This window comes from Metopolophium dirhodum, chromosome 5, assembly GCF_019925205.1.
Source record: "Metopolophium dirhodum isolate CAU chromosome 5, ASM1992520v1, whole genome shotgun sequence".
Lineage (NCBI taxonomy): Eukaryota > Metazoa > Arthropoda > Insecta > Hemiptera > Aphididae > Metopolophium > Metopolophium dirhodum.
Window position 1 is genome coordinate 5930942 of NC_083564.1, and position 288358 is coordinate 6219299.

The 288358-nt window shown below is 33.3% G+C and overlaps 1 protein-coding gene across 4 annotated transcripts; it reads right to left on the minus strand.

Moving 5' to 3' along the window:
* Positions 1-9023: 9023 nt before the first annotated feature.
* On the minus strand, positions 9024-217591 carry LOC132944777 (zinc finger protein 853). Of its 4 annotated transcripts, none has more exons than XM_061014268.1 (6): positions 217308-217591; positions 197368-197486; positions 52554-53380; positions 29009-29111; positions 23581-24032; positions 9024-15665 (listed from the first exon to the last, which is right to left on the minus strand). In XM_061014268.1, the coding sequence occupies exons 3-6, from the start codon at positions 52816-52818 to the stop codon at positions 15145-15147; spliced, it is 1341 nt and encodes a 446-aa protein (XP_060870251.1). In that variant the 5' UTR covers positions 52819-53380; positions 197368-197486; positions 217308-217591; the 3' UTR covers positions 9024-15144. The 4 variants fall into 4 exon arrangements, with proteins under 4 accessions (XP_060870251.1, XP_060870249.1, XP_060870250.1 ...); XM_061014266.1 differs by lacking the exon at positions 217308-217591 and adding an exon at positions 197780-197797; XM_061014267.1 differs by lacking the exons at positions 197368-197486; positions 217308-217591 and adding an exon at positions 121153-121277.
* Positions 217592-288358: the final 70767 nt, after the last annotated feature.

The window sequence follows — 288358 nt, forward strand, 5'->3', positions numbered from 1 at the left end:
GTCTCTCAATTTTAGTGGTAACACGTGTTTAGCGGTTTTCGTACCTATATAATATGATGTATTATATCGATTTTGTGGAGAACATAATATAAACTCAAAACAAAAAGCTTGTTCACACCGTAGTCCGTATTTTCGTATGTTATAGTCAATGTCCAAAATCACGTGTAAAAAACCATAGATTTTATGATTCTTTTGAACGTATAATAAATATAACATAATACCGTCTGAAGAGCGATAAATAGGGTTTTTGCGGACCGTCAATAAAACACATATTATACACTGAAAATCAAAAACCATTTAGTTAACATACCTATAACGCGCAGAGGTCTGTGTCTTGTTTTCCCGAAAAATTCCCGTGTAAATGGCTATCGAAGTAAAAAAAAATGTATGACACCACCACACCCAAACGAAAATAGTTGAAACTTCACATGATATGTATTTAAAAAGTCTAAGATGTGGCGGGCATCATACAATAATTATTATGACAGTACTGCAGGCGAAGAATTTATTGCATATTATTGGGGGAGGGGGGGGGGGGCTAAAAGGCTAAAATCTTTCTACACAAAATGAGCTGACTAATAACGTAAATAAAAAATATTTTGATTTTGGAAGCTTTGGTTTGGCCTAAGCCTCTCCCTTTCTCCTAATCGCTACATAACATAGCGCCTTTGAAATATGACATTATATCTTGGTCCAATCCGTGTGATTTACCCTTATATTCGTTTCGCCGTTAAATCGTAATGATGTGTAATAATTAAGTGGATTTTGGTCCAGCTAGCCTCAACTAGACTAGAGCTAAGTCCAACTTGTCACCAGCCAGGTGGCAAGTGACCTGAGATAGGCAACGCGTGCACCAATGCGTAGATGGTATTTTACGATCCGACGTCAAAGCTATCGCTCAGACTAGTTGCCGTGGAGAATGTAAAATCTTTTCAATTTTTATCCCCTTGAGCTTATGCCATATTAAGTGTTGCTTTTCAAAACTACTCAGGTATTATCGTGAACCAAAAGAGTTAAAAATTTGAAATTCTTGCAAAATGTGTACCTATGTATACCACGTAGCTATCATTGCAGACAGTATTTCAATCTGAGGTCATCAGGCTGAAATATTTTGTGGTATTTATGATAAATGGTACACGAACGTTAGGCTTTGCAAAATATAACATTTTGAAAATGAATCAGCCTCGGTAACTGGATATAGTTTACTTTGTCGTTTTGTGCGTGACTACGTACAGCGGTGGGTCTATGATTTTTTTATAGTGGATGCTATGTTGATAATACAGCTATTCTTAGGTAGATACTTATCATGAACAATTTTGGGGTGAAAATAAATTTAACTGAATGTAATCTGAGTAATTAATATTAATAATAATCAAAAGTTCAATATGTGGAGTGGTGGGTGCTTCAACTCCCAAGCAACCTTCCCCCCTTTAAATCCACCACTGACTACGTATACCTAAAACGTACAAAATATAGTGTGAATTACATCGTTATGGAATTATTATATATTATTATATACGACATAATACTATGCACACTCGTTCGTATATTATGATAACAATATAACACTACAACGACCGTGGCACCTATACCACGTGCTCCGCGCGTACGCAATTAGACTCGAACGAAGTTTATAATAATAGTATACAAAGCGTACGCGATTTGAGTTACCTGTAACGTCTATCACGTGGTTGTTTGGCGTGTGAATATTTACGAGTATTAATTAAACTCGCAATGAAAATTTAATTAACAAAAATATAATATTATGTAAATTTTAATGACGTTCCTCCGCCGTCGGACGAAATTAAAAATATGGTAAACAATATTTCCATCCACGCCTGTTGCGCATTACACAGCCTGCGTGAGTTCAATTACAACGTGTACCATGTATGCACCGTGTTTACGTGCCCGTAGAGCATTTTCACGATATTATTTAAATTCAACGGAACTCGAAACACCCGCTAGGGAATATCGTCCGCGAAAGCGCGGCGCGTGTTTCGTATTAATATTTTAACATCCCCGTGCGTAGGTATATTTTTTTTTATGGTGTACAAAATATTCACAGGGCGAAAACCAATGTCGTTAATGATATTGAATCGGCGGTAAAATTAAATAAATTATGATAATAATACGATACAGTCGGCGCAAGTGGACGAATTTTAACGAGTAAACGAGGTGACGCGTTGTGCTGTGCGTCGGCTTAGGGTGTCGGTTAATTCGTCGTCACGACTCTTTTAATATTATTGAGATCCCGTGACGAAGTTAGGTCCATTAAATCGAGAACAAAATAATGAATAGAAACAAAAACAAAAAGTGTGGAAAAAAATGTAATATCATAATATTATAGATAATCGAAGAAAATGTTATAATATTATTTTAAAACCTCAATGTGCACATTATTATTATTCTATTTTCAATCAATAAAAAAAAAAACAAACAAACACAAATATTCCACTAACTCAATAACAACATACTATTTTGCATTCGATAATGTATTATACCATTCTTATAAAATATTTGCAATACAACGAACCGGAACACCAAAAGAAAAATAGTGTACCTGAATTGCCTATCTATAACGCCGTGTTACTTATAACGATTCCTGTTGAAATGCTATAAGTATAGTAATAATTTATTATTACCATAAGCAATACCATCAATGCGATGATATAATGAAAGATTAATAAAATCGGACAAGCAACACACTCACAGTTCGGAAGTCAGTCCGTTATTGCAGGTAACAGATGTACGACAGTATGAAAACATTTTTCTGCTGTCTTAATCCGTCGAAACGACAATATTTATGAGTGAACAAGTACAATAATAATAATAATAATAATGACATATTTCATAATATTGTAAAAAAAAAAAAAACAGAACCGGGCAATGTAATATTTTAATGTACGGTTAACGAGTGATTTAAACAGCGACGCGGAGCGCAACTAATATACCACGGTATTATTATGTTTAAATGTATGTGATATTATAATGTACATAATATAGTGCGGTGGTCGCCGCACCGTTCTCAGACGGAAAATAAGCCGAGCCGCTCGAATATTTAAGCCACGGTGGTGCGGACGAAAAGAGGGTTAATCCCACGGACTTGGGGGCAAATCCACTCACTTATCTGACCCGGATATATGCAGACGCCTAGCTGGCCGTATACGGTAGCAGAAAGGCTTACGGCAGTGGTCGGCGGATCAACGGGATTTGATAAATTAAATTTGTAATTTTTCTTTTTTTCCGCTAACAATGGTCATTAAGGCGACAGGCAATTTGATATCGCCCGCGGAAGTACGTCTAAAACGTTCCGTATCGCCGCGACCGCCCAACAGCTGATTTTCCTCCCAGGAACTTACTGGTAAAAAAAAAAACCAACACTTAACTATCAATATTCCATCGCAATATATTTTAAAGTTTAAACCTATTGTTGTGTTTGACGAAGAACCGACTTATAACGTATTCATCAATTATAGTAAAAACTGACTTTTAAAAAATTCAAAAATTCAAAAACGTTAAAATATATTCATCAGAACAATATTTCAATTTTGTTTTTTATCGTTATTCATAATGTACAGTACTCGTCGTATTTATTTACTATTAGGCACTTTGGTTTGGTTTGAATATTTACAGATTTAAGATCATTTTTCAAAACATTCAGTTCTCAACATTAAAACGACTAGTTTATTAGGTAGTTATTAGTCTATAGAGATGAAAAGTTATATAAATTGCATATTTCTGTCCATGTCATATATTTATAGCTAGGTGAGTTAAACATGAGTTCATATTTGTAGTTTATTTATTGCATATTTTAGTGATCTTTTCAGGAATAGCCTATTAGGATCATGCATATAAAAATATATTTTTAGTAAAATATGATAGCAAGTAATAACAATAATTGAACACAAAACCTGTAGTTTCAAAATACAGTGTTCAAATCTAAAATGTAAAACGTATATTAACGTATCGTATTATTATTGAATAGTACTTAAATTGCAATATAAAAGTCAATAGAACATAAATACTTATCAAGACACTATAAATATTATTTTAGATATATAGACGTTTTTCCCGTTTTAAAAATATTCATTCGAAAATCTTTTTTTAGATATTGAAAATATTTAAATGTTCAATTAAATTTACTTTATTTACATAAATGCAAGTAGTCAAGTAAAAATAGTAATATAATTATTAATTTTATTAGTACAATATTATAATTTAGTATCTACCAGAATGTAATTTAAAAATCACATTAAATTATTATGCATATTTTTTGTAATATTTTCTTTTTTTTTTTGTACATATTTGCATGCATATTTTACCAATTTTACCTCCTATAACTTCTCTTTTCTAGATTCATTACTTACAATTATTTAAAGATGAGATAAGTGGAGTGCAATGGTACCGCTAAACTTAACTTTCGTAAACACTCGTTACTAATTTATACAGTGGATCCTCGATAACTCGAATGTCTTTAAGCCAAATTTTCGATCACACGAAGGAATATGATGACCCCTGCAATTCAATATGTACATAAAATGTTTTCTATAACTAGAATTTTTGATAACTTGAATTTGTTTTTGTCCCAGCCTGATTTGAGCTATCGAGGTTTCACTGTATTATTAAATTATTCGTATTTTATTCATTGAGATACTCAGGAAAGTTTTTCTGTTTTGAAATATGAAATTAAAAATGCATATTATAGTTATTGAAAAAATTAAATCGTAAAAAAGGTAGGTAAACGTTGTTTTTTAATGACATCAAAATTCATGGAAAAAATATATTTTGAAAAACGTTAGTAAGGTATTCAAGATAATGAGTGTACCTGTACCTTTACCTAAATTAGTTCGTATATTCTTACAAGGGTGAAAACGTGTACCTATACAATAAAAAAGTAGAAATATGTTAATATTTATATTGTCATTATTTGGTAAAATATTAATTATAAAACATGAAATATTCAACATAAAATATAAATTTTAAAAAATATCTTGAAATAATATGTATAATATATTTAATAAACTTTTAATCAGGTACCTAATGCAAATTAAGTTTCGTTTATCTACATGGTTGTCTTCTCGGAAACAATTTAAAACAACGCACATTTTGATATTTTCAAAATTGATTAATAGTGGCTAAATTTTCGTTCAACTTTGACCAAAATTAATGTTGCATATTTTTACTAGATATTATATCAGATGGTGTAAATTCAAAATCCAATGGCGTTTTTTGATTTGTATTAAGAATAATATTTCTAATAGTTTTCGTTTCTTGTAAACCAAACATTTTTAACAAGAACATAATTTTATTTTTTTTATACTTATTCCTGATTCTCCTTAAACTTTGTTTAATTTACTTTCTCGTATTTCCACCAATGCGAGACGACTTTCAATTACTGTTAGATAATATTTTATGATGTTCATAATTTGTTTATGACCTGAGCAAATAACAAACATTTCCCAAAATATATTAAACGAAATTATTTTTTAGCTCGTTATTGTGTATAATATCAGTCACGTTTGTAATAGCAACATTACTGCAGTATCAGAATCTAGAATATAAACAAAGTCTTGAATTTTTTCGAAATTCTTAGGATAATAATAATTGCATCTAACCAAGCTAACACCGAGTAACTGAAAATGGCCCAGGTGCAAGGCAAATATTTGAATATAACTCCCCGAATTTTATAATAATACTCAGAGCTCCGAGAAAAACTTTTTTTTACAGTCGCGATTAATGTAGCAACTTGGGAAAACTGTACTTAATTGTTTTAGCTACACGACGAAATCCGTGTGGCACACAAAATAAATGTAACATTCCCGGATAAACTGTTATTATAAGTTTTCCACCATAATGGTTATTGTCAATATTATATCCGTAAATAGGTAAATATAAAATACGACATAATAAGGAAATATGCGTAAACTTGATGATAAATTATGATTTTACTTCAAATATGTATGCGAAAATATGTAAAAACTAATGAGTTTTATTTTATTTAGGGCGTCACGAAGCGTGCTAGGTTTTAATCAGAATTAAGAAATTTGCATTCAATAAAATCGTGAATTTACATAAAAATCCACGGTCGAATTATTAAATGTACGGCTATATCGCTTATTATAATTTATATGGACGCGTTTTCCGGGGAATTTCGGGGTCGCATTGGTCGGGAGAGGACGACGACGGTTAGGGGCCGCGAGCGAATAATAACGCGGTCCAACGTATGTGTAATAATAATAATAATAATAATAGCAATAATAATAATGATATGATTACGCGTACATTATTATTATAATTTATAATATAGTGACAATAATAACTATAGCCTTTGTCGTCGCCGTCGTCGTGAGCGCATAACATAAATCATAATATAGTACAATAATCGCTGGGCAATTCATATAATATATTTTCGGAAGACGTGAAACCGCGGCTAGTTTGTGTACGGAGCTTGCGACGGCGGCGGCGATAATATACATATTATTTTGATCCCCGGGCCATAAACCACGAGAAATTTCGCAGAGATTAACCGGACCGACTACACTATTTATTTAACATGTATATAATAACGACATTATATTATTATAGCTAAATCCCTTCCACCTACCCACGTCCGGCTCTCTCGAACGTCCGCCATTGTCATGGATATATTATTATTATTATTATTATTATTATAATTATTATTATTATGACACCGTCTCCGACGCCGTTTCCCGCGCTCGTCCGCTAAGCCACGTCCCGGGGCTCTGAGTTATGGACGGTCAGAGCATGTACCGTGGTTCAAAAACGAAAATCGTAGACGGTTCCGATAACCGTTGCACGGAAACGTCGGAAATATCGATTTCGTCTGCAAGCGTATTTTTAGCACATCTCCGTGATGAGTATCTGCGTCGTATTTATTTACAACGTCTAAATACCATTGGGGGCCCCAACGCATAACACGATTATAATAATATCGTTCAAGGAGAAAAAAAGTATTTACGATATTTTGCAAAAATGTCCAGCTGCTGAATTTTGCTGTTTTAATTTTTTCTCGTAGTGAGGTGATGACAGTCGTCATGATGAAAAAAATAATTAGCAAATATCAAACTGGTTTTATTTCTAAATCAGAATTTCGCGCTAATTGTTTTCGTATCCGAACCACTGTGCAGCGACTCAAATTGGAAAAATTATCAGAGAAAGGGTCTGCGTCCTCTGATCTTATAAAAAATATTTATTCAGCTATTAAGCTTGAAGAAATAAGTACACTGTATACCAACCGTATATTTTTTGAGAGGGAGTGTTTTTTGCTGGCTTGTCCTTCGAGCTCCCCCCCCCCCCCCCCCCCATTGGTGCAACTGTGATCACCCTGGATATGTGGTTTGCGTAAATTTAATACGATATATGTTACCTTCATAAACTGTAAATGGACGACCACCTGAAAACACTCCAATTCTGACGTGTTGTGTTTTCGTAAATTACATCAACTTAGTCAGATCGAGGATCACTATCACTATCTATATGTAGTCACAAGTTGTCTTTGATACGACTATGCTTTTGCTTTTGAGTATGATTTAAGACCATTAATAATAAATCTAATATTTTAATTTCCTTTTCTATTTTTAAGTGTTTGCTACCTATGGCTTTACAAATGGTAGATTATGTTGGTAAATGGAATAATTGTCTGAAAAAATTATCACCCGGCGCGGGTCTAGACTCTAGGCGCCAACCATTTATAGTTATACCTACCCGTCGCCGGCTGTGTATTATTATTATTATTATTATTGCATTTCTCGTGTGCAACGGAAAATTAAAATTAAAATAACTTACCTTCGTCTTCTTTGTCTGTTTCTGACCTATTGTCTAAGTCGTCGACAAATGCAGAACACATCTCCTTTCGCACGCATCCCTCATCGTTAGATTCATAGTCCTTTGTGTAAATATCTCAAGTCTTATCCGAAATTGCTGGCCTCTCTCCAACCATTTATACGTACGCGTAGTAATTTGAAGTTCTAAGCTAATGTATTAGCTGATTCACACGTAAACGAATTATAATAATTATAATATAATATGCTGCGCCACCTGCACGACCACTGGTTGCAGACGACTGAATAAAATGAAAATCTATGTGAAAAATATGCGTGAAAAAGAATAACGATGACGTCTAAATGGCCTAAATGTTCGACGAGGGCGATCATAGGAACAAAAGGTAATCATCAGCCAGTGGTTCGCCCATATAATAATAGCTTTGTTATACCCAGTGACGTTTTGTGGTTGACTTAAAAAGCCACGAATAGCTGAAAATATAAAATGGAACAGTGCGATAATAATAACGAATTGTATTATGATACAAGAACGCTTTTGTTTTCATTTTTTTATTAACTAGAATCGTTTATTACTGAAACAATGTAAAAAAAAAAAGGTTCACATGATATTGCTCATTATTATTGCCAAGAGAACATATTGTGTTGTTGTTGTTATTATTGTTATTACAATAAATATCATTATAGTGTCGTACAAAATAACATTATTATGCGACGACATTATTATTAACTATCGTACACACTCAACGTGATACGATATTACAAACGATTTGTTATAATATAATTATTATAGCGATTATTTTCGGTGGACGACACTGTAGCTGTAACATGTAAATACAATTTAATAATAACAATGTTACAGATATACCTAAGCATTTTTTTTTCCAAATATGTCGTTTCACAATACAATAATAATATGATTCATATACATATACGTACGATTATTTGATGAGGTACCAACATTATTGTGTCCGACGTTAACGTTACTGTGACTACATAATTTCTGGTGACATTTTGAAAAATAACCGTACAAAAACCGTATCCAAAATCTAAAAAAAAACCCCCCAGGCAAGCTACCGTCTCTCGACACTGCACGCGTTCATTTTAGCGGGTGCATTTTTTTTTATTCGCTCTCTCCGACCGTCAAAGATACGCGCTAATCATTTCGATATATCGTTCATCGATACGGCTTATTATTTCGAATCAAGTACCCATATATGTATACGTATCATAATATTATTATGCAATGTGGTTTTATTATTATTATTACATTTTTTTTTTTTTTTTTAATTACAAGCGATATAATAATATACAGTATTTATATAAAAAATAAAATACATCGAAACCCTACGATGACAATAAACGACAAGAATAAACACGAAAAAATAGGGTTAAAAAAAAATTTTTAAAAAAAAAAAACACTTAAAACAAACGCGAAACAAGAATTGGAAGTAATACCTAATAATATCGTAATGTGGTAGTAATTACACGTGGCGCGCGTGCGCCGTACACATAATATTATAATACATTCATTTATTGTGGTACACGCACGCCGATAACTTTAAATACGACTACAAGTAAAGGAGACTAGATGAGTAAAATATGACTAGATGTAAAGGACTAGACGTGTAAATGACTAGATGTAAATGACTATAGACGAGTAAATTACTACAGACGTAAATGACTAAATGTAGGTATATAATATATGGGACGCGCGAGAAATTTTATTCGGACAGGACGAAAACACTTTAAAAGGTTGTATTATGTGTGTATAACAAGCGAAAAGGCCTACGCGAATAATATTATGTTATGATTGCCATAACAATAATTATCAGCAATTTCGGAGCCGTAGGCGTTGTGACGATTGAGAATGCTACGTAGTTATTGCGGATCAAAAAAATTGTGTAAAAATGTCGTACGGGCTGCCACCTCGAGTCCTGATTTCACCCAAAGTCTACGGTTGTAAGGGACTTGAGTTGCGTGCTGCGGGTCTATTATATAGATTCAGTTGAAGGGCTTGCTGCAAAAAGCAGTCGAATCCAATTTTCAGACATTTTCGGAATGATCAAAAAACACGAAAGCATGGTTTCAAAGCATATAATAATATGAAAGACATACTGAACGTGTATTTTTGAATGTCGGTTCATCAACTGTGTTCTACATGAATCGCATAAAAACGAAATTAACTTGAACTTATTTGAAGAAGTTTGCCTACGATTATGATTTTTTTTTTTTTTTAAGAAAAAATTATATTTACTATTACTTTAAATAAAACACAACTATCATACTATAATAACGGACTAATCCGGTCATTGGAACAAGGCAATCGGTTCTTTGCAGTTTCGTTCCGTAAAAATTCATTTTTGAAAACAGTGGACTTGTCTGGTTTTTCCAGAAAGCACTTCAATATTATTCTTTGGGTCCTTCTAAAATCGAGACGCTTAATAATAATAATAATAATAATGATGTGTGATACGTCTGAACATCACGACGGTTTCTACGAATAAATTATTTGATATTTTTGTATTCTTTACATTTTGTTACATAAATCTACCTTTTCACTTGGCGAATAAAAGTGATAAAAATCATAAGTTATTCAGCCGGAAGCACTCGGGTGGGTCGGACGGACGTCATCTCAGAAAAGGTGGCAGACCCATAGAAACAGTAAGTTTTGATGACGCTCGTCGGCGATTTCGGAAAGTCCACACTCGACGATAAGGGAGTCTCCTCCGGGCACCCTCCGTATAATATTATATAAATAATGTGTACCTACGGTGTACATGAAATTGTTTTTGTTGGACTTGAGCGTCACCCCCGAGATCTACAAAATCCGCTAAAATAATAAATAATAATTATATCATATTGCGACTAGCCTGATACCGACCCGACGGCGTTGATCGTTATCAATTTTTATTAGACATTACTGTTGTCCCGATAGTGTTTTACCGTCGAGCCGATTCGTGATTAGGTTCGATTGCGTTTTAATTTAGATGGCTCTATCGTCGTCTCGTCGGTGTATCCAAAACCGACGTGGAGGATATTATTACAATAACAAACAATATTATAAGTCTCCAGTGGCTATCTTATAAACATTCGTCAGCGATCGCCACAAATAGGTCCTATACAATAGTTTATCATACGAATTACAAATACACGACTAAAGCGCAACTTAAAAACTAATGTATATTAAAATAATTAAAACAAATCGGTAAAAATACGCTAAAAAAATTATGTTAAAAAAATTCTTAAATATTTCTACTTAATAATAATAATAATAATAATAATAATAATGATAGTAATATTAATGATGACGATGGTGGTGCGATAACGCGCGTCCTATTATGGGCTGGTCATAATATACGACGCGTTTACACACGATACAATAATGTGATAAATATTACAGCTAAAACGGGTGAACGTATATTTTGTTCTCAGTACGGTATAATATTATGTCATAAGAATAATAATAATAGTAATAATATTATATCGTTGCGTCATATATAAAACTAAACATTTAAAATTGTATTGAGCATTACAAATCGTGGTTATACAAATGGTTTATAATATAGTCTCATAGATCATGTTCCAAAACCCTATCTATTAGTTAAATGTAAAATAATATTATTAAAATCAATGATAATAATTATGATGATGATGATGATGATGATGATGATGATTATGGTAATAATATGTTATTACCGCTTACACCGCGCAATGTCAAAGTGGTATAAAATATACGCGTCGCGCCTAAAACTATATTACCTTTGTATAAATGCGTAATGATTAATATTATTATTACATTACTATATTATAATAGGTATATACAGTACAATGATAAACGGTAAAGCAAATACAATGTATATACATAATATATATATAAGATAATATATACGTATATGTAAATTGATATATTACATTAATACGATAGTTAATATTTTAATATTATAAATTAAACTACCGAGAATAAAATACTAAAAAATACGATTCATCTCTCTCTCTCTACATTTCATATAATATTAATTATAAAGTTATGATAATATTGCCAAAGTTATTACAATAATAATATATAATTTATATTATTATTATTACAAGTCTCTCTATATACGCCAACGCGTGGCGAGCACACTGTGCCGTACCTATAAAATATTGGAAGCTTCGTGTGTATGCTATTGCGCGCGTTTACTCCTAAAATACAAAATATAATGATAACGCGGGAACTTAGAATAATACGTACAATTTTATAAATGTCTATAGTGATGTACACTTAAAGTATTGCAATACAACTACTGTCGATCGATGACGCGATGCGGATGGTCGTCGGCAACGATTTTCTGAATTCTCGAGATGAACATACTAATAATACCTAATATTAATAATAATGATGGAACTATGGAATGACGGTATATTATTTTGGGCGGCAGCGTACGAACGAAGAGAAATCATCTGCCCCCGAGACGGGCATATTATTATAACCACTGCAGAGCATGGCCCGGCCCAACACGTCTTAACGACTGTCGAAAACATATTATTGTCGTCACGACAATAGACAGATGATATTATGATATTATATTGTATCGGTTATGTTTACGCGATTGTGTGGACTCAGACGCGGTAAAAAAAAACGACCGATAAAAAATGCAATTATCGACGCAATATAAAATGCAAGACACTGTGCGCTCGGATTTCCAGGAGGAAGTGTTGGAGACGAAAAAAAAATTGCAAAATAAAAAGCAGCCGCGGTCTGTGCGTTTTTTTTATCGCGCTCGTCGTATCGTCATCGTTCAACGTACCATCCACTCTGGGCGGTGGCGCCAACGCCGCCCCGACGGGAATTCAATTTCTAGGAACGAAATAATAACAATAATAATTACGATAATGGAACAATATTATTAATGTTATTGTTCTCGTCTTCGGAAACAATTACGTCGCGGCGCGGTCGCAGGTTTTCGTGACCTTTAACAATTTAATAATATAACATTTTCGGCCGCAGGTTTCGATAGCGAATATTATTTCGGCGCTCGATCGGATCGATAATTCGGACGATACTGCTCCGAGGAGTATAACGACAATAATTGTTATTGGTCTGATATAAATATAATAATAATTATTATTAAAGTCGTCAGTTTCGTAAACTTCTTTCTAACGACGTCCCTCGTCGTCTTCGAGACCACGTGATTTCACTGAACGCCTTTCAAACGCGCCACACTCGAGATGACAATGTGTGCTTGGGACGAGGCCCATAAAAATTTTCGTTTTCGAGACGACGACCAATAACGTTTCCGAAAATTCTCATTTCGGGGGTGTAAAATACAAAATATTATTTTTAATCGAACATCAAGCGACCGCGTTTCGAACAAGTTCGGTGTTCACTGCTACGCCCCATTATATGGTTGGGGGGGGGGAGGTCACCTACAATTTTCAGACAATCGTTTCGACAGCAGGAAAGGACGGACCTACCTATACCTAATTGTTATTTGCTATAATATCTATTATATACATATTATTATACATAATATGTTTGTACTCAGCCTTTGATTAAATTTAAAAATGGTAAAATGTATATAATATAATAATTTAATCACTCTATAGTAATACACTATCGTAAAAGTTTATGAGTAATAAAAATTTTGCTAAACAAATGCGTTTTTTCGTATTTTTTTTTTTATCCTGGAAACTTTTGTGTCAAAATCAAATTGAAACCGCTTTCGATATAGCACGAAAATCGTTCACACAGTCAGTTTAAATTTTAAAATCACAGCCTGCTAACGTATTATTCGATCCTATTTTGTTTTGTTCATACAATGTAATGTTTAGTAATAATGATATACCCTAATGAAATATTTGTACATAATTTTTTGTTGGTTTTTTTTTTTTTGTGAAATCGATACCCGCCGAGTGGTATGATGCTGATAATGGTAGTAATAATATTATTATATCATTATAGTATGGATGTTTTATCGAAATACTACGACTTGCTTAAATATATTATACTTTTGCCACGTGTACGAGTACAATTTTTTTTATAAAACTTCTCTGTTGGATTTCAATTTTCAACTATCGAGCGATACACAACAATATATTGCACCGAACGGATTTTAAACATTCATCGCGCGTATAATATATATAATATATATATATAAATATATAGGTTTGTATAAAAAAGTAAAATGAGAAAAAACATGATATATTTTTATTACGTATGTTCACCTTGCAATATTTGAGCAAATATTTTCCTGAATATCATACAATATTGTTCAATCATCAAAATATTATATCCGCCCAATAGTCAAAATTCAAAAACGGCTCGAAAATCATAATATAATATTGTTAAAAAAAAATCGTAAATTAAAACCGTTTATCGTTATATATTATAGTATTATTATTGTCGATCGAACGCAACCGCTGTCGAACGGGCACAATAATAATATTATTATCGTAATATCGATTTAATGATATACGAGTATTATAACTATATTATATCGTCAAACCGTAAAAATTGTCGTAGAAAAAAAATCCGCATTAAACATACATACCTCGACGAGGATCGCTAAATATAAATATAATATATATTATAATAATCAATATGACGATAAAAAAAAGATTCTCTAAAAATATAATATCAGCCTAACACTGTTTTTAATGTATATAATATAACATTAATAATATTATTGCTCGTTTCAAAACACACTACCTATATTATATATATAACAATATTATTATGATTTAGGTGTACCGGTAAATAAATTGCGCGCGCTTAGAGGTACAACTGCTAGGCACAGGCTGTGGTTGTGGTTATGGTTGTGGTTATGGTGGTGGTTATGATGGTGGTGGTGATGATGATGATAATGATAATAATAATAATAATATTGCGTTATCTTAATGACTAGGCGATAATACTGCTATTAGCTATAATGTATAGTAAAAAATACGTAAAACCTATCCTTAAATATCTATATGTCCTTAATTTTATATTATAATAACCGATATTGATATTAAAACCTAAATACAACAATATTATACCATAGTTGTACCACTAATACAATAATAAAAATAATAATATGATTATTTTATATTTGGTGTCACAGTTGTCTGTTCCGTGTTTTTCGGGGGGTGATGAATAAAAAAAAAAATTAATCAAAAACCTTTATGATATTTTTTTTAAAAAATTGTTACTTCGGCGGCGGAGGCGGTTGCATCGGTCGTCGACTTCCTACTAAGACGTCGATTGTTATTAGTCCGACAACACTATGGTGTCATCGGCGGCATCGGCGGCTGCAGCGGCGGCGGCGAACCGTATGACCGACGTCCGCCGGGGCGTCTGCTGCTGCGGCGCCGCTTGACGACGTTATCCGCCCCGGGTGGCCGTTTCCCGGTCGTCCGGCTGCTGCGGCTGCTGCGGCGACGACGGCGATGGCGGAGACGAGGCGGCAGCGACCGCGGTGGCCGGCGCGCAGCCCGCCTCCAGGTGCTTGTTCAGGTACGACTTGAGCGCGAACGACTTGCGGCACCAGTGGCACGCGAAGTTCTTGTCACCGGAGTGGGTCATCATGTGCGCGCGCAGGTTGGACCGGTCCGCGAACGCTTTGCCGCACTGTGCGCACGCGTACGGCTTCTCGCCGGTGTGCGACCGCAGGTGGCCCTGCAGCAGCCATGGCCGGCTGAACATCTTGCCGCACACGCCGCATGCGTGCGACAGCTTGTGCGTGAGCAGGTGCATGGCGAGCGCGGGCATGCTGACGTACGCCTTGCCGCACGCGTTGCACCGCTTGGCCGACTGCGAGTCCAGGCTCCGGTGCGTCTGCTTGTGCCGTGACAGGTTCGACGACGTCGCGTAGTGCTTTCCGCAGTCGGTGCACGTGTAACGGGCTGAAGTGGTCCATGCGGAGCCGGTCATGGAAAAACACGAAAGTAGGTCAGTTATTAGTATATGGTAATAATATTATGATATTCTGTGAGAGTTCCGTTACTTTTGGGCCGGTGTTGTGTATTTTTAAAAGGGACTCAGTAATCGTGGTGCGTTCGTGCAATCGGGTGGGCAGAACATAGGTTTTCTGTTTTTTTCTTTCATTTTCACCGTGACCTCAACTAAAAGTGAGACTCAAAAACCGGTTAGGTTATTAAAAACTTTAAGTGTAATAATATTATCAAAAGCGCAACTTGGGCTGAAAAAATATAATATCAACTTTAACACTTTGAGTTTGAGTGCGGTTAAAGATAATTTTTTTCCCAGTTTTTGAGCTTTTAGTTTCGGTCACAGTGTTTGCGGTGTTTGAATAATGAATAGTAGTCATGAACCAGTTTTCAATAAAATGAAACTATCTTATGAGTTGAGACACGTCCAAAAGTCGGACGCACAACTATACACTGAAGATCTGATACGAATTAGTAAGGCGTTTTAATAGTTTCGTTACAAGTGTGAAGTATAAACTGTTGTGGCTTAAACACGCTCATAGCTCGGGTGTGAAAGCAACCAATTTTTTTCCTAAGTTTCCACGAGGTCAAAAACAAAAACGGATTCAGGTCGGCTGATTCACGCGAATGCAAAATTTAACGATAAATAATACCTACGCACGAGTCGGGCATCCTCTCACCCACCGTCGCTTGAAGCGCACAACGCAGACACACCGCTAGTAATCGGATAATATTTTTCTCGCATAAATAATAATGAGAGTAAAAATTTTTAAAACCATAGAGAATATTATATTTACCACCGGAGAAAATTAATGTGGTGGAAAAATGAAAAAAAGAGTCGCAGGGAAAATTATTAATATAATAATATATTATATTATGCGCGACACGAGAAATTGAGAGTGAGCGAGACAAAGTGAGAGAAAGAGAGAGAGAGAGAGAGAGAGAGAGAAGGAGAGAGAGAGAGATATGAGATAGCGGGACGGATTGGAAACGGAGCGGGATAAAAAATTGATACAGCGTGTATCTTTCCATAAAATATAATAATAATATAATGTGGCGAAAGAGCGAAACGACGAGTGAAAGGCCCTCAAAGAGTCCGATATCAAAAGAAATACGCGTAACTCTGTTATAAATCTTAACGCCCCGGGTTTAATTTAAAGGAAAATGTGATTAAAGAACTATCCGTGGCCCGCCGATAGAGGAGTCGGATTCGATACCGATTCGAAACGGAAGTATAAGGTTCTATATTCACAAAAAAAAAAAACCCAAAAACAATTGTAGTTTTAAGCGATTAATCATTATTTCGGAACGGTCGCGGACGGTGCGCGTGGTTATACGCCCAATATTTATTATTATAATTATAGTGCAATCGTCCATAATACACTATTATAGGTAGCGCGACTTTCATTTCAAAACTTCGCGAGCTGAAGCGTTTCTCATTTTATCTTGGTACGTAACACACGTTATAGCCCCAGCCCCAAAAATGTTTAATTCGTAATCAATATTCGTACAAGTAATAATAATTTGTGTCATTTCATTCGCACACACTGTCGTGGAATCTCGATACTATTAATATTATTACACTACATCCCTACATCCCGCGGTCGGAAACGGAATTAACGAGTTTCCGAAACGTAAGTGACCGCACACACACACACACACACACACACACACATACATGCCCGGAAATAGTTTTAATCAACGATTGAAATAATATTATATTATACCCCGATGGTAATAATAATATAATGATAAACGTTAAGTTGCGCCGTGGCATAGCATCGCATGATGTAATTATACGTATTACTGTGCTGTCAGAAGAAAATGGTCGGGTAGCTCGTGATTGCACCGGTCAGATTCACTATTTCCTATCAGAAGCAGAAAATCGAAGTATTCCCACTGTCCCAAAATTTGACGACAGCCAGAAAAAAAACTCATACTGTCGTAAAATCAATAATATAATATTCTTTCGCTACGCCCAGGATCTCGAATTGTGTTTTTCCGGACTACCGACACCCCCTGCAGTAACCATGAATATCAACCCGAACAATAACGATTATTAATAACCAAACGTCTGTTTGAATTTTTCGATCCGTCGTTTGAACAGCCGAAGCATCCAGCACCCGAATAAATGATTCGCAAATTCCTGAATCGAAAACGTAGCGTTTGACTAATAGAATCATCGTATAAGAGAGTGTGGAACAGTATGATTTCGTTTCAATGACTATTATACGACTTGGTAAACTGGACTTGGGGTAAATATTTTCAAAACACAATCGACTAGGTTCAGATTCACCGATTGAATAGAACGAATTTGGATTGACTCGTAAATTTAGACCTACCTACGTGTAATCAACAGCTATATACAAAATATTATTAGGCAGCTACGTTGTCTCGGAAACTTTAAATTATTATTATTTACATCACGCGACCGATTGAAGCTTAATGAATCGCCCTGTACACGTAATATTATTATACAGTCTGCACCGAAGCGAAAATTCATCGATTCGATCGACGCATTTGAATAATAATATTATTATTGTATTGGTTTCGCGGAATACGACGTCGTTTCCGATCATAGAATTCGAAATGGCGTACTGTTAGTCTAGGTCGGTTGAATGGTTTAATTTATCTCTTCTTGTTTATTATATTCTGTGTGTGTGTTTCTTCCGACCTGCGCAACGACCACGACTCTATAAGTCGATAGTCAGGATGCAAGTTTCCAGCTGCGTACGAGTTGATTCCCAAGCACCGATTTACCTGCACCGATACCGATGAATGTATTCCGTGCCTGGTAAGAGGTTAGGTTAATATAAATTGGTTCCCACATTGTTGTATATCATAATATTCGAAATAAAAAAGTTGTATGATGTTCCATGATGATTTTCAAACTATGAAAAGACTAAAAAGAAGAACATTTTTGTGGGACTTTTCTCGGTCAAACTCCTCGTGGAGTATCGTATATAGTAGGTACCTATAATAATAAATTAATATATAAACATATTATAGTCTAATGATTTGTAAAATGTATACAAATCGTGTATGTATAATTTTCAATAAATAAAAAAAAAGTTGGTAAACAACTGGTAACTGGTAAACAACGGCGCTATTCCCAGCGTTTCCGCGACAATTCGTATATCAACACGAATCCAAACACAGGAATGTCATCATATTATTATTTGTGTATGCGATTAGTGTGTTATGAGTCGGTATCTCGGTCGCCGTGCACGGGTGGGTGTGGGTGGGTCGATCTCGAACCGTTCGAATTTTAAATTGCCAGTTTTAATATTTCATTCGGCGCCACTGTGCGTCACAATACGCGCGGATAAGGTTGAGCTTTCACAAAAGTTCGTTCGCGGAAAACGAAAGCCGACTTGTGGTGGGGGGGGGGGGGTGGTTTTGTATGTTATTTTTTTTTACCGAGAAACTTTTAATCGAGTGCTAATGCCCCCGTGTTCTGAACGCCGTCGCGCCGGTCGCTTGTCGCGGAAATTAAAAAAAATATATATACTCAACTAGGTAATAATATGGTAATTATCACCAGTGTTTTAAGACGCAACGGCGTAGTTTCCGATAACTACAGTCCCGAAGGCACGGCGAGAATCGACCGTCTGGTTAAAAAATCATTTTATTTGTTGCTGTTTCACGCAGTACCACATGATTCAAATACAAATAAAAAAATTAAATACATTTCTCAAATATAATTGAGTTTATACATACGTTATACATAATATGTAGTGACATAAAACTTCATCCCTGTCTACTATAGTGTGAAATAAAAATAAATAGTAGAATGTATTTTTAACGAATTGCTATTATATATTTTGCTAAATTTTAAAGTCTCATAAACACTATAATAACATGCATGCGATGACCCCTAAACGAGGATTACAAAAAAAAAAAAAAAAATTAACTTATTATTTTAATTAAGTAGAGTGAATTATTTTGCCCATATTAACTTCAAAGTTTAAACTGTCAAAGTTCAATATATTATTTATTGACTTTGCAGTATGCCTTGACCTTGTTGAAGGCGTTGATTAACTCAAGTTAGATTTTACGATTGACTTTCCCACCTTTGGATAATACGATATACCTACGTTAATATGATTCGACGAGTATCGTTTTATATCAGGTTTCGGTTAGGTATTTTATCTGGTCAAATAAATTACAAATAATAAATCGCAATATACGAAACCTTTTTTAAAATAAAAATACAAGGTTCATCTATGCAGGTAGACCACATAATTTGAACTGATCTACTGTTATAATATTATAATAATACAATAGAAAAGTCTGTTTGGTTTTTATTTAAAATAAATCGATTTCCCGCATCCCTTCGATTGTAATTTATGCGATATTATCGTAAACCAAACGGGAATTTTCGCGTCTTCATTCCACGGAATAAATGAAAAAAATAACTCGTCACGGCATTCCGACGTTTAACACTATCCGCCGCCACGTCGCGGTCGTCGTACGGTTTTTTTATAATACAGGAGAACCTCGATTATCCGAACCTCCGTTTTACGAACCCTCTATCATCCGGACAAATTTAAAATGAAATTCACGTATCCGAACGCTCTAATAAGTAGTAGTATATATTTATATATGTTCTGAGCACCTTTTTTACAGAGAAATTTCTCCATTTTAAGGGCAGAATTTCTACCATACTTCACCGTGTAACACATAATCTCAAAAAGTGTAAGCATGTTCACAGTACTTTTTTGCAGCATTTAAATTTGTTTAACCATTTTATAATATGTAATAAATGTATGGGAAATTATATCAACACACTTGTTGAGATTATGTGTTACACAGTGGCGTATGTATAAATTGCCGCTTAAACTGGAGAAACATCCCTGTAAAAAAGATGCTCAGAAAATACTAATATATACTACTTGCTCTGTTATCCGAACATCCGGACATTTACCGCTTGTACTGCACGTAATCGTGTAGAGATGTATAATTTATGCATAACTAATAAATTAAAGTAGATTTTAAATTATAATAATTCAATATTAATAATAATGAATTATAAAAAATACCGCTTCATTAACATATAATATTATGTATGTCTAGGTAATATGGACTCCAAGACACAATCAGATCTCGGGAAGTGAATAAGAGCCGATGAAAAAGCACGCCAAGCAATAACTTCCTCAGACGTTTTTATATGTAATTGTTTTGCGTTCCACGACGAAGCTAAATCTATAGTTAAAACATTCTCGAACAACTTATGGCTACGGTCGTGAACTCAAAAATCAACGAAATTAGACGAAATTAAAAATACCATCCACTTATGGTGCTCACCACCGGACATCACAATAAAAATAGAAACTTCCATTAATAGAATGCGAATCGGACACACTTCGATAACACACCAGTATCTGATGAAGATGGATGACCCCTCCCTCCACCTAAATACGCCAGTTGTGGCGTTTCCTCCACCATCAAACAAATCGTAGCTGAATGTCTTACATTCGAATCGGAGCGACGAGAAGCTGGGATATCCAACATTCCGTCAAAAAGCTCTCTACCCGGACAACTTACAATGCGTGATAAAATCAATTTTTAAATCCAATTTAATTAATTGTTTGTAATTTGTATATCATATTCTAGATGTAATCAAATTAAAGTGTAAACGCGTGTTGTTTCAATTCAGCCAATGCCCATTGTCTCCGAGACTTTATTTAGCAAAAAAATGTTTGTATGTATGTTCGTGATATTATGTATGAACATTTCATGTATAACAATATAATATATTATGTTGATAATGATTTGTTTCATTTGCTGGTAAATATGCTGGTTTTATTCGCTAGGCCTAAGTACATAATAATATATTATGTGTAACTATAAAATTTAAATACATGCAACTACTACCTATATAATATATTGTATCAACATAATATAATGTATAAAAAACCTCGGTGTCAAAGCTTTCGCGTTTCCGAACCGAGTGCGGTCCCAATTAGTTCGGACGATCGAGGTCCTTCTGTAATATAAATAAAACAATATCGCATTTGAATGACGTTTCGGGTATTATAATATTATAATAATATTATCTTTACGGCGGGTGCACATAGTCCACGTGTACGCGAGCCTCGCCGATATTTTACCTTCGTAATTTATCAAAATATACTATCATATTTTGTCGACGCTATACGTCATAATTATATTGTTATAATACGAGTACGACTCCACAGGCGACGGTGGCACGAGGGGGCCGCCGGCTCGCACCGGTGCGCTGAATTATTGAAATTTTGCCGAGACAGGTCAATTTAATATACATGAAACTCGCGTGGCGGTGGCGACGACGGGCGGTTCAATTAATTATATCGCGAGCACATAACACGAGCTATCGTATATTACGATGTGTATGATATGATATTATATATATATTATATGCGTGCAATATAATAACGCACTCGGGTGCTGCCGGCGAAGAACGCGAATTATTCATGCCGACGAATTTCGAATGCTTTGATTAATAATGAAATAACTGCAACAGAGCACACACACACGGTGCCTACGCCACGACCGTTATAGTATTATACATAATACGTGCACGGTAATAATATCAGCTAATACGAATTCGACGTGGGCCGAAATTCAACAAGTATTGTACGAAATTATGTTGCGACTTCACGACCCACGCGGATATCAATAATTAATCGTTACGACTGCGCTCGCGGTATGTCCGTTATTACATATTTTATAGTATTATATTATGATTGCATAGCCACGACGAGGACGATATTTTTAGTGAGATGAGGGAAAAAACCAATCGAGCAACGTTATTTTGATGCTGCAGACGTCGTGTGCGGCCTGACTTTGAGCGTTTATCGTACCTATTTTTATTTAGTCGGGCGGAAAGACGAAGTATAATAATATAACGTGTTAGAATAAATAAAGTAAAAGCTTCGATATATGTTAATAATAATTATTATAGTTAAAAATCTCGAAAAAATCTCGCGTGCGATTCAGTTGTCACGAATTTTAATCTTTACCGGTCGCATGCGATAAATTCGGAGAAAGTCGATCCAAAACATATTATACATTGAGGGGTTAAGATTTCAGTATAGTTCAACCTTTAGCTACAAAATAAATTACAATTTATATACATATTTAGTATCCTAGCATTGTGAGCTCATCGTGTGTACACGTATCGATATTATATTTAAATAATAACTTTCCACGTCATACTAAAATAATATTACATATTTCAACATAAATTTCGATTGTTCTACAGATATAGATAATAGGTATGAGTATATTATTATGACGTCAATGGTGGGACATAAATAGGGGCTTACCCTATGTACATAAAGTCACTCCCTCAGAAAACGTCATAGTACGCAGTGTATTCAGTCCTCGATGTAATTCAGTTGTATATGTTACATTTATATTATAGTCGTATTACAGTATTTACATAATCATAAGTCGAGGCTTTGCACGCAGGTCATTTTTTCAAGTTTTGGGTGCTGGATGAATTCGGATGGTCCACCGAAATATAAAGTTTAAACTAACGGTTAATATAACTTATAAGTGTTTAAAATACTGAGCATATTTTCGTGTATTATATTATTACTATTATAATTATTATAACTATTATTTAATAGTTAATAGCGCCTAATTAATATCTATTGAATAAAAATGATTACTCCTAATATTTGTTACTGAAATTTTAAAAATTAAAAATTATTTGGGTTCTTGTTAATTCGGGTGTTTGATTTTTTATGCGATTTTAGAGGAGATACGGGTTCCGGTTTATTCAGTTGAAAACGTCCCTGCATAAATTTGTGTAATGTATCTATATTATTATTACACTGAATTCACTCGAGTTTAAATTTCAACAATATTATCATACACTGACCTTTGTTCCCGGAACTGCATCCGACCACGACCTGAGTGGTTGTGGTGGTGGTGGTAGTGGAAGTCGACCGGCGGTGTTCCGCGGTCGTCGTTGTCGTCCTGCCAGCCTTGACGTTCAAGTCTCTGGTCAGCAACGGGTCGAACGTGCCACCGTCACCCCTCTCGATGACGTAATCAATCAGACTGTAGACGGTGGTGGTGGCTGTGGCCGTGGCCACCACGACGGCTTGTGCGTTCGCGGTACCGCCGCCCGCATCCGCTGGCGTATTCTCCGCATCCGACGAGTACTCTGAAGCGGGTGGTGTAAGCGGTGCGGCGGATACCGCGGCGGACACGTAGACGAACTGTGGCGAAGCCGGGCACCCATCACCCACCCCTGAGCTCAGGGGCGTCTCAGGAGGGGTGGGCGCGGCGACGGTCACCGTGCTCGGTGGTGGCAGTGGCGGCAACGATCTGCGCGAAAAGACAAACAACCGAAATCATTAACAACGTATGCTTTTAAGCGGTGTAGATATAAGTAACGGTTGTATTATAGTGATTGGAGACTGAAATAAGTCATGTGAAATATTACATAATATATCGTATAATATAATATTTCACCATAGTGTGGGGTACTGAGATGTTTCGCAAAAACGTTAAACATTGCGTTTTTTTTTTTTGAAACACAGTCAATCGAGGATTAACACTTTGAGCGAGCGCAGTGGACACAGAGTGCTGTAAAATAGACTACTCAACAGTTGTGTAGATAGGATATCAGAATGGTAGTTATATAACTATAGTAGAAAAACGACGAATGATGAGAGAGGAGTTTCAAATTCTATTGTACGATAAATATTACTGTCGTATTCCGATTTAAGAGATCACGCGAATATAATTGTCTTAGAATGTATTAACTATTCTGTACGATGCAGTCTGTGTAGTCGTGCAAGTTTTAATAATATACAACTCATGGCTATAGTCGTAATGAGTTCTGTTGTGTAATAAAGCTAGATAAAAGGGTTTTTAAGACCAATTACTCGAGACATTTGGAGCTTTGCACGTTCGAGAGTATATTATGCGAATGAATATACTCTTCGATTAAACATTTTTAAGATTAAATGTTTAAATTTTCGAGTGGAATATCGAAGGATGTAAATAAAATATACATACTCAATAACAGTATTTGAATCTTATAATATCATAATTGGATTACTTTCACTTCTACGAAAACACAACTTTGAACGATATATTGGTAATATTATGATGTTTACGGTATATTGTGGGATAAACAAACGCATGGATGGTGACGATTGATGAAGGAGACGAACACATTTTTTGTTTATTACATATGAGTTCCCCACACTAAACCGGATCAACAGGTTCAAAAAGAATGAAATGATTTTAAATATTAATACATTTTTATTGGTAAGAGATATTATAAAAACGAATATAGCACGTCATGCTACAGCTAGAGATACTCTCACAAATGTGCCGAGTCCCCCCTCACTCATAATCCGGGGTCTAAAATATTCTTACACAAAATATGCCCATATGCTCTTCAACATGCGGCTCCACCGACCACCATGACATGAACGATAACGAATTTGTATTCGAATTCCTGCCCAACTCGCTCTAGCTGCATAAATCGTGTGTCAATATCTAATGCAGATGTCTAGCAGTCATAACGGTGCGGTGGAATAAAAACGAAGTGATAACTGATAAAGTCAATTTGAACTTCAAAGTGTCACTTTTAGAGCCACGTGTTGACCGTTTATCCGAGACAAGCGAATAAAAACGGAGAAAAATTCCACACGTTTTCGATTTTTAAAAACGTAATAAACGACCAATGTCATGTTCGTTGTTTATTGTAATATATTAATATCCATTAAAATAAATTATTATATTAATTATTACTATAAGTTATATTCATAGACTACAATAATTTCAGTTTTGAAAGTCTTATCGATCACGGAGGAAACAAAACAAGAACAATGAATAGCTGCAAGGTTTTTTGGTGGCCGGCCAACGTATCACCTCCCGCTGCGGATTCAGCAAGAAATTGCGTCCGCCCTCGATAGCGTATCCTTTTATAAGAATATTATCGCGAAAAATCCAGATTATTCGAATATTACTCGACCGATCATAATATTATTATTATAACTGTACCGTTTAGTTTCGCGTCCGATGTTCGAGATTAAGCATTAAAAATTATTTATATTTTTTCAGTCGTTTTCAAGTTCGTAGAAATTCGTAACACCGTATTCGTGATGCCATTATATCTTCTGAAATAAATCCCCTTCGTTTATTCAAAACGTTATTCCAGCCGTTTCATAATGGTATATTTCTCCGACAGTTTTCCAAGAAACACCACTGACGTCTTTTCCGCATGAAGCATTACGACGTTTATATTATTAAAATATTTTATAAAAGAAATTATATATCATTACAACTGTGAAAGCGAGTCGGTGCGTACATATAGTGCAAATACCTATACCAACTGCTTTTATTTATATAGAGAACTAACGAGCAAACTAATAATATAATAAATTACATTATTTTTTAATAATATTATTATTTTTTTTATAATTATTAATTAACCCGCGGCAACTTAGGGCCATAGGATGGTTTTAAACTGTGTGGGAGGGTACTTTAAATTTAAACACATTTACACAGTTTGGCAGGTTTTTTTAGTGGGCACCACCCGTAGGTATCTGCCATGTCCGGTTGGGGGAATGGCGACACTGTGACTTGTCCGAAGAAAAATGCCACCCACGGCCGAGGTTTTGAACCGGCGTCGGTGCGCGTCACAACCGACGCCTTAGTCCGCTCGGACACTCCGTTCCCCTTTTAATATAATTATTGACCGATCGAATAGACGTCTGTTTTTATATTTGTTTATATTTGAACCTGTTAAAAATTGTAATTCACATATTATTATTGTGTATGTACAAGGTGTAACAGTAATAAGTGACTGTTTTATAATTTACTACCCTATGTTATAACTATACCTATTGTATTGTAATTAATTGTTTTAAATTTGATCTTCATGAAAATTGTTAGTTATGGTATAATAATATATTATATATTATATAAATGTATTATACGATTAAAAGTTATAAGAAATAGTTAATTATGATGATTAACAATTTTTGTTACTTATATCCAATCTTATAATAAACAGCACGTAACATACTACAAAAATCTGTGGCACGGTGTAAGAAAAGCCAATGTAATATTTTGATAATGTTCAGTAATTCAAAAATGCCAATTTTTAAAATACATACCAACATTTTAAAATGAAAGTGGGGCCTTTAAAAATGATGTTATTTAAATAAATTTGTTTTTATTTCATTGAACGACTCTTATTTTGTTTTTAACTACAGAAGGTTTTATTTAGACGTTGGCTACCCAGAAAAAAATCAAAACTAATTTTGATTGACATTGGCCAAAAACTTAAATTTAAAATAAACAATTTCTAATAATTAAGCAACTTAACTTTTTTATTGATACCTGATAATAATATTCAATTACACAAGAAATCATAATTTTAGTAACTTATATTTTATTTATACAATTTATTAAATATTGATTTCGAATCGATTAATGTCGTGGCTATAGATAGATAATACGTGCCCAATGTCGACATATAGTCCTGTAATATATTAACTGATATACGTCTTCTACGAATAATTGTCGAAGTCGCCAATGTAAGGTCTAATTTGGTCAAACTACATCGGAGACACTTAACGTTTTAAAACAAGTGACGTAATCAAATTTTAACGACATCGGTCAAATTATTTCAAATCCATCCGAATGTTACACTGGCCTTTCTTGCACCAAGCCACTGAAATAATATATTATGCGTACATAATAGTTTTCGCAACAGATATTCCATGGCGAGTAATCTAATTTATAAAGACTAAAGGAGGAAAAACAAACTTCGAGATTTTTGTGGGCGCCACGCAGACGTTCTTAAGTCCATGCTGTACGCGTTTTACCTAATACTCGCATTCTTTCTTAATTATAATACTTTTGCTGTTTGTTTTCGTTCAACAATAACGGACACTGTTTTTATTCCATTATCGCTTCGGGGCGATTAGAACAAAAACAAAAAAAAACACATCTGTCTTTGTGAAAGTTTAGAAGTTACGACAATGGAGAGTAAGTTTCGCACGGAATAATATGAAGCCGACTGGAGTGGAGAGTATTATTATCACAAATTTTTGTGGGTATGGCGAAAATCGTGTCGAAACGAAACTTTTTAACTCAGTTATTTCGATTTCAAAGAAGTCCCTCGTCGTGCCTCGCGATATTCTCGCTCGCACAACAATAATAATTTCTGCAAAGGATTGTTCTAATTTCCAAAGTTACTAGTCTCTATGGAGCAAATTCAACGGATGTTTTTTTTTGTGAATTTATTTATAACGTCATATTATATTTTATTTCTTTGAAAGCTATTATGACCCGACGATCGAACACAAGAATAGTCTCATAATCATTGCCACGCCGAACGCCGTTTAGCGATAAAAATCGTATATTGACATAAAAACGTGTCAATAAAATTTAATCTTTCGTATAGTGTATGGGATGGGGTAGCGAATGTGTATTTTTTGAACGGACATGTTTTTAACAATTATTGCAAGCGAATATAGTGCGACCCGATGGCAATGATAATAATATATTATAATTAAACGTCGCCAAGTTTCGGGTTCGCCTAACGATTGCGGTCTAACGGTTGTCGATCATATAATTTCATTATACTCCTATTATGTTATAGGTACTGCCTGGCGCTATTCTCAGAGGGATATGGTCAGTGGAAAAAAAATGCAGAAAAAGGTTGGCGGATTAATCGACCCCTTTGTTTTTATGCACGCGCACAGATGGCGTGTTTTGTGAAGGAGATACAATATTATAATATTGTTGTACTTCATCGTTATTACGATTTACTGCGGTGGCGAAAAACCGTAACACTATACCCAACGATCAGCTTTGGCTCCACAGTCCGAAAAAATCCCAAACCATTACTATATTATTATGACTACTATATAGATAAATTGTAAATTAAAAGTTTAGTTTATTTTACCACGGAATTGAAAATCCACATTTTATAAGTGATATCAGATTTGGTAACGTAATTTTATTGACGTACTCTAACGAAATCAATTAAAATATTATATTATATATTTACTAATGTATGGGATTAGGCTTGGTACTATTAATTACTTTTTTAGTAAAACTAAAAAAAATATATCATAATAGTATGCAATTCAATATTTATCAATATAATATTTATATCAATATTTATGTTCAATATCACATTTATTTGTGTAATTACTTTGTGTAAGTCCTTTCATGCTTTTTACGATCGAGGTTGTTTACATGAATATTTTTTTAATTTTTCAATATACTAATCACATATTCATCAATATCATATTATAATAGGTTCTTACCTGGAGAGTTCGAGCAAGTCATGAGCGGCTTCCGTTTCTTCTTTGCTTCGCTCCCTGAACAAGTTTTGTTTTTGTTCCAGCTCGTAACAATACTTCAAGTAATCTGAAAATGAAGGTATAAAAATAATTACTATCATACATACTCGTACGAGTGTACGACACAAATATGTAAATTAAAATGTGTACACGGCAAGCGCGCACGTTAATAATTGGAACGTAGAAGAGCGCGTTTATGGTATTATGGTCACGACCCGGTCCCCCCTCCCTTCCCCCCGACCATAGGTTCGTCGTTTGGGGGATGTTTTATGGGCATCTTAACTTGTGCGTTTGGAGGGATGAGAACTCGTTGTAATAATTATTATAGCGCTCAAAGAACATACAAATAATTATCCACCTTCGCATACAATACATCGTATAATATTACATTGTATAATATAATAATCGTAGGTATAATATATTGAAGTATTGTCCACAGGCAAAAGTGATTGTGTCAAACGATGCGACGAAAACTTTCCAGCTTAACCTCGGACGACGTTTTAATCGTTCACTACATATTATGTAAATATATTTTGAAAAGAATTTGTTTTTATTTTGAGATTTCACCTAATATTTCTCAATAATTCTTCACGTATTTTTACTTTAAGAATGAAAAAATACATAGCTGATCACGATGAGCCGCCAGTCGTGACAAACGACTATTACAGGCACCGCTATGCCAAAACGATTATTATTATTGCGTATGATTGTATAGTAATATATTATTATCGTGTTCTTCTTCAAATGTTGATGAGACGCTAGACGTAATACTCGTACAACTCGTCTATTTATTTATTAATATAAAACCCAAATATAGGCTGATGTTATGTGGTACGTAATAATATGTACATATTCAATATATGATAATAATATATAAAAATATCTAATGAGTTCACAATATACTTGTGATTATGTAATATAGGTACATATAATAAGCACAATTTTAAAAATTGTATTACAACCTAAAGAACAAAAAGAAAATTGCTAAGTTCAGTATATATTTTTGACATAGAATAATGGAAAAATAATGACTTTTGACATATCTGGCATTTTGTATCAAATAGATCAACGTTGTTTGTATTTATTACATTATCGGGAGTTTACGATCTACGGGGGTTATTATAACCGTATAAAATGCGGTGGAATTATGTTGAGAATGTAGGAGAAGAACGAGACAGATATTGAGAGATATGAAAATGTATTAGTTGCAGTAACTCAGGACGAGAATATAATAAATTCCATTTTAAAGTTTGGACATGATATAAATATCTATAGGCGCCAAGAAACAAACGATCCTACATTTAGACTGTGCTGAGTTTTTTTAGTGGTGTAATCAAGGAAGTGGTAAGGTCGCTAGTGTTTTGCCGTATTTTATTATAGCCAATATAGCGTATAATACATCGTCTCTGAACACGTTTGATCGATTTGATAAGTATAATTTGTGAAGGGTTCCATAGAATTGAACAATACTCAAGTGTTGGACTGACAAGAGAGACTTAATATAATGTTTTGAGACAACGTTCATCTTTACGTCTGTGTTCCTAATTAAGAACAAGGTTTCTTAAGGCTTCTGTGCAAGTGTGTGCTCAATATGAGAGGAAAACCGAAAGTTTGGTTGAATCCAAGATCTTTGACTTTGTAAATAAGACGAACACCAAAAACGAAGTAAGTTTTCATTCTTTAACTTTTTTTTTATTATAACGATATAACAACAAAATTTACGGTCCAATTTTTTAACCAAATGTATTTGGTCAAAGAAATAAAATAAAGTTCAATTTAAAAAAACACGCGTTTTACGATCAAAGAATAAGTTTGTTCGGCAAAAATATTTTTTCTAACTACCTCTGAACGGTAATATTTAGACACGCTGTATACACAATATATTGTGTGTTTGTGTGGGCATTGTATTATGCAGCCAAACGAGGGAATGGCACCGAATACACCTCAGCTTCCTCCACCAGCACCACCACTGTTGTCTGTTGCCGCAAACGCCGCCAAACGGACTTACGGACGTGACGAATTCGCGTGTTGATTCAGTGGCAACCTGTAGCGGCGGCGGCTCCGCGTGCAGGTTGTTTTCGTCGGAGGTAGTGAGGCCGGGTGGTACACGGTTTGATATTATAATATAATATAATTAATATGTTCATGGAATACTGCAATAATAATGTCATCGGTATAACAACGACGAAATTGTCATTATTATTTTAAGTCTAATAACTATAATCTACCTTGACCGAAATAAATAAATTATTATTATTATTATTTAACATCTGCTCGAAATCATCATGCGTAATATCGCTACAAATCCCGTGCGAGAGTCATTCGGAAAACCTGTACACAATGATACCTGGTCGAACCTTAACCAACCTAACCATATACCGAGTTGCACATTCTGTTATAATAATAATAATAATAATATTGAGAATTATTATTATGTATAATATATAATTGTTTATCAACACGAAACGCGCCGTGGCAAATTAGTCTACCGGGATGGGTATTATAACGATATAATATTATCGTTACTATACAGCCGAAATCATTAGTCTCAGGGTCCACCTGTTGTCACCACGTATAACAATTTAATATACGAAACTTGAAGACATAAAATTGCGTTACGTTTCTAACGAGATTTCCAAAGTGCATTTCGTTCTTATATTTCCTCACGCATGGTGTCGTGTTAGACGAGGAAACTACACCCATCCTTTCTAACCATTACCCACACACATCACACACCTAAACGCCAAACACGCGATCGGGTGTCGGGGGAAAAACCAATTTCGTCGAGCCAACACCCAAGACAAATGCGAAACTTTAAAATATCGTTGAGAGGTTAAACGGCGAAGAACATCACATCCGCACAGATGGTGTGTGTGTGTATGTGTGTGTTTGTTCATGGGTACGTTTTCTGCGTTGAAATTAAAATGCCACTACTGCAGCCGACTCGTTTGTCACAAGCAAAAGCCACGTTTCGACACACGACGGTGGGGCCACTGAACGGTCCAAAGTATAAACGAAACGTTATTTGTAGATGTTCAAAACCATATTCGTTTCGCTTACACGTGTTTGAGATCATCATCATTATCATCATCATCACCATCATCGTTTTCGTCAATAAATCTTTAGGGACGAATGTTGAGTGACAGATAATTTACTATACGAGTATAATAATTGTATATTATTCATGGTTTTCGATATAAATAAATACGAAACAAATTTTAAGTCTGGACTTTAATATAGTGCTTAACCTAGATAAGCAATGGAATTAATATAATATAATACATCAATCAACTTATGACCATGGTATTAATATTAGTTAAGTATTACATTCAAATTTAAAATAACGTTTCAAAATAATAGTATTTCAAAATGATAGGGATAATTACCCGCAATAGTGATGCCCCTAGGTTGCCTAACCATGACGCCGGGCAACATTATAATAATATGATTAATCTAATATTATAATACACAAACGTAATGACAGCTGATGATACATTATTGTTATATAATATTATGTACAGTATTGTGAAATTGCACCATAATATATGAGTGGTTCACCGTAATTAAATCGGAAATGTGAATTTTAAACGAAACGGTTTGTACACGAGTCCGGCACCGTCTGCCAGAATGATCAAATCTAATAAGACGTGCAAGTTCAAATGTAATATTATTATCATAACATCGATAGATATTATTATAGTTTAATTTTTGGACACAAATCCGCATATGCATACGCAGTACACTACAATAATATTCAACTAAAAAGTTATACATAACAAAATAATTGATTCTATTCCTACATTTTTCCATTTTTGTTTTACACATGATTACACACTTAAACGAACGCGTACTAAAATACATTCAATTAAACGCTTTTTTGGCAGTTGTTTATTTGCAAAAACGTATATTAAAATGAACACTCAACATGGAGTACATTCATTGCTGTAGTAAGAATCTACAATATTAAAAATCAACAGGGATTAAGTACCAAGTGAGATTACTGATTGTGTTAATGATATGTAAATATTTTATCAAATTTGGCTTCAATAATGTGTGTAAAAACGGCGATACGAAAAAATCACCAACTTTCCCACGCCTCTAAACACGTCTCCAACAAGAGGGTCATTCAATTTCTCCGTCTGGACAGCCACAGTAAGACACTCTGTGTGTACAACAGTTTGAGAAAAACTACAAGCTAAATTATGGAGGTGGATAGTAGTCGTCGGATATGCGGATATGCCACATTTTTCCCGACACTCGCGTACACGATTTTCGTTTTAACACGTCACACAAGCCGTACGACTATGTCGACGACCTCTAAACACGGCAAATCGCATATAATATATATATATATATATATATATATATTATATATTAGATATGTATGTGTATATTTATAGTGTAGTCGGTTCAAGCGAAAACCGATTGACACGGCACTGGTGACTGGGACGAAAAGAGTCGGATGGAGAGAGAGAGAGAGAGAATGAAAATCTCGCTCGACAAGCGGGCTCGTTACCGCGACGAAGCGCACGCGAATAAAAGTGGTCTTGATTGAGTGGTGCCGCCGTCGACTTAAACGAACCATGTTAAAAAGTTTACGGACGTGGAGGTAAAGGGGTTACCATGTCTGGTAGTGGTAGAGGGATGGAAGAGAGAGCGGAGTTGTGTATATGGAGGTGAGGGTAAGAGCGTACGCGCTCGGAGAGAGATAGGTAGAGAAAAACGCAATACGTGGTTCGTTTATATTAAATTATTATTATTATTATTTAAATATGCATAAAGTACTTTGCCACCACCACTCGTATAAAAAATAAATACGCATCTGGATAAATATATGTATGAATATACCTATACCTAATGTGGTATCGAAACTGAATCCATGATGGAAAATAATAAGAAAAAGTATAGTTTATTTTATTGTGAGATTTTACTTCAAAAATATCTCAAAGAATCAGCCGTGATTGTATGTTGTTGTGATAAATATGGGTTAGATGTATTAATGAAAAATATAATGAACGGTAAAAAATATTTGACGATCGATTGATGATTATTTGTTTTTAATTTTCAAATGATAAAGAATAATCATACTGCTTAATTATTTGCTGTAAAGAAGTAAGTGAATATTTGAAAAAATAAGATTATATCTCCACATAACACTCTTTCAATGATATAACAAAATATATTAAAGATCACGAAAAAATTCCAAAAGTATAAATTGTAATACGTCATATTCTTTATTAAGGAAAAACAATAAGGGTGTAACACTATGTGTAGTAATGACGACGACCAGACCACAAAGATTCGCCCCTATTGAATCCGAAAAACACGGTATACTTACGCTGCAGGGACCGAATTTAGTGTAAATGAACAGCCAAAACGATGGTAAGGCCATGATGGAGGCGCAATATATTTTTTTCTTCGTCCGAAAACGACGTGGATTTTACGTGTACGATGGACGCCTATACCGAAATATCGTAAAAATTTAAAACATAAATATAATAATTATGTATTGAACGTAATATTATATACCACCACCAACTATCAATGAAAATATATTTTTGCATTATACATTTTGCTTTCCATTATGTGTGTGACTCGTTAGTCGAATACTCCAAATCACCTCCGCAGGGAGGTGGAGTGTGTGTGTGTGTGTGTGTGAGAGAGGGAGAGAGATTTTAATACGGGAAATAATATTTAAGCTGGTGCGAACATCCTGGGGCGAACATCGACAGACGAAAACGATAATCGTCTTAGAAATAATTCACAAGCCTGAAATGAAATAAAGACGTTCGAAAGCGTGTATCACTTGGCGTGCGTCTACTCGCATACCTAACTTATAACGGACTTATGGCAAAAGACAGGATTATCGTGCAAATCACAATTGCTTTTTTTTTTTTATCGCGTGTACCAAATCCTACGGAAACAATTTTTAAATCCGAATCAATTGGAGCAGATTAATTCAAACAAAGTTTCGGTTAGCACCAAATTACTGCACTACGCTTCATGGTGGTTTTTCGACGGAAATGTATAACAATATTAAGTCGTACCTACGCCTGTCGTTTCTGTTATTTTATCATTGCTTTTGCATACAACATACAAACTTTCTGTGTAATTGAGATAACGAAGGACGTGACAATCATAGGTTTTAAAATCTACAGGCCATGACTGAGTGGGGGGGGGGTAAAGACTTTGCTATGGTCGCGATAGTAAATTTTAGTAAAATGTTTAAAATTTGATCCGATTTCATATGCTTTATAATATTATGAACATAATACGTACACGCATATGTTTTATTGACGAAAATATAATTTTAAATGCCTACACTGTAAATAATATAGGTAACTGTTATTCTCTAATTGTAATTTCTAACATAGGCGGGCACCTACAAAAATAATGACATTTTGCACGTTTCGCATATTCGGGTTTTCACTTGCACCTTTTCTGTTTGAAGCCCTGATCTTTGGTCATATAACCGTCACCCGCTGGAAGTAACCACAAAAGTTTTTTAGCCTAACAGATTTAGTTGATCAACCGAATCTAGTCGTATACCTAACCTACCAATGACGACGGTTCTATCGCTTTTACATGTCGGTATCGAACGGATATAATGTTTTTACTTTAAAATAAAAGTTCAAAAACTTTCTAAAGACATCAGGACCGCGCGCAGCATAAAATAATGTCGGATCGAGGATCTACTACTCGTTATTCTTTTTGTCACTTAAATTTTCTCAAAATATTTCAACCTGGACCGTATATCATGGTTTTCTTCTTAGAAATTTTCATCTGGCCCAGAATTCTCCGATGTTCTTTCAAAACGTTATAACATTAAAAACGATAATCTTGACGATAAATGTTAGTGACGCTCGTAGTTTTTATTTCACAAAAATATATACGCGAAACATTATCAATTTTTAAGCGTCCGTCGCATGACATTTTTATCTTAGCTTGTTTCATTTTCTTACAATATTTGAACGCTAAACGTAGAGATAATATGTTATTTTTTTAAACCGCTTCATCCTGAAAAATAGAAATATTCTACTGCAGAGATTTAAAAAAAGTTTTCTCTTGGCCGTTCCGCGATTGTTATTATTATTTTTATTATTATTATTAAAGCAAAAGGTAATTCAGCGCGAGTCAAGGACCTCTTTATTTAATGTCGGTGTGCGTTTTATTATTAAAATTTTTTAATCGAGTTTACTTAAATCGTACGTATAGTACAACGACTTTCTGAAGTGTCCATTACGTAACTTTTCAGCGTAGTTAAGTGTAATAATACCAGGTCGAGTACGTTTGTATAAAAATCTGATAATATAAAATTAAATAATAAATTAAACTCGCTAATATTATTATGTTTTTCCGGATTAATGAAATCGTGTTATTAAGCAATAATTTATTATTAATGACCTATTAATAAATACATTTATAAACTTGAAAAACGTATAATTAAGGCTTAGGTTTGACTGAAAATGTCCCGACCAAACGTTGAACTGCAGACGGTTATTTCAATATACTTAGTCAGTGGACATGGATATTTTTATTTTTATTACAATAAATCTATTGACTTGGACTATGATCATTGATAATATACGTCTGATTGTTTAGTTATTTTATTTTTAGTTCGAATAAACCAAAAACATACCATAAACTTTACATGAATATTAATCGTGTGGATCGTTTTATAATGTCAAAACGAATATTTAAAAAAAAAAAAAAATGGAAAATGGACGACAGAAATAAACGCACAAAGTATTATAATTCTATGTGACGATTTATTTTTTCGCGCGAAATATTACACTCCGACGATTTGTCGCGTACTTCCAGCAGCTCTCTTAAGCGCGAGACGCTCGTATAATCAGATTTATTGGTACCAAATTAATTTTTTTTTCATACAGACACGCTTAGAGAATGTCCTCGCCCCCCCCCCCCCCCCCCAAATAACTCGCAAACTCTTACCACACCTCTCGCAACTCGTCTGCCCGTCTAGACGTCGAGCGTTTATAACGGCAATTTGACAGTTGTATAAACTAATACGATAACGACGCCGCTGCGCTGCGATGGGTCGTCTCGTCGATAGCAATGTCTCGCACGGAGGAAAACACTATTCTTCTTCTCGGAAAATCTCAAAACTAAAAACAACGACTGCCCGTAAATAAAGGAAAAAGCACAATAAGAGAAAAACGGTAATAATAATTCATAATAATTTCAAAACTACTATTCCGGCGTTGGCGGTCGTTAAGAAATATTATCATCGTTTGACTTAATTTTACCTATATAGGTATTGTTATGATACACTTAATCATTATAGTGTTAGTAAAATCACTGCTGATAAACACCGAGAATTCGAACCAAGCGGATTGCAAATGTCCGTGATCATTTCAACCAAAATTCAAACGATTCTTCATCAATCGTACCGAAGCACTTATTATTGTGGCAATGCGATTGTGCTTTTGAAAACTGATTTGTAGGCATTTCTATTATTGTTACCTGTTGTCTACTCGAGGTCGGTCAGGCCACTTTATTAAATTATTTTGCACCCCGGCCATCGTGAATATTGATTTTTTTGAATTGAAATTAATAATCTCAAAATATAGCCTCACCCGTCTGAATTAGACATGATAACGTATTGAAATATTTTAAAACTTATGTGGCAAAATAATTAAGTCCGTCGCGTGGGTGGGATCCAAATAAAATGTACAATGTTTGCAAATAAGCATAATAACATTGCGCTACCAATTAACTTTCACGCCCACTACGCTGCTTATTTCACATAGTAATTATAGTCACACACACATACACTAATGATAATTTATTTCACAAAAATGTTAAAAACTGTATGGAATGATAAAAAAAAAATTAAAATACAGTGAAAACTTATTCGTAAAAAGTGTAATAATTTTGATATGAAACTAAACGTTAACGTTTTTTTTCTCTTTTTAGCAATCATTTTGTAAACTCAGCATGCGTGAGACGGCGGAAAGTTCGCTATAACATAATACTCTGTTCCTGACACGTACATACAGTACAGCGTTCAACGTAATGTTTGATAAAATTACTGAATTTAAAATTCAAAATGCAAAATATCATAATATCACAATACCTACATAATTTTATACTCAGAAATATCGGTACTTATATCGAACGAGATTTGTTTGATCAAGTGCACCGGATTATGTCAAAGCACATGATTCATCTCCCAAATCTAGACAGGTATAATTTTTTTTTCTGAGAAAAATCGATTATATCGTAAGGGTGTACACTCTTACACGCTCCTCAAAGTGGGTTTGGTTATTTTATCGGATTATGGTTTTTCGCGGTAGGGTCAATAAAGCCAGGAAATACTAGTGAAATAATATTTTTTATATTTTCATTATTAATTTAATTATAGCCTGAAAAAAAAAAAAATAATCGGAACCAATTCGAGTGCGTACGTTCTCAGAAACAAGAGCGGTTGGACCGTATTCCTCGATTTCGGTACCTAGCGAAAATGAGCGAAATTCGCAGTGGTGACCATTTATTCGATTTTTCGCCTCGTGAAAAATATACCGTCACGTGCGCTATTATATTATTATTTATTTTTATAAACGGCGAGTCTGTGTCGCTGTCGGAACATTAAAACGCGGTCCGAACTCGACGCAATTGTATATTTTACGTTATAAATCGCGCCGCGTATTGTATGATACCGTCATTATAATATTATATAATGATATATTATTATTGTGCTATGTAATAATAACATAAAGCAGACACCGGAGACGGCGGGGGCGGCGGCGGGGAGCGTTTTGAATAAAAACGAAATAATGTATACCGTACCGTTTACCGTCGGCGCGCGCACTAAAATGTGAACAAAAATAAAGTATAATAAACACGAGTGGACGAGGGAGACCTTTGCCGGTGAAAGCACCGAAAGGCTTTTGTCCGTCCCGGGTCGGCGCTACGACAATAATCGTGTGTATATACACGCCGCCGCCGGCGGTGACTCCGACGATAATAATAACAACAACAACAACAACAACAACAGCGACGACGACGACTACGACGGCGACAGCGACGGCGACGGCGGCGACAACAACAACGACAATACAATACACGGCATTATATTATTGTTATATACGAGCTGAATTTACACACGCGCTCGCTTTGCATTTTGAAAGCCAACTCGCGCGTTATTTATATTAAATTTTGAATATTATTATTGTGCTTGCGAAACTTGTGCCACAGTGTGTGTATGTGTGTGTGTGTGTGTGTGTGTGTGTGTATGTGTGTGTGTGTGTATGTGAGTGTGTGTGTGTGCGTGTTAGCGTGTGTGCGTGTGTGCGTGCGACCTACGGTGCTGCAGCAGATAACCGACGACGCCGCCACCACATATAAATTACGGGATACGATCGGCGGGGTTTGGGGTAGTTTAGTGCCCAGTACAATGTGAATTTCGCGGGGAGGTGCGAAAAACGAGTTTTGGCCTTTATTTTTTCAACCATTGTGTATCGTCTGCGGGAGACGCCTCTGTGCTGCAGCGGGTCTCTCTCACCCCATCGCCCTCACTCTCTCTGCCTCACACACACGATTTCTCTCTCTCTGTCTCCATCTATCTCTCTCTCTCTCTGTCTCTCTGTCCCCCCTCTCACTCGTTTGTTATTGTCTCCTATATCTGCATGTTGCCGCCGCGTTTATCATAACAATAATTATTGTGCGCGACGATAACGGGTCGTTTTGTTTCTTTTTTTATATAACATTACAATAACGTGTGTGCAATTCGTTTTCCGACCACGCGACAATCGTGGTATTAAACCCGTATATTGTTATTCGTGCTATCATGGAGCATGTATTGTTTCAACACAGACCCGAAAATCGAATACCGCATACCGGGTTTTAGGTCCAGTACCACCTCGCTAGGTACGGCCCATGTCGTGTCGAGACGAGCGTTTTCCCGCATACAGCCGATTGCGCCGAAAACAAAACAACAAACGTTTCTGAGCAAAACTCTGAGCGGTTTAATAAAGTAGAATGTTTTATTGGTAAATCACTAGTGTCTTTCAATCCTTTATTAAAAACAATCGATAAATTAAAAGATTTTATAAAAAACGAGCGTGTCGGGAAATAATATTTGCAACATTTTTCATAGTTTCCGATCGTTTTTCAATACGTCACACGTCATTAAAAAGAACTCGAGAAAATAGAATAATGACTTCTGTGATTCCAAAGAATATATAGCAGCGCCGACGGTAACAGGTGGTAACCACCAGGTATACTCAACATCAGCTTTTACCGGAAAATTACGTTTAACGAGATCTGACAATAAATCGAAGTTTTCATACTATCATTGTTATAATATCGTAAAGTCGGATACGATTTCGGTGGTAGCTTTAATATAATAATATCGTTCGTTTAAAAAAATGACGATATTGTTTGTCGGCGATCGATCACGCAGACGGACAGCGTTAACGAATATTGTTCACCGAGCGCATTATAAACGAGCACCAAAACAAACGCTGAACGCAAATGCTTATTGTTATAATATATATTTATACAAAATATTATATTATTATCACACGAATGAAAATGCGTGTAAACGACTCTTGCGATTTGTGCCTCGAGAATTTCGTACACGCTTTGCGTGATTTCGTATCGGTTATTTCGTAATATTATATGAAAATAATATTATTTTGTAATATAATAATAGGATATTATGCACCTCATTCATAACAATAATTATTATAATAATATTTAACCGTGTCGTGCTCCTTTCCGCGCGCCAATTAGACGCAAAGCTCGAATTGGACCAAAAGTATTTGCGCGTTGAATATTTAAATATAAATTGGGTATAATACCGCCGAATGCAAGACAAACCAATAATAATGGGTGCCAATAATAATCTTGGATGTGGGGGATGGGGGGGGGGGGGTCAAGGATGATATTACCTGTAATTACCAAGACTGCATAGACTGATTATTATTCGTAATATTCTGATAACCTATGACTCCATCTTTATAATAGAAGGGTATTATTAATATTAATAATTAAATATGTATGTTATTATAACAACTGTGTTGTTTCGACGGTTTTTATATATTTTATTTGCGGGCTACAACTCTCATGACATGTAGGCAGGTACTGAAATCGATTGTTTAAAAATTGACAGAGTGCCAAAATAAAATATTGTGTGCAACCATAATATGATTATTATTATATTGTAGCGGATATATTTTTAGAGGGTTTTTGGTTCTGAATTATATTATTCTATGTTTCTCTGTTTGTTTCATGTGCCTCGTATATTACGATATTACAAAATATACATTTGTTTTTTTTCCAACAAAAGATAAAACGAAAAAAAAAATTGTTTTTATTAGAAATAACATCAGAACGGTTGTCCGTGTAAAATAAAAGTAGATGCTCACGCACAATAATATTCAAATATTCTTATATTTTTGAAAATCAAAAATCAAAAATGAAAATATGAACATAACATAACTCTAAGGTGTTTCAATTTAAATATTAACGAGGTTCCGTCCAAATGATAAAATGCACATATTGCAATAAATATAATATGTACTTATAATATGGTTTAATGAACATATTCATAATAATTATATTAGAAAATCTCCCTATAACGGAACTTCAATAAAACGGAAATCTTCATGCAACAGAAAATAACAACAGTTCCGTATATGAACTATTATATTTATATACCATATGTATATAATATATATATTTAGTCTGGTACCGAGCGATCTGCTATAAAGGGGTTTACTCTTTACTAGAGATGTGAGTGCTGTAAATTAAATTGGTAAATTTTTATCATATCTAACCTAACCTGTAAACAAATGTTGTGTGGCCCCTTTAATCAAAGGCGATCAAAAGTAACTATACCCAATTGTAAAGAGATATCTTTTTTATCAACTGCAGAAAATGGTAATAAATACCAATACAATAATTATAATACTAATCATAATTTATATTTTCTCGACATAAATATAAATGTTTAGACTTTTAAACCTACAAAAATAAAGGAAATGCTATGTTTTAAGGACTTTCATTTAAATTATTTATAAATTCTACTATAAATAATTAAATATCCATAATATATACTGATAAAAAACAATAGATCCATTTATAGTTCTTTATTGTTATTATTGGAAAGAACTTAATTTGCCAAGCATACAACAATAGAAATAACAATCAATATTTCATTATTTAACCATAGATTCTATTTCACCATTTTTACCACTTTATTGATAAATTTAGTGATATTTTTTGTACGTAAATTGTCCATCTATTTTATATGGGAGCTTACTAAGCGTAAGACGTATCGAGCACATAACTACAGTACATGATTACCATTTCGTAGGGAGATAAATTATATTATATATGGGTAATATTTTTGAGGATCAAGCCACGCCCACTATAATATTATAATATCATTCCCAGTGCAAAAGTTAATTTTTTTTTACGTACACGGAATAATTTAAGACTCTCAGCCACCTATAAAATCGAATAATATTAAATATAATAATAACGGTAAGTACATCGTTTTACGTAAGAATGATTAACGATTTGTATTCTTTCAGAAAATTTGTTATTCGATAACTGTCCCGGCTGTCAGAGGGACGCGTCGTGGCCGTCCCGCAAGAGAAATCTTTATTAAAAAAATTATATTATACTTTCGAATATTCTATGTATAATACGCCTAATACCCCCTCGGCATACAACAACAACAACAACAACGTTGAATTGTTATAACGCATAATATTATTATTCCGTATACTTTACGTCGCTGTCAAATATTGTATTCGCAATTTGTTACACCCTTCCCCACACCGCGATACACCTCTCCACGAGGTAGACGACGCGCCACTGTCGGAAAAAAATAATAATATTTGCGCCACCGCATGCGTCGTATCGAACTTCTTGAATGTCTCGAAAAATCGATTCCACAAACAACGGCGTATGCATAATACGTTTATCGTGATTTGAGATGCACCCGGTAATTTAAATATCACCAATATAATATATTGTATAATATAAGACATGGGCATTCGCTCAGACGATATGTGGAGTTGTTTTTTTTTCTTAATAGGACGCTACACAGCCATTTTTTGTCTCCGTCATACTGCATTGTAAGACGGATATATTACAGTGCGCAAAATAGCAAATTCAACGTCAGCAGATCACGTTTAGTTCCGTTAGTTTAAAAATTAGAGTGAATAGACCCATTATGAACTTGATGGTAAGAACATTATCTGTGTGTATGTGTGGGTTTTTTACGATAATACGGTAGTAAAAGGATAATATTTTAGTCCTCAAGCTATAGGCCCTAATAGTTATGGTGGTTTAAATTGTTCAGAAATTAATATTAACCTACAACATCGATAACTTGTAAAAATAATCCAAGTATAAAAGAAATTCTAGATCACATAAAATATAAATTCTAGAAAACATCTCGAGAATTCAAAAACGTGATGTTTAAGTAAGTAGATCTAAAAACGCCATGAATAAATCCCATTATTAAAGGGAAAAATCACCCTGTATAATATTGTTATCGTAACATTAAAGTACTTTGTCGACGATGGCATTCATGATTTCTACGTTCATATTTTTTCCTCGTCCCTCGCACTAGCGTGTAACAATATATCAATATCGAAGATCGAAAATCAAACGAGAGTAGTGCACACGCAGCGGATTGTAATATCATAATGTATTGTATGAGTGACGCGTACGTATGGGTAAGTATAGCGTTATTGACACTGCACTCGTCTCGTCTCGCCCAAGGTGAACAAAGCATTATGCACTATAGCCGGGTTCGAGGAGTATACCTATACGAACTAAAGTTATGCGAAAGATTGTTTCAAACGACAATCGACCCGGAAGACGATAACGATCTAGCGCCACGAGAGGAAGTTGCGTGTTGTCCGCACGTCTGCGGCTATACGGTGGAAATTTTCGTCGGGAAAAATCGATTTCGTGTCGTCGTCATTAGAGTTTGGATTGATTTTTCACCGAATTCTAATAACATATCGTATTAAAGGCTACGGCGACGCTGAAAACGGTTATTACGTCGAAATAATCGAATCCGCTGTAATAACGCCGTATGATAATAATATTGTACGTTCAAAACGGCCCACGCGTGAGTGTGGCGTATTCTTATCGCTTCGCCGTTTCCCGTGTCGATTGAAGTTTGAAACAATATTTCGCACTGATAATGTAGGTACGCCGACGCAAAGCCGTGGTGTAATACAACAATGTGGTGCAATGTAATAATCAGACGTATTTTACGGCGGTATAACCACCAGAGTTGCAGCGCGCGCCCGTCCCACCTTTGATGTATCGTATCCAAGGGATACGTCGCATACTTAAGTGCCGTGGGAATCCATCGTCAGTTGTTGTCGTATATAGTGAGCAACCGTATTATTGTACCTTGTGTATTTTTAATATTACATGTTTCCCGGGATCGAGGGGTATATTACTATAATAATAATAATATAACTATATTAGGTATTATGAACTCTATTAATTATAATTTAAACTGTACAACGGCCGAATAATTATTAAGTCAACTTGCACCCGTAAAATTACGATTTTACAATATTACTACGGGCTATATATTATATAAAAACTGTGATACAACTGTATATTGTACGTAGTTTCAGGTATTTTGACTGTGGTAAAATGAGCACGTGAAGATTTAAGATCGTATGCTAAAATAACGCAGATTTTAAAAACATGAAGTTGATATTAGACATAAAATTAGAATACGACCTAATCAAAAAAATATAATAAATATAATATTATAATTACTGATCAGTAACGAAAAATGAAAATGAAAATAAAACTAACCAAATGACCTAGCTCTTATGACGTGACTGTATGACCATAATGTCGTATACGAAGATTTGCGATCGAATCAATTACTAAAAAATTTCAAAGCAAACTCGTAGATATAATGTTATAATGCAGTATTGATGTAATATATCGGAATAATTGTAAATTCGTACCACGCAAATTCTATTACAAAAAAAAAAAAAAACGATTTTACCTTCGTTACAGGCGAGTCGAAGATAGTCTGTTTTTAAAAAGTTATTTATCTTTTGTTTCATAATATTATATTTTAATATGATATCCGATATCGATACCGTTATTTAAATCGTTCTGTTAACTTCTGTTGAACGTATAAATTAAAAAACGAAAAGATTTTCATTACGAGATTAAAATATACGCGGGTTGATGGCCGACACACAACAATCACTCAGTTTCGCGAACATTAGGTTGCGAGGTACTACTCTTTTAATTAATTTAATAACAGGCGAGCCAGAATGGAGAGGAGTCAGAGAGAGAGATGTGTTTTTCCCTTACGGTTGATATAATAATAAACGATTGAGAGATTATACTTATAAAACGAGTGGAGAGGCTCTTTTCGTCGTCCCGCAATGACAATGGCAATTATAGCTGTACTTTCGTGTTAAGTACGATGACAAAAAAAAGCGATTATTCTGCAAGGATTACAACGGTATCTCCGCGGCACAGACTCACGCCTACCGGACAAAAGCTACCTGCTATGTATATCACAAATACACAATGACATCGCTATGCGACAGTGTCCAGAATATCTAATAATCATCGTATAATAATATTGTGCAGAAGGCACGAAGAAGTCCACTCACGCATACGCTAAAAATAAAAGGGGCAAAAATAACTCTTCAGTCATAATGACAAATATTTTTGATATAGAGAGTGAGTACTCGCTGCTACTGCTCCTGCAGTTAGTATATTATTATGTAATCGGTCGGCATAAAATCGTACCGACATCGAAATATATGGTTGGAAAGTACACTCTTTGATTTGAAATTTCATAATGCGAGGAATTATAACGAAACCATCAACAATAAATAAATTCGTTCTATGAAAGGCACGCCTCCGTATATCGACCGTATACTCTTGTGATAATTACGTGGATTACCAAACAGTTTAAATAGTGACATGAAGTGTTTGAAATAGAGTGCTTTGGCACGATGGTTCGTCGTATAACAGGGTAGGGATAGAATAGAGACTATCTACTACAATCAAGAATATTAAGAAGTGAGAAAATAATATATAAATCTATAGCCAACCAGTTGAAGTAGTATAAAATAGTTTCAACACGATGCACGTCTTTAATTAATAATTATTATTGATGTACACTTTTTGATTAATTAATGTCAATAATTCAAAATATTTAATATTTTATGAAATTTGTAAATATTATTCGCACACCATACACTAATATACCTATAGTGTATATGTATGATAATATTATGTTTGACTGCAGCTGTTGAGCCCAATGCAAATATTGTCGAAATCATATGATGACAACGTCGACAATAATGACATTTGCTATAATATATTATCGTGCTGCTCACAGAGGTTCTAGAGGGAAAACCGATAAATTCACAGTTGCAGTCAGGTTAACCTAACCTAACCGTTAAGCGTTGAATTTATATGTTTTTACGAAGCTCAATAATATATACAAATATGATATACCACACATAACTTATACCGACACTGTCTTTTAGGAAAGTGTAATTTTCTTTCACAGATTCCGCGTAGACGTCCACGATGTAACGAGGAGAACCAAACGATTTTTCACGGTTATTTCTGACGGCTATAAACGATACACGTACAAAACCGTATTACATGGTCTGCGATGGTAAAAATATTCTAATAATATTATTATTTCACATCATTCATTCTTCTTCGGTAGGTACCCATAAAAAATAAATTTGTATTTGGTCTTTTGTATTTTGTTTCAAATACTTACATAATAATAAGTAATGGCTCGATTGGCCACCTGCACAGAAACTGACATGCCGAACATGAGTACCGCGACTATTGACGAAATAATTAAACGCATAGACTACCATTATTTTGTCACATAATAGTAATGAAGCACACATTTTATAGTTTCATATGGCCACTTGACGGTAAATATCTTTCATGCCACCGATTTTTTTAATACTTCCTCCTGATAGAGGGATAGGCTTTCCTTTGATAACGTCACATGTCACATTTTGGTCAGCGAGACAGTGTAGTCATCTCCAACGAGAGACTTTCATCACGTGCGTACATATTGTAGACGAGTCTCGAGTGTGCACACTTACTCAGCTTACGTGTTACGAGTAGCCGAGTCCGAGTGTCTATAAGAGAATTACTTGAAAGTACACCATCGAGCGTGCGAATGCATCATCAAGTGCAAGTGCACAGTCGAGTGCAAGTGCATCAACCAAGCTTGTAGGACCAACGTGCATTGTACTCAGCGTCTCTTGTGTATTTTATTCATATTTTGTCCTTCATTTATCCCTATCATACCGTGTCATAATATAGTTCGAATGATAATTAGTATCCAGGACTATAATAAATACGATTTATTATTTATTATTTAATACAAAAACTGTAAGGTGGGTCAGAGACTGGAACCTTACAGAAAAGAACCGGAGTCCTTTGAATATTGGGAACCAGAACCTCATCAAAACCCTTATTTAAATTAGTTAAAAAACCGGAACTTTACCGGAACCGATACTTTAAGTTTTATTGAAAGTTTTTTTAAGCTTAATTTTGGTTTCTTATTTGAAACAAGTCGTACATTAAGTGACAGTGATTAGTACATTTTCTACTTATTTAGTCCTTTTCTAAGTTTTAAACAAATGTTAAGATAACTGGTTGAAAATTATTAGTATTGACTATTGACCCGCCATAATTGACGCCAATAAATTGACAATATCACTATTCTATAATAAATTAATAACTTTTAAAGAATCGAATCAGAATCCGATTTTTCTTACATAAGTATGAAACCGAAATCGAAGTTTTAGTTTTACTAGGAGCTGAACCGGAACTGGATCGAGGTTCCAGTTCCTGGTGTGGGTACAGCTGCCATTACTTTTTGAGTTTCCGAACACACGATATCGAGAATGATTCAAAAATCGCGGATCTAGGTTTTTACGGGAACGCATGCAACCACTATTCTCTGACTTGAGTTCTTACGATATTAAAATAGAGTATGGCGGCCATCACTTTAGGTATTATGATGATGGGACCGAGAGAGATGTAATTTTTTACGGATTAACGCAGGCTGTTTGCCTACCCTCCAACACGTATACTTTCCGCGAGAATGACATCACAACGCCGACTGAAGTCAGTTGCGTGCCGGCGGGCCGCGGTGTTGACTCGTACCCTGAGTAAGTTGTAATCACGTACACCGTATTAAAGGATTGCGAAAAACGTGGTTTTAACGACCCTCTCAGACACCATATTATATTGTTATCTGAAAACGTACAGTAATATTCTTCGGACAGGGAATAAACGCTACGGAATCGTTATGACGACAACGACTGTAACGATTTACCTGGACATGACAGCCAACGAGTACTGCAAGGGTGAGGGGGATGACAAAAAAGTCGATTGAGAAACAACAAGATCCCATTAACCACAGCCAATATTAAAATGGGCATTGGGCAGACGTCATAAAAATCGAATCGATAGGTAAAAACAAATATCAAAAGCCGTGCGTGCTATCGACAGAAAACAATAAGTAATAAAAAAATAATTACACTCTGCGTGATTAAGACAGACAGTGTAGACCAGTGGTTTTCAAACTTATATTAAACACGGCACACCATGGTCTTAAAACAATTTTCACGGGGCACACTGACTTTTATTTTTGCACTAAAATATTAGATGAACAGTATTGTTTTAAATTATAATTATATACATTTAATTAGAAATGTGTGCTTGATGGGCGAACATTTTATTTTTATAATATTGTATTCTTGGACGAATAGTTGACATTTTTCAGAAGACCACGGCACACTTAACGAATGCTTGCGGCACCCAGTTTGAAAACCACTGGTGTAGACGAACGACGAACGGTGGGCTTTTCAGTCGAAAAGTGAAATCGGTAAAAAAAAAACGCATGCGAATCACTCGACGTGTCAGTCGATTATTGGAGCGCGATCGATAACGTGACAACCTATCGTCTTCATGCCTATATCAATCACTTTTGGCTGACGGGCGCAACAGGAAAGAGCATATTTCGATCCACGACCAAACGCAACTGCGATCGAGTTATCGACCCAGCGAGACCTTTTTAAATTTTCTTCGTCGCTGTAACGAGTACAATTTTGTCGTCGTGTATATCATAATATTGTTATCAACGACATGGCAATATTATAGCGTCGCGATACGACCGTACTCGCGGAAATGATAATGCTTTATGAAGCGCTCGAATACTCATTGCGCTCTTATCGTCGTCGTGGGGCGTTTAACCGTGTCAGTGTATTTAGCGTATTTGCAGTGTCAATAATAAAAATAATAACAATAATAAAAATTCGGAGTATCTAACCGGATTCAATAACGACATCATCGTACTGCGCGTATTTTGTATTAATTGTCACAACTACAACGACTGTGAGTTGCAGTGGATGTTGTTCCAACCGACAATGTGTATTGGTTGTGTTTTTTATAAAAAAATTTAATTACTCAAGAAACAAAGCTACATAACAATAATATTATTCAAGTGCCGGTAAATTTGACGGTTTCGGATCGTCAAGTATTCCATATACGAGTCAGATATACGCAAAACGCCATGCATTACACAATATTATAATAAATTATAATAAATACGATTCAGAATGATTGTGAATCGTAGGAATAATGGTTTTTTATTTTTTATTTTTAAATGAAATATACAATCTGGTACCCTGTGGGCACAGTAAGAATATGGGCTAAAATATTACATTAACATGAATGGGATTGATGAAAGAAGCCATCCAGTAGTGACACTTCCTAAGTAATAATGTTAAGAATTTTATTATATTAAGGGGATTGCAAATGGACAGTTTTTTAGGAGTTCAAAATAAACAATTTTAAAATTGTACGAATGCGGGTCTTGTAAATGTGTGCGTAGTCAGTGATCATTAGTGTATGTGCAGGTGTGTAAAATATGAAATAGCAGAGCACCCTTAACACGATATTTTATTGTTTTTACTGCTGTATTTTATTTGTATTTCTATTTAAGTTATTTTTTCAATTAATTTAATATTCTGTTTTCGTATTATTAATAATCGTCTCCGGGGCATCAAATAAATTATTATATGATTAAGAGTGTTATTATATTATAATATTAATATTACGTCGGCTCCGTAGGATTTTTTTAAAAAGCCTTTCACCCAACAAAATGTTATCGTCGACTCGCGGCTGAACATTTGGGAATCTGTCTCGACATACAACCATTGGCGATCGTCAGACGAAAAACTAACGAAAAACTACACTTAGTTAATACGCTTATCGGTATATTATAATCATATGCGTTCGTAAATCCAATGGGACACCGAGAATGTGACAACAATACTGCATTAGTGGGAAAATTTCAACGCGGCGCTCAGAGTATGCAATTTTGCTACACCGGCTTTCACGGTACACGTCGTTCGGTATTTCGCTTCGATGACTAACCCAAACTACTCGCGGTCACGATTTCGATGTAACTTTACTATTATTATATATTACCCAAACAACCGGGACTGTACTGCTATCTCTATTGAATGTACAGGTATGAAATTGTCAAATCTAGATGAAGTTCAGTAAATTGCTTATTTTTTTTTTGTAGGTGTAATAAATTTAATTTTTAAATAAAGTACGATAATATAATATAATTATGATTAACTTGCTTTCTTTTAAAAATTATTATTAAATGTGCAGGTACCTACAACATGAATGTTTTTTTTCCAATTTCTACTACTTAGTACTTACTCCTAAAGTAATATTGTTCATAGGAAAACTTAAAAACATAATAATGGTGATACAGTAGGCATACAGGCATACACTAGATGGTAAATAATTGTACATTGGTATCTAAATAAACGGTTACTCAATATCTTAAGAACAGAAAAGAACAAAAAATACACGGTAAAAATATTATTTACGACTTGCACAGGTATCGATTTATCATGCATAGCCACTTATTCTTTTGTTTCCAAACAAAATGAAATCACTGGAATCATAATCATATAACGCCAATTTGAATAAGTACTGTTTTATTAACTTCTTGCATTCGCATAATAATGTCTGTCATGGAATAATCTTGGTTAGATTTTAGTTCATTTTAAATGAAACAAAAAAATTAAATAATAAACCTTTGGATTTGGATTGCTTTTCGTTTTTCATTATTTTACAAAAGAAAGGGATATTAGACCAATTTAAGAATTTTTAACAGTTATTATATTAGTGCATATTTTTAAATACTTACACTGTTTTCTTTCCCTATAATTTAATTTAAATTGCACATTTTAAAGCATTTTCGGTTATTTTAATTGCATACTTGCATGCATATTTCAAAAATGTTTTGAACCCTACATAGTAATTATTTATTTATATAGAAAAAAAAAAAATAGCTGCATATTTAAGATCAGTACTTCGTAATCTTAATCGCATATTTTGAATATTTTGAGTGCAATATAATAAGTTTACCGAACCATAGCGTTGTTGTTAAATCTTATTTTTAATATATATCGGTCAGAGCCGTGATATTTCAGTAAATATAGGTCTCTAAACCCAATAAAGGATTGCGAACTTACGAACAGCGGCTCGACAAACACGCCAAGCTATAACAACTAGCAACAAACATAATATTACAAAGGTACCTTTCAACAACCGCTGGCCAAAACCATCTCTAGTTGTAGCCGATAACCCAACCAAGAGACTAAAAACAAACCGGAAAATACACCACCGAGTATGGAAACGGTCCTATATCATACAGGTCATCGAACGCCAACGTCCAAATGTAAATATCACTGTAAGCCACCTTTTTCTGTTGTAATCTATTGCGCAAAATTGATATCGATTAAAACATGCAAATAAAATATAAACATAACAATATTTAATATAATTCTGTATGGATCTCTCTCGGTCGACTTGTTCTAAACATCATAATTTCATAGTCGAGAGCTCCCCTAACTGTCAATTGAATTTCTATATAGAGTTATAACAATGACGGCCGACGCGGCTGTTTTGACATATCATAACAATGGAATAATATTTTAACTGTAGGCATATTCTAGCATGCTACATAATGTGACGCTGTCTCATACCGCAGTATCGACGTGACTTCTATTATTACCCATTTTCAATTTACGACGTAAGAATTTGGACCAGGGGTCACCAAATGCTCGCGGACAAAATTTATCCGGCCCGCAAACGAGAAAAAAAATGTGAAAACAGTTAATATTATACGTCCAAGACGTGTCGTAGCTTATTATTTTTGTGCATTGGTTTTTACCGACATCAGCAATTTTGGCGGCCCGGGAACAGTTTCCAGATTCCCGATTCGGCCCTTCGAAACTATTATTTGGTGACCACTGAGTTGTGCTAATGTTATGCTAACTTATTATTTGTCCAGCATACATAAATAATTTTATTATTACTGAACATTTTTACGTGGGCAGAAAGATAATGACTTCTTCCTGCACAATTTCGTACAAATAATCCTTACCTTTGTGTTTGGACATGGTGACGGATTCCAGAGGCTTGTAGAGTTTCACCGAGGTGGGATCGGTGAACGGTGGTGGAGACTCGGTACCGGATCGGGAACTGCAGCATCCCTCGTCATCGTCCAGCTCGTCCATGGCCACCTGGTGCTGTTGCTGTTGTAGAATTATTATTTGTTGCTGCTGTTGCTGCTGCTGTGGCTGGTTCTGCTGTTGTTGGTGTAACATCAGTTTTGGTCCCAGTTTCTTTACCGCGTAGTATCGGGGCATGGTGATGGAGTAAAACCGCGGTCGAGGTAAAGTGAGAAAAAAAATTCTCTTATTATATAATATAAATATAAAAAAAAAAAATCAGATCTGAACACTGACTTGAGCACTAATCGATTATCGCTCTGCAGATGCTGTCTCTATTGATTATTATATTAATGTATACCGTACACACTATAATAGTTTATATGCCTAATGTATTATTGCTTTTCGTTCATTCGGGGGAGGGAAAAAAAAAATTAAAAAAAATTCAACTCAGACGTTCCGTTATCACTATAATATTGCTAATTATCATTCTTATAATATTGTTTATTGCCGTAATGACTACGATAGTCCGTCCGACTCGATCGCCGTCTCGGGCAGCCGACAGACGATCGTACAGGTGTGTTGCTTATCGCCCAGGCTGAACTTTTCGTCCTGTTTGCAACTACAGAAGTCTCTTCGCAGCGGAAGACTTTTATTCGCTAGCCAAGTCTGGTTCGGCCCGTATGGTGGACGACGTGAGGAGTAAATGCTGCTGACCACCGTCTTGTCCACCGGTGACACAACCGCGATATCGTCGGACCTGAAACACGAAGCGTAAATCGTATGATATCAGCACAGTTTACTCATACCAATTATTATTGCCACCTCAGACGATATACATTATACATAATATTATAATATAAATTATAAATAATCTGTTTGATAGCCGATCGCTGGAGGTTTAGGCGTGTAGTTATGAAAAATGTTTTTATATAATAACCGATTTCAAAATGTATATATAATTGTTAGTTAAGCAAATTTCTATTAATTGGTATGACTATGTATTAAAGACTATTACATTTAAAAATGATTTCGACTATTTTAAAACATTACATAACAACACAAAAATGAAAAAAAAAACGCTTTTGAAAATATTATAATGGTATCAATTGTTAAAAATATTAAAATAGAAATGCCCATGAATTTAAGGCTATTCCCCACTCTTTTCAAATAGTATTGGGATTTGGGTAAGTGTCACCTGGTATAACCATAGGGTATTGTTATCAATTAAAATGTTCAAAAATTATAGAACTAAAATAATACGCATGTAATAACATATATTATAATATTATATTATATTATAAGTGGACTGAAAAGGTCGAAATACGCAGAACAAATACGTCACTTCAAGTTCATTTTCAAACGTACCTAGATTATGCGAGCGTTATACAATTTGGGTCCGAATGAATGAAAATGGATTTCCGTTTTCTTTCGTTTCGCGTTGAAATGTTTTCAAAAAATAAAATATCGTTAAATAGTGTATTCAGCAAAAAGTTCAAAATCTGCAATCGTATTGCTTGCGAGTTATAATATTATCGGTTAGGTACTCAATTTATACATAGCGAAAATTCGACGTTATCGAACTGATGAAAACAAATACGATAATTTAGCCGAAACCAAACTTTACACTTGAGGCCCGCTGAAAGTTGCGTATTTTTTATGAGACCGGGATATCGCTTGTTTTTAGTTTTCGACGTTGTTCGCACCCTCATAAAACAAAATGCACGCACGTCGTACTGTTTTATTTCATTTCACATAAATATTTCATAATATTACATGGGCCTAACACTACATAGTATTATTAGATTAATTCGAGTCTCGAAAGTTGTACAGCGGTCGTGATTTCAGGCGGTTCCACGAAAAAATACAATTTTAATTTCGTCCGGACGAATCGTGGATAAATAGAATTGTAATATCTTATAGTATATTAATTTATCGTACACGTGCAGGACCTGTTGTAGCTGTGACGTGTATTTTTTATACGTTTTGAAGACGTTTATTATATCAAGTGAAAATATCGTCGTACCTACTCCGTCGGTTTTAAACAATTTGTTTTCCAAAATATTATATTATATTTTAAACCGTTACATCATTTAAATTCAAAATTCGATGATATTCGAGCACGCAATTCGTGGATCGTTTTGTTCCACGTACATCAAACTATGAACCGGTTTATCTTTCAAATGATTCAAAACGAAAAAGACCTACCCGAGAACGTGAATGGTTATATTTTTCTATTCGATTTTTCGTCGCAAACCTGCTCCGACGCTGGTCCGGATAGGAATGCAATTCTTAGTCACAAAAATGTCATCGCCGCGAACCGTTACGAATCACTCGATATGGTATAGGTTACAGCCCGACCAATAAAGTCAACAATAATTTAAATCCCGAGTATCGGCTCGCAACGATAACAATTTTATCGACATTTTAAGGGTATGCCGTTTATGATATTATAATCGCGACACTTGGTTGGCGGAAACGATAGTTTAACTTACTATGCCTAACGACCTATAACCCGACCGACATCGAACGTCGTATGATCCACTTGTGTTGTGTATACAGGGTGTGTCGTCGCGTCAAGGGTGAATAGCGAAGACGACCCACTCTGTATATTTTAATGTGGACGGAATACGCGTATTACACCTATGGACTGCGTTAGTGATATCACAATTCATTATGCAAATAATATCATTGGTACTCATTGTTCGAACGCGCGCGTTCGTCGTGTTATTATTATTATTATAATTATTATAATATTGTTGATTGTGGCAGACTCAGCCGACGCCGCGAGTCGCGATCGCACGAAATGTTATCGTATTAATAGCATTATTACATACTGCCCAAGCTGACGCCGTCGCGCCGACTTTTATCGTCTTCGTCATGTGAAAAACGAATAATTTTTTATCGGCCCCGCTGACGAGAGCGTTCGTGATGTGTGGAATAATCGGCAAACCGCGCGTGTTATCGTATAGTTTTAACGAGTCGCCGTTTTTATTTTTTTTTTTTGTTACGCAAAATAATATTTAAAGTACCTGTAACCCTAATATTTTCGGCATTTACGCGTGAATATCTCGTTTTGCCACCGGTCACCGACCCATTAAAAAAAAAAAATAATATGCCCTTAAAGTTTTTCAAATGCGTTGACCGTCGTGGGCATACAATTATGCCAGCGTTTCTTAAACTGTGTCTTGAACCCTAGGGTACCGCGGAGATCACTCCGGGGTTCCGCTAAACTCTCTTCAAAATTTGAATTTAGAAGACTTGTTCGTCTGTTATTTAAAATATTTTTTGAATTTAATACAGAATACACATTATTATGAACATTTTTATCGCAAATAATCGTTACATAAAATGTCGCCAAAAAAGACTGTTGAAACCAAGTATAGGGGTTCTAATTGCCGAGCTGTAATAATTTATTGTCAAAAGCCAAATAAAAAAAATTGTTAAAAAGCTAAATTAAATAAAAAGAAGGGGTTCCATGATAAAAGTGGATAAAAAAAAGGGTTCCGCGGATAAAAAAGTTTAAGAAACGCTGCGCTGTATTGTGCAATAATGCGCATTCATATAATATTATATACAACAATTAATATATACGTAGTAATGACCGATGATCAAGACGTGGCCCAAGCATTGACACATATTACGCTCTTAAAAATGCATTCGAGACGAAACAAATATAATAATAATATGTGAATAGATACGAAAACTTGAAAATCAGATTCGTATATTATGTTTTTGGAACACATTTTAAAAGTGAAGAGGCATAACGAAACAATTTATCATCAGATTCGTCAACATTTCATTATCTTAACCTTACAGTGATAATATTATACAAAATACTTCATCAGACCTAATTTGTTTAACAGTCAGTCGCGTGAAGAATTATACACTTAACAAATAATAGTATTGGTTTAATGCATGATCATCAATGAAATAATTAAAGTTTTCGTCAATATTTCAATAGGCGATTTCAATGTTTATAATACTTGCTAACAGAAATTACAGGACAGTATTATATAAAACAGTGAAAGCTAAACACTAACACTACTGTTAATATCGATATCAACTGAAAATTTTGTAATTTCTCAATAATGTATATAGTATGAAAGTCTATATTATAATATACCTTACAAGTGATGGATCGATTGGAATTTAGAAATTACGGGTATCTGCAATATCAAAAATATGAAACTTTTATCTAACACTGCAAAATTATATTATAGCTGTAAATATTAAAGATGTTGCTTTTTAAGTTTTTACGACCACGAAATTTTTAAAAAGAAAAAGTTTACTAATAGCCACATAATAGCAACAATAAATGTTAGTTGCCATATACATCCTATAATAATAATAATATACAAATTATAGATAATCTAAAAATACACACTTAATAATATTGTCAAACATAAGACACAAACACTCGAAACTTTTTGGATCCATCCAACTTATTATTGTAGTCAACCCAAAATTGAATCATTATAATACGCAGAAATGAATAACAACAGCTAAAAATCACATTCAGTATATATTTCTTATATTTTATCATTAATATTTAAATTAAATAATAATAGCCATCAAAGAATAACTGATCTTATTGTCTACGTTTTAAATGTCTATAGGTACTACATAATATTATATTGAAGCACTATAATTATCTTTCTTCAGAATATTTTTGATCGTGTGTCCAAAGTTATAATATCCTTTGCCAGCTCTTAGTGTTTCATTTGACTTAATGTTACCAATTGTAATAAAATATGTTATCATAGTCTTTACTGGTAGCTAGTAATAAAAACAAAAAAATAACTAAGAAACAAACTAAACGAGTATTTTTACTTATACAAAATTCTTAAAATAGTGCTAAACGCAACAAGTTACGTAAAACATATCCATGTGAAATCATAGTAACCCTATACCATGGTCAACTAACTGCATGCATTAGACCGAGATTTATCCAAATCTAGTAGTAAAAAAACCGACGTTTTCGCAACAATTGTTGATCACTGACTCTATACGACGTTCCAACGGCGTTTAACTTTTAACAGATACAATAATAACAATATCACATGCGCGGCCGTTTTCGAACCGCTTTACCCGTTGTTATGTCATTGTAATATCAAACGTCAAAAAGTTTGTGACCCGAGACAAGTCAAATGTTCCGGAAAAGGTAAAAAAGTCAAAGGTATCATTCAACGGGAAATCTACCGATAATGCCAGGGAATGGGTGTAAAGTAAACAATATTGTGCGTGGTGACTTGCGACGAATGCGTATTACGACAGTCGATATTTATTTTATTTTTTCTCGCCGTAGCTGCAGCGACGGTTGCCGTCGAGGGTAGATAGGTCGTCGTAGGTAACGATAAATGTTTCATAAAGTTGAATAAACTGCGACGACAGACTCGAAAAACGCTTTAATAATATAATAATAGTATTAGGTAGGTAGTACGGTCGGCGGCCCGTGCGCAGCGGCGTGCGACTCGTTTTCTCCGAAACCGGGCGAATTTCCTCGGAAAAGCCTGAAAAGGAAAGTGCAACCGTAATGTTATTATGTACACGGCATGCGAAATCGCCGCCTGGTTTGCTTTGAATTTCGTCCCTGGCAGTGCAGCGGGCAAGTCCTATAGCGATGGGTGTACCGCCTCGTAACGGAACATTGCAATAATAATATGTTATTTCGCGTACCCACGCTACACGGTGTAACGCAAGTTCGCATGAATATTTCATTCGTCCTGGTGACGTCTAAGTCTCCGACGTAATGTATTATGTATAAATGACGTGATCCGCTCCGTAGATCTAAAAACGAAATAACGGCGGATTATTGCGATGAAGCAGACAGATACGTTGAAAAAAACCACCCGCGTTTGTAAATGAAATTATTTCCACGAATTTTATCAGTCTGGAGCGGATATCGGCAAGGGCGAAATCATAAAGTTACGACATCCGTGTCGAAAACAAAAGCTATAACGACGTCTTTGAAAGGTGTATTATAATATTTTATAATATCATTATCGTACTACGCGTTTTTTTTTTTTTTTTTGGGGGGGGGGATATAATTTATTTTTGAAAAACAATATTATTGAAATGCAGGAAAATGTAGACATTTAGATAGTTAAACATCACAGGATTAACTTATCGTAGTGTTTAATCGAAATAAGAAGCTTTAAACAATATTCTGGTCGTTAGTTTTAAAATGAGCACGTTTAGCACATGAAACCGTTTTATCGACATCAAATATATGTCTTTATATGTTTGCTACATCCAACACGGGACCACCTGTAAATTACTTTGAATTGGAGTTTAAATACGATATAATATTTTAAATCTATAAACTCAAAATGTATTGTTCGCATAGCCGGTTCAATATATTTAAAAAAACCCATAGCCTATTACCAATATTAACAAAAACTTTTTTTTTCGCTCACCGCGCACGATTTATTGTAATAACAATTATTGTGTGTACGCACAATATACGCCGTCTATGTGTATGTACGTGAAAACGAGAGAAAAACAAATTTAAATCGTGAATTATTTTTGTTTAAAAATATTTATTTAATATTTAAATTGAATCAACAGCGCCTTACTGGACCAGTATATCGTATATGTATATATATATATATTTTTTTTTTAATATTTAAAATCTAATTTGAATGCCGAATATAACGCATATTCTAGCCTGGTAAATTTATTTCGTCTGTCGTTTCAAGAAAAAATAAAATAAAAGCACCGCTCGATAGAATTAATTCACGTTTAAAATTATATTATATATTCACGTATATATTTTCATTTCGGTCTCGCCGCCGGTCGACGGCAGTGCAGATTCACGCAACGCATTATATATTATATTGTTGCGACCCCTGTGCGAACGACCCTTTTGCAGGAAACGATTTTGGGGAGGAGGGGGGGGGGGAGAATGGTCCGGTGACTGCGGCGGTGGACGTGTATATATAGTCAAATCGAACTCGCGTTTCCGCGAAATTCTCGATAGTAATATATTCCCCAACCTAGCAGAACTAACCATCGCAGCTACCACCACAACCGCTCACGGAGCGTTGAACGTCGCGAACACCGACCAGCGATTACGTTCGATTATATTATTACAATATTTCGCGAATCCATTATTATGTCTGTTATATAATTGAGCTGAGCGAATCGTAGCCCTAGTAGATATCTCCCAGTTCTATGATATTATTAATTATTGCTATCTCATCCGAAACTAAAGAACCAAATTTCATGAAACTCAAAACATACATTTTTTTTATATCTAAAGGGTGAATAGATTAGTTTTGAATTTTTTAGGTGCTGTCATATTTTAACTATGATAACACGACAATAACGTTCCACGCTTTATGAAAACTTCAATAATGCTGCGATTACACTTTGGGTTTACAGTTGTAAAGACGGTGGATTTGGTACGCGACGTGCTCGAGCATCTCTATATTATACAAATATTTTTTTACAGGAGTAATACAAGGTATGAAATATATATTTATATTGCTGCATTGGTCACAGAAAATAAAATAGTTATTATTATGATCGGATAAAATGAATTAGATATTATTGATCTACCGACCATCGAACAAGTTAATAATATTAAAAGAAGACATTTTTAACATAAATAAGTTTCTATAAAATTGGAAGAAATACAAAATCCTATAGCTAATGCAGGATCAATGCGTACAGTAGTCAGTAACTTTTAATTTCATAATTTATGATGCAAATATAGAAAGATATAATTACGAAAATTAGCCAATATGTATTCAGGTGACGTTTTCTAAGTACATCGCAGGAACGAAACTATATAGAATCTATAACACTCTATATTATCTATTTACATTCTACCAATAACATAGTCATTAAAAAAAATTGATGTTCCTAGAAAAGAATGGCCCTTAATGCTCATGTACATTACCCCACCACCACCCATTTCAATTTTTAATTTTTTTCCAATGCCAATATTTAGTTCTCCATTCCTACCAATTCCTGACACCACTCCCGGAATTCTTGCTCAACCACATGCCTCCCCAAAAATTAAAAAAAACTTTGGGTGGGACAGGAGGGAAACATTTACGTTTAATGCTCGAACTATGAGGTTATCATTCATCGATGGTAGAATTCAACATTGGAAAATTCTATAGTAGATATATTGATGGTGCCTAGCTTTAAATTGGGCTAATGTGTGTATTGCATTTTTCCGTGTGAAGACATTAAACGGATTACTACGGTTTTTGACGGTTGATTTCCATATTTAAGATTATTATTGTTATTACTATTGTTGTAACTTGAAACCGTCTTTCAATTACGACGGATTGTTGAAAACAAACAACAGAAGTTTTACAAAATTTCGGGATGCATTGCAGCGCTCGTGGAACTCGTATAATGAAAATTGATTTAGTTATAAATTAAATTATTTTTTTATGTTAAATTTTACATTATTATAAACCAAAATATATTTTTCCTTTATCGCCCCACTCCATATTTGTCCACGGACACACGCCATAGAAATAAATCAAACTAGATATAATTTTCTACGCCTATCGGAAACTCCCCTCACAGTTGATGATCGGAGCAATATTCTTCTAGAAAAAGTGTCTCTACTCTACACACACAAAAATATAAGCCACACATCGTTGTAATAATCCATCAGAATCTACAACGAGGAGAATTAATAATATGGACTTGAAAAGTATATTTTTGAACGAAACACATTTCGAACTCAGTGCGAATCATGGTTTGGATATTGAACGTTTGTGTCGTTGGAATAACACGGTTTTACGACCGGATCCCGGGTACACACCTGTACCACGATAGCACGTATATTATGTTACAACAAACTAGGTTGATGATGAATTTGCTGGGAAACAGTATATTTTCAATTATTCGATTTCAATAATTCAAAAAGGATATTACTAAGTATATTCACCACTGCAGTCGTCCGACCAACCGACCGGATAAAAGAGACTCGACAAATAATATAATTTGGAAATAATCGGAAAACCCAAACGTCACTCTGAAGATACCGATTATATTAATATAGTTGTGCGGTTAAGTCCAATCTGGTCGTCGGTAAAGACTCGCGAAGATCCGATATTTGAAGATTTCGTCGGCGCACTTTATATTACTACCACTTGTTCATTACAATATTATTTCAACAGAATTATAATGGCATGCCTGCGGGGTAATTCTTGGATCCCGCAAACCAAGCAATATAATCGTATTAATCAAATCATTAATTAATTTGCTACCGTTTAAAAAAACATACTATTTCGAATTTGTCCGCGATTAATGTACCTACTGCATTGCTGTTAACATTTAAAACCCAGTAGTGACATTGATCTGATGTACTCGGGTTAATGCCTACAAACACACCAGGATATAATTGTATCAATTGTATTAATGCACTCGAAAAATTTACTATAATTAGTAATGTTTCAAGTGTAGATATTTCCTACTCAATGATATTAAAATAAATGAAATACTCGTTTGAAAGACGTAACCATGAATCTTTTCTTTCACCAAAACGATTCTGAGTGGAGCTTCGGTATAATATTATATTGTTGTAAGTAGATTCAATTTTTTTGAACATAATAATAATGTAAGTTGGAAAATGTTACCACACGATAAAGTACTAAATCGTACATTCGGTTAAAATTTCAGAATTTAATAATCATATACATTTAATAAGAACTACGATGAAATTACGAAACTCGATTTGCACAAAATCGTGTTTTTACAATAAAAATGTTCCGGTAATTTTTAGATATATTTTTCGCACATTTATCGAAAATCAAAAATTACCTCTCAAAAGTATCAATTAGGTATATAATAATATTAATCACTAGATAGATAATAATATGTGCACCACTGCACCTGTGCCGAGTTGATTTTGAAAATTTTAAAAAATTAAAAAATTAACTACAAGGTTAAATCATCACTGGTTCTCTTGTTTCGCTTAAAATCTAAAATTAAAAATACCCTGTAGGGTTTCCTTCGGTATTTTCCGGTTAAACATTATTATAACGCGAGTTCGGCTTAAACTTGACATGAAATATTATTATACTATAAGACTCGAGTCTGTTTGAACGGTTCCGTAATCGTCGAAACGCTACCATTTGTAAGTTTGTTATCCACGTTGAGGCGTTTAAAGTCCTCGACGAATATACATCGCAATAATAATATTTGGTAAAAAAAACTCAAACAAGTGTATAACAAAAAAGAAGTTGTGTCAAAATTCTGATATTTTTCTGTGCAATTCTATCTCGTTGATCGCCGATACAAATCGATATAAATCCCAAAACTGCAGAATCGCTGAAAAATAATACGTTTCATCGATTGATTCAGCCATTCGGGTCTATATTGTAATAATATTACAAATCAAAATAACCAAGTCACAACGGTTACTATGGACGCGTATTGCTGGTAACGATTTATTATTAGACCCAAAATACATAGTGTAGACGATAAAAAATTATGTATAACGATCATAGTATTTTTACAGTACATATATTTATGTGACCAGTAAAATGTAGTAAAACAAGTATGTGCGCGCTAGTATGTCCACGAGTTTAATAAAATACAGCCGTCGCCGTCGTACGGCTAAAGCTATATAGATACGCAAAAAAAAAAAATCCTAAGATTGGAGTGGCGCGGCAGCGGTCGACCTCGAAAAGTCACGTTGCTGGCGGAAACGGGGTTGATAGAAAAAATGCAGAAAATCCCGAAAATGCGTTTCGGTGGCACAAAGGCCGCAAAAAAAAAAGTCGTCGCTGGACAATATTCTACTGTTCGTTTCCGACCTCACAACATTTGGCGTTCCACTATTGCCAGCATAATAAACAAATATATATTAAATAATACAATATAATATGATATGCATAATATTATAGCTGCTATAGTTTGTGAAGTCAGTGTTTGATGTGTTCTAAAAATATTTGAAATATTTTTTGTTTTTAAAAAATAAAACACCGTGGTTTTAAATTTCGTAATGTCGTTTTGGACGACAATCTATTTTTTTTTATTATTAATTTCATAATCGGAAGCGCAATCATAATTTTTTCAAATATATTATACCGGTGCATTTAAATTATCAACGAATACCGAGTAAATAGATTTATTGATAAAAATAGGATTTAGTCTTAGACATGGGACGCACATTTGTGGAAAACCGAAACTTTTACCGTATTTCACTTGCCGCTTAAAAATTAGTTCGAAGCCTTCAGAAATTAACCGATTTCTACATCACAACAAAGCACATGCCACATACAACTACACATAGGTGAACTCATAATTATAGCGGACATCGGGGGCATCATATTACCACACATACCGACAATGTAAATCAGTAGACTAAAATTAAATAATATATCATGTAATATTATATTTTTACAATGTCGGCCATTTATTTATATAACACAACGATATTGGTATGGTCAATAATCGATAAGCAATCCAAAAATCAAATCATCAGTCCGCCTATGTGTAGGTACGAACGACAATGATAAGCACGCATATCACACTGTTATAATATCACCTACCTATTTTATACGTATGACAAAAAATATATTTTAACGCTTCGTGTTTACGGTACTTCACGTGGTTCATAAGTATTTACACACACACACACACACACACACACACACACACACACACACAAACACACATAATATACAATATATCTAATAATAAAATATGTTTAAAAATATATACATATAATGGTTTAAGGTAAAATATAACAATATTCGCCTCGTCGTCGTCGTGACGTACCTGGGTGCGACGATAATATTATATGCGTCATCGCCGGGACGAGGGATCGTGTGGTGGTTGCAGAGTATAGGTGGTGTTGGTGGTGGTTGTGATCGTCGTATTGTCATGGGGTGGTGGTAGGTGGGGTGAAATCGCGTTAAGGGTGAGCGTACACTTATATTATATACATATATATATATATTATAAATGTGTACGCGCGATAGGACTTCCCGTGCCACCCTAGCGGGGCTGCGGAAACGCACCAAAATCGGACATTCATATATATATATATATATATATATATAACATGAATCGTATCATCGGTCTGACGATAAAACGTCGTATAATAGTGTTGTAAGCAGAACGACTGGACTTGTCCAACCACGTTAACACGGCCGGTTCGCCGTCGCGGCGTCGTGATTCCTACATAAGTATTCATATTATTATGATATTACTTGGGCGTACATAATACTATTATAATATCATTATACCGCGGTACTGGTTACAACGGTTGCAATAATAATTATTACGAATACACAAAATACAACAACCACAACAACGAAGATTGAGATTTGTATGCGGGAAGAACACACGCGGCGGAAGAGACTCGCGTAGTCATGGCCCGCGTGTGCGGGTGCGTGCGCGCGTCAAAATCAATGCTACCGGTGGACGAAGCGCGCGCGTGGGTGTGCTCGCGTGTGCGTGTCGCGCGCCCGCGCACACGCGCAACTCATACGGATGCGCGTGCTGTATTTCGCGTGCGTATACGAAAACGTGTGCGTATCGCGCGCGTACTCGCTGCGACGGTGGCGGCGGCGGCGGCGTCGGCGTGACGACCACTTGTTTGTGAGTGCGCGCCGCAATGCGCTACCACCCACCGCCTGCTACCGTTTCGCCTCCACCGCCTAGACGGCCGACTTAACCTCCACCACCAGTGCTACCACAAATGTCCGCCACCGCCTCCACCGTAACGGCGCGCCCTTTTACCTGCGTCGTCCAAAGTCGTCCGAAGTCGTCGTCGTCGTCGTTGCCGCCGCCGTCCGAGCGTAGTTACACGCCCAAGCCGCGATCGTAAATGGTCCGACGGTTTCCGCTTCCTCTTGATGCTCGGGACGACGTCTCCTTCCGGGCCGATTCGGGGACGGGTTTGGGGAGGTGCGGGACAGACGCGGACAGAACGAGTTACGAGAGACAGCGACGTGGACAGGGACAGAGAGATGGCGGGCGAACGAGCGAGAGGGCGCGTGGATGGATGGACGGGAACCGGGTAGAGGAGTGGCGAGCGAAACGCGGACGGTGGATAGGACGGGCGGATGGGGGTGGGAGAAAACGACGAGAGAAAAAGAGGTAAATGGAAATGAAAAAAAAAGAGAGCGCACCCGCGATCGGCGCCGAGCAACGGTCGTTGTGTTCGGTTTAGCGGGCACAACAATACAGAAGACACTTGTTGAGCGGACGCCGGGAGTCGCTCGGCACCGACGCTCCGGCGTAGGGACGCGGCGTCGTGGTCGTCGCCGTCGTCGTCGCGCGCCGCCGGTGGTGGTGGCGGTCGGCTAAATTCGTCGGTGGCGCGTGCGCGTGCTAGCGGGATCGATGTGCGGCCCGCCGCCACTGCCGTACGTATCACTCGCCGTCCGCCGCCGCTGCCTCGCGCCCGCGATGCCGACACCTGTTACCACGCCCTCCCTCCCGCCCTGGTCCATGGCAGTCGGTGGGTGGATGACGACGGGGGGGTCGGGTGACGAGGGTGGAGGCTTAGGCGACGGTGGTGGTGGCGGTGGCGACGGCGGTGGTGGGGATGGTGGCGGAGGTGGTACGGGGAGAGTAGTATCGATCGCATTCAACCCCTGTCGGACGTTCGCCGACTGCGAAGGGGATAGGGTCGTTTCCCTCGTCCCTCCGCCGCATCTGCCGTTGTTGCCACCGCCGGTGTATTATTGCACACACTCGGGTTTCACGCGGGGTACGTTCACCCTGACGTGCGCGCGTAAGCCAAAAATCTTTTTCGCCGAGAGAGATTATTTTCACACGTGAAATCGGTTGTTTCCGATCGACCATTTTTTTAATTTTCCCGTTTTTTCGTCATCCCCGCTGCGAGACAATTCGTTTTCCCGGCAACCACATCATTCACGATACGCACATAAAAAATTACGATTCAGTGAAATTTATCATGCCAACCACCAACCACGTATGGAGGAAGGCCACGTGATATTTCGGGGGCTTATTTATTTTATCGATAGCACTTATATTATTTTGATTGAAATATAATATCGAATTATTATTTCATTCATCCGCTGTCGACGGTGTTGTAATAATAATAATAATAATAATATCGTACATCGTCTGCTCGCGATAGCGCCGACCTTCAAAACTGTGCGTAGTATTTCCCGGAAAGTACTACGAGGTTTATTTTGCATTTTAATTCAACGTGTACAATAACGGTATAATATTAAAATGTATAGTCGTAACAACTACGGCAATAGTATAGAAGACGCGGGACGGAGAGGTATCTCGGTGGTTGCGGAAAATTTTGTTTACATAACTTTGGGAGGAAAAAAAAAACAGAATCCCAATAAAGCCCGTCGAGTATAATATTTACAAACGATAACAACAACAAGCGACGGTCGTGAATCATGATCGATCGCTAAAAATATTGTTACCCGCTCGACTTTTGTATGAATGATTACAAGTAATAATAACGTAACATATTATTACTATGGTACTCGGGACCGATAACTTTGAAGCGTTTGAGTTTGCCGCCTTTATAGTAAGACTCGCGAATACGATAGTCTTAGTATATTTTTTTTTTTTGCACAAAAACACGTGTCACCTGTTCTCATATTATTTTTGCGATAAAATAATTATTCAATTACATACGATTTATGATAGACTCCGACCGTATCAAAATGATAATATTCAATAACTCCTAAGAACCTGCACAGGACAATCGGTACTTTTTCGACACGTGCTTTGAAAAACATAGAAAAATATGAGCACAGGGAAAAAAATTACAGTCCTATGAGGTCCAAGTCCCTGGTCGGTCTACCTTGTCGGACCGTCTATATAATAACTTGAAAAGACCAAATGCATTTACGTTACGATTACAATATAATCACTTCTATAAAACAAACGACAGTACATAATTATTATACGTGCGAACGAATCGTAAGTTTTTCGAATAATTATTTTAAAAAACGATTCCTCAAAGTTTCGAATGAAATCGTTGTCGATAAACAGAATCATGCTCTACTCGTGGCGTCTCCCGAGACTGTCCGGTTTAATATTTAAAACGAACTTAACTCTACGTTTTATACACATTGGATATTTATTTTTTCGAGCCGTTTAACTGATATAATACATTAAGCATTTCACGCGTCGTTATGTGTATCGTTTAGACCTAACCCAGGCACATGATATGATATCACCGATAATGTTATGTTATCGACGGTTTTGGAAAGCGATGAATAATGAACGTTAAATGAGGGTGACGAGATTTATTATTATGTCAGATATCATATTATTATTATACGATAATTATTAGTATATAATATATTAGCACTCGCGGATTTTAGACGAGACTCGCACGCGTCGTCGTCTGTTTTCACAGTAAACATGATGTACAACGTAATAATACATCTATTATATTATCAGGCATACGGCACGGAAAAATCGAAAATCAACGAACTCGAGTCGAAAACACAACATTAGGGTTTAACCTAAAGTATGTGAATATATTATGCTGTCGATAAGTTCAACTGTAATTTTTAGATCGAAACTGTTAGGGCAACGATTGACAATATTATTTAACATTCCGTCATCCGGTGAACATAATATTCTTATATTATTCGGTGCACTGAAAATCTCGTAAAACAATTATCACGATTACCGGATATAGATCACACCATAAGATCGTCACGGAACCGTCGGTCATTTTTATATTATTTTTGTTTTCGTTCGCTTGTTTTCAAGGGCGCGCGTCGTGTGTTTTTACTACTTGTACACATTTAACGGTGTAAGTTCAGTGCAGTGTGTGTGGATGAATTGTGTGGGTGTATCATGCGTATAGTACCTGTAAAATTCGTTTAGCGATAAGGTACGTTATTTGATAAAAATGCATCACACTTTAGTTTATAGTAGTTAACGTTCCTCAGTCGCGATGGATTCTGGAGAAATAATTGTCATATTGTAAGAAAAGCAAAACAAAAACCTACACGGAAACTGTTTGAAACCATATCAAATAAATGTTTTTTCTGTTTACGCTTTTCATCCACTCATTCATTTGTTTTCCAAAACAACTATCCGTTCTGTGGACGATTATTGTTGTACTCAAAGCTATAAAAATGTGCTCATAACAGCAGACAATAATACATAGGCATAGTCACACTCTTGCGATTCCTGTTACACGTCGAACACTACAGTTATTATTCTATAGCTCTGGAAAATATAGAAGTAAGTCCTATTATATTTCATGGCCGAACTCGAGAAATCCTTACCTATATCATATTATTATAATGTAACAACAAGAAAACGATTTAAGATCTCTTCCGCCGAAATGGTTTTTTTTTTAAATCGTTCACGTTAATGTTTAAATTTCTCGCAGAGATGCTGCGCGCTATAATTTTCCCGGAACACGTTATGAAATTGCCACATCACACACACACACACACACAAATACAATTTATAACGCTGCCGTTAATGCATAAATATTGTTATTAAATGCGTAAAAATATTATTTACGATAACGGTAAAACTTTAAAACTAGGTAACGTTTTGGATTTTTAAAAATAACAAAAAAAATAAAATATAAATGAATACTTTTAATTTTCTCGTATCGTTGTATATATTATACATATTGTATTTTATTATACCACCGACCGCCGCGTATCGCATGTGGTGAGTGTTTTTATTTATACAAAATATAATATTATATATATATATGTTAAAATAATATCCATAAAGACCATATGCAACTTTTTTTTTTCCATACTACGTATAATATAATAGGTACTATAACCCGCGTATTTATGCCAAGTTACGCGTACCGGCGGCTATACCGTCATAACTTGGCGCAAATCCAAACGGAATTTCTTTTATCTCCGTTTTCAGCCACAATTTTCGTGTATACGTTTTCCCGCACTCGCATTATACGGCTCATTAGCTTAAGACATTATTTATACGGCGGCGGCCACGGTGTTACATACGCGCACAATATATTATTATCATATCATATATTATATTATACATTTCTCTGTGACCTCGCTATATGGGCTCTACCTCGACCAAAAAACGTTTACATTATTGTCATATTTTTTTTTGTCGTTGCTACTGCAGGTGAGTAAAAAAAATGTTTAAACGGTACAAAATGTATAAGCGATTGATACCAAGCTCACTGCCAATAGGTACGAGGCGTGTTCGCGTACCGCCGAGCACCGAATCATTGGTATATATACCGCGAGATGATCACCAAATTAACTATGGATTTATTTAAATTTTGATTTTCGAAATTTTCAAGTTCACTATGTATTATTGGAAACCGTCATATATTTTTCGTACGCTTGGATTTTTGTGTGCAGCAGTGTTATCACATTAGTTTTTATTTCAAACGAAATAGCGTTCCTTATTTTGCCGTATAACATAATATTAAGCAGATTATTTTTAAGAAAATCAAAATCTCGATTGGTCATTATCATCGAATAGTCATAAATATTATTTATCAAATCTTTCGAAAAAATCGTCATCGCAAAAAAAAAGATTCACATTACAAATGGGATGTTGTTATTTCAAAGAAAAACAAGTTTGTATCATCAGGATTGTTCCACAGGATGAATTCCACTGAATTTCCACTAGTGAATTAACGCTATAAAAGAAAAGAGAAAATGTCAAAAATGACGTGGAAATGGAAGTCGATATTAATTTCCACCGAGTAGTGCCACCCGCGATAGTAGTTAAGGTGTTCAATTTTATAGGCGTTTCCGATTTTTAACGATAAGCAACAAAAATATGTATAGGCGTATTACGTCTATAGGTATATCGAAATATTTTTTCTTATTTTTTTCGTTTCGCTAATGGGCCGCTGTTAAACTCGATCGATCGATCGCAAAAAAGTTGCTAGAACAATTTAATATAACGCGCGATATCGAAAGCGGCCGTAATTAATAATAATGATATAAATCGGTATTTTGCCATGTAGGTTACCCATGTTGTATACCCATGCATGTAGGTTATAACACTTTTTTTTCGGGTCTGCGGGGCAAAGAAAGCGTAGACACCCACATATATTAAAATAACAATAATATATCATAATATGCGCAGATTACGTGACACAAAACTGTGTAAAATTTCGAAAACGTTAATAATTAATTTTCGCAACTTTCGACCCGCAGAAAACGTTGTATTAATATTATAACAGGACGTGGCGTTGTTCGCCCTAAACTTTGGTAAATAACGCAAAAACCCACGCAAAGTTGTGCCGACGAATACACGGATGCGTTAAAATCGCTCAAGCCATTATTATACGCATAATATTACAATATAATATTATCATACAAACATAGATTGTTATTTATTACACGTATTATCTATTTCTGATTATTAATCATTATTATTGCGTCGTCTCAGATTGTTAACGTCCGTGGACATATTACATAGCTATGGTCTCGCTATTATCATTTTGTACTAGTCAAACATAATATATTTTTTCAACGAGCGAAAATCAACAATCTTTTAAACGTTTTTTTTATTTCCAGAATGAGATTTGGTGGGCTACGGTAGAAATATTAGGTATAATGATTCAAAAAATAGACCAAAATTATAAGTTGAAATTATAAATAGTTTTTATATAATATAATATTATGGTTGTAGTTGTATTGACGGATCGTACTGGTACAAAAAATTGATATAAAATACTTATAGTCAAACGTGGAAATATAAATATTTTTAGACGACGGGAATGGAAGGTCTTGGAAGTTATTCGAAGGAGCTATGTCGTCGTAAGTCCCCCTCCCTTTTCCCCATCCAATCATCGTCAATGATTCGGTGTAAGGCAAGAGAGTGCGCACTGATTACAGGAACTCTGTTACATATTATTATCACAGTGGAGGCAGTGGAGGCAGCCACGAGCTTTTGACGACTACAATATTATTATTATAATATACCTAACCACTTTAATTTATTAGTAGATATAATTATTAATAATTACTAATTAAGAATAAGTATATTATAACGCACACCATTTTCGTAATAATGATATGTAGCCGAGTAAAAGCCCGCGTCCAAGTTTTATTCAAGCCTAAACGAGGATAATATTATAACCATACTGTATACAATCATGGGCCCTCACGTGAATTAGAGCCCATTATTATGCCCTAAATATGTGTATAATACTATAATGTACTATTGTCTATTTCGTATAGAAACCGGCTTGAAACAATATCGTTTACCATCGTCAAGACTTTCTCGACATTTCTCAATCAGACGTACATTATTATCAGTATTTCAATATTGTCAATAGTTCGGGTCCATCGAGAAGGCGATACGTCAACAAGGATAGTACCTATTTTTACAAGCCATTTACGATACTTTAAACATTAGCTGATGTAAATATTATAGAACGTACAGAGAAAATCAAGCTGGAGACACGTTTGTGACACAAATTGACAGCAGCTGATATCCGTGTGCGACGTGCATATTACAATAATGCGCGTCGGGTGCAGTCGTTATGCAAACCAAAAGGGAATTGGCCGATACCTACCGCGTATAGGATAATAATATTGTGATGTAGTAATATTATTTCGTTATATTTTACTATGACAAGTCGTCGGACTCGTACTGCGGATACCCAAACCTAACTTATTACACGACGACATAAATATAACACCGCCGTCGAACGTGCATAAATTATTTGAACGCAGCGCGCGGAACGGCAAAATCGTTATTATTATCGTTGGGACGACGAGGGACAGCGTATAATAATAATAATAATAACAATAAAAATAATAATAACAATAATCGTTTACGGAAAAGTTATTATTGCGGTCGGCGGGGGGCGGGGCAGGGTTGGAACGTAACACGACTTACCAGCGATTCGTACGTAAAATATGCGCTTGTACCCTCCCCCCCACACTGGACACACCACCACTCTTCCGACTTCCGCTGCGCAATGTCTAGACTCCAGACGATTTGGAAGCGGTCTGCGTGTTAATACGAACACACGGGCGACAGTAAAGCTTTTATCTTCCGCACAGCATACAGTAAAATGCACACACTCACGGTGAGGAGGTGCACGATCTCTATAACGATCCCTGCTTAATTCGGCTAAATATATTTTAGTCTACCGTGGCGTGCCTATAAGCGCAAAGGTTTTCGAAAAGGTGTTCTAACACTCAATGTAGGAAATCTTTAAAAAAATCGAAATAAAACACGTGGCGTTCGACGTTTGGCAGACTCTTACCGACAGATTCAGACCTATTAAGACCGTTATGAAATAATTGTATTATAATTAATACTACCTACCAATCTCACAGATACAACCTCCGTAGGTACCTGATCTGAAAATATATTCATTATTTCAGTTTTTTTTTTTTTGAAATGTCGATCAGATTAGAACTTTCTAGATCAGATTTCGGAAAGTATTCCTACTTCATCTAATTATAGATAGGTACCTATTAAGAATAACAATTTATTTTTCTTTAAATTGATCAAATTATTTTATGAATTTTGAAGTTTCAGGACGAGAAAGATATACATAAAATATTCACTGAGAAATTTAAACTTGTCTAATTTGATAAAATATTCTAAAACCTTGTATCCTAATACCTAATTAATATAGTTTAATTATTTTTATTCTTTTCTAATATCTATACCTTAACTTGAGAACGTTTTTACTGCTGTGTTCGTAATTGTCAGGACAAGGTTTATATGAAAGAAAATTTTAGGTAAATGCGCCGGAAACGTAGGAAATCAAAATGTCAAAAATATAACAGTGGCTCCATCTGTCCAGCAATAAAATAAACTAAATAATAATATATTTTTCTTTATTGCAAGGTTTCTATATTGGCCACGATTCAATATTATAGTATCCCTAAAACTCAAAAACAGCTCGACCGATTTGAATAATTTTTTTTTTGTTCCATTCGTTGTTGTCAAGGCAATGTTTGTATGAAATAACATTTTATGAAAATCCGCCGGAAAAATTGGAAATATGAATGGAAAAAATACAACAGTTACGCCATCTGTCCTGCAAGAAAATAAACTAAATAATAATATATTTTTGTTTATTGCAAGGTTGCTATTGGCCACGGTTGAATATAATTTTATACTTGTATAATATATTTGGTCAAAACCATAATACATAACATCGCAAAAATGGTATTGCTCACGCTAATTATTCGACCGTTGTTCCGGAAACTTACACATGCACATCATAAATAAGGTGTTAATAAAATATTTGTAATTACGTACGTACCTCGAGGGGTCTGCGACAATACCTGCGAATATACTGCTCGCTCGCATCATTACAAGCGTGTCTCATGGGCAACGCCGTGCGGGATGGCTATAATATAATATAATCGAACGTGTCCTGATCCTGACTGACTCACTGACTGATCGACGTAGAGCCTAAATTATGATAGCTTGATGAATGCAATTTTCACTGTACCTTCGTACCACCGTCCATGTAAGTACGCACTGAGAAAGCAACTTCCGAAATTCGCATTTTATAAAGTGGTGCTTGCACAAGTATTTTGAGATTCAAGGTGATCGATGAAAACCTTTAAGTTTTGAACTCCATACACTGAATTTATCAAAGTTTGAACCATATTTAGAGGTGGCACTTTTAACAGGCAACTAAGTGCACGGGATCTGCTAGTATTCAATATAAACACTATACCTATATTATTATTATTATCAAACACTAAAAGTAAAATTACCATGTATCGTATAAACATGAATAGGATATTCACATTTGAGGCTTATGTGGTTATGCGGTCCCATACTGATAAGAATTTGAGGCCGTTTGTTTACTTTTTTGTATGATATATATATATTTATAATCGATAGAATAGAGAATAGAGAGCGATCCTAGATGGAAAAAATAGAGTTAGTCTGTCATTTTAGGACTTGCATTTCAATACCATAGAATACCTTGGTTTATCTTAGCCTTTATGTATTTTTAAGATTAAAAATGTTATCACAAAACTCACACTACTTCTGCAGGTAGCAATAAGTCGATTTGAAAAAAATTAACAGAAAACGAGTGTTACTGGCGTTGTGAAAATCACACCTCAAGACATAATATTATTGTGTCGACGTAGCATATTATACAATTTACAAGTCAAGTAAATTATACACCGACCGATATGCGATCGACAATATAATATTTTATCGGTGCAACTCGATCGATGGCGACGTTTATCATTCTTATAATATGCTCGTCACCGTTTCCACGCATCAGTCGAAACGTTTTTTTCGCTCTAACCCACTGACAATTCTCAAAGTACTTTTGCAGTGCGACACACTCGAACGTCGTACTATAGGTAATATTATTTGCATTTGTAGTCCCTTTGACGGAGTAAGACGACCGACGGTTTTAATTTATTCCGCGCGATTCGTACCGTCATAAGTTTATCCTATAAACTGCTGCAGTTGTGCAACTCATAATAATAATAATAATAATAATATTATATTTAGGTGGTAGGTATACGACGGGTACAACATCAATACAAACTCGGTAACGACAATATTGTTTTAAATGTTAGTTATTACTATCGAATTTTTAAAGATCAACATTACGACTTTGAGTGAGTAAATATATTGACGTTGACGATGTGATGTCTGACGCGTTTCGCCGGAAAATATTTCTCCGGTTGTCAATAAAAATTAATTCCTTGTATTCGTGATAAACCGACATCGATCCATAGGTACCGCATTTAAAAATGTGTTTATTTCCTACTCTGTGACATTAAGGCTGTCATATTGTATAATGTTTTGTAGCGACAGTTTAATACTAAAAGGATTTCACCATTTTGTATATTTCTAGTCATACACGAGTAAATTAAATTGTAATAACAACGCTACTAGCTGAAAACCCGTAAAAAATGTCAAAAAATATTATATTATGATCTTAATAAGGTTTAAAAAATATAAAATATATATTTATATATTAGGAATACAATAAATTAAAAAATGATCTGCGTTTTTTTTTTTGTATGGCCTGTTTCAAAAAAAACGCCGTGTATAATATTACTAAAATCTATTTTGGATAAACAAAAAATATATTATGTTATAATAATTATTGTACGGTATTTTAAAAATACGAATTACGTTTAAATATTGCCGAGTAGAAATCCCTTTTTATTTTTTGAAATTTACATTTCTCTACGAAAGTACATTTTAGGAAATATGTCGGTGTATCATGTATAATATTTCACGTCAACCGCGTAATCGTGTAATTATTAAAGTTTAAAGTTTCTGACAGGGAAACGAGCCGCATTACTACCCTCCCCGCGCACGTCTCCGTCACTCGGCACCCTTATCTCGTTTTGAAAAGTAAAAATACGCGGGGCCGTAATTAGAAAATCAAAAGTTTATGACGTTTTAGGCAAACAAAAGGTAGCGGAAACGGGCTCGCAAATGAAATGTTCATGCGGTGTTACGTATCTTAAACCCTTTACAGAGCTGCAGCAGTTGCAGTAGAATAATAATAGAATTATGTACCATCGTCCATCACGCGCGCAGTGTTGTCGTCGGTATACGATCGCGGCGGAAATAATAAAGTTAGGTACGCTCATTATATTATTATTACACATTAAACTCGCAGTCGGCGCACGTAATGCCCCCTCCTGCTTCTCACCCCCCCCCCTCCTCATAAAAACAGTTCAAAAAAATTTTTTTTTCATTTTAATAATATCTAATTAAACTGACAAAACTAATACATACCTAATTAATGTTTTGATTTTAATAGAAATAAAAAAATAACAATAGCTGTGTCTTATCGTTTACTGAACAGTGAATAGTGAAACTGGTTACCTATTTTTGAGTATTTTAATTATCATGAAGTGAACCTAAGCACGCGAATCGTATTTTGCTAATGCCGTATGCACAGGTAATAAAACTATTATTCTTAGAAATTCGAAATAATAATTAGCTCTAACTTGGGCGATTTTCATTAAATTTTAATATTTTTTTTTTTGAATTGTTTTAAAAAATACGATCAACAAAATAGCCATCTTGGAAATTTAAAAAACTTATTTGTCTAAAAAAAATTGTTGAAAAAAAAAAATCGAACATTATGCTATCAATTGATAAAATAAAAACTGCATTTAAATATATTGATTTTCCACGGAGGTACTAAGGGTGATACGGGACTTCTGGGATACACTGCATACCAACACATTTTAAATATTGAACAAACGGTTTCTTCTTTATTCTACTGGCAAGCATTTAAAGTTTAGACGAGAATTATTGCGAACGGGTAGGTAGGTACTCTGTAAAAGTTGTGGGGTATAATGCATTTCCTACACGGCTGTACCTTATATTAAATAATATAATAATTAAAAAAAAAAAAACTTTTTATTTATAAATAGGTACATAATATATATTATACTATAGTATTATATAGTACATAATATATACATCGTAATATATTCACATTAGAGTTTTTAGAAATATCATATTCTACCATTTTAACGAATAAATTAAAATAAAATATATAGATAATTTAAAACAAATTATGCGTAAAACATCACTGCAATGACCACTGTAATCACTGTACATTGTAACACAATAATAGATTATAATGTACATAATTTTTTTTTTCAAAATCACGAATATTTATTTAAAAATAAGTATAAAAAGAAATTTGTACGCGAAAAACAATGAACATACTAAACTGAGCCGAACAGTTGAAAATTATTCATAAATATTAAAAGTTATTTAAATGTCTAGTTGCAGTGCAATAATTCCATACATTTACAAGTGCATATACGTATTATCACAACAAATATTATATTATGAATAGCATAAATAGGTGGTTGCAAGTCGCAGGCGAGCAGACGGTTCAATCTTCGAAACTAATGTGCAAACAAAATATACCTACCTATTCTTTTTAAAAATATGAAATACAATTCATGGATGGAGAATGAGTAAACTAACCGTAAGGGCGACAGTCGTGTTGTCGTATAAACGAAGACGCAAACACGTAGTGACGAACAAAATAAAAAAAAAAAACGGAAAAAAAAATACGGCGGTTCGCGCGGTGCATTATAATAATATTTTTATTATTATATATCATCCGAGCAAATAAATATTATTATTCACGATTCACACTGTCTCGCACTTATTCGCCGGGGTGTATACAGGGTGTATCTAGAATATATTATAACTATTAGCCTTGTACGTGTTAAGTGCACGTGAAACTCGGGAAATATTTTTTGAAAAAAAAAAGTAAAAATGCAACTAGGTATTCACAAGACACTCAATAGTCACTTAAACATCGACTGTGTGACTATACATACTTCTATTCATGACCGGGTTCTCTTCAATACTTAAACATTATTAATTCTCGATTCGTGTTTAAAAATATAATATGGTATACACTGGTTAAACGTTTAAATTTTAAATTGTGTCGTTGATATTGTGAAATATTAACGGCACGCATGAAAACAAAAATCGATTTTACTATGGAGGTACCTACGCAAAGTCTTAATTCGATTTCCTGCTTCATTCGTCAGTTGCAGATCGAAAAATAGATGACAATAAAGTTATCAACGTCGTCGGCGTGTAGCGCTATTATTATATAATATTCTTAAATAAAAATATTTACAGTCCAAATAGGTACCTACTATTGTTCAGATGAAAGAAAAAAAATAGCACGACGCAAAAGATGAATCTATACTAATGGTGTGTGGCATAACGGGAAGAAAAGCGTCCCGGAGTTGGAATTTCGTTAAACGGGACGACGCACTCAATATACATAACTCGATCGACTCGCTCCTCTGCGCTGGGATAAGGAGACGAACAGCTGTTGGGCCGATGCAGAGGAAAACGTTTCGATCCGCTTGTACAATATATTTTCTGGAAAAGTCGAGCTAATCGATCCCGGTTGTTTCGGTGGCAAAGGAGTCAGCGCGGTACCTTCTTCTCGTTTTCTTTTTTATTATTATTATTACTATTATATATTACTATTATTATCAAGACTTCCCCCGCGGGGACAATAATATCTCGCTCGAAATGCCGTCGCTACAACCATTTCCTTGTCGCCGGTATAGGCGCGCGGCCGTCCGTATTGCGTACGATGATCGAACGGTTTCGCGTGTCACGCACGACCGGCCCAGCGACGACCCTTCGTGTCGTAATACGTCTATGTCGCAGCATCCGCCCCTATAACCCCCCCCCCCCCCAAAGAAAAAAGTCGATTACCGCGGTCCGTCACTGGTTTGTGTCGGCACGACGGCGCACGGCTCAGGTAGCCGATTCGGCATCTCAAGAATGTCAGAATTTTATTCTGCAAATTGGAAATGCATACCTATGCACTAACGTATTATATCGAGAAACGCGAAGCATTTAAAAACGTCGTGTGTTCTTGATAACGTTGAAATACTCTCAAGCTCGATAGTGCCTATAATACCTCCACAATATGAATAATAAACGTACGATACGACGAGTTTCGATTCTGTACGACAAAATAACAGCAATGGGTACGTAAACAACGTGGATAGACGTGACACGTGAGTTTCATATAGTTTGTTCCGAGTTTTATGCGACCGGAAACCCATCTGTAAACCGTGAAACCGAAGACCTGGTCTGAATCACTTGTCTTCATAGTTTTGTCGATCTATCGTTTATTAGACGTACCACGTTTGGCTCCACTGTCATATCAGCGGATCATCGGTCCTACTCGCCCGCAATAACACTTAAGTCGGAGACTTCGTGAATATTCGGATCCGGACGTAAGCAGCGTACTACCATACCATCTGTAACGTGGAAATCCTACGCGACTCGTCGTCGTCAGGTAATTCTGATGAAGAAAATCGCGGTCTCCAGCTCGGACTCCCGTGGCATGTGATATCCGCTCCATGAATTTTCTAAACGTGATCAACGTATAACTAAATGATCATTAACGTTAAAATCCTATGCGGATCGTCGTCGTCGTCGGGTGATTACAAGATGGAAAATCGTGATTTCCAGCTCGACTTCACTTTTCGAACACCGCACATTCATAATATATATAATAGATACCATTGCAGCGATATAATATATTATATATGTTCGAAACTCAACAATACTCCGAAACACATAGCACCATGTTATATATATATATATATTATGTATCGTACTATAAAGAAAATTTGCGAACTCGACGTGTGCGGTGGGGCTGGTGGTGGCGGGGCAGGGGGAGGTAAACGAAAAGATTTATAGCCGAGCTGATCTCCAAACATATATATAATATATAAATAAATCGGGTAGGAGATGATTATCGGGAACGCGCAAGCGAGTCGAAATAACGATTTATATTATATTATATTATTATTATATACACCGAGAGTATTCCATCCCTTCTTAACCATCGCCCCCCCCCCCCCATCCCACACCGTCTAACCGGCAGATATCGCGAGTATATCCTTTTTTGACGTCGATTAAGCTCGTCGAACGCCCACCCGCCGGCGGAGGGAGTCGATACGACGACGTTAACCGAACGACGACTCTGTACATAATATATTAATAATGTATAAAACGATATAATGTATAATTTTTAATTACTGACGGCTGCAGGCGAAGCCACGACGACGATTTCGCGACGATATAATATTTGCTCAGCGATTGCGTTTTCCTATTATATTTACACGGCGGCGGCCGTCTCTCGTTAAACAAACGCTCGGAATGCGCCTCTCACAGCAGCAGCTACTCTGCAGACCACAAAACGCGTACACAACGCTCGTCGGCGGTATATTTATATAATAATATGTATTTTACACAGCTCGACGACTGAACAAAAACGATTAGTGACGACGACGACGATAATAATAATAATAATAGTGATGATAATAATAATAATAATAATAATAATAGATAACAACGATTTCGCATTTGATTTTGTTTTTCGGCTGATTGGTGTTTAGCGGGTGTCGCGCCCTTTATAATGTTGTCGACGACGATCATAAAGGTCGCACATAATCGATCGGAGAAAACCGTTTCGTACGATATTATTATTATACGATTCGGTGAATATTTATACGAAAACCAACGTGACATTGTAAACAGTTTTCAAATTTTCCGCGCCAACATTTTTTGTGACTAAAAACTTTATAGCCGGCTCAGACGCGGTTCGCAATTATTTTAACGGACTTTCGGTCATTATAATATTCACAATTATGTACCATTCACAACACAAAAACTATATAGTATCTTATAATCGCCAACCATGACGTGTTTTATACTTTTAAATCGCAGCGATAACGTGTACTTAACTATAATCATTTTCCGAAACAAAACAGCTCGTTTTATATTATAACAATAGTCTGATGATATCGACATAAATTCATCGCTCATAACAGTAAAAGCAAAGAAATCAAATCCTAAAAGTTTAAACAAAATTCGCCTGCTGGGATTGATCGGCTTTCGAACGGCTTTCTTCAAAACTATTTGAACTTATTGATTACTGTTAATATAGTGTCTAGGTCTTGAAAACCTTTCGACGTCACCATATGCAGCTGTTTTATCTGTGCGATGCAGTCGTTGAATCTTTGTAGAAGTTAAGTGACTGACAAATAACTTAAGATAAAATCTAAACAATAAACAAGAATTAATATAATTATTTTGTTAAAATAAAATCATTTTCTACAATAGAAACGACGATTGGGGCCTGGTGTGGCTCGGTGATTAAACCTCAGTCATTACAGTGTTCTGAGGTCAAGCATCGGCCAGCGTATAGGATTGTTGACAATCCGGGTTTTTAATGGCGAATCCTTGCCCACATACATGTGTTCCTCAACCAACCGTAACTCCCCTTAAAAAATGCAAATGACCATAGTTGCCAATACTTGAGATCAATAAAAAAAAATAAAACAAATCCGAGCTCAAGAAAATACGTTTTCTCGCGGTATACCATGATTAAGACAGGAAATTATTATAATAAACATCTCGAAAAAATGGAAGTGTGGACCACTTATTTAGGTCTTGGAGTCATATACGAAGTCTACAACGTATTATTTTCATTTTGGTACTACTAATAATAAATAGGTAGTTAAATTTAATACATTTGATACAAAAAGAAGACATGTAACTGAAAACAATAAGGAAATATTTATTTTTTTTCAATTAAAACTACCCAGAACTTTTAGATTTACTGTGTTTAATCTGTGTTATTAAAACTGTTTTGAAGCCTAATATACTAGGAATACGAAAACTAAGTTCTCCAAGAATCCTCGGGGCATCAACTCGACCTTCGATCAGACGCTGAATAAAAGTGAAAAATTTTAAAATCATCAGCAAAAAGTAGAAGACGCAAGAGGAAATAGCTGAGTACATGGTATTGATGAAAATATTAAATAATAGGGGACCTAAATGGCTACCCTACAGAACTCTAGATGACGCTCGGAAAAAATCGGAGAACTTGTCGAAGAGACTAACAAATTGTCGACGCTCACTAAGGCATGAACCAAAGCACGATTAGAGTGGTTTACCAACACCAAGCTTGTCAAGGATAAAAAAAGTGCATTGTGGTCGTTTAAAAGGAGTCAAGCGCCTTGGAAAAGTTAGTATATATCACATCAACCTAATTACCCAAATCAAAAGCCACGTGAAGGTAAGAGACAAAGTCAATAAGACTGGTCGCAGTTGAGACCCCTGGGAAGGACCCATGTTGGTCAATATAAATGGTGGTTAAGAGATGACGCTCGATTCGTTTGAGTACTGTATACTCAAACAGCTTACCTAGGAGAGGTAGGCCAAAGATTGATCAGTAGTTGGCAACATCAGACGGATTCCCAGACTTCAAGATAGGAGTAACTCGACTAATTTTCCACATGGAAGGGAAAACCCCCTCTAATAGCGATTGATTAAAAATGAAAGTGACAGGTAAACTGAGAGAGGAACGACAGTGGTAAAGAAGAATGGCAGAGATGGGGAGTTTAGTTATTCCTATGATACTATCATCTATTACGATTATTAGGAAGAAGAATTTTATCTGAAGCCTAACTCGACGATTCCTCAGATCCTAATCGTTTGATAACTTGGCTACACGAATATGTCTTTTTGTGGCACTGCTGGCTATATCTGAAATTAAAAATTTTCGTTACACTTGTTGCTATGGTATAACGGGTTAACACGATAAACGCGAACATAATATAATAAAATTATATTTACGTTACACTTGACAATATTATCATTGGTTGCTATGGTGACTTAAATTCGTTCGTTACTATGGTCTACGATGATCGTGCGTAGGTGGTACATAATCATATATATTATTTCTGATGTGAACATCCCTTTTTCTCAACGAATAGTGCACCATATTCAATAATCCAATAGGTAAATGGCAAATCCTTGTGAATCAAAAGATATGTTTATGATACAATGTCGGGCTTTGATGGAAATTATTTTTCTTTTTTCTTTTTTTAGGTAGTTTGATAAAATATGATACATTGAATTGAAAAAGGTATGTTGTATAATAGATATCACGAGTACGGTGGATAAAATATTATTATATTGAATCACGTATCATACCCAAAAAGAGTTACCTTTATAATTTATAAAAATACGTTATTCCGTCGAGGCCTGTCAATCGACCGACCTACTACTACGTCTCCGCGGGTCTCCGAGTTTTCGGCAGATGTATTTTCTATTATTATTATTATTATTATTATTACTATTATTATTGTTATTATTCCGGGGCATATGTATATAATATATGGGTAGGTATCTACGGTGGAGTGACGGCCGAGCGAGCACGTAAGACCGAAGACCGCAAGCATATAATAAATTCAACGCGCACGTCGCTGCAGTATACGAGTGCGCTACGAGTTGGCGGTGGTGGGGGGGGGGGCGTTTTTCAAGATCCGAAAGGTCTGCTGGTCGCCAGATTTATAGCCGTCGGGCGATGTGCTCGTATTATTTCCCCTCGAGTGTTCTCCGTCATGTAGTAGTAATAATAATGCGGACAGCGCAAAATGTCAACGAATAAAATTAAACTCTCCCTAACCCTCCCCGATAGTCACGACCCTCCAGTCGAACCCGATGATATGAGCAACGTTGTAACCAACATAAGGGAGGGTGGGCAGGCGGGTGAGATGGTGGAGAGAGAGTAACGGCGGGAATAAATAAAAATTTAAAATGAAAAACAAATAATGCGACACTTACGACATAATATATGCGTACGAAATCGACCACCACCACGCTGCCGCTGCGTTCAACTGGTCGTGGTGGAAAAAAAAAACCCCAAGACGCAGTGTCGTGTTAAGGGTGGCACATTTTTATTCCAAAAAAAGAATAAACGTTCACAGGTTCAACAATATTTTTACAATAATCGTTATAACTTGTCAATAAATTCGCATTTTAACGGTGTAGACGATTTCGTTACAAGTAAAGAGCTACGAATAAAGATCGGTAAGTCTATTAGCAAGGCTCTACTTTGACATTATTCCTATTATTATTGATAATATTATTGTAATACGCGCACTCGATCAATCTCACAAAGTAGAAGATATATTGTCTATGCCACTCTATGGTCTACGTACACGATGTCCAATATAACTTGACGCAATATAAACCATAATGTGTCGCAAAAAACGCGTCGAAGAATGTTGATTAATAGGTATAAGATGTTTAAAAGGTTGTAGCTAAAACTACGACGATGATAAATAAGTCTACATAAGTATTGAAATATATACTCAACATTTTAAATATCAATTGATTTTGTATCGTGAAAAACGAAATAGTTAGGTATCACGATGTTCGTTGCTATGTCAACGCGTAAATCATAGCAAACGATTACTATTTACTAATATTATAATTAAATCGTAATGACAGAAATGTTCTCTTTTATTAACTTGTTGATTAATTGGGGATTTTTTTTAAACGTTTTACTGATTGTGTATAGATTACACGATGAAACGTATGTCTCGAATAACTTTTGAAAATAACAAAATTTTCCCTTTTTAACATGACGTATATGTTTTTGGGATGGATATAAAAAAATTATGTTTTCCGAACACTACAGTCACCATGGAAAACAAAAAATAACAAAGTTACAATTTTGTCTGTAATTCATAAAAATCACGCATACAACGGTCAACGAGCTTACATGAAATGCACACCAAAACTACTCAACCGATTTTGAGAATATTATGCTCTATATGTGTGAGATTTTGGTGCATCATAAAATACAGGATAATTATTAGCTCGATAAGTGGCCATTATTTTTTTTTTTACTAAACATTTAAGAAAGGTTTTTTAAATTTACGATTGAAATTTTTGTTTATTAATGGTGACTATCAGTTACAGCTTAGAGTATTAATATATCATTATAATTACTAATTGTTTTAAGATATTAAATAACGAATAAAACAAAGTTTGAATCATATAGAGTTAGAATTTTTAACGGACAACGAAGTGCACGGAGTCAGCTGGTACATATATATATATATATATATATCGATTTGTTCAAATTAGTCATATCGATTTATCGTTATTCGATTATACCGATGATTTTCTTGACGATTTAGCGTAGACTATTTCACGTTACAGTTGCAACTGCAACTAAACATGAACATAATATAAATAAATAGCATTTATATAAACATATTATATTATATTAAATATTTCGGTTATAACCGAATTTGCGTTAGCCGATAAATATCGTATGCACGGAAAAACATTAAATCATAAAAATGGGCCCCAAATAAATGTATTGGATTCAATATTTTTTTAGTGCAGCGGAGAAAATACCATTTTTTTTTTTTTTTACTATTATTTTTTAACAGTGTGTATTTATTTATTTATTCGTATGGCAGTTACTAAGTTATAATTATGGGTACAAGTTGAAATTTTAAAGTTGCGCGGATATGTGGTAAAAGGATTAATATTGTTTTTAGTTTTACGGATTTCATGACTTGGAAGTTAAACATTTTAAAAGCACCGAGTCAACTGTTTGTCAAGTAGGTACTGACATACTACGTTGTATTATTAGTTTTAATGATTATGATTTTCGTAATATACACGGCGATTTTTACCAGCATCGTCTTGAATTATAACTATTTTAGTTTTTAGAAATTTAGTATACATATAAAAATACGAATGTATGATTCTTCACGGAATGTTTTTCAACGTTACAGTATATTCTAAAAATGTGCATTAAATAAAATAAATATTGATTATTATAGAACAATACATTACAATCGGGTTGAGTGTAGTTTATATTTAGATAATTAATTAATAATCAAACAATTCATCACAGGGAGCTTACTTCGTCAGGAGGATTTTTTAAGCACGAGGCTCTTCACTACCTATATGTTTAAGTTATAATATATTATTTATTAAAATTATGATTTTTAGATACTTTACGTATGTACCCGGTACATAATACACGATATTTATAATTTATAACGTATTTTCTAATATCTAATCATATATTTTTTACGATAAAGTCTGACTAGAAATGCATGTATATTGAATGCAAATTTTTGATTAGACGACTTTTTAGATAATGTTGGAAGTTTGGAACTACAAAATCAAAAATCAAATTATAAGTTTCCTAGTTCTTGCTATGTGTACCTAATGAGTTTTGAGAATAGTAAGTTATGTATTGAATATTTGAATGTAATATTTTAACTGGGTCAGATCTTTAATATAATATATGTACATAACAATTAAAATATGCGTCTTCTATTGCACTATTTTTCATATTTTACAGTTATAATAAAGTTTTGAAATTCGTAATCCATACATTATCGTATTTAGATATTTAGAAATATTAAATAATCATAACCGAACCAAACCCAACTCGTAAGACACATGCCTATAATTAATACTGATCGTTCAGTTTCGTATAATTATGAACAATTATCATATTATTTTCATCCATTCTTATCTTGCGTCTCGTTTTAGCGACTTATAATTCCTCTGTTCATCGTGGGGGATCGCATAGTTACCACTGACTACCTACCACCGAGTTCCGGTATCAATCGATTGCGAATACGAAAACGAATTACGCTGAACGTCTGATGCAAAAAACCAAAACAAATAACCTGGTGAGGAAGACCCATTCTGCTGATCGTCAACCAGCAGCAGGAAGTCGCGTTCTAATTATTAGTTTTAGATTAAATAGGTAGTTAAAAAAGAAAATTGAAACTATCTTACTCCTATATATTATCGTAGATGCCCCCGAGTGAGTTTTCGGTTTATTTATGGAACAACTATGACATCCTCGAATTTTCACGATAACATCTCGATGAACTCTACGACTGTAAATGAATTTACATTCATACGATGAAATTAAATGTTCACTGTGCTATAATTGTCTTACGTTAAAATTGTTAATTTAATAAAATTATGTATACAGAGTGGTTCAGATGAATATCCCGCTATATTGATTTTACCACTCACGATTCACGGCTTTTAAGAATCTTTGCAACACTAGATTTTTGTCAATTAATAATTCGAAGTATGTTTCCGATAAACTATAGTATTATAATACTGTTAGGACACGCTAGAGATGTGGCGCCTGAAAAATCGCACCACCACCACCACCACCACCTTCGGCCTGTATTCCTCGGTCAAAGACAGGAGAGAGCTGCAGTGCACCGTGTGCAGCTCGAGGTTTAATTATAAACGCGGTTTTTTCGTCCACCCACCCCCGCACACACCCCATCAAAACGACGACGACGTCTAGTCCTCTGCCCTCAACATTCTGCACCATTTCGCGTTCCTTTACATTAATTCAAACCGCACGACGACGACGACGACGACGGTCATTATTCATTCGTCGCGTTTCTTTTCGCCGCCACAGCTCCACGCGTTATTATTAATAAATTATTTTTACCAAAGAAAAACTTCTTAATCTAATATAATATATATTATATCCCGCCGCAAATTGGAAAATATGCGCGCGAAAACTCGCCGTATTTCCCGAAACAAAATTACCTCTTCCTCCGCCCGGTCCGACACGCCAGCACCGCTACCGCCGCCGACGACACCGCCGCCTCCTCCGCCTTGTCCCGAGATTGAAATTCCAGGCATAAGTCAATTTGCGAGCGTTACCATGGGAATAGTGTGGAGTTTCAATTATTTATCCGAACGGGAAAAGCTAGTCGAGGCGTGTGTGAATGTGCGATGACGATGGTGCTGCGTGTACACACAAACGCTGCGCATTAGAGAGAAGTGCTGTTATACATAATATACGTGTCCGTATGTGTGTGTGTGTGTGTGAGAGAGATATGCGACGGAATAATGTTTAAAAACAAATTGCAATTTTCCTATTTGAAATCGTTGAATCGGAAGCACGCACCGTGTAACGCACAGAGTAAAATTTTTTTACGACATAAGTGCACACGACATATTATTATTGTTGATTAAGTAATGATAATAAATCGACATAATATTCGATGCATTCGGTCGCAGGTATACAATATATTACATAGGTACTGCCCGGAAAATAATCTTTTGCGCACACGACTTTATTATTATAATATTACTACACACAGAAGAACCGACTCAGACTCGCAAATAAACCGACAATGGAGGATGTAAAAAAAAATATTGTTATGTAAAATAAGCCAAAAACACACGAAACTTGTTAATATGAACAATATATTTTATATATATGACGGTCGAACCCTGATAAAAACATAATTATTATCATCTAAATCAGTGATCCTCAACATTTTCAAGACCGCGTCTCAAATTTATCCACGAAAATCTATCGCGACCCACGTGGTTTATTTACAAGATTGAAAATGAGTTCTAAAAACAAAATTTGATCACTATTATTATATCTTATCACTTTATCAATTTATAAATTTTAATGAATATTATATTGGTGTATAATGAATACATTTCTTAAAATCTATATAACTTGAAACACTTTTTGCGACCCACCAAGAACTGACTCATGACTAACCCAGTGGGTCATGTTTGAAAAACGCTGAATCATATCAAAAGTCTTTTATGTACTAGACCAACCCATATCATGTGCAGAACTTGAGCACATGTTTGAGGGGGGGGGGGGGTTAATAACATAACTGCACCGTACATATTATTTAGTGCCAGTATTTTTTATAAAGTTTCAACTCTAATTGTAACCATAATACCATCTCCCGCCGAGTTTTGACCATGCCAAAATAATTTATTGGTCGGGTTTATAATTATGTGTGTGCTGTACAGTCATTATCATATCTTAGGTAATAAAAATAACCAAAGACACATACTTGGCTAAACGTGTGTTACATTTGATCATCACATTTACCTACGCATCATACAAATTGCTTTAGTTGGAAAATTTTCAAATTTTTTTATACTCGTAGCGAACATAAGCCTCATAATCTGGACATAAATATTTTCAAGAAAATTGTATGACGGTGAAATGGCAAGACGTATCCATTCAATAACAGTTGTCTTATTAAACTTCAAATGCCTAAAAGTATACTACCTGCCACGTTTATTTCATATTGTGCGTCATGATATTCAAGCATTCATATTTAAAACAACTACGGGTTGACGATTTAGTTTTCATAAAAAATTTTAATTAAAAATCTAGGATAAGTCAATTACTAACGTCAGGCGCCTAGCCCGATCCGACATTCTTACACAATATTCAAAAACGTAATTTTCCCACAAAGTTTGGAGAATTCTTCGATTTGAAAAGTGGTGTTCTCGCATACCTCGTATCGCATTGTGATAACGGCTTGCGATAAAATTACTCTACGACGATCAATTTGATTTAACCAACGGTTTATAACTGTTGTGGGTAAGTGAATATTTGTGTTATCTTCGATCGTCGAGCGTATTATCGCGTATAAGCGAGTAAACACCGCTGTACAACTTACGCGCTTGTGCAAACTTTCCAGACACGTCTCGTACGCAGTTCCGAATTTGGAGGGGGCGCAGGGGGGGGGGGGGGAATGCACCGGGGCTTCGAGGCACCGAGTTTGTTCTAGGTGCATCAGGTTTTTGTCGTAGATTTTCGAACTTTGTAAATTGATAAATATTATTAAGAATATATTATAATATTTTGATGACGGTCAAGAAAAAAAGTTTTTCAAGAAAATACCCGCACCCGTTTAATTGGCGTTTATTTTAAACTGTCATGAGACACGGTTTTGTCTCTACTCGTGACTCTCGATTTAAAGGAACACCAAAATAAAGATTCGTGGTGAGGTGCCCCCCACCTAGTTGAAAATATATGTTCTTTTTAAATCCATTTTTACTCGTATAGAATATTATGAAAAAAAAAAAAAAAACGGTTGCATCTAATTACTCACATAAAAAATAGTACTTTATAAGGCCTCCGATGTCATATTATATGAGTTTCATCCCGGCCTCCTGAGGCTTAGATCCCACCTTGTTCGCGTACTACATAACATTATTACAACACTAGGATGAACTGTGCGATATGATATTAGGACGTAGGAGATCGCCTACGCCCACAAATCATGAACATGATAATATTACCTGTTATAATGCCACGAGTGCACTTACCAGGTGACATTGTCGATAACGAGTCGTAGCGACATAGTCATTATATAGTATTATTGTGTTCAGCAGGTTTAACAATCCGTAATACCCACAATAATATAAAATTACACGATCTATGCCGTTTGCGCAGGGTCATAATAATATATGGGGCAAGCATTAATACATTACAACGGCATGACCGCGACATTAATCGCATGAGGATTTATTTATCCGGAACGGTACGTACGATATTATTATACACTACCGATTATAGGTAGGTACGATTAAAACAATTTACAGGAATGGTATAGGTACTATCGGAAATATTATCATAATGTTATGATTTACGACCGTAATCAAAATATTGTATTAGTGCGCGACAGTGTGATTTAATTCATGCTACAGGTGAATGTAACAATCGGAACGAATATTGAATATTATTGAAATAGAATGTCATATTATTATTATAATACGTTATTATGATCTACGGGCGGAAAGTGTATTACGAGGATTGCATCGAATCGAATTAAAACCCAATGGAAAGCTACCTACGAAAGTTTACACTTGCACACGGCGAACACACTATCGAAAGCATATCGATACCGCAACAACCGGACAAGTATATAGATGTATATAATATACTAAGTAAATATAATATAAATATGATTTAACATAAATTATGCTCAGAGGAACCGACGAGATCGACTGTTGTACATTTATTAAAAACGGTTAAGGTTTGAAATTAACTGTTTAAACTGCCGAGATATTATATACCTAATATGATTGTCTAAAACTTATTAAATGTGTAATGAACGCAAACGTTCGCGTTAAACAAAATGATGGGTTTCGATAGTCTTATTATTTTCAAACAATAATAATGATTATTATTAATTATGTTCACAAACGAGTGTAAAACGCCATCTATTGGCCGTGATTGTCATCGTTTGAGGCGCCAGCTATTGTTTTATTATTAACGACGACGATGCTCAACAGATATAACGCGTACCACCGCCGTTACACATAAATATTTGATGCAAACACTGCAGACTGGGATAATGTTTAGTACAATGCTTTTGAACAGTGTTGAATATTTTCTACAAAACATATAATTTTTATCAATCATTATAGTATTACATAATATATTGTATTATTGTTCAATTTGTTCATCGTAGTATTAAAATTGTAATTAATTCGTATTTAGTCTTGTAGATGTACAATAACACGATTATGACGCCTTGGAACACAAAACATAAAATATAACAATAAAGTTTTAAAAAAAAAACGAATTTAATAATTATTATAATGTACAGTAGAATATTTGTATTTTTTCTAATTTTTAAATAATAATATCATGTATTATATCGATCAACAATATTATTAATATATCACGCACTATTGTGCTCCACTTTTCAAAACAATGCAATTACAAAAATAAATTGTAAAACAAAAAAACACATCTACATAAATCCGTCCAAAGCAATAATTGTAATTAACTTTTATTTATACCGAAGAAAAAAAAAAAAAAATGGGATATACCACTTAATGTTATATTAAGTGAGCGTATAAACTGAGTTTTTTCTGTCAACCCTTTTCTAGGACACAAAAGAAAGACAAGCAACCGATGGGGAAACGCAAAACAAATGGCACTCCAAATCTTACGTCTCAATCTATACTGAAACCCCATTATAATAATACATGGTACCTAAAGGAAAGCTATAATTCTTTCTCGAAAATTCAAACTCGTGCGTATTATCAGCAGCTACCCCCCCCCCCCCCCCCCCCGCAAACCGCACTCGTGGTGAAATTATTCGCATAAAGTGGTACGATTTAAAATATAAATATCACTCTACACTCGGTGATGATGTATTATTGAAAAAAACGTTCCATGTCTGGTGGGGTTAAGTCCAACGTTATAATATTACAACGTTCTCGGGTCACACATTTTTACCAAGATCTGGAGAGTCTCAGGGCGGTGTAAAACGAACACTGCAGCGGTCACACACGCAGTTGGGTGTGTAAAGTCTTGGACACCTGTTTGAACACGTAAACTCACCAGTATCGTATTGTCACTTCGTATGCGAAACTATCCGACCTAGTGTGGATCGGTGGGTATCACTGTGGTGTATTGTAGACGAAGTGACATCATGGTGGTTCGACCGGTGGAAATAATGATATAAGACGTCGGCGCGGGTGGATAGCACTGCGTGTGTATAGCGTTGTTCTGTAGATCGCAGTGGAGGTATATGCCGGGACGGTGTTGGCTCGCTATAATGAAAATATTAGACCGGTCGTCCGAATAATCCACCCCTACGCAAACGGGACGGCCGACCTGCAGACGTCAAAGTGCAGCTGAATAACGCGATGTCGCGACGAGCGGTGTTTCCGAATTGCGGACAAAGTGACGAAAACCATGTGAGTTGTGGACGAAATCGAAAAAGGTAACATACGAATTGCAGACACAATTATAAGATAAATTTCCTATTATTATTTTTGATATAGCGATCGTGGACGTTGGGAAATTACTGTTTGATATTAACGATTAAGATTGTGCCGGTGCTTTTGAAACCACTGCCTTTGTTTAATCAGTTTATCATTTTTACCACAAGATCTATGAAAACTATGACGATAAATAATGACGATATAATCTATAAATATTTTATAAACAATTTTTTCCACAAAATTAAAACAATAAATAATTCAACAAAATTTTAAAAATAACGTTTGCTCATTTGCAAGGCACAAATATTTTTAACCCCACCTATCATTTTTTTTTGGTAGCTTGTCCTAAGTCCTGAAAAAGTGGCGAAGGGAAATATTTGTGTCCACAACTAACGTGGTTTTTATTAAAAAAAAGCTCTGTACGCAATTAGTATTATGACAACGAAACTCGTGTCCGCAATATTGTTATGTTATAATTGCTGACCTAAATAATTCGTCCGCAACTAGTATGTGCCCGCGACGAGTACATGACGAGTACCTATATAAAATCGTTATACAATTATAATAATAATAATATTATATTATATCGACCGGTTCAGCTCACCGCCCGCCATATCGTCGTGTTCGCTGTGTGGCGGGCGGTGTCTGTGCAGGCAGCGTATATGTATATATGATATACCTACCTACGCCGTCGTCCATGACGGACGTCGTCGCGATTCTGAAACGCCGCCAAATCGCGAGTCCTCCCCGTCTCCCGCGGTGTATAACAATATCATACACGATGTATATATATATAGGTAGGTTTGTACGTCGTTAAATTGTTATTGCGCGACGATCGGCCGGAATTTCTTTTATCTCAAAAACGCTCCGCACCGGCCGTCGTCACCGGCGGCGTAGGGGATGATGCTCTGGCCGGGCGTGGCGGACTGGTATCCGCTGCAGAAGCCGCCATTAGTGTCGCACCGGACGGAGAGGGTGGTTTTGTTGGCACGGCACCCAGATCGAGTCCCTGGCGCGAGCGATCGTCGTATGTCGGCGCAGCGGCGGCGGCGGCGGCGGCGGATGCCCATAAAACCTTGTGCTCCGGCGAAACGTCGCTGCCTCCAACCACCGCCCCACCCCCCGGTCACCGCCGCACAATCCATCGGCGACCACCTTCGACCGTCTCCGCTCGCGAGAGGCTGCACCACGCAGATATACCACCTAGGTACACGGGCGGCGTGGTAGCACAGCCCGGTAGTTGCATTTCACCGCCGTCCGTGCTCGGCGGGGAGGAGGGGCGGTATCGTCGGAGTGCCCGCGGTAATGGCTGGCGCGGAGAGGCGGCGGACAGACAGGGCTCAACAGTCGCAGTTGTTTGGCACCGTTCCCGCAACCGTTGCGTTCGTCGTCTGCAGCCGCCGCCGTCGGAAACCGAAGGGAAAAGGCGGAGGTCAGGCCCCCGTAGATGTACATTGTACATACATATATATGTGTGCGTGTGTGTGTGTGTGTGTGTGTGTGTGTGTGTGTGTGTGTGTGTGTGTGTACGCTTTCGTCCGCGTGGTAATATACAAACACTATATTTTATATATACTTTGCGCAGTGTTCGCGTGCGTGCGTGTGTGGTTGTGTGCAGTTTTCTCTCCTCCGCACGACGCCATATACTTTGCGATAATAATACAGCTATACAGCTATGCGTACACGCAGAAAACCTTTGGTCGGCTCGGCTCGGCGGCGGCGGCGGCGGTGATTCATTGCCAACGCAATAATTGTCCGGGACCGAAACGAAATTATCGCCGGCCATCATGCACCAGCGACCGCTTGTTTATCGCGCACTGGAGATAAACCACCGCCGCCGAGTCCGTTTCGGTCCGTTGAACCAGACGCAGAGCGCGCGTTCGCTGTTTTTATTTTTATTTTTTTTTTCGGGCGAAAAAATTCGTACACGAATTATGTGCGTTTGCGACCGTGGGGGGTGTGTTGGGGGTAGTCGGCCCGGAGGGGAAGGTGGTTGGTCGGAGGGCGTTAGGCTGCGATACCCGTGCCACGGCCACCGCTGCCGCTCCGCTCCTCTTAGCTCCTAGCTATCGTGCTCTTCCGCCGCAAAGGTCGTAAAAAACTTTTCAGAGGAGTTGCAAGTTTTCGCACACGACTATGTCGTTGTATATTATACCTCAAATACATGTATAATGTATGTGTGTGTATAATATATACGCATACACACAAATCGTATTTCGCGACCGTTGTCGGCGCGCTGTTGAACTCCCCCGGAAAATTTTCATCGTTGTTATTATTATTATCAACATCATTATTATTATTATCATCATCATTATTTATTATAATATATTATAATATTCTTGGTTAAAACGTCGAGCACGAGTATACCATGATATATTAATTATTATATGTACTTACTAGGCATACTATTCTACTTAATACGTGTGTTTGGTATAAAAATAGCAATCCATACGATATAAACAGACTGTACTATATTATATTATTATTATCATCAGTAATCAATCGTTGTGATAATAATATGGTTTACTGTTTAAGTCTTTACGACATTGAAACCGATTTCGAACGAAAAGTAATCTTGGTAATAACTTTGAAGGAGATTTTAATTAGCTAATAATAATATATATATATATATATATATAAGTATGTAGAAACAAAACTGATAATTTATCGCCTACTATCGCAATCATCCCATCTGGAAATAAAACAAAAACGTTTCGCTAGCCCTAATACTTTAAGTATATTACAAAGCTGTGGGTCGAGGATAGCAAAAATATTCCCGCAATTATTTTCTATCCAATGTTTCCGTTAGAGAATAAAATTAGATTTTTATAAAAGTCAACAACTTTTTTGTAGAAGTACAAACCACACGTGCAATGTTATATTTTGTTTACTCAGTAATTGATCAAGAATTCTCACTTTCATTTTTCCTTTAAAAAAAAAATTATAAGTTTCGATTTTTAAACATTTTGAGTTGGCATAACGACCATATTTTAAATTATTTAGATTATTTATAACATTTGAAAAGTTTTCCGAAAACGTATTTTCTTCATCAAATTAAATCATTAAGGCGGTGATTTTTTTGAAACTTTGATGTATCTAAATCAAAATTCGAACGAGTAGTTTTGAGATAGGTATTTATATAATAGACACATCGAAATTTTCAAAAAAGTCATCCAATAAACAATTTATAGAGGAAAATTTGTCTTGTTTGAAAAATTAATTTTTACCGCCCCACCTTCTTTAATATTGTGTATAAAAATGAAAATACCTAAATTAAAATATGGTCTTTAAGTAGGAAGGTACACTTGAAAATTCCAAAAATTATAATTTGTTTAAACTCATTTCATTTCATAAATATTGTAGTGAGTATGGTCAGTGTATCACAAACAGTATCAACATTATATTAATTATGTAAATGGCTATTTAGGTTTTGCGTAAAAAAAACAACAAAAAAATCGTTGGAGATGAGATATAATTAAATGTAAATAATAACGTAAATAAAGCAGATTTAGTTTTTCCGTCTTTACTTAATTTTAATTATAAATAAGGTCGTAATTTTAATGTTGTTCGTGTAACTTCTAAATCACACGAAATCGTCGCTTAAATATTTACTGTTGATTCCTGCACACTTTGAAATTGCCGCCAGTCGTTAATAAAATATAAACAAAACAATAATACTATATTCTAACGTATCCCGTTTGATTGTGTCAAAACTTATAATAGTACCTACGTGTTAAATGTCTTCACGATTTCGGTCACCGATCGTTGGTAAATATTATTCCGAAAAAAAAAAATAAAAGATTAACTGTACAGTTAGAATAAAATAAATCGTTATATTATTTTACTGTGACTAGAACAGTTTAGTTGTGGACAGTTGCAGTCGAACACCGTAGGTATTGAAATGTTGATTTCCAACCTCTCATTGCAGTTTACGATACGACTACGCCTATTGTGTCCATCACCCATACAGCGTACAATATTAATTCATTATAACTGCTGCGGAAATCATTTTCGAAAAAAAATAAAACACAAATTGTTTTATTATTGATAGCGAACGTAGTTCGTACGCTGCAGTCGCACTATAATATATTATATGGGCACCGTGACGAATGAAAGCACGATTTATATTTTAATTATACATTTCACGAGTGTACTATTTCACCTGTGAACCGGAATCCGATGAATAATTGATCGGAATAGATTTCAGATTTCCAATACAACTACGGTTACGCAATAATTTTTAAATTATTTATAAAAGATTAAAGACCACCGTTGAATTTACGCGGCTGATCGATTATCGAACATTGGGCTGAAAAATGTCCACTCGCACGAGACCAATATAAGAGATAAAAGAACCTATTTATTTAAAATGTCGCCGATAAACGTGAATAGTGCTCTCTCCTCGCGAGTTTCCCTTCGGAATTTTTTTTTTTCGCCGTTCCGACTATAGTATTATATAATAATATATATTGTATACACTATAGCGTTTTTTTTTTCCTTTTTACTTGTTCCACTTCCGCCGACGACGAAATAAGTGCACGTTTCGCTAATTTTTCACGACGGCTTAGTGTGACTATACATGCTATATTATTATTATACGCTCGTGTATTCAGAGACAAACCGAAATTTACGTTTGTTTTTCATAACAATAATTGGTTTTTACATTCGCGAAAACTGACACGAGTTGATGCACTAAGACGTCGCGATAAAACGTATTATTATCATTTAATTGTATTCCAACGAGACGACACCGACAACTAATAGACAGAAAAAAATATTTTCAAAAAATCAGTCGACCACTCCAGTGGAAGGTTACTGTCGAACTAACTACCTACCGTGTGTCATTTTAATTTCTATATAATGTGTGTTTACGGTGTATAACACATATATATATATATTTATATATAGGGTGTAACAAATGTTACGCCTATACTATTGTTATATAAAAGAAAATAAAGAAAATTAAAAATATTGTTCACTTAACGGTGTATAGGTGTAACGGTAAAATATGTATCTATATAATATAATAGTATAATATTTATGACGATTATCGTCGAATAACGATGAGCTACGGATTACCGTGCACACCTCTGCATTAGAACTACAGCAGACAGCGTTGAGAGCTTTATTACCGCCAGCTACATTATAGTAACAATATTATTATAATACGTGAAACCTAAGACTGCAATAATTAAACCGTATTTATTATATTATGTTCGCTCGGAACCGACGCTAATTGATACGAATAATTATTCATGTACAACAACGGCTACAACAGCGGTCGAGCTTTGCGGGCGTTTATTTCACTGTATTATATTATTATTATTATTATTATACAAGTTCCGGACAGCGTCGGATAATGCGTATATATCATTTAGACGTGTAAAAAAACGTCGTAAGCGACTGGGTGTTGGGCGCGGGCGTGTTCGGACCTCACTAGCGGATATAACGACGACGACCAGAAGGCGCGGTTCTTTTTTTCTCCCGCAACCCATTATCATCGGGAATCGGTTTTCCCGGGTTCCGGTCCGCGGCAGCAATAATAATATAATAATATATATTCGCGCGGGCGAGGGAAAACATGGTCAAAGCGCGGTGACACTGTGCGCGTATATAGTATACGATATTGTATATTATTATATAATATATTATACATATACACATATCACGCGATCCGTAATAAAAAAATAATAAAACCCCGCCGACAAATCCTGTAGGGCCGCCGCCGCCGACCCGAAACACTCGAAAATCCATAACACAAACATCTCCAAAGTGGCCTCGACGCGGTCGCGATTTGTCTTTCGGATTACGCGCGCCGTTCACCCGTACATTGTTTATATATATATATATATATACACACACACGGTGGAGGAAGACTATACCGGATATCAGGGCAAATCTTCTACTCGGTATTTTTCTTTTTGCTCTTTCTCTCTCTCCTCCGCCCCTCTGTCTCCCTCACCCTCCGAACCCGCTCGCGCTAACCACGTCCGCGCGGAGAGATCTAAACGACTGCTGAGGGCGGCGGGTCCGGGGACTCGTTAGAATATATTCAATATATATATGTGTGTGTGTGTGTGTGTGTGTGAGAGGATTACGCAGAGTTCAGGACTTGAGGAGGGGGAGGGGCGTTATTGCGACGATGTTGCATATACATATTATAATATATAGAATCGTGCACACGATGCGGATACGCTAATTGCCGAATTAGTTTGACTCGATGGCGAGAGCGCGCGTGCCGCCGACGACGATGACGCACTTGACAATAATAATATTCGGTTTATATACCGTGGTATAGGTGCCGGTTTAATCGTGTGCGTTCGGATCATCTGCGCGGGATTTATGGCTGTGCCGTTTGCATAGCTAATCCGTTCGGATCGCTCGTTAAGCGAGTCCGCGGCCGAAGGAGTTTACGCGCAGTTACGAGTCTTCCTTTTTTTTGTATGATGAACAGTCGCGTCGTTAACCATATACCAGCTAACCCGGACCGATGGTAGTACGTTGATAGTAATCGTCCCCGTCGACTAACCACCCGATATCATGCTTAGGGAGCGACGAAAGGCATATATTCGTTTCAAACGTACGCCTATCATGAGAGCCGGACGAAACCGCCGTAAGAAAAGTCGAATTTTGATCAGATGTCAGATTTGAATATCCGTTGGCCTGTGAATTTCTAGAAATCGATTGGTCAGTCTTCTCAAACTATATGAAGCCTACGTTTCGTGTTTAAAGAACAGTGATGATTGGTTTCTTTGACGAATGACAAAACCACATCCATCACATTCTCTTCTGCTCATATATTACGTACAAACTATACAAAAATGTACGCAAATAAAAATGATCAAACATATTTTTGATAGTGTTACCTATAAACTATGGAATATAATGCTTTAACACACTGTAATGAGAATATGATGTAGATTGTCTACATATTATTATCTATTTAAATTACTATTTTACAACAAACCCAAAAAATATATAATCTTTAAAACTGATTTAACATCACATCAATCACTCTAAAAGTGATATTCTTAAGTAAAGAAAAAAATCATTAATTTATTCAGCAAACTCGAATTGGATCCATGGTGATAAATCTTAAAAAAAAAATACATCAATCAAGTGTAAGGGACACATAATATTGTGTACCCACAATAAAGCCTATATAATACATTCAAAACATTATGCGTATTATTTTTGTTTATAAAACGCTATTAGAAAGATAGACTTTACCTGATATTGTTATTATTTCAGGTGTAACTGTATTTTGTTGTAGAACATACGCCCTAATATATATTTAAATGTAAAGTAATTTACAAAAAATGTATCTGAATGTTTTCATAAGCGGTTTGGTACGACAAAACTTAAAAAAAAAAAATCACATTGAATTAATATATTATACATTAGTATATAATAATTTTTTTTTTCAAATTAACTAGGACGTACAAATAAAATTTAATTAATAAACTTGTATTTTGATATTACTCATAACGCGTGAAATGTATATTATTATTTATGTTATTGGTGCAAAAAACATTTTTTAATCACGAATAAGACCATTATTGTTTCGTTCGATGCTCATATTAGTATAATTATCTTGAGACGATATATTTACATATATTTTATAGCTACTGTGATGGTTGTGTTTGAATTTGATAAAAATAAATTATCTAGAAAATATAATATAGGCATTTGATAGAAACGTACTTCATACAGTGTAATTTATCCTTTGAACTTAAAAAAAATCAATTATATATAATAGCTGAAGTATAAACGATTATTGCGTATGTTAAATTGTGCTATCGATAAGTTCTTATTCGATTGTATACAACGACATAGATGACAATGACAACAACAACAACAACAACAACAACGCCTATCTGCTGTAGTATAATGTTGTATAATGATATTTTGTGTGACACATTTATGCTGTCAAACTTCTTAAACGTCGTTAGAATGAAAAAAAAAAATGTCACACTACATTTTTTCCTCATATTGCTCAAAAATAAATACTGACAACGTTTTAATAATAAAATGTGTTGGAGCGTAATCTGTTATCGCATGGTACGTATCCACATTTAAAAAATCGACGGAAAAAAAAACGGAAGAAAGAAAGAAAACTTTTACACAACAAAAACAACAATGACGAAAAAAGTAAAAATGTTTTCATAAAAAAATAAAAGGTATTTAAACATGATATATCACTTTAGATAATATTATGATAATAAAAATAGAATTGTTATTTACTATTGTGGCATAGATATGTGGACCGATTTTAAAAGTATTGCAATATTAAACAAATGAAAAATACTACGAAACATAACAAAACTAAACGGAAAAAAATAGGCTGAACCTTAAGTATATTCTACGGATTATCCTGAGAAAATATTAAAATAAATTTAATAGAACATGTTCCGTTAGCTTACCTTCCTAAATTGTACATTCAAATAAATTAAAGTTTTAAATTTTTGTATTTTTATCATACCTAAAACACGTTGGTAGGTATGTCTCAAAATAATAATAAAAAAAAAAAAAACTCAAATTATAATTATAATCGAAAAAAATGTTGTTTTATACTGGAGTACAAGCACGGGAAATGTTTTAAAAATTAAAAACTATCGATGAGCATAGTATGTGGATGTACCGTGAAACAAAAACGTCGGTATAGGTCAGAGAGACATCGAATAAAAGTGTATAAAAAAGTGAATAAAAAAAATGTCCACTGTTTTCAAAACTGATACACTTGCAGTAATTTATACAATAGAGTATAATCGAGTTTTATAATAAAATGCAAATACCTACGTTCCAGTAATTGTAAATTTACCAATAACAATATAACTTTATATATACCTACTGGCTGTATAAATTATTATAAATTATCTGTTGATTTATTTGTAAAAAAACTGTTATTAGTACAATATTATATTACGTAATAATATAATATACTGGTGTGGCGTTTTCGAAATGTTTATCTACACTGTGTTTGAATTTTTTTTTATGAGTCAATACGCGAAAAAAAAATATACAAATAATGTAATTCATTTTTTTAGGCATTAAAAATATCGTAAAAACAGGTTGTAATATTCCATTAGGCCTTAAAATGGTCCGTTTTCGTATGGACACTGACGTTCTCAAAAAATACTTACTCAACATCAGTGGTATATAATAGTTATTATTATTATTGTATTTGTACAAATTTTAAATAATATCTATTCTACATTCTACAGTGTATCTATGATGATTGAGCACGTTTTATATTATTATTTATTAGAACTCAATTTATTAATACTGGGTCGTATCAATACGTTTATACTTCGGTATGTACAGGGCAATATTGGCGCAACTTGACAACTTGCTTATACAGAGTGATTCAAACTCAGATTTTTAAAATACAATTTGTAAATATTATGATCTTTAATTAAACTAAATGTCTGACTTTAAACAACTGAATTACGAATATTAAAGAAAACATGTGAAACCATGCTCGGTGAATCACCCCCACGATAGAGTGGTGTTGTAACGTGTCCGCTTCAGCACTCGAATTTGAATTAGAGGTATAATAATAAAGACACACAAATTTACGTATACTCAAAGTGTTTTTATTAAAAGTAACAAACGTCTTGAATAGATATATTCAAGAACGTACTCACGTCGTCTCCAGTAATCAACTCCCCTACTATCCCTATCGCTTTCCTATTTAAGCTAAACGGTATCACCTTGTAAATGTGATGACCGACAATTTCTAACGAGGTTCTAATCTTAGACATCACCTCTGAACTATATACACGCTTTCCGTATATCTGGTATTCTTACAAAGTCAATGCATGTTAGATAATAGTACTTATACACAATAATATATACATATTATATAGATATAACAGTATTAATTTATATACTAATAATAATAATGATGATGAGGATTATTACAGTGGTCGTTGTGCCAAAATAATCGTTGTCAATATAGGTTTTAAATTATTAGTTAGTAATTTACTATAATTATATACACGTGAGATATTGATTACATTATCCTCATGTAAATTGTTTGTAAATTTGTATTCGTTATACATATTTCGAAATTAAATTAAAATAATTATTACACTCCCATTTCGTAGTCACCTAAAATTTCGTTCAGATGTTGTAATTATCTATATCTATACTATTATATAGAGAAGAGTTGTTAGTTGACGTTGTTGAGGGTAATCTCTGGAACTACTGAACCGATTTTGAAAATTCTTTCACCAATAGCAAGCCACATTCTTTTTGAGTGTCATAGGCATACATTTAGTCCGATAAACTGAATAAATAATTAGTTATTATGAATAATTAAAATGAACGTGTAAATTGTATACCTATTATGGCACGGTGACCGTTGGGTTTCAAGCTACCTACAACCTGACCTTTTTCTTTTGTGTGTGTTTTATCGGCGTGTAGATATGAATTGTTCTGAGAAGTAAAATTTGACAATATCGTATAAGGTGACACTCGAATTGCCTCCCAAATGTAGGTAGGTGACCTTTTTTTACTCGAATTGCCTCCGGGTGTTTTCGGAGGCAATTCGAGTATACCCAAACGGTCTACTCGAATTGCCTTCCATGACATACCTGGAATATTAATTAATATATCAATAGTTGTACGTGTACTATCGATTGTTATATTATTCCGTAATGGTCAAGGCATTATGAAGGCAGTATTTCCCAGATTTTTCGAATGCAATAATCTTATCCGCGATTAGAGATTATCAGTTAATGATTAGTCTATCATCAGTCATCACCAGTTCAACACAGTCAGTTTCGTTTTCGCAACCACGATGAATAACACGTTATTATATAGTATACATTATACGTACATATATTTTTATAAAAATGGACGTGATCAGCGAGATCAGCGAAAAGGGTAAAACCATTATAATATGTGATGGTTTTAAGTTTGGATACCAAAAAGAATTAGCTAATGACATTAAACAGTGGACATGTACGAAATAAATATGTACAGCTTATCTTTTATTTATTAAAACATTTATTTTAAGTTTTAACAGAATGATATTTCGTCATTATTATTTTTAATATTATTAATTATTACTGCTGTGTCAGTCTATATATATTAAAACATTTATTTTATACAAACTTAAGTTTTTGACTGTACCTATAACATTTATTTTATACAAGCTTAAGTTTTTGACTGTATAACAGAATGATATTTTATCTAAATTATGTTTGATATATTTTTTTATAAATCGATTAATTATAGCTATCGCAGGCGATTCCAGTACAAGGGTAGGTAGTGACTCTCTTAGGAGGCAATTCGGGTAACCTTTTGAAAAAAAAAATTCAGGGGAGGCAATTCGAGGGTAAGATGGGAGGCAATTCGTGAGCACCCCTATATAAATATACCATATACGTAGATGTAATGTAAAATATTTTTCTAATTTAATTTTTAATTTTAGTATTTAAGTCTAAGTTTGACATTTAGTTCAAACTTTGTTGTTTGAAACGTGTAAGAATCCTACCACAAACTAAATCAATATTGTTAATTATGATAAAATATCGGAAAACAATTCGTACGATTCGTTATTAATATAGGTTATTTCTAAACTATTATAGTATTGGGATTATTTTATTAAAAACTAGCTGATCCCGTGCACTTCGTTACCTGTTAAATGAACAAACTTTTATATGACTCAAACTTTGTTCAATGCGTCATTTAATATTCGGTGTATGATGTTCTAGATTTACTTAACTTTTCTGTTGCCCGGAATAAAAATTCTGATTCGCAGCAGTATATTATCAGGTAGGCAATCTACCTGCTGTAGATCGTGGACCCAGTGCTGTTTGTACGTAAGTGTATGATTTAACTCTAAAGTATCAAAGTTATACCATGTTTGTCGTATTCTACCTATGGTGGATTAATATAGTCAATTAATACAACATCTTAACCTAACCTGTTGCGTCACTGTTGTATTTTTGATATCCAGATTTCCTACTTTTAAGGTGGATTTTCTTTCATAGAAACCTTTTCCGTGATATACTTTTTCGTTTAAAAAAAAAACCAAGATGATCTGATAAGTAGTTCCAGAGTTTACCCTGTACGAAGATTTTTATTTCACATTTATATAGTTGGAAAAAAAAGAATAAAAAAAGAATTAGCGAAATCGGTGTAGCTGTTCACTCGTGATGCGATGACCAAGGGAAACAGGGATCCTTTTTATATATAAAGATATGACTATGTATAAAAGACTAGCTGCTCCTGCGCACTTCGTGGCCCATAAAAATGACAACTCTCAACAAAATTGTGACTGTTCAACTCCTTGTTGGTGTAACTCACTGCAGTAAGTGCATATCAGCAACCCTGGTAGGCTGCAATGTGCGAAAATTCCATTTGATGCATGCTTGTACCTGATCTGACCGATTAACCAATGGCAACCTATTATAAATAAATACTTTATCTATTAATTATTTCTTCCATAACCAATAGCGACCATTTATATAAACAAACATTTTCACCGTAAATCTCAAAATCGCTGTTTGAGCACTCCCAGGCTTCTATTAATTTGTCGTAGCGTGGTTGTATATAGCCTATAGACTTAGAAGAAAATGGTGATTTAAAAACTTAGGAAAGTTGTTGGAAGGAATTTTCTTATTCTAGATGTGTAAACAAGTTTGTTGGACCATGTTTTAATGTTGTTGGACACCAGAACTTAATATAACGAAATTAAATTTTTAATTGGTATATCATTTTTTATATGAACCAAACTTAACAACTTATCAGTGTATAAATTCAGAATATTTTTTTAGTCGATGTCCAACAAAAGTCCAACAACGTCTCAAAATTGTATGTGTATATTTTTGGATCAGTTTTTAGCGTTTTATTTTGATTTGTAGTGCCTATACTGCCTGTTGAGAAGTTGGCACTACAAACTTTGAAATGGCATAACTTTTAATGTAGCTTCCAACAAATTCCAACAACGTCCAACAAGTCCGAGTAGAGTTTGTTAGAATGGTTTCTGATTGTAGCCTATAGATTTCCTCAATGAATAAACTATCCAACAAAAAAATAATTTTTCAATTCGAACCATTAGTTCCCGAGATTAGCGCATTTAAACAAACAAACTCTACAGCTTTATATATTAGTATAGATTAAATTATATTCTTAAACTTACCATTCGACATTATAATAACTAACAAGTGAACCACTACAATATATTGTATATGGGGGACGGAGTGGCCGAGCGGACTAAGGCGTCGGCTGCGACGCAGCCGACCCGAGTTCGATACCTTGGCCACGGGCGGCATTTTTCTTCGGGCAAGTCACGGTGTCCGGAGAACAAGTGCCGCCATCCCCCCACCCGGGGCACGGCAGACACCTACGGGTGCCCCATTAGAAATTCTGCTAAAACACAACACACACGTGCACCAACTTACCCAATTTAAAAACCTACAGTGCCCTAGCTCCTCCACACCCAATGGCCTATGTTGCCGCGGGTTACCCAAAAAAAAAAAAAAATTGTATATATATATATATACGCTTATATTATTTTTTTTGTTACCTATTCAATTGTCTTAGTTTTCAAAACACATTATATAAGTTGCTGATAATGATAAGCTAATAATGATTAGTAAACATAAATACATTATATTATAATTACTGTTAACTGTTTAGCGTTAAGTCAAAAATAATTAAAAAATTTTATATTCGTATTTTGTTTATTTAACTTATAGGTATTAGGTACAACATATTGAAGGTAGATATTCTAAGTAATTAATTTAGTTCAAAGTATGGTTGAGTGGAAATAATGCAAGTAATTAAGTAGCTTTTGAATTTGTACCGTATTACAATATATCATTTTTTATATAATCCATCTATATATATAAAAATGGTGTGAAATATAGTAATAATTAATCAATTGAGGACAACTGGGCTGAATTTGATGACATTTTTTTTGAATGTTTGAGTGGTTCCCTGTATGGTTTGGGCTTACAATTTGACTCAGTAAGTCCAACCCGAGGAGGTGCTCAAACAGGAATTTTGAGATTTACATCGGACATTGTTTACAAATGGTTTCTATTGGTTATAGGATAAATAAATAGTAGAAATTAGTATTTATTATTTAATTGGTTGCGATTGGTTATCGGGCAGATCTGGTACATGCATGCATCAAATCAAATTTTCACACATTGCCTACAAAGGTGGCTAAGTTGCACTTATACCCGCTGATCGGCGCGTCTGCAGGTGGATCGCCTATTTTATTTGAAATTATTATTAATAAACGCGTCAAAAATAAACAATTATTTCCCATGTATGCATAAAATCTGATTTTCACATATTGCCAACCAACGTGGCTGAGTAGCATTTATATTTTATAGCCGTTCATCTAGCCTACCTGATATACTGTCACGCATTGTCCTACCAGGGTGGCTTAATCACACTCACTGCAGCGAGTTACATCCAAAAGGAGTTGAACAATTACAATTTTTTAAAGAGTTATAATTTTATATGGGCGACGAATTGCGCGGGTTCAGCTAGTTTGTTATATTATGCTTATTTCATCTTATTCAAAATATTTGTTCAGTTATAATATCGTAATTCGGTGTATATTAACAATATTATACATTTATGATTTATCATAATAATAATAGTATTCTCGTAGTAATGAACCCACGACATGTGTGTAGCTAAATTGCCTATATAAGACGCCGCGTGATCAAAATTTTACTATTATATAACAATATATTATTTACAATCTATACAAACATGGCATAATAATAAGTAAGTCTGTTGACAAATTCGACAATGACGTTTAAGATAAGAATAGGAAGGCTCCCACCTGACAGGTTTAAGTTAATATTATTATGCTTTTAGTTTTAGCAGGTCCCCGGGCCATTGCCTTTTTAGCCTTCTGGGTACGATACATATTATTATAATTATAATATTATATACTTGTATAATAAAACGACATTATTTGTGTCGAAGTCGTCTACGAGAAAACTAAACCAGCAGAAATCATGTACACACAGCCACAACACCTGTAGTATTACTTTAATACGTATAATATTATGTAGGTATACACGAAAACCGTAATGGCCGAATTTCCTCTTTCGTATTTCATTCCCCCCTCATCCACGTCCATAATACTATTACACGCCGTGGTAGGTAATAACAATAATAATAATAATAATAATGATAATATATATAATATAATCGCGTAAAACGTACCTACTATATTATACTACAACGCGGCAACGGTCGTTTTTCTAGTTTTATATTATTACTATAATATATACCTACCTACATTTTACAGGATACTTACGCCGCCGCGCCGCCGGTCGGGAAGGTTTAATTATTATTATTTTTTTTTTCTCTTCTGCGATGCTGTTTTTTTCTTCCTCCGTTACAGTCTAAACGTATTTTCCTATATATATATATACCGACCGGTCGCCACCGATTCGCGTACGGATCGTTTTAATTAAACTCGGCCGCAGCAAACGTCTCGACACGGAGCGCGTCCCGTTCGGTGCAACATACAGGGTGACTCGTCGACACAGACGAAACCATCACAATCGCTACTCTGTTGTAATACTACGCACATCGACGTGACGCAGACCCGCGACATTTTCCGATCGGGTTATACCTCTATACTTTTTACGATGTACATTTAAGCTGTTACGATTGGCGGCCAACCGCCATATTATTATCACCATATATTTACGCGCGCCCAAAGTTCACGACGACGACGGTCGACGACACACGTGTGATAAGTGTTACCTATAAGTTATGTACCTGTTATAATATTACACGTGTGATAACGTATACTGCTGAAAATATAATGTGCTTGAACAAAACGCACGTTTTACGATATCCGCGTGCAGATGTATATATTATAAATCATTTGCCGCGCGTGTCACGGGAACACGTGAAATATTGTTCTCCTTTAAGCGGGTCACTGCGGCGGTTCTCGGGGTTAAAAACGAACGAGGGAAAAATAAAAACAGAAAAACCGGACGTTTTCCACTCGAAAATAATATTATTATTATTATTACGATGGCAAGACAATTCCTCGAAAGTTATAATATAATATTTAAAGTACTGCTGTCAACCATAAATAAACAATTTCGAGAATATTGTACGAAACGCCAACGTCGACGTCGCCGCCGCGGTGTACTGCGCGCAGTCACCCTATATATACATAATATTATTATAACTTCTGTGTACCGACGCACGTGATCCGAATAACTTCAGATATAATATAATAATAATAATAATAATAATAACAATAATAACATCCCTTATCCGGACGGTTTATCGGTGACCGTTGCGCTTTACGGAACACAGTCCGTTTCACGCGCACGCCGAGGAATAACAACAATCGTAATCGTAAAATTAAAAAAAAAAAAAAAAAAAAAAAAACAACTCCCTTATACGCACCGAAAGCGAATTTCCAGTGAATTTATTCCGTCGGAACTCGATATTACAGCGGAGACATCCACCCAAACCGTTTCGTTTGTGCAGGTCGTCGAGTCAATGAGTGGGATGTATAAAAAAAAAAAGAAACAAAAACAATAAACAAAACTTTACGTTTGAAAACGATATTGTTTGTTCTAACTTGTTTCATTAAGTGAAATGAAAGGAATATATGCCGCCGACGAACAGAGATGACGGTGGATTTATTCGATTTGTTTTTGCTATGCAACGCGTGCGTATCGGCCGAAGCGATGATATTAAAAATGATGGTATATATTTGCGTGTCTGATGAATCTAATCAATGAACAATGAATTATTGTACTCGTTATTTTCTCGTCTGTTTGATTAAAATAGTACCAATTGAACAAATTATGACGTGCAGCATTCAACAGCTCGATAAACGCTGAATTAATTATACAATCTGGACTTGGAAATTTATATTTTTTTTTTCCTATTTACACTCATTCGTATATTATGCTATACGCGTTTTGCATATTTTTCTAATAATTACATTAAAAATATACTGGCTATTGATTCGTACAAGTGTGATGGTAGTATTATTACAATATAATCACGTTAAATGCCTATATATTTTAACGATCGCAATATCGCAGTAAAATAAAATATAGGTTAAACACTGAAATGTCGGTTCACGCCAGTGGTAATTTTTTCACAGAAAATTAAATTATTGAATCATAACTTTTTCCTATAAGCCAATATCATGTCCATATAATATTATTATTTCGATAAAACTCACGCAATGCCCAGAAACTCGAAGCTTCGTTACGACTGCATTCCGTATTTCCGTACAGTGTTGAATCCCGATATTTTTTCCGATGTGACCACTTTTTTTTCATCGGTCATACATTTTTGAATGATCAATTTATTATATTCTTATTTAATAGGTAGCTATTAAAAACTACGATTAAGAAATTGTAGCACATTATACTGAGCACGATTAGTTTTTGGTAATCGTACGTAACGATAGTATTGCACATTTAATAAATACATTTTGTCGGCAGTTGTGTTTGTCAGAAACAGGGGGTGAATGAAATTTCAGTCCCTCCCCACCCTCGTGGAGTGTATATCTGCAGGGTTCGACACTATAGTTTCATGTTGTTTCGACCGTTTTCATATGCGTAACTCACGGATGGTTGAACGGTTCAAATAGCTAAAATGAAAATGTGTGATAAATAACATATAATATTAATATTCGCGTACGGTTAGGTTAGGTTGGGTATAATATATTTTGAACGATTAGTAGTTATATTCGCGTAACGCGGTCGTTCGTTTTCCCGACAATATTATAATATGATGTTCATTTAATCGTAATCATGTAATGACATAATAATAATAATAATAATAATATATCACTCGTGCAGTGGTATAAGTATATTCCCATGCACATCCGTGTACTTTTCGTGCGACGATAAAAATCGTACTCGAAAACACCACTCCGTGACCGCCGGCGGATCTGGCGGATATTTTTACGGTGGATGCTATGCGGATGATGAAAAGCAACTTAGGTGCCTGATGTATACCTATTTGTTCCTATGGTCGGTAGTCTACAATTAATACGGCATTTAGTTCAAAGTGATAACTTATGTCTAAATAATTTACAATAAAAAAAAAGTTCAATACGGCGGGCGCTTCAGCTACAAGCACCCCCCCTCCCTCCCCCCTAAATTTTCCGCGGACCGAGACCACGACTGGAGCAGCGTTTAATGTCGTGTTCACGACCAACTACGACCTTACCGTACACGCAATATCACTACGACGGCAAGTACCCCGCGCGGTATACTACATCCGGGTACTTAGGGTTGATATACCGCCCGCGGTAGGGCGCCGTCGTAAAATCGCGGCGGGCAAGTACCTAGGAAGTAGTGTATTATCACCTATAGCCGCTAGAGTTCTGTCATCGGAGGTGCTAAAAAAAAAAAAAAAAAAAAATAAAAGGAGAAGAAAAATCTCAATGTACGGCGAAAAGGTCAAACGCGTGAAAGGCCGTGGAGAGTGAGACGCGGAGGTTGTATATAGGACGCGGAGCGTTTACGGGCTGAAAGGGGCGCTGCGTGTAAAGGGGGGGGGGAGGAAAAAAAGTTAATTCCGAACGGTCAGATTGTTACGCGGGCGCGGGGGGAGGGGGGGTGGAGAGAAGTGTAGTGGCGCGTAGTAACGGCGGCTCGTTCTGAATATTAAATCCACTCCGGGGAAACATTAACCCGGATGTAGAATGGAATCAATTTATATTGTGATGACCACCGTGCCGATTTAATCTTTAATCGCACGTTATCGTGAATACGTAAAAGGCCATTGTGCCGTTGTGCAGTGCGCGCATTGTTGTAGCAATATATATATATATATATACTATATAGGTATATAGCCGGTATAGATAGGTATAGACGTTATATCGTTATTATTATATACCTAAAGGTACCTACGTAACAGTTGTACGCGGTGCAAGTCCTAAACGCCCGACTTAATTTAATCTCGTGAAGCGTAGTCCGACTTTTGGCCGCATCCGCGCAATAAAACACGCGCGATACACGTCATATTGTTATAATATTAATAATAATAATAATAATAATATAATGATACAACCCACCCGGCTGTTGTTACAATAGTACCTATATCATATCATTATAAAGGTATTGCGTACGCGTACACAATGGCATGTGTTGTTATAATATTATGCAATAATAATGATTGCAGTCGAAAGCAAATACGCGTTTGGTTGATATTTTTTTTGTTTATTTCTAGGTATAATATTATATTTTTTTTTTTTTTTATTAAGAGTAAGGCTTCAACAGCTGAGGTTATTAGCCTGGTTGGGTTTTTGTACTTTAGTGTTGTCGGTAGGGGGAGGAACACGTGTGTGTTGGGTTTGGCAGATTTTTTGATTGGGCACCCGTAGGTATCTGCCATGCCCGGATGGGGGACGGCGGCACTTAATTCTCCGGACACCGTGACTTGCCCGAAGAAAATACCGTTCCTGGCCGAGAATCGAACCCGGATCGGCTGCGTCGCAGCCGACGCCTTAGTCCGCTCGGCCACTCCGTCCCCCAATATTATATTATACTCGTTACAACATTATTGGTACAGCAAACAATACGATGTTTACGCCTATATTATAATAAATATTGTATGGCCTGAACGTGGTTGGCATCAACGTGTTCTAAAGTCAATCGTCGGCCGGTGTCACTAGCTCCCGGATGGGTGACCATCCGAGTTTTTAGTGACAAATCCTCGCCACGTATACGTCACGTGTTTCAAACCGTACCCTCCCCCGCAGTAATAAGTGATAAAAAAAAAACCTTAAGGCTAATGACCCCAGATTTTCAAGACTATTAAATCAGAAAAATAAATAAACAAATAAATATTGTACTACGTTACGAGGAGTGACATTGTTTAAAATCGTAATTAGTTGGTAGGATATTTTCCCCGTTTTTTTTTTTATTTTTTTGTTTTAATTGCATTATGAAATAATTACGTTTTGTTCGGTCGTGGCGCGATTACAAAGCACACGTTAATTAGCATCGATTGGATGAAAATATGTTATACAATTTTTTTCGTTTTTATCGTTCGAAGAATCAACCGCTAAACCGGCATGATATTATATGGTTACGTCGGTCAAATAAATCATCATCCGTCGGTCGATATCAATAAATTGCGCCGAGTTTCTACGAGGTCCCCTATAATATATAATAGTCTCGCGAAGAGTGCACGATAAAACTATAAATTTAATAAAAAAAAAAAATAAATAAATATTATATCTATTCATCTTTTTCACGAGCGAACGAACAACACCGCGCTGCAATGACTATGATAATATACTGTACCTATATACGTTACACGTAACGACGTCGTTACGAAAAGGCTGGTTCTGCGGGGTTATGCGCCTATAAAAATTATACAGCCGCGGTGTCAGTTCTGCGGGTGCCTGTGTATAGCGCTGTTAAGGCTAAGTACAGTAAATACTTGTGTTTGTTTATGCTCGATAATAATATTAAGTTTAAACACATAATATCATACAAGTTATTACGTTCGAATAACGTAATACAATAACAATATTATGACGTCGGTGGTGATAATAATAATACGACTTTGACTAATCGCGTGGGTTCCCACACGATAGTCGTTAATTAATAAACGTTAATTTTCTCTCATTCCTCCGACGCATAATAATATGTTTATTCAATAATAATAATAATAATAATAATATTATAGAGCAGGGCAGGTACCTCTATACGTACTCGCATCGTGATATTATACTTGAGCGCATGCAATAATCACCGCGGCTGCAGTCCGTATACAGACGTCGTTCGAATATAATAATTTATAAAACAAATTACACCTAGCTGGGTACGCGCAATTGAACATGTCACATATTATAATATTTATACAATAGACCCGGTTTTTTATTATTTTTTTTTTATCGATCATAAAGTACGCGTTTCAAAAGCTTGGCCATTAGCGCGTTACATTTATTTACATATTTTATATTACTATTACATCTTTCCACGTGAGAAATAAAAATAAAGACACGAAACATTAACATTTTATATACGCACGACTACGTGAACATGATATTATGATTGTGTTATAATATACATTATTGTACACGAAGTGCGGTGGTATAGAAATAGATGGCGTAGTGATGATAATAATAACAATTATAATGGTTATAAAACAATGTTTCGTTTGTCCGATGACGAAAACGCAGTTAGATGTTATTCTGAATCGACTGTTTTAGTTTGGAATCGACGACGGAACATCATCATTATTAATTGGATGGGAGTGCGGTGCGTGTCGGAATATTTTTGAAACAACAAATCGAACAACGAATCGGACGATAATAATATATTCATACAAGCATAAAATAAAAACATTGGACAGATAAAATAAAACTTTGTGTTGCGTATGCGGACGTGGTGATTTATGAGAGACGAATTTTTTTTCTTCTCTTTTGTTTTTGGCCAAAATTCAAGTAAAATTATAATATATTTCGTGTTTAGATATTATGTCTCACCGTAATACATTTGTTTGGATGGTGTAAAAACTAAAAGTGAAAATATTTCCTATACTACAAAATATTCGTTCGTATGGATTTTGTGAACTCCATACATTGTTTTTGTCCGAGCCTTATATTAGAATTTACCATACTCAATAGAATTTCTGGTCATGTCCGTTTTTTTATTTTGTAACTTAACTTGATTGATTTTGTAAATACAATTCCAAAGCGGTGTCATCGTTTCGTAAACGTTATTTTTCTCCGACCTTTTTTTACGGCTGACGGTTTAGATTTGAAAACACTGTTCGGGTATTTTTAATACGACGTGTTCAGTTATTTTACTACCGGCAAAGTTTTGTGGAACTATCTTGTACGTGTCTCGAGTCGAACACTCGGCCGAACAACGACAGTAAAAATAATAAATGGAAATTTTAATTGGAATTTAGTAAGTTTTTCTCGGAGTAAATCAAAGGCGTTCAGCACGCCGGTATTATACAACAATCGCATATTTCTTAGTCGGTACGCCGTAAGTTAAGTTTAAACGAATTATCAAGTGTTAAAAAAGTTATTAGATTAAGCGGATAACTTATTTCATAGGTTAAAACCGAGCAACAAAAGTTAATTACGAAAACGGCTAGAATGCGGTCCAAAATTCAAATTACATTCGTTTTACATGCAAAACCGCGGCCGCTCTTGTTAATTCCCTGTGCGACGCGCCGATTCGGTGTGGCAACTCATATTTATAAAACAATTGACGCGAAAGCAGAATATAATATACAAGAACATTTAAAGCCTAGAATAATAAAATTAGGAAGTAGGGTCATCGAGAAGGGGGGCATATAAGGGGGGGGCCTTCCATCAAGTTGTCCGTTCCCGTATATTTCTACCCCCTCCCCCCCCATATTATCCCTATCGCATATATTTTATCAGAGATTGTACATCATAATAATTGTTATATTCTTGTTTGTTCTAATAAAAAAAAAAAAATCTACCGGTTACATAATATTATTGTGATAACATAATACGATAATACAATATAGTATGAAGCACGGCACTAGGGACGTCCATCTTCACAGTCAAACATGTATTATTGAACTCCTTGTATGCCGCGAGTACAAAAGAAATACGCGTCAAAGCTGCAATATTACTCTTCATTACGAGGTCCTCGCTATACCTTCGCCGGATTCATCCGGAAAACTAACACGTTTTACGAACGAACACGTCTTTAACTCCATCGACTAATTTAAGAAACTTTCAGCACGCTTAAAACTAAGTAAGTATATAAAATGTATAAATATGACGAAATTTAAGAATAGATAAAATATGCAATTAATTAATGTACAAATATTTTAATCTACGGCTAATACAGGTATAACCGCGTAGACTCAGTGCTGCGCATTATTTATTTATGTAGGTGCAAAATATTACATTTAACATTCATCGTTTTTCATCTCATCTAGGTAGAATAAAATAAAAATAATATTAAGTACCTATTTGTCCATCTATTTAAATTGATGGGGGGTATCTGCAAGATAAATTAACTAGACTATTTTTGGAGACGGGACTATCAATTTTTTTTTTTATTGATCTTCAGCGCTGGTAATCATAATGGACATTTGCATTTTGTAAGGGGAAAACGGTTGGTTGAGAATCACGTGTATATGGGGTGGGTATTCGACACTCAATACCCGGATGGTCACCCATCCGGGAACTATAGTGACGTCAGGCGATGTTCGACATCAGAACACGTTAGTGACTGAGGCCGTCTATCGAGCCATACCAGACCCCATTTCAGTTTTATATTGGATTAAAGGTATTATATTTTTTATTATTAACTTTAAAAAAACTATTTTTATATTATTTCCGAATTTTTGTCTAAAATCTAAAATCATTAGGCGTCGGTGGCAGATGCGCTAAAATAGGTTGATTTTTTTCAATTTCGGAGACTCACCTCCCCCTGACATTTATTCCGATTTGATTTATTGTATTTAGGAGGCCCGATTCAATAGACAGTAAAAAACATGAAGACGTGAGCTAATATGAGTAACGTCAAACCGCCAGTGGCGCCAGTAGTTGCTGGACTAAAAGAGGAGGTGCTAATTTTTTGAAGCTATTGCCTGTATAGTGTATTTATTTTATTTCCGTGTTTTTTTTAGTTCATTCTTGTATAGTATTTATTATAATATGTGCCTTACTGTATAAAAAATTATATGTCGTAGTAATGTATTGTTCATTTTCTGTAAACATATTGATGGGCGATTTTATTTAAAACACGTGTAATTATAAGTGTAAACATTTTAACTTAAATATTCCTATAATATTATATATACCGAAAATTCTATTTTATAAAACATGAGAGTTTAAACTATGTGCATTCAACTAGATAAACTTTATTATCTTATCTGAATATTTTTGACGTTGCATGTTGTTTCCAACTATTAAAAAAATATGCATATATGTGCTATAATAAATCATAACAATATAATTATTTATAATATTTTGATAAAATATAATCTAATGTTAAGGAAACGGGTGCAATAAAATAAAATGAAAACTCAAATGTTCGATGAACGATAAACAATAAAGGAAAGGTCAGTTTTAATTATGTCACCCCAACAAAAAAAAATTATATTATTTCCTCGTATTGACATTTGTATTATTATATTATTATCATGTTTGTCGGACTGCGTTAGTTATCGTAATATTATTTTTTTCATACCTATAAATAAAAAATGCTTCCTCAAACTGTTCACAGTTTTAATTTATGTCGCGGTGATTAAATGAATGCGTCATATTATTATTGTTATATTATACGCATATTATACATTATACACTCACTTTGACTTTTGTGATAATAATGCGACGTATGTGCCTTCATACACGTAGGATCAATAACGAAAATCTTGTTCAAATGTCGAATGATATTTTAAAATATATCACATTTTTAATTCAAAGCGATCGTACGGTGACAACATTACCTTGATAATGTTATTAATTATAATCATCGTGACGGTATCTATATATAATAATAGCTTCGGGATACTACCGATGACTTCATTGTTGAAGCCGTAATAAATATAAAAAAAAAAATAGCGTAGCATGTTTCTTTAAAAGCTACAAGACATTGTGTAGGCTGTATATGAACTGCACGAACTGTATTATAGGGAATAACAAACGGCATCAATTCGCCGATTGCACAGTGTAGAGTTACGGATCGAAAATTCTATACGGACGTAATAATAATAATAATAATAATAGTAATAATATAATACGATATGTCGATATACGCATGATAATGATAATAATAGTCGTAAAAAGGCTAGCGAAAAATCAACATTTTTCTATTAATATTACTATATTATGACTGTCGCGCGGCGATTAAACTCTCCCAAGCGCGACGACGTGCGTTGTACCTAAAACGCAATACAATATTATTACGTGTGCGTATTTAGCAGACAGACCCGGAAAGAGTAACTCTACGTTGAGCGAGAAAACGAAAGAAAATCCCAGACGTTTCCGTTTGCAGGTTTTTGAAACGACAACGAGAACAGACCTCGTCGCCGCAGCTAGCTTGCAGTAGTCTTCCCTGCCCGCGTCGTCGTCGACCTTATAGAAAATAGCTGAACTCTCGTTTGATATAAAGGCACTAGCGCGCCAATTCAACGTCGCCGTGTCCGGTAGGATTAATATTGTCGAAGCGTCGTGAAGAGGCGTCGCAGTTCGGGCGGATTCTTGGCGATTCCTAATGGTGGGGGGAGATGACGTATAGCGGTGACAGTCGTCGTCGTCGTCGAATTAACAAAACCCACAGCGATGACAACCTTCGCCCTTGACTTTTCGAACGGAGGGTTCCGCACAGATATATATGTTATCCACGATGCAGTTCACTAATGCACGACACCGCCGCCGCCGCTCGGAGATAAACTTTGCAAGTATCGTCAATACAGACCGACACCCGCGCACCGCTAGACTATAATAATATAATACACGTCTTGCCAACCGGCCCGCTGCCCAAACGTTAGAACGGCACCGTTCGAATAATTAATCGAAATTATATAGTGATTCGACTTGTAGAATATTTACATATTAAATTGACTCTGCACACTTTGCGGGCTAGCGTCTCGAATCCGTCGTTAAGAAACAGCGCGACAAAACGGCAATAATCGAAATAATTGCGGATCTCTGCTGCAATAATAACGGCGCATTACAATATTATATAGAGTCGCACGACATAATTTTACGAAATTATACATAAAAATCGGGTAATTTTCGTGTCGTTTTTCAATAAGTAATATTATAATAACTATTGTGCCTTTGATAGATTTATTAAATTATATGTCCACAACAAGCGTTTGATATTATAATAACTAATAGATGTGGAAAAAAGTATTCTAAAATAAAAATGATTTAATAGACGTTGGGAAAACTGTACTCGTTTTCAAAAATCTGATATTAAAAAATATTAAATTGCAAACAATGATATTAAGTAAATTCGGACAAGGACTGAGAAACAATTTGTTCAATGATAATTACAATACAAGGTGATTCTTTTATAGTTAGTGGCTATACTCATTTTTTTTTAAATGGTTTTTTAATTTTTTTACGTCATTGCAAATAATATTTTAGAGTTTTTAAAGTTTTAATGAGCGTGTAGTGGACCAACGTTTTGTGGGATATCGCTGAGGCCCTGTGCCACTCTACTTCGATTGTTTAAACTTTATAATATAGAATCTATATATATATATAATTAACTACTAGTTCATAGTTCGATTTGTATACGTATGTTTATATTGCAATATATATTCTACTTTGGAACATGAAATTGAAAGTTATGTTACAATTTAAAAATGTAAAAATTATGAACGATAACAATAATCATTTAAAAAAAATATATATATAGGTAGTTACGTATTATAATTAAAAACTTATAATATTTTTGAAAAAGTTAAGTCTTTTCAAAGTAATTAGTGTTGACACTTGATATTTGCAACACATTCTATGCGATGCACGTTTAGCATTATAATTATTACTATATGATTTGATAATATTTATTTTTGTTTTGAACTTGTTTGTACGTCCCAAAACATAACGTCGTTCGAAAACATATATAGAAATAACATATACACTGTATACACTGCAGTTTCTTGACATCATATTAAATTATAAAATTTCTAATTTGTGCAGAGGTCGCACAGTTTAGTTAAAATATGTACTTTTAACAAGGTTACGATTTACGATTCGACGTGAATGTTGAAAGTTTGATTATCTCGTTAGAATCGGATAGCGTTACTGCGCGCATCGTGGCCGTATATTTCATAGAAAAATTGCATTACGAGAGAACTTGGCGTTGTAAATCATACTTGGAAAACAAGCAAATAGAAATACATCTTATATCTCTACCCCTATCCCATCCAGTCACAACCACCACCGTTCCCTGAAAGTTAATCTCGCAATGTTTGTACATCCTTTTAAGTTTTGCACAACGTCTCATAATGAACCCAAAGAAAACTTTGTATTTAAGTTCATTGTACCGTGCCTGGATATTATTATTTGATATTAAATTAAAAAATAATAATAATATAAATGATGTGATATATTTATAAGAATGCACGTGAATTCATCGTTATAGCTAATATTAATGTACTATTGTACAATACATCAGTATGTTATCGAAGCATGCGCGTACTATTGACCTGGCGACGGGCGACCGATCATCGTAATAGAATTCGATAATTAAATAATATGAAAAAATCGAAAATCCATATTCCTACTTAGGTAACCTAGAAAAGAAAACAATAAATTTGAAATGTGTTTTCAAAATTAAAATTTGGTACCTAATGGGGGAAAATTTTTCTTCCGCTTTTTGAGACTTGCAAGTTGAAAGTTTTTCGATTGAAATATATAGTGACGTGTGACTGCGCGTATGTACGTTCTGATTTCCAAGAATCTTAGCCGTAGTTAATTGCATAAAGCGTTCGGAGAACTCAAGCACACTAATGATCAGTCACTATACACACAGTCACGCATCACTCGCGAAGTTTATAAAGTATTGCCTAAATGCTTAAAAATGGTTTGCTTTCGACAGCCTTAAAAATATTTTTACGAAAATATAAAATATATGTTATACATATTATAATATTGAACCAAGTATTTATTACAATCGGATCATTTTTAGAAACTATTTGTGTTGATATAGGTCACTATCAATCACTAAAATTGTCGAATCGTCATAGCTCCTATATCTACAAAATGTATTATAGACCTATAAAATATTGTTGTCATATTAGTACACAAAGCTAAATAACTACTCATTCGAATTTTGATCCTGACACGTCAACGCTTTCAGAAAAATTGTCCGCTAAACAACTATTTACAGTACAAAAGGGAGAGGAGGGGCTCATTAAAAAAAAAAAAAAAAAAACAGAAGTGTGTGTTTCTACAGAACACTCCTCGTGTAGTACATATTATAATCTCAAAAATTCGAAAAAATGGTCTTCGCTCATTATATTTAAACAATCTAAAAATCAGAATATATTTCGAGTAACTGCGAAGTTACCGAATAAATGAGGGGTTGAGCGCGCTCGGTGAGTCACCCTGTTTATCGTTATTGTGTAAATTTATTATTTCATAATATTATTGTTGACACGCGTCAAACAATTCGTCGAGCTTTAACGAAAAATAATAACTGATAGCGATCTCGTGAATTGAACTCGACCCGCCACCATTATTAATAAACACAATACACCTATACGTACGTGCCACCGACACGCGCTTACACCGACGGTACCCTAAACTGCAGAGAGTGTACCTAATCCAGCTAGATGTAAGAAGCAGCTTTTTGCGCCTTACGTGTTTGAACTTAATGGAATTAACAACTTTTTTAAAATAAACTTTTCGCGTACACGAATAACGCCATGGCACTGTATTTGTACGTACCAGCGAGCCGGGCGGCGATTATGTGCAACGATAATAATATTATAATACGATATTGTTATGTGCACACTTACTTGATAATTGTGATAGAAACATTTTTTAAAAACAATATTTTTCGCTTTTGATACGCCCTGCAATGCATCATAATCACTGTGAGCCCTATAAACTGCGTGTCACGACAATAAAATATGTGGGTGGGTGACTACTAACGACCACAACTCAGTGTGTTGAGGTAAAACTAAGGCGAGACAATATTGGAGACAAACCAACGTAATGGTTTGTATTATCTCACGACTCACCTGCAGCTACTTCGATAGTGTGTATTTCTCCGCGTCCCGGTGGCTCCCGTGCAGAAGTGCAGCGGTTTTCGGGGGGTACGCCCAAAATATGGCAGCACAATTGTAATATGTTGCACCATTCCAAATGCAGGCGCTTTATTTGTTTGTCATTTAGAAACGTAATTTTGCCTGCAAAACAAAACGACATCATTGGGTCGGTGCATTTTGAATAAAGTTTATAAACTGTTTATGATAATGTGACGCAAAAACGATCGATCGGCGAATGACGGTAGTGTTGACTGAACATTGAATAAAAATTCCACAAAGTACTGAAAATATATTATCATTAGTAAGTTATACCTTATAAAAATGTGAGTACATCGTAATATTCTTGTGACAAAACAGGTAGGAATTCGAATGAAACATAAACGCTAGGATGGTCTATATTTTCAAAATAATTACATGAAAAATAAACAACAAGTGATGGTTAAATTTATAGAGATAATTAGATAAACATTCAAGATTTTCGATACGGAATAGTTGTGTACCGAATCCTATCGAAGTCCGATACGGGTCGGTGCGTATCGCTGGTATACCTTTTTGAACGCGCTCGATATTTGAACCGATACGTATCGATTCACTAAAATATCTTGCTTGCAAAACATTATTTAATTTAATAATATTTTTACACGACGGAAAAAAATATAGACCCACCCCACCTCTATAAGACATGACAGATATTTAACGTCGTATTATTAACATTACGTCGATAACGATTAGTGATATCGTTCGACTTCAAAACGGAGAAACTAAGGTGGTATATAAAAACCCTGTACACCTATACGCTTAGAATCATATTATCGTTCTCGTATAGTTTCGCCGTAATTCATCGTATTAACGATATTGTATTAAGAACAAACATAATATTATAATAATTTATGAAAAAACACATCTCTCGATTTCGTTCGTATTCGCTCCGAGACGTCGTCGTTTGCATATTGTTGTACAATTGCATAGGTACGGGTGTATATATAGTATATATTATTATTATCATCTTCGGTTCGAACGGGAAATGCGGTAAACTCGCAATTAATTTTAACTACGAACAGTAAATATTTAACGTGCTTCGTGCTGTATTCCGTAATAATATATCCTGTTCGAGTGCTTCGGCTGCAGCAACGGTTGTCGGCTGTATACAATATAATATAATATATCGACGAGGCGCATTTATAACGCAATACGTCTACAACAACGCTCGTGCATAATACTTTGGTGATTTTATTTATATTACGATTATGACGCACACAAACGCGTTATGTGGAAAACGCACTACAAAACTATAGGGCTTGGTAACAATTATAATCGCATTCTGTACCTATAATATGCCTACTTAAAAGGGAAACGCCGCCGTTTGCGTCAACAGAGTTCGGCACCTGAAGCTCGATCGTCGTCCTTATGATTGGCGGTGAGGACTCGGGGGGCGGGATGGGACGGAGGGACAGGTTCTCCGGATACAGAACAACTATAGCCGACAACAAGCTTAACATTCCTTGTAAAGTTGTTATCAATAGCAGCCACTGCTCTCTATGTTTACTATATTTTCTAAACATCTAATATACAAACGTAATATTATAACAATATATTCATACCTAGTGATATTGGTCAATAAAAATGCGGATTATGATGCACCACTTTGTAATATTAATCGGCGCGGTGAATCGAATTCTGAAATCACATGCGATACTAATATTATTATCAAATAATCGTTAGCACCTGGTCGATAATAGTATAACATAAGCGACGACCGTATTTCACGAACACGTGGGACGCACACGTCATGATATAAATTTAATTCGGTCAGTTGGAAAACTGGACGGATAATTAATATCTCTTTAAAAGTATATTATCATAATAGCATACGTGCCCACCGCGCCTTCGATCGACCATTGCGAAGAGTGTCGCCTGCAGCTATATAGAACGGGGTGAATTCATATTATGCGAGTAACAATTCGAATTTGGGTTAGGTTTTGAGCGATTTGTTTTTTTAACGTTACTATTCTTTGGCACTTAAAAATTGACCATTACACTCGCCTGATTAGCAGGTATTGGTTTCGAGAAACTCGAACATCGCATACTCAGATACATATCGTAATATCACAATATTATGCGAATACGTCAGAGACATAGCCTATATACGCATAATATTATTATATGCTTGTTTTGGTCGTAAACGGCGATTTCCGTACGATTTCCGCGCGGCAAAACCTCTCGTCGACTCCGATACGAATCGACAATCGCCATAATATTATGTATCGTACGTCGATCGCTTTTCCGGCAGTGGCGATTGTACAAGAACGCAATGTCGCTGTGCGGCGTTTCGAAAACTGACGAAACGGCGGCGCTTTCGAATGTTTTCCGCGCGATTTCCCAGAGGCCCTCTCACACCCCCAACTCACACAATCGCGCGAATCGGCCCTGGATACACCTACGCATGCACGTGAACAAACGTGTTTACCTATACGTACATACCGGACGTGTGTATACATGCACGATATCGATGTGTAATAACATAAATCCCGAGGGTTCGATATTAGACGTATTTTTTTTTCGTTTGGTTTTGTGGGTATCCGAGGTGCGGTGAACGAGTCTCCGGATCGCTGGAAAGACTGCTTTTGTCAATATAAAATTACGATAGTAAAAATAATAATAGCCAGTACACAACGCGCACTATAATATTATATAGTCGGGGAATAGTGTTTTTCGTGAGCAATATCTGCAGCACCATTTTTTAACAGTTTTCTACACCCATTCCAAATGAGAGTAATAACCACGTCATGAAATATGACCGACGAATGACGACGGATGTCTCGAGAGCCCTCAGCGCTTCCGGGTATAGCTTACTGCTGGAAGTTGTGACGAGGTCGTACGCGAATCGAGACAAATTTTCGTTTGCCATACGCACTTTTTTCAAATGGAGTTGACTCAGTATCGAGTACCCGGGTACATATACTATAATATATGCGTAGGTACCAGAAAATATTTTTTGGGGGGCAGGTTGAAGGGTTGTAAGATATTTTTCAGTTCGCGGATAGACTGCATTCGTAATTCTGACGAGAAACGCTAAAAAACAATGTCAATTCGCCGTTTACAACCTCCGATAAAATCACATATCACCTCACTCTTCAGTGCAGATGCGCTCCATCTACAAACCTATAACATTAGCTTTACCGAGTGATGAATATTTTTCTACTTTTTTATTTATTTACTAGTTAATTTGAGTCGATTTAGACGTTTTTTCGCATTCGTTTCAACCTAACTATTGCAAAAGAATAGCATTACGTACTAATATATAATATGTATAGGTAATCGATTCACGTGTTGGTTTATAATTGTTACTCAGGGCAGAAGCGTTTCTCCTTGAGATGTTATGATCTCGTAGTTGCAAAATATTCCATATGAGGAACATTTCGGCAAACCACTTAAATGCACTTTACAATTAATCAAACTGAGCGGGCATAACATAATTGCCATTACGAGGTGGCAGTATCATTTACTGTGGGAAAAACAACTTCAAAGACACATAGGTCCACGCGCCAACCAGATCAAAGGAGCCGACATCGTATATAGGGACGCCAGGAGCACAGCACAATCAGATGCACCTGGACCAGAGCCGTTAACAACAAGAGCTACTTCACTCCACACTCGGCCACACTCTGCACGACAAACGACGATATTATACATTTGTTCTGTTCTAATAAATAACATTGCATTTACTATTCTAATTTGACTACCATTTTATTTCAAATCATCATCGTTCTGGATCCCTGAATGGGGCAGCACGTAACACTATAAACCTGCTCATTGAAAGTTTCATTTTGACGTTAATCACTCGAGATTGCACTAAAGCACGCGGTACGTATTTTTGTTTGTATAATATCACGTTACCAGTCACGACTTAAATTATTTGAACTTGTCGGCTGTCAATGCGAAATCGCTGCCTAGAATTCAGCTATAAAGTAGAAAAAAAAAAGGAGGTGACGTATAGCGGCTGTCGGAGACTGGGGAGGTATTTGGAACAACTCTGCGAAAAAAATTCAATTCCGTAGCCGGTTAGGTTGAACGTCCAAAATACAATGTGTGCCAACGAATAATATTGTTGTAACCTTGTGTCGAATAAAGGCAAGTTTAAAATGTAAATGAAAAATCGTAGTAAATCTCAGAATATTTATATTTTCGGTCGTAAATAATTTTGTAATTTTGAACTGGAGCGCCTCGCCTCGCGATTTTTCTTAACATCGCTTGGTTAAAAATTGCATAATCTTATGTTGTTCATTTTACCGAATTCACTATTCAACCTTTGATTTGATACGTCTTGTGGTGTGATCCATGCCTACGTTTTAAAAACAACAACGACACATTACGCCGTGATTCCAGAGCCCGACCCTTTACGAAAAAATTGATTTGATTCTTACATAATAATATAATATAGATCCGTGTAGGTACCCATACCTACCATACAAGATTTGCGCGTACACAATGGCGTTTTACAATTTTTTTTTTTCTTTACTCTTCGTTTCCTTTTCTGCCGCCGCCGCCATCGAAGCGCCGGACAAAGTGTCAATAACAATAATATATAGACAGGCTCGAGCGGGTTGAGGTGCACGTATCACGTCGCACACCGTTGTACGCGTGTATTTTTTTTATTTATTTTTTAATCAAAACGGACAAAAGAGAAAAATATTCGGAGTGCCGGTGAAAAATGAAATTGCGACAAAAGATCGTTTCCCTGTGACATTCGGCTAATCCATCAGCAGGGCCCGGCAACACTCCCGCCGCGTAAGCGCGCCAGGCCCCGCAACCACCAACCGCCTCACCCCGTCGATCGAGCCCACTATAATACGGAACAGCGCCTAGACGGACTCCTCCATTACAGCGCCGCGCACGCTAATTACATTTTTTTTTCATTTTTTTTCCTTCTGACGTTTATAAAAATTACTCTTCGAATATTATTATTATTATTATTATTATAGTGTTACGACGACGCGCGCGCGTATAATAATATCTCGTCGTGAAAAATGAAAATATTTTTATTAAACTTTGCCGTCACCGCCACCGCAGACTCGCGCGGGCGTGCAGAGGAGCGAAGACTTTTAAAAAATATTAATAGATTTCGGCCCACGGTGGTCTTTTCATCGCTACCGCCACCACCGCGCTTACGCTTTTCCAGCGACGCTCCCTCTCGCCGGCGTCGAGCTGCTCCTCTTGTATAATATTATAATACATTTTTTTTCTCGAGTTTTTTCTCCCTAATAAATGATCCTATCATCGTTCTAAGTACAATCATTAGTCAGGGCTGTTGCTCAAAAAAGAGTAATTTGCCCTGGGAATTCTTGTTCGGGATTAATTGCCAAAGAGAAGTATTAAAAATATATTATTCATTCAAATTGGTCCTAATAGGCTTGACGCCTCCGAAGTGTAAACAAAAAATGCAATAATAAATGATAAACTAATTCGTATTGTATTAAAACGCATTAGATATTATATATGTGTATATAATATTATATACTATTTCAATGAACGTTTAATCTTATTTCGAGACGAAAACGATGAAAAAAATTGTGAAATAATGACCGAAATAGCGCTTCTTCTTCTTTTTATTATTATTATTATATTTAAATGTCTCTTCTAAGTGTGAGTGTGTAAAACAACAATGCATACAGTTTGGAGTGCGTCATTATTTCTGCGATGAAAACGCAAATGGATTTACGGTATCCATTTGTTCGCAGTATTTTTATTTCTCGCAAAAAGAAGCCGATGTTCACGCAACGATAAACACAATCGTAACGTATTCGTTAAAGCAAGTGTGTCTGTAAATGTGGTCGAATGAACTCGTAATTTCGTCCGTGTATATCATTTCGAGACATTATATTATATCCTGCGGCTAACAAATAGTCAATATATGGCCTCCATGTCGGTTTTTATATTTTACCCTATACTCGGCTGCGTAATGTACGGTAATTCTCAGTGTTCGGATTAGATAAGTAGTTTTTTATCTAGATAAAGATAAAGATAATGCAACTCTAATGTATCTAGATAGAGATAAAAGATAACTTAAATCATATTTATCTAGATAAAAAAAAGATACAATTTTTTTTTAATGGGTTTTAAATTTAGGTATAAAATATGTTGGGCACTAGGAACAATAGGAACATAATAATAATAATGATGATATAAATAAAAATAATTACATTATTTATAAACCATAAACTTGGTTTGAGAATCTGTACAAATATTTAAAATGCGTTTGTACAATTTCGCGATTTTTATCAATAAAAAATCTATCTAGATGAATTAATTTAGATGAGTAAAAAAATTATCTAAGATGAATGTTTAGATACCTTGTAACTATTTATCTTGATAAGATAAAAGATGAACAAATAATTATCTAGATAAGTCCGAACACTGGGTATTCTCAGAGGCGATTGCCTCTGAGATTTTTCTTAAACAAAGAGGTAGGTAGCTGGTAGCCGGTGGGTCAGGTATAGTAAATGTAATATTATGATTTATTCGCAATAGCGATAGTCAATAATGATCTGAAATATAATTAGTTGTTATTATAATAATATATTATTATTATTCATTAATACTTGGCATATATTTGTGACTGGCCCCCGGAAAATGATCAATTCGGCACGCCACTGAGTCTATTACTTATTACTTAAACGCGTCTTAAAACCAGCATCGTGTACGGTCGTGACCGTTGAACGTTTTAAAACATATGAGTACCCCTTCCCCTCTCAATAGTTTACTTCGGATTCGTCGAAATCGATATCGTACGTCGACTGCTGCAGTTGAACGCATAGGAATTAGTAAGCACTAATCGCAAATCGTTATTACCTAAGTAGGTCGCAACACACATTTCCCGGCTAATCCTCAGCACCCGAAGCACTTATGATTCTTTGAACATTGTTTTTTTTTTTTTATTATTTCCCCTCGGCGTTTAGATAATATCGTTATGAAGTTTGTCGGAGTTTATGGCGTACGAGTACCGCCATAAATCGTACGCATTTATTTTCAAAGCTGTGTGAAAAACAACGGCAAGCGATTGCTGCACGTTCTTGACAAAATACAAGTAGACGTTTGCAATGTTGCAAACGTTTCCCCAGCCCTCCCGCTCGACAAGAAAATCATATCATGGCTGTGCGATCGTCTTGCGAGCTGATATAGACCGCGATATTAATTTGTTTAGGTGCCCGCGTTATATTATAAGCATATCGCAGCTTTCTGGTGACACCTGTTGAGAGCCCCGCAGTGCGCGAACACGAAAAGCGCTTGTCGCGTAGTCGCCGCCGCGTATACCTGTTATCATATTGATATTGAACGCACGTGAAATATGAATTACAATTATTGATAAATCTGTGCGCGCAGTGTGTGACAATAATATTATACTGGTAAATGCGCACCTACAATATAATAGCGTCTCCGGCGATACACCGTTTCGATGACATAAATAATTATTACGGCGCCGGGGGACGTCGACGACGCGAGTTTATATAATATATTATACTCTATATAATTGAAATTAAATCTGTATCGTCGTATTTGGTTAAGCGGTTTCGCACGAGTGTATGTGAGAGTGCATATGAGCGTATGAGTGCGGTGCGGCTTTCGGTGAAGCCCCAGATCAAGAGCGTGCGGGAGGCGACTTTCTGGTCGTTGTTGGACGGGTGGGGTGCGGAGGGAGACTTGCTCGGGGAGAAGGACTCCAGGATATAATCGAAAATTTCGGGTCCACCCGGGGTCGTTAATAACCGTCCAAGTAGCTGTGCCGGTATTATTGTTGTAACGTCGTCGTCACATTAATTGGATTTTGCTGTTGTAAAGTGTTTAGACCAAAGAGGCATCCGGCCAAATCCCCGTAATCCCGGCCGCCACCGACGCTGCCGGCTCCAACGTTGTCCACGAGGACGTCCTTAATTAAACCGAAATTCCACCGCCTGTTCCTACACGCACACACGCCGCCCACACACCCACACACTCTCACGCGTTATATTCCTACCTATAATACAACTACCCCGTTCTCACACTCGCGCACACACGCGTTCGGAATACCCTCTGACCCTCTGGTCGCCGTGTAATGCGTGTGCACAATCCCCTACACCGGTTGAGTGTATATTATATTATATACGGGAGGATACAGAATTCCGGACGTCGGTTACACTATACCACTCGCTGCCAGCCACCGACCACTACAACAGCGTCGCGCACAATTTAAACGCGTGTACGCATTTATTATACGACCTTTTCGATTTTTCGATTTTTTTTTTTTTTTTTAAATTTTAAAATGTTTTTCTTGTTTTTTTTTTAACATAATTTGTGTTCCGAATTAATTTAATCAACCCGCCCTTAGTAGTGTTCTGGTCTCTGGAAAGCTCATCGCGTAATCGTCGGTAACTGTAATTCCTTGGAATTTTTATTTTTTAACGACGTTCGACGATATTTAATAATAGATGTACACAATTTATTTGATACGAAGAAAATTTACTTTTGGCGAAAAAACATATTCGTATGACCTATCCATAAAATCCATAATAATATGTTTTAAATAAATTAAAAATAATATATAACTTTTACGATTGTATTGTAGAAATACCAGTTTTAAGATTGTGATTGATTTTTTATTTTACAATTAGGCATACGACTAGTATAAAAGGGTTTCGTGATATTTTTTTCTATAGATCAAGATTAAATTCTACCATGTAGTCGTAATATTCGCATGAAAAGAATACAATTCATTTTTGAGTTTATATAATATTCGTTTTGTGTTTTCATAATAAAATGAAAATGAAGTATAAGACTATAAGACACTTTAACTTTTAAGTGCGTATAATATATATATATATATATTTTTTACTGAGCATTGACATTGGTTAACTGTACTGTAATGCACTTTTTTTTAGTTGTCATTAAAATGTTTATATAGTTTTTCACATATTTATAAAACTTATAACCAATTACGCTACAAATGTAAAAACATTAAAATAAAGTATTTAATTGTTTTTATTTTATTTTACATCGCGTTCCTACAAACCGTATGTTGAAATGAAATGAATACACCATTTTAGTTTTTTGACAGTTTTACTGCTGACTTTTTTTTTATTACAATTGGCCTTATTGAAAAATGTAACGACAGATATTATAGCGTTTTATGTTTACGTCAAGTTGTACAACGATTTTATTTCGATGTAAATAATTTTGTAAGGGAGCTTTTACATTAAATTATGCTATGCTTAGCAAACTATATGCATTGTACATTGTTGTTATTGTTATTAGGTCCGCTAAATTTCTAGGTGATCTAAGAGACGGGGAAGATCTTTTGTTGTACTTCTCCAGACTTTGACCTAATCAAATCTTAGTTGCCGGCGATGGTAACTATTTTGATAAATGACGATGTTCATTAAAGCCTCATTTGTATAACAATGGACATTTTAGATTCCATCTCGCGAGGGGTATTCCGACATTCAGAAGGGCTCAACAGGCAGCGGGACTTACGAGACTATACGTCGAATATTTCACAAACCCGTGCTGAATAGAAACAGTAATTAACGGTCCGTTTAAACTTTAAGCTGCAACGACCGACCGAAATCAAAATAAAAAAATATATATACATCAACCTGTCGGTTGTAACAACGTACAACGTCTACAACGTTCACTCTCGGACTACATCCAACAAAACTAAAGACGACTACAATATAACAATAATATAGGTACTCGGAACATTACGCAGTAAATAATATGTATAATTTGTATACTGTGTAAATTAATAAAAATGTATGTTTCGCCCTAAAGTTCGAGAAACGAACGTTTTCGTTTTGGTTAACAGCACGTCATCGTATATTATTTTGACAAAATATTTGGCGTTGTGGAAATGAAAATCGGGCCGTAGAAACAATTTCGACGACAACTGCGACATTTGCTCGGTGGCGCCTGAAAGCCAGTTAAAATAATATGTAGAATGTGTGTATGTTGTACATGTTAAATGTGTTATTTGTTGCTGCCGGCAAAAGTCTACTAATAAAGATTTGTTTCCGCCGAGAAAAGTACGAACTTTCGGGGTTAGAATCGACGAAGGGTCACAACTCCCCGAGACGAAGTTGTTTCACCGCCGATTCGATTTCGACACCGCAATGGCACCAGCAAATTATAATAATATATTATCGTGCATTTTGTACTCGGTCGGCCAAATATTATGTGCGTTTTTATAAATCATGACGAGCATAATATTATAAGGACTGTTTAAATAAATTATATCTTGTACTCCTATCAGTACCTACTGTTGTGTGCAACGTTATAACTTAAAAGAAAAGTTTTTTTTTATTGCACGAAAAAAAACTATACGGTTAATGGCTTAGAATAGAGATAGGTATTAAATATATAACGTTGTCGGCCTTGAACTGTTAAATAAGTGATGGGGTAAGTAAAGTCACGATAAACAATTCCGTAGTGGTTATATATTATAGTATGGCCCAAGTTTTTCTGAACTGAAAATAATATTTCTTTTTAATTTATTATTCTAATAATAAATGTTTATATCTTTTACGAGCTCAAGATTTTTATTCGGAAATCATGGAAAAACAAAAATAGTAAAATATGCAGCCTCGTATTATTAAACTTGTGTTTAATAAATTAAAAATAAGACTACAGATATTTTTATAAATGTTATTTTTGAATACGTCACTTTAATTCAATTTGATATTATTCTTGTTCTAGACACGTTTTATTGTTATCAGATTTATTGGTTAGAATCTTAACGACTGGGACGACGTCCTCAGCGAGGGAGGAGTGAAAGGCAATTCAAAACCATTGATATTTGTTATTATCAATTAATATAACAGATAACTATATAGATAATTTTAAGACATTATTTGAATTATAATTTGCATTAAAGTTGATATAAATCGCTATGCAAAACGAATGCCATAAAAAAAAATATATCATGTAAATATTTTAATCTACATTTTTTTAAGTCAACATTTTAAAGACTAGACCGTTTCATCAAATCGCCCGCCGCAGCAAAGAAGGTCGTAACTCTGTTTTCACAATTTTTTTTTTCAAGTTGTCATAACTGTTTTTCTGTAGTTCCCGCGAAGACGATAGTAACTTCATTTTATTGTATAGAACTTCTTTGATTATTTTATGTTACTATCAGTTTCGCGGAAACTACACCAAAAAAGTTATGAGAACTTAAAAAAAAAAATTGTGAAAACAGAGATATACGACCTTCTTTGCTGCGGCGGGCGAAATATTTTACTTCTTTCACAATACATTCTTATCAAATATAAAGAATTTAACTGCATGGCTTGATCACATTACGGCGGAGACACTATAACAATATTGAAAACGTCTTGTAGAACTACTCCATAATTATTACTTGCGTTGGGTATAACAATATAACAGAGTTTTGTTTACCACGGATAGGACAAGAATAAGTATATTATATGTGGAATTGATTTGTGTTCCGTCTACGAGAAAGTGTATTCATATTATTATATCCCACTAGTTTTTAAATTTTCAACATGCTCACATAATATAAGATGGGTCGAACCTCATTTTTTGATGTCGAACCGAACATTGCCAGAATATTGCGAATCTGAACCCGAACCAAACTATTAAAATTGTATTATCGAACTAAAATTTGAACTCGGCTTTTCTTTATTTTCAAAAATACAGAAATTATGAAGATTTTACTTACATTTTATAAAATCGAATACACCAAAAAATATATAATAAATTATAATAATTATTAATTAACATCCATTAAGTACTATTATTTGATATTTCAGATGGAAATTTAAAAAATATAAAGTACCAATAATATTTATATTTTTAAGTTTTCAATAGTTTTTTAATAACGTTTATTAATTTATAAAACATTATAATTTCAAATTTACCTATAAATAGTAAATAGTTCGGTTTGATTTACTTTCATTCTGAGATGGAATTATGAACCAAACAATTGGTGTTCGGTTCGACATTCGAACAGTTCGACCCATCACTATTTCACACCTAACAAAATCACGAAATTGTCGTTATAAAAGAGTAGGTATATATTTATATAGGATCATAATAAATAATAATAATAAAGAGACGACGACGCACACTAATGTATATTATTATTTTGGTGTATTCACACTGAAAATCGTCATAGGCGCCGTATGGATTTCACAAGCCTATACATTGTAGCGGCTACCAACGTTTTTAGTTGACCACGAGTTATGTAAAAATAACTTTCAGACCCACTCATACTTAATATACAGGTATAATATACATAAGTGCGCAGTGCGCACAAATAAAACGATAGAAGAAGTATATAGGCTTGTATAAAATCATGTAAAAATCTCGATGTTGATGAAATTTGGTGACCCTTGGCACATTACCGGTGGCATACGATTTGACCCAATATCACATTGTCCACAGTACACAGTATAGGTAGGTAAAATATATTATTATGTATACATACATTAAACTGAAACACGATAAATCATGGTGGTTCAGAAATGTCCGCGCCATGACGTTCCGAAACGTCTACTCGAAACGTAGATGACAAAATCTTGGTAAGCGGTAACAGATTAGTGAATACCTGCGAGTTGAATATTATAATATTTAAATATATACGGTGAGTTTTAACGCCCATTAACGAACCGATCGTGATGGCGTGTGATCACACGAGCAAACTGTATAAAAAAACAACGAACATAATATAATATAATATTTATAAGTCTTACCTTGCCCGGCCCTTGATCCTCGGAAACCTATCATCGATTTTCAGATTAGGACCTTGGAAGGTCGTTAAAGTCAGCTGGTCTCGCTGGAACGCCGTCGCGACTGCAACGCACGCCACTGACTTTAGTATTAATATTGATTGTCATACCCTTAATAGATTTCTAAGCAAAAACAGTATATTTTGCCTTTGGCCGAGAATCAGGCAGCGCGACGTCGAGTGTTTTCCAGAGTCTGACCGTGACGGGAAATATCGTTAGCAAGTGCGGTATATGTGCGGTTTACCGTCGCGGTATCTCGGGGCTTACCAGATTTAAATTACGTAAAAATCAAGCACTCTTAAGTAGCGCCCGCTGATTGTTGGCCCAACTTATCTAAAATGGAACACGAAACGATGGCAAATGGTGACGCCAAAACTGTTAGATCGTCGAGAATGACACGATGAACGGAACGCCGCGGAAACGGCCGGCGTGAACGTTTCCTGAACAACATAAACCAATGGAAAATACAACGATTATGCAACGATTACCTATACAACGATTATGGGTTTCTACTATGTACCATGACGAGTTAAGTTGAATAAACTGAACTTGTAGATAACGCGTTACTGACATTTCATTACCTATACAATATTAAATTGGTTAGACACGATGAGGTGGAAAAACCATATTTAAACCCACGTACTATGGATGGACCTATGATTAAGGACTAGGGTGGTGCTTAAAATTCAACTTTTAAAATATAATTGTCGCACCTTGCCAATTTGTTCTATATGATATAAATGAGCTGTAGGAAAAGTTTCAGGTGTAATAATTAAGTTTTAAAGGTCGCTACCAGCAGATAAAATAACGCTACAATTTCGCCAAAAATAGGTATAGTCGATAATTTCTATAGACTCATAAAGATAGGAAGAAACATATTTCACTACGGGTGTCTTGGTCACAAATTCATAATCAGTTTACATTGTCATCGTATTCGTGTTTAATGTTTGAAATTGTTGTAGCTTTTTATACTTATTTTGTGCTCAATTTATTTTTTTTAACGTTAATCTCGCAGTTACTATAGTTTATTAAACACGTCTATTATGGCAACTAGTATTAATACAGTGGTTTTGACGAGACAAACGACTGAAGTATGGTTGATCGGTCAGATGTCACAAAATTTAATTGAAACTAAATTACCTTCAAAAAAAGAGGTAGAACTAGAGGAGTTTCAACCAAGAGTTGATTATAAAGAATTATTAAACCTATATATTATTTTCTTGGGGGGAGTTCCTAAAAAAGGTATATATTTTAGATCCCCTGGTGGACTCATCGTGCTCGATGGATGGCAAAAGCCATATATTCCTTAAAGATATATTTATTTAGAGGACAATTTAAGCTGACGAAAAAAGAATATGTAGGAATTAGTGAAATTTGTATTTTTACTGTAAGAATATACATAAAATATTGGTTTCAAGCTGCTACAGCAATTTACTCACCTAGAAATGACCTACAACTATTAAAAGATTTAAAGAAATACGAAGAAGTAAATGTAATGATTTCTAAAAAAGCTATGAAGAAATTCCTTGGCCATCTTTGGTACTTATCAGAAGAACTGATCGCATTCGCCTTTTTTGACGAAAATGTTTCTTCCGAAACAAAAAGAAACATGGTGGTTGCTATGCAAAATGAAGGAACGGACCACCCAGTGAAACGCATAAGTTTGGAACCCGATATTGTTTTAAGAAAAAACTTAGAAGATTTTGTAACCGACAACACTCGCAAATTCTTTGACATATTAGGAATTTCTTCTCAGTTTTTTAATAAAGATGTCGACCATTGGGACGAAGACGAAGATTATAAAAAAAGTAAAGCAATCGTTCAGTCAATGAGAGTGGTCAACGATATTGCAGAGAGAGAAGTGGCTTTGATGGAGGAATATAACAAATTACACACCACAAATGAAGAACAAAAACAGTTCCTTTTGTTACTAATAAAACAGTTTAGGCAAAAATATCCGGACAGAAAAAAATCAACTTTAATATTATAATAATGTAAATACTTGTAGAATGTAATTATAAAACATAGCTAATTAAAATAATAATACCTACCTTAGGTATATGTAAAAATTATACTAGATAATAAAATATACAAACAATTAATTTTTTTCGAAATTTATCAATTTTCAATTCCTGGTAGCGACCTTTAAAAAAAATTCAAAAAAAAAAATTTTACATGTAATAGTATCTCCGAGGTAGGTATAAAATAATTACGAGGTACCCTCAAATAAATTGAAGAAAAAAATTTATTTGCCCATATTATAAGCATCACCCTATTAAGGACACATAATTGGTTAAGGATTTCGGTGGGCTTCGGTAACGGATGAGTTCGCCCCTCACTCCCGTGAAAAGCTGTCACCGTAACCGGTAACTGGTATAGTTATATACCATGTAGATTCATCGGTACACACCAACTACCTACATATTGTATAGGTTTTAGATGAATGGTAATTTAACTATTATTTAGATATCCCGTAATGTCCATACGTATAATAATTACATACATCACACGATCACGCCAGCCCCTTCCTTCCACTATGAGTATTGGTCTAAGAATGACTTAATTGTTCAATAAAAACAAACAAAACGCTAACGTTTTACGGATTAATCTATAACCACGTTAAATTATGAAAAAAAAAATGACCACCCAAATTAATGTATCGTAAATTTAGATATAATTTGTACCACTACGTATTATAATTTATTATCGTACCAATTAACACGCTGAAGCCCTAAATATTATAATCTCCACACATAATTTTATACCGTTATGTTTAACTGACCACATGAATATAAAAAAATTGTCACCAGTTGACGATAAAAAAAAATAAAATATTAACTGTAATAAACTTATAAATAGTTTAAGCACTATGTTTACATTCACGGTATTACAAACATATTATTATAATATTATACAAAATAATATTATAAAATATCGTCTGAACGGGTCTGACAAATAACTGAAATATCGACGTATAAATTATTGTAATGTCGAGATAAATAACACAAAAAAAACTTCCTATTCATCATGTAATGGTGATATTTTGTTCAACATGAATATTAATCATTTATAATATCCCACAGTGTAAATACCAACCGATGAAATGAAACCCACGCCGACAATAAGAGATTTTTAACTATTAATGAAAAAGATCATATGTTCACATTTTCCAAGTAACCCCAAAACGTTTCTTAAGTAGGTAATCTCTAAAAAAAACTATAAAGTCGCTCCTCACATTTTTATTTTTATTGGTGTCATAGCTTCCTCTTTCCACTAATGAATAATATTATAATATCCACCTAAAAATTGTAAAAACGCTGTATTTGAAAATGTTCAAAGATTATGTTTAGAATTGCCAATGCAATAGTAGAAAACTCTCTGGACGAATTATCCCTGTGATTATCCGGATGGAAATTCGCCTTAAATCCCGCAAAATGTGAAGTCATCATAGGTATTTGACAAAATACATAAATCAAGATTTTATACAAATTAACAACCAAGAAATCCTACAAACCCGTAAGGATGACTCAGCAAAGTAATTTGAGGTACATAACTAACTCGGAATATTCGCATAAATAAAATACTAAACCAAGGACTAAGGATGAAAATCCAGTACCGCCTATTAAAAACCACACCTCAATCCTGTAGATAAATTGCTCTCTACTGCTATAAACGGAAATATTAAGATCGCTACTGACTTAGCAAACTTACCCATGATGGGCTGCTGTTTCCCCAACGAAAAAAAAAAGATTTAACGTAAATAAAACCAAAGGAGCTGCTATATCCATTACAACATCTGTAAAAACATCTAAACCTAGGCTAAAACAATGACTGTCACATGTCATCTTCTTGGATGACCTATCCCAGACCACTGACGAAAAAAAAAACGTCTTTGTTTAATAATGTTTATTTCAGGTATTGGATTGCTTATAAGTTAAAAACATTTGGTATGTTGAAACAATCATCGATTAAATAAAAAAAAAAAAGAATATCTAGAAAGCCAAAATTATAGGACAAAAATTTATCATATTTGATGTGATATAAGGATAGGTCGCAACAAAGCATTAATCCAGCATTTATCGAACATTGCTGTTATCATTTTGTGAATATAGAATAACTGGGAAGTTATAGTACACGCATAGTGTCCTGCAGGTATCGTTACTCATTTGAATAAAGGTTCCTAAAAACGAAATGTAACCGAACAAAAATATTGTAATTCTTATCAGGGTCATGAGACTGATCCTCGACAAAACGATTCCCTCGCGTTGTTAATCGAATGCATTACATATAATACGCGTATATATTGGCTTTATAGGTAGGTAAGTATTATTACAGGGGATGCATACGAATTGATATAATATAATCCTTTTAAAATTGTTATGCTATACCACACTCGCCGCGAATGCCTCGCGTACATGTGACCCGAACAATCGCAGCTATTATGAATTGCAATTTACGCTAATAGATTCCACATGTTACACCTGCGACTGATTTTCGATTTCGATGTCGTAAACGGCATCTGGTCCGGTCGTATTGTCGAAAATCCCGGCGAATGTGTAAAATAATAATAATTGTTATTATTATAGCTTAATAATGTGCGTGCCCCCGGGGGATATTGAATCATTTCGACGTGATACAAAATGTGAATAACAATAATAATTTGTGCACACATCCTAAGACCGTTAGGAATAATTAATTTGTTTGTTGACACGACAGTTAATACCAACATGACTAATATGGTGTCTTATATATTATCAACATTATTGAATTTGTCGTGATTACGGACGCCGAGTTCGTACAAAATTATTGCGGCGTTTATTTTCTAAATCAGCTATAAACGATATTTGAAATGTCTTACACGCAACGATAAACTGATAAAAGTTACACATTTTACTCTACAATTTTATGTAATCAAAATAAAACCAAAGATTTAGAGTTCATAAAAATAGAGTGTAAAATTTTATTTGATAAGAATATTGTAATATATAAAAGTTGTATAGGTTTTTGTTTTATTGTAGCTGGTTTTGTTGCCAATTTTGTTTTAAAGCTGTTATTGAAACAAAGATTTTTGTCACATAATATGATACTGAAACCAATCCCAATTTCCCAAACAATTCATATCAGTTATGACCTGTTTAATGTTTTATGTTTCAACTCGCTATGTAATAGACACGGCCACTTTAAAAAAAAAATAACATAATTTTTTATAAATTTTTCAATTAGCTGGTTTTGAATAACGTCGTCTCATAATATACGATTAAGAGTTCAATTTTGTACAAATATATTTTTTAATTTTAATCAAACAGAGATAAAGATACAACCATTCAAAAAGTATTCATAATGTAGTACAAAGATATCTACAAAAATGCATTAATTTAATAAAACGATTTTATATTATACATAAATTTGAATGTCAAATGTGTTTTTTATGATGTAACAAATAATTCAAATAATTTCTAACATCGGTACATTACCTATAATTATAATAGAATTTAGTATCAATTTGGATGAGCTAATAAACTGTTTTAATTTTTAAATCAATATTTAATTCTAAAATATTAAGCTAGACACATTATTCATTTTCAACTATTATTTTAAAAACAATCTCTAGTTATAATTTTTACAGTAAAACGACCTAGGCACACGCTTAACAAACACAATTTGTTGATAAATACGAACACCATAACATATGTGTTGGAATATTTACATTTAGCGATCATTGATAATTGGTTTTCGTTTTTTTTTTTTTTAAATTATTTAAACACTAATATTTCAAATATTAATTCAAAGAATTTTGCATGCTCGAAGAAGATTGTTTGAACTGCGTACGCGAAATCATTCAAATACTTTACGACTCAACTTAAATTACTGCGTATGAATCTCGGGAGTGTTTGTATCAAATAATTAATGTAGTACGTTGTAGCTGCTTAAAAACTACGTGCACACTGAATGTTGGCATGGGGAAAATAACGAACGTTTGAATTGCGCGGAGAGCGATGCGGGTGGGACTGCAGAAATCGTGTCACTCCGACTACACCACCCATAACGATGATTATTTTTGGAGATTTCGAGGAGACCGAGACATTTCGGGAACATACAACTACAGTCGCACGAACAGATTACGTCCTAAATCCCTTGCACAGGGACGTTTTTCGAAAATTCCGAACGATCCGGGACAAACCGTGTGTTATCGCGCATATATATATATATATATATATAGGCGTATAAAGTATTATAATACACGCGTATAATGGTGCGTATTAGATATATACATATAGGTATGTAAGCCTCACTGAACATGCGTAATATTATATTATGCATCCCACGTGTATTAAAAATTATAAAAGCTGACTGTCCATTAACGCGCGTGGGGAATTAATAACGAAATGTCAGGGCGTCCGACGTATACATATATATATATATATATACGTGAGAGTGTGGGTGAGTGTGTGTGTGTGTGTGTGTGTATGTGTGTGTGTGTAATAATGTTAAAACGGTCCCGTGGTCATCGTGACATTTTGTAGACGTAAACATAACTCTAAAAAGCCTCTCGCTGACCACCCGCCCGCCCTCCCGCCAAATCGCCACTACTCACCTCTGCCACCCTACAGAGTCCGAACCCGCCCCCCGCAGCCGACGCAACACGACGCATCGCGCTATTTCCACTCACCGACGCACACACATCTGTCGTATACAGGGTGCCCGCACTTGACGGTCTAAGCCTAATTTTTGTGCTCGAAATGCGTTTCGTCCGGAGTACCTATTGGGCGATTATCATGACGATTTTTTATTGGCCCGCGGAAATTACGTGTTTAATCTGATAATCGGAAGCTTAGAAAGAAATCAGAATACTTTTCTAAAAATGTATATTATATATCGTTAAAAAATATTTGATGACTAGTTTTTGGCGAACAATAATAATTAATATTATCGATAAGACGTGTTTAAAGTGTCGATGGACTTAACATTATATATTATAGTGGACCAAAAAATGTACATCCAATATTCCGTAATATTTATAATTATATAACTACGTCGAAACTTTTCTTTTTCGATTATAGAAATCTATACGGACCAAAATTCATAATATCTGAATATAGTAAAAATAAAATAGCAAATGATTTGCGTTTTTTTGTTGCTGTAAATGCATATTATTGTGGTGTTCTAAATACGCCCTGTATATACGATCACCCTGTATGTGGTGGCCGCGACCACCCTTCACGTATGGGACCGGTCGTTTATATACGCACAAGCACTCGGTGGGCGAGAGCTTTTGGTTCACTTCATTTCACTGTCCCCCGCCGATATATAATGTATATTATATATGTATATACATAATATAATATAACGGACTCGTTTATTGCGAAATTGATTTATAACCTGTGCATATCAACAATATCCCCTTCGTATCCCGCACCCACCCCTCCGTGGCCGATTCCGCGAACCCACCCCTCGACGGACCCAGCGCGTCCGGTTACAATAATAATTTATACGTGCCCACTGCCCATACCGGTCAGTGAATTATTGCTACACGTAGTATCAACAGTTATATTGTTATTATTATATTTGCAGTATTATTAGGTATATGTTTATGTATTATTATTATTTTTACAATGTGGATGCGAGTGTGTGTGTATGTGTGTGTGTCGATCCAACGCTGATTGATATACACGGACACCTTGTGCAGCGCACGATGGGTATGAGCCGCTGCAGAAGTGACCGATGAGTATGGAATTGGTATTGCATATTATAGTAGGAATTAACGTATTTATGACGGGGGGGGGGGGGGTTGTTTGCTCTATGGGGTATTTTTTGTCGGAAAAAACATCCCTAAACCTCGTCAAGAAATCGGATCAAACTTACTTCTTACCGAGACGATGGGTCCTGGTTGAGTGTGTTGAGATGAGACAACCATTCTGTATACTTATTTTGAGTATTATTTAAATTTTATTAATATACTAGCTGATCCCCGTTCACTTCGTAGCCCGTTAAAAGTGTGCCAACTCTATGATGTGATTCAAACTTTGTTCAATTCGTTTATTTAATATTCGGTGTATGATGTTCAAAACATGTTCATCAATCATCTTGAATATATATATTTCCCGTGGACTGCCCGTGTATTATTGTGGTGGATTGCAGACCTCGCGAGGTACGTACGTAATTACGAATGTTTTATTGACACGTTGTTATTATGATGTACATGTGTAGGTTCCCGGGACAACAATCGAAAAATTCGCCTTGGGAACACCATTTTTACCGAGTTATATAGTTTGGACCAAATATAATATAGATACAGGTCTAAAATATTATTCAATCATAACCAATAGCAACCTTTCAATAAACAAAAATATATTATTATTGTATTTTGCTGGGCAGATGGCGCAACTGTTGTATTTTTTCCATCCAGATTTCCTACTTTTCCGGTGAATTTTCATAAAATGTTATTTCATACAAACATTGCCTCGACAACAACGAACGGAACAAAAAAAAAATATACGAACTGGTCGAGTCGTTTTTGAGTTTTAGTGAGACTTACAGACAGCTGTTCGTTTGTATATAATATAATGTAGAAGACAAACGCTACAGTTGGCTAGGTCACAGTAGTAATAATAATACACTATATTATGATGATTATGACAATAATACTTATACAATAACATATTGTAAGTAAATAATCGCATTGCAGAATTACATAGTTTAATAATAAACGTATAACAAAATAATATGTTTACATCGTAGGCTACAACCAGTTTACCGATAATACATAAATGTTTATTACAACTCGGTACTCACAAGTCTAGACTCGTTTTCGAATTTCAAATATCCTCTGTATAGTTAGGTCATTTTGACCGTAATTTGTTCGGTGAGCATCGATATGGAAAGACAGACGTCGCGTCGTGTTCGGGAAGTATTTCGAGGTATACGGAAGGAAATATTATATATATACATACATATTATAGGTTCACCACAAATTACAGTAATAACAATGACAACGATGACGATGATGATAATATCTGGTTGGTTTTACGATCCTAGTCCGAGAAACGGAGTGTACGCGATAAGAAAGTATACATTATGTATTATTATCGTGTACAATACGTATAACGTTAAAAAATGAATATCGTGTCACGTCTAAAAGAGTATTTTATGTTATTCGTCTTTAAAGTTTAAAAATATTATTTATTGTTAGTGTAGTTATTACCATAATATTTTTTTTTTAAATCACCACAAATAAAACGAACGATCAACCCCCCAAAAAAAATAAAAATAAAATAAATACATAGAGTATACATATATATATATATTTACTTTTAAACGTGCTCTATACAAATATTATATAAAACTTTGAAAGCGAATAAAATAAAATATTTGTCGAGACGTTGAGCGATATTTAACCATAACAAATTGTACATTCGTTCGCTATATTATAATAACATATATATATTATATATATTATATATAATATATAAGATTGAAAGTCAAATAAAATACAATAACGGAATCGGCGATACATCAGCGTTACACTGCCGATTGATTGATGTCATTCATTGGAAAAACTATATTGCAATATTATCATAATACACCTTCGATTCGATTTAAAAGTCTAGCGCAGAGGTATTCGGTATTTCTTGGCTGCAGGGCCCATACCTATTAATTTAAAAAAAAAAATTTCGTAAAAATATCATTGTATTAAATGATAAAAAAAAAGCCTTGTTTACGATGCATAAAAAAACATTTGGTGTCTCAAATAAAGTCAAGGCAGGCCTGGGGTCTAGCATAATATTATATATTATTATTATATTGTTATCCAGCACAGTTGTAATAATTACGTTAAATCGTATTAAAGGTTAATCCAATTTATTCTGTTTTGTACTATTATGCGTAGAAACACAATACTATGCGATAACGTATTGAATTTAGAGAAATCTAATAACACCGAGCGTCGGTGAAAATATTAAAGTTAGATAAATAAAAATCGATACCATGATAAATTGTAATCCATTACTTTCAATGTAGGTATCTTAGAAATAATTGGAATACACTTTTAATTTTTTTTAGACTATAGCAAACGCCAACGCGAAGAGTTAATTAACTATGTATAATAGAAGAAGCTGCAGAGTCGTGAGATTAATATTTTAGATCAGAAACAGTCTTAGAACAAATTTTGAGTCAGCTTCTAGTTAATATTTGAAATCGAGAATTTATGTTGCGATATCATCATAGCATAGTTAAATGATTGCAAACGTCAATTGCAATATATTTTGTGAAACTCATCAATTCGAACTTTAAACGATTAAGCAAAACAAATCTTTCTGGCTATTTTTTGAGATTTTTTTCGTGTTCAAAATGTATTTTTTAATGTCTTTACAGATAAGTCGTAAATAGGAAGACAAAAGACAAAATATGATAATATTGAGGTGTCGGTCAGAAATCAAATTTCAAATGAAATGGACATTAAGACTTAAGACCACCGCGGTGGTGGTTGAGGCGACTTTTTTATTTTTATGGAAAACTGAAGCGAAACAATATAAACATTAAACATACTATACATCTATACATCCGACCCTTATCGTTTTTTAATAATAATTATTTAAACGACGCGTCTGCGCACGCTGTTTAAGACAGGAATATGTTAACCGATGTCAGTATTTACTATTTACTTTAGTTGCGAGCTATATAATAATTTAGTATTTACTGCATAATATTGTTTGCTGCAAACTTCGACGTCTGATTAGAACTTGAACAATTATTATACTATAACAGTTATTAATTGTTTTCGAATAAACTATTATTATTATTATTATTATTATTATTATTATTATTATAAACCAATATAATGATATTATAACGATTTTACCGTATTTTAACGGTACCCGGACGTGACACTTTGTATCGAAGGGCGTTTGACCCGTTTTCCGGAGAGAGGAGGATGTGTGCGCTCAGCAGAGTTTTTGGCATCGTTTTTCAGGCGTATTCTATGTTTTTGGCTCTGTTCTCGCCAACAGAACAATTCGAGTAGGTATTTTAAAATTGGATTTTTCCTACATACAACGCGCAGAATACAAATCGTATATATAGTTGTTTTTTTTTTTCTAATAATGTTTTAGCGACCGAACAAAAAAAAAGTGCTTGAGCCAAAACACTAATTTCGATATAGATTATTTTGAATTAATTTTAAAAACTGTGCAATGCGTTTGGACGTAAATGATTAATCAGCCGTGCATCGATGACAATGACGCGGGTACTATTAATTATAACAATAATATTATAATGCGTTCGTTTTTGCGCGTACCTATCAATGTGCTATACGCGGCGTATTACACATATTATTGTTACCTACGTTAGGTTAGGTTACGTATTTAGAGGATTTTAAAGGACGTTTAGATATCATGTGGTCAAGAGGTATACGCGAAATATCGATTGCCAAACACATATTATTATAATAATACCGTTCGAGTCTCGGTGTACATTGCGCTGCGCAGTGGCGCAACAATTACTATAAGTCCTTTGGGGGAAAAGTTTTTTTATTCTAAATTTATTGTTTTGCTAAATCCAACTGGACACGCGGAAACTGTTCTGTTTTTTTTCCTCCGTGTGCTGGCGTAGAATGATTTTTAGGTTCCTATCCAAATAAATATTAATTGATGATTTAAAAAAGCGGGTAAATGGATGTCAATCTGCTGTACAGTAGGTTACAAGCGGGTAACTGCATAATGGATTGTATTAAATTTGAATTCAATGATATCATATTATTGTATACGAAAAACGATTCCGAGCGGAGACGGTTGTCAGTATGGATATTTTATATTGTTATTATATTTTACTATAGCCTGAAAGTTTAATTAATATTATAAATTACAACAAAATAACTAAAATCATTATTTTTATTCGTTTCTATGGGGATAAACAAAGCGTTAGAAATTAAAATCCCATTTTTAGCGGTTTTTTTTTTTGTAATTTGTCGGTGGTTTTTCCCGTGGAATTAAATAACTATTGAGAAAATCGATAAATGACTGCTTTAAAGTACCATCTTTTGCTAAAAGTTAAGATACTATGTGTCGAAATCAAATCACTCCTTCTGGTAGAAATTTTATATACAAGATTTTTAAAATAAACACCACTGTAAAACCACTAGATCCCTCGCTCCGCTCAGAATCTAAAATATATGGCATAAATGACGTGTATAATATTGTGTACAACAAATTTCTTATAAGGTACATAGTAGTATTTATGTTTGTTTGAAAAACAAACAAAATTATATAACCGAAAAACATTTTATCGGATACCAATCGCTTGTACGTAGGTATGCAGGAATCGTTTATCTTACAAATGTTATCAATGCGTAAAGCAAAGAAAAAAAAGATGGCTGATAAATAATCGCGCCATTTATGTTCTCGATGTCATATCTTGAAATGCCATAAATATCGAATAAAATATGAACGCGCTTCCACCTAGCTATTGTGCTTCGGCCCTCGTCGTCGTGTACCCGAAAAATGCACACACTCAATTTTCCCGTTAGTTAAACGCGCCTATAGTGTATACGCTATGTATACATAATATAATATTATCAACGTAAATAAAATATTACGTCGGATTGTCGTTGCGTATACATCTAGAATAGTGTTATTTATAAAAACATCGAAGTCGAACGAATACCGGTAGGCGCGCCTGCAAATAGACAATCAATAGGTACGTGAAATGTGCTCTATCGAACCGTCATCCCTTATTACGACGACGAGACCATATTATAAACTCCTTGGAAATTATTTGCGTGACACGTACTGGAATTACACCGGGAAACGTCAAGCCAGCAATTTAAACGGTTTATTTGGTTTCCGCCTCGTTAGAGAAAAATTACATACCAGCTACCTACCTACCTACCTACAACGGTAACAGCTTTCGATCGTCGTATAATAATATAATTCCAAACAAACAATAATTAATAGGTAGTGAACAAATAGCTGTTCCATCGCCAACACGAAAACGTATTCGTTATAACTCATAATAATAATAATAATACCTATATAAAACGACGTGGGTTCGACTGGGTATTTATTTGAAATAATAATTTGTTGATTCGGTGTGAAAGATATTGCGGGTTTAAAACACCCGCGACCATGCCGATTATGTATATAGGTACCTACTCGTTATTATTATTATTCTCTCTTTTTCGATCAATGGACACTACCGGTTGCTTATATCGTAGTATGTCATTATAATTTATGGTAAAATAATGAACGACGTCAACTGCAGCAGTCAACAGCTGATTTAGATCGAGCTTTTATAAAAATAACCATGAAATTCATAAAATATATAATATCACGATTGAATGGTTCAACAGCGTTTCATCGCATCGACAGTAAAATATTATTTATTTTGGCGCTTAGACGGTTCAAATGGTTTCTTATAAATAATGCACCTATTATTGGTTTCCATTATTCTCGTCAATAAACCGACGATTACTAAAAGTATTTATTACCATAGGTACCGTGCGATGTTGGTACATACAATATACCGTCGTAAACATTTTTATAGACGTTTAAAAATTCTTTATGCAAACTATTTGAATTTAGAAGGCGTGATCAGAAGTCCAACACAATTAATTAGAATGCCTATCAGTATATTTAAAAGTATTGCCATAGTTATACGGAAACGGTCTTAAGAAAAAAAAACAATAAATTAAAAATTTCTAAAATTACTATAAGAGGTATGTCATATAATATTATGGTTATTGATGTAATATTTTACACATCCAGTGACTTTGAAAATTAAATGTGTCAGAATTCCATCTATTAATAAAAATTCGTTTGCAGGTATTTTGTAATATTATATTTTTCATAATTATTATTATCATACTATTACTAGGTAATCGATTTCAGTGCACGTACCTGGGACTAGATTAAAAGTGTTGTTATCGTACCTGCATTCGAAAACCTAAGAGGATTTTTTCGTCCACTGATTTTTTATTCATCTCTTCTTGAATTATGTCTCTAAAATAGCTTCGGCGGCGCTACTCGTTTATTCTTACAACAGCTCTGTTGATTTTCCCCCTTCGTTTTTGCAATTTTGGTATTAAAGGATTTTTTCTAAACTTTTCTTGATTTTAATCAGTTCCCCACAGTGTAACGTTGACTTGTTGAACTTTAAATTTATGTTAAGTAGCCATGTAAAGTTTATACACGTTTCACGACTATTGACATATTATTATCGTGTTGTATTTTTTTTACATCTACCATCGTAAACTTTATAGTATTGTCTGTATCGTTCTCAGTTTTTTATTGTAGAAAAAAAGTAGGTACCTACATATATGTTTATCGTTTTATCGTTTATTTCATTCCTAATATAGATACACTATTTTTTTTTACTTTTGTCTCGTGCAACAATAAATTGTTTTCTTGTAAATATCATTCTTAAAAACAAATTATACGTATATTTGGTAGAGTTTTGATAATTTGAATTTTGTAATTTTTTTGATATCATATACCCATTCGTGCAAAGGCATCTCTATTCAATGGAGCTATATTATATTATGACGTGGTCTATGTGAATATTTATTAAATAATGTAAGGTATGTTTTTATCAATATTATTCGAAGAAATAAATACAAAATATTCCTTTTATCGTATCACTGATTAATATTCATAACAACACCAGACCTGGCATTGTTCGATTTGTAATATTGTTCCCAACTCCATTATTTATTTAAAAGATTTTTTTTTTTACATTGTTATTTTAAATACGGGGACATTTTCTTTTAGTTTGATTCACTTTGTATGTAACTTTTAAAATAATTTTTTTACCCTTTCACCTGCTTAAATGAAAAATTCATGAAGGGAAAAAACGTGACAAGTGGACGACGACCATTAAATACCTTTATTTGCTCTTTTTTGTTTCTAAAATCCAAAGCCATATTTTGTTTGTGGATCTCTTAATTTCACCAAGTGCGACTTTTTGCTCTAACTGCAGTGCATTCAAATAACAAACCATTTTTTCTCTCTTCTTGTTATCTTCCTTCGTATAATCAAATTAGTGAAAGTTATTTTACGTAACGCACCAGTACACTTTTTGCATTTGGTTTTGTGGTTCTGAAAAACTTCATTTTTTTGTTACTCTGAAAAATAAGTTTACAGCTTTGACAATTTGGTGTATAATATAGTTTTCAATGTTTTGTTGAAACTTTTACATTTAGGATTTTTATCTAAATCTCTACAAAAAAAACAAAATAAGCTTTATTTGGATTTCTTTCTATAAAACCTGAGACACATGACGTCAAAAGTTTAAAACAACTTTCAAAATATATATTATTGTTATACAATTTTTGAAATTGCGGGTTTTTATATTAAACATAACATAATGATATAATCGAGTAAACAACATTACCTCTATAATGTAATATTGTTCGTACTTGGTATACATTACTATAACTATCCTTTTCGTGATATCAATATTTTAGACATTTTCATTTTTATAGCGAATATATACGTTCCACATAATATATTATTTTCATTATATATTTAAGAGTTCATTTTAAATTTTAATGCTGAATTATTTCTTATTAGATCGACCAAATTATTTTGATGATTTGTTGGACGACTGTCCATAACTGCAATAACAGTATAATAATACGTATTGTGTTATGTGATGATGTTACTATTATTATATTTTATTGACGTTTTGGACAGACAAAACGATGGAAAATAATAATTGCGAGACGCCTTCGTGCCGTTACGTATATCTTAAAAATATTATACAGCATCGTAGAAAATATAAGAACGATCGAAACGATTGCTCGTGTTTATAGGTCATTTCGTTGTATGCTCAATGTTGATAAATCGTCTCAGTGTATTATGACATAGGTGGTAAATGCCGGTTGCTCGCTGTTTCGAACTCATAAATTTTACTTCGTTGATGTGTTAATGCTTCTACTTCCTCTTTGTGTTTCAGATGTAGCTCTGTATAACATGTATGTACTGTATATATATATAATAGTATAGAATCCACTTTGAAAATGATACGTGAGGAGCTTGAAAACAGTCTCTATAATATATACGAGTGTGAAATCTTAAGCGAGTTTTTGAGTCAGGTAATTTTTTTTTACTTTTAAATTTTTGTCAAACAAACGACAAATCTCGATTGAAATAAGGTACGACCTATTCGTATAGACTACAACCTAATATAATATTATAATGATATAGAGTTAAAATTGTTTAAACATATATGACGCGCGTAACCACTTTGGTCAATATAAGCGGTTTTATTTAAATTTTTTAATATATAAATTTAAGTTTCCGATAAATTTAACGACGTTTTTATTCACATACCGTTAACTCAAAATCAGATTATTGTAAGTTAATACAGATCAAAAGAGGAAATAATTTCAATTTTTCAATTTTTACTCAATACAGTTTAATGTTTTGATATATTGCGTTCTAAAATTTCGTTATTTTTTACATACTTTCAACAGAAAATCATTAATGATTTTACAGTACTTCATGTAGACACGTACACAATATGTAAACTTACAAATATCGTATAAAAACGAGGTCAACATGATAATTATTATAGCGTTGAAAAAACGTGGTAAGGTAAATAATTATGTTGTTATGAAAATGTATTTTAAGTTTAAATAACAAAAATAAAAAATGTTGACAAAAATTATAAAATACAATAAGGTCAAGTGAAACTAATAAATAACAATACGTATCGGATACTTTTCGTAAGTGTTTCGCAGCTAGAGGGCGTTAAGCTTAGGTTTATTTTTGGAGATTTTAATACACACAAACACTGTAATGAGAGGGGTCACAATATTGTAGTTATAATAAAACAATATATTCTCGTTAGAACTTGAAAGTTTTTTAAACTGATATTTGCGCTGCCTTTTGATTTTCGAAGAAAGCAATAACAACAACATTGAAAATTATTTTCATCATTTTGGTATGATATCTGAAAAATAATTGTACATTTTATAATATTATATTGTTGGTAATAATTTACGCATTATTAAATTTTAGAAATCAAAGAAATAAAGGTGCCATAAATCATAATAGTTATATTAATACAATGTGAGGTGATCCATTTAAGATATGCCCACGCTCGTTATTTCAAAAAGTTGTATCGATAAAATAATAAGATATCATATTATACAGTTTATAATTAATTATACTATGGGTAACTGGGAATGAAGTTATAAAATAAAAACTATTTAAATGTATTTATTATATTTACCTTAAGGAGTCTATTATATAAGTATTTTATCGTAATATAGTTCACTATAATATATTATAATATTTAATAATATAAAACAAGCGTGATATTTATTTTTTTTATTACTACACATTATAATATTTTTCTATTGCAGTGAAGTGTTTTAAATTCGATAATCGATAAATGTGTAAACTTGCAGTCGTGCCTATAATATTATAATATAACATAATATATATTAAGCAATGCATCAGCTATATTTATTTATATTATACATTATTTAAGTTGTTATAATATATTATTTTTTTATACGTGTCAACACTTTTTAAAATTAAATTGAATAATTTATAGTTACTTTTATTTTATTATTCCGTTACCTATAGCAAATGTTCTAGTTAAATCGAAAGGCCGCTGCGCCGGGTGGTAAATTGCAGCATTCATTTATACTTCAAAACACACGTATTTTTATTTTATTTTTTTAATCGTTATAACGAAAACAATTAACAACTCGCCATTTATTTTCAACAGTATTACTCTACGTACACTACTAATATCACAAATAATATTCTCATTATTTAAATGAAAAAAAAAATGAATTGAGTAGTACATTTTTTTTAAAAGTCAGTTATAGTTTCTAGTCCATAAATTAGTTTTATTATGCATTTTATGTTCAAAGTTTTAACGACAAAAAAGCAGTTAAGGAATAAGAGAAATACGATTATGTACGTAAAAAAAGAATGATTTACGCGTACAGAAAAATATCGGATAAGAAAAACGAGTTTCAATAAACTTACTATTATAGCCATAGAAAAGTGTTAAACGATGAGTGCCTACCTAATGTCTTGAATGGTTTTTTTTTTTTTATTATTTCTTCGAATTTGACATGATATAGTTATTATAGTTTATTCGATCTCGCAGAAAAAAAATGCCAACGCTATACTATTATAGAAATCGTATCGATCGTAGTATATACCATCAATTCACGAACCAGTAGGAATGATTATTATTGGTAAATATTATTATTATGTTAAACGTGTAATGATATTACCGAACAGTTGACGATATTACAATATTAGTTAAAAACGATAATCGTGAAATAATTATTACATTTTTTTATAAACTTTCGTTGTTTGTTATAATGATATGTTGAAGCAATTTACCGCTTTTCATTAGATCCAATATGGAAATTATTATTCAAAACAAAAACAATGTAATGAAAAAATCGAAATACGAATATCCCCGAGTTAAGATATTGTTCGTCAAGTCGTTCCAGAACTCTAGGTCTGTTTACGTTTCGAAAACCGAATATTTTTTTGGAAAATATATTATTAATGTATGGTATTAACGGTTACAGAATATAATATTACAAATCGTCACTGGTAACCTAAATTCAAAAACCCTATAATATTATACTAACCGTACTTTGCTCAGTTTGTTGTATTAAGGTGTAGACGTGTGTGTGTGTGTATATATATATATATTATATACATATAATATATAATAGTACTCGCTCGTAAATCCAAAAGTTTTGAAATAGTTTGTTGTACGCGCGCACGGCGTATTGTTTTTTTTCATATTATTTTTATGTGTTCGGAGACCTTTTAAGTTACAAGCGGGTGAGACGGGTTCGTGACATTTGCAGCTGATGCTAACAAATGGCGTCCACTCGGATTAAAAGCGCAACAGCTCACGAGGGGCGGTGGGGGGAGGGGGGCGTCGAGCGGGAAGAGTGAGCAGGCGCATACTGCAGACAGTAACTATACGGGATGTGTTCAAATTTGATTTCTTTCTAGACAACAGTCTCGTGTATTTTGGATGTTATATATAAATATATTAAATCATATACGTCATAGACACGACTATTGCGTATCGTCCAAACAAGCGTTTAGCTAAATTGGTTTTGAATTTTCTCCCTTTTCGTATGCATTACGAAAACGGACCCATTCTGTCACTTCGTGTACAATACGCAACCAGTCCGACCGTTCAATAATAATATGGTAATTAGAAGAGTAGAAGAACATTCCACGGACGCAAAAACATATACATATTGTAACAGTGTCGGAAGCATTTTCGTCCGTTTCGTTAAATAAGGGGTGGTCCCGCATAGCTATAATATAATAATATAACAACAAAAAAACAAAAACTTAAGTTGAATCAAACTTTTTTTTTTGCGCGGTAACACATAATGAGATTTCAAATAAAAGAGCATTGTATAGCAGTTGTCAACGGGGAGTTGTGCTTGGATAACTGTTCCGGTCCAAAAAGTTCCAATATAAAATGAATTTCATGATAATTAAAATGTTTCTAATGTATATTTTGTTCGATAGTAGAAAAAAAAACATTGAAAAAATCACCTTCATTGCTGATGGTGATGATATAACGATTTTCGATTGTTAAACTTAAAATGTCAATTATACGACGAATGTTTTTATAAATAATATTATCATTATGAACTAAATAGGTTTCTGGTTGAAAATTATATCGTCCTATGCAGCGGTCCCGAGTACCTATACAAAATAAGTCAAAATAAATTATTGAATAGTCAGGCGATTGGTAAAAATTACGTAGGTAATATACACCGAAAAACCTATTGTTTTTTATAAAATATAATATAAAATGGTTATCTCATAGAGCGTAAGAATTTTATTATATTTTACATATTATCTGGTTTTGGATAACATTTAAAATGTTGGCCAATGCATTGTTTTTGCTCACATTGAGATTTACTGTCAAAAGAGCTAGTATATTATACATATATATATACATAGGTACTTTTAAACGAGTGTATATTATTTTAACGGAAACTGTGCGTTTTTTTTTATGAGTGCTTGATTGGTGTCTGTTGTATATTTCTACAACACGTTAACGTCAATTTCAGCCGTGTGTCCTTTTTCATTGCGAATAAAAAAAAGGAAATATACGAAGGTGTTACATTGACGATTTATACAATGCGTATGTATTATTATATGTTTATATATATATGTCACCCACCCGCTGCTAAACGAATTACAAATGATTTTGACAACGTGCGACTGAAATACTTTCAGAAAGTAATGTACCATTTGTACATTTTCATACCATCACCGTTCTATTTTATATGTCTATTTGGCTATTTCTAATAAAATATTACAGGTAATTATAGTCTTTCGGCAAAACATTAATGTATTATATTCTCTTGCCTTACAAAATGTGTAAATGCCTAAAATACCATTTCCCATCGTTATACTAACCCGTATTATGTATTTATATTTTTTTTTTTTTTTTTATTGAACAAAACATAATATTCACAATCTGTATTTACAAGTTATACAATAAGTAAATGTGATGGAAATTGATTTACAGGAGGGGGAAGTTGCCCATTGGCGACACCCCGATGTATTTATATTATAATATACATTTTATGTTTATTCTCCATCCTAAAATATAACCATATTACTATATTAGACTTAAACTTTGGCTTGAGTGTACATTTGTGCGTTTTTTTTATTCGGGTATATTTAAAATAGGACCAACGTGCTGTTATTTTACAACTCACTAATATGTTATAATGATGTATAATAAATTATAATTGAGTTAATCATAATAACTTTGATCAGTGTAAATCAAAATTGATTATCAACCCCAACACGTGTAATGTGTATTATGAATAATATAAAAAAGAAAATTCATACTGATAATTTTGTATTATATTTACGTCGATGAATGTATAATTTAAAAAATTATATATTTTATACTTTCATACATACCTACAAACATTACTAAACATTTTAAGGTTTTCAAATGCAGAATATTTCATCGAAAAAATATAGGTACTCTATAGGAATAAAAAGAAATAAATAATGTTCAAAGAAAATACACTATACAGTGGCTTATTCGTCTGGATAACGTTATCTCTATTTTCTTTTGAAGAGAGTACCTACATATTATGGGTTTATATTTAAAAAATATATATTCCCATGATATTTTCATCTCAAAGGTCTACGCAATTGTGTTTTTTACTTTTAATCCCTTTGATGCATTTTATGCTATATAAAATAGAACCACCCATACTTAAAGACCCACCATATTAATTTTTCTTTAAAATAAAGTTGGATAAATAACAAAAGTTTTATAATTACATAATGACATGTATATTGTATACCTACATAATATTATCATTGAAATTATAGCTGTTTTTTTACTGTATGTAGTAATTTAGCTTTAATTGCTCCGTCCCTAATTTAAATATTATTAGCAATTTGGCGCAAGTGTCTTATAATCACCCGAATAATTACCCTATTATACACTATAGTCTAATTTGGTTTATTACTTGCAAAACCTTATCTTACTTATTAGTTATTAGTTATTAGTTATTTGTTATTACTCTATACCTCTATGAAAGATAATATAATCTGGTAAAACCTTTTATTTCTGAATTAATTAACTACGAAAAACTTACCATTTCGATTGCTGAATTCTGATAAAACGTGTTGGATCATAATATTTTAACCCAGAAACATGTTTTTTAATGTATTCCGAAAACATTACCCATTTACTCAATTATTTACTTATTAATTTTATGTATAATACATTTTTTTAGAAACCTTTGTTATTTGATTATAATTCTTCAACAAGTTTTAGATAAGAAGAATGGCATACATTTAATTTTAAATATTATTATTTTCAAAAACCGTATGAAAAACATTTTATTTTTATAACGTTGTATAATGTAATAATTTCATAACACTCTACATTTTAAAATTAACATTATATTGTACTTGATTAAGTATGATAAATTTGTGAGTGGACACGTAATTTAATAATTCTGATTAAAATCTAGTAAAAGCGAAACGAGTGATTGAACAATATAATATAAAACGTTATTGTTACTAAAAGTATAAACAAAGTATAAACTGTAATAAAGTTTAATGGCACTTTATTATTCACTAGATCGTTTAGCTTTAAATCTCAGATCCATTATCTAAATTCCTTATTAGCTGGATTAAATTGGTAAGTACTTGGAAATTTATTTATTTACGTGGTGGAATATAAATAAGATGGAATTATAGTTTTATGAAAGTAGTCAGGTATCCATTACTTATCAACAATATACCAACTATGTTTTTTTACCCATAAGTAAGTAGACTCATTACAAACAACCCTCTGCTGTTCATAAAGGTACGTGTATATACACATGTACAATGCACATGGATTAGGGCCATTTGGGAGAGAATTTTGTCGGTGGTATATATTTTGTTATGTTAAGTCTGAAAGTGACGTTTAATCGCATTTTAAAACGATTCTGAACGAAACGCATTAACTGATAAACGAATCGTATTTTGTATTAAAAACTTTAAAACTAACACACGCATTTTGAATTAACATTTTTATTTTTTATATATTTTTTTTCTCAAAGATGACTTAAGATAAACTAAGAGTAACTTCTGGTTAAATTTAAAACAGGAAAAAAAAAAAAAGCAAAAGGAAATGATCCAAAACTCTTTAAACATTTTTAGAGTCTATATATTTGTAACTTGCCATTATGTCCATTACATTATTTTAATGAATAAAAAACAAAAATACGTTATTTGTCTAGTCGTAGTTACGTGGTTTTACATATTGCCAAGGTTATAATCGATTTTAAATACTATTATGGGTCCGCGCAATCATTTCTAATTTAGAGTTATAATGCTGGTGGATATTGTGCTAGAAAATACTAGATAAAACTGGCCCTATAACATATCTGTGAAATGTGAACTTACATAAAATATTTACGTGGAAGATCAGTTTCTGTTCTGACTCGTAAAATACATCCTCCAATAAATTGTAAAAGTACTTTATGAATAAATATGAAGTTTGAGTGTATTTATTTTTTTATGAATTATGAACGATTCGGTATGCTTAATATGATTAATAAAAATGTATTATGTAATATAAAATATTGAACTATTTGAGAATTAATTAAGTTTTCCAACAATTTATCCTAGTAAATATTATACTAACATAATTATTTGATGAAATTTAATTTAGAATACTGATTGTAATTATATATTGGTACATTATTTAAGTATTTATTTATTTTGTAGACATGATAAAATCCTATGTAATACACAAAATATAAATGAAAAAATATACATTTCGTTTTATTTAATTTTTTATGTAACAATCATAAATTATACACACTCATATGTTTTTTTTTTTAGGAATACTTAAAAACGTGTGTCAAAAACAGGACAGTAGGTTGATTTATGTTGTTACATTTTTGAAACATTCATTACAACTAACAAAGTAATTTTATTCAAGGTAAACTCTGGTGGAATTTGTTTTATTTGATGAGCTTAAATTATTGGCATTAATATACAGACATAATACGAAAAACATGATATGATTTATTTATAATAACAATCGAAATGATATTAAAGTACTATTAAATAATAATATAATATTATTATTATATTAACAACAAATAGGCTATTTTACGTCTCATGGTCGTGGTCAACATTCAACAACATAATAACAATTAAAATCGTGAATTCCCGTTCTGCAGACTTGTTGTAAGGAATAACTACTCACTCGAGATTGTGATTAATATTGTAATCTTTTACTGAATTATTTACATACAAAATAAAGAATCGGTAAGATTTTGTCGCTTCAAAAAACTGATGATCAGTTCTGCTGTCCGCCGACAAGAGGTTTTACCTCAGTCGTGGCCGTGCCATATTAGATGGTTATTTTATTTTACTCAGATCATATGTAATATTTATATATCGATGGCAAAAATGACAATATTATATTTCCAAGCTGGTGTTACGTTATTATTTTAATACAGTATTTATTTGCTGACTTGTACCGAAATCTCGTAAGTTTTCTCTAAAATATAGCCGCGTCATGAAATCGTACGAAATAAATACCTAGCTCAAAATAATAATACAATTTCAGCTAACAAAATATACGTAATTCAAACGGTGGGATATATATTACCGCACAAAAAAAAAAACGATTTGTCATTTCTGATGGATTTATATACTCGTTGTCTCGTTACGTTTACGATGTTATGAGTTGTGAAAACAAAAATTTAACAAAAAAATAAATAAAAATAACGAAAAAAATCGATATATGTATTTTATATTATATTATATAGTCGGGTAGCTAGTGGTTATGATGGCGGTGGTGGTGGTGGTGGTGGCGGTGGTTGGTGGTCGGTGGAGATGGAGGTGGTGGCAACTGTATCGTTTTTATTTTTTTTTCATTTTCCTCCCGATCCGAGTGTGTCGTTCGGGTAGATTTGGACGAGGAATACAGCGTGTACGCATAAAATATTTATTATTGCGTAACAACGCGGAACGCAAAGACCACGCCACGGAAGACACATAATATACCGATTTATATATAGGTATATATATATATTATATGTGTGTATAAAGATCCCGAAAAAAACACGTAATAAAACAGGAAAAAGTACATAAAAAAAATCCGTCGCCCTTGCGCCGACAAAGAGAACCGCTGCGGTCCGACTTTATCGCACCGCGACGACGACAGCAGCAGCAGCACACGATCGGAATCGATCGATGGCCACTAAGGCGACGGTGGTGCGCGGGGTGTGTATATATATATATATAATATTATACCACTATATTTATACCGCACACGCACACACAACATATATATACACGGATAGATAGATAGATGGATGGGTGTCCAATATCAACAGAACCTAAAAAGTGTGCGGCGGGAACGAATCGAGGGCTGACACGTGGTGCGGGAGACGAAGGGCGGTTGGCTGTTGTGGAGAGCACGGCGAAGGGATGGTTGTGGGGGAGGGGGTGCCGCGTATGGTGCGCTCGCGCGCGCGTGTGTGTGGATGGGGTGGAGGGTAAAAATCGCGCGCGTCGTCGAGGGAGTGGTCGCGACGGCGGAGTGAGTATTCGCATTAGTTATGGTTTTGACCTGCGGACACGGTTTGATTTATCTATACGGTCCGAGGAGTTGATGGTCTGAAATATAATGCCGACGCACGTCCTCCCGCCCACCCCCTCCCACTGCAGCCGCCGGTGGGTAATGGCCAGAGCCCAAAGGGTGGACGGACGGGAGAGTTTTCCGTTTTTAATGGCGTACATACACTCTCTGCACCGCGCGCGCCAAAAGTATATAGCTACCGGTAATGGGTGGGCAGACGGGCGGGTGGATATCAAATCGCTCGGAATCGCCAACGCCGGTGTATTGCAGTGTACACTCGTATATATATAATATATAGTGGAACACGATCGCGGTCGTGGTACACTCTCCGTAGCAGACAGCGGTAGTATAGCGTTAGTAGCAGTAATGATGGTAGTTGTATGCAGTGGCGGCGGGCAGCAGTTCTTACACCTAGCAAGAATGCTACCGAGGTACTAGTAGACTATACTGTACATGCGGAGGTATATAGTCGTGTACAGCGAGTGGGTGGTGGTCGTCATCGTGCACCGGGGGTGGCGGTGGCGGTGATTGCGAACGCGCGGCCGATCGCGTGCCGGTCGTACCGTGCACGCTATACGTGCGCGTTTTATTATAATAATAATAATATAAAGGCGAATTTCCCGGAAACCCGTTGCTCCTCCACTGCTGCCGCCACCGGAACGCGGTCTTTCACCGATCGGGTGGCGGTGGGCGGGCGGGCGGGTGTTCCCTAAACCTCTTCCGACTTTCACGCGAGGGGCCAAAATGAATCATCTCCGACTATTCGCGTTGACGACGACGACGATAATAATACCAGTAATATAACGCGCGTGTATTCAGTTTTTGGTCTTCCGGTCTTACCCCTCTAGTGGGGCCCGGCAGCGTATTGTGTGTATTTATACGGACATCGCACGTGCGCGGTAGTTATGTGTGCTCGAGAGAGGGTGTGCCTGCCCGTGACGGTCGGGTTCAACAGTTTGTAAAAGTCACCGACGACGATGGTGGTGGTGGTGGCGGCGGCGGCGGCGGCGGCGGAATTGTTGCTGACGACCGTTTCTTGCGCGACAACGGCAACAGATCCTCCTGCGGCAAAGACTGCAGCAATCGACCGCGCGCGCCCTGTTGACACGCCGCACGACCAGACCACCGGTAGGTATTTATATGCACCGTGGTCATAGGTGGTCGAAATATCAATTTTTTTTTCTTTAAAATGTAGGTACATGCCAAGTCCCTCGGACGACATCTCGAACCGTCTATTTGTTTTTGGATATAGCACAATAGCAATGGTTATAAATCAAAACTGTCGTCAACGTTTTATAACAATGTAGGTAGGTATAGTTAAAAATCAATTTCAGTTCTAAAAATAACGAAAGCTCACTATTGATGTTCCCAAATAATTTTATATTCGTGACTTACGAAATATATGAACCATCAATAGAGTATATTATAGTGTCACTGACTGCGTATAAAATAAGAAATATTGTTTTTCCATACTCTAATAATAGTTAAAGTAAAAACGTTTTATTTTACTTGCTATACCACCTACTTTTTTATTTTTTATTTTTATTAGAAAAATCGAAATAAGTCATGTCTGACTGAATTAGTTTTGTGAGGTTGGTATAGGAATGTTTTAAACGGGTGAAACACACGAATCGGGTTTTGATAGTTCAAAATATTAAAACCTTCGAAAAGTAATTTTAATCAAATCATAATCTTGTTTTTATTTTACGCTTGGTATGCTATAACTAACTATATACATACGGTTTCTCAAATTCATTGAAACTATGAAATTAATCTGTCTTAAAAACTACAGTTTTTAGTCATTCACCTGTCTAAATACGTGATGTAAAAAACTTTTTGAGCTTTTTCACTCTTATGAAAAGTGTTATAAGGAGGAAAAAAGACTTGGACAATAACGCCTTTGCTTGACTCAGTAACTAAAATAATCAAGCTCACGGCCACATAAAAGAGGTTTATGATATTATTATTAAGATCAGACTTAAGTATACTTGATTTATCATTTATAAATAAATAATAAGCATTAAAATAAATCATACATGCCCCATTTATTTTGTGAGCTATAAATCATTCTCAAAAAACCAACAAAATTAATTATAATCTAATATGTGTCTTGATTATTGTGTATTTCCCATTTTTCCTTTGAAAATAGTTTTTTCGTAAGCTGTGCTCCAAATGTAAGTAACTTTTTCAATATAGTAACAATTTGAATTTATTTCTGAACGTATAAGTATTAATTTATAATGATTAAAAAGTTGTTGAAACATCTTAAACATTGTTTTTAATTTAATTCTATAAAAATGTTAAAACTTGTCATTTTCTTTCTAGGCACTTATTGTCATTATTGGTAATATCCAATTGAAAATATATCAAACATAAAGTATAAATCAAAATAATCATCAATTGATAAATATAAATCTCATATTGTATACACCATTATTTAAACCGTTGAAAACCTAATTTATAATAATATTATGCATTAACTAAATCGTCTATAAATGATAATTATTCGAGATTCAATATTTTATCATCCACGCAAACAGTAAAAAATATGAAAACTTTGATAACCAGAAAATCGATCTAAATAATAATAATTAGGTACTTTCCAACTATGGAATGTTATACTGTGTAAACAAAAATCTTTTTTTTTGTTTTAATGTTTATATAATAATATAATGTAGTCAACATAAAAAATGTTATCTAAACAAATGTACCTACATAAAAACCCCCACGTACGATAATCTCGTTCTACGTGAAAAAATAAAACAACTACCAAAAAAAAATAATAAGATAACCCTAACGTAAAACGCATCTAATTTTTGAAAGGCTCGACAATACATTATACTACTTTATTTATGGCAGCGATTGTTCATGAAGTTCACACGTGATTTACATGCGTCTGCGACCATTTCAAAGGAGTAATAAAAATTCTCGGTAACAATGTTTTTGAAAATAATATAGCTTGTGTTTACGAATGTATACAATATTATTATGTTCACTTTATAAATAATAAAATTTATTACGCTATTATTCTCGTTATTCGTTTGCAGTGTCAGAATTATATTAGAGTATAACGGAGGTAGGTACCTTATACCTATGATAGTTTTTCTTTTTTAAAAAAAAAAAAGATTAAATTTAGATGAACTATATATACTTACATTGTACATACGCGTTTCTGTCACCCGGACGCAGGTATACATTTAATATTTTTATTTTAGATATAGTTGAGAATGACGAAGTTCTAACGGTTTCCGTTAGCGGGACGCAATAATAGTATATAGCTAAGCCACTATTATTCAGTACCGAGGTAGGATATTATTATTATGCTGAAACAAAGGTGTTGTCTGTGATGATACAAGCACATCTGGATTCTAGCGACATCATAGTAGACCCGCATCCGTTGATGAAGGTACACAAGTGTGTAGGACATCTTAATATACACTATACAGTATACTATAGAATAACCACTGATTGATGAGAATGCAAAATTATTGAAACACAATTCAATGTATGCTGTAGGTATAGTAAGTTATAAGACCAAGACATCTAAACACTAAATAAATGTCACACTGTGAAAATTGATCGTGATTTATAGCGTTCCCTTGGACGGGAAGGACAAATGCAATTAAAATTTCGATTATATGGTTTAAAAGGATTGAGAAAAGTGCGCTATGTACACAATACGCACTATAATAAAGAAAGGATAATGTACTTAAGGAAATTCAAAAAGGAACTATATAGGAAATTCGATCTGGAATAAAAAACATTAAAGCTGCAATAAAATACGATATGGGTAAATTAATATAATAATCATTATGATTAGTTGTAATACTTCCACTTAAAAGAGGTTTGGGTGCAAATCATACTACATAATACATGATTAATAGTGATTTATAACATTACACTATACTTACCTCATTTCTTTTATCAGTGGCAAATGTCAAAAAAAAATTGAGATTGCTCAAAAAATTTTAGTTGACCTAGCCCTCATAATGTTGTTATACCTACCGATATAATGTCCAATTTTTTCTTCTATATTTATCAGTAACCACGCATATACCAGCGTATTTAGTGTGTTGCCTGAGCAACACTTGGACCCTATTTTACACCCCACTGTCAGACTTTTATAGTAATATTATGTAAGACATTAGTATTTGCATTTACACTTGATGAGTAATGTTTTTGAAGAATTATCAGAATACAGAGTATATACATGTTATCGATATATTATAATACCTATGATATGGGTCATCAATTTGTATAATTATTGTTGTATTTGGTATATAAAAATAGCTGCTTTGAACTTTAATTTTATTTACAAGGCATAGTTTAGCCAAAATAAATCAATTACTTTGATTTGCTTGAAGAATATTTTATGGTGTTAAGGGGATTGTCAAAAATAAATGGACAGTTTTTGAGGAGTTCAAAATAGGCAATTTCCAAACTGTATGCATGTGGGTCTTGTAAATGTGTTAGTCCTAAATGATCATCAAAATGTGACTGTGTGTAAACAAAATAGCGGAGTGCTTCCGTACGTGCACGTACAAGTCACCGCCTTGGCGTTGTGCGCGTGAACGGTAAACAATTTATGCTCATTTGTATGTACTTTTTGTCAATCCTACCGATGGACCTATAATAACGAAATAAGACTTCTGAAAACTGATTTGAATTCGTTAATATTGTCTGCTTGAGATCGATCGGGCTACATTTTAAGATATTCAGTTTATTTTCGAATAACAAATATTTAAAATTTCGTATACTTAAAATATACAAACAAAACGTAAGGAGTTTAGGAACACAATTTTAAAAAATGGCCTGATTGATCTTAATAATAAGACATATTATTAACGAATTAAAATCAGTTTTCAGAAGTCTTATCACGTTATCAGGTCCATCAGTATGATTGACAAAATATTGATACATTTTGGTTAAAATAATTGTCCGTTTACAGTCCCCTTAATTTCATTTTCTGTATTTGGTCCCAACCTTATTTGTATTTTTATTTAGACTTGACAAGTAATTTTTATGAACGATTTTCAGAATATAGAGTGTTTATATTATAATATCTACGTATAATGCCTATAAGATGGGTCATCTATCGGTATTATTATTGTTATATTATTTGGTATATATACAAACAGCTGCAGTGGAATTTAATGTAAATAAAATATTATATTGTTCCTATACGAACGTTCAAAATATGTAACGTGATTTTTTTTTTCACATTGACGTTTTCTTCGAGGGTTCGTGTTTTCTGCTATCCAAAAACAAATATTTGAATAGATAACACTAGAGTTAGAAATATATATTATGCGCTATAACATTACCATTATCGTGAAACAAGAACGGAAACTTTAGTACCAGAGGTTCCATTAAGGATTTGGATTCAGTATATAGTTGAAACGACGTTCCCAAGAGCTCGGTATCTTAGACACAGACAACGCCTGTCCTTATACACCCAACGTCCCACGTAAATGGCACGTAAATATAGGTAGGTACTATATACGCCCTATCAGATATGATGTCAGTATAGGTTGATAACGACCAGGTGATCCTCCAGAGGACTGTTACGGATATGGTCTAATCATCAAAAATTACGATAACACTGCAGCAACACAACACATTGTAATATTATGTATAAACCATCATGTAGGTAGGTTGTAGGTACCTATACATTTTCTTATACAATATACGTGTGACGTTAAGTCACACAAATTATTATACACGCGAACGCGTAATCACACTTTAGAACGCTGCACCCACTGAAACACAACCGATGTTGTCGGTTATTTTCCAACCGAAAGTGTCATAATATATTTTACGGTTAGGATTAAAATGGTGTGTTTTTAAGACTCTGGGTTCAAAACATTTAAGTACCGTCGGTACATCTGTAAACCACATTATTGATGACTAATCATTAAGACTCATTATACAGGCGATGTATTTTTTAAATAAATAATTCTTAAGTAACATAATAGGTAGGTACCACATTAATCATTGTAAATAGGTACTACAAGTTCAAAAAAAATAAACACCAAGTATAAAAAAAAGGCTCTAAAAGTTGTGATATAATTTTATAGCTAAATCTTTGACCTATATATAGATATTATTTTTTGTTAAAATAGTCTGCTAAATAATTTTACTTAGCTTGTCAACTTTAAAACACTTGATTAGTAATACACTACCTATTTCAATGATAGTCGACTATATTATTATGTACTCATTATTCAATTGAGTTTTTAAATGTTTAACTTGAATCGCCTAGCCAAGTTCAATTATTTAGCAGATTATTCAACAAAAATCATATCTATAATTCAAAGACTTAGCTATAAAATAATATCACAACTTTTAGAGGCGTTTTTTTATACTTAAAATGTCTTAAAATTCAAAATTTAAAATCATAGGTAACAAAAAAAATTATTGCTATTTGCCTATTTATCATAAATTTATAACTAACGAGAAATTCGAAAAATTAGTTCTATAAAGAACAAATTAAATAAGATTTCTACTCAAAAGTTAGATTCAAATAAATATCTGTACGATTTCTACTACTCTAATTTCCAAATGAAAATTATTACAGACAAAATCAAAACAAAAAAACTCTTCGTCATAAAATAAAAATATTACCGGTTTCTCTCCAAAGGTGTTATATAATAAATTGTTAATATTTCTTTTGAAAAATAAATATTATATGTATAAAAGCATTAAGAAAACTCCAAGTTTTTCATCAAATGTTAAAATTGTTATGAGATGAAAATCGGTGCAATATAAAAATAAAATAAACTGGCCACAGAACGTTAAAAATAGTGAAGGTAATAAAATTGATAGTCTATAGGTAATAGATAGAATATAAAATAATAAAAAAAAATAGTCCAGTCACGATAGCATTAAATTCAAGAGGGATAAAAAAACCACTTTGATATATCAATTCTTTTTGTCATTGCCAATAGGTAATTCAAAATCTAAAAAAATAACAAAAACTTTCCGATGATAACATAGTATGTTTATTTAAGCTGCGTATGCGTAAAATGTATCTACATTATGGTTTAAAAATAATGATTTAAAATGTAATTGAGTGCTTAAACCGTATGGTGAAAATTAAAGGTAGTCACTAGTCAAACATCTTGATCTTAGAATGCGTTTATAGTATAAACTATACGCGTGAATTTGAATGTCACCTGTTTGACCATGAACTACTTTCAAGTTTCAATTTCCCGAAGACGGAATAATATATGTTCGTGACGCCATGTAATTATACAGTATTATCACCGCGGTCTGCGGATATGAAAAAAAAAAAAATTACAACTGACGTTAAATAAAATATTATCGTATGCGAAGTGAAATATATAGGTAAGTAATTATAAGGCACACGTGAATTTTTATTGTTTTCCACGCACCGACTGGCAAACACGACGACGACGACGACGGTAATGACAACGCCACTCCGCCACTCGAGAAGCGTCAAATACGAAATAGACTTAATTGTATTAACATAATAATATTATAATACCCAAACGTAGACCCGAACCTAACCTACATCGTAACCTATTGTTTTAATGCGCACAAAATATATTGTACATTATATTAATATACATACGCGGGACCTTATACGCGAATAGTGAATACTGTATATATATATAATATGTCATGACGTAGTGTAATACTTAAAGGTGAGGTCGGCGGAAGGTTACGTGGCGCGTAAAGGGTTTTTTTTTATTATTATTTCGTTTCAGGATCGGTCGGTCCGAAAACCAAAAATAACGTTATTTTCGGCCGAGTGACTAGGATTTTGCGACACGCATCGTTAAACGGTTGCGTTTGAACGTGGGCGGGAAACAGACGCATTTTGATTTACGGGAAACTGTGAGCAAAACGGGGAACAGCGCGTGTATCACGCTGTAATTTTTTTTCACATTTATATATAATATATATATTCGTCGTTCGCGGACTAACCACACTCGAAACCCCCGGGGCTCGCCGGAGGACGACCGTCAAAATTTACTATAATGGCACACCGAGAGATGTAATAATAATAATAAAATATCCTCTTCGTCGACGAACGCGACTGCGACGAACATTTTGTCACCGACAGACGTGTTCGTTTTTACACCTGACTGACCACCGGCGTATGCGTGTTTTACGGAAATAAATAAACATGAGCTTTATTCAATGACGACGACGATGACGACGACTTTACACGTGTGTACACATTATAATATAATTATGTGCACCTACCTACCAACCAGCTACTACACGATTATTCAAATAATTGTTTTACGTCGTGTTTATAATTAAATCATTTCTCGAAATCATGTTCCCATCGCCCCTATTCATACCCAAGTTAATTCATTATATTATTTTGCCTTACATCGCGCGAGTCACGGCGTCAACGTGAATGACTTATTAGCATTACACCTACTACAGGGCACAATGTCAACCCTCACGTAAACATTTTCGGCTGTTAAAATACTATTAATATGTATAAGTAGCCAGGTAGGTAGGTATATGTTACCATTCAATGTTTATATAATCCCGTAAGGTACCTAATTAAAATGTTTTTTATTTATTATCTATTGACTATAGGTATAGTATAGGTACCTTCGACCTACAATCAGCTTCAGTAATTGCAAATTGAAAACAGAACAAAAATGTATTATAACTTAAAAATATAATGACGTGTACCTTCAGTATAAACATTATCTCCATGAGTTCATATGTCTATTGAAACGAAAATTTAAATATTCTTAAATGTCATGTGAAAGTATATTGAATCAGAAATCTAAAAAAATAATACTTTTACCATCAAAATTAAAATTTGATTTCAGAATTTCAAATGCAATTTTAATAAATTAACATTGATATATTATGGTTGGATATTATAATCTCTAACGCCCGATCTATTAGGTAACAAGGTTGGAAAAATGTTATTTATGTTAAAAGATAAAAGTTAATTAGATGTTTAGCCCTCGCACAACTCACGTTTTATATAATAAACAAAATAAAATTTTTTTTTTGTATTCATGTACTTACCTACGTGAAGTATACCATAGTAAAGACCCACATACGCATTTTCAAATGGAGTACTAAAATACGTTTCGTTTATTTTATTCATCGTAACGACGCTACCTACCTGGGTTATATGTTTCAAAAATGGTTACTACATTGTTATACACCTAGTGTTTTATAATAGTAATGGTACGTAATCAATTTGAAATAATTCTTATTGTAATTTGTAAGGTACATCTAGATTTCGTTGACCGCATAAATGTCGTATACATTTCCCCATATAAGATGATGCTGCAGGATTTGTAAACGGCCCGGCCCGGCTTTAATATTTATGTCCGGAGAAGTTTAAACATTATATCAGAACGTATATATATACCTAATAATATTATACAGCACAGACATAACAATAGACCTTGCTTAAAAGTCACCGCAAAAGCCCGGTGAATTTTTTTTTTGGTTTTACTTAAACGAGTGTTTATAGAACATTTTTTTTTTATACGACCACCGCCGCGTGCTCTAAAATAAGTAGAGTTTGGATTTATTCTTTGATATTTTAAGCTCCGAAAACGTGCGTTCTATTATGATTATGATTATAATAATAATAATAATACGGGGTGGTGGTCTTAACTGGTGTTAACGTATATGCAATATAGCGAATGTCTGTCGTCGGCGTTCGAGCCGGCCAATAAAATCTTTTGTCCCGCAGTTTCCTCTGATCTTTTTTTAATGCGAAAACTTCGAAATGAGTCGGTAGTAGCTAGGTAGGTATGTGGGTAAAGGTGTACGGTTCATGGGATAGGAACGGTATATATATAGTGGATATTACATCGACGCGAGCTACGAATCCCACTTTAACTTCTTTTCGGGTCTCCCGAACGGCGTCGGCGACGCGCATTGTCCTATGATTTCTTTCATTACTGATAATGGATATGCCACGCCCAGCAGAGCACCGTGTTGAATCATTTGTCACACCTGTTCGCCAACCCGAGTTGACAGTGCCCGTCGTACCGTATGCCCGTCTACGGGCGCACACACACCCACACACCCACACAGACACAATATATTGTATAAATACAACACATACAATAATCAATCATCGATATTACCATCGCTTTTTCTCTATATATACATTGGATTCGACGTCGTAAGGGTATACGCGCGCCCAACGTAATCAGGGCGAAGGGAGGAGTTTCTTTTGTGAGTTCCATACGTTTTTATTATTTAGTTACGACGCACACGCCGAGACCTTTCGTTGAATTTTTTTTTTTAATTTTACACCCCACCGCTGCCGTCACTGATGCCGAGAGCACAAAAGACAAAAATTTAAAAAAAAAAACGGAACTACGCATATATACATGAAAATAGCGCACTGGATAATATAAAAGGAAAAAAAGATAATTTTAGTAGAAAATGTCGAAAGGACCATTAATAATAAGTTATGCGGCTCTTCGATATTAATTACGCCTCCACTATACACCGCGGACCGCTAACGCCGCAGCCACCATAACCACCGCACCGTCTCGTTTTCTTGTGTACGAGAAAAAAATGCTCATATAATGACAAATACGTTAATGTTCCCTAATAACGTTAATTAATTATATTATTAGATTAAAATAATTTCTAAAGAAAATTATTTTACTCCCTTTTTTAACCCTTTATAATTTAATATTAAATTATAAAAGTCTTTGCTCTTCACTTCTTAAAACACTTTTACCAGCAATTTCATATTATTATATACTTGAATGTATATAAATATATGTTTTTATAATGCGTACCGCAAACTTATAAATACTTTTTTGTTTTCTTATTCCTCGCACATCTTAATAATTTGAATCATAAGAAATAATGCACAAGAATAATATAAATATTATATGTACCTATATATGCATAGTAAATATTATCAAGGTTATTTTTAAATATTTAGTATATCCAAAATTTTTCAAAAAAATAAAGCTTAATCACTTCGCTCTTTTCAAAATAATGTATTTAAAAAAATGTTTATCACTCACATACATAAAAACATTTTACTATAAATATATATAATTTAATATAAAATAGGTATACCTTCTAGGTAATAAAAAAAAACATAATATTATTTTAATTTATTCCCATAGCTTTTATCCCTCTACGTGTATGGTGTGTTAGACAAATTACATTTTTCATTTATAAACAACATCATAAGATACCTTAAAGTAATAGTATGTATAAGAAGAACCTGAACTAATTTTAGATGTGATGGGCCATCGGCTATACTAGCCATAACACGAAGCGCATATGATATTCATATATGAGACAATCATTATCAGAAAAAAGTCTAACCATTTTTTTTTGTACATTAAATATTGTGTAATGATGGATTTCAATAATATTCTACTATAAAAATAAAGTTTAAAAAAATGTGTTAATATAATATTAACTACTTTGTACCAATAGGCCATCTTAGACACTTATATAATACATATAGGCAATAGTTTCTTCATATATAAGGAATTAAACATTTTGATTTTTGATATACATTTAATACATTCAGATCATACATGGACGTATAAAAATGAATATTATTAAATATTTTAGTATTTTTAACTTACTAGTTGATGCTATTGAACATACTAACGCGTAAGGATAGTAAATAATTAAAAACTATTTTAGCGTTAATACAGTTATGTACAAATAAACAACTTTCAAATCGTTAAAAATAACATGATAATAAATTTCTTACAAAGTGCTCGATCACAAACCAGATCGGTACTGAAAGACATCAAATAGTATAAAATGGTTTATCTTATTATAAGTTACATGTTTAGACTATCGGTAAGCATTTAATTGTTTTTAGTAATTATTAATTATTATATCTATCATAAAATAGGTATTTAGATTTTAATATTATGTATGAATGAGATACACTTTTCCGTTTACCTAAAAAATAAAATGTGACTGCTGCAGTATGTGTCGAGTGTACCTCATAATTTATTAGATCACCATACCTAATGGATGTGTCAAATTTGAATTAAAATTATACAAATCTGAAATCATTGTTTACAAAATACGGTTCTGATCTGAGATGATCTGTCTTATTTCTAAGTGTATTTCATTGAATATTTATATTGCTATTAGTAAATTATTTTTCTATTATTTAGTAATGTGGTAGTTGAACTAATTTTTTCCAAAAACAAATTGTATAATGTAATATTGTTTGGTAACTTCAGGGCTACTGCACCCTTTGATCGATTCGCTCACCAACCCCCTGGGGGCTTCGCCCCCCCCCCCGCAACCCAATAAGGGTCTCTCCCTCTGAATTTGAAATTTAATATCTGTAGACAGTACTTTAAAATATTTTAAAAATAATGTGATATGTGGAAACACCGAGTGACGAGGAGATACTGCCACGTCTATTTTTGTTACTTTCCGTGTATTATATACACCGTAGAGCACCGAGCGTGTGTGTGTATATATATATATAGTAATATATTCGTCGCCGCCCAACCAGCGATCAGCAGCGGCAACAGCGGATGATGCGAATTACGTCTGCCAACGGACCTACCCTCAGAACTCGCCCACGTGACGTGTCCGTACTCAAAAGCTCGTCCGGGGGGGGGGGGGGGGGAGGGTGTAATACTGTTTGGAGTGGCGGGGCTTGGGTCGCGGGTCGACGGCATCGTTGATATTAGGCGTACGCGATCTGCATTTGAAAGATTCCATGCAGCTTCAATTTGTTAAACGAGAGAGTCATAGACCAATAAGTGATGCAGACCACCACCGCTGCCGCCGCCGCCGTGGTCGGTGCACGACGTCCGGCAAGTGACCCGGGCTTGTAGGGAATCCCAAAATCCTAAATGCACAAACCCCCTTCTCTGTCCTTCTGATTCAGACACGACGGGGCTTAACGTCGTCTGATATTCGAACACGCGCACGCACATATTTTATGCACGTGCGCTATACATCTCATAATGTACAGGGTGGATTCGTTTGCTATAACTACGCTATTACTATACCTACCTATAAATCATTTTTTCAAGTAAAAATGTATGTGTTATTGGGGGGGGGGGCTATTTCGTACAACATTATGAACTATTTACAAGAAAATCATTTTTTTTTTATTACATAACCAATAGCGAAATAATTTTCTTCAAAAACAGATCGATTAATACCGGAACTTAAGGTAATTTGTTTTTACAAATAAGCATTTGTAATTGTATGAGTATATAATATAGTTGTACTGCTCACGATTCACCCTGTACAATATAAAGCGTCCACTAACTTTATTCTTACCTTTTATTTTTACATTTTCTCCTCGATTTTCCGTGTTCATAATATGAATTTATGCGTGCATATGAATACGGTAACGCGAAATTAGATACCGTCTAGTCTGCGCCCTCGGCTTCGTGTTGTTGAGAAATATTCAGAAAAATTGTACAGCACATGCTCTTATTGGCGCACCGATAAGGAGCGCAATCAACTCGATCGATAAAATAAAAATAAAATGTTTTATATTAATAATATAATAGTTATATATTTAAATACGTTTTGAAATCTTAACGCATTGGCATAACTGAATACGACTTTTAATTACATTTGTGTTATTTATGTATATTATGTTTGTTGTTTTATGTTAAGCAATGCATAATAAACGAGATCGAATTTTAATCTTTAATGATATTATATTGTAACTTTAAATTCCAGATTAATCTGAGGAAATACATCGAGTATAGGATTGAAAAGATAATAATATGTATTATCTGCATCGTTGAGAACTATCTACTAAAAGCTTTTTGTATCTATATATGTTACATTGTATATAAATATATAGCAGAGATAGACAGCGTGAGGGAATTTTCAAATACACAACAAAACTTATAAAAGTTGGCATTTGGCCAATTAATTCTAAGAAAAGCTTCTTCTTTTTTTTTGAGGAAATGAAAGGAAAAGATTAGAGGTGGATGAAATAAAATATTAAACAGAATTGTTTTTCAAGAGCTCATACAAGTGTTAGGTACACATATTTTCGTAAAGTTACGTCAAAATCTGGTTGTTTAACTATACAGTATGCAGTGTATACTATACACCCTTATAAAACAATAAATTACTACCTACATAAGGGTTAAATTACTACCCCAAGTAATACTTATGCATGAATTTAAATTAACTTATATTTTAAAGTAGGTATTAAGCTCTTTGAATGGTTCTACTAAAATATAGCGTCTTTGAAAAAAAAAGGTAAAAATAATATATTGTATCAACATTATTTCAAAAAAACCCCTACTACTTAAAAAAAATGGATCAATCGTAAATTTATGAGTTTTTCAAGGTAACTGGTGTACTAAAAAATCAAAAATTTAAAAACTACCTATTTAAAATATCAAATTTGATCTAATTTAAATGAAACTACATTATGGTGTTTTAGAATCAGCTGTTTGTATAGTAAAAATATTTATACTGACAGCAATTTCTTTATTGTAAATCACACTCATATATGGCTCATGATTGTTGCAAATTATTTTAACTATTTATCAAGTACTAAACAAACTAAAGATATCATTATAATTAAAAACAAATTATAAAATAATCAAAAATATATTATGGCCTTAAATTATTACTATAATAATATATCTACTATAATCTATTCATCTATTCTATTACAGTACATTAAAATGTATAAATAATTATGCTATTCATTTATAAATAGTCATAATAATCATGAACGAACTAAAGAGCCCTATAATACAAATTATAATACAGGTATAGATGCATCTATGGTAACAGTTTTTATACTTATAACACTGTATTATTTAACATTCTAATATAGATTAACTTTAATGCACGTGTATTATACTAACTAGGTACTAAATATTTTAAGACTTAACAAATGAATCATTAATCATATGGAAAACGAAACGACCCTTTCTGTTCCATATCTTTTTATTCAAACAAAATGTATTTTTGGATTCGTTATGGTATTATACTTATGTGAATTATTACAAATTTGGTAAATCTAAGACTACTGGTGAATGAATATTATAGTTATGACTTATAACTAATGCAACATTGTACGAGGCCACTGGAAGGTATTACGGTGAAGTCAATATTTTATATTTAATAAGTTTTTGATACAACACCAAATGAAATATAAACAGTGTATAATTTTAGTAATCCCTTAATATGCTATCAAAAAATGGAATTTACTTTATTAAAAGCTTAAAATATTTGTTTTCATCTCAGCAAATAAAGATAGCTATTTCTATTTTTCTTGTTTTTTTTTTATTTATTATTATTAAAAATGTCTCAACTTTAGTTAGCAACGCTCAATCAATCGATTGGAAATTGAACGCAGATGGTACTTTGAAATGGAAATTGTATTTTGTTCAAAATGCCTCACAAAATACTTCGATAAATGGAATATAATATAATATATATATATACTACATAGTAAGCTTGTTTTTAAGAAAATCTTGATCAGTTAGGTTATAGGAACACCGTGCTCAATTATTTCACTTCGATTAACTATGTGAAAATATTTATCATAATATTATTATCTTTTAAGTCAGTAATATGATAATATATAACTGGTTCTATAATATGTATCTAGTACAGTAGTACCTACGTAACTTTTTTATTTTTACGTTTCACACAAAAATCTATTATAATTAATTGATCACGCCTTCGTATTTACTTTAATATCAATCAATAATCATGCCTACAGTAATACATCTAATAACAACATAATCAGTTGCTTTAAATGTTATTCTGCGGAATAAACAGCCTAATATAAAAACAAATAGTTGCATTTAAGATCAATACATTGAGTTTCAATAATTTTAAATACTATTGAAGATAAGTACACGTGTCCTATGAAATAAGAATAAAGTAATTTTTCATATTTTTATTTATACATCAATGTTTACTAAGAAACGGCATTTTATGTTCATATAATACGTGACATAGAAATTACGAGATTTGAATGATAAAATGAATAGAAATTGAACAAAAGAGAATTTTGTAGATATATTTTTTAATACATATTATAATATAATATTGATTATTTTTTGTTTTTAGGCCACCGAGCAAAATAAATAATGTAATAATATTATCTCGAAAATAAAGTTAATATAATAATGCATTTCACTTAAAATGCAAATACATACAGGGTGTTCCACCGTTAAGGTTGGTTCAGCTTTCTTGCAATATATACTTTCACTTCTAAGTGGGTATCCACTAAACTTTAAAACTCGTATCATACCTAACTATGTGAATATTTAATTATAATTATAATTATAATTATAAAACGGCTATTTAAGTCTTTCCCGGCTTTTTTGAAACATAGCATTTATATATGATTGTGTTATTTTTTTGGGTGGTAGAATATGGGAAAATATCTGTACATACTTGATAATAATAATAATAAAAATGTAATATATATATATAAGATAAACACCTATACTTAAAAATATAAACTGATCTAACTGTTTCCTTCGCATTAAATCATCTTTTTTTTTCTTATGGAATGAATTATTCTAGAATTAAAATTTAACACATCTATTACAGTAACTCCTCAACAACCATGTTTACTTGAAATCCACTGTACCTCAATACTCAGTAGTGATAACTCTGGATTTTTACTTAGATTTTAAGAAAAAATATCTAAGACTACCTGTTCCCGGGCACTTCGTTGCCCGTTAAAAGTGCGAACTCTATATGGTTCAATTCATTCAATTGTTTAATTTGTTATTTAATATTCGGCGTATGGTGTTCAAAACTTAAAAATTTTAACTGAACTTCGGAGGATGCTTTCTTAGTGCATACTTAAAATGATGGTATACGAAGGTACCATGAAAATTTCAATTCTCAAGCTATCATTATTTAGGCTCTACGTTGATCAGTAGGTGAGTCAGTCAGGACCCTTCGATTATAATATTATATTACAGCCATCCTGCCCTGCGTAGCCCGTCAGACACGCTGGTGATTATGAGTGCAGTATATTTTCAGGTAGACAATTCACCTGCAATGGATGTCCATGTGCGTACGTAATTACAAATGTTTTATTAATATGTTGTTAGTGATGTGCATGTGTATTGTGTAGGTTCCCGGGACAACGATCGAAAAATTAGCGTTAGGAATACTATTTTTACTAAGTTATATGATTTTGACCAAATATAATAATATACAGGGGGACGGAATGGCCGAACGGACTAAGACGTCGGTTGCGATGTGCACCGTTATCGGTTCGAATCTCGGTCACGGGCGGCACTTTTCTCCGGGCAGACATCTGTCTGGAGAGAGAGGCCGCCATCCCTCGACCAGGCATGGCAGAAACCTACGGGTGCCCAATTGAAATTCTGCCAACCCCCCCCCCCAAAAAAAAAAACACACGTGTTTACTTAAATCTACAGTACCCTCCCCCACAGTTTAAACAACCACCCAATGGCCTAAGTTGCCGCGGTTTAATTAATAAAAAAAAATAAATAAATAATTAATATACGGTCTAAAATAACGTAAGCAACCTTACGATAAACAAAAATAATAAAATATATTACATTTTATTATATTATTATTATTAATCGCGATGCTCGTCAGATTGACTTGCACGTATATATTTTTAACTTGCAGAATTAGTGCGACCTAAGTTGTTACGTCTAATTGGTGGCATTTTGGAGAACCAAATTGCGGTGAACTAACTGTGATAAACAAATACTTCTCAAAAAACTCACTCAACAAACTCTATACTGGATAAACGTTCAGATCGAATGAACCGTGCACTAAGAAATTATAGTGCACTATAAATAAATACATTTTTTGATGTGCATAATTTTAAAATAATGTTGAATACAGAATACTATAAGAAAATCTAAAATACTGAAAACGTAAAATTATAGTTTATTCCATTTCAATGTTGAAAAATGCACAAACCAACTTGAGTGTTTAAATCGTAAATCGTAACTGCAATAAAAACATACTAAGTAATCATTTGGGTCTTTTGTCAATTTCTGCATCGGTAAATTATAAGCAAACGATGGAATGGCGAAATTTATTTCAAAATAGATTATTGACGAAACAAAAAAAAAAATTATTAAAAACTTATGAAAAAAAAAATGTATGTACCTATACTGAAAAAATCTAAATCTAAATTCAGAACATACAAATTATGGTTTAATTAAAGTCTTCGTGAACTATTCATTTTTTACTATCTGTCCATAGATAACATAATAGAATAATACATATCATTACATATTTTAGTGTCCTTGATTTTTCTGCCACAGATTATCGCGCAAACTGTCAAACACGCAAAGGTTAAATAGTAGTTAAGTTTCCAGAAAGTTTCTAATTTTTTGATAATTTTTCTTAATTTTTCTTTCCATAAGAGCCTTTTACAAAGTATTAGAAAACTTAAAAAAAAATATGATTAAATTGGTAAAGGCGTTCTCAAATTATGACGTGACCAAGGGAAATAGGAATTAATTTTTATACTTATAGATTATAAAGAACGTGGCTCCATATATTAAGGTAGTCAAAGACTTTAAGACACGATAACTTATTATAGAAACCATATGTAGTCATATAACATATTGTAAGGTATCTTATATATAATCATACATAATTCATTCAATAAATTTAATTTGTTGCTAATAATTCAAATACAAATGTATAATTTTGAGTTGAACAAAAATGGACACCTGAACAAAATACAAACTCTTAAGTCTGAATTCTAGTTTAAAATTGGATTCGCATTAAATTTCAAAGTTACTTGAATTTAACAATTTAAATAATTGCTTTAGATTTTTTTTTTTTTTATATACCTGCTTCAAATTTCCTACACAACCATTACTTACGTGGTAAACTAATGGTCGAGACATTTATTTTTTTACAGCGTTATCTCATCTCCCCTAGTTTTTTTTTCAGACCACCGCGCCGTAGAAATATTTCCCTTCACGTAATCGTGTACATCGCATTTTACTGTAGGTTCCAAAAAAAACTTTTTAATTAAACACTTGTTTTTTATGTAAAATATATTATGCTAAATATACTTAAGCAATTTTATATTTTACATAATATTTTGTTAAACATAGGCGGCAAATCTAATGACCAAAAAAATATTAAAATTGCCTTTTGTATAGTTAATTTAAATGTGATAATAGAACGCACATTGCACATCATAGAGTCAATGAATAATACACGACAAGAAGTAATAACAATAAATTCGTATTTAGTAGGAACTTTAGTAGAACACAACGTCTAAATGTATAATTGTACTCTAAGTAAACCGTTAAAATAATGATTTGTCGTACTAACACTTTCCCAAAATATTAATAAAAATAGGAGAGGTAGTAAATTGTTTTGACTACTATATATCCGGTAATTATTACCATTAGTAAAAGAAATAGTTTTTAATTTAATGAGTTCGCTATGGACCGCTTCATCGTAGAAAGTATTCCCGCATTGTAGATAATCCTATGTTATCAGTCATTATCTAGCACTGATCTGATGATTATTTTGAACAAAATAAATTACATTTATTTTTAATACATCCTAAAATTAATTATTGTTCAGTAAATATACACAAATTATGTATTAATTTATACAAAATACATAATTAATATATTATTTGAAAATCAATAATTTTCAAAAAAAAGTATTGTTTCAACTTTAAAAACAAAGTGAAAACAATAATTTTCTACAACTATAAACTTTTGAACTTTTAAATCTTAATAAAGTATACATTGTTCTCCAAGAATACTTTTCTACACTTAAGTCAAATATATTGTTCTCCTATATTGTTTCATCCTGAACTGAATAAAACATAAATCCAAAAAATAAATAAATAGATTTATTGTTAACATTTTTCATTTTTGATACCTAATGTAGTATGGAATCGAAATATTTGACAATTAATTGTAGGAAATATTTGTTTTTATTCCAATTGAGCAATAATTAAATCAATATTTAATTTATATGTGTCATGACTCATAACTCATGATTTAAGAATATAATATAATATAACTTACATCCGTTCCACTTTAGAAACTCGCATAATAATAATATAATATGTACTCAGGTAAATATTAATTTATAACAATATTATGAAATCTATCGGGTACTAATTTTGAGTATATTAATTATGCTATAAAATTTAAAAATAAAAGGTTTTGTTGGATTGAAATGGCAGTTATAGTTGTATGCTTGATAATAGCTGTTATTCTACTTTGTAAGCATATTTTTTTCCTCATATTTTCAATAAATTATATTTATACATTTTTTATACGCTCACAACACAATTTTAAAAAATATTAGTATACATTTATTAACTACTTACATTTAAATCAAAATTTTAGACAGTCCACTTGTCAATACATTAATACTTTCAACATCAAAGTTATCTATTAGACAGCAAAATATAAATCTTCTAGTTTGATTGAAATTTAATCAAATTTTATACTTTAACGTACCTACTATATTATTGTCATTAAAATCGAAAATGCTGTTAAAATATTGATACCTAACTAATTTTCAAACTTGTAAACTATACTGAATATTAGGTACCTAATTAAAATTAATTTAGTTTCATAAAACCAATAAACCATAGTTATATTAAACAAAATATTATGTTAATCTAACTTTTCTTACAATATATATATAATTAAATAAAAATAATTAAATACTATAGTTTTAACTTTATTAACATAAAATAACAAATAAAAGCAATGCAAGAAGTTACTTATTTTTTTTATGCAATCAAATTCTAAAAATATAATAGCCTAAACAAAGTAGTTAAAAGTTGTTCCAAAAGTCGAATAAAATTGTAATATTGTGAATAAATATAAAAATATTTTCTATGTGAACTTTTTTCTGGAAAACATTTTATTATTTTTAAACTCATGATAAAATGAACCTTTCAATTAGATAATGTAATCAAGTACAATAATAAATTAATTCAATAAAATGGTTTAGCGTTTGGTTACAACAAACAGCGATACTGTTTAGTAATATTTTAGGCAGTAATATTGTAAATGTAATTCAGACATACAGTGTTACAGTACATTTTTAAAATAAATATGATTATTTAAATGCATAATATATTAGCTATGTACAATTTTAGAGCATATGTACACGTTGATATAGTTTTGCATGCACACATGTATGTTATGTTCCCTAATATTGTAACCAATAAATTGTACATAATAATATATATTATATAGAACCAATAAAATTATGAACACGTAGATAGTTATTAAAAATGAACTTGGTTCACCTACATAATATGTATTTCGTATGGTAATAACGTTGTTTTTGCGTATTAAATGTAAATATTTCGGATCGATTTGTATAGTTTCCGAAATCACAATGCATAATATAATCATAAACGGGCTAAAATATAACTCCATAATAATATTCAGGATAACCCGAGAGTGTAAATAACAACATTACGACTTCTACTGTTACAATAACTTACTATACGAATATTGCTGTTAATTAATCGTTATTTTAGTTTTAAACTTTGTTTCCTGATCGAATAACTTTTAAATAATATTCTACACACAGCTATGCAGTCGTTAGATACGCTCCCGGTAATTATTGTTCATAAATTTGGAACGGACTGCCGAAGGAAGTATTCGAAATAACAGTGTTTTGAGGTCATAAATAATGACTGAATAATAATAAAGTGGTTAGAGAAGGGGAAATTTTCGTACATATATAGAACACTGACAGACAGGGTTGAGAAGAATGAAGACCATACAAACAAAAAGAAGCCAGTGAACATCCCTGACCCGATTTATATTTAAAATAAAAACGTGCAACGCCGCGTGTATATCAAGCCTTTACTTAAATTTACTTGTTGGTTTAGGTATTTATAGTAAGCTATATGGATTTAACAAAACGTTAATACCACAATTAGTTACGTTCTACGTTTTGTATTATACGATACCTGCTGTTATATTTGAGAATTTTTCACTCAATATATTTTTGTGCAAGTTGGTTTATTCGATCTAGAATCATAGTTTCATATTATAATTATGTTATAATTTATAATATTATTCACTTACGATGTTGTAATATGATAGTAATTATAATTCGTGTATCGCTAAAAAAAACAATTACTAGTTTAAAGAACATTTTTAAAAACGTGCACTCCCTTCGATGAAATAAGTGTGTAGTATTTAAAATATATAGGGGCTGTATACATTTACCCCGGGGTCTCGAAAACTCTGAACATGAACCTGATTTGAGTTGCCCGATTACAAAAGGTTTCTCTACCTTACGTGTCGAGAAAAAAAACGTGTTCGGACAAACGCCGTTTAGCAACTACACTCCAATTTTTACATTTTAAAATAAATATGATAATATTATGAATTGTTTTTTTTGTAACTCAATATTTCTACAGTAGAATCTACAATAGAGGCCAATCAACAATAAAACTATATTATAATTAGTAATTACTATTATCCAAAAATATCAATTATCGACTTCAGACATTTATACCATACACCAAAACATTATTTACATGAGTCCGCGTAGATTAAATACAATTGTTATAACTTATGATAATATAATAATATAATATTACTGTAAATTTTCTAATATTTCTCAATGGAGTTATTTTGTTGACAGAACTAAATGATTAAAAATTGATAATAATTAAAACTGTATAGGTACCAAGTCGATTCGGGAGAAATAAGCAAACTTTTCTAAAGGCTATCTCTGTAGTTTTCCGAATTCTATTGAAGAAGTTTTCCCGTCACCAATAGTTTTATATTAGTTTTATTCTTTCAAAGATCCAACCGTCAAGCATAATACGTACATATTATTAAACCGTTTAGCTGTAAAAAGGTTAGTATCATGTATAGTTTTAATTACCGTAACACACAACAGTTTTAAAAAAAAAAAATTTAAATGAACAATTATACAATTTGAATGTGTATAAATGTTTGTTAAATTATGAAATATACATTCATATAATATAGTCTTTTGCGAGCATAAAACATCAGCATTTAATTAAACACGATAACGTTCATATGCCGAAAACAACACCTATAAAAGTATGATAATATTAAGTTCTAATTTATACTTCTATTATTATTATTATTATTTTTATTATTATTACCGTACGTTTCTTATGTATGGTAATATACCTAGGTACCAGCTATAATATTATGTTGAAAATAAAACCAAAGGCGAACACATTAAACTCTCCTCCGCTAAACACTTTTAGTTAAAACACCGTCGCCGCCACCGACTGCACTACAAAGGTTATTGTAGTCGCATATTGTACGACGAAAACGATGATTAGGCATCATATAGAGGAGCCGTTTGAACTCTGAGAGGAAGCTCATATTATAGCCGGGGTTATAATCGACTGAAAAAGCTACTCGAAATAAATAGATTTTATTCTTTTCGTTATTTTTGATTACAGTAATGTTCAAAGCCGCTTTTACACTGAAACCTTACCCTGCCACGACTACCACCGCCGTCACCACTATAATACACTATTTTGAAACGCCTTTCGAAATAAACACACTTGCGTACAAAACAACTTTGTATGCACGGCTGTACCTATATGTGTGAATGAGGTATAAATATAAATATTAAAATATATTGTGTTGAACTCAATATGTCGATTCAAAGCACTATACTTAATGCGAATACATTAAAAAAAAAAAAAATAAATAATGAAATATTATTGACGAATTCGTTAAAAATTATACACAACAAAAACAATCGTACTACATGAACATTTTTTGTTTGTTCATAAAATTTATATCGGTTCGCGCATTTGATGGAGGCGAAATAAATCAATCATGTTTTTCTACACTATACTAAATGATGCACGGCGACTGTTCTGCAAAATTCGTTTCTGATATTACTATAATATTATCGGTGCATAAATTATATGATTACGATATAACTGATATATAGCTGAACGTAATGATAATGCCCCCCCCCCCCGGCTGCAAAGCGTCCGCGAAATGCAACTCAACTGCCGCACCGTGAGCATAACGATAATTACAATTTTTTTTTATCATTTTATAATATAATATAATTAAGCCGTATATCGTAAATGTCCACCATATAATTCCCTCCTTACCACCAGATTATAATATTGTTCACCTCTGCTGCCGTATTTCTTTTACTACTCTGGACATTATTAATTGGTGGGTACTCGGCCACCGCCATCCAACTCCCCGATGGCTTATACACACAATAATAATAATAATAATAATATGTACTGATATACTCAAGGACTCCCGATCATCGCGTCTCTGCCGCCGCGGTAGTCGTCTCGATTCAGCCAAGTTTACGGGGTTCGATCCGACGACGACAATTATTCCTCGTCGTAAAACGGTACTGGCATGGCGGCGGTGGAGGCGGATTAAGCCGAGTGCATTTACGTTTAATTGGATCCGTCGTCTTTGTCTATAAAATTATCTCGCTGGTTTTATTTTCTCCGAACAAAATGTGTTCTCCGCTGCAGCAGTAAGTACATACAAACGAATCGATTCATACGACATACGTATATAATAGACAGTATAATAAACTTGAGTAAGACTCGTTCTATCGTCTTATAAGTCGCCCGCGCGGAGATGGTCGCGCCGCGTATTTATTATACGCTTACGCAGCTGCAGCTATCTCCGCCAGTCGGTTTTACCGGACCGACTGACGTACCATATTTGCAGCACTCACCCTCCTTACGACACCGATGAAGAAACATATTTCGTTTCAACCCGAATCGATTTAATCGTTAGAACGATGAGATGATTTTCGAGCCGGTCCACTTCGACCGAAACGCGCGAACACAAAATGTTATGAAATCGACAGGATCTCAGACGGTCTGGCATAGAGTAGATATCCGGTATATTTAAGCTAGCCTTCCGTATAGAGATGCCAGAAGTGCACGAGCGTGCATTGTAATAATACTATGATATCGTGTGTATAGGTAGTAGGTACCTACACGCGTCATGTAGACACGTATAACGTGTAAATAGATAAATCGCGAGCAATCCAACTACCAAGATAATCCGTAGCCAAGTAAAGTGAGTTACATTTTGGAAGCTATAACTACAACAGTATAATAATATGATAATTTATATTTATTATTAATTGCGAATTAAAGCGCACAACGCGTACATACTACGCATTCAGTACACGTACCCCAAGATTTTATCACGTGTATAATATTATACTTACCTAATTAGTGAATGTTTTTTATTTGGATCCTTCTGCTACTACCACTGAGTATCATTTATATGCACGGCATTATGTGTAAATTCAGTGAAAAAACGTCGTGTATTATTATTTATGGGTCTTATCCAAAATCCAAAATCATCTTATTATTTGGATATTTTGTTTTTACAACTCAAATTGATTAAATAGAAAATTAATTCACTGTATAGTATGTTTATTATTGTGTACATTGTTTGAACGATGTATTGATATAACAACCCTATTAATTTATGTTTGCAGCCATCAAGCTTTACACTAAGCCAACGCAAAGCTCCAAGTATAATAAGTTTTCAGAAAAAACTGACATAATAACTAAAGGGAAAAACGGCATGATTTAAAAAATGGCAATTACTATTTTCCTCAATAAAAAAAAAATAATAATAATAATGAAACAAACAGTAGTTGAAGGGAGTGTAACAACATGTTATTATTAACCCTAAATGGCAAACGAACACGGTTATTTACTTTTGTGGGAGCAGGTGTCTCGAATCATTTGGTTGCTACGGAAACCAAACTTTTAGTTTTCCCAACACATAAAATGAATTAATAAATAATATATTATATATATATTTGTTTTTCTCCTTATTTTCCAAGAGAAATTTCATAATACAAAAACGTACTGGTATTTGCAGAACGAAAAAAATGTCACTGGAAATCACGCAGACTATGTCTCGCCACCTCTGCGCAACACCTTTTAGCACACGTGTCGACGATATTAAAAGCAATAGCCGTCTATTGAAGATGACTATTTTGTGAATTTCACATTGCATATATCTCAGCATATATTTGTTATGCTCACGAAATGCGTGTGCACACTCGCCCGTTCACACGTATATAGTTTTGCATATATTATGTGGCAAATATATAACTCCCCAACGACATCTTACCACGAGTTGAAAGGGAAAAAATAAAACCAGACCATATGTGGTTACAAGCTTACGAGTGGAATATATAAAAGTGCAAAATAATACGGAACTATCATCCCCGTTTTGGATAGAAAAATTACTCGATGCATAAAGTCGTATTGTTGGTGAAACGTCATAAAAAAAATATACTTTTATAGCATAATATTATATTATATCGATACAGTGCAAAATTATAAATCAACACCTGGAGTATTATAATTTGTATCGTTTTTTTTTTTTGTTATTATTACATTTTTAAGTCGTTTTATGAAAGAAAATTTAAACTTTCTCATAAATTGTTTTTTTTTTTTTTTTTGTAAATATAAGGTCGATTAATGTTTTAAATTGTGTAATCAAATAATAACAAACATAAAATTACACGTCAACCTCAACAAATAATATTGGCAGAAATACAATTTTTACATTATTTAAGCAATATTTGTCTGTTACGGAACTAAATAACTTAATAGGTAATTTGTAAATTAGAGAGTTTAAAGTTGAGGGAACCTGCTCATAGGTTTTAATCGAAAACTCAGTATTAACATTAAAAATAGAATAATTTTATACACTTAATGTATGTAATCATACAGGTTAAATATTGTTGAAGCCAATGGACAGCCTTTAGGGAAAAATCTAATACGAATAAATTCCATGGAATTGAATAAGAGTATATCGTATCCATCTCTCCGACTGGATAAGTAAAAGTTAAGAGTTCAACTCATAGCCGCTATAGAAATTGAATACTAATTTTCTACAACTGCGGACAATTAGAACAGAGCTAATTGTTTTAAAGTTTACGCCTTCTAGATTTGTTCCAAACTCAATTAGTAGATTTCGGTAGCAAAATAAGGAAGGAAATCAACGTATTTTATACTCTATACCCTTTGTTGTAAGCATTTTGTTTTTGTTTATAGATTTTTTTTTTTTGTTAATTTATTTATTCCACCGTTGTTAATCGAACAATTAAGATACCTTGGCTCGATAAAAACCTTATCGGTTTTTACGTGGCGCTAAGTCACTACCCCGGTCGAACTTAAATTAAATGAAAGTTGGGAATTAATTTTCCGAGCGAAGCATTCGAATTCCTCCCACGGGGAAGTTATAACGAAGCAATTTGTTCTACTTTCCTTAATTCGGAAAACACAAGTGGAACAACTCGAATTTGTTACACACGCTGTCATAACTTGACATGAATCCTGAGGGTGTAATTCGATTTCATTCGGAAGCGGACTGAATAACAAAAATTTTCCCGATAAAACGTACACCTCTACAACTACTGTAGCCTGTGTTATACGCGTATATAACTTACACGGTTACACGTCTTATCCTTCGTCGCGTCGGGCGTGGTGGAAAAGGTGAATAAAATTGTTTAACATTCAACTTATGCGATTTATTTATCATGTCAGATATAAAACGGTCCGCCGGTGATAATAACACAACGTGAATACAAACGGCGAGAGGAAAGTGAAAAATCTATTAGGTATATAATATTATATTTTTGAGCCGCAACGTATCGTTATTGTGACGAGGGAAAACGAAAGAAAAAAATACAGCTGAAGAATCAGCATATCGCACGTAGGGGTCATTGGCATATACAAATAATAATAATAAACTAAAAAGTAAAGACACATCGAATACATTTGCCTTTCTATTTTGTTCTTCGCCCAGTTCGTGACTTATGAATTCCATTAAATTTTGTTCGGTTCCACAGGAATTCAAAAGGATAAGATACCCAAGGGTATGTCAAAGACATACCAATGGAAATTAGATACGGTCGACCTGAATTCAACGAAGTTTCGGGGTTTTAAATAAACGGACGCGCCGACAAACTTTTGCAAAAATTCCTACCCGGTGCGAATTTATCCACAAACATGTCGTGACAACTTACGGAAGACACAATAAAGTTTAAAAAGAAATGTTTTCTTGCCACACAGTAGGTGTATATATATAAAAAAATATATAAACCAGAGCGGAACTAATAACTACGACATTTTTAAACGTCTGTCGGCAAAGTCAAACAGAAAATAAATTTGGGTGACACAAAACCCAATCAGACAATTCAAAAGTGCCGTCCACCGACCGATAAGTAAACAAAGTTTTTACCACTTAAATATATTGAGAATAATTTAGTTTTATTTAAAAAAAAAAACTATAAATGTCAATTATTCTGTCAGATTTCCGATATGAAGACAATTAATTAGCAGTTTATTCGTTTTAAAATTACAATATTTTTATAGTGTTTTCTAATGATTAATTTGTCATGTTGATTTGATTGATTTATACATCAAAATATTGTAATCAATTTAATGAATAAGAACAAAATACATCACGCACAAAACAAAAATTAATACTGATTAGGAATATTAAGTAAATTAAAGTACTATTGTATAAATTATACAATTAATAGCAAAATCAAACGCAGGAAATGTTTGATTCTTTCATAGTAATATTATAATAATAATAATAGTGTATTATATAATTATTATGTTGACGAGACACTGAAATATGCTCTGTTACCACGATTATGTAGTATTGCAATTTGCAATATACTGTTATATTAACAAAAACCTGGTTTTTTTTTATTTTAAATAGGCTGTCACCGATAAATGTACTCACTAAATACCTTTATGGTGATTTATACAAAAAAAACTTAACAACAAAATGTTTATCTCTAAACTAAACCTAAAAATGTAGATGGACCTAAAAATTCTTAGTATTGGCATAAAATAAATTCTAACCACTTATCAGATTTGATTATTCTAACATCATTTCGCATTGTGTTGATTCTGACAGACTGAAATTACACGAACACAGTAGTAGTGTCTATACTCTATACAGTATAAACCCGGAAAACATTTATTACGTTATTTGAATTTGTTTTTATTGTTAATTATATTATATCCATAAGTTTTATTTTCAAATATTTAATTTCTAACGTCGAGACAATAAACCTATAAAAGTTATTAGAAAATGTGATTTCTTTTATATATTTTTCTTAGACAGTAAATACACTCAGATGATTGAACAGAACTATTTTATTACGATGCTGCAGAGAATGCAATTTCTTGTTACATAATATACAAAGAAATAATATAATGGTCGGGATAGTACCAATCTCGTAAAATTATATTATTTTTTAGACTGAACATTTTTTAAAAAAAAATAATAATAATTAACTCGAAATGTTTATTATGATTTCCAACGACATAATATTATACCAACTCAATCATGTGTTAAATTAGTCATTTAATTGCTTATATTAAGTCAATCGATTACACTGAATTCGTTGTGTGATTTAATAACACGATTTGCACCGTACTTAAAATAATATGTCATAATATATAATTATGTAAACATAATTAATAGTAGGTAGGTAACGTTTCTTGCAGCGTTTTTGGGAACAACGGATCAATTTCAGCGTATATAAATATACGATGTTATATATTAATTAATTTGTATTCAGGTAGCTGGTACATACGATTATATACTATATGTATATATGTATGTATGTGTGTGTGTGTGTGTGTGTGTAAAAGTATAAAGTGTATAAAATGAGGATCGTATAGCGTTTCACGTTCGGCTAATCCAATTCGAATCCAGTGACAAATTTTGACAAATAAACTTTCAGTGTTATTTTATCGAATTAGCATTCCCCTCACTCTCACTAATGGTTTCCGTGTTGGATGGACAAAAAACAACCCCCGAAGGCATAATAACGATTTAATAACGGGAATTTCTCTCGCAGACACATCTGAATGTCCTGCAGAGCTCATTTTTCATAAAACGCGTATGTATGGAGATGTATATATATATACATAAAAAAAAAGGAAAACAGCAACAAGGAAAAACACGATCCCATAAACACGGTCCAAAAGTGTTGAATTCATTTTTCAACGTTATTGACGCCTGGCGCCAGTGAACCCGTAATGTGATAAAAACCCTCCGGACGACTGCAGTGTGGAACGTACAAATTGTATAAACATTTCCCCGCACCGCTGCCGTCCACTACTTCTCGGTCCATTGTCAATGAAAAACTGGGGAAAGGACACATGAACTTGGTCGGGAAAAGGAGGGAAGGGTGGAAGAAAATAGTGAAAAAATAAATAAATATAAAGCTTAGGAGCCATAACTCAACAAGGCCGATTTTTATTGAGGAATGTTACAAAAAGCACATTTGGTGTGTGCGTGTGTATATAATATATATATATACGCATGAGAAAGAAACACAGAGATATGGCGGTACGGCTGGATACTATACCGACGGACAAACAACAAAATACACGCCAACTATTTGTGGGTTTTGTGGATCTCCGTATAACCAGAGGGGTCTGCGCCGTACTCACGCACACACAATATATAACGACCGAAGAGACTATGCAGTTAAAAAAAAAAATGATATTTTATTTCAGTTATAGAAAAACATTATTGTATTGGAATGTGTTCTATGGAATTGTTGGAGCCGGATCGTATAAACGTAAGTGCAAGCATTCATGTACTGTCTACGTCGAGTGGACTTTTGGTCAAATAAGTACCCAAAAAGTATTTCTTAATCGAATTATGTTTTATAACGTCTATGTAAGTACACACACAGAAGGCACTTAAGTAAAATCCACAAAGCTCTGTGAACAAACCGAGAATAAAAGTGAATAAAAAGAATTTTATCTCGACTGGTACATCGATTAAAAGAAATAAATACATTTCCGTTGTCAAAAGTCAAAACCAACGCGTATTTGAAAATGAAAACGGTTTTGTATACATATTATTATAAAAACTGTTTAAACGAGTCAGATGAAAAAAAATTATGATATTTCTTATCTCTATATTTTAATTCATTCTTTTCCCCATCCAATAATGGTTGAAATTCGAAAATAGTGCTGACTCCTGAAGTCCGGATAAATTATTGGTTGTTTTTTACTAGATACGTTGAAATGTTACAAAATCACTTTCTATTTCAAAGTAAAATGAAAAGCCAAAATAACCAACTTCACACAGGATAATTAACCAAGCATGCTCACCTCTATTTTTTTTCTTCAATTATGAATTTATTCACATTTAGATTTTTAGAATTTTTAAATATACCTAAAGGCTATATTTTTAAACTATTGAGATTGTAGTACTACTTGAGGAGTGTCTTGTAGCGATACAAATTTCTCCTTTTCAAATGAGAGCTGCCTCTTGTGTTAAGCAATTTACAAAAAACCTTTATACCTTTATATTTAAAATATTAAAAGTTATACTTTTTTATAAGTTAAAGTTCATATTTCCATAAGCGATCATTGATTCGTAAAGTTATAATATACTACTTATATATACATTATACTTTAGATTTTGAACAAAGGGATGATTTTATCGGATTTACAACATGTTTTCCTTTTTTTGTTTCAGATTCTGTGCGAATCTATGAATCTATCGATTCTACAATGAAGTATGTTTTTGTTTGGGTCTTACGCGTTACCATAAGCCTTATCGACTTACTAACCTAACTTAACGAAATTTAACAAAAAATGAAAATATACATAAGTAAGTCGCAACACCAGATTAAAAAAAAAAATTTATTTTTATTTTGTAATTCACGATGAAATTCCAAAATAAATCATAGAGAATTGAATATGTCACCATATAATTATTCATTGTATATTTATTGAATTTTCTAGATAATATGTTTTGATTTTCAAAATATTTTGGATATTTTGAGGTATTATATAGTATTTATATTTTATAGACTTAAAGTTTATGTTATAAAACAAATTTCCGGTTAAAAAGTTTGAAATAAAAATATCGAAAATACAAGAGCAAAATTTATTTTATCAAGTGTCTGAAATTCAAATTAGGACAAAATGCGTTAAAAACAAGTACTTACTATTTCATATAATTTTTTAGTTGAAAATGTAATTCAATGTTCTCCATAAACATCTTAAATCAATTTAAAATCATTGAAATACCTAGGTATGAATTGTTTGTACCTTTTTACTTATAAGTTATAATTAATTAAAGACATTTTATGATTAATTATTATACTAATTGTAATAATAGTAGATACCTATATGCGATGATTTTGTCAAAATTTGGTTAAAAAAACACCTACCATTTAACTATTATAAAAATATATTACATTATCGTAGTAGCGTATAATAATATACATTATAAAATATCCTTAGAAATTGTAGCTGACACGCTTTTTCTCGGAGTCATTTTTCGTATGCAATAGTTTGTCAATGATGAGGTTAACTCAAAACCTGGTATACAAAAGAACGATTTTCCAAGTTTTTTTTTAAGTGTATGCCGTATGTCACAGAAACAGTTTGATAGAAAATATACACAACATTTCATTCGTAAATAATATATCCAAACGAAATTGCTTGACGACTATTCGCTGAGTATTACAGTTTAAAAATATTAGTTATTAATTTGTAGAAAATAAACTGTCGACAATTTTAAAATATCTGCTATAGATATGCTAATTGCTAACTGTGATAAGTATTTCAGGTTTAATATTTAACAGTGGAGTATTAATTTTAATTGTTAAATAATATTATATATTATAATAGTTTATAGCGGGCACAAATATAGGCAATATAGGTGCATACTTGTGTAGGTGTTCATATATAAAAAACATTTAAACCAAAAGATACGATTTGTGTTGTATTATTAAGTTTATAGTTTTATAAAATCAACATAATATTATACGTAGTTATATGTAACATTTTTAGTTTTCAATTGTTATTTGCTAACACCGATTTTTTCCCCCAATTCGTTTTTAGATTATAAATTGTTTATTCCAAAACAGTAATAAAAGTATAAAATACAGATGTATGGAATACAAATGTAGATAAAAGTAATACGAATGTAGGTACCTACATGTACCTTACTTAAAATTGGTCCGGTAGACTTTATGTTGATCCTCCTAAACGGATGTTACATAAAAAAATACTGAAATCTTATATTATGCGGAGTAAAATAAATTCATATAAATATTGTTCGTCGTTGTATTTCTACGTCTGTACAACAACTGAAGTGTCTTTATGGTGAATTCCAGTTTTTAAAAAAATATATTTTTTACAGCGCAATAGTGAAATATTATATTATAGGTTGGTAGATATAATATTCTACATATTTAAATTTTAACCTTTTACACAAACAAAAATTGTTCAGAAGTAAGTCATATTATATGTTATATTATGGTTGAAATTATTGTAATAATATGCATTGTTTAATGTATATGATCAACCCGGAAGTACATAATATATTGTACTCGAATCCGGAATTGCAGAGATATGATATCAAATGAATAACCACCTGTGAATTTCGAAACAAACGTCGATTTTCCTGCCGCGCCATCCCCGCGCTTTCCTTTCAATTAATGGGAGTTACTGCCCGACTCCTGTTAACAACTTTTCGCGCATAATAATAATATAATACCGTTAATTAAACACTTTTTGGCTCTCCGCTGCAGTCCATTAAATCAAAACAACTCTATAAAGTGACATTTTCGCATCTGTTGTACCTATAATAATAATAATAATAATATCGTAAAATCCTTCAATTCACCGGTTTACGACGACAATACACTCGTTGTAAAGTGTAAATGCGTTGGTTATGCGTCTTAGATTTTCTGTCGACTATTAAAGTGTCTAGGTTTTAAACAGAATATTATATACTATATTTAATCAAATCGTTTAATCTACCTACGCAACAGGTTTTTTTTCATCACGCGGTACAATAATACTTGTTCAAACTAACGTACTATACAATTTTATTATCCTACCTACTCTTTTGACGAAGTTCAATGTTTTTACAACAATGAAAATAATTTAAGCCTTTTTGAATTTATGGTTTGGGTTTTGACGAAAAAAAACAAATGTATAAAACAAGTAAGTCAATACTGTCAACGGTTTTTTGTTTTATTTAAAAACTCATTCGAACGACTGTTTTCTAAAATTATTATACCAAAGTTAATTTTTTTAGACAGAAAGAGATATTTGACGTATAAAAAAAATAAACTAACAGACAAAAATATTTAAATAAAAACTCACGACGATCGACGATGCATCTAAAATGATTAATATCCTGCAATTTTGGCGAAGCAAAATCGTTTTGTGGGCCTTGAACGAAGTGGCAGATAACGGAACACTGTCTCATTTAAACGTTTAGTCCGGAATTAGCGATCTGTGATCGCTTTCAAATTTAATGCTAGACATCCGTCAACTGTATCTCGTTCGTCCGGTTTTCTTATTTTTTTTTTTAATTTTGTTATTCAGTGATTTAAATAAGGGCTGACTGACAGAGATGATTTATGACGCCTAAAATTATTCACAGAACATTTCTCAGACATTTTCAACAAAAGTGAAAACGAATAAGTGTCAACCACGGCATCGCCATCCGGTGAAAGCACTAAATTCGCGATTATTATTGTTTAAATGTGTTTCGAATTACATAATGTTTATACCGTTCGTAACCACTTAATTATTCAACAATATATGTTTATTAGTGGATTAAAAATTAAATTTTACATACATAAGTTTAGATGATTATTGTCAGGAAAACTTTAAATAATAAGGAAAAAAATATTAGTGGATTAAAAAAACTTTGTATTTTTTACCATCTCTAATAATTTGACATATTGTTATAGTATAGTAAGTACCTACACATATTTCAGATAATGTTTGTCGTTTTTGATTTATCACTTTTATCAGCCTATTATTTTAAGTACCTATATTGTGTTTATATTATTACTATTATTTTAAAACAGTATCATCTTCTGAATAACAGACGATGACTGCTGACTTGCAATTTTAGATTTAACCTCTGAAATTTTGTTTTTCATTTGATGGGCATATAACCTAATATCATACTAATGGTTTATTAATGGCAACTATTTAGGGTCTCACTGGAAGGAACAGAGGAGAATAATCTAAAAATATGCAATGCACATCCCTTCTAATTTCAGCATACCAAACTTTAAATTATGATTAAAAAAATAGTATTAATATAAGTATAATATAATATTTGGTTAATGTTTCCAAAAAAATAAATAAACCAAATATTTCTCAGATAAAAGCTTGGTTCATATTTTACTGATTAATATAATCGTAAAATAATTAATACATATTATTATACAATAGCATGCTTCTGTGTTTTAAAAATAATAATAATTCAAATTTAATACTATAGAATATTGAAAAGAGATTAACCGGGTGTATGAGTTATTTTAATAGCCGGGGAGGGAGAAAAGTGTAAATTAAAACAAATTTTTAAAAATACTGATATTTGCAATGAGTCATTGCCGTATTAACCTAATGACCGATTAATAATGCTAATAATGTTGGTCTAATTAACGCGGAATCACACATAGTATTTTAAAAATGCATCATGTTAGGATGTTATGGCAGGTACACGCCCTGGACAACATGTGGTGTACCCGTCCGTACCGAGCTGTGAAACGAAGACGATATAAACGAGTAACGACGTTTTATGGTGGGTGCATATTATACGATGTTATAATAGTATAACGCGCACAAACCGAATGCGCTAGAAACTGATAGAAAACGACCTTTTTCGAAACTATCCGCAATGCTTTTACGAAACACGATCACCATTATTTACTCTTCCCCGCCAATCATCTCCCAGAGTTTTTATCTCCGTCTCCGTTCTCCGTTTTCGTCGCTCTCCGTTTAACACTCTCTGCTCCTATAACTTTTCATCCATCTCTCCGCGGCGCGCACACACACATGTATATATACGTATACCTTTCTCTCTTTGGCGCGCTCTCTGGCCAACGGATTCGCTCAATATTGCTATACGTCGTATACACACACACACACACACACTCATATATATATACAATATAGCATCGAGGAAACAAGAAACCGCACCGATAACGGAAGTCGAACTACGATACGGTGTGTGCGCTTTTTCTCTTTTCTTCAGCCCCGATCGTCGTCGTCGGGTCGAAACCCCTTGTGCCACCGTTGTCATCGCCAAGCGAGTAGTGTACTCTCCGCCTCGGGTGTATTATGGACGAAACGCAGTCGGGCGTGTGTTGCCGCCGCCGCTGCTGTGCCCCCGACGTGGCGTGGCGTATCTGTGGGCGAGAAGACGCGCAACAATAACTCGCAACTGGCCCACCGCCAGATCGCTGGCGCTGTGGAGGTATACGATGAGTATATAATATACACCTCTAACCGATTGTGCCCGACGACCATCTACACAACTACAACCGAAAACCTATTATGGACGTGGCCAACGGATAATAATAATATAATGTACTGTGTGCTCGGAACAAAGCAGGCGTGATAAACAACACACCTGATTGTGATATTGGGGGGGGGGGGGTGCGATGGGTTGGTGAGTGTGAGGAGAGGGACCTTTATAATAGTATTGTATGACGTATATATTATAATACACTATGGCCCTCCACGTAAAAAAAAGAAGTACATTTATTTTTTTAGATACATTTGCGTGGTATATCGCGATGTAATTTAATAGAATTCGTTGCATTTTAAATTTCTAAATACTAATATTTTGGCCGATAGATGGTTCTACGCGCGGTGTTAAACAACAAACGGTCGTTATTGATCGGTCCAATAATGTAATTATTGATCTTGTACAAAAATAACAAAGCAAAACGTATTTATTTATTTATTCTCTGCTAAAACTTAGGGCTTCCTAAGAGTCACGAAGATATCATTTTACAGAGAGCTGAGAGAAATATACATACTGCTGCAGTGCTATAACATTAAAAAAAGGGTTGAACTAAAAATCAAGCTATTAATCAAAATTTCAAAATGTTATTTATTTAATATAGTACCTAAATGATACCAACTCCATTACTCAAAACTGATACAAATATTATCGAATTTCAATAAATATTTTTTACTGTTCTTATAAAAGATATGAAATTATAAACTCATTAGTATTACAGTAGATTACTGATTATTATAGTACTTAAGTCGTTTATTTTGGAAAACTTGAAAATGGTTAGGTTTAACATCTTGATTATGTGTAATTTTAGGAAAGAATAAAAATATGTTAGACCAATGTTTGGGAAATTGGAATATTCTTTTCCTGCCTTTGTATGTAGTAATGAGTCTCTCTGCCACTCTTACAGCATGAACAACGCATTTACATTAATTTGGTTAAAAATTGTTGAATTTCAGTATAACTATAATAAACTAAGAAGTCTCAATACAAATTAATATAGTTTAACGTTTACACTAAAAAAAAAACAAGTGGGTTGCAGGTAGGTAACAGCTTTGCTATGTAGGTACAGTTGAGTTTGCCTCGTCATTAATTACTAAGCTGGTCATTATGATATAATGGATATGTTGAATTTAAATAAATCATTGTATACAAAAAACGATTGTGAGCAGTCTGTCACCTATATAAATAAGTTTATTTTATATCTATATTGCTATTAAAGCAATTTATTTTACTATTATAGTAATAAAGTATAAATAATAGGCAAATAGGCAATAGCTCTACATATTTTTAAATGCAATTGCGTAGAATAAAATATTATAATTATGTATGTACGAATTATTTTTAGGCCCCACGAATATATTTGAATTCAAACTAACAATAATCGTTACTCTTTTTTGAAATATCCGATTTAGTCAAAATTTTAAGTTCATATTATGTAAAGGTATATAAAAAAAATGTGCAATCATTTTTTTTTCTATTTTTGGATTTCAGTTAAACTATTTTATAAGAAAGTTGATATTAAATATTAATAATTAATTAGATTAATATTGATTATGTTTTAAACTTCAATAAAAATTAAACATTGTATATGTACATTTTGAACTACAAAAAAATTGCACATTTTCAAAATGTTTACGAATATTGTGAACACTTTAACTTTGAATGCTTATAGTAAAATATAATATATTTAAATTGCTAAAAATCACTACTTTATTAGGATCATGTACTACATTTCAAGACTTTTGACCAAGCCTAATTATTTTTATCATTACTTAAAAAAAATATCAGAAATTTCAAATGTCTATAAATAGTTCAAAACAACTTTCAAGTTTGTACAGTTGTTCATTTTCGAATGACAATAAAATAAGAAAATTGATTTTTCCCCCAATTATTAAGAAAAGTATAGTAAATTTTTTACTTTTGACAATCCCCCCTCCCCATATGTACTAATTAGATTCACTTACCTATCATAAAAGATATTGAAGTTGAAAATTGAAGTATTTGTTTACGACAAAAAGCGTCTCCAGACAAAAAAAAACACTCATTATTGTAAAATCAATACATCCATTGCTCCGCTCAGTATCTGAAATCATAATATAGTTAGAGGTATTATAGTTGAATGGGTTTCATTTTTAAATATGAAGAATAAAAAGTCTTACTAAAAAAAACAAACTCAAACGCGCTGGTTATCAAACGCATTAACAATATTTACACAAAGAGTTATGCACACTAAGTCATAATAACATTATTATATATTATATAATATGGTCCTACACAGATCCGATAAAACGCGCGTTTCGCGTCACCGTGGTGTGATATTATTATATTAATAACGACGTTATTATACTATAATTATCATAATAATATAGTTATTACGTGGTTTAAAGTATTTCGAATCGTAGTAACGAAACCATAAAAAGCAGGAGGCTGTTCTGCAGTTGAATTCTCGCATAAAACCAGGTTATCATATTGTATTATTGCGCTGTTATAACGCGGCGGCCAAGACAATGCGCGTGACACTTGCAGTCGACTAACGCGCGACTTCTATAATATACGCACACATCTGCGGCTGTATTGTTAATAAAACCGAACCCTCGCGCGCCGTAAAGTTTCGAAACTTACCGAAACACTCGATAACGTCGACGGCGTTGAAAAATAACAATGGTTATTATGCGGCATGGCGATATTAATAAATCACGATGATTTTTTTTTTTTGATTTTTTTTTTTTGTAAAACGCATAACCTCTACTTCACTTTAATGATTCGAATTAATGCATTTTCGAGTGTATAAAGTATAATAATAACGCGCACGCGGGTATATAGTAGTCTGTTGGTTTCGTATATACATGTATATATATATATATATATGCGTATACATAATATATAGGTACATATATATATATATATATATGCAACTTCAAAAAGGGCAGTTATTCCATTGTCCAAAACACGCGTTTAAATTGTTATCAATCGGGTCTTTAAAATATTTTTACCGCGCCGCAGCCACGTCCGTGTCGAGCGTATATTATTATACTATAGAATATAGAATAGAATATGGGTACGGCCGGTATTATCAATTGTTTTCGGATTAACTCGGAATAAATTCAGCACCATACATTCATATATAATATTTCTAAAACATTAATGACTACTCCCATTCGCACTATTGTATAACCCTAACAAACAAAAAAAAAAATGTTTCAAAATAATGGCTAAATTTATTGCTGTTTGTGTCTAGTTTGGTATGATTTTTTTTTAAATTTTGTTCCGTGACAAAGGTAGTACAAAAAATTAGGTTCAATCGAATTCGTAAAAAAATTGTTTGTAAAAACTAATTTCCGTCACGTTAAAATCGGGTTTCGTATAACACTGTTGAAATATGCGCGCCGCACAGTAACTAACCAGATAGGTAACCTATTCGCATTTAGGCACGCAAGTCTCCTGCATAAGACCTGTATTTATTTGTAACTCGTTCCGGCAATAAATGTATAAATAAATAAAAATCAAACAACTACAGACGGTATATTATAATATTATATATTATTTAAGTGACGGCGGCGGGGGTGGATTGTACAAAACGATCGTATTGTTGTTCGCGCTCTATAAATCCCCTGCACACCGACAAACACACACTGCTCACACACAAATACATATATATACCTACACTATACATAATACACATATATATTATAAAATATATATGTATATTGTATACGCACTCTCATACTTAGCCGGTCTATATTTATTTTTTGTGTGTATAGTGGAATCGTCTAGCGTGATTTAGGGTAATTGCACACAGTCTGTCGAGCTAGTGTGCGCGGCGTGAAGGTAAAAAAGAAATCGAAAAACGTTTGTTTTGGACGATTAATAGGCTCTAAAACTTTTATTCCCAGACGGCCGTAAACCATTGTCAAATATTTGTCGTCCCCTATAATAGTTGTACGTCCTATATACGCGCTTATACACATACGCGTGCACTGTACACATTTATGTATATATATATATATATACATGTAAGTACCTATACACTATTTTTGCGTCTATGCCGTACGGTATACGCTGACTATATATATTATGTATAATAATAATATGCTCTTGTGTTCTTGTTGTGCTCGCGTATACAACACAGTACGCCACCGCCGCCCACAAAAGCCAGGTGCGCGCGTGTCACGCCAAATGCCACTGCCACTGCAGCGGGCTACACACCCCTTGCAAACAGCACACGACTGAAAAAAACACGTGCTCGTTTAGCAGCGTGTCTCGTTTAAGTCGACGATGGAGAGAGAGAGAGAGAGAGATATAGAGAAATAACGAACCCCCGACGACCGTATATTATATTGGATATACGCGTATATACAAATATAATATATATATATAAAGGTGGCACTACACGCACATATAATGTTTAATACCCCGCGTGTATATTATTAATGTTGCTAAGGGTAGAAATATCGTCGGTCTGCAGGATGAGTCGCGAGAGATTTGATCTTCAATCAAAGTCGTCGTTTGTTCTAAATTTGGAAACAACGAAAAATGTGCACCGCGAACGGGGAACGCTGCTATCCAACGTGACGCGCGGGCAAAGGTGTATATTATTATTATTATTATTATGCGGTCGCGTAGAAAAGGGGTCGCCTCCGGTGCACGAGCACTCTGACACCGCTGCCGCCGCGAGAGATTCAAACCCATATAGTATTATATACACACACGACCCGCAGATTGTCATCTTATTCGGAAACGCCACTCTCATCCACCACCCACCACACCCGCGTGTAAAATATAATATATAATACAATATGTCACACCAGGACGTTGTTCCAGCCGCGTGGCCGTGCAAACGTATTTCTACAAATTTTTTTACCACTGGATTGTTATTATTACAATCTTCTCCTATTGGAGTTAATTTTGATTCGATTAATTTATTAATATGTTAATTTTGAAACGTTATAATATTCAAAAGTTGTAACTTACAATATAAATCGTGTTAATATATCAACCAGGTAATTTGAACGCAAACACGTCGCCAAACAACGCACATAGTCGTATTAAGCTATTGTTCGCTGTTTTATGCAATATATAAATGTATATTATATAATATTTTCCAAAAAAACCAATTTAGGTCAACATCTTAAAAGTAAAAAATTTTCCAAATCTTTCCAAAAACGATTAGATCTATTACGAAAAATCAAAAACGGGTATACATTTTTTTTTACAAATTTATATACGTATCTTTTGATAAATTATAGACAATACTATACTATTCATAATACAATCTATCTTATTATTATTGCACTATATAGGAATTCTGTATATAATGTGAACGGAGAAAGACTTATAAGATACAACTTATAATATACCCAACGTCCCAAAGAGAAACGATAACTCAACTGTAGTTTAGACAGTGCGTATTATAATTTATAGGAGAGTATTTTTTTTTATATAATCCTTGTTCAGTCCACGGTTATACGCACAACGCTTTGTTTTTCACTACGACCGTATACCGCGATGATTTTGTATTTTGCCTCAACCACGAAAAATGGTCATAGAAAGCATGTTAAGCGTATGACTTGGATTTTACAAGCTCATACGTGTATTATAACAATATACAGTACACATGCATTTTATATAAAACATAAATACAAATGATACAACAATACTAGAAGCGACGATCATGCATTACATAATATATAAACTACATATTTACGTAGGTATAGTTACCTAAATATATAATTAAATACCTATGTTACACTTAAGGTGGGTTGCCACTACACACGTTCACGAAATCATGTGTACGTGCACGGAAATCCTATGCTGTGATTGGCTGGTATTCACGGTAAGCTTTTTGTATATCTGCTGTGTGTTTAATACACGTTCTTACCACATGACAAACCACGTTACGACGGTGTTGGATCTAGTTCAACAATTTCATAAACCCGATCGTAAGAAATCAATCACACAACATTAATAAGAAATTGTATCGGATATCATAATATACAGTTTATAACCATTTGAACCCTTGAACCTGTACAACCAATATGCCACACAATAAGAAAATTTCGTTCAAAGCGTTCAATCTTCTAAACAGTGATATTATTGTTCATATTAACACGTTGGTTTGAATTCAATCCACTGAGTTAATAATCCGCTGAATAATTTTCTTACCAAAATGAGTTTTGCTTAAACGGAATTGATCATTAAATTTCGCTGTACTGCTGATAACTACTATGCGTATTTCGATACCTCACAAAATATACCTAAATCGTAAAATATTTTTTGATTATTAAACGCCGATCTCTTCCTCTGGTTAAATACATATTATTATGTATTTAAACTTTAAACAATTCGTTTTTCTAATGGATCGCAATATTTAGACGGCAATAATTTATATTTACTTATATACAATACTCTTCAGTCTTCAACGATGGGAATTCAGTGTTCATAAAAATTAGTTTTTAATTAATAATTCACTTCATTAAACTTAAAAGTTTCTGCCAAAAGTTAGATGACACCATTGTTTGTAGTCTCGCTGATATATTTTATAGTTTTAAACTCCAGAAAAATATTATTTTAAGAAATGGTCTAAAGTGGAATATTGCCAAGTTATTAGTATTTTATTTTTTAAGGAATATATACAACCGTCTTTCTCTTTCACAACCATATGCTGTTGAATAGTCTTTTCAATATTTGCAGACCATTTAGAATGTTTTTTATTATTATAACCATTATTTGAATGACTTTGTATCTACTCGCCCATTATGATCGTGGCAGTAAACAATTAAAACTCACACGCTATTATATTCTTGATGAAAACAATTTCAATATCATAATAATATTTTATCATTCTGGAGGGTAGTTACTAGTTTTACGATTTAAATTTCAAATATTGTGCTGAAGTATTTATAATTTTGTATTCGCACATCATTTTATAAAATTGTTGATAAATAACCAATGTAGCAATAATATGTAGAGACGTACCTACTACAGTTTCAATATAGTATGTTTCATTATTTTTTTTTATTTTTTTTTGGTACCTACGGCCTCAAAAAACTTTGGTTATTATTTTACAAAAATATTTTATATTAATGCTTCATATGAAATAATAGGTACATTGGTTTTCCTGGATTGAATTATACATATCAATATATTTGAGAAATAAAATGATTTTATTACTGTTTTTTTTCAATTGGACTCAGAGCTTCGAAGAGCTTGTCTAGAATTCCTAGACTACTTCTAGTTTTCATGTGATTTCGACAGTAAAAAGGAAATGCTTACTGTAAGAGGTTCACAGCAGGTCAGTCACAGTGTTGGTTCTTCTCTTCGCATAAGATGGCCATGGAACATCTTTGAGTGACCTATTTAAAGTATGTTAATAATTTTCTTCATCGTTGCAATTATGGTTTATTTATATTTGTTTTATGAATGTGTAAATAAATATATTATTTTATAAAAATGTATTAGACGTGACTATTTTTTACTAAAAATTCATCATAATAAAACGGTAATTAAATAATTACAAACATACAGTAATGTTTTTATAAGATAAATAAAAATATATAAATCCTTTATGTAATTATAAAATTAAAATATTATAACTATTGTACTGGTGAAATTATATAAATATTGATCAACTAGTACAGCAACTAGGACTGTACATTAAAAGAAATACGCAAATATCGTAAGTTAGTTAGGTACATCCCTAGTTCAAAATAGCAATTTTATCTTAAACCTTATGTTAGATAATCACCCTGTTATTTTTCTATGCTTAAAAATAAATAATTGAATTTAAAAAAAATGTAATCTAAATCGACCAGTTTTTATTTGATAAAATCATTATATACATGAGTATTTACCTCACAGCTGCAAGGGTTAGTATTTTACGAGATTTTTTGGAAGGGTCATATGAGTATATGACTGACTACAGCTGATGCTGTGGATGATAATTGAACCGAATCGACAATAATACCTACGTAGAGTATTATGCGAACGTGACGGAGTTTTATTTCACGTGCGTTGTGAATTTTAAATCAAAAATGTATTCAGTGTTTATTTTATTTTATTTTTTTATTAGAAATAAGTGAACTATTTGATAACATTGATACGTATAATTAGTGTGATTAAATATGCAAGCACACGCACGTGTGTATAACATACATAATATACATTTTAAAGTTTGTGATTTATGACACAGCGCCTAATACGAATTAATAATACGATATTCTAGAGACATGCTTATTCAGCTTAAGAAATTAATTAAGGTAACTTAAAACTTTCAATAATCAATCAATCTCGATGGAAATATAGAATGATTTATTCACACAGCACGATTACAACGGCAGCAAGTTAAAACAATATGATAAGAAAAATCACATCTACAGCTGCAAGCTTGATTTTTAAATATTCCTTTTTTTTCTCACTAAATATTATAGTATAATAATGCATAATATATTACTCACATATAATTGCCTAGTAGACGTTATAAGACTTGAACTAAGTTTTGAAATTAATTTTATTTAAATAATAGTATACAGATTTAAAAACCATTGCGCGTAAACCAAATAAATTTATTGTCCATTTATATATTATATAGAATATTATGTAATAAATTTAAAATAAATCGCTCTGTACGTTTATATTATGAAAAAAAAACCAACGATACAATAATATTCTGAAAACGTTTTTGCGATTCGCATTTTATATCTATTTCGAAAAGCAGTTAATTTCATTGTTTTGTAAACAAACAAAAAAAAAAATGAAAAAACTTATATTTTACTCACGATTTCAATTGAAATCCCTTAGATATTTTTTCGTCCGGGCGTTTCGCATTTAATGTGTTTTTTCATGTCGAATACATACATAATTCATTTGAAAGTATGCGATTGCATTATTTTACCGCCGATATTGTTAATTTATTCGACGATTCGAAAAACAGGGCGTGAGGGTATACCTACCAAACATAACACCCGTGAAACGAAAATGTAATATAATCATCAAAAGAAAAACGCACGCGGTAGGTAGGTACTCGCCCAGAGAAATATTTCCCGTGTGGCCTTTATTATAATTTACTATTATATAATAATGATATAGTTTCTGTACAAGTCTAAGCGGCACTATAATACGTGATATATTATAATCGTCAGTATAATGTGGTAGTGGCGAACGTTTTTAATCAAACAGGAAAGAGAACTTTTTTTCGATATCGCGCAGGTACCAGCTCTACATATCAAAGCACTGAATAACAATAATTATAAAAGGAACGTAACATATTATAATAATTTACTATAACAATATACGCATTCTAAAGAGTAAAGACTGAGGCGGGAAATCGCGCTCGAGGATACATCAAAAGGCGTCATGTACACGAGCGTTTCTGCTACACACGCCGCCGCGCTTAAGAACGCGCACAGATAACAATGCGTGTTATGCGCGCGTGTGTCTGGTCGAACAAAAAAAAAAAAAATGATGTGCCACAAGAGTCTTAAAACGCGGAAAACCCATCGGAAAACTGCTCGTCGTATAGAATGAATGAAAAAAAAATTGGTATTATTATTATTATTTTTTATTTTTTTTGTCCTTTGAACAATAGTAAAACGTGGGTAGGTACCTACATTTTTCTATGATTTTTTTTCCCACTTTCGTAAAACGCCAGTTTAGGGTCATGTGCTATATATAATAATAATAATAATAATAGATATTATCGTATAGGCACATATACGTGATCGAGTAGGTACTACGCTATATACCATCCACCACGTGCATAATAATAATTATAACTTGCTCTTTACGCTTATGTATACCACGTAACATAGTCGAAGTGACTCAAAATAAGTGGAGGGGGAAACGTGTTTAAATTTCATAAATATATTACTATATTATAATATTATATATTATTTCGCCCTCTTAACGTATAATAAGGTTATTATATATTTATATCAATGTACGTTATTTATGTATTAAAAACAAAAATACAATATAGTAACCACAAAAATGAATTATTAAAAATTTACATAGTATTAAGCATAACATAATAAAAAGTAGTATACAGGGTAATTCACGTAGTATGCTCACCCCCATTTTTCCTTTAATAATTAACTTATTTATATTCTAATTTTTAGAGTTTTTTAATATTATACTCAAAGACAATTATTTCAAACTCTTGAATTTGTTTGTACTATACTTAAATAATGTCCTGTGACAATATCAACTTTTGTTGTACGAAATGACCCCCCCCCCCCCCTTGTACTGTGAATTATTTAGTGGATTTTTTTGAAAATGTTGATATACCTAATTCAAAATTTGAATATGTGGTTTCTTTGCCGCTAAAATGTTTGTACTAAGGATAATGCATTTAAAAATGGTTAAGCAACATTTTTAAATAGACATATTATTGGAACTAGTGTTTATTATATTTAGGCTATTTTAGCAAATTGCATACCTATGTTGATAGATTCCCTAAAATGTTCAAATCAGTTTAGCTTCCATATCTTTTAACACATTACCATGGACCTTTTATCCTTAGAACACAATGTTAAATAACTCCAAAACTACCCATATAAATTTTGATTCTGATACATCAAATTATCCAAAAAAATTATCCACTGAATAATGATTTACAGTTAAAGAGGGGAGATGATTCTCATTTGAAAAACAGAAGTTTGTATCTTCGCAAGACACTCCTTAAGTAGTACAAAAAATATTAAAAACTTAAAAATATGGTCTTTAAGAATATTTAAAAATTCTAAAAATCATATTTTAAATAACTATTGAAGATAATTATTGAAGAAAAATGAGGGTGATCATTTTTGGTGAATTACCCTGTATAAGGCCCAACAATAATAAAATAAAAACCATTGTAACTTTCTACCTAAAATACGTAAACTAAACAAGGTAAAAGAAAATCAAACATAATATTAAATTATTAACTATTAAGTGGTCTGTTGAGTAGGTTCGACAATTAATAATATGAAATTATTTTTGAGTAAAATCTTTTCATATTAGATTATCTTTTTCATAAAAACTAAGCATTATTTCAAATAACGTTTTTCAGAGAGAGGTACGATATTCTAGAAATTACGTATAGGTAAGTAATTATTAATTACGTAATAGTAAATAGTAATAAGTAATAACATATTGTTATTAATTTCCAATAAGTGGGGGAATCAATAATGTATAGAAACAAATTAGAAAGATTACATCACCCTTCTTTAACCACTGCTTTTATTTATATTCATATGCGCTTACTAATAACATGTATTTAATTAAATTCACTATAATATATAGGCTATGAACCATGAGTCACAAGTATATTATAGTAGAAATGATATTTTTTTACGCGTAATAGCCATGGCAGCTGATGCATAACTTTATACACGATACTATCACTACTTCCAAACGAATGATTCAATTTCACGTCATAACTTGATGATAAACGGACATTGGTTACAACGTTTTTTTTTCACCAAAAATTTCTTCCAAAGAAAAAGAAAACGGAACGGTATAGCTGTGAAACTTTTTAAGGGGAAAAAAATGATTCGAAGTCGGTAATTTATCTACTAGAAATCGTTGAAGGGGATTTTTATGTTTTCTTTAACGGCTGAACCATATATAGTTGAAAACTCATTTTTTGAAATGCCTCTTTCAATCCCGAAGAAGACACATTGACAAATACAAATATGTTTCCCGAATAAAAATAAAACTTATCTTTGTCGAGTATCATACTATATAATTTATTATAATGTATTCATTTTTTGATAAAAATGAGTCGGCAACTCCACTAATTTTTTCCTTAGAAATAGACACAATATTCATTAATTTCGACGAGGATTGACGATTGCGTTTTATATTTTATTGCGTACAGGAAATTAAACGTTCTCATATTATGTAACTCGTATAATGTATATAGTAGCTATTGCGTCTATCATAGAACTGAAAATTTCTTAAAAACAGTTGTACATTACCGAAAAACATTAAGATATGATAATACGTGATATTTTAAAACATCAGAATTTATTGTACTTATTTGAATTTTTATATTTTTAAAGCAATTCATAACATACACTAACATAGTAGGCTATACAATATACAATACAAAGTACAATATATCTTGTACTTTCAGTTAAAATAATATTTTTCTTGTTATTATTCTCAGCTATCAGATTATAAAACTAACTAATATGTAAATATAATAAGATCGGTACCTATAATAAATCCAAATTAAATACTAAATATTTACAGTCAATAAGTATACACTAGCTTAAATAGGCATGCAAGAGAATTTAACGTCATAAAATATAATATAATATACTAAAGTAGCTTGGAGGTTCGGTACGTTTTTTACAGATACTGTTCCTTTAATATATCACCTTTAAACGATTCATATTTTTTGATACAATATACTAAAATATATTATTTTATTTAACATAACGTACTTATACTTTTATAATGAATATTTTTGTTCTGAGATTAATTTCTAATCATTAATTACGAATCACCGTTAACTCGTTTTCACACTACGTATTCAATTACGGGACCGAGATATTGTGGAGAATCTCGGTTATTGTCGTCCTCTTAACATTCGCGTTTGTTTTGCAGCATAATATATTGTGTAGTAAGTTGTTTATGGCTCTTGGCGCGTTTGCCAGACCGCGGATAAAGAAAAAAGACCTCAAGTGACATCTTGTTTTCGACTGGTAATCGACTTTCGGGGTTTCCGCGAATGTACATTGCACGAGTAATACCTACGCCGAATAAGGGATCCGCGATAATATATCGAAACCTGTATACGCATGGAGGGGTTGACGGGAAGCGTTTCTTTTATTTTCCCGACATATGAGACAGACCCTTTTCACAATGCCTCGGCCACGAGTGGGTCGTGTCGAGTTCAGGTTTAACTTCGATTTCCCGTCGGCAGATGTTTACAAGATCTACTTTTGTTGACCGAAACGAGCCATTGTAATTTTTCAATGACCTATGCCAATATTGTACTGCACAGTATACCATATACTAATACAGACGTGCGTTAAGGATGTTATCCTGTACGTATGCAGTATTGCAGTACATATTATATACCTCTCTATACCTGCCATGAGCGTTATCATCGACGAACAAGCTACATATAAGCTGTGCGTATCGAACAAATTTATTGGTCCGTTAACGATGGGGAAAAATAGTCTGAACTAGGTACGGTAGGATTTTTTCATACTAAGCTCGAATACCGCAGTATTAATAACCTAACCGCAGTATTCATCGAACAAAAAAAAATTGTTTTATCATATTTTATTTTCGACGGTTTAAAATATATATTATTGCACTAGTGCTTACAGTAGTTTTCTGAAATCTCGCGTAATCTAAAAAGGTTTTTCTAGCCACCACCTTAATAATCAATTATTTTAACGTAATGTACTTACATGCAGTGACTTCTATAATCATTTTTTTTTTTTAATCATGACACTGTAATGATATACGTAGGTAATTGTATATTTTAAAACGCAATATTACAAAATCGAAAATTGTTACTTCAACTCATAAATAAATATACCAAAGAAAAAAAAAAACGTAATCAATAACACAATAATCGTGTACACGCTGTACAATATGTCGTAATATAATATGCAAATTGCACGCTATACGCCAAAGTATATGTTAAACATTTCGTATATAATTGAGTTGAATATACCTATTCAATAAAGCCAGCTCAACGTTCCAATTATATAATAATAATATATTTAGTAAATCGTATGAATATAACTCGATCCATTAGGATTCTATAAAAACTAACAACGTCGCATTATTCTATTAAAGTCGATCGCGTTCAACGCACTGCGATGAATGCTCGCGTATTTATATAGGTACCTACGTGATTATAGTATTAAAATTATTATTGTTTTATCGTCGTTCCCCAGGCACCGCATATAATATGCGCGCTTCCAGCACGAAACGAATCGGTGCGCGGGTGAATAAAAATAATATAGAAAACGTAAACAATCATAATAATTTAACTTGTTGAGTGTAATATTGTATAGTAAAGCCGCGTTATACGTGAGCCGGTAAATAAAACGAGCAGTGCGAACAAATCATAAATTTTAGCAAAGAATATTATTATACGTACACGTATTGTTATTTGTTACCACTGTTACCTATTTATACCTGCCAAACGAATTTGATTTTTTCCATAAGATTCATTAACATTATATTAATATTATAACTACTACGCAATAATCCACACTAGGTAGTTTGAGGCAGGGGTGTCAAAAATATTTTTAAAAGGCATGTATTATACCCACCACCCACTGCTTAATAAAAAGATGCCAAAAAAAACAACTTTCTCACTCTAGTCATTCAGCTACAAAAAATAAGAGCATACCAGTTCAGAACGCCACTACCACCAAATCTTTTTTATAGGGGTGCCTTTGTGTGTGCCACTGTTACCATTTCGTCCGTATCACCGGGAATACGAATGAATACAACACCCGCCCGCTGTTATAATCATTATTATTTACTGTGGCCACGAGCCGTTCTCATTAACCAAATTAAATTACTGATTACGACGAGTTTTTACATTATTCAGCGGCAAATAATTACTCCGCGAATAGGTATATTATGCATGTAATAATATATTTAACACTATAAAGCTGTCCGAGCTCTACCGCCGGTACGGGTACCTACACAATTCATTAAATGTACACTCCGTAGTATTATATATAGGTACAAAGCAGACACCTGGTTGTACACATGAATATGTATAATTTCACACTGCAGTTATGACTTTATGAGCATGAAACCCACGGACCACGTAATTATTCTACTCACTTCAGATGTTTATTTTTAGGTTACTTCAAATCTGAAATCAACAACCCTTGCCCGTGAAAATTAACATAAGTTTACCGTCTGGCGGGAACACGAACGCTCAAATCGCAAACATTGTTAATAATTATTATTATCATACCACATCGGAGATGCGACGGGTTTATTCAACGTCGAATATTGTATACGTGGACTCAAGTATTCGATGCTTCTTCGATATTGAAACGAAACCCCCGTCCACACTAACCCCGAGGGTATTTTACAAAGTCATATAATATGCTTAAGCAATGCTTTTTTTTTAGAGTTGTGCAATTCCAATCTAGTGAGCGGTTCACGAACTGTACCATAAATATAAATACAAATGTATTTGAAATGCATTGGGTTTGAACAATATATAATATTTAATATTTGTGACTACCCTTATAATACAGTGAAATTCAAGGGAAAAAATCCACATGAATTAAAACTGACTTGATCAAAATATTTTATGTTTAAAAAAATTGTTCTGCAGTAATAGGTACATACATCTACAGTGTAAGGCATAAAAATCAATTATGTTATATTGGTTATCTACAAAATATCATGATTTTTATTATTTTTATTCATTTTTATGAAATTTGTAAGCATACTATTGAGAAAATATACCCTTTAAACCTTTCTAAAGTTAAGATATAAACTGTTGTATAAAATACTTTCAGGCTCACACGTTTATCTCCACTCTCCAATGTTACAGTAGATTAGTGTTATAGATTTGGAGTACCTGTAATTATTTACAATGGATATTTTGAACTCCAATAAACACAAATGTTAAACGTGTAAGTAATTAGAAATACTGGAAACATTTTTTCTTTTTTTTTTTTTTTATTAACCTTTAATTTTCTTTGGTTGCCGAACACGGTAGATAATCGTTCCGATCAGTTCAGCCGTTCTCGACTTCTGGTCATGTGAACAACTTGCCTTACGGAGTAAAATATATAATATTTATATATAGAGGAAGAAAGAAATGCCGAAAGTGTCTGTTTGTGTGTATGTGTCTGAGAAAGAGAGAAAGAGAGAGAAAGAGAGATCGAAATCATATTATGTGTTTGATAAATGTTTTTTGTCTGCAGAATTAAACGACTTGACTAATCGTATCTGGATAATGTCCGAGCGTTAACGAAATGAAGATATATAATATTATTATGCTCTGCGCGCGAGTGCAGGGTGAATCGTGCGTGTATATAACATATATATATATATACGATTCCAGCGCCACCACCACCAACGTCGTCTGTCTGGACCGACCGTAAGACGCCGTCGTATTTTATAAATGCCTGCGCCATCGCCAGTGTGTTTCAATTTCGAAATGAAAAATGAATCGCAGTCGCCCACACAAAATAGTGAAAATAATATCATAATATACGCGCGCTCGCGCCAGGCGGTTATTATTATTGTATTATTATGGTTCCGCAAAATCGGACAGTATTATTATATTTCCACGAAATACGCAATGCAAAATGCACACGCACCTAACCGCATATAATTAATCCGTTGTGCGGAAATTGATTCACAGACATTTCCTGGTAGTCGTAATAAGCGCTATAAATCATAGGAAGGTTTTTATACAATTTTTAAGTTGTTCTACGAGCACTCGGAAACGCACGCACGCACATAATAATATAATATGTAATATAATGTATAGGTATTATATGTCAGTACTGCACACAACACATTCGACGAGACCTTTAAAAACGTAACGCATAATATAATATATACGACTATATTATATAATATTACACAATCGACAGAGGTGAAAAAAAAGCGGCAAGTGGTGACGGTGTTCGGGTAGGGGGTGGAACTGCAGATACGAACGGTTAAGTAGTGCGGCGCGTATCGCGGTGGGGCAGGGAGGTTATCGGCGTTCGGCATCGTGACCACACGGGGCTTAAATACGCCGTCACGCGTTCGTCTAATGACTTCCCGAAATCCCTCCAGCCCGCCACGCTTATCGTCATCTCACGCCGCCGAAACTATCTCTCGCCCACTATACATCTATACAGTCTCTCCGTCCCCCATTATATCTATTCGAACGTCTCCCTCTGCTGTTGTTCGACGGTGGATATAAATTGCGGGTGTGGTACGGTGGGTGTGGATATATTCGTTCGCCGAGTTTGGATCGTCGTCATCGCGCGCGCGTGTGGGTGTGTGTTTATTTATATATATATATAGATTAACCGTGGCGGAATTGCGGAAAGGATCAAAGCGGATGCCTAATGAAGATTGCTCGCGCGACGAGTCTTATCGTCGTCTACATTAACGGTGTCGAATCATCGTCGTCGTCGTTGTCAGTAGAATAGTAAGTAAGTAAGTAAGTAAGTAAATACGCCCGAGTAAGTATATTTCGCAGTGAGTCAGCGTATACGCGTATATAATAATAGTATAACGCGCCTGCATAGCTGCACACCTTCACCCCCTCCAATCCTCTCTCAATCACTCTCCCTATCTCTCTCTTTCTCTCTATCCCACTAACGCACTCTCATTTGAATACTGAGCTCGTCTCGGAGGATTTCACCTCGTCGGGGTAAACGCGAGTGTGTGCCACCGTCCCGGTCGGTGGTGTAAATAAAACGGATATAGCCAAGGTATCTGGAGGCGCGGGTACAAGCTTATCGCGTAAGCCGTTTTATGGTTCCAGCTGTCGTTTTGGCGAGACCGTGTGGTGACAATGCATGGGTGGGTCCGAGGGGGGTGGAAATCCACACACACAGACATATATATTATATATATAAAACCTAAACACGTTGACCCAGTTTTTGAGCTCGGCTCAAGAGGTGTGCGGTAACGAAAAATATATGAGTGAGAGAGAGGGCTGTGTGTGTGTGATTGGCCATGAGCAAGAGAAGCAGAGAAAAAGATTGAAAAAAGGACTGCGGTAGATGGTAGAGAAATATCGCGTATACTTAAGGCGGCGGTGTGGTGTCGCGGGCGTTCTGAAATATAGCTTTTGCTCGGTCGAGGGGTCGGCGGGGCTAAGTTATGGCTAATACTCTGTACACTCGTCGTCGTCATCGTCGCCACCGACGCTATATATACATATATAGTTTATAACCAACGGAAAAAATCTTGTAGAACCGTAGTCAACTTTGTACCGTATATACACGCAGCGCCAGTGTGTGTGTGTTCTAGACACCAATATAAGAGAGGATGAAGTAAAATTGGAAGAAAAAATATCTCATCAAGTATTTTTCTTTTGCCGCCAACACGCGACCACGTTTGGCTGATTTAACGTTGTACATATTATATGCAATTACGCGTGTAATAATAATATGCGATTAATCATCTATATGATATGTATCCATTACTCATTACATTATATAAGTATAAAAATTTGAGCTTTTAAATCTGCTCTTTAGTGTTTCCACTCTTGGAGCTCTCAATCACATGAAGTTTCGCGCCAAAACTATTACAAACTCTCCAACAAATTAATTAACTTATTTTATACTCCAATGACTTTGTTAACAACATAATAATATTACACGAACAACATAATTCACTACATTATTCGGCAACGAAATTTCAGGTTTTTGGACAAATCAATTTTACATTTTACCATTATTATAATTTAAATGCCTACTGCAGACGTATAAGTACCTAACGAACATCAACACGAACCGCGAACGCGTGTACCAACAATCTACGTATTATGTTTTGTCGGTGCATAAATCATAGTTCAAATATATACAATATGATAATAATAAAACTATGTTTAATATATCGTCTTGTGAAATTAATATGTTAGTATATAATATTACATATTATTTAAGAATGCGTAATTGACAATTACTAATTGTATATTGCAGAGTGCATTGATCGTGTAACTAATACTCAAATCATGAGTTACCCGTTTTCGTTTTACCCTTAGACCCTAAATCGAGCTCACATTTCAGAAAGTAATTTAAATTAATGTTTTAGATAAAATTGTATCACAATATTATTATGACTACGGTTTATAAATCGAATTAAAACTACTTACTGATCTAAATTTATTCATTCGGTACCTACCTAACGGTTGCAAAGTCTTTTAACAACACATAAATTGTCATATTGGCAATTTCATTATTACTGTACTCAAGGTGAAATCGTTTTCTGACCTAGCTGTCTGTTTTGGTGGCGATAAGAACCCTTTTGACTATTTTATACATTGAATTGGGTACATTTTCATACCATTACGTGCCTTCCAGAATCTGCAACAGTTTTGACCCAAGATAAAGGGGTTGAGTTAAAATATAAATTATATACCCTTGCAGAAATAGGCTCAATTTAAAATCAGGTACTTGGTTACTTATATCAAACCAATTAAAATTAATTATTCGATCGAAATCAATATCATAACAATTGTAACTAATACAAATATTTTATTTTCCAGGAAATTAGTACCCGTTTCAGTTTTTAATAATTGTGATCGAAATATTTTTAAAACAAGGGTTTTTTGCGATAACGTCATAAAAATATTTTTAAACATTAATATTATAGGTTTTATATTATTTGCATAATATATATAAAATATTATTTTTCTTTGTATATTTTTGTGATATTTTTCATCAGTGCCTATGCCCGTAGATTAATAGTTAGTATACATATAAATAAGATTAATTAAATACTTTCAAGTTTCAAGTATATTTAAATAGAAAAAAACACTATAGTATGAAAAGAAAAACGAGTATAATCACACTCATAACTTTGTATTATTTATAATGTTCTAATTTTTCCTATGCTTACAAATTAATAATTATGACTTTTGAGTGAACAAAAGTACCGAATGTGCGCAGACTTAAATTTCTTGAGTACCTATGTTAAATTCATGTACAATGGTCCTAACCTATCAAGGATAATTTATAATGTATAATAGAATTTGTTTGGAACTATTTATATCGTAATTACACAAATAATGTCATAACTAAAGTGTATTTTGTTTTGTATACTATTTTTTTTATTTAATGTGCATGATAAAATCTGAGACTTTAGTCAATACATTTTAGATCCAACAGGCGCCAATTACGGTAGTTTCGGCACTGCCCATCTATTTACAATGTAACAGGTACTAGTATTTGTGAACAAATTAAATACCGTTCATTTTTAATCGTTTATGATACTGTTATCTAAATAACTCACCGCTATTATAGCATATCTAACTAATACTTTTAATTTTTTAGATAACTCTAAAACCACATGAATAAATTAAGCAAAATTAAAAATTATTAAAATACCTACCTATTAAATTATTACATTATTTACAGGACAATATTAACTAGTTCATTACAATATTATAAAATACTCAAAAACAAAATATAAATTGGCACTACTTTGTTTCTATGTGAAAAAATACTACAGGTTCAGTTTATAAAATTAAAAAAAGATATTAAAAACATTTTGATTAAAATACTTTTAAACTTTAAAGTTAAAACAATATTTGAAAACAAATATAAGTGAATGTATATCGTACACACGGAATGTATAATGACTATAATCGAACTCTTCTGTTACAATATAATATTATACTATACAAAAATATTGTAAAATATTTTAATATTAATAAATAAACAGGGAACAAATTTCGTTTGTATATAATAAATAGTTTAATAGCATATTATATACCTAATATCATAATGTTAGCTAAGTTTTCAGTATACTCGTCAGTTAGGTGTCAGTGTGTCACGATACAATTAGTATTTAATAGGTAGCTATTAGAAATCAAACATTTAGTATATAATTATTATATGAAGTAGCCGTGAAGTTCATTTAAATGGTCCATATTATAAGCATATAATGTCGCGTTAAATGCAGTAGATTTCCAACCCCTAAATCCGGGGTATTGCGATGCCCTAGGCAGTCGTCCCAAGCTGTGTCTTTTTTGTAAATGTGCGATGTCACACGACGTCCCGCAAGGATTTACTAATTTACACACATATGCGTACAAGTATAATATGTTTAAATTAGTGGATTCTCAAGGGATACCCAGCGTATTTATATGTTTCGTATTTATATTTGTTTTCCCTTTTTTTCTTTAAAACCGAGAAAAATCGATAAAGCGCACCTTGTGTGTCGTGTAAAATAAAATAGACGCCGTGTGTTCCATATATTTTCAAGGCTAACACGTTAAAAATAAATTTATTTAGAACTCGTGATTGTATATGATTTTTGTTTGTATATAAACACTATACTGGTTTCACAATAAAATATATATCAATCTCGGTACATGCATAATGTAATAAATTGCACGGACGCTTCGTCTGCGTGGGGTACAGTGAATATATTGTACGGTTTTGGACGTCGAATCGTCGGGTTTAGGTGGTTCTGTTAATGCGTTACTATATAGTAGCGTCTGACGATGGTAAAAATGGTTTCCTATATAAGCTCTTGTCGAGGGTGAAAAAAAACCTATCGCCGAGTATAAACCGCAGTCGGCATATAGGTATGAAATATTACTGCCGAGGTGACGAACGAAAGAAAACAAATATTATCATCCGCCGACGACGACGACGACGACGACGCCGTTTCTTAGCGTTCGATTTTTGCTACACATCCGGAAAAACGTTTTTTTTACCCGATCGTCCTATGATATCACGACACACGGCAGTGCACACTATTATTACCCTTAGACGAAATGCGCTTTTCTCGCGACTTCCACGCGCAATGTATGCGTATATTTGATATATTATTACGTATAATATTGACGTAGACACTTATATTATATAATGGGACGTGTACTAGCTGTATATATATAATACTATATCATCGTGTCGCATAAAAAAAACAATATCGACAGCGGCGCGCAGTGTGTAGATCGGTCGAAATGAAATGAAAATAAAATAAAAATCCCACGTCGCCGCGTCGAAAAGAATAAACGTTAACTTGAGTATAATGCACGCGAATGCGAAAAAAAACTTGCCTATCGAAAACGCATTCACCCGTAATTGCATAATATTGCACCATGCAGCGGATATTGCTTCTGCTATGCACCGAGGTGGTTTTATTGCCATGCACGCCCAACCGGCGCAATGTATTTGGTGCACAAAACTACCGCAGAACTATCGTCTTAAGAAATAATCATAAACGTTAAAGTTACCTTTTATAATCGTATGATGTGATGGTCAGATGGTGTCAGCACGACATATTGCGTTTATAATATAGTTATGTATAATATCTATTACAATATTAATGTATAGGTAACGAATAATTATATTTAATTTGGGTTAGGATATACGTCCTGGGGTCGCGATGAACTCGGATACCGCGGTTTCGACGTCAAATTTCCGTACGCGGACGCGCCGACACGACGTCCTGTCCGCGTTGCCGAACTCCGGTGAAGTTCTAAACTCGCGGTCAGCTGACAATATCCAAAGAAATTCTAAACTTAATATTCGTACTTTGCGTTCCATGGACCACGGTAAAAGCTCGGCCGCAGTCTATTTTCTCCTCGTCTGATCTTTTTCACACCGCCATCCGCGGAGTGTATTATAATAACTCAAGTGAACGACTTTCCGTCCGTGAATTTTTGTTGACCCGTTCTCGCGTTTTCGTCTGCAAACGTTCCGTTATTTCGTACGCTATCGCCGAAATGTATCAAATTATACTTTATAACCTAATTTAACAGAAAAAAAAAATGTTAATTAATGGCCAACGTCGCCTATGTTAATTAAGAACAATAAATATAAAATATATATATATATATAGTGCTGTGTAGAGTATAACGAAATTCCGTGAACGGTTCTTTACGTGTCTTGTACGTGTGTCACCATCAGATCCAGTCGGCCATTTCCTGAGGATTACGTGCCGGGAACGTGGCGTCAAGGTTAGTGCGCCCTATCACAATATCGCCTATATTATAATAGTATTTCCAGGTTCTTTGTAAGGATACCGACTGCATGCAGTTACACACGTCTCGCTTCTATACGCTATTTAAAATTGATTGCATTTACGTGTATTATTTGTGTAGATATTTTAAAATCCTCTAGTGATACCTTGGTAAAATTTAGTCACGTAACGCACGACGGATTTTTGGTGCAACATAATATTGTAAAAGTATTATTTCGGTCCTCAATCCTCGTTTCTTTTTTTATTTACATATATTTTAATAATATATTACATCCATATATGTTTGTATTAACAAAAACTAAATGGTCGCAGTATCAACAAATGTTAGTACACAATATTGAATTACATAGGTACCCACCTATTATAGGTAGTATTAACTATGAAGTATTAATCTGCGATTCCGTCGCATCGTTGTTTTTATTCAAATTGTACGTATTATAACGTCTGTATACATCCAAGTAAAACCTTGGTAAAATATTAGTGGTAGGTATCTTACAATTATCTTATAGTACCAAATAATATACTAAAATACCTATGAAGTATTTATTGTGTTTAATGTGTTTACCTATGGTTTTGTAAACTCTTGGTAAAACCTCGTAAGTAAAACCTTGGTAAAATCACGGAACGCGACGTTTGAAAACTTTAAGTAAGGTAAGTACGACCAACAATATACCATATAGAAGTATTAAGTTTAACTTGATTTTATGTGCCAATACTTATACTTACTACAATAATTAGTTTATTATTATTATTATTATCTATCATATGATCATCATTATTAATTGTCATCTTATAATATTGTATTGTATGGTAATTGTACACTGAACAATGTACTGTCAGAAGCCAAGCTGTACCAATCTCTGCGGAAAAAAGTATATTATATTAGATTTTTGACAAAAATAATGTATGCAATAATAGGTAATATCTATTAAAATCACAAATGATAAACACACTACCACAAGCGGTTAAACCACGAGGACCACTAGTTATAGTACTTTAGTGTCAGATGAAACGAAATTTTTATTCAGTGCTTTGATAACCACTCGAATTATAACTATATGACTAAATCTCTATAGGACTGCGCACTTATTTCCACGTAACACCGTTTAATCGTCATTTTTTCGGTAACATATGTGTGTTATTATAATTTTAATGCACATGCTCTGCGGTGGTGGCGATTTCAATGCACTAACGCAGCGGTTCCCAAACATTAACGGCCATTGGACCTTAAAAAGGGTTGCTTAGAAATAATTTTTTGTGTTTCGCAGAACCCATCTCTGACAAACCCTTTAACCAGCCTAACCTAACTGTTGACTTAGAACCCATAAATACTCGGGGTATAATATTATATTATGTATTGCGTTTGGGTAGTTTGACTAATAAAACAAAATGTTATATTCATACCTATTTCATCATGAACAAATACGTCTTGATCGAAATAGTCTTATGGTTCGTGTCAAGAACTCTTAGATTCCACGGAAGTCTGGAACACACTTTAGGAACCGCTGCACCGGCATAGCGTATGTAGTAATACCATGCGGTAGGAGGATATATCATCCTTTAGCTCGCACTGCGGCGCCACTCATTTCCCCCGGTCGTCCCCGTCATCGCATAAATTAAACGAGCTTGGCTTTTATAATATAATAGTAAAACGGTCTGTGTGGCGACATACGGCGCTGATGCTCTGCCGCTACTGCAGCGTTATTGTATCACGCATTATACAGAGAGACATACATTATATATACGTACACGCAAACCCACATATATACATCCATATGCAAAGGGTTGTGTATTATTATAATAGTGTCGTATATTATAATATTATAATGTATATATAGTAATCGGGCATACGCGCGCACACGGGACGAACAACACAGCTGTGGACCGAAAACCCATGACGGTCAGAATTCGAATCCGAATATAATATCATTATAATATTATAATATCCTATTGTATGCGTAGGAGGAATAGTTTTTATATTATTTTTTGTTTGTTTCCGAGGGTGACGAAAACAAAACATACGCGTTATTATTGTAATAATCATATTATTATTATAAATATTGTGTGCCGCACGTTTTATATATATTATATCAAGGAGAGGACACTAACCGTATTGTCACCGCAGATCAGTATAAAAGTAGGTACTGCTGCAGACTTTCCAGAGGAAAACATTAAAATATTGTTATACTTTGTATTGTTCACGCGACAGATGCTATTTTCCTGTATGTTCTTATTGACCGTTTATACGCTCTTTACGCAATATGATTATTATACGTCACGTCTCACGTTACCTAAGTCTGCGATTCGTTCCGGCATCCGATTATAGGTTTGCGCTCGTAAGATTCAATTTAATATTATAATCAAGACGTATAACTATTATAATTGAGTAAAGTCTAGCCGTCTATAAGTGTGGTCACTCAGATCGAACATTTTTTTGAATCTTTCGAGATGTTTACATCGCATTGAGTTATCGACATTGTTAACTCGGTGACCTGACGTCCGATGAAGTATAGCCACAAAAACAAATGTCAATATTAAATATGCAATGATAAAGGAATAGTGCGCTAGGTAAAAGTAAAAGAAAATAATCGTCGGTGGATCATGGATGATACCACGAAATAAAATATGCAGTATTAGATTCTGAACGGAGCGAGGAATATAATGGTTTTAAAATGATGTTTATTTATTTTTATTTTTTATTCTGTAAACACTTTTTCTCGCTCTAAACTTGCTCAAAAGTATCAAGTATAACATCTTTTCTAAAAGGCAATGTTCTGGAGCTGGTACTTTAGAGAGGTCATTTTTCGATTTTCGAAACGCTACTCGAAATAGGGAGAAAAAACGTACGATTTCACGATTTTATAATATTAAATAATAACGGACGACGTTTTCTACCAGAAATATTGCTTCAAATGAAAAATGACAAGAGATATTTTTTGTTGTATTTTGGTCATTTTTGAGCTATTTATAGGCATTTTAATTTTGGGAGTTTTTTTGTTGTAATTCGGTTAAAAACATTCGTAAAATCTTGAAATTTGGGTTGTTTACTTATATTAGCCTTACCTAGACATGGTAAAATTTTCAAAACATTTGAGCGACTTATGAGCTTTTTCTTTTATTTTATATTTTTTTTCATTTTTGTGATATTTCCTAATTATAAATTGTAATTATAATTATATAAATTACCTATTTATATAAATCGTTCTTAAAACGCTTTGTTTATCACCATAGAAACGAATAAAATTAAATAAAAAAGATTTCCTTGTCCGCTCAGAATCGGTTTTTATCGAATGCAATCATTGCATTCAAATCGAATACAGTAAAATTACACTATCCTGTCCGAGGCCCGAAGGGACGGTGGACAAACATCCACCACCGAAATGCGCTGACCCACTTTTTTATAATGATTAATCTTACATATAGGTACCAGACCAAAACCAAATAACAAATAACAAATATAATTAGTTAACAGATAACCACAGTATATATAGTTCGTTTAGAGCAGAAAGACTTTATGTGAAAGACTTAGTGTGGTGTGTGGTTGCAGTTGTTCGTAGGTTTAGCTTTAAGTTCTATTAGGTTTAAGTGATAAAATTAAAAAAAAAATTCATGGAAATTAAAAAAAAAAAATAATATTATATTCTAATAAATAATTCCGGTGACGATAAATATTGTATTCCTATATTCCGCCCCCGCCCACTAAATTTCACTAATGGTCATAAATAATTATAACATTTAATATAAATTACGTGCTGTGATAAATTATAATCGTCATCTTCGTCGCCCACGGTGCTGCCACCGCCGGATCGACATACCGCCACACCGTTTACCGGAATAAAATTCGTCCTCGGAAAAACGACGCGCAATAATTAGCGCCCGCGACGCACACCACGAGACCCGGGAAATCCGGGATCGGGCACGCGCTAGCGGGGTCGTTAATCCGGATGGTTTCGACTATCATAATATATAATACCGCTGCACGCTCTCGCGGGGCCGAGAAACCAAACCGCAACGGGGACGATAGGGACCTCGTTTATGTAAACGATTTAAGCCGCACCGGATTAGACCTTACACGAAGACGCGATCGAATCTATGGTCGCTTCGTAGTTCAGACGGCAGCGGTGGCGTCGCGGTCCACCGACAGACCAATCGCCGCGTTTTGTTTCGGCGCCAAACCGCTTGTCCGCTACAGACTCGCGTGGTCCGCTACATAGCGTATCTATATTATTATCATTATTATTATTATTACTATTATTGTACCCGGCTGCAGTCGTCGGCGCGATCATTAACAGACTTTCGCGGCCATGTCTCCGTACGTATGTGTGTGACTGTGTGAGTGCGCACCGTGCGTATCGTCATTACATTTGATACTGTTGGCAACTATTTTATATATACGTGCAGTGCCGGCCGTACCCGACACGAATAACAATTCCGGACCGGAGTCCCGAGGGATCTCGTACAGACAGCTGAATGGACCGTTTCCATGTATATATATATGACGTGCAGCGCGCATGGTATATAATATGTGCGAGTGTTACATGGTAGGTATAGTATGTGGAACCCGTGTGTAAAACAAATTTACACACGCACGCCCGTCCTACACCGCGACGACGAGGAGGCGCGTGTGCGATGCCCAGATCGCGCAAGCTGCACGTCTAGTATGCCTAGGTATATATAATAATAATTTTGTAACCTTAAAGTCGTGTGGGCGATACACATGGTTTGCCCGAGTCAATGATGGCAGGATTTAATATTATATGACACGTGATAATATTATGATATCGTGGAAGTGATAACGAGAAATACAAATGATGACCAGGAGCTCCCTCAGTGAGATATTATAATATTATAAAATGTACCTTTCTAAGAACCAAACATTACCGCGCGAGTGCAATCGATATAGCGCTCGCATATCATTATTATACAGTGTACTTTATGGGACTTTAGTGGGAAGGGCGTGTAAACGATGAAGCAAAACAACACGCGAGTGCGAAATAACAATTAAAACTAAAAACATTAGTTTTGAAGGTTTGTTATAAAGCGTACAGCCACCCTACGCAAGTTATACGTCGAATTTTAATACACGTATATTATATAGTATCCATTATATTACAAGGGTTCGTCTGTCGGCACATAAATATTTAACGTAAAATAACTTTCTGATGACAAATGAAATTCGGGGGGAGGGGGTCAAGGGTAAAACATTTTTAAATTAATTTTAAGAGGCCATATTAAAGAAAGGATATTTTTTTAGAACACTTTGGGGTGATTCGCCCCCTTCCTAAGTATACGTTTCTGAACAAAACTGACCCCGAATAGATTGTTCTGAAAAATTACAAGACAATTAAAAATATATATATTGAACGTTTATATTACATTATATATATGTTTGCAAAGTATGTACATTTCATAGTTTATTAATTTTAATTCATATTTCAGTAGGTATGTGCAACGTGATGGATAAACAGTGATATTACAACGGACTATTATACTTCTTAACTGTCACTATTCTTTTGAATAACTAAAAATGTCACTACCTATATTATCATTACTGTATTATTCTCCATAATGTCATAATAATAACGATAATGAAATGACTATTATAAAGATAGGCTTATAACGATAGCTGTTGAAGTCTTTAACAGATGCTGATAAAAAATACAATACTATCATATTGTATTTATTTCGAATCACGGTTTTTAGATTATATACTAGTCTAAAGCAAAGTATAAAACACTTCAATACTACACCAAAAACTCTTGTTGATTTGAACTTTATGTAAAGCATAATATAGTTCAAATAATACATTCAGACATTCTAATTGAAGTGTATATAATTTTTATTATACTGTTGTAGAACGAACTACGTAGTGACTATTAAATTTCAGTGGCTAACTAATCACATTGGCTTATAATAATGGTTACGTCATTAAACCATAATAAAATATGTATACCTAGGTATTATATTGAAACCTTTTTTATACTCTGAAAAGATCGCAACTTTTCCTATTTTTCTTCTTTTCTTCATTTGTATAGTCTCATTATACAAATGAAGAAAATATATAATATATATATTATATATACTATAATATACTAACTACTAAGTAATAAGCATAGGTACTGTATGTCTGTATAGTAAACGTATTGTATAAAATAGGAAAGTTTTATTTTATTATTACTTTGTCTTACATCCATATATAATAAAATTATACTTATCTTAACCGAACTAATATATTTTATTTTTAACATCATTTACATGAGTGATATATTCCTATACTAATGCATTCTTATATAAATAAACCATATTAAATAGTTGATTTAAGTTTAATATAACTTATTTTCGTATAAACTAAGAAAACATAAAAAAATTATATTTTATGCGAGTACTTCGATTTTATAGAAATATTCTTGATATAAAACTAGCTTACAACTCATTATGCGATATTATATCATAAGCCTTTTGCAATACCAAAATAAATTGGATAATTTAAACCCCCTATATATAATAAAGTTTACATAAGTCTTCATAAATATTAATTTAAATTAAATCCACGGAACAAGTTAGAATTGAAACGTATTTCCAAATGTGATCAACATATTTTCTCGTCCAAACAAGTATGAAGTAACTACAACTTTTCCATTAATACATTTAAATGTACGAATTTGTGCGTAGGTAATAATATCATGATGTATACTCAAACTTCACGTTTATGATGCAATGTTCATTCATTAATCATTAATTATTTAGATTAAGTATACTTAATATGAGTAAATAATGCAGTTAAAACATAATAATATATTACACAGTATTATTGGACAGTCCATAAGTAGGTACCTAATACAAATCATGCAATATTACTAGTGTATACTAAAAATATAATAATCACATGCTTATTTTAATATATCAATAGTTTTAAATGTTTGACCGTTTAAAAGTATGTTTAGTGTTCACTAGTTGAATGGGTTTTATATTGACTTGAAAAACAAAATAACAGATGATAAAATAACATTAATTGTATTTCCGAAAGATCAATGGATCGCATTAAGCTTAATAATAAATGGTGATTATAGTATATAGTATGTACACTTTGTTGACAAGCTGTTCGTGTATTTTAGTGGGTAAGTAACGTACTTTGAAAAATTAAAAATTGATAGTAGGTACCTATGTAAGTTGTTGTTTCTGTAAGACAGTAGGTGATAAACTTTTCTGTAAACAATAGTAATAGTAATAATAATAATAATTACAATTTACAACCTAAATAGTCAATACAATTAATTAAATTGACACAACCAATGTTTATTTATGTATTTTTAATGAAACTATTACATCCATGATATTTATTTATTGTTTAATGAATCTTTGAAAATTTAATTTCCCAAAATTTCATAATATTAAAGTAAAATACAACATAATCAAAATATAAAGCTAGAAATACAAGTAAAGTCATACCAAATCATAAGCATAACTAAATTGTAGGTAATATACATTTTTATAAAATGGGAATTATTTGTTAACAGATTAACTTTATTTTCTAATAGCTTATTTTCAAAATATTATAATATTTACAAACGATATTGGTTCATTATTGAGGATGGAAGGCCAATAAGAAGTAATAACGCTCGGTATGATTTTGAATACAAACATAGAATACAATTTAATAGTATTTTCTACTATAAAATTCCATTTGTGCTTAACAATATTTTTATCAACCCTCTGAATAGTATATTTCCACGCGTAATTTATACAACGTAATTTCTGAAAAAGAGCATCTTATTTGACCATCATTTTTAACACCCGCGTCATATTGTGTTCAAGAATTGTAATATACACTAAGAATTGGTTTTCTTCAAAACTATTAGTACGTAATCCTGAAAAATTGAAAATGTGACGCGGAAAATAATGTGCTGTTCCTATTTCTACTACAGTGCTGCCATATAACAACTAATCCCACAGTTTAAATCAGTATGACTGATGATTATTTAGGTTAACTTTTTGACCATACTTCATACGATTCATATAATATTATAAACTAGCTGATTTATTATGAGACTACTTTTCATAGTATTTATTATTTTTTTTTATGTATGAACATAATATTGCAATTTATTATAATATTAGAAATGTGATTAGGAGATAAATATTAGTAGTCTCATACTCCAATACGTATATCCAATTTAAAATTTGTTTACTATTTATGGCCATATTATAATTTATATTAAATAACAATTATAAGTAAGTACTAATTTGTGTAAACTATATGTATATGATATGATATTATTATTATATCATCAAACTTTTGCAAATAATGGTTTTTGATAAATTCAGGAACATATAATCAAATAGGGAAAATGTTCTGATGAACATCAACCCACGTGTACTTAATGCTAATAATGCTCTTAAATAACTTAAATGTAATAGGTATTATTTACATTGTATTATAATGTATAATAATAATATAGTGATATGAAAATTAATTTTATCTAGAGAAATTTCATTGGAGTAATTTTAAATATCCCTTGGTAAATTTTAAAGAAATAATATTTTAGCTGCAGACGTGCTATAATGTAGGAATTATATCTATATTGCACATAAATTTACATTAACTTTTGTACACTTTTATTTTATATGCTAATTATTTTAAACGAAAGTAGTTTATTTTATATACTATGAAATAGTAAACGTTCATAGCTTACAAAAATATAGCTTAAATAATTAAGCCGTTTATTTATTTTGTTATAAGATCCTACTTAAATAACTACAGATATAGTATAATACTGTAAAATAATTATTCTTAATTTATAACTACCTAAACAAATTTTAATCATGTTCAGTTTTATGAATTGCATTTTCATACGTATTCTTAACCATGTATTGAAAAGTTTATAATATTATTTTTTATGTCATTTGAAATTATTGTTAAGCTACTTATATTAGTTATATAAGAGTTAAATACATTACTCATTAAAATAATAATTACCAAGCTTGGTCAAAAAGATGAACTTTCAAAACAAAAATAAATAATTTAAAGAAATTAGTTATTGTATTCACTGAAAAATAGATCTTTGTTTTAATATTTAACACTGTATTATTGTGTTGTAATATTGTTATTAAATATCAAAATCTTGAAATATAAATACAATTTGGCATGGTTTAAAAAATATTTTTTTTATAATAAATAATGTATCTACAATCTACTATTTAATATTTATTGATGTTTATGTTTATTTTTATTCTTTAATTTAGATAAATAAAAATAATTAATATAACAATATTTACATAAAGGGGTTAAATAATTTAAAACAAATATTTAGATCAAATTGTATGATTCAGCATAATACAATTAAGTTTATTTGTAAAAGTAAATATTTGTTTATATAATAGTAAAACTACTTGTTATATGCTTGATGAATTTTTTATCGTAATTCGAATATAATTAAAAATACGATAACATCAATACAATCACATCACAGAGCAGTGAGCACACACTACCTACCATTATATGGCACAATAAATTATTATAAAAGATATACTGCCTATTTCAGATGGAAATTGTATAGATTTTCTAAATACCGTTCGTTTTATTTGCCTAATTCAACAAGTTTAGGGAAGACGTGTATTAGTGTCACACAAAATTCTTTTCATAGCAATATTATTGTGTGAACGTATTATTGAGTTTTTAATAATTATTCACAGTTTGTGCCTACAATAGAAACAATTGTAGCTTCCAAATTATTGTTTATATTGTCAACTAACATAAAGACACTTAAAACAATAATATTATTTTTATTATTTTTTTTTTTTTATTTATTCTTCAAGAAGATAATGAGCCCCACCGAACATGTAACGTTATAACGTGTATTTAACATAAAAACATAAATGCAAGACGACAAGTCGAATACGATTGAACTTATTAAATACTTTTTCAAGCACATATTAGTTGCCTCCCGAAGTCAAAAAGGTCAAAAAGGTCGATAATTTTTAAATAAATTGCCTCCCTACTATAAGATACTATAGTTGCCTCACGACGTATCCTACTTTTAACGTAAACGATAAGGGTCTAATATTAATTGCCTCCCATTCGCTAAATGGTTCAAAAACTATAAATATATGTTTATAATATTATAATGATATTATCAAATGTTTTTTCTTTGACTAATTATATGAATTATTTTTAATAGTTTGGTGTGATATCTTATTTCAAATATACGAAAAACCAATGTTTTTTAATCGTACTATACTACTACTAGATTATACTATGCCCTCCTATATATTTCTAAATATCTAAAAAATTTGTTTGATTATTTTATTTTTCCTAATAATTTTAGTATGAAGTTCTTCCAAAACTACTATATTTACTAATTTACAATAATAAAATAGAAAAATGTTTATACACCTATAAAACTAATGTTTATCATTGATAAAATATCACTTTATATTACCTACATTAATTAATATACAGGGTGTATCAAAAGTCATCATCCGATTTCAAAATGTATATTAATTTTAAAAATGAAGATATAAGGGTGAAATAAAGTAAAATATATTATTAAAATAGGTAAGTTTTATTAATCAGTCAAGCATTAATACATGGGTTGGTAACTTGCGATTAACCGTTGCCGAACTATATCATTTCGTAATCGGATATAGATTTTTGAAACAGCCTGTATATTACAGTAAGCTTAATTTTTATAATTTTAACACTATTCATATTATGACGTATACATAAATTCATCTATTCACGTGGTATATTTTAGTGAATTTTATATGAACCATTGTCCACTATCTATTAATATTATATTGAAGGCAACTTTTTGGGGAGGTAACTCATCGTATTTAACTATGATCTACCTGATCATCTTGGGAAACTCATGTATATTAACCTTTTTTATTTAAGATAAAACAGGGATCAATTCGTATATTTTTGAAGGCAACATACACAATACGCACCGATCTGCAAGAACTATAATGTTATAACCTAATACCCATTAAAATACAAAAACATGAAAAAGAATAAATTCGATCATAAAAAAATCTAATGGAGTTAAAACTTTAAGATAGACCGATAGAATATGGCGAACAAATTCGGAAAGTGTTCTAGCAGTTTTGACATCGCTGATTTTGTATTACCACGAGGAAGAAAGAAAAAAATATCATAAAAAAACTAGGTAAAATATTATCAGGAATAAATAATAATTTAAAGACTCTCGTCGCCTGCATTCAATACTCGACGATTGAATTATTATATTATTCCAGATAAAATCTCCGGGCTTTTCAGTATTTTTCGAATCGCATGAAATTCGATTATCTTGTTATTATTGACTGAAAAAAGACCGGGTCCCCCACGAAAATGCGCGTGTACCTACTTCCTACCTAACACACACACACTCACACACACACACACACATACATAATAATATATTGCACACAACAATATCGGTTTGGACGTTTGTTCGCGAAAAGCAAATAATAATAATAATAATAATATATAACACGCGCCCGAGGCGTAAGTACCGTTGTAACCGGAAATCTCGTGTTACGCGCGACGAAATAACTGCAGGCACGCGCGATTTTTGCTTCGATTGCGACGCGCGCGTCCAAATTCTAGTGTTGGGACATGTATTCTTTTATTATTATTTTGTTCGTCCGTCCTCTTCCACCCTCGCACGCGAACAATTTTCGTTTTCTAGCGAGCACCGGTTAATACTTTGAACAAAATACACACACACACACGCGATGTGGCGGCAATGCGAAAAAAAAACAACAATAATACTAAAAAACCGAAAATAACGCATCATACGCGCGACAATGGGACACGCCTCCTGTGTATATAGTATATGGTCGTACAGGTATACCTCTATACCGGATGTAAGCCGAAACTATATACATATATATATTATAAAATGTGCGATAATGCGATCTACGGCGGGTCGGGGGATATTGTACCCACAGTTAACGGGACCCCGTGAAAACGAGATCTCAATCTGGTCGTGGTAGCCGGTAAGAGGACGATGTATATAGTGTATAGGTACCTACTATACCTATATAATATGTAATATATAATAACACGTGTATGGTATGCTCGGTAGTATAATATTATATAATAGGTACCCGGGGTAGTATATATATATATAGACGCACGCGCCCTTGAACCCGTATCGTTATCCCGTTAACCTTTTTATTTATTTTTTCTTTGCTTTTCCCCGCTCTCCACGCCCCATCGACGCTGTATTATATAGTGTTTACAACGAAAATAAATGTTTCTTTCACAATAATAATAATAATAATACGATCTTAATGAAAGGGACACCGGGGCTACGGCGCGGTGGGGCAGGTGTATGAGGCCGCCGCCGAGGTGGCAGTCGAGACCGAGAGGATGCAGATCCGTTTTATATACAACCCCCTCGCGCGTGCCTGTCCCGGTGCAGTGTCCTACGATCTACAGCCCGCGCGAGTCTGGCTGCGGGTCGCTGCAGAGCGGAACAGATGGTAGACACGGGTTTATTCGTACCTGCTGCCACGACTGCCGTCGCCACTGTTGCTTTCTACCCCCGAGAGTGTGTGTGTGTGTGTGTGTGTGTGTGTGTGTGTGTGTTGTGTGTGTGTGTGTGTGTGTGTGTGTGTTTGTGTGTTTGTGTGTTTGTGTGTTCGGTGTGCTACTGAAGTGGCGTATGCGGCGGTGGGTGAAGGTGCAGGCAACTTGCACCTTTATTTTAATTTTTTCGTCTCTATTATAATAAACTGGTACAGCGCCTCTCACGACGGTCTATAATAATAATATAATCGCATTCATAATATATTATTATATTGTATTATAGAGCTGTTTTTACCCGTATATTATACACACCGCTGTTGCTATCGTCAACCCTTTGATAAACGCAAACACGAGCACGCTATTATACGCGCGCGCCCACGAGTTGTATAATATTATAGTAATAATTTATATTATTCAAGAATAAAATCGTGAATATTGCGCCCGCGCGTCATCTGCTCGGTATTTGGAGAGGACACAATACTGTCGCATCCCGTCTTACTACAATGTAATATTAAAATGTATACAACAGGACACACGCGAACGTGCCTAGATTAATGTTGAAGGGGGTCACGTCGGCCTTAAATTATATGAGTGGTTGTCCAAATACTGTTTTTACCATACGAAATTCATTAACAATTATTATTATTGTTTTAATTTATTACTACGCAAATATTATTATTTTAAATGTCTAGTATTCTGAAACTTAAATATGAAGTATTTTTTTAAATTTTATATGAAATACCCAGCTAGAGAATATTATAATGTATATTAATATATTATATACTATATAGTTATATTGTTATGTATTGTATTTATATTTTGATTTTCAATAACATTTTAGCATTCTGCTTTAAATTAAATTACTGCTTATTAACACTACACAATGTAAAGTTGTTTAAATATGTTTACCTAACGTCCTAACCTAACCAGTAATCGAAATAGGGATACTTTTCTTTACTTATGTATTTTAATTTAATTTGTGATTTAGGTACATAGATAAATATTGTATAGTATATTTTAAGTTTAACATGTGGAATAATATTTTTAAAAATGTACAATATTTTATTCCCCCACTTATTTTCGATTTCTATACGTATAAATATTTTTATTTATATCTTTTATTTATTAATCTCTAAATTTATACTTTTTTTTATTTGTAATAGTGTTAATAAACTGCTAAATCTGTGTTTTAGTCTCATAAGTACCTATTGTATTACTTATATTTATTTTTAATGTTAAACTATATATAAATAGGTATAAAATATATATTTAGAGGTCGCTAAAAAGTTAAATATTAATTTACCGGGGCTGGCACAGTAAAAAAGGTATTGAGAAACACTGCTCTAGAGGAGATAATCCGGGCGTGTGTACCTGCATAATATTATATTTTATAGTTAGTTATACCTACTATCTGGTAACTGGTATATTATATACGCCGCCGCCCGCCGGTCGGAAACGAATCCGGTAGCGTTTATTCCAACGAAATTGAACGGACGTCGTTTAAATCGTTTTACGGCATGTGGTTACGTGCAGAAGAATGTAAAGAGTAGGTAATCGCCACCGCCGCCGTCATCGTATATAATATATCTACGACGAATCGTATAATATAATAGCGTATTTCAAGTGAACTGTGCACGCGATTTGTTGCCAAACTTAACTCATGGAAATACCTACTACCTACGATATGCGCATATACAGGCGACTTACTGATCTACGTCATGCAAACGGAATACGCGGTTCATACACCGATAACTCTACGTGAAATATGGTTTCGCATATACGAGTGTTGTAGAGGTATAGGTCAATAGGACGACGTGTAGTTTAATATACTGAGTGGGACGCACCGTGTCTTCGCGTTATTCCGACGTCCGTATACGATACTACGAAAACATTTAAATCGTATATTATTATACATAAAACCCAGCGAGAGCGCTTTTGAACCTCCATTATAACGTTATAATTATTATCATGATGATATTATAATATTGTAGATAAAAGTAAAAACATACATTTTAACACTTTATGATTTGCACAAATAATTATTAGAAACACATCCCCAAACATCGACTGGTCTATGATTAATTATAGATAATTTGCGATAATATTCTGATGCGTGTTAACTATACGCAGGTATAACCATATTTTGTCTATTAAAAATGTATTAGCTTTTGTAAATATATTATGTTTCGCACACGTCATCCAAGGGCGCCCGTGGAGGGGGGAGAGTAATGGGACCATATTATCCCCCCTGGGATTCTGTTAACTGTACGTATGGCATATTATATCATATAGTTTATAGTATATTTCTGGAATGAAAAAGTGTTAACAATGATTTAATAGGCTGTGTTATAATAGAGATACTTTGTGTATCAAAATAATATACTAATTTTAATCTTGCCCCGAGTGGAATTTTATTCTGAGGGCGCTCTTGAGACGTGTATATTTTAATTACTTTATAAAATATAAAGATATTACAATTTACAATAGAGGTGTGATGGATCCTTAACAAACGTCGCTGCTTTCGGGATAGAAAACGTGTAGCTGGTATGGAAAATTCACATTGACTACGCCCTATAATACTATGTGCCTCATGCAAGTTATATTTATTACTAAATTTGTTTTAATTTAAATTTATCGTTCTACAAAACAACGCACATTAACACTGGTTAATTGTAGATAATATATTTTGTACATAAGTATAATAATATGGAGTTAGAAATAAGGCCAACATATTATTATAAATGCATCTTTCCTATCTGCATGAACTCCGCGCTAAACTGTATATAATTAGAATTTGATTTCACTGCATAAAAAAGTCGTTATTTTACACATTCTGAAAATCAGCGTTACGCGTGAATAATGAATATACATTAAACTATTGTATTTTAATTCAATTTAGTATAAAATATGTCTTCGTGACTTCGCGTATAATATTCCTCGCTGTTGAGTCTGTCTCGCTTTTGCTTAAATTAAACTCGACGAACAATTCGATTTCTACTCAATATTGTTGACTTTATATTGTTTTACACCTAAACTTACATAAACGACAGACGTACATTTAATTATTCATAACAACGTCAATAATACCGATATTTTTAATTTTGTTACTGCGTGTAAGTTGTAGGTATAATACCTATATGCGTACTGGCCCAAAGAATCAATTTTAAAATTAAACGTTGACGGATACGTTTAAAATAAGTTTGCAGGTGCCCTACGTAAAATAAAAAATATGTCACTGACATAGCGTCTTCCATTAATCATTTTTAACGTAAATATTTTTCATTTTGATAATAATTTTTTTAATCAACAAATATATTATTTAACTGAAAAATTGGTAATAATGTATGTAAATTATATACCTATTATTTACTATGGTATTAGCATTATAAAATTTTTTTACTACGGTCTTAATATTCTATAAACTTTGAAAATGTTCACATGAAATGTAGAACATATAACATACATACCTGCCTACCGTTATCACTTTTAAATAACATAATTGCTATGATAAATGACAGCCTACAAATGGCCATTTTATTCTTAATGTCAGAATATCAAACATAAAATAGATTATTGCTCTTAAAATTATATATTTTTGCTACCATGATTTACTTTTTTTTTTTTTTTTTATTCATGGTACAGCATCAACTACTAGGTTATTAGCTTGCAACAAAATTGGTAGTTAGTACATAATAGAGTATAGTTTTACAATAAATTCTTAAATTAAATTATACATGTTAATTTGTTTTAAAAATATGATTATTTTGTTGGTGTTGTCATGTGTAGGGCTGAGGGCTTCAAAGAGGTTGTCGGGCATTTTTAGATTTTTTCTGGTATCTATATGGATGCGGCAGTGGATGAGGAGGTGTTTGACTGTGAGAAGTTCTCCACAGGTTAGGCACATTGCTGGTTCTTCTCTGCGCATAAGATGACCATGGGACATCTTTGAGTGACCTATACGTAATTTACTTTTACAAGTTACAACAATAGTGTTTAATCTGCTCGTTTTGTATATCTAAATATTTTCAATCGAATATTTTTCAATGCACATATTATATAGGTATACAAATTGTGTAATATGTACTATGTTTACTGTTAGCTTATAATTTTGTATGTTTTTAATATAATTTGTATATCTCGTTGTTAAGTTTTCTACTTCGCTCTTCTGCTTTTGTTATCATTAATATAACATTTTTTTCTCGAACAAATATTTTGTTGATATCCAATATTTACTGACGTTGAAGTCATAGTCTCCTGTCAAACACTTAATAAACAATTTGATTATGAAAAGAATATTGAAGTTTTTCCATACGATTTTAAACGTTAATAAATGCTATCACCAATTTACTTTTCACAGTATTTAAATTTAAAACGATTTAACAACTAACGAGTATGTAGTAGCTACATTTTCTATAGGCTTTATGATGTTGCACTACAATCTCGATTAAAAATTAGTTGATGTTGGTTGAATTTATTTTCAATTCCGTTAAAAATACAGTGAAACAATTGGTATAGTATAATAATAATAATGGAATAATAAATTTACTATGCAAAATATATTATGTATAAATATACGACTTCGGACCCCTCACTAAAAGCATAAATTCTATACTTATTACAAGAATCATAATGAAAATAAATGTTGACAGGTGTGTTATTATGGACAATTTATGTACGTCTTTAATTTCAACTTATCCCTGATATGCCGAATAAGAAACACAATAATATATAAATTAAACGCTACTTACAAGAAATTATTTCTTTCATCAAGTTATAACGATTTCAGTAGGTAGCTGATGTTAAAGATAAATAAAATATTTAATGTGTGCTACGATTTAACGGTCGTCACTCGCGATTTATTCACATAAAAATAAAATAATTTTTTTTTAAAAAAATAGTTTAGGCGTCAGGATTTTTTGGCATATAAATTATGTATTATACTGTGGGTCGATTTATGTTCTGCCCCGCGTATTTCTGAAGAAAAGAACACTGTAGATCGTCTATATAATATGTATAGTGTTGTTGTCATAGGGGTAAAAACCTTCATAAACTTTTGGATAAAACTATATATTTGCCGATTATACCCGTAAGTATCGATGAACATTATATATAGTCATATATAGAGATAGAATTTCGACGATTGATTTTTATATTACGTGTTAGTCCACATGTGTGAATATACGATCACGTGAAATATCGCGTGCATTTTTATGTGCGACGTATAAAACAAAATAATATTTAAATATTGAATTGAACCGAAATTATTTGCATATAAAGATATATATGCAGACTCAGGCCATAAAATATCTCAGGGCTAAGAGAATAAAAAATCAGTCCCGTGTATACCAATGGCCACATTATTATAATATATCTGAGCGAACGGATATATTATTATTATTGTTTGAATTCAAAACGTAGGCGCGTAGGTAGAGCACGAGGGTAGGCACGAAATAGTATCGTGTTCAGTTGAAAATAATTATATTATCCAGCTCACCGTTATGAAAACCATATCTTTTTCTAATCAACATTTCAATTACTATGATTCACTTACTATGATAATATTTATACTTTATAGGTTAACAACCAAACGAGGACGGATGAAGGGAAACTATCTCCTCCACCTATGACCTTTTTTCAATATTTATAATAATATAAATTATAAATGATTTTTTTAATGATAAAACAATGCTTGTTAAAAAATCAACTACATTCTTCTCCAGTCCTCTCATACAATGACAAAATCACTTGACGACCACTAGTTACCTATATTGTGCTATATAATAGTAAAGACAAGAGGTTTTAGTTTTGCTGGACGGACGATTATTTAAGAACATAAATCGAGTGGTAGAAGAATGACGTTTTACAACGGAATGTCTGTTTCTGACAGTTTGACTCTTATACATCGTTGACTATCGATGTGAACGTTCTTTTACTTTTAACGATTTCGTCTCGTTTAAATTCGTCAATAATATAATTAAAATATTGTTCTCTCTTGCATTATAATTTATAATAATATATTATTATTATATTGGAAAGTAACATGCGTTTTTATTTTCAAACAAATATAATAAGACACCGGTGTAAGTATTTTTATTTAATGTAACTTTCGGTTACGTCGACGACTTAAAATATTTATAACTCGGATTGAAATAATCCATTTGAAATGATACAAGGGTACGAGCCGTGAGCTACCGAAAAAAATCTCGACGCGTCATCTCGTTTCGGATGTCAAGCCATACGGATATAATTCGACAGAGAAATTGAAAAAAAAAATACCTGAAAACATAAATATAATAAGAACCTCCAAATACCCGTGCAATATCATACAGGCAAAAGCAAGACTCTATAAATGCAATAAAATATACGAGAGTTTAAATAAAATTATAATATTATGAAAATAGAATACCTAGCCGTCATATCGTTTATTTTTTAAATAATTTTATCGAGAAGAAAATTCCGTAACGATTTTTCCAACAATCAATATTTGAATATTATTAATTATTACAATTATTAGTTTGGTAAATTTATTTGTTGTTAGAATAAAAATATATTACACGTTGAAAATTTCTCGGAACTCGTTAAGAATCTCAAATTTTCAATCTCCTCGTCCGTAGATGAATTGAATGCAATATTGATGTTTAGAGACGCAAAAAAACCTAATACTTCTCTAATTGCGCAATGCGCACTGTAATATTAATGACGGTTTAAAATCTACAAAATTATATAATACATTGTACCTAACGTATAAAGTGTTATTTTAATTGGCACGAAACAAAATATATTATTAATCATAAAAATATATAGTTTGTATTATATTATCATTATACATGGCCGTTGTATTGTCCCGTATAGAACGCGCGGAGTCTGGTTATTTTTTTCCAACATTTCGTAAAATAATATAAAATAGTAATATACATTCGTCCGTTTAACGTGGTAAAAAAAAACTTACAAGCAACCTATTTATTATTCATAAATATATACGTGGAATATGTAAATCGCAACAATAACTCAATCGCATGACGTTTGTTCGATTATGTATATACGCGCACAACGCCCTAAGGCATCAGAAATACTGTATATATACAATACTAATTTCCGACGTATTGTCTGTTATTTATTTATTATTCGGACCTTTCATTCAATATAACACGAAATAAATAATAATAAAAATAAATAAATAATAATAATAATAATAATATATATATATATGTATAAATGGGATAATATTATTATTACTTATCACTTCAGAAATACGAAATCAATGTGTGCATAATCTATAATAATATTAAGATACTTTGGCGTTACAATTAATATGCTATAATATTATGATAGTAATTGAGGAAATCGAATGAGATAAATATAAGTTGAGGCCTGGTGTGGCTCTGTGGTTGGCCTTTGAGGTGTTCTGAGGTCAAGTATCGGCCGGCGTCGCTAGTTCCCGGATGGGTGACCACCCGGGGTTTTAATGACAAATCCTCGCCCCACATATACGTGTTCCTCAACCAACCGTAACCCCTACAAAATTCCAATAACCATAGTTGACAATACTTAACATTTAAAAAAATAAAAAAATAAAAAATATATTATATGTATTCATCGTAATAGTATTTAGCTCCCACGGATGGATCATTATGGATCATCGGATGAGACGAGAACGTATATAATAATTACATAATATATTATTATACAATGTAGTCATCCACTATAACTCGCAATTTAAAAGAATTTAGTTACACGCGATTTCCTTGTATGAAAAAAACGACTGACGTGGAGATCAGTAATTAAACGTGGTGGATGCACTTAACAGTTGATCAATATAATATTATAATTCACTATATTATGCGAATATTTCCATTTGATTTATTGCGATTTTTTGCCAGACGTCATCGCGGTTTACGCTTATTATCCAGATTCAAAAACAGTATTAATTCCGAAAGCGCGGTAACAAATAATATAATATAATATCTAACTACTATAATATTAGTTTAGAGTTAATATCATAGTATGGTTCTATACATCTATGTCCTATAAATTTAAAACGATACACTGATTTTTGTGATAATTTATTAATTCAAAACTTGAGTTATATAGTATAGATATATTCTATACTATTTACAAAATAAACTGATTTGTAAATATGGTTTTTTTCTATTTAATCAATGCGTCATTCTGAAATGAATATATCAACATTTTTAAAATGTCTATTATTTCCACTTTGTTGTATTAAAAAAAAAGTTATTAAAAAAAGACTAGGTATAATAATATAATAAAAAGTAGTAAAAAAATATTAATGTCCCCACTAATATTATTACAACTGACAGGAAACTAGGGAAGCCTATAGTTAGAAAGATCACCCTCAATTCTATACATATTATGTTGAAACGTTAATTTTTGTGGTTAAATTATGCTCTGTATATTATATTAGTTTGTATATTTCAAATCAAATATATATTACACGAATGTGTTTTGTTTGAACTTGTGGGCATTTTACTCACCTAATTAATTTATAATCATCGGTCGTATTTCATTATTGGACATATTGCCTATAGTGTTATTAAAAATGTATACGTAAGGTTAGGGTAACCTAACCATCTGTACCCGTACGAATAAAACGAGTATTTATCGAGAACATGCTTATAACTATGCGCGTTTGTCAGGTATATTATTTTACACAAAACGTTGTTTTTTCAAGGAAAACTACCCTTCTCTTCGTCTGAGTTATTTAAATTTAAATTTTTACGATTTCCATTGGTCACATAGCCACGGCTTCAAAGCAGGGCTTGCAAACGTTATAATAACGTTATGATTATAACGTTATATTTGATAAAAAACGATTGAAATTTGTAAACGTAATTATAACGAAAAACGATAAACATAAATAAATAAATAACACAAAACAAAACGTAACGTTTAACAAAATATATGATATATCATTAAACAAAACATAACGCAAAACGGTATATATTGTATTCCATTAAACAAAATAATTAATCTCCAATTATTTAATAATACTTAGTATTATTCAATTATTTATTCGATCCAAGAATTAATTTTATCCCGTATCCGGCCTATCCGAGAGATCCCGTATTAGATTTATTTTAAAATTTAATAAGAAGGTATTAATAGAATAATTTAATTACCAATAGCTAATAATAGTGATACTCTGATAATATTGTACTGTACTATCTGTACTACGATCGGAATTTATACCATTCAAGTTATTCAACTATTGTGTTCGGTGATCAGTTTGCTCAGATTTGTTCAGTCGTCAGTGTTTGTGTAATTGTATATTTTATATTTATTATTTTATAATAAAGTCCTTAGAGCCTAGGCAATTTATTAAATTCAATAATACATTATCACTTATAACTTAAGATTAATTATCATCATACTGTTTTATCATTTATTTTGTTTCCATTTCTTTACGAACTATGTATATTGTAATTTAATCTGTATCACTGTACTCTATATTTTGTAAATAATATGTAATTGGGTTATCTAACCCATTTAATTAAATAAATAAAATTACACAATACCTACTTAAAACTCAGAATAGGGAAATTATGTCCCCAAAAAAGGTCATAGTCATATACTTTTTAATTGCGGCCTGTGTACTTTTAAAACGGGTATCTAAATGCTTTTAAATATTAAATAACGATAAACGCAAAAATTGTATAACGTTTTAATTCTGAATAACGATAAACACAAAAGTTGAATAACGATAAACTCAAAATTTGTATAACGTTTTAATTGTAAATAACGTAAAACAATATTTTTTTTTCAAATGCAAGCCCTGCTTCAAAGTCATTTCTCTATTCGCCTACATCAAATTCGCTGACACCCAATATTCACCGGCCGATACCTAGTTCACCGATAATCAGTACTCCGGTACTCGCACCACCTTTTATTTAAATTGAAATAAATATAAATAACAGTACAAAATTTCTCCTTGGAACGTTTTTCCTTAAATTTTTTGCTTTTCTTTCCCCAACTTTTTTTCAACGATTGGAAATGAAAATGTTTCCTCAAATTGTCTTGGAAATTTTTGGCCATCTTAAGTATCCTATATCACCACCACGTGCCAGTATAAATTCACATTGTTTGATTATTGTAATATATTATATTGTTATTCGGCATAGCCACTACTATAGCTGGCAGTATACTATTATAATAATTTTATATTTTGTGTATACATTATAATAATAATGTGGTTCACCCGTCGGCCGTCATCGTAAAATGTGCATAAACATATATACAAAGGTACTATTAAAGGGTTACGCCGAAACGACATGTCCTAAAAAACTATCGTATTACTGCCGCGTCCTTTCACGAGGACGGACGCGAACTGAATTTGCGAACAAAAATTGAACTTAGTCTGCATAAACTGTACTGGACGCGCTCTCAGTAAGCGGCAATAAGGGTCACGGTGCGTCCTACAATGTATCTTCTGCAATAATATTTAACAATACAGGACCACGATTACGTATTTTTCTGGTCCTGCATAACCCAGGATGCCCGATAATAGAACCCAATGAGGCAGAAAAGTGTGCGATTTTAATCATTAAAATACTATATACATTTATACGGTGCAGATACAAACATGATTAGTTTAATACACAACAACTACATAATACGATACGTGCTAGCATACGGTTTTCGAGTATACGTCGAAATATTATAGTCAGTATAGTCGTATAGTCGTGTAGGTATATCGTTTTGTAGTCTTTTAGACACTATCGTCATAATAATATTACAGTTTTCGTTGCCCTATCCTTTAAATAGCTTTCGAATATACTCATCACGCAGGTCCGACGTTAGTGCTGCAATCCATAGCGTTATTGTATAAAATATAATATCATTATATATAGGTACACTGCGAGAGCGCCGCAGTGTCTGGTCCGACGGCAGCAACAGCAGCCGCGGTCTGACGCTCCCGAGCAAAAAGGGGTAGACATCAAATCTCGGGCCAATATAATATTATATACATTGTCAGTCTAGGTAGATGGGCAGCGGGTACAAATTTTTGGGTTATTATTATTATCGTTATAGAACACGTCGCGTCGCGAGTAAAGGTTAGTTATCCTACCCACGCTGAGATACAAACTGCACGCAGTTATATAATAATATATATTATTTTATAGACACATAAATAGGGTGTCGGCGGCGACCCAGGTGAACGAACTCACCCCATTCGCTGGACCCATTGTCGTATTATATATTATTACTATTATTATCATTACTATTATTATATACATAGTGAGGGGGTAATAGTACGCGCGCGTACATTATTGTTGTCTCGATTCCGTCGCGACGATATTATGTACATATTATATTGTATAGGGTCGCGCGCGGCCGGCCGTCAGCTGCTCGCGTGCCGCCTGTGTCGTAGTATTACCTCCCCTCCCCCTCCGGTCATGGGGTGCTGCTACTTTTGCCGCTATCCCGAGTCCCGTGACGTCACGGTCAACGGGTGCACACATATTATATTATGTATATGATTATAAAGGCCACTCGCCGGTATTATACAAATATTCATAAAATTATAATTCATGCGTACGTAAAAGTAACGTAAACACGTAATAATCCTCTAATCTCTATACCTGTCCAGTACCTACACGTGATGAAATTTAGATTTTAAAGAACGGGCCCGTGAACATTCGCGGCATCGATCAACACTCGCCGAACGGCACACCCCTCTGATGGTCTTATTCGTTATTCGATCGATCCGTTATGTAATATTTAAATCGAATTTCTTTACAAAATCTGATTTTTGAATATAATAAATAGGTATGAGCTTCAACGAAACACGACCTTATAACCACCCCTTTATAAGCCATCGTAGGTAACACCGCCTCTCTTCGCCACGCCACTATATAGATCCCAATATAGGTACCCATATATAACACGGAAGACCCACGCTACAATAATATATACCTACACAGGTATACGCAGCATAATATATTATGTATAATAAATACAGTGAACTGGCGGTTTTAATACGGCTCTAGGCTAAAATACTGAAAAATAGAAAGCAAAATGTATACATAATATATAACGAAAACAAAAATGAACACAAAATAATGTATTATACATAGTGGAAAACCATAAATCATTAATATAAAAAGTCAATTTCGTATATCATATACGTATTTTGTCAAAAATAAAAGTTACACAAAATCTGATTTTTGACATTTTTTAAATTTACCTAGAAATCAATGATCATATTATTTGCGAATCCTTGAGATTTATTCTGCTACTTAAGGAGTCTCCTGTAGTCCTGTGGATGTACAAAATTCTGTTTCTCAAACGAAAACCATCCATCTCTACTGTATATTATTTAGTGTTTACTTTTTCTAAAATTTATTTTTATATCAAAATCAAAATTCAAACAATTAGTTTTTGAGTTACCTGTTTAAATTTTTATATTTAGGATAATAGTATGTTCATGATAATGGGTTTTGAAAATATTGCAGGGCAATTGAAAGTTTGTATCGCCGCAGGACACTCCTTAAATAGTATAAAAATTTCCAAGAATTTTATAATATGTATGGTATTTAATTATACTCGTATTTAACCCTTTCACTGCTATACAGACGTATTATTAAGTCACGCTTAAACATACCGTTTCAAAAATCAGAATTTAAATTAATTCATTAATAAAGGAAAAATGGAAGAGCGCTTGGTGAATCATCTTGTATTTTATCAGAATTAATTCCAACTTCAAATGCTACGTTTATTTTATTTTGTAAAATTTCACGAAAATGATCGCGTTTCTTAAAATATTTGAAGTATATGGTCATGATGATTTTCCAGACTTCGACCTCTGTCGTTTTCGTTTTTACTCATAATATACACCCTATACGATCTATATCACATTTTAGACCTGGTTAGTGGTTACCCACTATTACTTGTATTCACGTTATGTAGGTACTGTATCCTAGTCGACACCCCAAGTCAAGCAATCCTACGCCGCAGCCGCCGCCATGCACGCGTGCGACCGGCACGATAGCCGTATATATTATAATAATATAATATGTACGGCGTGCGCAACACGGTCCGGTGATAATGATAATGATAAACAGACACGCGTACGCATTAAAATATATTATTTATTATTGTATGTATATTATACATACATCACCAGACGTCCTGACGTATACTGCAACAAACGCGATTATTATACTCACAAACACACACACACACACACCACACATAATATATTGTATATATATACGCCATTTATCCGGTCAACCCCTCGTCTCCCTGGCCAGCGGACAACACTCCGCTCCGATGAACCGTGAAAATAACATGCCAGTGAAAAATTGAATACAACATATAAAAATATATAATATAAAATACACTGTAATAATTGTTAAAAAAAAAACCAACCCGACCTTTTTTGCCCATTTTTTTCTTTTCACCCGCCGTCTTTGCGATTTGCGTATCACATTAAGTATAATAATAATAATAACATGTAGGTATAAGCGCCTGCCTGTTCGAGCCACAATCGACGGGACTGCTGCAGGAGCACAGTTTTAGGTCTGTATTTTCATCTTAGTGATTTTTCCACGCGCAAATATAATTCTATGTAGGCAGAGAGAGAGTTTCGTTCGATGGATAGCTTTTTGTTTTCGTAACAACATGATTTATGCACTTCTTCTATTATACCACCCCTCGTTTGTACTCAAAAAATGTCGCGCGAACGTTCACTTTTTGTTCAAAAAAATATCACACACGCCGTCATCGCGTAAAATTGGATTAAAAATTATCGTCTTCTTCCCCGTCGAAAAAATTACATTACTGGATTGTTTTATACGTAGTAATATCACACGACACTGTAGGTATAATATTCATATACGTAATTACGTCAAGATGGACAATTCAGGGTATTATCCTACAACATTAAATTGTAGAAATAAACTTATTTATTTTTGGAATTGTGGTGAAAAAAGCTAAAACAATTTATTGTGTTCTAACAAAGCTATTCAAAAAATAAAATAGGTACCTAGTTAAATATAATAATAAAAATCATGTTTACCTATATCTATTTTTTTCTCAAATAACATGTATTTTGTTTGTTGTAAATAATGTAAAATATGATTAGGTACCAACTAAATTCTGAACGCCTTATAGTATACATAGATAAGATCGGCTTATGCGTGGACTGATAGTATAATATTACGACCATAAATATTAAATAGGTGAGACGTGTAGTTTCAAAATTAGTTAAAATAAGATTTTTTTTTTTTGTATTTTCACACTGCATTACAAGTTCTGTGAACTGGCAGGACTGATGACGGAAAATTGTGGCTTGGTTTCATGCCAGTCTTAGAAGATAAGATCCAATGAAGTTATTTCAAAACATTTTTTTTTCGCGGTGAAATAATAATAGATAATAATAAAAATAATAATATAGCAATAGTTTAGTATTATTTGGATCAAATTTAATCATATGGAATCACTTAAGTTCAATAATTTTTAGGTGATTTACAATTATAATTTGAAAATCAATGCCTGAATTAACCCCATTGGAGTATTGGACGGTACTATACAATTTTGTAAGTTTATAATAATCAAATAAAGTTTTAATATTGCCTTTGGTGTGATGTCATAAAAATATAAAATTAATATTTTGTCTTTATTAATTGTTTCAATGTTTGTTTCAAAATCACCCACCTATAAAATAAAGTTAATTTCAAAACCATCCATGTGTAAAAAAAATCCCCATGAAATTGTTGGCTTCAAAACAGCAATATGACAAAATTGTAACCAAAACCTGCAGCTATATTTATTATCAAATCCATAAATCTATGTAACTCTTGTTAAAATATTATAATCTTTTCGTAAAGTAAATATGCATATACGCAATGTGTACATATACACTCCAAATCTTTGATTTAATATATATTTTTTTATGAAAAATCGTAGAGTAAGATTTAACACTATTTTTTTCATTACTTAAAAATTAAAAAAAAATTGTTTTAAGTGATCTTAAAACTGTACTGCACGCTCCAACTGGGATAGCGGGGTAGCGGTGACCGTTATATGCGTACAAATAGTGCTCGGTTGTCGCTCATAATATAATCTCACATATACCTTTGATGAATAAAAAAATATGGAATTTCAATAGGCAGTCGCCGCACGTCGCCGGTCGCGTGCCACGTCATCGTAGCGTGAAATCAAATTCGGGACCGGTTGTTCAGTCGTTGTATATATTATAATATTATACGGACAAACAGGCTTCGCGCGCGCGACACAACCCTTCTCCCGGCATAGATTAAACGGCGTGTTGGCCAGGTGTATGCGTGTGTGCATAAAAAACAAAACAAAACAGCCCGCGGTCGGACACGCTGGTCGGGGGGGCTCAATGACCTATAGAAAAAAATTCAAATGAGATACAGATTTATACACAATGGGAACAAAAACTGCCAACCCTTCGTGTAGAAGTAGGTACCTATTTAAGCGTGCGCGCTGCCGGTTTATAGTTGTATAATGCAAAAATTAACGCGGAGGACCGCTTTATGATATGCACAATATGGCAGATGCAAGAAATATTAGCACGAACGCATAGTACGCACATAATATACAATAATAATATATACCTACTACCTAGTAGTAGGTACCTACCTACGTGATATTATAGACATGAAGTAGGTAGTAGTGTATATTATTATTATTAGAAATATTAAATGCGGTATATGCGCGTGCAGATGATCAGAATTCCGTGTTGCGCACGCATTTATTATTCCATATAAATATATAAAATATTAGATTATAGTATTGTAATAATTTTAATTTTAAAGACCCATCGACGTAAGAGAGTCAGACTGTTCCGGGGTTAATTTAAGTGTTTTTAAAATACAATTTTTTACGAAGGTAGTGTAAATTGATACGAGTATGTAACTATACGTTTTTACAAAAAAATCTAATTTTTCTTTTTTATAATGGTGATTTTGTAAGTGGTTTAATGACTCTCGGTATACTTATTTGTTTTTAATAAAATTAAATGGGATTACTAGAAAATTACTGTAACATGAATTTTTTATCAATACATATAACATCTATATTATAATCAGGTAAATTTATTCAATTACATGGTCACCCCTTTTATATTCTTTAAATATACTTGTAAACCATACTTTCAAATTCTGTGGTTTATTTTGTTCTACCTACTAAAGGACTAAGGAGTGATGAATGTCCCGTGAAGATACATACTTCTATTTAAATTACTAAATAATTTACATTAGAAAGAGAGTTCTCATTTGTAAAACAGGAATTTGTATCGCCACGGGACACTCCTTGTGTAGTACGAAAAATCTTAAGAATTTTAAATTATGATGGTCCAAAAATCAGAATTTGAATAATTTAATTATTAAAGTTTAAAAAAAATAGGTGTGAACATGCTGGATGAATCAGCTTGTATAGTTGTTAGGTCCGAACAATATGTTAAGTATTACAATATACAAAATTTATAATGTATTACACATATATTATACAGTATATAGATTATAGACTGCGGTTATAGCTGGAGTTGAACGGAGAAAATTAATTGTTTTCACACTATGGAGATCGGAGATCGCGAATAATATTACCGCACTATGCCGTGTATGAGTTGGTATAATAATTAATAAGTAGTAATAATAATAATAATAGTATAATAATTATAGTACTAGGTAGGTACCCATATAATTAAATTATACAGATATTATATTATATTATATTATAAATATATACATTGTAGAGTACATAAACTAACGTTTTATTCCTAAGCGCTGTAATCTTCGCATCATAGGTATCAGTCATCAACAATATATTTTGACAATTATCGCGATAAGGTGTCAAATCTTTTTTTATTTCCTTTAATTTTCGTAAAATATAATATACCTTTTGTTACCGTCTTCACTTCACAATACCAGGTTTGCGTGAAAGTATTTATAACGATTATACCACTCGACATCATTCATCACGCCTTACATCCGCTATGCAAACAATATTATATATATTTTATCTTGGAGCAATTTACCAGTGTGAGAGAAAAAAACACATTCAACAAGTATAATATATTATAATATACGCGTGATTGACATTTCCATAAAAGATAACGTCACCTGAATAATATTCTGAATTTTGAACTCGACAGCAGTAGGCAGTATGTACCACCAGCATCCTATATAATATTATTATATTGTATTATTACTTTTATATGATCGCACGCGTTTCATATTGATGATGCAGGTTGTTATAAAAGAATAAAAGACGAGGTTTCAAGAAACGACGTCTTTGACAATATATCTCTTGTAAAATCGTTTTTTTTCCGAATTTGTTTTTAATGTATCATAACCCATAAAGCACCCCCACATTACACTTGCGTGTGTCAACAACACTATAATATTACACGTATAGATACGTGTGATATAAATTTCACATTTTTCGATAAAATCACAACGACTGTACCTATAAATAATTGTCATAAACTAATTAGTATACACATTTTAATATAAAAAAAAATCAGTGTTTACGTTTGACATAAAACACGTGTATTCGAAATAACGTTTTTATCACACATAATAGATATGTCACTTTAACGTGGTGCGTCCGATTGAAAATAAAAACGGTTTTTTCTCCGGGCTTTTATTATTAATAACGACGTCGACTGAAATGTTGTAAAATTAAATGACTGTAAATTGCAATACACTTTACAACGATTTATGTACAAACTCAAAAATAATAGGTGTGTGCTTTTTTTCTCGTATGAATAATAGAACAAGTGCTTCAAACGTTTCAGAAACGATAAGATATAATACAATATTGGAGTATAATTTATTTTGTTTTACATTTAATTTTGTAACACGGCTGAAAAGAATATGCAACCCGGTCCATGATGAAACAACAAGTAGTTGGCGGAGAAGATACATTATTGAATTGTACAACATGGTCGATGTGGTGCCAATGACCAGTTTTATTTAAAGGACAGATTCTATTATTGTTTGGACAAATAATGAGAAGAAGCGGAGATGATACCGTCAGATCATTGCTAGAATAGAAGCCTCAGAAAAAAATACCTCGTAGAATATGTAGTTGAGGAGGAACTATGAACTACCGGAGTGGATGAATGGAAATAAATGGTTAACGACAGAGATAATGTTGTGATGGCGGTAGAAGCGCATAGATAATAATTGTAAAGGCCAGAAAAGAATATGATTTTCTAGTATGTAATTTTCAGAATATTTGCATAAGGTTTAAATGGTTTAATTAATATTACTAATACCATATTATTATTTACTATAGGCAGCGGTGTTTTTGAGGGTATACGGGGGTATATGGCATAAACCCATTTAACATTTAGTGTAGAATAGTATACGACTCGTAGGTACCTTACAAATTAAAAAAAATAGTAATCTGTATTCTGTATTATTATTTATTGTCATAATATTATGATGTTTATTAGTTATCTATAAATTATAACCACAAAGTAAATATTTAGGATTGGTTTTTAATAAACCGTTAGAGTTGCCGCCACAGAGATATAAGAATTTCCAGGAGAATCATCAAGTTCAATGCAACATAAAACATAAAAGCTGACGAAAAATAAAAATGTAGGAACACAACTAGGTAGTAAAAAAATAAAAATGTGTTTATAAATATACTGACGTGCGACTGTAAAAGCCTACTAAGTGAAAGTGAGCTACTTTTTGAAAGGTTGTATCTGATTAATTTTGTGCTTATAAATGCATTGCATAATTGTCATATTTGTATCATTGAATTAAGTTTATAACTGAGTGTATATCCTATACATTTTTTACGAAAACACTACTGAGTCTATTTAAGTATACATTAAACATTTTATGACAGGTTAACCCTCCAATTTATCGTATGATGCGTTTGAGCAGCGTGATATGCAGCTCACTTTATTTAGTTTTTACTTTGCAGTTATTATAATTACCTCGTCAATAAAGTTTTTGTTTTTCTGTGAACTGTTAGAATTATTCTTAAAATAATTGTACTATTGGGCGTCATGCTATATAAATAAATAAATACTATTATGCATAAGTACATAAATTAGGTACCTGCAACGTAGAAAATCACAGATATTATAATATTATAATTGTAATCGGTTAGAAGGCCAAGATTGTTCTTCAAATTCCAATCTGATTTAAATGTAGGTTTACTAATAGATAATAATTATTATAGTATAAAATATTATTATGGAAATGGTTGCGCCGAGGTGACCGAAACCGTACGAATGCCGGATAATCGTTGCATCCTGTTCTGTGTGGTATGCATACTTTTTAAAACTAACCGTCGTACTTGTTGGTAAAAATAAAATCGATAGTCGTATTATAGGTACCTACATAAAAAAAACATTAAAATATGAAAAATACTCTACGATAATATGCTAGAACATTAACACTCATTCACACACAGACACACATAATACTCGTATAATCGATAATAATTGTCGAGATTCGTCGAGTTTTCGACACGACGTGTCATAGTCGTATCTGTAATATTATAATATACAGGTACTATCACGTTTATTAACGGTGTAAATTGTGCGCTATGTGCCTATATTTAATAATTATGGTTATTATCTTTGCGCGTTATTGACACTGATAAAATATGATAATCACGACGTATCTATAATAACTGTTATTATTATTATTATTATTACACGTCGAGATCGTATCGCGTTAATGTCCCGCGCTGTACACACACCTAAATGTGCCTATAATAATATTTTATTTGTCGTAGTATAGTTATATGTATCGGTCGTTTCGGGGGATTTGTTTGCCCGAAACGAATGGGTGTACACGAATTACCATAAACTTAATAATATAACATATCGCGTTGAAAAATAAAAAAGCGGAAAAAAAACAGCCGAACGTAATCGTAAAAACCGTTAAAATAAATACGCACCCTAATTTGCATTGTTCACGTCAATTCGAATACGAATATCGAAATCCTGCAGGTGTGAGAAATTATTTGAATATCACCCTGCGCGTATACCGTACATACTATTATTATTATTATTATTATTATTACTATTATCATGCTGCATGTTATAATATAATAATCGTACATTATGTGATAAACGACGTGCTGCCCGAAAAACGTGTTTACTATAATTATTCATGATATACCTACTACGAATAATAATATTACAATATATCGTCATGGCCAATATCCGAGCGTGTACCTACTGTAATAATAATATTAATATTATGTACGAGCGTGTGTGTATAAATAATCTGTCGTCACTGCAAAGTTAGAAATAATAATTTATTATAATAATAATATTACTCCTGCAAAATGAAATAAAAAATATATTTATTGACAGCGGCGTCGAATGTGCAGCAGGTACGTGCATACTATACAGTCTTGTAAAGTATTTGAGTAAATGTATTTAAATACTGTCTTGGACGTATTTGTATTTGAAAATCAAATACTTTTGAAAATTCAAACAAATTATTCGTCGGTCGTCACTTTTTTTTTGAAAATTATTATACTATTTTATTTATAAATTATAAAAATATTTTTCTTTCATAATTGTTGAGAACTCCTCCTGTCCCCTAGCTCTGTATATCCACATCATTTATATTTCATTAAGAACTGTTTAATTAGGTACCTATTATTAAAAAATTTCTATAATATAACAAGGTTTATTTATTTTCATTTTTCGGTATACAATTGAAAGTGGTACAAAAAGTTCTAGTAATACCTAGGTGAATGTATCATGACAATTTTAAATTAGATGAGCGGAGTAATGGGCCAACATTTTGAGGGATACTCCCGAATCACTCCACTCCTATCATCAAAACTTGAAATACTCATCTCATAAACTACTGGTCCAAAACCACATGCCGTACACATCATAGCCACTTTTTTTTTTAGGTTTTTGAAAGACTGGTGTAGACGAATAGAGATTTTAACGTGTTTGTAAGATTATTAAAAAAAACCATATACATATTTTAGTGGTTATACCTATTTCAAAATGTATTAAAATAAAATATTAGTGTACTCTTTTAAATCTACACACCTAACATATCTATCCGTCTAACCCGCCTAACCCGTCATAAATCTAATCTCAGTTCGCAAAATATCAACACGATTTTCATTATTATTATTTTGGATGTTTTATATCAAAAACTACTGATATTTTATAACTCGTTGCCCATTGGCCGATGGTTGGTTAACCAGTGCCTATATTATAATATTATATCGGAACAAAATTCAAACCAACCTACCGATATTTTATGGCTGATCGAATTTGTAACGAGTCTAGTTTTTTTTTATGCATACGATGTATAATATTAAATAAATAAATAATCTACCTTATTGTTTTAACTATTGTGAGCCATTCGTCCGTCAATGCTTTAGTTTCCATGGCTTCTAATTTTCTTTTGAACCACCGACTGCAGTTTAGTGGTTACTATTTCTTGAACATTCATATGTATTATATTAAATTTGTCATAATACATCAGAAATTATTTAAATGTATGCTAAAAATTACGTATAGAAACCAGAGAATTTCAGGTTAGTTTAAGGATGATGCTTTTTCAAAATCGTTTTATTCGTCAAACTGAAAAAAAGACATTGGTTACTTCTTATTGTATTAGTAAATTTGTATAGAATCTAAAAACGTTTTATAATATTATATTATAATTATTTTATTCATAACCTATTAAAATAATATTATATTGTGACAATGGACGACAATAATTTTTGAACATATTATGTTGTAGAATAATATTTTTTTTAGATTTAGAAAAACAAAATTATAAAATTACACATTATCTAAGGGTTGGCATTTAAAATAAAATGCCACGAGCTCCTAATAATGACGTATACTTATATAATGTAATATTTTTATTTTATTTATTAAATAATACGCAATTATTATATTATCATTTACCATTTCTTCTTTTGGCAGTTGTTTATTGTGCAAACGAGCTCCGTGACGTATATGAACGTACCTGCATACACGTCGATGTATCCAATAGTAGTTATGAAAACTAATCAAAATGCAATAAATTTTCAAATAATAATATTATAACCACGTGAATTGTTAATATTAAATTGTCTGATACTCTGATGCCCGTATTCACTAACCGAACCGAGCGCGTCCAAGTGTACTCTACCTATGCTATAAATTATATTAACTAATTAAGACAGTTTTTATTTCATCGTTATTTTTTTTTTGTAGTATAAAATTTAAACGTTTCAGTTTATATTCACACATAGGTAGGCACGTACTAGGTACACACCTACAACAAACACCATCATTGACAGTTCAAATACCACTTTCGGCTATCTAATTTACACAGGACGTTAACATATTACATGTGGGAACATATAATAATATTTCAAAAACTATACATTTATTATGTAACATATTTTCATCTGGCCAATGTATGTTGTAATAGTACGATGGCCAGGTGGTATATCATTGTCCCCCGTTGATAATTTTAATTTGACATAAGTGAAATGCAATTGCACTGAACACAGTTTGTGGGCTTCTCCGCGTGTTTGATCCTTGGTATAGTTTTCAATTTCCGGATATACGCTTATTCTCTCACTCTCTCTATATATATAATATATATATACGTGGTTTGATGTATTTAATAACTAAATATATTATGTGGATGTTATATAGTTTATAGTATACACTATACACCACAGCAGTCGTGTTTATAATAACGTTTTTATAGGGAAAAAAATAACATTTATGTACGAGTCATGGACACTTATCCGCATCGCCGTGAACCTACTTAACGTCTTAACCGACTAAGTACCTACTTCTCATTACTCCTGTTTATTTCTTATAAACGTACATACTATAGGAAGCTCTATAGGTACCTACTTTTAAACGTTAAAAACTACTCGAACGTCTTATTTAATATTTTATGTAATAATAATTTTAATACGACTATTATACAATGCATATAATATAATATTATATAATAATAATTGGGCGATCGTTATACAATTCTACCGTTGAACGTATATTACACGACTTAACTGAGGGCAAAGGTTTTAGTCTACTTCTTACATAATATTATTATAATATTTATAATGTGCGTATATGTATACTTCAAATTTTAATTTTGTAAATCACAGACATGTGAATCGGACCGATCGAAATGACTGTGCTTATGAAAACATTATACAATTGGTATGATTTCGGTTTATAACTAAAGTCGATATGCAGAATATAATAGACCTAGGTCTATGTAGTAAACTCACTCGTATATTTGTAAAAAAATATATTGTGAATAAACGGAAATATTTAGTTTCTTTTTAAAACCAATAACTTGTATAGAAGGTACATTTGCAGTAGGTATATACGATTGGGAAATTTTTTTATCGAAACTATTTATTATATTTACTGTATGTATGACGTGTTTACTAACAATACGGTACAATGAGCATTTCGTATGTAAATTGAAATGATGGAAAAAAACAGTCGTGTTGCGCGTGACTCGAAAGAAGACTTCTCGTTGACGTCACTCGTCGTAAGGGTTTTATTGAGTTTGAGTTTGTGATGAAAAAAAAAAAAATAAAACCATTGACATCGCGCGGACAGCGAGGGATTTTAAGGTATCGATGGCGGTGGTCCGACCGATTAAGTGTTATAAGTCGCTTCTGGCAATTAACTCGTCTCGAAATCCTCTTGCCGTTAAAACCGTCTCAATTTTTGACAAATATTATTTTTACAAGAATTCCGCAGAGTCGTATATACACCATATTTTACTCGTGGAGGAGTGGTATTATATTGGGCAAGACATAATAATAGTATATAGACCGTATTAAGAACTACCTAATACCAATTAAAAATTACAATTATTGTAGATAGTGATTACGACTAAAGTGCGATTAAAAACACTGAAACGCAGTTTTAGGATATTCAAGATATTGAAATAACTTTTAAGCTGCTAAACTTATCAACTTTTTTTGTTTTTTTATGCAAGTTCGTCCCTTTTACTTTTCATTTGAACTTTGAAGTTATCGATGTAAAAAACTGTTTGCAACAATCAATTACCATCATTCCTGACTTCCTAAACCATCGATAAAAATATTTACAGGATTTATTAATACGGATAATGTCATGATGGTTACACGATTTATAAATATTAAAATACCTGATTGACAGATTAACACTTCATTATACAAAGTAGTTTTTATAAAATTAAAAGTGTCATTAATAGCACATAATAATATAACATGATCGATATGTATCGTTATATGCCCTTCGACCATGATAATAATTATATTATAGTATTAAATATTTTGCTTTCTTTCTAGTTGTTAACTTTTACATGTATACATTTCAAGACGTGAAAACGACTACACTCTGCATTAATGCCACAAATACAAATTAATCTGTTTTTGTTGAATTGTAAATATCTATAACGTAGTACTAAAAAAAATTGACTGATTTTTAACGGTGTATAGTAAACTAAATAATAAAGTGCGTCCCGTCTAATGTGTACCTACCACTAAATATATCAGACCGATGATTGTAAATTAAAATACAGTCAGGGGCTATCAACGAAAACATTTTGAAAAAAATTCCACATATAATTCGAATCCATAAAAAAAAAATATGCTATAATACTATAATGTCAAATTTTCTAATAGTGTACCCTTAGCTACCATCATACAGTAAACCGTATTAAAACCTAAGGTATTAAGATACAGAGATAATTAATTTTTCATATAAAATTGGAGACACTTAATATATATTTTTTTATCCTAAACTTGGCAGTGACCAAAAAATATATTTCTAATAAAATTAATAATCTACGCAGGAGATTCTCTACTGGCGCACTAAATTTTCATGACGCGCCACCATTATCTGTACATAAGGTACGGTGTGTCGCCACTGCAGCACAACACGGTCGTTTTAACCAATTATCATTCGGAGAGCTATCGATCTCGTTAGGAGGGGGTTAAATGACATCAGTACGTGATTACTCGTAAATCGTTTGTCGAATTTACCGATGGCTACAGGAAGGGCTCGCGGTGGTTGATAAAGGGAGGAAAATAACGATATTATACGATGATTCGACGTATATACTCGCATATGCGGTGGTAGCAATCCGGTAATGTTTATCGATTTATATTAGCGACACTCGGGGAAAAAACCCGGACAAAAGGGTTGTAATCGGGCACAAGAAAAGAAAGTATTTTATTTTTTTTATGGTTTTTACGAGCTTTTCTCAGCGGGGGCGACGCTGTCCAGCAGAGAGTTATATATATAGGTACCACTATACCTGCAGTCGCAACGCATATACAGTAAGTATAGTAATGACGGTAGTATTCGTTAGGTCATGGGTGTCCCTAGACCCATTTTTAGGGAGAAACTAGGACTTTACATATGATTATAGCTTTAAATTGCTTATTACATTACTTGCATATTATATACTTGTGTTTAAAGTATATGTTTCTAATAGAGGACTTTGTACACACATGTGTTGTCGCCGTATTACTGACGCATATAACATTTTACGAAAAATGTTCGTTTGGATAGTATTCCATTTTAAGTTTTTTTTTATATTAAAATTAATAAGCAAAACTGTAAGTAAGAATATTATTTAGGAGATTGGGACCCTTCGTGAATGCTTGTTTTAAACCTTACGTTTACGTTCATGTCTTGGAATGATAAGATAATATTATTATGTTTCGTTTTGAAACAATAAGGATCGTGCACATTTTGAAGAGATTCGCATATTATATCGTACTGCTAGTTTCTTCCGATAACACAATTACTAACATTCTCACACAAAAAAAATTAAAACCTTGTTGGATTAGAGTATAAGGGAGTAGTGCGTAGTAATACGATGGCGCGGGGTAGAGGTCTCTGTTACTGTTTTTTTTTTTGTTAACTCGACACTCCGCAGAAGACCCATTCTGATTGATTTTGCACCAAGAGCGGGTAGGACGATCGACGTGGTTCTCCTCTGGAGCACGCGTTTCAGCTAGCGGCAGCTGGTCGGTACACACGTCGCAGTTGTCGCCGACACAAGGTCAACAACAAAAGCCGCGACGTTCTAATTCGATTTCGTTTCGTTTCGTTTTTTTCCCTCCCTTTAATCCGATAAAACCCGCGTTCGGCAGACTTTACGAAACGTAATATTATTATTTATTATTACTATTATTATTATTATTATCATCATCGTCGTCGTTGTAGTACTATACCGCTATACACGACTGCTGCAGCATTGCAGCTAAAGTATATTAGTATGGTATACCCTGCTGCACCATCACCACCACTATATATTGTCCCAAATGAAATTATAGCCCACGGCAGTTATATTCAATTCTTTAGGGAAGGGGGCAACTGTCTCTATTTTCTGATGTTTGTTAAATTGTTGCGTAGTAAAACAACACATATTTTTTTGCATGACAATTGCTGATAAAAATATCAATAAAATTGAGATGTAGAAAAAACAACTAATTTTAAAAAGTCAAAATGTATTACGATTTTATTAATTATAATTTATAACTTATAATCATTCTTTGAAATTTTTATGAATTAATAATAAACAAAATATAATATTATCGTATAATAAATACTGTCTTTTAAGTTTACAATTTAGTAGTACCTATCACATTTAAGTATAATACATTTTGATAACAGTGGTAAAAATTACGAAGCTTATCAACAATTAAGTGGATATAGGTGATATCAATGTACACCCTTATAAGAATAATATATAATGAGTACCCACGGATCATCGTATTCTTCTGAAAAACACATTTTTTTTTAAACTATTGTAATGAAAATTGTTTTACTGCGCGCATTGATAAGACGTATCGGCGTCCACGCTCAGATATTTTGTACGAAGTGATGTTGTATCTAGTTTATCTACATAAGTATATATTTATAACGATCAAAAATGTCAATGACTGTATACAGTGTCGGCCTGCCATAGCCGCTAAAAAAATATTAAGTTGTATATAATATTAAAATGTATTATTTATATAAATTTTTTTAGAATAATAAATAATTACTATAACTATGTAGTTAACTTAAAATATGTGTATTTTAAAGAAGGCACTTTTAAAAAAATTTAACACTTTGCACTACCTATAATACAAGCACTTTTTTTTATCATTTTTTGAAATAAAATGGGGGGCCCTTCTGTATAAATGAATCCGGAGCCTTTTAGGTACCAGGGCGACACCGACTGTGTGTCTGTGTCTATATATTAACCTATACCTATCAAAAGAATAATAGTTAAATAATTTAACTTTCATAACTGCGTATGTAGCTTAAAAAGTAAAACCCCAGAGATTACACGATTCACCCAACCCCTATCCACATAATCATCGTCACCGCTGTTGTGTCCCGTACATCCCGATTTCATATATTATAAAACATTCGCAACTGTCGATTATTTTAAAATAATAACAATATAATAATATAATGCTCATATATAGATGCCTATGAATATTACTGTTTCAGAACAATTGTCGTTATTAATATTATTTCAGCATTTACTGTACGGTTTTATCTTTTCACGCGTACCTAAATAATTCACGTTTCGGTCCTATATACATTTTGTGTGTTTTGTCGGGCGCGCGACAACTATATAGGTACTGGTATACGGTAACTCCTGTAGCCCATCTAGCGAAAATCGCCGTAAATCGGTTACCGGGATAACGCCGTTTTTGTATTTTCTCGTAATCGGATTTGGACGACAACAACAACAACAACAACAACAATATATGGTATTATAATAATATCGTATAGTTGTATTGTATTATTCACGAAACGGCAATATAATACCAGCGGAGCCCGCGCGTTTTTCAAATACACGGTGTAGGTACTAAACGACTCAAAATCAAATAATATAATAACATAGATTTAGTACTTATTTTAGCTCGTATTTATAATAATATGGTTTTTAAATCGATACCTGAAATTTAGTATTTACACCTCCGCCGCCATCGTGCCAATAATTATGGTGAGCGGTTTTCCTCTTTTTTTCGCCACCGACGACGAGATTTCTGAAAAAAAATCAAAACCATATCAACAACAACAACAAAAATATTAATAATAATAATAAACCGATAATTCGAATGATAATCCATCCAATCCGTAGGTAACGTTCGCGGATTTAAATTATTCAATAATAGTCTCGTCGCGATCAAAACCAGCGGTAAAATATCAATATTATTTTAGTTAATATAACAATAATAATATAGCCGATTTGAGCAGCAGTCCATCATTTACATGCCCGGCAAAATATACGATGGAATAATAATATTTCAAATCATTAGAATATTAATAATACGTACAACAACAACGTCGACGATTTTCTATTATAAGGATAAAATATGTAATCCTATGTTTCAATAATGCGTTTTAATAATAGTTATTATTATATTATGGACATTTCGTTTCGGAAATCGTTCATAATACCCATATAATACGTATGTCGGGTGTTGTGGACCGTGCATATTATTATGATACAGAAGTTATTGAGGTCATTCGGTACATACAAATAATAAGCGAGAATATAATATGCGTAGAATAAATTGATTTATCACGATACTATAATACGTATATTATACAGATGTATTTTCCGATCCAGGTTGTTATAATAAAAAAATTGAATGGTAAAATCTCTATTTAAAAAAAAAAAAAACAACATGAGAAACAGCATGAATAATTTTGATTGAATGAACTCTAATGAAGTCGTGTGCATTGTAACTTTTCTTCTCTCCCTTTTTTTTTTTACTAACAAAGTAAAGAAACTCTCGCGCATTGATTGGTAGCCGGATTTAAAGTTCTTACGTGTTGCTTTGTTACTGACAAATCAGAGAGCGGAAGCTATTATTCCGTGTGAGATTGATCGGAACAATTGGATTACACGCGTCTTTGGTTACTTTACTCCATATTTGAATCCAGAAGAACTAAATGATGATTTGAGACAGTTATTTGCACGTCGTACAACCCTCTGCTGCAGAAATAATAACATTCGCCTAACGAAGAGAGATAAGGAACACAAAACAGATTATTTGTATTTTTTTTTTCAAAAACCTTTATAAAACAGAAGGATAGAGGTATTTTAAAACAAATTTTATACTCAACTCGTAGTAATATTTATTAATTAAAAACTGTTTAGCGGTAATAATTTAATTTATACTAAGCTGCCTGCTTTTAGGGTATATAATATAGGTAGGTATAGGTACATGAATGATTAAATATTCATTTTGAATTATCAGATTTTCCATACTATAAACTTGGTAAAGAGCGTCTGTAATTACAAAGATAGTTATATTATGTGTAATATAATTATAATTTCATTAACGCGTAGAATAAAGTGATCAGCACTGTAAGGGAAGCTAAAGCGAGTATGAACAATAATGGACGTAGTCGTCGCGGAGACATGTAGACGTAAAAAAAAAAAAATTATAATAAAAGTAAAGACATTGTATAATAATACATTTATAGATATATATACCTTTTACCTATGTTATATTTTATAACCAATGAATTAAACTAATCTTATATATTATACCATATACTACCATATATTTATTATATTCATTTTACATGGGCCGGAGTCTTGTATACATTATAACAGCTAAAATTGAAAAAAAAACTAATATCATATTGTTTATAAAGGGCCAATATAAATGTTTTTCAAACATTTTAAGTCTCTACGGTAATTCCATTTTGAATTACAACAAAAAAACCAAATCGATCCTGTCAAAAACTGGTGTTGTGTAAATAATACCATTTTCTCTATGTGTTTTAGTTTTTTCCTAGTATTTAGAAAAAACATTAGACCATTTTTTACTTTTGAGTCCTTCGAAGTATCAACTATAGATCATACTTTATAACAGGAACCACTCTCGGCATTGAATATTGAATTGAAATTTTCTGCTTCAAAGCGTGATGACTGTCACAAAAAATATAAAATAATGGTTCCTCCAAACACATAGTTGTAAAATCAATGTATTCCTCGGTCCACTTGGCTTCTAAAACTCATAGTAAACTATCGACTAAAATAATTCATAGAAAAGATTAAGATTATAACATAGTCAATCCTCGTATATCAATATATTAATTTGGTGAGTATTAGGTATAATCAACACAGAAGCTATCTATAATTTTTATTTTTTACAATGCCGCCACCAGACTTATACACTTATTGTAAATAAATATTTCAAATTATTGGTATGTAAATAATAAATATGTATAAAATATATACTTTTAAAATCGTATTCACAATTAACTATAGTATGTAAAACAATATGTAAGATGTAAATTACAAGTATACGATTACAAACCTTTATTCTTAATAAAAATAAAATAAAACACCTGCATACTAATTTTGTATTATTATGTTATTCTATACCATTAAACTGACATAATATAATATAATATAATACCTACGTATTATAATAATATGCATAAATATTATGACCTAACGCGATTATATTAATTTTTTTGTTAACCGATTATAAGTAGATTTTATGTAGATTTACCGTTTACAGACAGATTCAAATCAAATAAACCACAAGCTACATAATTATTCATATATTTATCAACAGTATAAAATTCATATTAAACGTTTTAATATACCTAAAAATATAATGAAAGCTCAAACAATTATATATTTTGTATACACTCGAATTCACAGCAAGCATTTCGTTCGGTTCCTATTGTTCTTGCACACGTGTTGTGATGATTACACAAAGTGTAATTATACTTGTTGATGGTTGTCTTGAAAAAAAAATAAAAAAAATAAAAAAATAACTTTGATGTAAATGCGTTATAAGAACTGCATTCAAGAAAATACAATGACGATCCGGTATGAAAGAGTGGGAAAATTGTTTTCCTGGTATAAAATACCATGATACATACATATGTATATTATATAAATAACAACAACAACAATAACAGCTCTCTGAATAGTCGGGAGTAGCGCCGTAATACAGTAGCGAATGCAATGAGTGGGAGCAATTTATGCGAGAGAAAACCGTGTCGGATGCCACTCCATGGATACTACACACACACACATTATTATATACATGTATTCATGAAATTCATTCGTTAGACACTATTTATATATCATAATAATAACGCGTATATAATACTGTTGTGCTCCTCGTCCTCGGTGTCGCGAGCCTTAATAGTGAAGGATTATCTCCTTAGATCGTAAACGCGAGTGACGCGAAATCCTATAATTGCTGTCGCTGCGGGGAGACTGCGGGTCTGCGTCAGCTCTCCGCCTGCAGTGCATCATTGTATATTATAAACCCGCAGCCTATATAATATATTATAAATTATATCTGTGCGCGAGATGATACGCGCGGCATTACATCATACTATAGACATTCACTCGGAGCGCCGTATAATTGCCAATTGGACGGTTAATTATTAGTGTCTCACGGCTGAGTGGTAGAATAAATATTTTGCCATTTCGGTGTACCGGAAAAGGGTGAATGTCAAAAGAAATAAGGAAAAATATTATACGGGCACAAATCCTGCAGTGTGTGTCGTCGAGTGAGCAAAGTATAAAATTATACCCATACAATAATAATATGTCGTACACGTCGGAATTTTATGCGTTGAAGAGTAAATGACCACGGAAGTGTGTAGGTACGCATACAACTACTATACACGACTGCGAACAGTGCAAACGCTTGGCATGTGCTGTACAGTGTCGACGCTATGAACCGAACGTAATATTTCCAGACGAGATTAAAACACAAAGGTTAATAATTTAATAACGCACCGATCGCCGTGTAATGTGCTATTATATTAAATTATCATTCATATTTTGTATAGGTACAATATATTATTTACGATTTTCAAAATTAAGTGACGGGAGTTTGTGATGGAATAGTATCCATGCGACTATGCGAGATAACAATAATTGTTGGGCTGAACACAACTGCAGTGGCCTAGCTGCATCAAACGATTAATGGACATAGTTAGGAGCCAGTTTTGCATTATCACGAAACATAATATGTATCGATGCAACAACATAATATATCATGTAATAATAGTTATGATATAATACGGACATCTAGTGTAAAATTAAAAAAAAAACAAAGATAGGTCGGTTTTGCATTCAAATATATTTAAATTATCTCATAACCTCTTATACATTTTTAAAAAATTTCATGCGATAGGCCACTGTAGTTTCGCCCAACCCCTCAATTGTAGATTGATCAAAATTCTGTAAAAAATCTAGACATTGTTCTAAAATAATGTTTTTTGCTAGTGTGGAAATTTAAAAAAATGTATAAAATTAATTTTTTAGGAGAAAAATGGAAAGTTTATCTGCCGTATTATGGTGTTTTGAAATGTTAATTTTATACTGTGATTTATTTATTTACGTATCAATATAATACATTGGATGTCAACTGTCTGTTGTTCAAAAGTAAAATGTCACATCGGATATAATATAAATATAGTAGTATACAGGATGTTACAAGAAACTGGAAAATCTAAAATAATTCTCAAAGAAGTAAAAAAATGTATTTACAAACATTTGTTATTCAAAGCCGAAACTATATAATATGATATGTCATTAAGAGTGCAAAGGTAACATCTCTTGAAATTAATGTCCCTTTAAGATGGTGTCCATTCGTACGTATCGTGTCATTTCACGGTTTAGTGGCATTCATCATTAGCCTAAGCTGCAAGATCACATTACTTAAAGATGTGCGATTTTTATTCTTGTGAGGCTAACTGAAAATCCGAGTGCACACCACTCGTCTAACAACCACGATTGACGAGTTGAAAATTCATATTGGAAGAGAAGTTGTTGCGATTCCCAGAGGGGTGATGCATGGCAAAGAGCCGCATGCACAACTTCAGCGCCGTACGATTTCACTATTTCAGGAATGCTTACGTACGAATGACCACCAGCTTACGGACATTAATTTCGAGACATGAGATTTTCAACCTTTGGGCTCGACTTAATGGCATATAATGTGGCCTATGTTTTCAATAAAAAGAATGTTGTAGTTACTTTTTTCTTAATTCTTCGGGAGTTATTTTAACATTTCTTATTACATAATAAATAAATGCCCGTTTTCCTGGAATACGAACACCCTGTATATATAATCGTATCTACAGCCAAGCAGGATGTTTTATATGATAATAATAGGTACCTATAATATATAATATATATACCGTGAGAGGAATCCTGCGCCACGGACAGGAGATGAAAAAATAAGAGTATAATAATTCGTGAAACGCATTAATATAAATGAGAGCAGAAATCGTAGAACAATAACGGGAAGGGTAAAAAAAAAAAAAAAACTAAAAAATGCGTAAAATATCATATCGTATTCATGAGCGTGCGCGCGCCATTCCTGCAGCTGTGGACCGTATATTCACAGGATCGTTGAGACAATATGCGTTTAATAAACCCGAGATCATATTATTATAAAATAAACATAATATATCTTAAGCTCATAACGTAGAACTCGTTCATTCATTCAAAGTTAAAATATAATATGAACTAAGATAAATTAAGTTCATACATCTTGTTTGAATCCACTTATTTTGACTTTTTTCCCCATTTTTAATGAACTAGAAATTTTATTTACAACACAACTTTGCTTCAAACTTAATATAATATTACAACAGGATAAGGATTAAATAGTAACTACAGTTTGATTTTGTTATTTATTATTATTATAAAAATAAATGTTTGTTTCTTTAAAAATATTATATATTTATAAATTATAATAGGTTATTGAAGTATTTGATATTCATGTTGTGTTATTAGGATTTATAATATTTAGAAACTAATGTAAAATTGCGAATTTCCAACTATCTATTTTTACAGTGCGGAATTCTATTCTTGTGTCTGAATTTACAATCAGTAGGTAAGTATTGCGTCCAATTAAAAAAGGTTCAGAAAAGGTCATAGGTAATTTACGTCACAGTGTGCATTTTTTCAAACTTAAATACGTCCCCGACTACCAATATAAGTACCAATAACTATAAACCTTATAATTTAAAAAACAGAAAATTTTAATCATAATTTGTATTTCTTATTAATTGCCATAAAAAATATATTTAGAAATATGCATATATAAATTTTTAGTACACCTATAACTATAATTGCATAGCATTAATTACTTAATACTAAATTTAAAAGCATTTTCACAAACTAAGACTATATTAATAATTAATAAGCATATAGATAGTACCTATATGTAGTATTCACTTTTTCAGCCTATTTGAAATGTTCTAATGTCTTTATATTATTTCGAATATTTAGATAATAATCCATATTGTGTGTAGGTTGCAAAGTATTAATAAGAAATAAAAAGTATGAAACAAAAATGTGTTATATTAATATTTGTTATAAATTATTATAACATGAATTAAAATTTTAACACCATAGGTCCTTATTTTCTTGTTATTCAGTTATTGTATGAGCACTATTATAATGAGTATCATTTTTAGTTAAGCTATCTAAGAGTAACTATCTAGGGGTATGCTATATAACTAGCATACCTTATACAATATTCAATGGAATCGTTGAGTTGAGAGAAAACTAATTTATTTTATTAAAAAAAAAAAACAATAACTTGGAAAACTCACAAACTTGGACAAAACAAGACCATTTAGATAAAACAAACGAGTTAATTAATTTAGTTCGATCGTATGTTTTTTGTATGCTCAAATGAACTAGTTCATATATTTTAAATGAACTTTCTAAGGTCTGATTTATAGTATTTTATATTATATTATATTGCGGGTACAGACGGTGCCATAGGAGACGCGCGACGACCGGAGCCTTTGTGCGAGAATATCTCATGAATTCGTGAAATGTGCATGTTCGGTGTGGGTGGGTGGGTCTTGTGCTGACGGTATTAAACGAATGTTGAATTCGCTACGACAACGCAGCGACTTGCGAACTTGCGAGTCTAATGACAAGGCGTGTGTGTGTCCTGCTCCAGCCAACAGGTACGCCGCTGCCGCTGTTTAGTAGAGAAACGCGTACGACCGTACAATGTTAGACATTCGCTTACATTATAATGATATAAAGTTAAAATAGTTATGAATAGAACCTAAACCACGTCTCTGGTGGCAGATCTAGACTTTGATTTTAATTGCGAAATTCGTATAATATCAACACCGCATTAGTTTCAAAACTAATTCAGCGTATTATTTTATAATATTATAAACAATCACTCAAATCATTCTCAATGGGTAATTACGGCGTACTTAAAGTTACCTATAATAATTATTATAAGGTGGTACCACGCCAAATCGATACAATAAAATATGAAATTAAGTGACGAGCGAAGGTGTAAAACGTGGCAGCCCTTACTATATAATAATATGGTGTATATAATGTTCGATATAAATTTGAAAAAAAAATGTAATATTGTTTTCCGATACAATACGTTTATACTTACTTTAGTACACACTGACCACTATAAATCGGATCCCGCGAATATTCGTTTCCGACGGATCTGTGTATAATACTTTGTGGCACAGTAAAACCAGACCTCTTTAATTATTTTATTAATCGTGCAGACGTTTCACTAATTTTCGATAGAAGGTGAACTTGCGCAGTTTTGGCGGCAAGCTTGATTCTTCTGTATTCTTTTAATTCATTTACTGTATTTAAGACTAAAAATGTATCAATGCGAATACAAGTCCACGATGTGAAATTCCCCAAGGTGGTCTTAAACTCGGAATGGCTACAACTTTTGTCCAAAGTACATCAGACAGAAACGTTATAGTTTTCATTACACCTTAATTGATTTAATATATGGCCTTTGAAACATAACGTAATCCGCAGAAACTTTAGAGAGTGTCTTCTATATTTATCCCCAGTGCTTCCATATAATTATTTCGCCTAATAGAGGGTTCAATACAATGTCTAGACACTAGAGAAAGGTTTCAAAACACATGTTATGTTTCAAGACAGTTCACAGCCTGTTTGTGTACAGTACCTCGAAGTAAACGTTTAAAAGTGAATATAAAAGATTATAATATGATGGTCTATAATAATACTTTTAATTAAACGACAGCTTGGCGCGTTGTGTATGCGATAAGAGTATAGAACGGATTTTAATTTTAACACAAATTCATAATAATTTATAATTTGCAATATAACTTAAAACAGATAGTTATCTCGTGAAAAAGTTTTTATAATCTTGTTAACTGCCAATTACTATCAAGAAAATAACAAATTAATATTTCTTAAACTGCAATAAAATGCGTGTATTTCGATTAAAAAATTATATAATGCAAAAATATTCCATCGTTTTACTATTTTTTACTACTATATAGATATTTTACACACAAAATATAACATATTATGATTTACTTTTATAGGTTCTTGTTTTTAGTATATTCCGTGTCCGTAAACACTCTTCTAGTTATAGGATCACTGCAAAAGCTCCAAAAAACTACTACGATAAAAATAACAAGAAGAAGACCATCATATTAAATAGGAGTACACCAATTTCCGCTTAAATAACTTTGTTTAAAGACGTGGGCTTTAGAATTTCTCAGTAGATCTTCTAAAAAAAAAATTACAAAGGAAACGTATAGGCCATTTACGGCACAGCATTTTAAAACTACTCGTTTTTATTTTTTATTTTATTATTTCGTTGCGCAATTCAGAAAATCAAATTATAGTGTTGATCTTTATTATTATTAAATAAATTTAATTTTTAGTTTCTAAAACACGATCGTAATTATTAAATAAAATAATATGTTAATATACATGTTATTTTGACTTTATTTATAAACTAAATCTAACAAAAAAGGTTGTTTACTACTTTTTTTTAACAAATATTTAAAAAATTTAGTCCACCAATAAAAATTCGAGCTTTTATAATTTATAATTTTAAAATCGTTGCATTAAAATGTCATAAAAAATAAATCAGACGATACAATAATAATATAAAGTAGGTACAGTATTATCAAAATATATTTTTTGGTTATCATAATAATTTTAGAAAAATTATCATGCGTCTTTAAAAGACCTTATTTAAACCAGGGACAAGTTTTTTTTTTTTAAACATATTTTACCCACCGCCCGCACCTAACAAACTATAATTCATGGAACGGATTAAGTATACGCGCATATACCAGTGACGTGATGAACTCGAGCCAACAAAGCAAAAAGCTTCGGGAAAAAATGACTTTTTTAAATACTTCACATCAGTGTACTGTTGAAAACTCAAAATGCCTAAGTCACACTAAAATACCCATTGTACTTATTTAGATTGTACTATATATAGGTAGGTATTATGATAATAGCACTCCTGCAGAAATGATAAACGTCCGTCCCTATATAATATATAGTTCATTTTACCGTTCTATGCGTCTCGCCCCGTAGTTGTCGGTCTTCAAATAGGGGTCAATCTTTTATCGATTTAACTGCACGTACGGCGAATGAAAAAATGGCTATAATAGACTTCATACTACTTCAGTTTTATAATATTGTCTGGCGTATATACGTTTCGTTATAAATATCCATCTATAACGACGACGACTAAATACTGCCCAGAAAATAGTGATAATATTATTACGTCATATAATATAATATAACGTCATAATATAAGAATGGTGGCATTTATCAGCATTAAATATTATATAATTTCCCGTAGGTATTCATATATTATTCGAAGTGTATTCGTGTGGGGTGGGGGAGAGTATTTCGAGGGGAGTACTTGCAATAGATTTTACTGGGGTTTTGAAACGTAAACATTATTTGAGAAACGCGTGCAACGACGATGAGTTTAGTACGTCGAAATGCATTCACTTTTCGCGCGGCTCACGGGTTCGGGCTCGAGTCACGTATTAAAATTTAAACCCACTGCAGCAGCAGAGTTCCACTCAATACATTCCAAAGTCTATAAACGTACCACTTTAGAGGGAACATTAATCGAGGCTTCTGTAATACCGGCTTCTGCAGCCGGCGATCCTCTGTCTTTTGTTCCATCGTTGTTATTCTGCGCCTGTGTAGTATATGCGTATTACACCTACGTCAATGAATATCGTATAGGCACGCACTGCTGGTTTTTCGCTTTCTGTTAAATATATTATAGACAAATAGTATCTTAGTGTTCTATCCATATGTAAGTATGGCTGGCAATCAAAACCGTATAGGTATTAATTATTTCATTGAACAATATCTTCCATCCTATACAATATTTATATACTTTAACTGAAAATCATAATAATATAATACTGTTGATTGCGAGAATAATATTGGCAATTGTTTTTCTTCCAAAACTCATGGCGATTTGGTCGAATATATTATTATTATTTAAAACGTTATTTATTAGTATCCTTTGTACGAAACACTACGTAAACCCACGCGCGTTGCACGTACGCGTTATACTATATACCGTATATAATATTATATAGGTACGGTGAGTATATAATACAAAAAACCCCTTCAAGGCTACATCACCTGTTCGTCATCTGCCACGTGCGCGAATAAACATATATATAGACACGCACACACATTATATTATAAATACGATGATATATACAGGGTGCGTGTAACACGACCACCTGACAATAATGAAATAACTTTTGATCTAATCAATATTTTTTCATTTTTTTTTTTATCCATATAATTTATTGACTTGTGCGTTACACGTATTGATATAACATCTTAGACTCTGACCGGAGCGATGAATGTATTGATTTTTATTTTTATTTTTATTACTGAAAATAAAAATTTAAATCCGATAGAAAATTTTAATATACCTAGCAAATTTGTTAATCTAATTTTTAAAATACTCTTGATTGTAAAAGAATTTATCCAAATCATTTGGTTTATTTTTATAATTTTATAAAATGACAAAATGTTTTTGAGTAAGAATCATTAATTTGAAAAGTAATAATTTTTTAAAGATTTTACAATTAGGTAAAATATTTATAAATGTTTATACTTTTTGAATTACTTGAAATATGTTTATAATTAGATCAACTTAACTTATCAAAAATAATGAGATTTACAAAAGTGTGAAAAAATAGACTACATATATGAATTAAATACATTTTTTTACAATAATCTAAATTTTTCTGAACACCAGATTTACAAATTGACTATTTTTAATTCCAAAAAAATTGTTATTCTATACTTGTAGCGCAAGCGTCTGTAAAAGATATGAAATAAAGTAATTAAAAAATGTTAATTAGAATAAAAGTTATTTCATTTGTCAGGCCTTCCTGGTACACCCTTTAAACACATACATATTATAATATATCCGTATATTATATTGCATATTATTATATACTCGTGTCGTGGCGAGATTGGTTCCGTTGTTTGACAGTGCAGATTATATGGAACGGGACGAATACCACCACCTCGGGGTTACCTACGGTTTTTTAAAATCTCATAAATTTGATGGAAACGATATTAATGATAATGGAATTCGAGGAGGGTGTTTTTTTTTCTTAGTATAGTCGTCGTATATACGCACACGATGATGGAGTGTATTGTCACGTGCACTAATTTTTGGCTTTTTTTTTCTCGTCGTCACTCCTTCGTGGTGGTCTCGCATCAGACAGCTCGATATCGGAAAAACAGAACAAACGCGCGGCGACAAAAGGTTACGCGCCGGGGAACTATTACAAAGACGAACGACATTTTATTGACCCACACTACCTATATATACACATAAAATCACACCGCGTGCGGAAAAGCTTCCTCGATTATAATATTAAAAGCTCTCCGTCGAAAATCGAATATGATATTATAATATTGCCTCGTCGAAACGAGCAGGACAGCACAATGCAGTCCAGTACCTTTGACGACATGGGGCGACAACGACGATCGACGACACGACGACGAGAGAACCGTATCAAAACCGACAAGCGGACCGGGAGGGAGTGAAACAAATTTTAAAAAAAATACTAGTCTAATCGTCGTGGACCTCGTGTACGCAATAATATGTATATGAGCGCGTATACAACTACAGTAGCTAGATTAATGGGCGAGAGCAAGTGGCCCAGACAACGCTATAAATCGCAGTATATGCAGTATAGGTACCCCGAGTGGGTTCGTATTATACGCATATATACAACTACCTACGATGCGAAAACGACCGTGGTAGTGATTTGTTTACGGTTTAATCGTCGCCTAACTGGTGCATCGGAACCCGAAATTATATTATATACGCGTAAATATAACATAATATTGTATAGGTAATAGGTATACATTGACGTACAAAAGTTGTGTATTATAACCGTATAATAGTTGTACTCGGGCGCGTATTTTGAAGGAGGTGGGGGTTGAATCACCCCCCAAAATGTTTTCAAAAGAAAAAAATGTTTCTCATTGATTAATAGTTATTATTATACATAATATTATCCGCCGCACGCCATAGAGTTTCATGGTTTTTATACAAAGATCGATGTCAAACACATTTATGAGTCGGTACAATTATTTTTACAACTTATTGAAGGGTACCTGTGTATGTTTAAGCATCTTATTGCAGTACATAGTTGCATGATTATATATTAACAGATGTTTGGTACATTAATTCATACGTGAGCCCTGCAAGTCAACAATATATTGTTTATTAACGAAAAAAATCTCTCGTTTTCTAACTCGTGAACCTTCTCCCTGAAATTCGTTTCCGTACACGTGCCTGGTTGCGTATAGGTACTGCGCAAGAGCCGAATGACGTCCGACGGACACGGAAAACCTTTACGAATGAAACACTATACGACAACGAGCTATAATATAATAGTATGCTTACAATGGGTATATTATTATGATAGTGTATGATATTATACTGTGTAACGGACAGGCCGGTCAGATATCACGAACGGTATTAATTATTCTTGGCGTGTGTATTATATCGACACAGAAGTATAACCTAACCGGCTTCCTTATGTAACCTAATTACGCCAACGAGTCCACGGGCCACGAAGTACGATGACAACAACAACTGTTCGCTATCAGTACATCATCGTTACGTTTCAAATATTATATTCATATATAATTATAGTGTATACATGACGACATGAGTATCGAGAACGGCGAACGTCATAGAATACGTTTGGACCAACTAATCGACGCTAATTCCGGTCGATCTTAAAGTGAAAAAAATTATTATTACAATTACCACGATTATTGATGCACCTAACTAGTAGGTACGTCATAATGATATAATTATTTTGTTTCATTTACAAAGATACATACTAACATGCCCATTGCAAAATGCTCAAAATATAAACGTATATATTTCTGCTATAAATATTGTAACCTAAGTAGTTGAGGCTGAAATACATACATATATATATTATATACTGCAGCGTAGTCGCCACTTACTTAACTCACTTTGGGACCAGACTACCAGAGCATTTGGACCCACTATTAACCGAATGAGTAAATAAGGCAAAAAGTACAAAAATAAATAGTAATACAAACCTATATTATATAGGTATGCATTGTTATACAAAAACAAATTGGCTATAGGTATAGATAGAGGTAGATACTAATAAATATTCATGATGACGTATATTTGATTTGATCATATATTTCGTAATATTATTTATATTGTCATTCATAAAGGAGAAAGAACCATGCAAATTGATAGGTAGGTTTTTATAACGATATTAATAAAAAGTTTTTTTTCGAAAATGTTGTCAAATTCAAATCAAAAAAATATTTTCAGAAGTATACTTTTTGAAGTGACGAGTCCGAGGAAATATATTAAAATATATGCGATAATACGTGAAATATGCCCTTTAATAATATAAACATCGACCTCTCCCTATCAGCCTGCTGCTGCAGTAATGGTGGAGTGAGAAAGATTTGTTTCCTGCGCGTCGGTATAATACGCGCGTGGTGTAAACACTGTACACGGACTACCACGACAGCCTGTTCGAGTCCTCTAGCAGGCTAACGAGTCAATTAAACACGAGTGCTGCAACAAGCGGCGGCTATAATACTATATAGCTGCAGCGCGCATATTGTAATAATATACGATTGGGCGAACGGTGCCGCAGAGGTCGCGCGAGTTCTCACACTCGTAAACACGTACAACTACGCGACCACTACAACACCAGCACGATATAATAATAATAATAATAGTGTGATATGATAATATAATATATAATAATATAGTGGCACAGCGCAGACCGCGTGTACCGATGTAAGACTCTACAGGAGGTCGGGTGGAAAAAAAATCGCGTATTCTCTGGACGAAAAAAAAAACCCGAGAAAATTAAAGGGGTGCTGTGCGACCACGTGTATTCACTGCAGCACACACCGCCGACTACCGACTGTGCCGTATTATATATACACATCCGAGAGAGGGTATATGCCGAACGGGGTGCGGCGTCGGTGGCGGGTGGCGGTGGCGGTGACGGAGGCGGCGGAGGGAAGTAGACGGCACGCGCTCCGCGTATATAATATAATATCATATATACATATAATGTATATGACGTATATATATATATATATATATAATATGTATATGACGTATATACACGCGGTTCCCACAATAATTATTATGATACGTAATTAGGCGCGTGACGGCGGCGGCGGGTGGCGAGTTACATTTGGTTTTGGGGGCGCGCGCGTGTGTGTGAGAGGCAAACGGTATATTCGCATAATATTATATAATGTGCGTCCGTACCTATATATATATAAAGCGTCGTATATATAATTTATAGTTGTTAGTAGTCGTTCGTCGTCGTCGTCGTCGTCGTGGTCGATGTCGACGAGGCAGCACGCGTCCGATTTGACTTGCTAACGAGCCTTCGGGGACAGATTATATTTGACGGGGGAGGGGGGGGTGCGACCGACAGGGGTGAAAAGCGGGGAGGTGAACGCGCACAGATGATTAGCTGCAGTACGGCGAACCAGCCGCCCGCGTCTGACAAAAATGTTCACCGTAACGCCGATTCCCCGCACTATACCTAGGTACCGGTATAGCTGTACAACTGCAGCGTGCCAGATAACTCGCGAAAACACCATATAACATTCCTACGGAAGACCCTCGACAGGACCGTCAGTCGCGGGACTATAGGGCCTCGACTGATGATCGAAAAGACGGTTGAGCGAGAAAATGAGCATTATATTATACGTACCTTGTACGTTATTGCATTTTATATAATATTCATTTAACATAACGTTGATAAAATGACATTGCGTTTCGGACTTGCAAAGCTTGGATTATTATTATAATAATTTATTGTTATATCACAACAAGTGAAATAAATAATATGACCGGTTGTGCACCATCTGTAATGTAAATCATATTATTTCGGGAGTTTACCGATCGCGCTTGAAATACCCTTTTCACCAATTTCGCTCAAAACATTTTAGGGTCGATAGACCAGTTGCGCACGGGCGTTTTCAGAATTCATAGAAGAATAAATTGCGTTGAATAACAGTAGAGCGCTGGTAATTTGAATTTAAAATATGTAATATTAATATTAATTATAATATACTGTATATTCAATATAACCATTTAGTATAATATTATATTATATTATATTATAACTCAATAGTGCACAACTCTATAGGTACTTAAATTTAATAAAATAAAAACATATCATAATAAACACTTATTTTTAATAAATACAATATGAGTATAAATGTTATTAACTATACGTTTCATAAAAATCCCGATATCGTAATAAAATATTTGCCACGGCTCTGCAGCTGTTAACATTTTGACTGCAAGTAGGCGAGGTGCACATAATATAGCCATATAAGTATATATTATTTTTTTTTCCAAAACAAAAAATATTTTACCGTTCACTCGGTAACTAATGAATCAATACCAATACAAGTTTTTAGTTTTTAACTATTTTACTATTTTATATATCTAGTTTGTGTATGACAATTCAAATATATGGATGGAATTAAGTCGGACGAAAAAATATATTTTTTATAACCGAAAGAAAGCAAACGCAATCGATGTAAAAAAAACCACGAGGAGCGCAATCTTAATACTTACCGTTACTACATCTATGAGGAGTTCCTAAAATACAAATTTTGTTTAGGCGTGACTAGTCCGTGTGTGTGTTTCGACGTTAAAATATATAACATTATGCTATCTCAGTGGCTTCCCGAGAATGAGCGAACGTACATGACTACAAAGTCTTGTACATTCCACGACTGTGGAGATTTCAAATTCGTAAGACTCGCAAGAGCTTACGCGTGATGTCCACCGCCGCCGTGGTTTTGGTCGCGCAAAATTCGGAAGACGGCACAATTTTATGCAGTGTTGTGCGTATATATAGTTATGTATAGTATTATTATGTATTACGACTATCGTGTAACCCGCGACGACGGGTGGCAAAAATGCAACACAAAACGATGATAATGTATAGACTTCGGTAAGACTAATAATATATTATATGAAACACGCGCCCGTACCGAAAACCCGACACCGGATAATCCGATGTAAAACGCATAATAATGTATGATATTATAATATACGCGACGTGTACGGGAAAAATATACGCGAGCCGGACGTGAACGCGATTTCCCGTGTGGACTTACCCCTTTCGGCGGCGGCGGCGGCGGCGGCGGTGGTGGATCGTATTGTTTAAGCGAGGAGCGAGCGGTGGGGTAGCATCGGCCGTAGGTGGCGTGGGGTGGGGTAACATTGGCAGGAGGTGACGAGGGGTAGGCACTCGCAGCGATTCGGATATAAAGACAAAGAGGTCGGACGTGCCGATCGACGGGTTAGGCCGCGTCACGGGACGACGACGGTGCGAGTATATAGTGCTGCCGAGTCTCCGGTTCCCCTCCGCCGCCGCCGCCGCCGCCGATGGTAGGTACACTCCGTTCGTCACGTTTTATGACACGCACGGCTTCCGCTGTCTAATTAGCGACCGACCACCACCATCACCCCTCCCCACCTCCCACCTCCCCCGCCACGATGGCCGCGGAAAATCTCGCCGCGATCTACCCTCGACCCCTCACCGGCCAGAGAACGGGGGTCGCTGTATACGAGTGGCTGCGTATGGTTTTCGAAAAGCCAAGTGCACCTACTGCTGCTGCGTATAGGTACCTATATACGTATTAAGTATAGACGCGGAGCGACGACCGCGTTGGCGTGTAAGCATCATGTCCGCACGCGCGTTGAAGAGGAATCGCGACGGCGAAGGCTTTAATTTTAATTTTTTTTTTCTCGACGCGTTGTTATCATAATTATTGTTATAAATTAATTGGACGGTTTTGGCGAGAAAAGGCCGTAGAAGTCAAACTGTACGCGATGATTTTTTTTTGGAGGGACAAGAAAAAAAACTTAACGACTTGAAGTAAACATCTTACCGAAAATTATTTTTATAACTTATACCATTTATGCACTTTTACATGCATGACAAATGACTTGCAATTATGAATACAAATTAGTAAACAGGTGATTTATGTCCAATATATTGTGCAAGATATTTTAAAATAATATATTCGCTTAAGCTGTGTATCACATTTCACTCAATACTTATGTCACAAATAAATAATTTTTTTTTTAATCCTAGCATTGTGAGAAACGACATAAGTAAAAAATGTATTTTATATTTTCTCTACTGCACGGGAAACTATTGAATCATACATATATGATTTTGGTGGTCGCTGTTATATTGAAACAAATAGGTATACCACAACAAAAAATAATATTCTAATATTATGTCAAAAAATACGATTTATTGCGTAACGCAAAATTAGTTGGCAAAACAATATTTATTTATTTGTCAATCTTTGGTTTCCATTGTAAATGTAATGCGAAATTGTTAAGAAAATAATCGATATTACTTAATTACGATTAATCGATATATGAATATATAATTGTACCTAGTTATTGTATGGTTGTCATGGCAACTGTACAATCAGAAATAAAAGAGTTTATCCAGCTCAAAACCATATTTATGTTAAAATATATTTTATTAATTACAATAAAATAATTGTATAGAAGCTTATTAAAATTTAAAATCCTTTCCGCAGGAAAAAAAATTGTATTTTATCAATAAAAACAAAAAGTTAATTACGTAAACAGTAAAAACTTATCATTCATTATAATACTTATCTAATAGAATTATAAAAATGAGAACCTAAAGGGCTTATTGAGATCCTTAACTCAGGAATAATACTGTCAATAAAAACAATAAATAAAAAATGAACGAATGATTTTTGGTATAACATCTTATACCACAGTCAGACAGTCAGTTTAAGGTATAAATACTAATTATAATAGTCATCTATATAAAACCGACCTGTCTAGATACCTATAACGACCTTAGTCTAACTTTCATTTACTAGTACCCACGATTTCTTATTTATTTTCTTTTTTTGCCAATCAGTTGAATACAAAATTGCGATCGTTGTCATCGCTCTGTGTAATTTATCACCAGACTCAAAATGTCTTACAATTGCGTATTATTTTATTTTTTTTATTATTACTTAGTGTTGATAGCATGACAGCAATAACGGTCGGACAGCTGATTACGGTGCCACCACCAAGTGATGCGGCTCAAAAAAAAACCCGCAAAATCGATGTTTGTACACTAAATATGAACAAAAAAAAAAATGACTTTTACCCCGTTACTGCAGTTTCTCACCTGCAAAACCACCGTCCGCATTATTATTGCAGGCACGCCGCCGTATAATAATGTGTAGTCCGGCCGCTGCTGCAGATGTACACGTCACGATACTGCAGCGGTACCTACTTAAAACGCGCTGGTTTCCGCGAGACAATAATAATATTATGTTATACTTTCTGATTACTGTTTGTGTTCCGTCCGGCGGTCGAGTAGGGTTGATTTGTACGCAGGCCACGCCGCGCTTGACACGAATTCGACGCCGATCTTTTATTACATTATCGCCTATCGGACACCACCTATAGTCTATATATCGCTCTCTCTCTCTCTCTCTGTCTCTATCTCTCTCTCTGTCTCTATCTCTTTAACGCAAAGAAAAAAAAAACATCCGAGCCAGTGTCTTTGTTCCGCGCGTACCTGTATAATATTATTGTATAGTACAAAAGAAACGCCCAGCTTTTATACGGCCGCGTATATTGTGTAAACTGTTAGTTTTAGATGCAATTTTAGATATTATAATAGTTAATCTGTTAGCAATAATGACAAAACAAACAAAAATAATAACAATACGTCTAGAAACACAATACGACGTGATATCAAACGCCTCTAACAATAGTGCGGTATAATAAACAGGAGCCGACAAAGTCCCACGTTCGACCGACGACCGTGGGTGGTACCTACACCTGTACCGTTTTCACGTTTAACTTACTTTTCTTGTACAACGCTTATGCGCTGAACGCCAGCAGTAGATCGTAAGTGGCATATTATGTGACCTGATCAACGAATCGTCTTCTTTTTTGTAAGTACGTACCGTTACGCATGCGTGAGAGAAAATATTTTCATATTTAATATTCATATACTGATTCCCGGAAACGATCATGTTATATTATGTATATTAAAAGTTTACAAAAAAATTTTTGAATACAATAAGTTTTAGATGTTGTATTTTAGACTCTTGAAAGTCAAACAATTGATAATAGTTAAACAACTTATTGTATATATTATTATGAAATGTTTGAGAATAGTTTTGTAGATTTTTATGATAATATACGTTGTAAGCAATACAAAAAATATATGACTAGTTCATGAGCCTTAAACATGATAAATTTATAACACCAATAAAAAAAACAATATTTTAACATTTTTTTTAGCTAGTGGTGTTCTAAATTAATTGAAAAACAATTGAAAAAAAATGTAACTCCTTCATTCTATAAAATTACCCATTTTTTGTACTATGGTATATTATACCAATATTTCAAAGCAACTAACCACGAAGGGATGCGTTTTGAGAGAGTAGTTTTTCTCGACGCACTTTCGGGTTCAAGTGCTTCCTCCAAGGCACTTGACAAGCGCTTCGCCCCTTTTTTTTGCTTTTTGTCGCTTTTGCACGTTTCAGGTGGCCACCGCTTGGATTTTGCTGACATTCAGAATAATCGTAGAGGGACGATGAAAAAATAAGTGAAGTTATGGTTTTTGGAAATATAAGTTCTAATTATTTTTTTCCTTCTGCTCTTTTTCATTTTTTTAGATAGTTGATGGAATGAAAATGGTTTTAATTGTTGTTATTATTAACGTTTTATAATTTATATAGATAAAATACTCAAAAGTTAAAAAAAAGTTTATTGCAAGAATATTACAATAATAACAAAATGTTTGAATGATTTGAGAGAATGAATGAAATAATGAACACATATTTAAAAAAAAATCTTTATAATAATATACTATGTATCAAAAGATACTGTATTTTTTTGTTTTATTAAAATAAAAGGAATCCGGATTTATAAACAAGATAAATTGCTTAGCTCAGAATCTAAAATTATTATACAAAACAGCAGTGTACACTAATTGAAATGTTCACATAATTTATATATTTTGAGTGGCGGTTTTTATACATCAACTTGTATAGTGTTCTTGATAATTCAGAATTAAGAAATAATTATTTCTCAAAGATTATTTATAACTATTTCAGTTGAATTGTATTGAATTTCATTTTATTTTCTTACATCATTGTAAGTACCTACATATATTAAATAATATTGGTTTTGACTAAAAATTTAAATGGTGAGATGTTTATAATTTCGAGTTAGATAATAATTTAAACCAGTGATAATTGGGGTGTTAATAACATCAGAATTCAGTGACGTCATCATTGTATGATGTGGAGGGAGTCAAGTGAGGAAATTCTGTTGTATTAGAACTAAGTTCCCATACTTTTTGTTATATTATAAAATGTATTTTGTTCACTCATGATACATATGTAAGTATAATATTTTTCTTAAATTTCTAAATTAAAATTATTTAATGATCCAAATAATATATGTAATAGTTTATTTTTTTTTTTATTGAAGTAATCTACAATCTATGCATGTTCTTAGTATAATAAATAGGTTTGATGAGTGACGAGTAAGAATGATATGATAATAAGATTAGGGAAGGTACCCACCCAGTGGTAACACCCTATTTGTAATAGTTAACAACTTATTGTTGTTATTTGATATTATTTCAATTATAATTTTTATTAAAGTTCATAAAAGTTGCATAACGATACTATTAGGTATTATATAGTAGATTTGCATTTAAATAAAATGTTTGTATTAGGTATGTCACACAATAATAACTTAAATTACATTAAACTACTTGACGCATTAAATTACATTAGTTAACTATAATGTTGTTAATTAATATTTTTGAACGATGATCAATAATTATTAATGTTTGCTTACAAGATATCCAGAAACGTATGAACTCATAATACGACGATGTCAATGTAAACAGTAAACACTAATTGAAAACAGCTAGTAAACAAAGAGAAAACAATAACCATAGGCAAACAGGTCGTATAACAGGTGGGTATGTTTTTACATACCTAGGTACTTGTATAATTTCTACAGCGGGCCGCGGGTTTGGATTTTGCCGATGAACGCCATTCGTCCGTTTTTCCAGAGAGTTGAAAACGGTATCAGAATGTATCAGTATTATAATAAGTGATAGGTTTCGTCCATTTGACACGGTGTAATGAACGATCAATTTACACAATGCAAACACTATAACAAGACGTCGAATTATTTTGTTCTGTGATCAGTGACGATAATATTATATATATTTATTATTATTATTATTGTGTTTGACTACCGGTGATATTATTATTCTAGTGATTTTTCGCAATGCAACATAAATGTAGAATGAGTTCTTTCTTCGTTTTAAAAACATCAAATTTGTTCGCGCGAGTACCTACCTATCTATATACACTTTATAATTAGGCCTGCAGCGTCGTTTACGGTATGGAATAGGTAGGTACATAAAAAAAAAAACCTTCACGTTTATTACCCATAATAACCTTGACCATTAACAAAACATACATTTTTCATTAAATAGCGAACCGAAATGTCCAACACCGTATACTACAACTATACACTGTATATAGAGAAAACTGTAATTAGTATTTGCACAATAAAAGTTATTTTCAATTCAGTGCAATCATCGTAAAATGTAATTATGTTGGCGTAGGTATATACGTGTATATTATTATATAGGGGAGCGTAATAGTTATGCTTTGTCTCTCTAATCAACAAAACACACGCGTATTTTGACTTGGACGACTGCTACAACTGTATATAGGTAGGCTGCAGGAGCTTTGTTAATAAAACGTATTCGTAAATGTGTACGTACCTATATCGCGGATTTGTTTTCGTCTTATCTGATATTAAATTTCGCCGGCGACGTGAGAACAAATTTACATAATACCTCGGCGTACACACATACATATTACATGACCCGTTATTTTCATCACCTCGTCAGCCGGGTCTTATTTAATATAGTCTCGTTCCGTCATTGAGTCGTGCGGCGTGTTGTATAGGTATATAGTGCGTATATCCCACCTATACGTGGGATTGTCACCGTACAGTTTTCTTTGTGTTATTTTTTTGTTATTATTCGTCTATATATATATACCTACGTGAGAACTTTGGAGTTGGGAAAAAAATAACGCAAAACATTCCACAAAGGGATGTTATGTAAACACTTAAACACGTCCGTATGTTTATGTGTACACAAACAGCCCTAGCTATATAAATATGTATACATATATATGAACAAAGATGCTCCGCGTGATTAGTTGTCACATCGTAAAACATGTGCGGCACTTATATGCACACAGCGCGACATATGGCTAATAAGCACAACCCTTCAGCGTGCGTGCAAATATCCTGAAAATACGGTGGTAGGTACCTCTCTATGTACGACTCGGCGAAGAGCCCCCCGAGGTGTAGTATGCCACGCGGTAAATTTATTTTTGGGCTTTCATTACGCTCGAAATTTCAATTTGTTTTTTAAATAATATATTATTGTGTTTACGCATAATATATTATATTAAATGTTGCAGATACCGCGCGTTATACTCACACTATTTACAATAAAATATACTGCAAGTACCTATCTGCCTAAATGTAATAAATTATATAATATGAATAAATTAACAATTATTATTGCGTGTAAGTCTATTTTAAGCTGCAACCTCATTGTTGGTCTTTTTTTTTCCAATTCTACAATGTGCGCTTTAATCGAATAGCTTAGTTATAAATTTAATTTCCAATGGAATCGTATTTTTAACCGATTTATGTATAAAAAAAATTAAAACGTTTTATACCAAATATCTTTGTTATAGCGAAATTTTTTACACATTCGAACTATTTTTTCTATCACTCCGAAACAATATGTATTATTAAATATTTACGTGAAAAAAGCATATGATTTATTTTATTTTATCGATTGGATTACAACAAAAGAAGTACATTTTAATAAGCAATCATTACAAATATAAATAATATTTGTTAGCTACATAATAATGATTTTGAATAAAATATAATAATAATTGTAGTTTTCATTATAATAAAATAAATTATAAAATTGTATAAATTGCATATTTGTTCATTAAAATAAATATAATATTATTATCATATTTGAACAAAAAAAAATAATTGATATAATTTCTGAATATGAATGAAGTATTGTTTTTAATAAAACATTAATTATTATTTATAATATTATTGTACGATGCACATTACACGTGGTTTGTGATCATTTTCACGTTTTTACATTGTAGCCATCGCTCATCTGAGGCGATCTGGAGCCGATCAGCCAGAAAACAAATAGTTTTTACTTTTCTAAAATACAACAGCTGGTACCTACGAAACTTTAATATCTCTAAATAATAAAATATAGTTGTTTTTATTCAATTGAATATTAAACTGTTAAAGTGTTGACATTTTCTTTTATGTGCGTATGCACACAGATACACAATAAATTACATTATAAATATTAAATACAAAATTATGTATAATAATGAATTGTTCAAATATTTGCCTAATGGTAGTAAACGATACCATAAATCGATATTTAGTATGATAAATTCAATTTACCTCCAGAATGAATTACCCACATAATATTATTAAGTCAAATTTAATATTATTGAGTATAGTTAGGTACGACTATTTAATCATATTAATGAAATGACGTATAGGTAGTCCTTATTGAAGACACAGTTAATGTTTAATGTGCTTAATACAACTGTATTAATACACTGTATTTTAAATTGAAATATCTATTATAATCGATCGAAATAAGGTTTCATGATGAAATTTAAAAAACCTCATCACTCAACTGTACAAAATATGAATGGACAATATTGTAGTTGAATATTTCTCCAAGTGACTTTCCTAATTCCCCCCCTCCCCCCCCCGCCAAATCGTCTTGAAAATAATGACAAATATAGAGGTCAACCGTCACATCCAACCATTTCGTTTATATAGTTTTATATAATATCAAACTTCGCACACTTATTACAAGTGTCGTAAAAATAATTTAAAGCAGTTTGTTGTATGCATTTAAAATAATATGCAGTGTTTAAATCTTAAACGCTAGGAAATGAGAAAAATGATTTAGTGATATTATTTCAGTGTAATAAAAATAATATAACGACGGTGGCGGTTTTATGGAAGATTCGCACGAGTACTACACGGCTGAGCGGTATCACGTTAAATGTTGCAAACGTTACAAACATTTTATTTTATACGCAGTACTAGCACACTCTCGATATTTGGGTGTATGATATATATATATATTATAATTTTTTTCGTTTGTAATTAACAACATTTTGTACAACGGATAGGGTATTCTAATTTGTGATATGGTTATTTTGTCCGAAAACACCGGATTTGTTTAAGTTTGTTTCGACACGCACCTTCACTGATAATTTGTGGGGTGCAAAATAACGGTGTGGTATCTAACACGCGAATCGCACGTCTAGCTATGGATTTTGAGTCCCGTTGAAAGTGGATTTTAAGTGTTCTACAAATTAAAACTGATACTCTAATTCGTATTATACCTACAGTAGGTAACGTATTACACTATATTACCGCCATCGTGTACATCGTATAATATCATATGGCTATTAAATATAAAAAATATATAACAATAAATATTATTATAAGAAATTATACGAAATCCGCGGTTGAATTTACGTGGCGAAATACCATTAAAAAAAAACATTCAAAAACCCCCATTTCGTCATCATAATATAATAGTCGTTATACCTAATAATTGACATATTGTGTATCTAAAAAATAAACGAACCTTATAAAAAAAAATGTACACTGCCATTATGTTAACCATAGATAAACGAATTAAAAAAAAAAAGAAGATAATTCTTTGAAAATTAAGCTCGTTTTACATAAAACGGCATCAAACGAATATTATACGGAATTTAATAAGTACTTTATTTTTTCTACTGAATCGTACCGGTCTGTAATCAACGAAACCATATTATTATTATTATTATTATTATTTTCGATTTTCGTTTTGCATAAACGACTTGCGTGTACGTATTACATTATACGCGCAACATATTACACATAAATATATGTATAGAGGTTTACAGAATAAAAACGGTTTCAAGCAACAAAAAAAACCAACTGTGGAGTAATATATAGAAAAACGTCGTTATTCGTTACACGGCAGCGCCATCATGTACATACCATCGACCACCATCAACTGAGTAAAATCATAAAAAAAAAGTACACATTCGAAAACGTATAATAGGTATAGCGTGCAGTGTATACTGTATATTATTATTATTATTATTATTATTATATGTGCGTACGTACCGCGATTCCCATATACAGTACCATATTGTTATGGCTTCTCGACATCCACCAACTGCACTATGTCCTACCAAATTATTGTTTTACTGCTTTCGCAACAACGGACTAGAGACTCCTTACTCCTTAAGAGTTTTATTGGTCCGCAGTCGAAATAGAAGTTTTTTGAGTAATCTTCTGAATATGTTATCTGCGGGTAATAAAAACACGCCATTAAAGTTTCATTGTTCTAGTTTATATTTTATATTTGCGAATGCTGTGGACAGAAAATCCCCATTTAGTACCGACGGGGGACCAAGAGCAACACAACAAATTTCGTATTCCATAACGTTATCTGCTGAATTGAACTAAATTAAAGGTTATATCCATTTATACTATAATATATTATATACATTTTAACATCGAAGCGTAACACAATATAATATTTTGTTTTATTATATGTATTAATCAACTTCAGTAGATGATCAAATTATTTTAGAATTAAATATTCGCTATAAAAATATATTTCCATATATAATTTTAAAAACAATACCTAATCAATTATATCAAATAGTAAAAAAAATCTTTTTTTTGTTTATGTTTACTGTGCAACAATTTTAGACCAATTAAAAAATGATCGTTATTAAAATAAATTTTGCAGTGAAAATTATTATTTAATAATATTGAAACATAGGTACTTGGCAAACATATACAAGGGAGCGCAGAAATTAAATATTTTTAAAACAAGAATGCAAATTAAAAAAAATAGTTTTCGATAAAACTAAATTGCAATTTGCATTGGAATATGGTTGGTCATGAACCATCATAAACCATTATACATTTTTTTTTTGCCATCTCACACCTTGTTTCCTGGTGTTGTGAGGACCAAAAGTATCGTTTTTCCCCCACGCCAGTGGTGAAAATTTCACTCACACACCCCATCCGAATTCTGGTTAATATGAATATAGAAATATAATTTCATGGGTTAATATATTTCTAGAATAAAATAAAGTGCAAAATTCTATCCAACTCGGAAAACATTGAACTTTTAAGCGTAAAACGAATATAATATAATGTTATATATTTGATTTCATTGAAATCTCCCTAACAAGTGCGTCAACCGCCAAACCGACCGATCAACCGCTCTGCGGTTTAATATTATATAATAAAAATAATAATAATATAAAAAAGTAGTTGGTACCCATAAAGGTAAATATAACTATAGCTCTGTATAGTACGATCACACGCATGGTAATAATAAATAATATTACATCAGCTATTATCTACTGGCATTTGAAGTTTGAGCGGCTAATTACTTATCGGATACTGACATATAATATCATAATAAAGGTGTATGGGAAAATTACTGTGCGAGTAGGTACGGTACAAGTTTCTAACACGCTCTCGAATCGTAAAAAAAAAAAAAAAAAAAGTAAACCGAACAAAATATATTATGTACAAAATACAAAACTTTTGTTTACACCTGTTATGCGAGAGGCACCCCCCTGCCGGTTGATTACGTGTCGATTCCCATGATCCCGTCCGTGTGCGTGCGCGCGCGCAAATAATATTGTGTGTGTGTGCATTTGTCAGGACAACCTCCGCACTGCGTAGGAAATAGTTTACCGTTGATTGATTGCCGCAGCCACCCACTCTCGCACTCCACCCCGGCACCCACTCGCCGAGTACACACATGCACACACGCACAAAACTACCCCATCGTACGATATATATATATATATATAATACGGTCACTATATCCGTATATAATAACACGTTGGTATACGCACCGTATTATATAATATAATTTCAATGTAATTTTCCCACGGGCTCGCCGAAAACCGTGTGTAATTATCGTCGTGTACGGGCAGTGCAATGACGACGACGACGACGACTACGGCGACGACGATAACAATAATAATAACAATACCGCACACAGGTTGTCACACGGTGAAAACAGTATATTAATATCACACGCGGAATTGTATTACCCCGGGATGATATTGGTAAACCGGAACACGTCCAATGCGTGTGTATGTGTACGGGTGAGCAGGGGATAGTATATGGTCCGATGTACGCCCAGATAACCCTTTTTCTGTTTTGTTTTTTTTTTTTTTTTTGTCGCTTCCTGCGAGGAGGCAGATGACGCCGATTATATTTCCGGCGCGCACCGGCGGCGGCGAGTATCCGATGTCCAAACCCACGCCGCAAGAAAGGGCGAGGAAACAATACCGGACGTTTGGTCGGAATCCGCGACCGTCGCCGCCGCCGCCGCCGCCGCCACCACCTCCGCCGCAGCCGACGGTCACAACCACCTCGGTGTAATGATATGTACTGTGCTGGTGCTGCTGTACGTTTAATACTATTGGGAACCGTCCATGTATATTATACGTATAAAAAGCCGGCCGTAACGGTGTAAAAAGCTAAGGTCGGAACATAAAACGTCGACGGTTAAAATGAAAAGGGAAACGCAACGTAATAAAAATAAATTGTATCGAACTATTGTGCGGCAATTTCCGATAAAAAAATTATCGTTGTGTATGTTTTTGGGAATTAGTTCGCAGTAAACATTTAAACAGAATTATATTGCCAAACTAAAGTTTATAATGGTAATAAAAGATCAGCTTTTTATTTCGCGGGTTTCCTTTGCGTAAAAATAATATCCACGCAAAACCATAATCGACAATCTCGCTCAAAATAGTGTTATGCCTACTTGGATGTTTTGAACGAATTTTGTAACGATATTGAAATATATCATAATAATTATGACTGAATTATAATTATTATTACTACTGGTACATGATAATATTATTATCATGTACCAGTAGAAATAAAACTGTTCACAATAACTTAAGGTTTCAAAAAAATATATATAAATGCAAAGTTTTGTTTAACGCTTTACAAATTAATATATTAAGGCTATATATAGGCTAGTTGAAAGTCATTTAAAATATGGCCAATAGGTAATAACCAAAAATGTATGAATGTTGACCAGTTTACATTTTTCAAGAATGTAATTTATACCTAAATGCATTTTTTTACCCTATTATTTTAAAATAATACATTTTCATTATATAAAATATACGTCATGTACGAGTTTATAGATTTAATTTAATTACAAACTAATTTCAAAGAAAATAATCATCATGACAAGATTTAAGGACTTGATACGTCATTGAGTTGTAATTTATAAGGGCTTTATCGAAATGGTAACTAAGGCCTTTTTTATTTCACTGAACCAATTTATTTTATTTTCGGTGGGATTTCATGGAGATAAGAAACTGTAATGATATGCAGAAAAGTTGACTTTCAGAGGGTGGTCGGAAATAATATGGAAATCGCTCTGTGAAGTGTACTTAAATGTCGACGTCTGACAAGGGAAAGGTATAAGTAAATAGTATAGTCAGTATATCGCCTTAACGTGTTTTAAAAGCTAACAAAATCCAAGGCACATTTTTTAACTTGGTTCGTTATGCACTAATACCTAGGTATATCATATTATATTATAATATCGATAAATATTGTATTCTGTTTTATCCATTAGCCTATATTATTATACGTAAACCAGCAAGAAACTATTTCCACGGTGCGTTTGTTTTCCTTTAGCGACAAAATCATAGGCAGATTTAGTCACCACTACACCCGTGTAAATATTATATTACAATCATGTAAAATAGTTTGTGATGTGAATGTGTGTATAATATATTATTGTAAATGTTACAGAGTTGCAGAACGCTGTGCGTGTGGTTTGAATTCGAAGTATTATTTTTTATCACACATTTACACTGCATAAACAAAGCCGAACGAACTGTATGCATATTTCATTTGCGAGTTGCCATCCTCGTAATTCCGTTGAGCAATTCGTGACAGGTTCATTTAACAGGTGCACAGGATATGTATTTTACACCCTCCGCGTACACAACCAGAATCCCACGAGCCGATGTTTCTAGCCCCCAAATTACGATCGTGTATAGTTGTTATCGATGATGATTGATTCGCTTTTAAAGTTCACATAGGATATAATAACCCTAACGGGCCTAGTATGGGATACGGTGCATAAAAAGTATAATATATTACGGGGTAATATTCTAAATGTATGA

Bases quoted from the DNA above. Each gene is read 5' to 3' on its own strand.
- LOC132944777 (XM_061014268.1), bottom strand. From the start codon at position 52,818: ATGCCCCGATACTACGCGGTAAAGAAACTGGGACCAAAACTGATGTTA. The intron at 24,033-29,008 runs GTAAGAACCTAT...CTTTTCGCGCAG, and splicing joins GACTTGCTCGAACTCTCCAG to ATCGTTGCCGCCACTGCCAC. The intron at 15,666-23,580 runs GTCAGTGTATGA...GGACCACTTCAG, and splicing joins ATGCAGTTCCGGGAACAAAG to CCCGTTACACGTGCACCGAC.